The sequence below is a fragment of the Meriones unguiculatus genome, chromosome 2 (genome assembly GCF_030254825.1).
Source record: "Meriones unguiculatus strain TT.TT164.6M chromosome 2, Bangor_MerUng_6.1, whole genome shotgun sequence".
In the NCBI taxonomy this organism is placed as follows: Eukaryota; Metazoa; Chordata; class Mammalia; order Rodentia; family Muridae; genus Meriones; species Meriones unguiculatus.
In genome coordinates this window covers 33750990-34039347 of record NC_083350.1, presented here as the reverse complement: position 1 = coordinate 34039347, position 288358 = coordinate 33750990, and the positions used below count along the sequence as shown (strand labels likewise).

The 288358-nt window shown below is 42.3% G+C and overlaps 1 protein-coding gene, 1 long non-coding RNA gene and 1 pseudogene across 3 annotated transcripts; 1 reads left to right on the top strand and 2 right to left on the bottom strand.

The window, feature by feature from the left end:
* The first annotated feature begins 101964 nt into the window (after window positions 1-101964).
* Window positions 101965-107507, top strand: LOC132652117 (uncharacterized). Its single transcript, XR_009589603.1, has 4 exons — window positions 101965-102015; window positions 104282-104424; window positions 105662-105791; window positions 106938-107507. It is a non-coding gene; the product is annotated as an uncharacterized LOC132652117 (long non-coding RNA).
* Window positions 107508-117109: 9602 nt separating this feature from the next.
* LOC110549616 (small ribosomal subunit protein uS5-like) lies at window positions 117110-117739 on the bottom strand (annotated as a pseudogene).
* A 13517-nt stretch (window positions 117740-131256) lies between these two features.
* On the bottom strand, window positions 131257-240037 carry Znf608 (zinc finger protein 608). 2 transcript variants are annotated; one of them, XM_021638866.2, is made up of 10 exons: window positions 239738-240037; window positions 235154-236262; window positions 192538-192793; window positions 143727-143814; window positions 140535-142989; window positions 138610-139027; window positions 137865-138037; window positions 134959-135112; window positions 132990-133071; window positions 131257-132260 (listed from the first exon to the last, which is right to left on the bottom strand). In XM_021638866.2, the coding sequence occupies exons 2-10, from the start codon at window positions 236063-236065 to the stop codon at window positions 132254-132256; spliced, it is 4545 nt and encodes a 1514-aa protein (XP_021494541.1). In that variant the 5' UTR covers window positions 236066-236262; window positions 239738-240037; the 3' UTR covers window positions 131257-132253. The 2 variants fall into 2 exon arrangements, with proteins under 2 accessions (XP_021494541.1, XP_021494540.1); XM_021638865.2 differs by lacking the exon at window positions 239738-240037 and adding an exon at window positions 237352-237685.
* Between the last annotated feature and the right edge of the window lie 48321 nt (window positions 240038-288358).

Genomic DNA, 288358 nt, shown 5'->3' with positions numbered 1-288358 from the left:
TGTTACAGTGAAAGAGAAGGAGGTCAAGGGTTGGAAAAGACAATGTTTAAGTGTGGGCCAGGGCCTGTAAGGTAAGCATCTTGGCAAAAAAGCAAGATAGACAACAGTTCAGTAAGGAGGACTCAACACTTGGGGTCTAACTGAGAGGTAGCAGTGGTGGAAAGCATAAATGGATTCAAGAGTCCTTAAGAAGGACAGGTAAGAAGCTGCATATGGAGAAATGGGGCCTTTAATAGCCATTGTCACAAAGAATTCCCAGAGGAGCCTGTTGAGCTTGTTGGTCATTTACGGGTAAGAAATCAAAGGCTCAGAAAGGCACAAGGACGACACTGAACTTCCAGCCCAGCTCTGGCTCAGAGCCCATGGTTTCTTCTATGAGAAGAGTTCCATGTCAAGCAGAGGGTGGGTTTCAAGATTGCCACCCACTATTTGTGAACGTTGTCTCGCCGCGCCAGTCTTTGCTTTCCGTTCTCAGCTTTGCCCACAGAATTAACCCTTGTTATTATACATGGTGTTCTAAGAAGCAGCATAAATCCTACGACATGTGGATCCTCACACAACTGCTGGATTAAAGGTCAAGTTTCTGCCATCGACTGTGTAAAGGATGAGCAGTAATGTGTCCCCAGTTGTACCTTATCCAGTTGCCTTGAGTTAGCTACATGATATTTCTGTTCCATGGCATCTGTCCCTGGATTTGCTTTTTATACCCTGGTGAGAACGGATTTCCCCTCGGCTCCCTTGCCTTGTCCTCTTCAGCTTTCTGTGGCCATCTGTTAGATATGGCAACAACTTGTTCCTGTTCTTTGAGATATTTTAAAGCCAGGTTCAAAGTCAAGGCGATAAATGACATTGTGCGACTTCCTCCATCCACCCTCTGCCTTTCCTCCTCTCATGACTTGCACCTACATCCCAAAGATTTACTGATCTCATTCCTTGGTCAGCAACATCACTTGTAATGCTTTCTTGTCTCTCTGAAATTTATGTCCTAGTCAAATTTCTTTAGCAATTGGAGTGGTTTTTTGTCCTTTTTTTTTTTTTTTTTTTTTTGTTGTTGTTGTTGTTTTCTTTTCTTTTGTTTTTGTGAAGTGAAGTGAAGTGATGAAGTACATATTCACTACTGTGTAGAGAGTTCTGGCAACTATTCTTGGGCCACCAAATACAGCCAAACAACCCTTTGGATATTCATCCATCTTTGAGAACCAAGCTGACACATTACACCTGTAAGGGTTAGTAGGGAGGGCATGGTAGTTTAAAGAATAGAATGAGCTATATCCTGGCCCCCAGAATTTGCCCACTGCTCAGACCAAACCACATTTTTTTCAGAACACAAATACATTAAAAGACCATTTTCCTCATTTTCACTTTGCATAATGGCTTTGTGAGCTCTGACATGGAAGAGGAGCCTTCCTTCTATGGAATGATAGAACCCATTTTCCTAGGCCAGCAATCAACTCCAGCCCCTTGAAGGTCACAGTGGCAGCTTCTTTCTTAGAAGTCCTCCAGAGTCTACTCTCTAGATTGTTTCCTCTGGAACTTGAACTTGCTTCTGAATCACCAAGAGTTAAAATGCAGATCCTGATTCAATAAGTTTGGGGGTGAGGGGGTGAGGGTTGATGTTCTCCATTATTAACAATACTGACTTGAGTGACAAAGCATACTGTGTTGTCATATAAAAAGATATGAAAATCCATTTTTCTATACGTATGACAATAATAGGCATCTACTAATGTCCATCACCTTTTAGCTGCATGACTGAGGGCTATGTGATCTCTCTTATAAAAATTTGCTCATCATATTCTCAAAATTACCTACTAGATAGACTTTTCTGAAGACTAAATGAGTCCATTTTGCCTATATACCATGGGTGTGCCATGATACCTGGCATATAAGTAGTTCTAGTAAACCGAATTCTAAATTCATTGAAGTCAGGGGTTGTGTTTCTTAGCTCATTGCATCTCAAAATTTGCCATCAAATACCTCTTTATAGTAACAATAGGGTATAAATATTAATATTGTTGAGTGATTATTAAATCTCCCTTAGCTCTAAATAAGGTTTTTCTGTAGCATTTTTCAATAGTATTTGCCTGTTTATGAGACTCCCTTTCTCCAACCTACTCATTTATGGAAGTATGAAATATTATTGATAAGTATGCATTCTTTTATGCAAATTATAATAATTTATTTCTCTATAGTATTCAAGATTATATTTATGGCATGTAGTAGTAAATACTAACTTCATAGATTAAAAGTAAATTGGGGTCAGAGATAGCACCCAAAGAGAAACTACTTACATTGCTAAGTTTAAATATCTCTAGAACATAGGAATATTAAAAAGGGGTTGTAATAATCCCATATAATAGGAGTGAGAACAGCCTTGATAACAGGAAGTCTGGCAAACAAAGCAATCCAGTCTTTAAAGTGTCTTTTTATCCCTCACAGCCACAACCCCTGGACCAAATTAAAATTAACACCAAGTCACCCTACCTTAATGGACCATTTTGGCAACCTTAGGACCATTTAGTTGCCTATTGACAGGACTTGTTTCAATGATCTGCTGGTATACCACAAACCATCCAATGTCCTGTGGCCTTAAACAACACATTGTTCTCTCTTGCGGTTCTGGAGTTGATGGGGCTCTGTGGAGTGATCTTCCCACATGGGTTCTCTCTCACGCACTTGAAATCAGGTGGCAGACGAAGCTGGAGCCATCTAAATTCTAGACATCGCTGGCCAACCAGGATGGCTTCCCTGCTTTCATGCATCAGCTCTCTGGTACAGCATTCCTCTCCTGATATGTCCTCGACATGTAGCTATCTTGGATTCCTCACAAAGAAGAAGCTCTGGGTAGTTCCTCCTCTTTGGCAAAACTGGGTTTTCCCTAGACACTCTAGTGCCTAGCGAAAGCACCTCAAGAGATCCTAAGAGATCAGACAAGATGGACTGGGGTTCTTAATGTGCTTGACACTGAGGCAGTGTCCTTTTCTACCTTTATTTAGCCAGCCTAGATTCAGGGAGCATAGTCAACACAGGTCATATTTCACTGGAGAATAGGCCATCTTTGGAGAGTAGTTACCACAAGCCCAAGCTTCTAAGGTGAGTCTTGTCCCACATGATTCAGAGGCTATCTGGTAAGGATCTCCCAACCTTCTCCTTCAAGATGAGGTAGGAAATGAGCTAAGAAGCTTCTGCCTCCGCCAGGTTCCAAGAACCTTCAGTAGATTTAGCTTATCAGTATTTAGAAATTCACAACCAAAAGAAGACAGTCTAAGTAAGCCCCAAAGAAGCTATGAAATATAAATAGCATTTAATATATATTAAATATAAATAAAAGCTACAAGTAACAGCTCAAAAAAATTAATCACCTTGCCTTTGTCCTCCCTAGACTTTGATGGAGTTTGAAAACTACAGTGTTCTTTCTTCTGAAATGCTTTTCCTCATGTCCAATTGGTAAATATTATTATTTTTTAAATGTTATCTGTTTCCTGTGTAATGAAGTAAAACCAAAACTTGAGTGCAGTGACTGCCTGGCAGCTGATTCTCTCTTGCCAAAATCTCCATTAAAGACAGGAAAGAATTAAAAGAATGGCTCTGCCTCTGACTTCCGCCCAACACTTCCTGGAGGAAGAGTAAGCCAAGAGCTGCAGGTCTTCATGAGCATGCCAAAGGCTCCAGACGTTAGTGGCTGAACTGTGTCCGAATAAAATCACTTTGCCCAACCAAATGTTTTGTTTTTCAGAGATGTTTTTACATGTCTTATCTTTCTCTCCCATTCATAAATAGGGTAATTAAAATTGATTGCCCATCCACTGGGCATTCGGTAATATATTCAGCGTGCTTTCCAAAATCCCTTATCTTAGTTTTGCCATAAAGTGCAGACTAGGCAGACCCAGTTGTTTTTAATGGGTATTTATCTGTGGACCACAGACAGGTGTTTGAGGCGGTCATGACGGTCACAATCACGGGTAGTGTATGCAGCTCATGGGTTCCTGCATCCTCATAGACATTTAGCCTTTATGTTTTATTTCTATGCCCACCGACAGAATGTTTCTGTGAACTGTTTAAAGCACATAGACTGTGCATACATCACATAGTTCTTTTCTCCTCTTTCTACTCAGTAGCATTTTATCCTCCAAAAACTGCCCTTTTCGAAGTTAACGGAACTGTCCTTATTTCCTTGAGATGTGAATACATTTCACCATTTATGTGGTTTGATGAGGTGAAGGCTGTAGTATAAGCTGGGAGCTCCCAGGAAAATTTTGACCCAGGAGAATAATTCAGTCAAGAAGCAAAGTTGACACAGAGGAAAATCAAGTTGAAATTTTGATGGAAAGAAACATCAAAATTTTCTGGGGCATCTTTCAAATTGCTAACCCTAACAATGTCTAAAAGATACTGTGCCAATGGACATTTTAGTTGCAAGGTCTGATTACCCATCCCTTTTCCTTTTAAGGATTGGTTCTCTGTCATCTATTGCCATTAAGGCCTTCCTAAAGCACACAAGTACTTTATGTCAAACCAAAGCAAAGCAGCTCATCTACATCATAAAAGCAGCAAAGAATTTAAAAGATTCATCATTTTGGCAGCCATGGAAAGAATGTGCCAAAAGTTTATAGTGCTCCAAGCTGTGGAGTATTTCAGCCACTGTGTAAGTGAAGTGGGCAGGCAAGGTATTTGAAGACCAATTTCTTCTGCCTGTCCGCTCACTGTATTTGTCAGAGCCCAGCAAATACACGTTAGTGTGTTTTGATTAAGTGATTACTTGCAGGGGTGTAAGCAAGATTGGGGGGACCCCAAGATGAGGGTTAAAAAGAAGCTTTTACTACCCTGTGCAACCAGTATTCAGAGGTGGAACCTAAGGGGCCCAGGGCTTGGCAAGCGTTGAGATCACAGAGGGCCTCACGCCAGACATGCCGCACTAAGGCAAAGAGAGAGCAAGGAAGAAACGATTTAGCTCCTTTCTTCTGTTCTCTGATCTCCAGCCAGTACCTCCGATTAGCTAACCTGAACTGAAAGCCAGCTGGCAAAGGGGCCCAACGGTGCAGGCATGAAACAGCCCCCTAGGAGAGGGGCCTTTGCAGAGAAAGCACCAGGATTGGAAGACAAAACAGAATAATTGGGAAGCCTGCTCGCGCGGTGTTCTGTTAAGAATTATGTAATGTCCTTCAAGAGTTGCTGGGAGAGGAAGGAGAAGGCACTTTAGTTCTGATCCTTCATTCATTGGGACCAGCATGCTCCTCTTTCCAGAATTTCCTCACTGGCTTCGCCCTTGTGAACTACCAGGTCCTCGGAGCTGATTTTAAAGTTTCTCCCCTCTATCGTCCTTTCCAAAACGTTTTTTGTTCTTTATTTTCTCACTTGTTCCCTAGATACCCTTATATTCTGAAGGCAGAGTAGGAAACAGAAAAGGACAGGGGAAACTGTAGCGAGGCTTAGAAACGACAAAGAAAGCGTTTGATGTTCCTCACACTGAAGAACAAATGCACCCGGGCGCATGTGGTCTTTAACAAGATGAATGTACAGGCTAGTATGTTTGGCTGTGTTTTTTGTACAATCTCAACAGTCAATCTTCAGGCAGACATTTTCCTTTAATACCCTGTGTAGGGAAATAGTGTGAGGTTTTTTTTGTTTTTTTTTTGTGGGGGGAAGGGGGTGTTAGAAGCTATAAAAGCACATTAAGAGCTCCAAAGGAACAATTACACCACGTATTGTAAATGCGCATTAAGACCAATACACCACACTTACCGAAACCTCAATGAATTCAGAGCTGTGGTGTCACAAGTCCAAAGGTGTCACAGATTAGCTCAAGATATAAAGTCTCAGGGGGAGAGGGTTTTCCTCTGTTGTGTCAATTACAGTGACACAGGTACAGAGCAAGGCCTGATCCCATTTTTGTCCCTTTTTAAAAACGCTTCAGCACAGAGGCCGAGGCTGCACACACAAAGGAGGGTTTATGCCAGAACATTTCCATGGTGAATTTCCCAAAGCCCTGTGACTCAGGCTAGCCCTCACATTCAGAGAGCACTATGCCTCACGCAGACAGCACGTCAGTTACTGAGGCCATGTGCCTGGATGTTTATTGCATTGTTATGGCGGGGTATGGAGAACATTAACCACAATGTACAAAATCAGATTCTGCTTCTGTTGCATTCCAAAGCTCATTTGACCCACTGGATTTGCTCTATTCAGGTCCATTCTGGGTTAACAGGAAGGAAAATATGGATTTTTTTTCCCTCTCCATCCATATAAACAATGAAGACTTGTTAGAGACTTGTTTCTGATGTTTATAGATTTCTCTTTAGAACATACAGCCTATGGAAAATAGTTTTTAAGCAATAAACAATAATTGTATTTGGGGGCATAGCGGTATAGTACCGTGTTGCATTCAGCCTGCTGATAAATTTCTCTGACCTATTTATTTTCTTATGTAGTCATAAAAACACAAAGACAAACTATAAATTTCCCCTCCCACCGTTGCAGCCTTTTCCGCTTCCACTCCATTTTCCACCACATTTCTCGTTTGATATTACCTTTTTTTTTTAATGGCTAAATATAAATATTCCACAATGAATGACTGTAATTAGGTTGTCTGCTCCCCTTCAAGGACTTGTTAAGAAGAGAAAGGGCTTTAATCTAAAGCAAACTAACGGAGCTGGAAGTTAATTAGAAATTAGCCATATATCCTGGGTAAATTATTTATGCTAAGCCATGGGTTACTGTAAGAATAATATACATTTACACTGACTACTGTAAACATAAAATAATTAACAATAAAGGGAAGATATTATCCCTTAATAGAATCCTTTTTGCCAAGACCAGTTTAATTTTCTCCCTCGTAATACTGAATGATAACCCAGAGCCCCTGCTTTGTGTGGAAAGCGCTGAGGCCCTTTTACAGCCTTTTTGAATTGGTGTCTGTTTTCCTCTCCTCTTCTCCTCTCCCTCTTCTGTGTGCATATTCACTGTCTGATTTATCTTACCCTGTAGTATGCCTTTCTTCTTCATTTTAGCCTTCTTCTATCTGTCTAGATCCAAAACAGGAAGCAAGCAGAGTGTCTCTCTCCATTCTTTTCTCTCTGCTTCCATTCATTTTATTGTTTTATTTTATTTTTCCTTTCCTCTCTGAGGTATAGAGTCTTCTTACGCCATGCTTATTGTTTGAGCTGCTCAAGAAAAAAGAAAAGCCCCAAGGAATTGCCATAAAATTCAGTATATTTGAATTCTATCTCCCTCTTCTCCCTTATTCTATTAGCAAGGACGTAAAGCTCAAATATAGACCAGCCCTGAAAAGCCTCTCAAACTATTCAAGCGCCTTTAGATTTCACCTAAATCCTGAAATATGCTTGCCTCCTGTGTTGTACCAAATTTCACAGCGTCCCCTTAGGGAATAGGGCGTTTGTATTCATATGCTTCTATATGCATAATCAGTATTAAATACAATCTAATGAAGTGTCTTTGTGTCGAAAACGCAGTTACCTGAGGACTCTCCCTACAAAACATTCATTGAATGTTTTCCCCCATTCATGTCTGGCAGCGACAAATGCAGTTTTTACATGGTTAGTGTAGGTGCTGTTAATGTACTTTCCACATCCATTTAAATGCAAATCTTCATGCAAATAATCGCTTGGAGGAAAAAAGAGAGAGAGACTCTGTTTAGCTGAAGACAAAGCTAGCGGGATAATGGGAAGCATGAATAGGGTGTCAAGGAGGGCTGCACAATAAAATCCTGCTCTGTTCAGAAATGAAAACACATTAACGACAGCACAGAGGACTTCTCAATAGGTTCTTACAGCATTGTTGTATGTAAACATAATCCCAGCAGGTGAAACAAAATGAATGAGTTTGGAAGAGATTTAAATGCCTCTTGGAGAAGTAAGAGAGAAAGGTCAAGTCCGTTGTGCAGAAATGGCACTTGATCAGTGTGTGAAAGACCAACTGACTATAGACAAATATGTACGCCTCTTCGGAAAGTCCTAAGTCCAGAACCAAATAAGTCATTGTCCAACCGGATCAAGTAGTAGAGAGTGCTACAGGGAAGCCTTTCAAAAGAAAAGAAGGAAATGAGTTAGGACAGAAAAAATGTCCTTCTACCAGAGAACAGCAACCTTGAAGCTTAATTTAGTTCTGGGGAGGACTGGATTTCAATGCCTGGGAAATTTCGATTTTTGTTATTTGAAAAAAAAAAAAAAAATGTTACAACAATGGTTAAGTACCAGCCTTAAGAAAAGCAAAGTGTCCCAGAGTTTTCTAGTTTTTTCTTTTTTTTTTCTTTTTCAAATACCTCTGCAAGTTTCCCTTAGATGAGAACAAGGGAGCAGACAAGAAACTAAGAAAGCTGCAAAATAACAAGGCAAAAGGGTTAGTCACAGTGTGTGAAGGAGGAAAATGACGAGTTGGTGCCACAGATCTGAATGGATAAGCCTATCTGTGGGGCACATTACTGTTTCAGAAAGCCCTTCAGCATTCCTGTAGGCTCTGTGATTGGCAGTCTTTCCATTTGGTAGTGCCAATACAGCAACAACACAGGAGGCTTCATCTGGACACATCCTGGAAGAAATTCAGTAGACTCAGGAAGTATCATACACTCACAGCTTGGAGTGATTTCAGGTTTCTTGGAGCATGTAGTTGGCTAGAATGATCATTTTTTACTTCCTTGGCTCAAAATCACACAACAACCCTCCCAGCTCTCACCGCTACCTTGCCAAAAAGAAAAGAGGTAAAAGAGGAAGACGAAGAAGAAAAAGAAGGAAAGAAAGAAAGAAAGAAAGAAAGAAAGAAAGAAAGAAAGAAAGAAAGAAAGAAAAAGAAAGAAAGGGAGGTAGGGAGGAAGGAAGGAAGGGAGGAAGAAAGGAAGAATCTTATAACAATCAACTACATTTTTTCTTTTCTTACAAAGAAAATGCTTTATCTTTAAAATGCATTTCTCTTTTTTGCTGCAGGGAAGAAGGGATTTATTTAGGCTCATGGATTCAGAGGGATTTCTGTCCTTGGTAGGTGGGGAGAACACTTCAGAGTTAACTGTTGAGGAAGGGGGATATTAGACTCGTGAAAACCTCTCTACTCTGGCTAGTTCCCAAATAACTGACACAGAGAGACTATAATTTATTTTATAAGCTTTAAAGTTTGATATCTGGGCAGATATCAAACCCTCTAAGCTATTTTGCTATTTTGCAGCTACACACACCATGTCTGGACTGCCTCTGTTCCATCAGTCTATCCTCACGGGAACATGCTCATAGTCCATACTGTCCCATGGTGGCTTCCTTCTATCCAGCCTCCTCCCCTCTCCAGCCTTTTGGTCCTTCTCAGACCCCAAACCTGAAAATCTAAACTCTGCCTCCTTCTCTTCTGCCCAGCCCAGGCTGTTAGCAATTTTATATCAATCAGGGATAATTAGGGAGAGAAGTTACACAGCATCATTTGGTATACATGAGAATGTGCCCATCTTGGAGGCCAGTAATTAGCATTAGAATACATAGCACCCAACCAACACCCAACAGTTGAGGGTAGAGGAAGCATGTGGTAGAGGCATCAAATAAACCAGAAGGTAGAGCTCTCAGAGCTCAACTCCAAACTGGTACAGCTAGAGGCAGAGTTTAGAGGGTAAACACTATCTACTACTCACCAGCTTTGTCCTGAGACTAACAGATCAACTTTCTTATAATTTGACCATCTGAGGACAGCCACAGCACTGTCACCACAATAGAGGACTGCTACAACCCAAAGCTTCAGCTAGGCAGTGACATGCACAATGTTCTCTTGAAGGCTCTTGGCCATAACTAGTCCCCAGGCATCAAGCTGTGACACTCCTGCCTACTCAGAGGACCTAGAGAGCCAAATTTGGATGATGCTTGTAAGAAAGAGCAGCATCAGATGCATCCTCCAAACCCGTAGCTGTTAATTAGCAGCTTTGCTGCCTCACTTGAAATTCATTTGGGGATGTATCCCAGGCTTGCCTATCTCAGTTCTAAGACCTTTGAGATCAGTGCATACATTTTCTCATTGCGTTATGCCTAACTGACCTTAAACATAGTGAGTGTTCCAATCTATTCCTCCCGAGATACACATACAAAGGATTTCCTTTCATTCTTTTGTCTGGGCATCAGGTTAAACCTCTAGAAAATCCTAGTGCCCGACACACAGAAGTAATGGGTAAGTGAAGAATTCAGTGGCCAGCTGGCCTGCATCAGGAAATGCTGCACAGCACATTTTTAAGTAGGATACTGCCTACCACTTTCTCTGAAGGAAGATGTTAAAACATATCCTTAGGGGATGTGATGTCAGATGATCCTGTTAAGCTATCTTTCAGCAAGAGGCGGGAAAATTGAGCTGGTCCTGACTTTGCCCTTAATGTGTTTTATGACCTATGTGTTGACGTTAGCTCAACTTCAGCTTCTTCATAGAGGGGTAGGGTTGAAATTCTCCTGGTCTTTCCTAGTCACATGCAGTACTCCACAGGCTGTAGGGCTTAAGCCATTTCTATAATTCTCTTCACTGAATGTTTGGTAGTGGGACTTGAGTACAAAGAACTGTGAAACCATAGACCCTTTCACATCCTCTCACCCATTTCACCTGGAGCCACCCTGACTCTGGCAAAGCAGCTCAGCATCCCTTCTCTCTTAGTGTTTGGTTGGAATTTCACTGGCTTGAATTTACACCAGAGCTTTTTGCTCCTATTTTTCCTTAATGGAAGAGTCAGTAAGTGCTAAATAAATAAATTTGAGTAGAACATGTGGACTCCTTATGAGCGTAGCTCTAAGGACCACATTCTTCATCATTTTGTAAAAGTGAACGTCACTATATCCTCCCTTCTCACAAATGATGGTGTCCGGACTATGGGCTGAATTGTGATGCTGAGTTGAACCACAGTACTCTTATTGAAGGCCAAAAAAATGGGCCTGGTTGTATCGGCAGCAGAAGATGTGATTAGAAATAGTCTATTAATTATCAAGAGAGAGTGTCTCTTTGGGGGCAGAGGTACTGGCCTATAGTCCTAGAAGCAACAGTGTCCAGACAAGTCAAGTTCTTCTGAAACCTGGTCACTTCACCTCAGATTGCAGACTCTTGTGATTCCTCGCATTTCCCCAAGCCCAGCTCCTTAAACTCCTATCATTTCGGAAACCTCCAAGAACTTTACAAGAAATGCATCATTTTGTCTAATTCCACAAAAGACCCTTTTTGTCCCAATGGAAACACTCCTAACTGATTTGAAAGATTTGGCTTACAACGAGGCAATGTACCCTGCTAGCCAGAAAGAAATGTTTTTAGCAACAGTTGCTTAGTGTGACCACAAATACTAAAGTATGTAGCCATCTGTATGTTGTCAACCAAAAATATGAACTCAGTCGTTGTTCCTGTTAATCATAGGAAGGGCTCAGGATAGCAAAATTTAAGTGTTCTCAGCTTCGGGATGTTAAATTTAAGTCTCCAAGAGAGCCATTCATTTGACAAGGCCGATCCAATATTGAGTAAGAGGTCAGAATTCACAGCAACCCCATCTAGACCTTTTTTCCTTTTTTTTTTCTTTTTTTTTTTAACCTTTCTGTCCCACCCTCCTCAAAAAGAGTGGCTTTAATTATAGCCTCCCATCACAGAAGGTCATGTCTTTCAGACATGGAAAAGAACACTCCTGAAATTTCTCTTTAGAAAACTAGCCCTGAGCTGGCAAATTTGCATAGCCTTCTGTAATTTTGTCACATTTCGACCACACACTGCCACAGGCTCTAGGAGACAGCAACTTAGTTCTCTGAAGAAAAATGATACAGATATAAACACATAGTGTTGAAGAGACCTAGAATCCCAAAGGATACATTGACTCTAACCCCTTAACAGTGTAACGCTTTCTCTTTTTTATTTAGTGCTATCAGTTTTTCCTCTTTTTTTTCCAGTGTGTGCTTGCATGTGCTTGTGTGTGCTTGCATGTGTCTTCTGACATACATGTAGCGATTAAAGAACAACTTTGGGTGTCTGCCTTTGCCTTCCATTCTGCTCACTGCAGTATATGCAAGGCTAGCCAGACTGTGAGCTTCTGGGCATTCTCTTGTCTGTGCTTTGTGTCTGCCTATAGCAGTGCTAAGATTACAGACACACACCAGTGTGTCTGGTTATGTGGTTTCCGGGGAGCTGAACTCAGGCCGTCACATTCTTATAATATGTGCCTTACACACTGAGCCATCTCCCCAGCCAGTTTCTTCCTTGCTGACATTACTGGATTGTCTCCCTCTTCTCAGCTGTTTTGACTTTTCTTAGATCTAAGCAGAGTGAGAATTCTAGGAGCATAAGCTCCCAAATGAAATCAAAGAGGCTTAAATATGTTTTCTAAATTCATTTCCACCTGTCTAAAGTCTGCTGCGCACAGTCTTTCATTTTAAACACCTGTTTGGGGCTTGCTTTCTTAAAAGAATGAGTACGCCTTGGAAAAGACACCTCTGCAAATACAGGCTCAAACGGCGACCTCAACCGCGCTGCTCTCAGGAAACAATGCCAGTGTCTTCCTGAGGGGCTCACCCCTTCTCAGGACTCAATGTCTGAAGCTAATTGTGGGAGAGATTAAAGTGGTGATGGCTATGGTTATGCAGTGATATTCACAGGAAGGATAGCAAGAATGATCTCAGAGTAATGTGCATTCCCCATGTCCCTTCATACATAAGTAAGTTGCTGAATTTTGAAAGCATTTATTTAGTAACCAAGACAATTCGGTCATTTGAACGAGAGGTCTTGAAGAGTCCCATCCCAGGACACTAAAGAAAACATGGAACGGGGGCCAGAAACAACCCATGAAGAACTCTAGATAACTGCCATCCACAGGGTTTTTGAGCAGCCCTATTTTTTTCTTTTTTAATCATGAATATCAACAAGAAACTTCAAATGGATATGGGTTTAGGGGGTCAGAAATACATACACATTAATATAATTTTCTTTAAGGTAAATACAAGTATTAAATCTCATTAAAATAAAAAGACAATGACAGCTAAAAAGAAGAAAGATATTCAGGCTGCATTCTGGGACCCAGCAGTTAGAAGAAAAGAGAAAATTGAAGAGGAAGACATGGGAGACACTATAGGGAGACTGCCATGGGGCTAGGCAGGTAGCTCATTCAGGAAAACACTTGCCACAAAACTGCAAGGACCTGAGCAATCTCAGGGCCAGAGAGATGGGACCTGGAGGATCCCAGATCTTCTAGACTGAGCAGCCAGTCTAGCAGAATTGTTAGCTTAGAGTTCAGGAAGAGTCTCTGTCTCAAAAAATATGATGAAGAATGTCTGAAAAAAATGCCTAATTCTCACTTTGACCTCAATATATGTATGCATGCATGTGAACACACCTCCACACACCAATAGCACGCACACACACACCACTGCCATCATGATTCAAACTGGTGATTTAAAAAGACACTCTGTAAAGCCTATTTACAGGAAGAGCTTCCAAATCTACTCCAGGGACCAGCCATGCCAAAGGGTTTGTTCCGAGCTGGGCTCTGTGTTGCAATTAGGAAATGCTGAGCCAAGAAATTCCTCCTGGAGCTTGCAACTTCAGACTTACACTGTTCCTTCCGGTTTTCCAGAAGGTCAGAGACTGCCTAAGATGGTAGTCTTCTCTCTTGCTTTCTCCCTTCTTCCAAATCCCATGTGAACGGGTCCATTTGGAGAATGGAGATGAGAGGCTTCTCAGCCTGCCAAAGAACTTGCCAGACTTCCAGACCAGCCTGCCTGAAGGCCAGGATGAATGAAAAAAGTTGTCTCCACCGGATATGCCACAGCCATCCTCTGTTAGATGCTCATTGGCCTCTAAACAAAGGCGGGGCCGCCAGGCTATCTGCTTGTCATAAAGTAATGTGTTAAAGTTTCATCTTAAACATACAATTTAGCCTCCCACTGGTGTTTCTTTCCTGTGTAAGCAATGCCAGCCAGGGAAATTCAATGGGAGAAAACATGGAACTTTCCTTCCCTCCAAAGAACTTTTTAAGTTCTTTAAAAACATGGAATGGCTCAGAATTGCAAATCAGAGGTAAGCCTGCTGTCAGGAGAGCAACAGGGCTCTGAGCAGCAGAAGAGCTCACCTAGCCTAGACCGTGTGGCTCCTCCAGTGACCACAGTGCCCTTCCTGAGCAATGTCATGGCAGCACTGTTGGTCCTGAGTCTACCAATCTCCCTTGCTCCAGCTTTCCTGGACACACAAGACACACAAAAGGAAATGGTTTCTTCTCACCAGAAGCCAGAAAAGTTAGCCCTATCTGCAAAGATATGAATCCTATGATGAATTCTAGTGAAAATTCATCAGTCCTGGATATAGTTATCTCTAAATAGATACCCAGACTCCTGACATTGTCCTGCCTTTTCAAATACAAATGACCTCCTACTAATCACACCTGTTAGTCATTAAGCCAGAGTTACCATCAGGTAATGTGTTTACTCGTTGGAAGTCAGACTCCAACACAGAAGCTACGTTCATCTTGAAAGCTGTAGAACTCCAGGAAGAAAGCTAATCTCCATCGGAGACTGCTGCTTGAAACTCACAATGGCAACGCCTCCCTAAAAACTCTTTTGCCAAGTTTGCATTCATAATGTTTGGAAGAGTGCTTACTTTCATCTGAGAGGATGGAATCTTCTGTTTCCAAGAGGAGTTCAAGAACATGACTGCAATTTGGAAATGAAAAAAGACTATGCGTTGCAGCAACTATTACTATGAGGAGACAGGAAGACAGCTCAGTGGGTAAAAATACTTGCTGTGTACACAAGATGATCTGAGATCAAATCATAAGCATGCACATTAAAAAAGCTAGGCATAGTCTTTTGTGACTCTAACACCTGTGTGGAGAGAGGAGACAGGCAGATCCCAGGAGCTTGTTGGCCAACCTAACCAAAATAAGGAGCTTCAGGCTCATTGAGAGACCCTGCCTCAAAAAAACAGTGGAAAGCAATTGACGCATAAAGATGCTTTCAGTCTATACTGAAAGATAGGAAACAATTTTGTCCTGTGTTTTCTTTCTTTCTGCCTTTGTTGTGAGCCCTTTCCTTTTACCTAGCCATTAATATTTTTCTGCTTTTGTTTGCACAGGAGCATAGAGCTGTTTAAAATATTGGCAAAGCCTCAGTTTCTGCCCTACCCCCTTGGCAGCCTCTTACAGGAGTTGTTTGCTATGATAGATGTGCTGACTCTTTTTTTTCCTTCCTGGCACATTTGACATGAGCTGCCTGGCAGTAAATATCCCGCATGATGCCACAGACCGCTGCCAACCTGACTTCTTAATCCTTAGCTTGTTCTAATACTTGTATGGCTGAGTTAGCACACCAGATCCTATAAAACACAGAGGGGAAAAAAATCCTCCTAGGTTCCCATTTTTGTTCAAAGGATTTTGCTTTTTAGGCTTAAGAGTAATACAGAGTGAAGCCCACATGTAGGTGATGAACTTGGACAGGAGCCGCTACTGACAGGAGGAGGAGCTTTGGTTAGTGTTTGGAGTCAACATAAATTTGGGCTGCCATTTTACAGCTCACTTTCTTATTATCAAAGTGGAACAGAAAGCTTTAGAGAACATCTTTATTGTTCACTGGCCACCTTTAGATTGCATTGGTTTTGAAAGCCAGTTTTCAACAGACTAGAAAATTAAGCTGGGTAGGATCTTCAAATTCCACTATCAAATGGAGGGGGTAGGGACAGAGCAATTCAAGAAATTTAAAATCCCATCTGTCATAAAGGAATAAAGCAATTTTATGTAAGAAGTTTTCCTTTTTATAAAAGGATGTTTATTGGAACCAGAATTACTGACCTGTCTAGTACCAAGTAGTAAATAAGCTCTGGAGAAGATTGCTAACTGCTCACCAAAACCACCTTCTTGTTTCTTGTATAGTAATGGAAGTGAATCGGTGCTTAGGCTGATTACCCTTCCCAGCTGCTGGTGCAATGAGGTGGACCAGATGATTCCAAAGGATGCAGTCATTTCTACTATTATGCCCAGACTGCTGAATATTTTTGTTTTATTTTGGCAGTAACACGAAGAAGAAAACCCACCTGAAGCTGTATCATCTTGAATCATGGCATCCATAAAGCACAATGTTCTTAGAGATGCACCTTCCTGCTCATAAGTTGCCTTCAAATCTTTTTTGAGATGAGTCAACTTTGGAGGTGACCATTGTCCCTGATGCCAGAAAGTGCCAGAAGCCACACAGGACACTCAAGAACATTTGGTCTTAACATGTCCTTCCTAGAGCATGAGCAGTCCACAAGCAAGACTGCGCTACATGATCTGCTGACCACAGAATCTCCGCTTCCTTCCATGATCCTTAGACAGAGACGGTTTCAGAGTCCCAGTAAAGAATGAAGCTTTATTTTATGGTGCTCCAAGGACAGAAGACCTGTGAGGCAAACCTAATGAACTTATCACATTTCTCTCAGTTTCATAGTTAAAAATGGTTGGTGGGCTAGCCAATTAGCTCAGTGGGTAAATCTATATCACGAAACCTGATCACCTGAGTTTAATGCCCAAGACCCACATGGTGGAAAGGACTGACTTCTTCAAATTTTTCTCTGACCTGCACATATATAGCCTCCCCTCCCCCCAAAAAATAAATAATAGAAACAAGTCATATCTGCTATGTTGGAAGCCAAGCAATGGAGTATCAAAGATTCTCTTGTGAGTTCACTGTGCTTTATATTTATATAACACTCTCATGTCTTAAAAATGGTCAAAGCAATTTTTTCATGGGACTAAAGGCAAGAGAATATCACAGAGCCAGACAGGCAAAAAATTGTAGCTAGCCAAAAATAAATAAATAAGCTAATAAAATTAAAAAAAAAATAAAACTCTGTCTGTCTTCTACAGTGTGTAAACCCAGATGAATAATATTCCACCAACGGGGCTAATTCTGGATTATAATGCAGGATGTGGGATAGATGGTCATCTCCACTCACCTTTACCAGTGTTTTCTTCAGTGTTCTGAGTGGTCTCTGTACTCAGCTAGTGGACCTGGAGGGAATTTGGGGGCTGATCTGACCTTGTCACTCAGGGTAGGAGAGGTACGACTCTCATTTTCAAAATTAGGTTCTGAACACAGTCATCACTTCCATTGGAAACTACTTTCAGGAACTTTATCATCCCTACACTCATACCCACCAAAGTCTTAAGTTTTTTCTCCTCATTCCAGGTGGCATATAGATGATAAATGAAGGCACTAGACAACCTTTTCTGGGCCTGCCATATAAATGTGCTCACACTAATGGGATCAACACATCTGACTTAACTCATTTCATTGTTGCTCGGTACTATATTCAGACTCCTATTCTCTTCACATACCCAGGCATCAAGTGGTACCAAAGGCTTAATCCAGAAGGAAACAGCATTGATTGGAAAGACTCTAAGATGCCTTGACAGCTGGAGAACTAAGCTTACACCACTTTAGGGAAAGTCTAATGCGCTATGTACATCCATAGAGCGTACATGAGCTTTGAGAAGAAGAATCGTATCTGCTTGCTGAACAGAAGATTCAGCTCTGCAGGAAAGAGATCTAAAAGGTTGGTTTCCACAATTCTCATTTACCAAATTCAAGGATAAGCAAGAAAGAAACCTTGAAGCCATGGCCTTAGAGGCCTCCAGAAAAGTCAGGCATTTTCCAAATGTTGGTTTCCACAATTCTCATTTAATAAGCAAGAATAATCCATTGGCAACATCTGTGGTGTTTTCTATACTAAGTGGAAGTTAAATGTTCTGCCTCTTCTAGCTACACTGTACTTTGCAGTCAGAATGCCATAAAAGAAATTTGCTCAAATACAATTGCCTTTGGACGTCTTTTCTTCCCCTCCCCTCCCCTCCCCTCCCCTCCCCTCCTCTTCCCTCCCCTCCCCTCCCCTTCCCTCCCCTCCCCTCCCCTCCCCTTCTCTTCTCTTCTCTTCTCTTCTCTTCTCTTCTCTTCTCTTCTCTTCTCTTCTCTTCTCTTCTCTTTCTCTCTCTCCCTCCCCTCCCCTCTCCTCTCTCCCCTTATCTCTCCTCTCCTTCTCTTCCTTTCTCTTTCTTTCTTTCTTTCTTTCTTTCTTTCTTTCTTTCTTTCTTTTGCAGAAATATGAGCCTATTCCACAAACAAGAAGTTGGAGATGGGAGTTTTAAAAGTTCCATTTATGGGAGGCTGAGCTCAAGGCTTTCTCAAAGGGAAAGGAACATTAGCAACCATTTCCACTCTAACACCATCAGGGAGCCTGTGTGGGATCCTGGAAATGGGCAGCTCCTTCCCAGACACACTGGTCTTTGAGATCATGAAAGATGCCTGACTCTTCTGGAGGCCTCTAAGGCCATGGCTTCAAGGTTTCTTTCTTACTTATCCTTGAAATTGGTAAATGGCTTCATCCAACCCTCAGTTTCTCAAGCTACAAAATCTGCCATGTCTGAGAGCCCATTTCTTCCATCACCCATGGCCAGGTCTAGCTCCTGTCTAAGTGTCCCTTGAATTGCTGTGTACTCCTGATTCTTACTCTTAGGCCACTACCCTTTTGAAGGTCATTGTCCAGCATGAAATGGGCCATTGGATCTGCTCTTACTGACTTTCCTCCTCAACATCCTCCACAGCGATCCATGCTTCATACAACATACTTAACATTGTACAATATTTCTCAGTCCCAAATCCAGTTAGGCCTCTGCTTCTGGCTCTCCTTTGGGATAAACTAGAATGTCATTCACTCTGCTTCAAATAAAGTTGTCTGGCCCACACCCACTTGTTTAACTCCCATGTGTTGCTGTGGCCAGCCCAGCTCTGCAGTCGTACCTTATGTCTGACATCTGTGGGCATGCCTCTCTCTCAGAAATTGCTTCTCTTTTGACCCTGTGGCCAGCTTCTATTTAACCTCAAGGACCCATTACAAACATCATCTTCCCCACAAAATCCCTTCACCTCCTGTAATATCCTTACGAACTCTTGTCCTTGGAGATAATTACTGACATGTCCGTTTCCCCTCTACTCTACGATGCCTCCCAAGACTGGAAAGTAATGCCATCAGCATACTCTGCACAGGGCCTGTTGTGAATTGGTGAAGATTAGATTCAGGGTTCCATGTAGACTGGATAGGCACTTCGCCAACCAAGACACATCCCCAGCGCAAGGCTCAGAATCTTCAGGAATAAAACTGCGAGAATTAGTGGGTAGCTGGGAGCTGAGCTTATTTCCAGGTTTGTAATAAAATTCTAAAACTCTGCGCTCTCTAGTTTGTAGCAATGGCCACTTTTCCCTTCAGCGAAGGCACTTGAAGTTGTAAAAACAGGAGCTCAATTTGGCTAGTACCACTCATGAGCTCTATGTTCCTCATAGCCCAGTGTTTATGCAAATATACACCTACTCAGAACAACAAAGCAACAATTGCATAGACACTTTGGAATTAGTCAAGAGAATTTTTATGTTGGTAATAGAAAAGCTTTAGTTTCAGAAGATTAAAAAGACAATGATATCTTCATTTTATAGTCACCATTTTGCTGGTACAAGAACAATATATCATTGGCATTATACTTTCTGTGTTAATCTCTCTCAGTGGGCCACATAGGAAAGGCTACTGAGATCCTAAAGAGCTGGTAATCACGTGTGTACTAGGAAAATAGTGTAGGAGCAGGAGGAGCCTCGCCACCACTCAGCCACTTCTAGAGGTAACAATGTGAAGATGGAAGCTTAGTAGAACGCATAGGCTCCTACTGCAATGAACTTAAACAGCACACATAATTCCAGTTCATTGTTTTTTCTAAAAAAAAGAAAGGAGTGTGACAATCATGAAAATGAAGGGGCACATCACAGCCTTTCCCCCCAAGACAGGCCAATTAGTCACTGTGGCCTTGAAAGGATCATTTGGCAACTTTCTCTTGAGAGCAACATGACCAAACTTAGCATGACAAAAATTGTCAGCTGATGCACCACAGCTGTGACATGGTAACGGGTTTCCTTTTCTCTGTCGAAGATGCTGGCCCTAAGCACTTGGTTCCATGTTCCTTTCTTCAAAGGAAAACCCTGAGCATATTGCCATGCTTCATGGCTGTTGCAGATACCAACCCCAGGGCACCCGCAGCGGTACAAGGTCACATGTACTGGTAGGTACTTTACTGGTAGGTAAAGCAGCAACCCTCCTATTTCTAAAAGCATTATCACCTCATACTGGCTTAAGGCAAAGGAGGCTTCAGGGGTTTGAAAGTGTCGTTGGGGACTGAAGATATATCTCAGTCTGTTAAGTGCTTGCTTTGCAAGCATGAGAGGCTGAGTTCAATCCCCAGAGCCCACATAAACATGCTGGGTGTTATGGCAAGCACTTGAACCCAGTGTTGGGGAGGCAGAGACAGGGAATCCCTAGAGTCTGCTGGCCAGGCTATATAGACTACTTAGTGAGTTACAGTCTAGTAAGTGACTCTATTAGTGTGTGAGAGAGAGACAGAGACAGAGAGAAAACAGGGGAGATGGCTGAGTGAGGAAGCATTTCTCATGCAAGCCTTAGGACCAGAGTCAGGATTCCTGGAAGTCACATAAAATTGAATCTGTAGTGTTCATCGGTGTGCCAGTGGGAGATAGAGACGGGAGGATTCCCGGAAGCTCACAGGCCAACTGGACTGGCATCCACAGTGCTCAACAGTGGCCCTGACACAAAGGAAAAGGAGGAATGCATGGACCAAAAGCTACGTTTGTCCTCTCACCTCCACAAGCCCCAAAAGACATACATATATCCCCATTCACACATGCACCAACAATCATACACACAAGAACACTCTCACACATACACATGCTACATACATGCACACAAATACGCATTTTTTGAAATGTGCCTCAGTGCCTGAGGAATGATGCTCTGTTGCCCTTTGACCTCACATACGCAAACACATATACAAGTGCCCTAGCATACGCATGAACAAGCATACATACCCAAAGACATCATGAACCCTCCTGCTCAACTTTCCCAGGCAGAACTGTCAATATCCTTTGCTATAAGGCCATCACCGAAATACTCACCACAGCCAAAGAGAAGTAAAGGATAAAGCATAGTATTGACAATAAATGCATATCCCCCTGGGCCAACTCTACCCACCTTCCATGTACGCCGCAGATCAGTTCACCATATTTCCACATGGACCTGCTACTTTTCATGGTGTCTCTGTTTTACTATTTAGTCATCCTAAAAAATAACCAATCCCTGGGTTTTGTGGATCTCATCTATAATAATGCCCATCCCCTGATCCAGACAAACCTTCTAGCCAATATTTTTTTTTCCTTAAGGATGGAGCTCAGTCCACCTATCCAATGGTCAGGGCTGTCCTCATTCCCATTTAGAGGCCTGTGCTTACCTCCCTCCTGGGTAAGCTCAGTGATGCTCTTTTGAATCTGACTACACTGCTCCCAACTCAGCAGCCTGCATGGCTTTCCCACACCTACCTCTGCAGTTTTGCAATGAGCTCTCTCATAAGAAACCTCCAGGTGTTTGTTGCTGAGGGCTGCCAACGACAAGCTGCTCTGAACTGGGTGGCCAAGGGCAGCATAAATTTAGTCTCTGAGTTCTGAAGGCCAGAAGTTCAAAATGAAGGTGTAGACAGAGCTGGTCCTATCTTGGAGCTCAGAAAAGTGTCTATCCAGACATCACACTCAGCTTCTGGTTGCCTCAGCAACACTTGATGACCCTGAGCAGCAGTTTTTTTTTACTGTTTCCTGCCTTCTCCATTTCTACTCAGGCTCTGTGTCTCAGATATTCCCTTCCTTTTTCTCATAAAGACATTTGATTTGGATTCACTTACTTCCCCTAATTATTCCAAGACGATCTCATCTTAATATCGTCAGCTGAATCTGCACAGACCCTGTGCCCAAATGAGGCTACAGTCACAGGTACCGGGATTTGGGAATGTGTTCGGAGAATGGACATCAACAGAGTATGTGCAATATCACCTGCAAGATAAATACCCAAGCCCTGAGTCTTTGTACGTCCTGCCTCCATGCTTCTTATGATGTAGGCCCATCCTTATTTGCTCCCTCAATTGTCTTCATTGTACCATTGTGACTGGCCTTCTGGGTTCCTGCCCTGTCACAAGGCCATTCCCTATCTTCCTGGCTTTGATTTTCTTTCTGGGACTGGCTCCTTCACATGGAATGCAATTCAGCCCTGGCTCCCGAGGCAATGTTTTCACTGTTACAAGTGAGGCTTTTCACCACAGTTTTCTTTGGCTTTTGCATATTAAATAAAAATTCAACTGCTGAGTTTTAAATTTGTATTTATTCTTTGAGAAGTTCATATTCATATAAATGTATATTAATCATATACACCCCTATTCTCCACTTCCAACTTTTCCTTCTGGACTCCCTGTCCCCCTTCTCAACATCATTTTTTTTTTTCATTTATAACCTACAGAGTGTATGAGCCAGGCATGGTGATGCACACCTTTAATCCCAGCACTCACGAGGCAGAGGTAGAGGTTCTCTGTGATCCTGGCTCATATCCTCTGTGTAGTTGAGTTCCAAGACAGCCAAGGCTACACAATGAGACTCTGTCTCAAAAAATAGAACAGACTATAATTCACTGAGTCCACTTAGTGCTGTTTTCATGACCATAGCATAGGTTCATCCACTGGGCGTGAGAAACCTACAAGCGGCCACAGCTGTGAAGAACGCTAACTCCCTCCCCTAAAAGCTATCAATTGCAAATAGCTCTTGGCTAGGAATGGAACCTCATAAGATAAGCAGCACACTATGCAGTGTCATGGGCAATGAGGCCTTTGCATCAAGTCCTGGTGAGCAACTGAGAGCAGTGGCACTGGCCTACATTGTTAGAGGGGTCCCTGGAGCACCCCTGGCCAAGAACTTAAAGGGAGGAATCCCACAACTACCACTCTGCTTTTTGTTTGATGACCTATGTCTTCTGGACAATTGCAATTTTTACATCAGGAGATTCATGTAAAACCCTGCACTCCAGGCTTCTCTTTGGCAGTGTTGTCCTGGTTTCTGGTGTTGCAGCACAAGACTGGTCCTGAGGAGAGCTGTACCTGACACCTTCATCTCTCAGTTTGCCTTCATTTGCCTCCAGGCCCATGGCACATAGTTCAACTAACACTAGGTTCTATTGGCTCTTGAGCTTATGCTGTATACTCAGACTGAGTTATACTGAACCATCCTCTCACCAGGAAATCCTTAGACAAACCTGTCCCTTCCACTTGCTTCTGAGGAAGAGAAGTCAAAATACACATACACACACACACACACACACACACACACACACACACACACACCCTCCTCTGTCACTAGTTGACATGCATGGGTTTTTGTTTATTTGTTTGTTTGTTTTGTATTTTGCCTTCCCTTTTTCAAGGTCTATTCTGTCCCCTATAAATGCAGTTTATCTTTAAGCCAAAGAATTGTGGCCGCAGCGAAAGGCTGCCTCCCAGAAGTACCACCTTCTTACCCAGAAACCCCTAAATACTTCTCATTTCTAGTCTGACTTTTCTGTTTCGAGCTCACTCACTTTAACCTGGTGTTATTAACGATAAAAGGCCATAGAGATTAGAAAACACTAGTAGGGGGTGTTCAAACCAACATAGACCCCGGAGATGACTCATCGTAGACAGAGGCCTCTCTAGCCTACATTCTGTGCACCTGAGAGAGCTGCAGCATTCAAGTAGTGAGTTGGAGGACACATACATCCCATCTGAAGGGGTAGCTGATGCTAAACTTGATTCACAGTGAGATCCAGGAGAATTTATTGTCCACTGTTCAAACCAACCAAAAAACTCAGTTTCTGTGAAGTGACTAATATAAATGATGTTGGTTAAGTTAACATATTTCACTACATTGTCCATTTAAAACACAAATACAAACCATCACTGGATGTCTTTTATCTAGAGGGAAAGAATTCTGTCTCTTGCTAATGCCCCTCTCCCTCTGGAGGGGGTGGTGGTTTTACTCATCAGCCTGTCCCAGAATCTTGCCTCCATACTGATTCCCCCATCTAACAATCCTTCACTTTCTCCTTAAATTGCTAAAAGGATTGAAACCAGCAATCAACCATCCAAGAAAATTTTAATTGAAAGGGTAAATTGCTGCAATCACTCCTCTGCCCTCCTTGGAAACCTGTTTTCTAGAAGTGCATGATGCTCCCAAATTCCTCCTATTCTTCTTACCAAAGCTGAAGCCCTGGGCTGAAGGAAACTCATCCAAGTCCTCCCACCCACTGTAGTGATTAAAGACTGAGGTGGAACTATTTGGTTTCCCGGCTTCAAAGCTTGCCCCCAATGTCCTCTGGTAGCCTTATCTTCCGCTACTTCCAAATAATCGACTTGGCCTTATTTCTAAGAACATTGTTTGCCCATTTTCTCAGAAATGAGCTGTGCACATTCATAGTCACTTCAGCTCTCTATCCTGATCCTGATCTTCATAGCCAAGCAATCAAGAGGGAATCGTCAGGTCTCAACTTTTATGTCAGTCAAGTGCCTTGTGGTCAGGAAAATAGTGCAGTTTGGCCAGGAAACCCATCCTATCTTGACAAGGCTGCACTTATTGGTTCCTTCACAGCCCTGAGTCTGCTCCTTAAACAACTGCAGTACATTTTTCCACCTCTGCTGTTCTCTATTGTACCCTAAGTGTGGGAGCTTGGGGTATCTATCTGTATTTTCATTTGACGCACATGGTTCATAGTTTCGTGACAACTGAACCCAATGTGTGTTGTGGTCAGTTCAGAAGAGGCTGTTCTTTGAAGGTTGTATTTTAAGGGGTCATGTGGGTGTGACCTTGGGGTATCTGTATTTTCATTTGACACACATGGTTCGTACTTTTGTAGCAACTGAACCCACTGTGTGTCGTGGGCAATTGAGAAGAGGCTGTTCTTTGAAGGCTGTATTTTAAGGGATCTGAGCTAAGAGAAAAACATTTGTTTTGCTGATTTACTGTGCTGAAAGGACTTTTACATTTGCTCATAAATCAGTCACAATTTGAGAAATGGTAGTTTCGTTACAGCTTCAGAAAGTGGTCCACTGAGTACCAACATATTTTCCATGTTGGCTCAATAATAAAATAATGTTCAGTAAATGAAAGCACTTGGCATTGCTTTGGATTTCTTTTCTGAACTTTTCATACAAAACACTTCTGTTCTATTAGTATAATCCTATTTGGCTTGCTTCTTTTGGTCAAAGAAAAGGGGGCGGGAGGAACTACTATGAGTGAGACAGGAACAAAGGCTTTCCCACCCCTCCTTGTGCTTTTGATCGCTGCCTGGTCATAACAGGCCTCAGACAACAGCCAATAACTTCCGCCTTCAAAGGAGGAGAAACAGGCTTAAAGTTAACGCACCTCCCAGTGATGGCAAGAGGCTTGTGGCTGCTCTCCTGACCCTTATGTACAGCTACTTTCCGCCCTCTGTGGTAGATACAATTACCACTTTACCTACGGAGAAATCCTGCTACCTTTTTCTGACACAGACATGGCATTGAACCTCACCATTTCACACTGTGTGTGTATTAAGATAAAGAATCTGAAGTCCTGAGAACCTTTTATTCTACTCAGAAATACACGAATAGATGTTCAGACGATCCACCATGGCAAGGTTTTGGTACACGAGTCTCTGCAGATGTAGCAACTGTCTTACCCAGAAAAATAAAAATAAAAATAAAAATTTGATGCTGTCCTGGATTTTCATGAGCTAGAGGAAATAGGCATAATTTGGTGGGAAATTTTCTAGTTCACCAACTCTGTGTTCATCCAACTTCAGGAGCTGGGCTGTTAGTGCTATCAGATTAGTTTAAGAACCTGCTGAGACCCTTTGATTTTTTTAGACAAGACTCTTTTGGCTCTTAGGTATCTTCTCTTCTTTCCATAACCTTCCACACCCTCTGCCTCCTCCCTCTTTGGCTTCTTTTCTACCCACTCTGTGTATGACATCTCAGTTGTGAGGCCTGCCTTGATATCTGCAGAAAGAAAATGCGCACTTGAGAAGTCACACAAAGGTATACCATCCCCACTAAACATGAGGAGGTGAGTTGTTTCTGACAGTGCTCTGTCTTTCCCAGCATCCTTTACTCTTTCTTTCCATGAGTCCTTAACGGTTATTCTTTGTCACTCCTTGTCCTCTTACAAAATTGTAGTCGATACCATTCTTGTTGGAAACTGCTTTCCCTGAATCTATTTTAAAAGATCTGTTTTGCGTCTCAGAACGATGCTAGATTTTTACACTTATTTTTGGCATCCAATAAGTAAAAGAGCAGACCATAGGCTACCTGCCCTGCCTTGAACTCCTGTTGTGTCCACTGTCTAGGGCAAGAATGTATCCACATAACCGAATTCCTTTGAGTAGCTACTATATCCTTAACATAACGCTAAGCCCTGAGCTGTAGCAGATTCTTTTTTTAATGAATAAAATTTACTCCAGCAAGAAGAGGAGATGGCACATGACACAAGTATCTGTATGACAATGCAGAGTGTGATGAGTGTCACGAAAGATATATAAACTAATTTTATAATTCAAAAGAAGAGACAGATGACTTCGCTCCCAGGGAATTGCTTCAAGGATTTGCTTATTGTACCAGCCTAGAAGAGATGCCAATCTCCATCACATTAGTGTCTGTGGTCCTGGAGTCATCTGTCTGCTTTTACTACTTGTTGCCTTTGTATTGTTCAGTCACATTTGCAGATGCTTCTATCTTGACACTCTAACCAGATTATAGGCTCAAAATGGACTGGAATCTTGTCATATTTTATTCCGTTGCTTCACTGCCTACTACATAATAGTCAACCAATAAATATTTGATTTTACCCAACAAACACATATTTACCTTGCCTGGCCCTGTGGTGTATGTAAGGCAGTTACAAAAACAGACATAATTGTGACACCTGTTGCCTTCATAAGTGAAGTCCACAGGCTAGAACTTTTCTCAATACACTAGTACACAGCGCCGTGAGGATCAAAACAATGGCAGCCAATTTCAGCAGAAAGAGGAAGCCTTCAGGTACCATCCCTGCATGCAGAGGAAGTCTGAGCAGAGTGTTACAGGGAAGTGGCAATTTTCAGGTGGACAGACAGAAGTGTCCCTGATGCAAGAAGGAAATGCACAGAGGCCTGAAACAGCAAAGAAACAGGAAAGAGAATTTACAGTAGGAAATGTCTTTATTGATCACACTAATATCTTATTGTAATGTCCATTATGTACAAACAATGTGGATTTAATTTCTAAATCATCCTTACAGTAGAGTTTTCTCTAGAAATATACACTTGCACACACACTCTATATGTATGCACATATATGTATACATATATGCTTAACACATATAATATTTATTAAATCAGCTTACTTCAAAATCATAACAACTGTCTCACTTCCAAGAGGCTGAACACCCAGTAGTTGCTTGGTCCTTGAGGCTGGGTACCTCAGCCTCAGGAGTCACCCCACAATGGCCATCTCATACTAAAGAAGTTGAGAACCTTTACTTGCTTAGGCAACAAAGGCCTGCCATGATATCTGCAGAAAGAAAATGCGCACTTGAGAAGTCACACAAAAGTATACCATCCCCACTAATCAACATCCCAGTCTAGCCTTGAAGCCCTGGGGCGTTCCTGGAGAGCAGCTGGTCTTCAATCACTGATAAAGACTAGAAAAGCTGGCTCTTCTGTCAGCAAAGAACTCAGCAGCTTTAGCTACAGCGAGACTCTCTGGTGGCTGTGAGGGGAAACACCCATTAAAACAAAGGCAAATAACCTCCTTCTGCCTTGCCCTTTCTAACTAGGGTGTACCAGAAGCTGCCATCACATTTGGGATGGGTCTTCCCACATCAGTTAAGGTAGTATAGACCAGTCCTTTCAGCTTCTTATTCAGGCGATTCCAAATTGTGGAAGTTGACATAACCAAACATCACAATCCTTAAGTATATCTTCCTCTTTAACATAATATTGTGAATTAAAACCCAGTTGAAAAGAAATCTGCTTTGGGGTCATGAATTTCCCTTTCCTTCTGTCTCATTGGACCTCTTGAATCGGTGTCACCATAAAATAAGCAACTTAGGGGCCACGACTGCTTCAGACTGTCACTTCAGGAGAAGTGGCATCGGCACATAGACTGTTTCCCATCACACACACTGTGGTAGTAGTTAAGGAGGCATTCCAAGCCTAGTGGTTCCTTTCAGGCAACCTCATAAACCAGCACTAGAACTTCAAACTAAGTCAAGAGGCCTTTCCGGCTAGAGCTGTAGCCAATGGTCACTTCCGTGTAGCATCTCTGACATTTTCCAGGATTCCATCAGGAAACAAGCAAACGGAAGAGATTTGAACCTTCTCTATAGTGGGACCTCACTGTCACTCACCACATAGGTGAGTCATAGCCACTTGCCTATGGCTACCTTCCCTGCAAAATCAATAGCAACCCTCACTTCTTTATGCCTTCTAGAGAGTTTTCTCTGGTGTGATGTAAGAAGGCATGCTACCAGGCCAATGGACACTGTGCATCTTCCTCTGCTATTAGGACAATTCTAATGGTAGATACTTGGCCAGAATTTCTGAATTCCTGTTGAGTATGACTTGAATGTAAGCAAGTCCCTAATTGACAAAATAAGAGAAATATAGACTTCCCAGTTCATAAAATTAAGAAACAAATTATGTACAAGTCCAGTCAAGAAGAGGAATGACAGCTTATTTCAATTTATGCCAAAACTCTCTTAGGATCTCAAGGGATATTGATGGTGTTAGCAGGAAGTAAAAAAATAAAATAAAATAAATGCATTATGTGTCAGGACAGGGAAAGGGTCAGATGTTCACAGCAGAAATTTCTATTTGTCTTTTTCCTACTAGCTAGTGCTTTCCGAATTCCTACAGAGCAAAGTGTTTTCTCTGGAGCCATAGTGACCATGTTTTTACAAGTTCTTGAACAACCCAGCTTGAATGTTAGAACTTGATTCTCATCTTCAAGCTGGGAAATATCTGTTCCTAATTACACTCTGTCCTCTTTATCTCTCTTAGGATCTGTGCCAGGCTATGGTCACAAGACCAAGTTGTTGACACAGCTCAGGCAATCTTTTCTAGCTAAATCTTACTTTCTCATGCTATCATGTGTGCAGAGGCAGTCAGCGTGTCACTGAAACCTACAAGAGTTCTGGCTGTTCCTTATTTCTGCTGTTCCCTGAAAAGACCCTCCATTCTCCCTCCTCCATTCTACCTAGATCCCTTCTACACACCACAACAATCGGACACCTTTCTCTAAACTGGGAATATTAATTTCCCACCCATAAAGCTCTTCTTCTTCCTGCTCCTCTGCCTTTCTTTCCCCACCACTCTTCTTGCCCTGGATCTGGACCTTGCTCTTTCTCAGATTTGAAGAGTGAAATTTTAATAGGAAAAAGTACTAGCCAATAATTAAAATTATCTACAGAAGAGCCATACTGAACACTTGAATAGCGCTGTAGTGTTTTTCTCCATCACCTGGGAAAATGTCGATGCTGAGGACAGTAACCATAATGGCTTCCAGAGCTTTGGAAATCCCTTAAAAGTAGGCCATATGTGATTTCACAGTGTTTTGGCTTTTATTGTCTAGGATTACAGCTCTCTCTAACTTTGCTGTAGTTGGACCAAGAAACAGAAAATACACAGACTTCCAAAGAAATGAAAATTCTATGAAGACATTTTAAAATGTGTGTGTGTGTGTGTGTGTGTGTGTGTGTGTGTGTGTGTGTGAGGCTTCAGGGAATGGGTGGGTGCAAACAAAGAGATGCCTATGAGGTCAAAAGAAGGCATCGGATCCTAGATCTACAGTTACAGATGTTTAGATGTTGAGATCCAAACTCCAGTCCTCTGCCAGAGCAGCAAACATGAAGGATGGTGTCTTTATATTGCAAAGTGATTTTTAATTAAATTTTGAGAATTTCCTTTGCAAGGGCTGTATTTACATCATTCCCCACCCTCCCTTTTCTTCCAACGCCTCCCTTTCCTTTCGCCCATTGCACCTCTCCTCAGCATCAGCTCACACTGTCTGTCACGGAGTGGATCTGCTCTGTGCTGGCTGAATAAGGAAAGATTGAAGTGGGAATAAATGTTCCCTTAAGGGCAGTAGACTAAAAGGGACCAAGCCCATCTGCCCTTTGAGACACTGAGGACAATGGAAAATAATGGGCTGAGTCTAGAGTTTAGCTGGATGCCCTTATGTAACCTAGTCTTGAAGCGATTGCTCTTCTAAAGCCAAAGGATGAGAAAAAAAATGAGGAAATGTTGGCTTATTTCTTCATTAATAAGAATGTGGTCCACCTTGCAGCACTACTAGTTAAGCTAGTAGGATGGGTTTTCCCTGGCTATGACTCAAGGAAGCTATATAGCCCATTGTCAGTGGTTTGTTCACACTCAAAGCTGAATGTCTCTGGGTCTGTCTTCAGGGGAGCATCCTGGATGGAAAGAGCTGGGGGGGGCCCACTGGCTGGTCCATCTTGGATTTCTTCGGGAACTGAATGACTGAAGCTAGAATGAAGAATGCTTCCTCAGCTCCCACCGTGTACCATACTAGGTAGAAAATATACTTTAAGAAGGTACACCTTAGGTTCCTTTGGCCTCACCCTCTGAATATGAGAAGTTCCCCTCAGAAGGGACTAAGCATCCTTGAGTTGTAACTGACTGTTTCTCAGTATTGCCTCCTCTTTTTTTTCCACAACTCAGTTAATGTTCTACCAACATCCCTGCCATCTAATTCTGTAAATTCAAGCAATACGTGGGCCCTATTCTCCATAACTGTTATTATCTCCATTTAATCAATCACCGAATTCTATTAAATCACCTTTAAAATATTCCTTGATTTTGTGTCTTCCTTTTCCTATGTCTTACCCATATCTGATACCACAATTATCTCATGTCTGTCCCCTAGAAGATCAAAGCCTGATTTTATAAACATGCAATCCTCTTATTGCTCTCAGATTAAAACTCACCTGTGTCAACTCATGGCTCCCCATTGGCATAGATCTTCTAGACATTCTGTACCTTCATTGTTGTGTCAACTTCTAACTCTGGTCAGTGGTCGGCTTTTCGAGGTCCAGCTCATACCAGCCTTCCCAACCTTCCCTTCTTGTCTGTGCTATTCATACCTCCTCAAACATAGATACTAATTCCACTATATTGAACACTCAGCAGCTCTTTTGATTAGCCACATTCTCACTAGTCCCGAGCACTGGAACATCCTTTCCTTCCTTTATGTCAAGGTTCCCCCTCTGGGAAGTTCTGAGCTCTCACATTTGGAGCTACTATAACTATTTACTACCTATCAAGAGGGAGGTAGTAAATAGTTAGATTTAGGTAGTAAATTAGATTAGGTAGTAAATTCTATTAGACGTGGGACTGGGACAAGATGACAAATGTAAACTCAGGGCTCTTTCAGGGCTCTGTTCTCTTTGCTCCCATCACAGGTCAATCATGTAATGGCGTGAGTCTAGCATTCATGTGAACACGCACTCACACTCCGTCCACACTCTTTCTTTGAGACGTCTGTCTCCAGCTAATCTACAGCCATGGCGGAGGTGACAGCCCTAACACTGTGTGCTCTGAGAAGCTGTGTCTAGATCGCGTCCAAGAGACTTCTGAAAATGCGAAAGTGGGATATTCAGTGATGAACACCTGGAGTAGGTGAGGGAGTGTGTTTTAGACAGGAGCTACCCTGCTGGCCTTGATACTTCTTGTTAATGGCCAGAATGAGGCCAAAAGTAGCACATTGCTATGTCAGGGAACCTGGCCTGACTCAAAAAGAAGTGCCACCCTCTCCGGGATCGTAATCTTCAAATGAAATATACCTGCCAAACTTAATTACCACGTTACACAGCCCATAGCACAACATGTAATAGCTGTTCAATACATGGTGGCTAAAGTCAGTGCATTACAGATTTAGGGAGACAAAGCAGGGGCTCTACAGGGATGGATAAAAATATGTTCAGTTTGAAAGCACTAACTGATCACTCATGAGTAGGGCACTAGTGGAAAACTCAACATAAATGAGTTGTGGCCCTGCACTAAACTGGTTACAACCTAGAAAACATGATGGTTGTTACCATTTAAAACTATAAAAGCTCATGCTAAGAGACGACTATGGGCATTCATTCCTTTTTTGAAAGTTTTTAAACTTTTAAATATTACATGAATATGGGTATATGTGCACATATATGAATGCTGGTGCCCTTGGAGTGAAGAAGAGGATGTCAGATCCTCTACAACTGAAGTTTTAGATGCTCATGGACCATATGTGGGCACTGCAAATTGAACTTGGGTCCTCTGAGAGGAAAGTATGTGCTCTTAACCACTCAGCTGTCTCTCCAGTTCTTGATGTTTATTTGTTAAGAGGGAAATATTTGCACAAAGAAATCAGTATTAGCTCATGGTAGGAGAGGAAGTTTGGTGCATAATCTAATTATGGGTGGCTAATTTAGCCACATGAGACTTTGTAGACTAAGAAGCTTTTGTTTTAGTAGCCTTTCCTGTCTGCCTCTAAGCCTGGTCAGTGTACAACATAAAGACTAGTTTTCTTATCCTGTTCATCGTCATCTCGAAAAGCCTCCTTAAATAATTCTACCTTCCTGGGCAAAGGAGTGTCCAGGAAATTGTAACTGCAAACTGGAACACTAAGAGAGAGGGTAGCAACTGATTGGGCATTGTGTTCCAACACAATGCTTGTTATTGTTCTTTGTACAAAGTGTTTGATTGACACAAACAGCAAAACAGAAAGAATGTGGGCTCACTGGCAACTGTTTACAGAGAAGTGGTACATTAGCTCCTGCAGGATCCCAGTCTCTAGAACTGTGTTATTTCACTGTTTTTTTTCTTTCTTTCTTTCTTCCTTTTTTTTTTTTTTTTTTTTTTTTACATTTTCTTTGGTAAGCATGGCCTTGAGGTCCTCCCTAGCTGGCTCCACTTGATTACAATTGTTTGTCTTCATTAGAGACTTCACCTGTAATTGAGTGTATTCAAGAGAAAGATGGGTAAGTGTTCCAACTCAACAGGCCGTTGCTTTGATGCTTCTAATAAGAGATTCCATCCTGTTGATTGTAGGCATGTGGTAGTGCTCTGATTTGGTGACTCAAGTAAATAGTTAGATTTGGACCCTTTCTTTTGTTTTGTTTATAACTTTTTATTGGTTCTTTGTGAGTTTCGTATCATGCACCGCAATCCCACTCATCTCCCTGTTCCTTGATATTCACCCTCCACCCTTGCAACCTATCCCTGAAAGAAAATAAGTAAAACATTAAAAGAAGCTCATTGTGGAAGCTGTAGTGTGTCACAGTGTCTCATGCTATAGTCTTTCATCCATAAATCTTTACTTGCAAATGTTCATTGCATTGAGTCTGGTTTGAAACCTCCGGCTTCTGCTACTCTATCAACACTGACTCCTCACTGGGACTCCTCTCAGATCTCCTGCTGTTGTCCTGTGTCATGGAGATCCTGCCACTTTGGATCCACAAAAGCGGCTCTTTCATGTGCTCCAGCAGTTTGTAGATGGGGTAGCTGTTGGGGTGGGCCAACCCAAAGCCCTGGATCTGGGCCTGGGTGGCAGCTGAGTGGGTTAGCCTACCAGCTCTCCTGCAGCCCCACCACCAGGGTGAGCTCTGCCTCTGCCCAGGCTAGCTCACCCAGTGCTGCAGCTGGCAAGGAGCAGGGTCAGTTCTCCCATCCTCCCTCCCTTGGGCCAGCTCACCCGCACTTACATCACCAGAGCCGGCTCTTCTGTGCTGCCCACTGGAGATGTGCAGAGCTGCAGCTGGCAAGGACCTGGGCCAGCTCTCCTGCTCTTGTGAGCCCAGAGCCAGCTCTCTCAATTGCAGCAGGTCACAAGGGGCAAGGAAGGGTAAACCCCTCCTCAATGCAAGCCCAGTATTAAAGGTATTATTTGGCTAAAGACTTCTAGTCTCCCTTTATCTTCCCCCATTTCAGTTTTACAGGTTTTAGCTTAGCAAATGTCAAAATGATTGAAATTGTCATATTACCAGCACCAAATGGACAACTCAATGAGTTTTGGAAATCTTTTGCTCTACAGCCATGAACAGGTGGCCAGATAACTTCCAAAAGGTCACAGGATTTGCTGCTCACATTTTTGTTTCTTTTTTTTTTTTTTTACTAGATTTATCCTTTCTTTGTTAGGACATCAACACCCCATTCATCTCTCTCTTCTAGCTTTCTGTTGTTTCTTTCAAGCAGTTAGACCCACTACATTTGCTGCCCCACGAGAAGCAAGAAGCAAAGAAAAGGAAAGTCTCTGACACCACTATATCAAAAACCAGACAGAGTCTGATGACTAATTTTAAAGATGATGGTGTTGGTTCGCATTTCTGGGAGTTTGAGAGCAAGGTCCAGTGACCCTATTGTCTGGAGTCTCTGGTGAGGGTAGACCATCATGGCAGGCATGTGTGCACATCCCCAGCCAAGAGATTTAGCCTGACTGGAGTTCTAATTCTCTTCCCACTGGACCCCACCTCCTAAAGATTTACAATATCTCCACAAACCATGGATACCTAAGCATTGCCTATGCCTTGGTCTGAGGCTGTGGCCCATGGAAACATGCCAGCTCTGGAGACAGTCCAGTTACCATTTGTGAATGAAGTGCCTGCTTGCTCCATGAAGCCAGGACATTTTCTTCTTATGGTCCCACAAGGCAACGTATCCCAAGGAAGACTCTGGATGAGCACATCTCTGAGGCAATGATGTCACTCTGGCCCCAGATTCTGTCAATCCTAATAATCTAAGCATATTTTCAATGAATTCCAATACTCCTAGACCTTCAAAGGACCAGGACATGAATCCTTCATGGGAAGCTGATGCCACAGCTAGCTTCAGTTAACTTGATGCACCAGGGAAGAAGACTTCATCATATTGGCCTCTGGTTATGTCTGTGGACATTTTCTCGATTGCTAATCGATATGGGAGGGCTCAGCTCACAGATGGTGAAACCATCCCTTGGCAGGAAGTCCTGGGCTATATAAGACAGCAAGCTGAATATGAGCCTGGAAGCAAGGCAGCAAGCAGCATTCCCCTACAGTTCTCCTCCAGTTCCTGCCTCCAGGTTCCTGCGTTGAGCTCCTGCCCTGGCTTTTCTCAATGATGAATTATAACCTGTAAGACAAATAAAGTGCTTCCTCGCTGAGCTGGTTTTGCTCAGTGCTTTATCACAGCAACAGAAAAACAGCTGGTAATCTGGAAAGAACAAACTCTTACAACTTCATACGGATGCAAATGGGTTCTGGCTTCCTTAAGCCCTATCACCTCCCTCATTATCCGCTGAGCCTGCTTTAATAAGCCACATTATCAGATAAAATTTCACCCAAAACCAGAAATACAGGTGACCATCCCAATGCAGTCCAACCAAGCTTCACAAAAACCAGAATATAATTCAAGGAGCCATCAAGACCATACAGTAAGCCATCTTGCCTTTTTGGCAGACAATTTCTGGTGTCCTATTTTGGGCCTCAATGGGGGTTACTAATGGTCCCTGTCTTGGTGAGCCTCTGGATAGTCTCATTTGGCCTACAAATAACCCTGACTCAAGTGACAGGACTTACTGTTCAGTTCATGTTGAGGTACTGAACTGAGTTTGGAGACCTCACCCCTCCTACACTACAGATCAACCCATGGAGAACTTACCAGCAACTGGCCAGGTTCAGTACTTCCAAAAGCATTGAGGGCTTTGCGTTTATTCTGAGACTTCATAGAAAGGGAGATAGAACCAGCAGATGTTCCATAGAATAGGTCAGGATAACTGCTGGGGTAATCTTTTGGAAATCCAGCAGTAAGGGAGAAGCAAACACAACAGTGTCACAGCTGTCCTGAATGAGTTGGTGCTGGAATTTGGTTCTCTTCATAGGACAGTAACATTTGAAAGATAAGTAAAGATTAAAAGGCATCGTACAAAGTTCCAGATTCTCCACAGTTCCAGCACCATTTTATGCTGATGTGGCCAAAGGGAAGCATGGCAGTGTTAACCCTGAAGCGGGCACAGTAGCTGAAAGAAGGATTAGTTTATCTCAGACGGGACAGATAGCATGCTGAGGAGCATAATGGCAATGCTCCTAACTGGACAGTTCTCGAGCCACATTCAATCCAGCCGGGAATCTCTCTCCCCAGAATGGGAAGAATATGGAAAGTAGAGCTGGCCCTGGAGCCCAAACTCCTTAATGTCTGTGCCAATGTACTCAGTGGGATGTGATGAGTGCTAGAGGCCTTTGGACGTTACAAAATAGATCCTTATACAGTGCTGTTTTGAGATGCTTTTCCAGTCTATGACTATGCCAAGAATATGAATTTGAACTGATCAAGATGCTGCCCAAGTTTTACTGCCATATCTTCACATTTATTTTCTGCCAAAGTGCATGCCAGTAATAATAGGAGTTTGAAACTGTATCACCCCTTTTCCCCCAAAAAAGTCCTCCTCCTTTTCTAAGTAGCCTTTGTAATGGTGTCTACACAATAATCCGAAAGTAACTAAAAGATCCTGTCCTCCTTACAGTGAAGAGGTCACTGCAAGGGTAGTTCCAGCTTTCCTCTTGGGTTATTTGTGTATGACCAAATGTTTCTCTTTAAATGACATGAAACTTGCTTCTGATTACTTCAAAGCATTCATGTGTCAGGGAGAATCTTGTACAACTCACATGACTTCTGCATTATACTGACTGCTCCCCATTTATGAACTGTAAGAAAGGTACAATTAGATTAAATTCAAAATTCATTCTAACAGGAGGGACTACAGGGTTCAGTTGTTCTGTTTTAGGGAAGAAGAGGCCATGAGAATGCCACTGTTCTACTGGCATAATGGATTTCAACTACTGGTTAGAAATAGAAGCCTGCAGTTTAGAAATAGTAAGAAATAGCAAGGAATGGGGGCGATATTTAAGAGCATATTTAAGAAAACTTAAGGCTTACCCAGGTTTTCTGTGAGCTGAGTTTGACACCACTGAACTGAGTACACTGAAGCCAATGCTCATTTGAGCAAGACAATGGGATGTGATCTCCTTGTTTCCTTTTAGATGTTTGTTAAGACTCTTATGAGAACTAGAATGGAAGCTCTACTAAGTGAGCGATCAGAGATGCAGCTCAAACCAGATGGAAGAGGAAACATATTAAGGGGATGCAGTTTTTCATAAGAAAAGAAAATATGTCAGAAGAAAGTAGGAGACTAAGAATCATCTGGAATCTAATAGGTCCCTAAACACTAATGGTGAGGTAAGAGGAGGATTTTCACACTCGTGCCATGAACTTGATATTGTTTAATGCTGTCTCTTTCCCTCTGAAAAGCATCTCCTGGACCCCCACAGTACACAACACACAACGCTAATTACTGGTCTCCACATAGGGGGTCAGGACTGTTGGCGCGGGTGCTACCTCAGCACCAAGGAGAGCTCCCAGATACCTGTGAACTGGGGATGCTTGCTTGTCCTTTCTGGCAGCAGAAGGAAACCAAGTTCATGTGCTACTTCCCTGGGCTCTTGGAGTGTGTGCTCCAGGTAAAATCCAGCCATGTTGCTCTCCTTCCTGGTCAGCCTGGCCTACCTCACTCCATCAGACCCCTGCTTCAGAGTTTGTTCCAGCTTCAAGCTAAAGCCCAAAGTGAGACAATTAAATTAGAGCAATAGTGAACCTATGAGTGTCTCACCAAAAATGGGATAAATAGTGTCCCATAGATGGCCTGCTTATCATTCTCTGTGTGTAACTGTATTTGTAAGGTGTGTGTGTGTGTGTGTGTGTGTGTGTAGTCAGATCCCCACTCAGGAACATCATTTTATGGAGACAAAATTTATCTCTCCAAAAATTTTTAAATTTAGCTATTACTAAATATTCATCCAGTGGTTTCCCTCAGTTGGAACATGAACATTGAAATTCAAACAAAAGCCAGTTCTCAATTGGCCTTCCATCCTAGCTGTGTCTGTTTCTGTGCATTTGCACTCCCCCTCACTGAGATCTGCCTCTCCTGAAAGAAGGGGGGGGGATAGAAATAACAATAAAAGCATGAGTGAAAAAGATGAGCTGTGTCTCACACAGCCTTTTTTTTTCCTCCCTTCTTTTACTGCAAAAGAATAATCAGGAGCCGGGAATACCTCTGTGAGGTAAACCAGATGATGCTCTAAGAGAACTGCCCATTGTGTGAGTACTATTGATTTTTCTTCCTAAGTCATTTCAGAGATACAATCTTGAGCCGAGTGACCATCGATAGTAAATGATTTCCAGCCAGACACTCAATCGTCAGGTCTGTTTCTCTTAAAGGTTTAGTACTTCTGGTGAAAATACATACAGGGATTTGCAAGCAGTAGTGCTGTCATAGGAGACCTAAACTCCAGGGGATTTTTTTTTTTTTTTTTTACTTATAATAAATGCTATACCTTGTATTGTAGAGGTAAGAAAGCAAAGGGAACTGTATTTACTGCAATGTCTTTCCATATGTTTGTAGTCAATTACATTAAGTAACTCAATCTGTTGCTTCCTCCTGCCTTCACCTTAAAGGGACAGCATCAGACCACCTAGAATCAGATTTCTCATCTCAAAAAGCACATGAGAGGAGACAAATGGTAATGTGTCAAGTAGTAGCAATGCTACCTCCAGAAAGCAGTGACGTCGTATTAGATGGACAATAGGGTCAGTGGAACAGTCTTTCCTGTTCCTTGTGAGATCCCCTGGAGCTTTAACATAGCTCAACATTATAGTCCTCAACATTACAGTCCTCTCGAGTTTCACAAAACACCCAGGATTTGACCACCAAATTCAGTCTGTTATGAGTGTGTTTACTCACACACGTGCACCTTTGTGCCTATGTGTATAGGTGTATAGGTGTGTGTGTATAGTCTTTTTTTTTTTCTGACAAGGTCACTCATTGAGTCAGAAAATTACTGATTCAGCTAGGCTGGCTTTTCAGTGAGCTCCAGGAGCCTCTTGTCACTGTCTTTCGTGTGCTGAGATTACAGATGTGCACAGCTGTCCCTGCTTTTCGATGCGAGAGCTGGGGATCGGACCTAAGGTACTCATGTGTGTACAGCAAGTACTTTTCTGCCCCAAATTCAAGTTTCCACAGAGCTCTTAGGAACACAGTCATAGCAGCTCAAACTCGTTGACGTTCATCTTATAATTTCCCAACCACCCATATTGTCTTTGGGATGCCTTAGGGCTAGGGTATCTCTGGTTGGACTAATCTAAACTCTTGGAAAATTAGAGTGCCAAAGAGCTACTCTAGCTAGCCTGTGAAAGGGAGCAGTTAAACTGAGATGAAAAGAACCTACTAGAACCTGAAGTTATACTCTAATACAGTTTGTGCAAAGAACAGCATTTGAGTGCTTGATCAATGCAGCAAAAGCTTGGCAGGAAAGGGAGAGAGCTGAGCGAGACCCACATCTAGAGTTTGAAAAGCCCATAGTGCTAAGCTTTATCACCTGTGTAGAAAGTGTTTCCACAGGTTCATGGGCTCAGAAATTTGGCCAGCCAGGTGGCTGGGTTTTATCTTTGTTTACTGAAAGGCAAGTCTGCTCACCAAGTAGATATTCATTAGATTTGCCTGTTCCAAACAACTCATCATCTGATATCCAGCTGATCAGTTTAAATTACCACTAACTTCACTATAATTGCATCTCTAATTATAATGAGGCTGAAAGACTTGGGAAATTATCGTGGCTTCTTCAGTTGACGATAGCTTTAACCTCCCAAGTCTTAATGACAGGAATCTGACACCTCCCCACCCCAAAAAAAGATTCATTGAGAATAAGAGAGAGGTAGAAACAATAAGATGAGATAAGTTTCTAACCCCAAAGACTGGTTTGTTTGGAAAGACTATTTCTTATCTCAAATATAGGAGAACCAAGAAGAGACTGGATTTATTGTAAGATGGTTAGCTCACAGACTGAGGAAGTACTCACCTCTGCTGACAGGTACATAGAGGGGTGGTTGGAGATGGATCAATACATTACCTTCTGCTTCTACTGGGGGCAATTGTCATATAATAGCCTGCCGTGGGCCTCCATTCCACACTATTTTCTCATCTTTGAACTATAGCTGCCAAGTTTTAGTTGTAAACAATAAACTATCTTTCCAGTATTTTCACTCCCGTCTTCTGCCTCTTAAAATTGAATCCGCTTCCCCTTGTCCTCGAGCAAACAACTCGGCATCCAGGGGGAGAAAAGTCTGTGTAGAGCTTGGGAGTCATCTTTGAGCTGAACTTCAACCAATAAGAACCACAGTGGGTGAAAGAACCTAGGGAGCAGCATCAACAAACAACCTACAACTTCCCATCCACCCTGACCAGACGTCATCTCTACCTTCATTTCTTCTGTGGCAACACCTGTGGCTGAAGGCGGTCCTGGCCATTCAAACAGTAAGCATGACAGAGTTTGGGCCAGCTATTTCTTTCTAATTGCCTGGGGGACCCCGGAAACAAATGTGAAACCACCAAGGCCCTTCATCTTGTTCTAATATGAACCAGGAGCAGATCTTTCAGTCCACTGGGTAACATTCCTGTTTATTCCTCTGTATATCATTTGGAACCATTAATCACTCTAGCAGCCGTTGCTTCTCATAGGAGATGTGGGGAAATGATAGTGTTTTATGTGAGTAATTAATCCTGTGGCAGATGTGGAGTTTCCAAGACTACGACCATTAGCGAATTGACAGGCTTCTGAACACACACTCCTGTACTGGTTAGTAATGATTTTAATATGCTAATGCTCTGTTGTTCATAAACAACAGGCATTTGGGCCGTAAGTTTCATGCACAGGCTATTATTTGCGTGGGTTTCTTAGAGAAAACTGGTGATAGGTTTTGTATATTCTTTATGCTGCTATCGAATAAACGATGTCCAATTTAACACACCTGCTGGAAGGATACCATAACTCAGTTCTATTTCTTATAACCATCACCATCATTCAAAGTGAATAAAGAGTTCAGATGAAACAAATTGCCATTTGGATAAGGTGGGGTTTTTCCCCCCTAACAATGTGGAGTTTAGTCTTAAAATTGGGGGGGGAAAGACAAATAGAGGTACAGAAAGGAATGAAAAAATATTGACTGAATTTATTTAAGCTATTTACCAAACATGCAAAGCTGGTCTATGAACCCTCATGGCCTTGCCTGACAGGTGTGGGATAGCACTATCTCAGAGTGACATGTCATTCTTATCTTAGCTGTTTATCCAGCGTTGACACTGTCTAGTCAGAAACTTGGTTTTTTTTTTTCTTTTTTTCTTTCTCCCTGGCTTATGTTGGGTAATAATCCCCAGCTAGTCAAAGTACCTTCTGTCTGCCTTTCTTCTTGTCACATTTTCTCTTTAAATATGTTTTAGTATAATAATAAATTGCTATCCACGGTAAGCGTGCTTCATCATAATTTTGCTTCATCCTGAATTTGTAAAACGGCTGTAGCCGTTGACAGGCAGTCTGTAAAACTAACAGCAAGAGCAGCCTTGCAGCAGGAGCTCGCTCAAGGTCAAACTCTCAGCTGCAAAGGATAAAGAGCTGCCTCTTGGAGAGTATTGTTTCTTATTTTGTTACTTATTGTTTAGTGTTTAACTTGGTAGAAAGGAAAGGGCTCAATCTACAAGATAGGCATTGTAACAAAGATTTTTAAATACCTTAATACAACAAATTGGGCAACATTTTCTTCTGAATGCTTGTTGAGGCAAAGCTGGGGGAAAAGAATTAGCTGAGGGACTTCAGCAAGAGCTGCCTTCTCTTTACATACAGATGGACTCTCTTTATACTCCATTTTATCCCTGCTGGAGCGAATATACTTGTTTTGTACTTGTAGCTTTGCTACATTTCATGAACAAAATGATCTTTCAGGAATACCACCCAGGCCCACAGCAAAGACTCCATGAGCAGGCTTAGACACAACAGAGATATGACAGTATGGGAGGTTCCAGGTGCCAAGCCTTTTCCCAGCCTGTTTTCCGCAGGTACCTAGAAGGTCCCTCTTCCCCCACCCATCATTTCCTTTGTCTCCTGGCTCAGGGGAAGGGTATTGGTGTTTGGTTAGTGTCCATGAAGACTTCACAGGTCCCCAGCACTCAGCACCCGCCTTATTTAATGCTCAGAGCAACCTTAGGAGACTAGAGCTGTTTTCTCCATTACAGATGAGCCACAGCGTGAGTGATTAAGTTACTGCAGGCCCAGAGATTCAAATCTAGTTTTGTCTGGCTCCAAACTCAGCTTTCATTATTTCCTCTTCTCATCTTCCCAATACCAATCATATTCCCTGGAAATTATTGCTGAAACTAAAGCAGGGCAAAATTACCTCTGCTTTGGAGAAAGCCAAAATTTAGCTAACAATTTTGAAATGTGTTTCTTTTTATTATCTGAAGATATTTTCCCCCAGACAGACTGTTTGCTGAAAAGAAACAACAGAAACCTAGATTTACATTGTAACTCTTTACTGAAATCAACAACAACAAATTAAATGAATAAACGAATAAATAAATAAATAAATAAATAAAGCCTACAGCTGACTTTGAGCCAGCAAGATGACTCAGCTGGTGAAAATACTTGCTATCATGGCAGGAGACCTAAGTTTGATTCTGTGATGATTGATGGATGAGGAAAACTGACTCCTGCAAGTTATTTTTTGATGTCTACACATACACCATGGCAAAAGCACACCCGTACCTACCATAAATAAATTAATAAATGTAATAAAAAGCTAGAAAACGACAGCTGACATAAACGTGTGGATACTTTTCTCTTGTTTCAATGACCCTTCTTTTGAATAAAGGTGTCAGTTTAATGAGATAGTAGAATGCCCCACCCATACAGTTCTGAATCCTGTAATCAAATTTGCCAATTTTAGTGGCGATTAGCTACAAGTACACCTCAAAACACTAACTCTGGGTATGTCTCCAAGACACAGTATTGCTACATATCCCTCCTTAAGGAAATAAGCTGCCTATTGGTGAGTCAGAATCACCATAAACCAGTGGTTCTCAGCCTTCCTAATACTGTTCCCCATGTTGTGACCCCCTGTAATCTCAGGGGTGGGGAGACAGAGACAGGCAGGTTACTGGGGTTCACCCCTCAGCCAGCCAACCTAGCCTACTTACCAAAGTTCAGGCCAAAGAGACCACTGTCTCAAAAGTAATAAGGTGGATGGCACCTGAGGAGCCATATCTGAGGCTGTTCTCTGACCTCCATAAGCACATCCACATGTGTGCAGTTTTGTGTACATGAACACACACACACTCACGCAATGGCCCACACCTCTAATTCCAAAATTCAGGGCAGAAAGATGGATGATCATTCTATGTTCAGGGTCAGTCTGGACAGAGTGAGTCCCTGTGTCACAGAATAAAACAAAGTAAGCTGACAAGGTGCTTGCTCTCTACAGCTCATATTCTATGTCAGCAAGATATAGAGTCATTTTGTTTCAGGTTCTGTGACTCGTAGAGATTCCAATGCAACTGCATGCCAATGTTAACACTGTAAACCAAAAGCAGCCACAGAACGTAAATGAATGAGCATGCTGCTCTCTAATAAAAGGTTATTTACAAAAACAGGCAGTGGAAACTTGGCTGCCGGCCATAGTTTTCAGATCTTAGCTCTATTAGATGCCATGTTGTTACAGGTCTTGCTTTTTATTGTATATATTGTTCAAGGAAACCTAAGATATTTTTAATTAAACTGTTTCTTTTTACGCAACTGTCGACTCACAGAAAATTATAAGAAATAATACAGGAAAAGCTTGTGCATCTTTCTCCCCAGTGATAGTCTCTTCAGAGACTAGAGCAAGGTATCATAATGAGATGTAAGCTGGCAGCACAGGAGTCCTGTATATTGCCCTTGTGTTGACACGCCCACTTCCCTCACCACCCTTGCAACCCCTCTTGACCCCTGGTAACCTGCCCTCCAGTGCAACGTGCAACCATCCCTTCCCCACCTCCATTGCTCCAATGGGCAAGCAAAACATTCTAATTGCTATTAACACAGCACAGAGAGACGCATCTTACTCTATAGTTGGATTTTAAGCTAAGAGAGGTTAAAAAAATTAATAAAATGGATCAAATCTATCCCTAACAATCCTTGGAAAATAACTACTTTGGAGATGCATATGCTAAGTCACTATAAATGAGCTGAGCTAGCACCTGCCTTCCACAGTAGACCCCAGCATCTGCAGCAGGCACTGACTTGTGTTAATTTATGTTTCTCAAATAACCATTGTAATTGCGTCCAATACTTGAGGAAAATAAGCATATTAAATCTGGCATGGTGCAGCATGACCCTAACCCCAGCATTTGAGGGCTGAGACCAGAGGCTCTGAAGTTCAACAGCTGGAGGCATATAGCAAGTCCAACAGAAAGATCTTGCTTTGCACAGTAAAGCTGACCATGGCAGACTGGGCCCAGGTGATCTTGCCCTTTGTACAGGAAAGCAGGAGAGCTGTCCCTGCCCCTTGCTGGCTGTGGCATTGGGTGAGCTAGCTGGGGCAGTGCTGGAAAGCTTGCCCTGGTGGTGTGGGTATGGGTGAGCTGGTGGGCCAACCAGCTCAAATAGCACCCAAGCCCAGATCCAGGGTTCTGAGCTGGTCCAATCCAACATCTACCCCATCTATGAATTTCTGGACTATGTGAAGACTATCTCCAGTCCTGAAGATCCAAAGCTGCAGGATCTCCATGACACAGGGCAACATCAGGATATCTGAGAGTCCCCGTGAGGATCCAGTATTGATAGTGTAGCAGAAGAAGCCAGAGGCCTCCTACCAGACCAGTGACCATGAACATTTGTAAGTAAAGATATGTGGACAAAAGGGGTACTGTGTGGGATACACCTTGACCCACTGCAGCTTCCATGACAAGATGTTTTGTTTTTTAATTCTTTTATTATTATTGTCATCATCATCATTATTATTTTCTTAACATAGGGAAGGTTGCATGGGCAGAGGGCAGATACAAAGGGATGGCTAGATGAATGGGATTAGGAAGCATGATGTGAAATTCACGAAGAACCAATAAAAAGTTGATGAAAACCCTGTCTTTAAAAACTGAATGTGCTGGGGTGGGGCGTGGGGGGAGGAACAAGGGTCAACGCAACAGCAGCAAGAAAGCTAGCAAGAAAGCAGCAGTTTGCACTGTTCCTGGTGACTGCCACATTTGATTGCCCATTGAGCTGAATGTGCTTTTCTGTCCCCTAGTGTCTCCTTTTCATGGTTTAATGCAAACTGCATATTGCTTACCCGTACATATGGAATTCCTCTGCTCTGCACTGGAGCACTTCATGGCTTGGGCTGAGCTCAGCTAACTCACTAAAAATAACCAAGCTGCCACCTACTTCTGGGCCGGTTCACTCGAGGACATTGACTTCAGCCAGCTGACATCTGACAACTCTATCTATTATTAAAAAATAAGAATGAAAACACTCTTCCTTCCTCTAGTCCTTCCTTTCTTCCTTCCTTCCTTCCTTCCTTCCTTCCTTCCTTCCTTCCTTCCTTCTTTCCCTCCTTCCTTCCTTCCAGCCAGCCATCATAATCTCTCTTTGGTATTGTAAGTTTTGGCATAATGAATGAAGAATCTTATCTATCAGGGGATTTTCTGTGTATGTTAAGAAGACAAATAGGCTGACTGGTTTCTTTTCCTTTTTAATCTCTAACACAGCGTAGAATGCAAACACCTATAAAAAGAATTTATTCTAATACTAACAATTTTGTTGTCTTTTGATTTTTCAAAGACCTTGGTTAATGTCAAACAAATCTGTAAAGAGAAAGGAGGAGAAAGGCATACATTAATTTACCCAGAGCTCTGTGGTACGGCAAGCACTCCTGCCGTAGCAAGAGCTCCGACAAACAGTGACGTCAAAACCTCCCTTTACTGTTGCTTCCTGGAAAAAAAAAATTGAAATACCCGAATGTCATCTAACTTTTTTCAGCCGTGTGCCTTCTGAATAATTCCCTAGTACAAACGAGGGTAGAAAAGCAGCATTGAGCCGTCTAGATTGTTGCCTCAGATTTCCACAATAAGCTGTGCCCTTCGCATCAGGCATTCCTAACATGAAAGGGACTTCATTTCACTTCTGCCCAGCTGCACACTCATGGACTGTTATGAAAGTGAAGCTTACATTTCCATTCAGGAGCCTGATCCCCGGAGCCCAGCTGTGGGGGTGGGTAGCTGTCCCTTCTTCCCTCCTAGCTGTCGCATATAGTACGGTCCCAGCTCCATCTTGGCATATGTCCCTGGTTGCCTCCTAAGATAATTTCTGATGTTCCTGCTTCAGCAGTCACGCAAGACCCCAAGCTCTCATGAGCGTCATTATAGCATGTATCGCAAATCCTGGCTTGTAGTGGGTGTTCAAAAGGTACGTGTGAGAATAAGGGCCTCGAGAAATGTGTTATGGTATAAGTGGAGAGGGTCTGATATGTCAGCTTCTGGCAATGCAAAGGACTAGATATCCATCAACTGGGCAAGCTACAGTTGCAACTTTTTAATACCGGGTGAAAAATATGGAAAGGGGAATTCCGATAAATGAGACAAATATTAGGACAGAAACTGAGCTGAAGCCAAACTGAGAGAACAATGAAAGCAACAAATCTGGGGATAACCTGATGGTAACCTGAGGATGGGGAAGGGGGGGTGACCCAGAGGTACTGTGCCTATCTGGCATGTATCAAGTCCCAGGATTCAATTTGTGGCATCCCTACAACTAACCCCAGGGGTAAACTCCATCACTGGTGCAAAAACTCTGGTGCCTAAATGTTGTGACTACAGCAAGTTGGAGAACTGAGTCTAGGAAATGCGTGCTAGCTAGCTTGGTTTCTCCTAGGAGTCTGAGGAGTCTTGGGTCAGTAACATGTAACTCCAAGCTCAGAAAAAACAAACTCAAAGACCTGTCACCTCAGGCTCACATTGTTCCTGGAGATTCACGTGAAACAAAGAGGCATTCACAATAAAAAGCCACTGAACATGCAGGAAACAGTTCTTTAGAAACATTCAGTGGAAACATTAACCCGTACCTTCAGTGTTATGATATTGAGCTTAAAAATCCTGATTATGGTGAAAGGTGGCATGCTTGCAACCCCAGCTCATGGGAGGCAGAGGCGTGAGGCTCAGCACTGGGGTTTCGGTTTCTCTAGACGCGTGTCAGAGTGTGGTTTGCATGCCAGTTCCGGAACAACAGATTAGATCCCTCCGTGATCTCAAAGAGCAAACCACATGGAGAGATTCCCCATGGCCCTGGCGATGAGGCTACATCCTCTGGCATGCTTCCATGCCCGTCCTCCAACTCACTGTGAAAAAAAAATAAACTGGAAATAACCATAACTATTTATTTGGCAAAAGTTGAAAAGTCTGGTGATGTCAAGTGTTGGGCAGGATGCAGAAAAATAAGAACTGCTCTATACCAGCTTGAAAGAGTTCATTTTGAAACGACCTATTTGGCAAGACCCACTGAAGTTAGGGATGTACCACCCTGCAAACCATTAATCCCACCAAAAGGAATCCACTCCAGACATACCCAGACTTGACAACAGATAATCTACACAAAGATGTTAGTGTAGTACTTTTAGTCATGTAAAAAGTATTTAGTGTAAAGGGGCAAAAAAAAATTGAGAAATAATATACAGCAACTGAAATCAACAGGTTACGGCTATATGTTTCAACACAAACAAATATGGAGAGTATCTTTAATATTAAAAATCAAATTTAAGAGAGTGTGTACATTCTTTGCTATTTAGTAACATTTAAATAGTAAGGTGTAAAATAAATGATGGTCTTTAGACAATGTAAGTGTGGTTTAAAGAAAAGATACCCGGCAGGATGGCACTTGGCCTATTAAATAGATTGATGTAGAATGCCAGCGGTAAGAAATCACAGTTAACAGTGACTTTCATACTTTCGAAGTTTATTTTTGTTTGCTGAATAAACTCCCCTAACTCTGGCGTTAGGTTAGAGATGAGCACAGACGTGCCTGGCTGTTTCTAAGTGGGTGATAGGGATGTGCGCTCAGGTCCTCAGGCCTGTGCAGCAGGCATTTTGCCAACTAAATTACCTACCCCGCCCCAAGATTACTTCTCAAAAGGAGGCACACAGGAGTGGGCCAAATGGTTTTCCTGTGAGGTTGGCTTTCCAGTACACCTTAAAGAGAGATTCAGGGCAAACATGGCAAAACCTAGCATCGGTTTATTCTTTATGGTGATCGAAAAACTCTGTTTTTAAAACTCTGTATGCCCACTATGCATGACCCCTTTCTTTTGTCCTCTGTAGCCTCTGACAAACGCTAATGGACCTCATCTCCCTATAAATTTGCTTGTGCTGGACATTTGCTAAGGTACAATCACACTGTATTTTTTTTTTTTTAGTATGAAAAATACAGAAAAGTAACAAGAAAGAAAAAAACATAAGCCATGGTTCACCTGTAGATCTCACACATACATTTGAATATATCAGTATTGGCATTTGGGTAGCCATAACTTCCTCCTTTCTTTTGTGTAATTTTTAAAGCAATTGTATATTTCATATTTCATTTATTTTCCTTTGTTGTGCCGGCCAAACTGGCCTTGAATTATCTATAATCCTTCTGCCTCAATTTCCCCAAGTGCTAGAATTAAATCTATAGGGCATCACATTCAGCTTACAGTTGAACATTTAGTACTTACATTTTTATTTTATTTTTAATTTACTGCATCATAAATCTATTTTCCATAGACTTTACAATTATTCTGAAAGAATATTTAATATTCTTTTAAAATATAATGCTGGTACAGGAACTATTTCCGACATGAACTCATGAGCTTCCCCTCGCCCCTGAGGGAGGAGCAGTCTTGCTAGGCCACAGATAAGGACATTGCAACCATCCTAAAGATACCTGATAAGCTAGGGCCAGACAGAAGGGGAGGAGGACACCCCCTCTCAGTGGACTCAGAAGGGGGCAGGGAGGAGATGAGGGAGGGAGGGGAGGATTGGGAGGGAAAGAGGGAGTGGGCTACAGCTGGGATACAAGTGAATGTATAAAATTATTTAAAATTAAAAAAATATTAATAATAAATAAAATATAATGCTGGGAGTTAATCTGCTACAACACTTTAAGTGAATTTCATTGTTGTCGGTTCTAATTGTACATGATTTACATTCTATTATTTTGTTTCAAGATAGTCAAAACAGAAAGAATCACTTGGCATCCCACGAATTCTATCATGATTCTTCAAGGATGCCATTTCTGTTGTGCTTAGTGACCCCTCCATGGATCTTACTTCATTTGAGTCTCAGATTATAAGAGGAGCCTTCAGGTAGAGAAATACAGGAGGAGACCTAGCCCTTCAGAGTAGTCACACATTCACACATTCACACACACACACACACACACTCACACACACTCACACACACACACACACACACTCACACACACACACTCACACACACACTCACACACACTCATACACTCAAACACACACTCACACACACACTCACACACACTCACACATACACACACAGACACACACTCACACACACACTCACACACACACACTCACACACACATACTCACACACACACTCACACACACACACTCACACACACATTCACAGACACAGACACACACACACACACACACACACAGTGCTTATATTCCCAACTTTGTGGTTCAGAGCTTCTATATTGGAGTCATCTACCCCATGACAACATTGCCACATGTAAGAGGGACTCAAAAAGAGTATGTAGGCACGACGTTTGGTCAATCTCATTATACTCTCTAGCTCTTGAGGAAACTTCAACTGAGAAAATGCCCCTGTCAGAACGGTTTCTAGGAAAGCCTGGGCCTATTTTCTTCATTAAGAAGTAGGATTGGGGTACATGGTATGAAATTCCCAAAGGATCAATTAAAAAAATTTTTGTTTTTTAAAGAATAGATGAATACTTAGGTATCCATGGTGTAACGGCTGCATTGACGATGAGTCTGTAACTGTCTGTAACTGTGTCTAGAATAAAGAGCTCCTCTTCCATTTGATCTATAAATAGTTGTTCAGGTCCACTGAGAGAAGCCCTCAGACTTAAAGAGTTCTGCAAGATTGGAGGGAAGTGGCACCCCTTTGCAGAGCCCCGCTTCCCGGAGCCCTTGACTCAGCTCTTCACAACCCCTCCTCCATCTTCATCGCCTCTGCTCAGGTGGATGCCAAGCATATGTTTCTTGACTTATTCGTGCACGATTCATCTTTAGGGAGACATATTTTGAGACTTGTGTCTGCCTGAGTCTTCCTAGTCACCACTACACCACAGCACAGTGGCCTCTAGGCAGATTCTACACGGAGAAGCACACAGAACAAATTGGATAAACTCCGATCGCGCTTGAATTATCGTTAGCCAGGTTTTCAAAAATGGACGTGGTAAATGAAACCCACAGTAAAGAACCAATAAATATCTGTTCGGTGAAAGGAAGAATAAATCAATTATGGAGCTTCTAGCTTCCGCTTAGCAGAGTGCTGAGCACAGAGCCTTCGATACATTTATTTCCCTCGTGGCGTGAAATTATGAATGTAGCAATAGACTTTTGTTAAAAGTAGATGCTCCTTTTCTGGTGCTGTGAGTCTATAACTTTTATAAAATATAAATGCAGTTATCCTGGCCGCACCTTTCCAAAATTTGCATTTAGATCTGCCTCTCAATTTTAAGATAATAGATGTAAAGCTTTATTTAACAGACTCTTGACCCCAGTTAAATGGTCTCCAGGGGCTCACATAGGCTAGAACCCAGGTAGCGATGTCCAGCCTCTCTGAAAATTACATAAAGTTTCTTACATATGTCATTGGATGGTCCTTCTCATTAGGGAGAGACATAGCACATTACATGGCCTCCAAAAGATAAGACAATTTTCTAGGATGATGCCATACAAGAATCTACAGTGATATGTTCTCTTCCTGTTCAGACAGCTGGAGAGTGTTCTCTGAAAATACCTCCTGTGCTGAAGTCCCAACCCACTACTTCAAAATGAAACTCTCAGAGAATAAGATCGTAAAGGAGACATTTCCAATAAAATGAGGTTGGTAGGATAGGCTCTGATCTAGTACGACCGATGCTTCAATAAGAAATGAAAATTTGCACACAGACATGCACACACCAAGAGAAACTATATAAAGACACAGGAACAGTCAGATGGAAATCAACGAACCAAGAAGGGAGCCCTCACCAGAAACCATTCCTGCTACTACCTGGATGTCAGACTTCTCAGCTCCACAACAGTGGGAAAACAAATGAGACAGTCTGTGGTCCTTAGTAACGGTAGCTCTACATTCCCATTGGTAACTCCATAGGAGCACCATGTAACTTGCTTTGTTGTCGCTATCATAATAATGAATTATTAAAGGCCTGTCTGTGGGCTTAAAAAGATATACAAGTAGGCTGAACATCCATCTCATCTGCTGACTCACTCCTTCTCCGTGTGGCACAGAAGACCCTGCTCTGTGGTGTAAAAGACACTGTCTCTCACCTACTAGCTCTTCTTCGATGACACTGTGTTACTGTCTACCATAGGACTGTGTTGACAGTCCTACCATAAATTGTGACCTATAATTATGTTGCTCATTGTGTTTCTAAAGGGGGTATGAGCTGCAGGAGGGCACAGATCATCTCTAACATGTCCTTGTCTGTATCACAGATGGCCAGCACTATGCTGTGCCCAGAGTAGTACATATTCAGAAAATCAGCTCCCTTTTTCTCTCCCATCCCCTTAAGATTAAAGAAAAGAAGAAAAAGAGAAAAAAAAACCCTCTATTATTGATAAAATAATGCAAAAATAGCTTTTTTTCTTCTTTGTTTATAATTCAGCTTTGTTTTGTTGTTGATTTTATTTTGCTTTGTATTTATGCATGCATGCATGTATGTATGTATGTATGTATGTGTGTATGTATGTATTTTTAAACACTCCAGTGAGAACCCTGGATTTGGCTTCCTAAAAGAAAGTTGAAAGCAGATATCAGAGGATTCCTGTATAGTAGCCTGCTTGACATTCTAGTGTTTAAGATAATGGATACTGGTTGGGTAGGGGAGGGGATCAGGGCATGGAACTCATCAGAATGATACAACATTCAAAGGAATGTTCCAATGAAGCATATATTACAAATAATAAACTCACCAGCTATGCAGGCTAAGTTGTAACTCTGTGCTGATCAAACCACTGAATTTCTCCTTCTTTTGATTTTGATGCCACAAATAACTAACTCAAGAGTTAAAGCTTAATCCTCATTGTGAACTCAATGAGATTTAGTATAAATGTTTTTATTTTCTCTGATGAGGGGAGTGAGATGAGAGCCTTTCTAGCTCTTGCTGAACTCTTGCTGGCTGTTCTGGCCCATACTCTTCTCCAAGCTGACTGACTCAAACTAGCTTCTTTTATCTTTTGACTGAATTGCTCTGCCTAGCCTCAAATTAAATCTTGCAATATGTTTTAATCTTCTTGATCCTTCTCATTCTCTGGCTCATTCTGTCTTCACCCGTGTCTAGCTTGTTCTCCCAACAACCTGTCTCTGCAAAACTGTCCCAGTAAAAGAAAACTCTCCTCTTTCTCTCCCTGTGCTGCTCTTAAGTAGCCTCTCTTTCCTCTTTTGTTCTTGTGGGAATTGGGCATATCCTATCTCTGACTCATTGATTCATCCCATTGTCTTCCTCTCAATTAGACTTCACTTTCAAACATGGCTTTTTCCTTCTATAAGCAAACATTATCTTCATTCTTTGGGATTAAAGGCATGTACAAAGGGCGTTTTTGTAGTCCAGCCAGATCATACTATAATCCAGAATATGTCTGCATTCCATCTGGATCACAGAGACCTAGAAGGTCTTTGCCAGAGCAGCCATGTTGCTAGATTAAAAGTCCTGTACAATTTAGAGTCACCTTGGAGACAACATTCTGAGTATAGCTGGAAGAAACTCTTCAGAGGCATTTAACAGAAAAGGGAAAAGGAGCCATCCTGAAAGTTAATGGCACTAGTCCATGGGATGGGGTTCCAGTCTGAATAAAAAGGTTCATTTCTCTCTGCTCATTACTGCAGATGGAATGGGCACAGATGACTGTCAGTCCTGGCACCATGACTTCCTGCCATGGCAGAGAATACCCTGGAACTGCCCCCTTTCCTTTCACCCCTTTTTGTAGGGTATTTTGTCACAACAAGAACAGTAACTGATACAGAAAATCGGGTGAGACGTGGGGCTGCTGCTGTGGTAAACCTCACAGCATGTTACAAGCCTTTGGAGCTCGTTGGCCGAACAGATGGGGAACTTCATGATGAACGTGTGCAAGACTAGAATGCCAAGAGAAATGCAGCGGATACCTAGTTTGTGAGGTTCCAGAGGGAAACAAGAGCTCTATTGTGATGGAACTAGAGACTATTCCTGCTAGCTCTGAGAAGCAATCTGGCTACATCCAGCCTGGGTTCTGAGACTCTGGGTGAGACTGAACTCAAAAGGAAGGGATCAGCTTGGCCGGTGTGGGGAATTTGAAGATAGGATAGGATTTGGGCTCTGTTGTGGTTGCTGCTTACTGTTCTTATCCATAGCTACAGTGAGAATGGAACAGAAAACTGTTGGGGGGGGGATTTTTTTTTTTAATATACAGTTTGGATTACTGACAGGGATCAGTAAATAAGGGCACTTGCCACCAAACCTGTGTTCAATATCTAGGATCCGTATACTAAAAGGAGAGAACTGATTTCCTTAAGTTATCCTCTGACCTCGGCATTTGTGTCATGGCACATGCATTCTCCAACACATAGACCAATAAAGAAGTAAATAAACAAATGCAAAAAAAAAAAATACCATGAGTTTGTCATAGAAAGATGCATGAACAAGTCTGAAGCTGGAGGCAAGGCTGGTGTGGAGAAAACTGGTGCAATCATTAAAGAGATGATGAGGGCTAATCTTAGTTGCCAACAAGACGACATCTGTAATCAACTAAAATCCAAGAAGCTGAGCATGTGTCCGAGAAAGATTTTATGTTATTATTTTATTTTAGATCACTTCACACTGAGGTGGGAGGACTCGCCCTAAATCTGGCCAACACATTGTAGTAGCAGCCCACATCTGAGGACCTGGGAGAAGGAAGCGTCTCCTCTTTGCTTGCTTGCCTTCACCCTTACTCGCCAGCTCAGCATCCTGTTGCAGGAGCATTCATCTGCTGGTATGTAGACCTACTTCTTTGGGATCTGAATGTAGTCTGAAGACCAGCAGCTCTGCAGTACTTGATAGGATTGAGACTCACCTTGAAGACAAAATTGTGGGCACATTTGGGAGAACCCCTCCTGAGAAATTTAGCTGAGGATGGAATACCCACCTGGAATAGGTGACGTCATTCTATGGTCCGCAGTGATAAAATAAGGAAGCAAGCTGAGTACCACCACTCATCTCTCTCTCCTCCCTCACTAAATATTGGATTTGACCAGGTGCCTTCCACTCCTGACACCATGATTTACCTCCCTACTGTGATGGACTCTGCCAACACGCCGTGAAACAAAACAAACACTGCCAGCCTCTAAGTTGCTTTGGTCAAACATTTTGTCACAATAACAAGGAAAGGAACTAACACACCCTCTCAATGAAATTTTTACCTTCTTATTACGAGGATTAACCCTTCATTTTTCTAGCATAACAAGCAATGAGAACCCCACCGAATGAACTGGACAACCTTATATTTTGCTTAAACCCAGCAAACTAAAAAATAATAATAATAATAATAATAGTAACATTGACCTTTGTCTTCTCTTTCTGCTTCTTGCCCCTTTCCTTCCCCACCAATCACTTTCTCTATAGAAAATTTTCCACTAAAATCAAGATGGTAGGAGAAAAAACTGGCCAGGAGCTAGACCAGCTAGACACACACACACACACACACACACACACACCTGCACATAGACACTCATGAAGAATGAAAACAAGGTAATTCTAAGATTGACTAGTATTTCATTGCTCTTGAGATTTCCGTCGATGTTTTCATTTTAAACAGCATGGTAGGTGGCCGATTATGTGAGCAGGGGAGCCCTGTTCCTGTTGCTACACTGTGCTAGTAAGTTGCAAAATCTTGGCCCTAGCTATCATGATAGAGCCCCAACTTTTAAAAATATGTATATGACATATTGTTTTACTCATGGGAGATATACATATGTGCCGCAGTGCATCTATAGGATGAGAGGACAACTTGCTGGAGTTGGTTTTCTCCCTTCATGACATTGTTTCCAGAGGTTAAAACCAGTGCCCTAGCTCTCTGAGCCATGTAGTCGGCACATCTCACTTACAAAAATAACAACTATCTTAGCCCATGCAGCACACTGTCTTACCTGACAGCCAGCCATGAGATATGTCCTGGGATCCTGAACAACCACAGAAATCACGTATGATGGAGCCAGGGAAACAAGAGCTATGTTTCCCAAGTCACATCTCCTGATGATCAGAACATTCCTTCTGCAGTTAAACATCGAGGTCAGAGGTAGAGTATTCCAGCTATATAAAAAACCAAGGTAACAAGACATTTCTCCCACATGTCCAGTAGTGAAGGTTTTGTATCCATCTTCCCCTTGTGGGTTTTTCTGGGAGACTATGTAGAGAATATGCAAGAGAGAGAGAGAGAGAGAGAGAGAGAGAGAGAGAGAGAGAGTTATAATGCACTGTGTCTGGGAGAGGGAGAGTAGGAGAGTCACCTTATATCATGAATATACTACCCTCCTCATAAATATTCATGAAACATCTTTAAAATCTGCAACAAAGAACTCACAATGATGCTGCCCCTCTTTAGGACAACCCACTCTACTTTCTTTTAGGAATTATGGCTTTGCTCTGCTAAATAAACTTCTGAAGAATTTTTGTTTTGTTTTGTTTTTGTTTCTTTCAAGAAGACAAGAAATGAGTGTCTTAGTTGGGGTTCCCTAGAGGAACATAACCAACTGAGTGAATGTATATATGAAAAGAAGATTATCAGGTTAGCTTTCACAGTGCATACCTGGGAGTCCAACAATGGCCACTGGCACACTAAGAAGGTTGAGAATCCACAGGCTATTCAGTCCAGAAGCCTGAATTCCTCAGGAGTTCCAATCTGGTATTGAAGGCCTGCAAAATTTCTGGGGGGTCAGTGGAGGATGGAAGCAGCAATGGCAGGCACAGAGTAGATGCACTTATCAGCATGACAGAGCATAGGCAGGTGAACAGGAGCAGGACTTCCCCTGCCCACCTTGATTCTAGATCACTCTGGATGGTTCTGCTCAGTCTGGGGAGTGGTCTTTCTCCTTCATTAATCTTTCTAGAAAATAGCCAGTCAAGGGATGTGAGATTTTCAGCAGGTAAGAGAGCTGCCTGCTCTTCTAGAAGACCGGAGTTCACTTCCCAGCACCCATGCCTGACACCTCACAACTTTCTGAGACTCCAACTCCAGAGAAATCTCATATCTTCTTCTGGTCTCCTCAGACACCTCAACATACATGGCATGCAGTCACACACACACACACACACACACACGCACACGCACACGCACACGCACACACACATGCAACTAAAGTAAATCTTAAATATATATCCTTACAAACTCAAAAGTGTCTCTTAATTGATCCCAGACCAAATCATGTTGACAACTAAGACCACCATCACCATCAGAGACACCTCTTTCCCTGTACCAAGAGCAGAGGAGGAAAAGATAGCCATTATTTAGGACCAGAACTGTAGCTGGGCCACACACATGTTCCTATCACCTGTACAGATGGTGGCTACTGGTTACTCTGCAGTGTTTCCCAGCACAACAGATGCTCTGACAGTTGTGCTATGCAGCCCAAATGGGATAGAACATTCTGAAATTCCACCGTGTTTAGTCAAGACCAGTCAGTGTACATTGTGCCACAACAGTGAAGAAATGGAGCCCATATCTGAGTCTTAGCATTTTTTTTTTTTTTACTTTCAAGTAACTTTCACACACACACACACACACACACACACACAATTAAGATAAAAAAATATATTGGGAAATACACACAAATCAACTGTAGTGACAGCTTATGTCTGAGGGCCAGGGACTTAAAGGTTATGTACTTTCATAAAAAGCCATGGATCTAGGACTGGAACCTCACCTCTAATCCCAGAATGAGGTAGAGACAGGAGGATCATGAGCTAAAGACCTTCCTGGGCTACATACTGCCACTCGGTTTAAAACAAAAACAAACACACATGAAAGAAGAAAAATAAGTGGCTCATTTCTTAAGTACACTTCAACTTTTTGATACTACTTGCTTGTGGGATCTTTAAACAACTAATTCTGTTTCTTTTAAAACAAGAGTTTTTGCAGGGATGAACATTTAATAGTCTCCGTAACCCAGTGAGGTGAGCAAAGTGGTGGTCTAGACCCCAGGGACTACTCAGAGTTGGGTATGAGCCCTCTTTTCAAAACCACTGAGTATGGACTCTGAGCAAGGAATTTAACCTCTACCTCAAGCACCGTAATAGTACTCACTGTATCCTACCTTAGAAAAATCATCTTAGATGCAATAGAGCAAGTCTCAAAAACTGCCTGGAATAGGGAGCACTTAGGAATTAGAAGTCACCATTGTTTTTACCATTAGCCCAATTATTTGATTACTCTCAGTACAAGAGAAGTTAAGAGACTAATTCAGAGCACAGAAATTAAAACACAGCTAATCCCAAATCCAGGGACAGGCCCATTTTACAGGATGACGTTGCAGGATATTTGAACACAATGTGACTTTTGAGACTGTGTATTGGAAAACCTGTTTCTACTTGTGGCTCAACCCTAGCACACACCTTTAATTCAAGGACTTTCAGTAAACAGAATTAAATAAAGTTAACCATAGGTCAAGAGTCAGAGCAAGCAATCAGTTGGCAGGGAGTGAACATAGGAAAAAGCCATAGAGCCATAGAGAGTGAGAGGAAGTCCAAAGGACGGATAGCAAGATGCACAGGAAGTAGAAGGAAGGAACATTCAATCTGAAGGATTTTTAAGGCAGCATGAAGAACAAGAAGCTTTTTCCTTCTGGGATGTCGACTGTTAGGAAATTCAGCTGGGTGCTTTCTCTGCTTCTCTGAGCCAGTAGGCTTTCACCCCAGCATCTGGCTCCTGAGTCTTTATTGGTAACATCTAACATTGGGATTTTGTTTAAAAACAACAGGATGCTCCATTCCCTCCACTGTCCATTTTCAGATGTGAAGAAGGTGACAGGGGCAGCAGAACCCCATGAGACTATGGGAGAGGTGTCCTGGAAGGAATGCTATCAAAACATTATTTGGAGGAAATAATGTTTTAATTTGGTGAGCATGGACCAGGAGAAAGGCTTGAATGAAGGTAAGCCTTCATTCTTTGAATGAAAACTAAAACTAAAAATAAATAAATAAAAGTCCAGTTGTTCATGAAAAGAAATAAAATTTCAAAAGTAGGTTGAATATCCTTCAAGTCAAATTATTCTCAGGCTCTGGGAGATGCCTGTGCTTCTCAAGCATAAGGGCATGAGTTCAGTGAGTTCAGCAGTGAAGAAAAAAGTCAGGTATGGGAGTATGTGTTTGTAAACCCAGTGCTGGGGAAACTCAGAAAGATATGTATTCCACAGGCTTTCTGGCCAACCAGCCTAGCCTAATGGCAAAGCCCCCAGGCCCAGTGACACCCTCAGCTAATGAGAAACACTTGTTGAGGTTGACCTCTGGCCTTATATGTGCACCACCCCCCCCGCCCCCCCCCCACAAACTCCTGCACTTTTACATAAAGAAGAAAAAAGATAATTCCAAAATTGACTTTGCCTCTTGGGTTTCCCTTTAATATTTTCATTTAAACAGCGTGGTAGATGGCCGATCGTTTAAACATCTGCTCTACCAGCCACACTTAAATCTAAGTGATGTTGAGCACACTGCCGTCTGGGTCAGGCACTGTCTGCAATGGCCGGATCACACTGACTCTACCTGAAAACAGACAAGAGACTCAAGACTCCACAGCGAGGCCATTGTGGGGATCCACTGCCCGTGGGAGAGGGGCCATCGTCCACACCCTGGAAGTGAACACTGCCCACTGAGGCCGTTTAAGGCAGCCGCATCGATCCCTGACCCTTTGTATAGTATCAGACAGTTGACATAACTGACATTGTTTACTTTATTCTACAGCATTTTCACCACAATCCAATAAAAAAAAAAAATGATTAGACCCATTTTCCAGCTGAAGAAACTCGTGACTCAGCAAATTCAAGTGATTTCTTGAGGTCAGAACGCTGGACAGAAATGGCACCACGCTCAGATACTCTTCGCGCCAGACCTCAAAGGCGGTTTATGCCGCCGGTTCCGAAAAGAGCTAAGTTGTCTTGTTCTGCTCTTCATACCCTAATGCCACCACCAACACAAGCCCTGCTCTCCCTTTCGAGCCAGCGAAAGCTCAGGTAACAAACAGCAAGCGACAGCAAAGTCACCCGATGCTCACTGGAGCCCTGACAGCATCGACGAAGTCTTTGGCAGGCCCTTCCCCTTTCGTGATCAATGGTACCGCAGCCAGGAACAAGCCTCCCTGGCTCGGGGCTGATTTTGTGCCGTGAAAATGTACACACAGAGTACATGTTCGTTTATATTCTGAGCACAGGAGATGAAATCACTCTGCATCGTGTCCATTTTTTTTTTTTTTTTTTTTTTTTTTTTTTTTTTTTTTTGTGCCGTTAAGGCAGACAGTTGCTATGCAAGCAAAACAGTAGACTTTTTATTTGCCGGTGACATTCCACAAAGTGCTTATAATTCAGTGTTAGCTTATCAGCCATCCCATCTCCCACTCTGGGGAATGTGTCAACCATCAAAAGCAGCAGAGGAGGCGCACTGCATCTTAATGACATTCATTTCATCAGCCTTACTTTCTTAAGGGCATTTAATCAATGAGGACAAGTCGTAGGCAGATTTTTAAATAAATGTGTCACTTTAGGTTACTCCACAGCACAGTTGAACAGTTGAACGTATTTGTTTATGTGGCTACTAAATATGTCTCTCTGTTGCTCAGCAGAATTGTCAAATCTGTAAATCAAAACATATTACAAGTAGTTTTAAACAGCTTTATTTGACCTGCTTGAATAGAGCTGGCCAGGAACTTCAGGTACAAGGGTGTTGAAAGTCAAAGCTACGCTTGAGTGAAATGCCAGCTCCACTTACGACAAAGCTTTCTATTCATCCTTCCTTCCTCGCTTTCTCTAACCAGGTGAACAATGTGTTTTTAAAAATGTGTTTGAGGTGACAATGAGTCGAGTCAAAGATGGAAAGCTCAGAAGCCAGAGGAACTACAGGAATCTTCTCCCCCTACCTCACCCCCCAACCTTTGGTTACAGTGTGCAATATAGAAGAAAGAGAGAATTAAAAGTGAACAGGGGCCATACTCCTGTATCACTTTGCATTGATGATACCAAGATACTGGCTTCTGTTTGCTTTCTTTGCTTTTTACATCCTTAATGTGGCTCAGGCAAACAGCAAGGCTGTAATTGTGTAAACACAGGGCCCATGTCAAATAGTTTTTTTTTTTAACCATCCGTTTTCAACTATCGGAACTGTCAAAATATGATTGTCACATCTGCTGGAAGTGTATTGGTCAGGTTGGGATGTGAGTGTGGTGGTGTTATTTTAGATTGATTTTCTTAATGCTTCCCCTTAAGTGTGCCCTGTGCAGGCTGGTGGAGCCTTTCAGTTCCTTGAACAAAGCTTGAACTGTGTTGACATTTGTCCCCAGGCAGCGGTGTCCATTTGGAGAAGGACTTGTGCCGAGGCTTTTGTTGGAAACACTTAAATAATCTCTTTCTTCCTTTTCTCTTCTGAAACAGAGACTGTTTACCAAATAAGATTGAGGCTGTATGATCCTTTCAAGTCTGCAGCTCACGAAAGTTATTAATATTCTGTGGGCTTCAGAACACGAATCTATTTAATAGTTTCAAAAATCATTCAAATCCAAGGCACAAGCCTTCACTGTAGGTTTTTATAGTCAGGGAAAAAAAATAGCCAGATTCATTCTCCCCCACTGACTATGTATATGTGTTTCAGGGTGGGGCAGAGACAGACAGATAGACTGAGACAGAGAGATAGAGAGACAGAGACAGAGAGAAGGCACAGAGAGAGAGAGTCAAAGAGAGAGAGGGAGAGACAGAGAGCCAGATTTCAGTGGAGACTGAGGGTTGGTGAGAGCTTAACAAACTATGCCTCTTTCCCCCTTCTTTACAGGCAGCAGTAGAGGCTGGCTCCTTTGGCCTTGGCAGGCTCTCACTACTGCTAGCATGCCTAAATCAATTCTATAAGGGATCAGTGCTTTCTGCTTTGATTCATTTGTCTAAAAACAGTGACATTTAAACAATAGTATCATCTTTCTTCAGGTGTAGGAAGGACTCTGAAGATTCTCTGATTGTTGCCTCTGCTTCGTCAGGGTGCCAGGAGCATAGATCTCCTAAGTCACTTTAGGAAGAAAATGATACTCCTACACACACCTCTAAACTACAATAGCCACCTAACAAAAGAGACGAGTCAGAGCGATGCTCACACACCGGCTTCCAGTCCTGTGCAGCTTCCTTCCAATTGTGAGACAAATTAAACGCACTCTGGTGGGCATGTATAATTAGCTTGCAGACGCTATGGCGTATTTGTTTATCATATGGAGCCTTTGAAAGTTCAAGGTCAACCCCGCCAGTCCCCGTCACAGCCATCTCAAGTGTGTCGCTCCCGTGTTACATAAATCAAGCCATTTTGGTAAATCGTGTTGTAACCTTTCCCAACATCTCTCTGTGTTAGCTTTAACGTCATTATATCCCATTGTGATGGAAATGGACTCTCTGTAGCCAGCGATAATGAAAATAGCCACTTTACACAGGTTCTGCATGCAATTATCCAGGCTTTCCTCAGACTCCAGAGAAATCTAAGCTAATTGCTTTGGGACTTTTCCTACATTTCCATAAATTCTTTGTTAATTTTTCATGAGTAACTGTTATTGCAGTTGCCCTTAAAACTCCTGTTGTATTCAATAATGTAAAGAAGTCATTACGGTTTGCTAGTGTCCGGGCCAGAACCCAGTTCCCTTTGATGCCTGTATATTCCCAAGTAAGGTGAATTTCTCTCTCTTTCTCTCTCTCTTTCTTCCTCTCTGACAGAACGCTCTTCTTCATCTGAGTTTACTCAAAGCCAAACTAAAAGCAGTTCCATGTGGCGCCTACCTCGTCGTTACAGGACAGGAATTGAGTTTGCTCTATCTGACAGCTTGCCCTAGAATTGCTTTCATAGCTCCTCAGCAACCCCAAAGACAAAGGACTCTGTTCTAAGTGATAGAGGAGCCGCTGAATGAGCCCAGTTTCTTGGGGAATGCTCTGAAATTACCTTAGATGTTACATTTGATTTATTGATTGCTTCAAGCCAGACTCACAATTTCTGTAGCTCAAATGAGCATAACCGTAGAACCCCTTGGATACACTGAAGGATGGGTTTTCTCAGGGGTTTCTTTCTTTCTTTTTTTTTTTTTCTTTCTGTTTTTGGTCTGATTCTCTCCTGTGAAGCCTCTTGGATAAAAGAACGTGCCACTCTGGGGACAAAGTCTCTCTCTCCCTCTCAGGCAGCACCGCACTGAACATACACCATCCTGGAGATTAGGACGTTCAGAAGTGCACACGGAGAAAGGGAAAGCAGACATTACCTTTCCTTTGTCCAGAGTAAGCAATGGGGCCGCAGCCCTATGACACAGAGCATACCTGCTGTCAGAAGCTAATCAGGGCCAGGCCCTGTGCAAGGCAGGAAGCCCCACAATTAGCAAGCCAAAACCTACAAAGGAAACTTTTTGTAGTTTGAGGATTTAATGCTTGTGTTTTATAGCTTGGAGTTCAGGATACATTTCAAGTCAATGGGAGCCAGGCATAAGTTCATCACCTACCTCTGAAGATCCAGGCAGCCTATTGTGAGGAGGGACACCATCATTAAATAACATACAGATGGAGTAAAGAACAGAACCAGCTACCTGATCTCACCATTTTCTGGGACTTCTAAAACCTGGCTACTGCTTGTGGGAAGAAAACACTGGAGAATTTACTAGGCCAAATATGGCACACTTGACCTCTGACTTGACTGGTTTGCCTTTGGTTGGATTCTGAAAAACAAACCAACAAAATAAAAAGCACTGGCACTCCTGCCATTTATATTCTGTTTGGGGACATTATAAGAAGAAACTTTGCTTTTATTAGGGACAATCACACAGTAGCCAGGCTCCGCCCTGGGACATATAAGGGTTGGTGGCCAGTATGACACAGGCCTTACCACATGAACCAGCAGAAGGACCTGACTTCCCAACAAATGTATTCACAATGAAATGGAAATGACATAAGGGATTGGACAATCAATCCCTTAAGCTCTATTTAGGGTGTCTGAGTATTTACCTTGTGCTCCGTCTTCAGTGGAGAATATTGAGCCACTGCTAGAACTTCTCACACTTGGTGGCTTTGCCTACACTCTTCCTCCAAATCACCGTGTAGACATCTTCTTCCTCCTTTCTTACGGGAACTCCTGTCCTGGACTATGAATGTGTCCACCAGCAATCCTGTGTGCCACAACTGTACCAGTTCCATCATTTAGAAATGTGAAATGAAGGAGCTCTGACGTCCCTGTTCTTTGTAGTTAAAAAGTCAAAGTTGAATGAGTTTGGAAAGCTGACTGTTGAATAGAAAGAGATTTGTTTGTTTGTTTGTTGTTTGTTTTCTTACCAATGAAACTCATGTGGAACAATTCCTCATACATCACATCCCTTACCTAGCCCTACCATCAGTGTGATTTAGGCAGCACCATTCCCGTTATATAAGTGAGAGTTCTGGGAACTAGAATAAACTCCGTATGATAACCTAACAAGGAACAGATCTGGTATCCCAGCATGCATCTCCACACAGTCTTGTTTTTTATGTGTCCCATGCAAGGGCTAGCCTCTTTGGCATTGATTCTAAACCTTTCTGATGCTGAGGCCCTTTGATACAGTTCCTCATATAAGGTGACCCGCAACCAGAAAAGTATTATGGTTGCTACTTCATAACTGTTATTTTGCTACTGCTATGAATTGTAATGTAAATATCTGCTATGTGACCCGTCTGAAAAAGTTGTTCAACCCTCAAAGGGGTCATGACTCACAGGTTGAGAAGGGCTGCTCTCTGCGTTTGTGACCTACTGATAAGAATAGGAGATAGGAACTGGTCAGGTAGGGCAAGGATCCCAAAACAGCACTTCTCAGAATGTCCTTGCTGTAGTCCAGGAACCCCAGAAGACAGTTCTGTGTCCTGGTTCCTTGTTCTTATCTCTTAACCTGCCTGGAAGCTAGATGTGAGGATAAAACTGAACTGAGAAGAAGCATCCGGACTCCTCATGGTTAGACTGACTGGGTGACTAGTTCTTCGACCTCCCCAGGCCTTACCCCAGTTTCTGCCATGGGTCTTTTTTAAAAGGTCCCAGTTTAGCTAGCTATTCCATTACTAGGGACCATTCCTGACACACAGAAGCTCTGCCTCTCTCTCTCTCTCTCTCTCTCTAGCTCCTATAATAAACTTACCCATAAAGCTTACCCTCTGTGGTCTGTGAATTTCACTCCGAATTGGCAAGACAAAAACCCTGACAGCCACTGATTTGGAGGAAGTTCTTATGATCTTTCTAAGACCCTACCTCCAGAGCTAAGACCAACTGAGGCAAGAGAAAAGGTCAACTCAAACACACCCCAAACTTTCTTTGACCACTATAGCCTTGAACTGTCTTAAGAGAATTTCCCTCCTGGGTGCTGAATTCCTGCAGTATTCTGTGTGAAATTCTTCCACAGTATAGTACAAGATCACTACTTTCCTGTGTGTTCCATACACTCAAGTTCTTTCATAAACACTGTCTTAACCTATTGGTCCTAGGCCTAGGCACACATGTGCTAAGAGAATACAGACAACAAATAAAAATATACCAAGAGACTCGGGTGCTCACATGAATGGAAGAAAATTCAAACAATAGAAGCTTAATTTTTCACTAGATTAGCCGGTATTAGAACATTTTCTAAAGTGAATCTATTTTCCAGGATAAAAATGCAGGAAGGACTCAAATACTTTGTTGATTTGTATTAAAGTTAGAACAGTTTTATAAAATGCAAGCACTCAAGAATAATTGCCAAAGCATTATTTGAAATAGAAGCAAAATAAAAGTTTCCTTAAGGTGGGCTGTGGTTTGGATCTGGAATGTCTCCTAAAGACACAGTTGTGGAAGGTCTCAGTCTGAGGCTATTGGAGGTCAGTGGGTGAATCCTTGTGAGAAGGGCTTGGTGTTTGAGGGCAAGCCTTTGGAGAAATTTTGGGTTCTCTCTCTCTCTCTCCCCCTACCTATACCTCTGCCTTTCCTTCTCTCTCTTCTCTCAAACCAGCCTTGAGGCTAATAGCTCCTCTGCATATTTCTCCCAGCATGCACTGCCTTACCCATGTCAAGTGACAATAGTCTGAAACCTGGGATAAGATAAAGATTTCTTTAATAGGCCTTTTACAGTAACAGAGCCAACACAATTCCTTTGCTATTTAAATGGTTTGATACATGTCAATTCTGGAATATCATTTTATAAATAAGACGTAGCCCAGTTATTTAAAAATAATAATAACTGGGTGTTTTGGAGATAGGGGAACTTGGAAGTCAAGGACATCAGCTACATAGAAAGTTTCAGATAAGCATGAGCTACAACAAAAGACCCCGCCTACATTTCTTTGTAAGAAATAACAGAGAGCCATAGAAGGAAATCTTTTTACATATATGTGTAGAAATAAGCAGAAAGCCAAACAAAAAAGCAGTAATTATGACTGCCTTTAAGAGCTGTTCTAAGGAGTAGTGGGGAAAGGGACATTAAATAAGGAAATATTTTCTTTGTACTTTATAGTCATTGGTATATAGATGATTTTATGTCAATCACATTAATTAGATCACATGTGTAATTCTTATAAATGATAATTTTAAGTCTGTATATTATCCAGCTGTAAAATGTCTCCATCTGACCTATAATATTTCAAGAGACAATGTGGGATCCAGAGGAAAGCACGAGATTTGAGGTCAGAGAAATCAAGTGTTTTGTAATTCATATTCACTACTTGTATAAACTTAAAATCATATCTAACCTATCAATTCCTTATTTCACCCTGTGCAAGGAAGGCAAAATATCACTTCCTTCCTAGGCCTAGTAATGGGGGTCAGGACATTAATAAATGTGAAATATGCAATGTACCAAGCAGGTCTCTAGCAATTATGATAGATAATCCCTCCTCTGACTCCTCCAGACACTAGCTTTATTTATTAGCCATCACCACGTGCACAGAACATGGAGACTGAAGACAGAGAGCAAACCTAAATCGTGGGTTTTGGAGGATAGCGACCTTCACAAAAGGTTGGGAGATCAGTGCAGAACTGAGACCCAGGAGACTGCAGCAATTCTCAACCTCCCTGATGCTGTGACGCTTTAATACTGTCCCTCGTGTTGTGGTGACCTCCCAACCCCACCACACACACCATAAAATTATTTTGTTGCTACTTCATTATTTTAGTAATTTTGTACCTGTTACAAATTGTACTGTAAATATCTGATATGTGGCCTAGTGTCTCAGGTTAGCTATGAATTTCATGCTTGCTACAATGGATGGTTTTGCTTGGTAAAGTAATTTGCCGCCGAATTTGGGGAGGCAGGGAAGCTCGGTCTCTGTCAGATCAAGAGCTGGTCACCCTACAACTGATAATTTACATGACATTCACCTCTCCACCCTCCAAACAACACCGACACCAACAACACAACAACAACAAAAAAACAGCTTTGCCTGAACTAACCCTGGCCCTTCTCCCCAGGTGCTTTCCCAAATCAACCAGCAGCCAGAGAAGGCAGCCTTTCCCAGCAAGGCCTGCTGGGGGAAGCTTTTCAGAAAGCGAGCCCAGTGACCAGCACCTAATTTGCACGTCAAAGCCGTCTGAAAGAGCAGTGCCGCCCCGGCTGGTCCCTCCCAGGGACAAATGGAAAGGTTTGTGTGTGCTCCTGAATGCACCCCATTCTCTTTGCTTTGCTGTGCTATCAGTCACCTCGGATGGTGAGGGTTAGACAAACAGTTCCTTGATCTGTTTAAAGGAACACTAGCCCTGCCCAAACAAGGCCAGCTTGGATTTTTCTCAACCCAGAGATAATGATAAAGAGATTGGACTTTGGCCTGTGAGTCCCAATCCAGGGCCTATTGAGGGATTGAAAGAGAATGCACTTTTCCTTAAAAGTGGCCACCAAATGAAAGGGAGAAAAGGCTTTGTTTAGGTCTGGGCTTGTTTTCAGCTCCTCACAAGCCTGGCTTTCATGCACTCCAACTGTGCAGGTCAGTGGCCACAAAGTATCTCCCTCAGTGGCTCTCTCCACATCTGCCCTTCCAGGCTGCTTTGCTGGCTCATGTAGGCCCTGCATTCTCTCTTCTCAAAACGTCAGCCGTGTTCAGAGCAGACAATCAGTTTTTTGAAATCCTCAGAGAAGCCAACACTCCTTGCTCCAGCCTGGGAGAGAGGAGAGACCCAGGCATAAAAAGATAAAATTTAAGTAGTGACAGCGCCCATCCCCCATCCCTCAGCTGTCTTTCCAAAGAAGCAGAGTCCAAAGACTGCTACTCCAGGCTTCAGAAGCAGTCCTAAAATCTGGGTGGCCCTGCACACCAGGCCCCAGCAGGGTGGCAGTGAAGTGTCCTGTGCCTCCCCAAGATCTATAGGCTCCATTCTTTCCCTTGTTCACCAGGAATTTCCAGAGCTGCTGTGCAAGGGCAAGAACGGGTCTTTACTTAAAGACACTGTGTTATGACCGGCAGCTAGGCCATCATTATTTAGCAGCCCAGGCGCCATAATTGGGACGCGAGCCTGTTGTTTTTATTAAAGGGGTTGTCAAGATAGATAATTCACACATCATTAGCTGCTTCATTAGGGGGACAGTAGCCCTGTGGGCCCTAAACTTGTAGACATTTAAAGACAAAGCAAGTAAAGATGCTCCCCCACACCACCTCCATCAGCAGGAGTGCCTCAGAAACGGCTGTTTTCTAGGTGGGGGAAAGCCTTTCCCTGACTCCGGAGCCTAAATGTGTAAAACATATTCACTTAAAACTGATTTGATTTAAGTTAAAAGCATTACTTTGCAATGAGCTGCGCAATCCCACATCATCTATCAAAACCAAGCCATCACAGGCTGCAATGTGGAGTTACTTAAGCATTTTCATATGCCTGAACCTTTTTGTGGAATAAAAAGCAAGACCATGAAATACACAGAAGGGAAAACATCAAAAAATATGTCCATGGCCCATGACACTGGTATTGCTCTAGCGTGGATTTGCCTAAGCATCATTTATACAAACAGTGGAGTCAATTCCTGTTTTCTTTCATAATGCATGTTTTCTCAGCGGTAATTCTGCAGATCTTGAAATGCAATATGGGGGGTCTGATTTCCTAGTGAAATCATATGGTTGATCTGTTTTCTCAAAATACATGTGCCATATGGAGCTGGCCCCAGGGCATGCCTGCCTCAAGCTGAGAAATAGCTGAAGATTCTGTACCTCTTTAGTTCAACCAGCCAATGTACAGGCCAGAGTTTTTCAAATTTAATTCTGATGACTTTTTTTTTTCACATGCTTTCCAACTGGTTATATGTATAATACTGTCACTGCAGGTTACAGTTGAAGAAGGTGATTCCATAACCAAAATTAGTTTTAAATGCTTGTGGCTGTTGTTTTGTTCGTTCGTTGTGTTTCCCTGATCAACATTTTCTTTTCTTTCTTTTTTTTTTTTTTTTTTTTTTTTTTTTTTTTTTTTGTTGTTGTTGGCTTCAAAATGTCCTCCAAAGATTCTTATATTGTCCACTTAATCCCCAAGTTCACATGTTAATGGTTTGGCAGTGATCTGGATTGGATGAAGTCACGAGAGTGGGGCTCCCATGATGACACTAGTGGCCTTTTACCAAGAGGTAGTGTACTAGTTGTAGTAATATATTCAAAAAATGCCACACACTCCACACTCAATACGTCCAGAATGAAGAGATTTAATGTACAGTGGTGAGGGAGAGAGACAGAGACAGCACAGAAACAGAGACAGAGACAGAAAGAGACAGTGGCAGAGCATAGAAGAGAAAGAGGGAGATGGTAGGGGGCTGAGAGAAAAAGTCAGAGAGAGCAGAGAAGGGGTAAGAAACCGAGGCAGAAAGAAGAAGAAGGAGGAGGAGGAGGAGGAGGAGGAAAAGGAGAAGAAGAAGGAGAAGAAGAGAAGTGAGAGACAAAGGGGAGATCTTTTTATCCCGGCCCCTGGCAGGTGACAGCTGATGACGTCACAGGTTGCTAAGCAACCTAGAGGCAGGCTGCCTATACGCTAACACTAGTAAGTACTATCTAGTGCAAGCTAGTGCACTCTATCTTGCCCTGCAATACACTTTGACAAGGTAGTAAGAAGCTCAGCAGATGTCATCGGACTTTCCACCTCTACCACCAGAAGCTGAATAAACTTTTGCTCTTCACAAATCCCCCAGTCTGTGGTATTCAGTTAAAGCAACAGAAAGCAGACACCTGCCCCACCCCCACCCCTGCCTTATGTCTAAGGGGTTTCCTAGGGAACTGGAAAAGCAAGCCTCACTCCAATGAGCTGATGGGGAGGTTGGGGAGGACACAACACTGTTCTCTGGATACCATTAGAACTTAATTTCAGTGTTCAACCTCCTAATGAAAAAGGGTCAAATACAAACTGCAGATCCTGGGGGGGGGGGGCGGAACCAGGGAGGGGGGGGTGAGGAGCCACAAATGGGTTTGGAGGAGGGTTCCCGGCACTTGAAGTCACACTCATTAGCTACTGTCAGAACAATAACTGACTTTCTGTGTGTGGTGCCCAGACCTGGATACACCAGCCACACCTGAGAGTTGGTTAGAAGTTGGCAAGTGGCACCCCAGATCTGCTGCTTCAGAAATTCTGAGACTGGAGTCCAGAGATAGGGTTTTACACAGCTCCCCAAACCTCTCATACTGCATATCAAAATTTGAGAGTCACAGACCTACACTGATGTTTTAGGTCACCTGGAAGCAGAGAGCCCAAGGTCAGGCTCTCTCAAGAAAGAATACTGGGTCCGGAAGACTCAGTGCTTCAGAGCCCTTACTGCATGTGGTCCACATACATGCACTCAGACACATATGCTTACATATAAAACTACATAAGCCAATAGTTTAACTTTTAAAAATGCTTCATTAAGGAGCCCTGCATAGTGGCACAATGGTGCAATCTCAGCACTTCAGGAGTCTAAGGTCAGCCTGCGCTGTAAAGCAAGGCCTTGTCAATAAATAAATAAATAAAATTAAAAAGAGGAAGAGATGGAAAAGGGGGTCACGGAGGAAGGGCAAGAGGGTGAGACAGAAAGACGGGTCTTGGCCTTACTCAAAGGCAGAGGACCCTGTTACACACCGAGCAGAGAGCCATCCAACAAACTAACTAGAAGGTTTCAGGTTTGGCTTAAAAGGAACACTGAGGCAGATTTATTCAAAGAGCTATTAACACCACAGACAGACGGACAGCATGGTGGTAACTCTGAGGAGAGTCCAGGCCCCATGGCGGAGTGAGGTGGGGTGGGGGTAGGGGGCCCGTACTCATAGAGTCCAGGGAAGGTTCCGTGCTAAGGTTGTTGCATACGCCATCGCGTTTGCTGCTAATCGCGCTGTGGCTACCGCTGTCCAGGCGGCAGGGCCGGGTAGGGAGTCTCTCATCTTGTGGCTGGGAAGGGGTTCTTTGGTTCATGTGTCTTCCTCTTAGGAAGTATGTCACCGGTAGTTCCTGCTAGCTCAGAGTCTACTAGCCTGGGGATCATGTGTGGAATCAGCCGCCACAGCTGCAGAGGGGCTAGGCCTGAAGAGCATCTGCTATGGGATCCAGCACTGATCTTTTGAAGATGAATTATGGTCCTTAGTCACCAAAAGTGGGGAGGCAGGCAGCCTCTCTTTCTAGCTGAGGGAAGGTCTCTGGGGAAAAGGAAGCTGCTTGTCACTAATAACCACCTCAGTCACAACGGCCTGGGGCTATGTTACTATGGCTTGACTGTGTACCCCAAACATTCATAGCATAGAAAGTTAATCTTCAGTGCACCAGTGTTAAGGGAGAGTAAGTCTAAGGGAGGAATTTAACTTACAAGAGCACCACCCTCAGAAATGAATTTGGAGGGTGATCTCTTGCTCCTCTCTCCTTTCATCCTTTCTTACACTTTCACCTTCTGCAGTCAAATGATGCAGCCGAATGGTCCTCCATTAACGCTGGCACGTTAATATTGGCCCTTCAAGCTCTGAGAACTACAAAAACTCAGTTTCTTGTCTTGATAAGTCGTCTATTCTGTAGTATGTTCTTGAAGCCAAACTAAATAGGTTAAGCCAACAGGTATTTAAAAAAGATTGGTATTTGAAAGAGTGCTGGTGCTACCAAAATATACAGTAAGCTTGCAACACATCCCCGCCCTGCTGCTGTCATAGTGGATCAACTGGAAGACTCACCTTTTCCTTCTGAGGACCCAAGACCCATGTTAGCTCATGGGTCTGTACTGGTAAACTGCTGGCTCCTCTCAGCTGGCCACAGGTCACTGTCTGAAGATATATCAGGCATGCATCCTCTACCCTGCAACTCTTTCACTGACACTGAAAGTTAATATGCCATGCTCTGTCCAACCCTAATTTAGGGTCTTGCCCAACACCTGATTCCTCCATGGACCTTGACTTGTAGGCTATCCCAGACTAAATCACACTGTGCAAGTTCTCACTACCTCCCAAAAGGACACAAAAGCCAAATGTCCCTGTGTCCTATTCGTGAAGGTTATTGTTTTTACTCTTAATATAAGCTAGCTTTTGTTCCATTCTGTTTTTTGAGACAGGGTTTCTCTATGTAGAGGAGGCTATCAGTAGATGAGGCTGGCCTCTAACTCAATGATCCACCTATTTATGCCTCCCAAGTGCTGAGATTAAAGGTTTATGGTGACACGCTTGACGAGTAATCATTTTAAAAAACTCTTCTCTGATTTTAAAGGGAACTTAATTCTTCCCATCAGGTTGTGTCAGATGCCTATTCCCATCTGGGGACCAAGTGTTTGATGGGACAATTTCACATTAAACCACAGTTGGGGTATTTTGTAATGGCCTTGCGTGCCTTCCAATGTCCTTGATAATTATAAAATGTTAAGGTCTAAATTTCCTGGTATTTCACAAGTATCAGTGGTATTAGGAAGAATGTAATTAAGTAAAGGCAACAGGAATTTTTTTTTCTTTCCCTTTTTAATGTTTTCCTACCCCTACACTTCTCCATGGCTCCCATTGTCACAAGGCTCTATCTTTTAACAAAGCTCATTCTTGAAGGTTAATTCAGGGTCAGCTCTTTTCCTACCATCTTCTTGTCTGTTTAACAAAGTCTATTTGAGTATGTAAATATGAAGCAGCAAAACCATAAAAAATAGCTCAGCTCTGAGCAGCCACTAAAACCCTAACCTGCCTAGGTCATCTTTCAATAACTATAGAGTAAAATTAGTGTGAGAGCATGAGCTCACTGGTATCCAGAGGGAGCTGGAGAAGAGGCCCCATTTGAACTGTCCTTCCATCTCATGTGGATTTTAATTGCCCTGTATCCATTTTCTCCCTTTGCAAACAGGGTACCCTGATTTCCTGTGAGCACCTACCCTTTCCTGTTTCAGGCGAGTCTTGGTCAAACTGAAGATCACCATGCCTGTCTTCAGCTGCATGAGGGGTGGGCCACTTGCCTTGAAATTAAAGACTTCATCAGAGTGGTTCCGTCATGGTCAGAGAATCTTCAAAAAGTGATTGGGTCTTGAATCACAGTTTTAGCAGTCTCTTCTATCAAGGCCTCCAAAGGGCCTCTCGGCCAGGATTTTTTCTTTATGACCTTCCAGCTTCACATGTATCCATTAAATTCTTTTACACATACACACACACAGTTTTGTTTTGTTTTGTTTTTTAATGTTTTGCTACTTTCAACAAAAGGACCCATCCTGACGCAGGCCCCCATATTTCTTGAATTTGGAAAGCCATGTTTTAATGTGTTTTTAAATCTGGTATAAAATCCTGTTTGCATTATTAGTAGCTCAAGTCACTTCAAAACCTGGTGATGTAAAACAGATGTTTTACTGTGTTCTGGCAAAAAGCTTTAGCAAAGGGATTTCTTTCCTCTTCAAAATGCTCAACACCCAAGACTGAGGTGCCTGAGGGAAGGACGCCACTCAACAGCTACGCCTTGGCCATCTTGAGATGTCTGGTTTTGTGCCTGGTGGCTGGACTAGGATAACTCAGGGACTTGACTTAGCTGTTCTACCTATATCCTTTCCGTGTGGCCTGAGTTCCCCATATATTGTAACCTCATAATATTTAAATTTCCATGATGGTTCAGGACTCCCAGTAAAAGTTCTCCAGCCAATGAAACAGAAATTGATGGCCACTTACAACTTGGTCTCTGACATCATAAAGCTTTCTTTTCAATTTACCCTAGTGTACGGGATATCCAGTCCAGGTTCAAGAAAGGGTAAAGATGCTACCTCTGTGGAGCAATGGAGATAGCTCCGTGGGTGAAGTACCTGCTGCACAATCAATGAAGACCGAGCTTAGATCCCCAATAGCCACCTAAGAAGCTAGAAAAGAAAGTGTGCTCCTGAGATCCTTGCATCAGGAGGCCAAGACAGGAGCATTCCAGGGATCTAGCCAATCGGCGAGCTCCAGGTTCAGCAAGAGACACTGTCTCAAACAATAAGGTATAGAACAATAGTAAGATTTCACCTTGGTAAAATCATAGAATTTGTTGACATGTTTTTAAAAAATAACAATAACAAGGTACATTAAGTCAGCACGTATAAATCACCAAGTACGTAGTTGAGAAAAGTTTGTGTGTGAACGAACCCATTCACATACTTTTTTCCTTAGACCCCAAGAGCTTCTCCTTACAACCCTGTTCAATACAGCATGGGCATGAATTACCCCTTTATCTAACTTTCGCATCCACATTGCATGTATGGCCTTCATAATTATCACAAGTCTTTACAGATGTGAGATTACAATGTGCTTCAGGAGACCTTATTTCACCTAATAATGGCCCCAAAGCACAAGGCAAAAATGTGCCAAAGAGAAAAGAACAAGAAGAATTTCCTCCAAATATTACTTCACGCCATCACAAGGGGATGAACATAGTAGAGTAAAAATCTTTAGAGAGAAAACACAGGCACATAACTTTGATTATAATATTTTTTATAACTTTTATATTTCATTGTTAATAATAGCTTTTTAAGAGTTCAAATCCCACTTTTTTTCTTTAAATTTTCTTTATTTTATATGTATGGATGTTTGTCTGCATATAAGCCTCTGTACCACATGCATGTGTGATGCCTGTGGAGGCCAGAAGAGGGCATTAGGTACCTTAGAACTGCAGTTACAGAGGGCTGTGACCCACCATGTGGGTGTTGGGAATTGGACTCTGATTCTCTGGAAGAGCAGCCAGTGCTTTTAATCACTGAGCCATCTCTCCAGCCCCAGTGTTAGGAGATAGATAGATAGATAGATAGATAGATAGATAGATAGATAGATAATAGATAGTAGATAGATATATCCTAATATATATACATATGTACATATATGTGTATATATTTGTAAGTATGTATATATCAGTCTTAGCAAGTATCCACATAGACAAGTGGAGAGATCCTAGCTTCCAGACTCCAGTCTGAGTCCACAAGGCCACTTAACATGTTTCTTTCCATCATTATTGCGCTAAGATCAACTTCTCCTGAATACATAAACACAAGCACAGATTGAGTTTTCTGGACTTTCTACCCATTTTTTAACATGTCTCATTCTTCCTTCTTACTGCCTTTCTGGCCTTTATACTTGGATTTTGGTTATTTTAAGGCAAAAGAAAGCTACAGGAACAACCTTTGATCGTGTCTCCTTAGCTTTGGCTTCATTGTTGTTAAAGCCATCTAAGTCTAGATGGGGAGGAATCAGGGAAGCTGAATAGAATGCTTCATGGGACCACACACTATACTAAACAAAATGGATGGTGTCTTATTGTACCCTTTGATATTAACCTAAGAGTGCCAGGCAGAACTTAATTGATTGATGATATGCCAAAGATCCATTTGAATTGTGCTAAGCTCATTTATTTTAGTTCTGCTGACCACTGGAATGACATGTTTGTTAGCATTACATCGGAGTTGGATAAATCTACTGTCAGCCATGATGTTGTACAGTCTTTTGACATGAGATAGGAAAACTCTTATCAACAATTTTTTAATGGAAATAAATCTCAATTGAGTTTTTTTGAAGCCTACCCTGTTAACCCCTATAGGCATTTGTAAGTAACTGAAGTAGCTATCTCTCTCTATTTAATCATTTTGTAGCTGGTCAAGGTGATCATAATCTTCAGGGGAACTATTACAGAGAGACAGACTGGTGGGGGGTCGCTGATGTGCAAAAAAAACGTTTAGTTGACAATGAAATACAGACCACTACTTCACATTGATGCTTTCGTGTATAGGTCACAGATTATAATAGAGCCCTGGTATAATTCATCACAACATGCACACTAAAAAATCACAACTGGAGAAAAGATATTATTAGCCCTCATTTACAAACAATCATAGTGTTTCCTTTCTCCTGAATCACCTCAAGAATCTGTTTTATTTTCCTGAATTGGCCCTTCATCTTCCACTGATCCATTTATGTTGTGTGAGGGCTGATGAGTGGGTTGCTCAAATCTCCTTATTTTCTTCTGCAGGATGATTGCAGCAATTGCTCATCAGAAGAAGTACCAGGGTGTTCTAATACCATCCACTTGGAGAGCCTCATAGAGAGAGATTACCGCCTTCCTTGACTTTCCACCCTTCCCTCCCCAGTCACCGACATGACACGCACAAACACACACAGACAGACATACACACACAAAGAGAGAGAGAATGTGCGTGTTTGTGTTTTCAGGGAGCATGACAGCGGTGCTTGTTGATCCAACATCAATTCACCCATTTGAACATGATAAACAAAAACCTGGACCACCTCTCACATGATAGGAAGAGGGCATTGCTGACTCTAAGGAGCGGCTAGCAGCTCTCAGCTTAATTGCTGTGCTTTGATGATTGTGTTGGGTAGGCAGGCTGATTTTGAAGGGCCTTGAAGATGCTCTGCAATTGGGTGAAATACTTAGTCATAAAAAAAAATAATAAAAAAAAAATCAAGAATAGTATTCCAAACCATAAATAATAGGAGCATGCCTCCACCTGAGACATTTCAACATAGATGCATATATTCTGATGCTTCAAAGATGTGTTTTTTTTTTCCAGTGGGAGCATATTTTACAATCTTATGGTATATAACTTTATTAGCCTTTGAACAGGACTGTGGGAAACATTACGTAGAAAATAGGACTGCCTGTCTTTCCCCATGCGTTAGTAATGGTCCTCGTTTAGAAGCCCCTGGGCGTGTTGGATTTGAAGGCCTACTCTGTACTTGCATGCCGCTCAGATTATTTGTCCCAGTGTTATGTCAAAACAGCTCTTCCATAAAGTCTCACTTGCGTAGAAGTGTGTCCCGACACTGCTAAGGCTGCACACCTTTGAACCTTGTCCTGATGCTTGGTTGGCCTGCCTTCTCCATGTAGGTAATCTCTAAAGTTTTGAGACTTTGTGGACAAATCAGTTGTAGAACATTTCCAAAGCCCAAATATCAGCAGAATCATTTTAACAATCTGGAGAAATGACCATCAAGTAATGTTTAATGGTGTTATGATACAAAATAATTCCATGAACAAGGCATTCTGTTTGTAAACCATGTGACTCTCCATCCCACTGTTACCACCCAAGTCAAAACCTGGAGAAGGGGAGGAGATGGCTAATAGTGCTTGCCACAGAAGTGTGAGGGCCTGAGTTCAAATCCTCAGGAAGCACATGAGGTTGAGCACAGTGACATATCTGCAATCCCAGTGCTTCTCTGGTGAGACGCGAGGTGGGACCATGAGAATCCTTGTAAGTTAATTGGCCAGCTAACGTGGAATAACAACAGGAGAACTTGTCTCTAATAAGGTGTAACACAATGACGATGACCAGATGTTGTCCTGAACCTCTTTCTAAGTATATACAGTGCAGATATTTCAGTGCGTGTCTTGTATTTTCATTTTCTTCATAGCATATTTTGCAGAAAGGAAATTATATTTATGAAGTCTTAATTTACCATTTTTCCTTATATGTTGTGTTTGTGGTGCCGTATCTAAGAATTCTTTGCCATATGGAAAGCTATGAGATTATCTTTGTTTGCTCTAGAAGTTGTAAAGTTTCATATTTTACCTTTGGATCTAGTATTTATTTTTACTGAGATTATGTAATTTGAATTTAAACAACAACAGCAACAGAACAAAGCTGCTAACTGATGGTAAAATTTGAATGAATGGCCCTGACAGCTCTATGTCTTATGAGCTTCATAATCAGGAACTGGGCCTAAGGGAGAACCTGTGGCCGCAGAGAAGTGGTAAGTGTAGATTTGGGTCCAGAATTTTCCACTCTGCTTCGCCTGAGGCCTGTCTCCTTTTTTCCCTGGGTTTATGCATATCCATGAGATTGCCTTTCAGGATCCTTAATTATCCCTTTCCCTGTGTTAGCTGTGGAGAGTTTCTGAACTTTGGCATAAACAGCTTTATACACACCTCATGAGTAAGAACTCTGGGTGTGTGTGAATGGCATGTCCCTTCCTTCGTGTCCAGTCAGACACGGCATTAAATCTGGTCCTGCAAGTGATACTGATTTTTGAGGCTCCTTCCAGCTGCTATCAGGATTATCTACCCAGGCCTCAGCTGCGGCATGACTGTCAATGAGCTGGTCCCGCATATCACCAAGATCCCAATCACAGACTGCCTGTGCCTGGAGGTGGAGGGTAAGGTGGTCACTGGGACAAGGGTGGCGTCAATGACTCAGTCACTGGTGGAAATGCTTCTGCTGAAGGCCAAGGGTGACAAGAACCCAAGCACAGTAAGCACCCATGTTGATACTGTTGGGAGCCATCCATTAAAGAAGACCGGTTTCTCGAAAGACACCTACAGGAAGTACATCGATGATTACATTAAATCACTCAAAGGAAATGCAAGGAAGTGAGGCCAAAAAGAGTAGAGCCCTCTGTGGTGGGGGCTGCAAGACAGACCAAGGACATTCTTGCCGATTCCAGTAACTACCAGTGAGAGCGTGAAGCCAGATGGCCTGGTCCCTCTTGTAGACTACTGTGATGCTTGTGTGACTCAATGTATGATTTTCTTTAAGGGTGGTTGAGAAGTGGAAACATGTTAACAAACTGAGCAAATTACTCTGCATCTGTCACCTGTCACCATAACTGGCTGCTGCTTGTTATTCATATAACATCCATGTAACAAATAACGTAACTGGGACTGACGTCACCATGAGCTCCTTTGTTTTAACTGTGCTTTATTTGGAGCAGAGACCTCCTTGTTGCCATGCGCTTTTATGTGCGTGTTTACGTAGGAAGAAGAACATGGTACGCGTGCCAGGTGTGTGTCTGTGCTCTCAAAAGCCAAAGGGCATCCTTCTCTAGCACTGCCCACCTTGTTCCCTTGACACAGGATCTGCACTGAAGCTGGAGCTAGACTGGCAGCGAGCTGGTCGCAGAAATCTTCCTGTCTCCATCTCTGAAACAACGGGTCTTATAGTTACCCGAGTGCTGGGATCAAACCTCATATACTCAGCTTGCACAACAAGCCCTTTACCCTCGGAGCCATTCTTCCAGCCCCTGTGCAGTGCTTGGGGGAAAAAAAAATGTTATTTACATTGTCTAAAATTAAAGTGTGTTCAAACTCAGAAGAAGAGGAGGAGAGAGGAGGGAGGAAGGGAGAAGGGGGAGGGAGGATGGTGGAAGAGGGAGGATGTGGAGAGAAGAGGGAGGAGGAGACACAGGAGGAGGAAGTTCAGTGTTTGCTTCCCAATTTCAGCTTGAAATAGTGTATCTCTGCGGTGTGGGGCCTGTGGCAGCGCCACACAACATCAGAGATGTGTGATGGGGCAAGGCACCTCAGTTCACGGCAACCAGGAAGCAAATTAGAGGAACAAGAATAGCCGGCTGCCCCCCACTTCAAAAGCACGCCTCCTCCAGTAATGTGACTTCAGGCCATTTCCCTCATTCTCACCACCCCTCAGTAGTATCAAAGGGAAGGGTTCACACCCCCAACACAGGAGCCTTAAAGGACATTTAAGATCGGAACGCTCACAGTGAGCTTTACCTGTGCCAGTCTCGGGACTGTTGTTGTCTGTAGCAACGGCTTTCAATGACCGGTCAGAAATGGAGTAACACCTCTCTTGAGGTTGCCTAACAGCTAAGGCTTAGAGAGATTTTTTTTTCTTTTTTCGTTGCTGCAGCTGTGCAAAAGAAAGGCTGTATCCTCGCTTAGTAAAGAACATTTGACTAAGAACACCACAATCACGCGGACTCACCCAACACTTAAGAGTCAGTAGCGCTAATGCACTTTCAAAGGGAAACCTTACGAAGAAGAAAAAAGTGCATAAATGAATCACAGCGCTAAGAAAGTCCTTGCAGCAGGGGATAATAGTCCAGAGAAGCTACTTTCAGCTTCTAGTGTTATTTCAGCAAACCTTGTTTGCACGTCAGTGTAAGTGGGATGCCTAGTATCTATAACAAGGAAGGGCCTGACCTGAAAAAGCAGTTACGCCTTGCAATGGGAAACTGCAAAATACAGCGAATGCGTTTGTGGAGACCACTCTCAGAGGCCAGAGGTCAAGGTCCAGTGTCTTTCTCAATTGCCCCTCCACCTTATTTTCCATAGGGCAGAATTTCTCACTTAACTTGAAATTTAGAGCAGCTAAAATGGGTGACTGGTGAGCCCCAGTGCCCTCCAGTCTCTGGCTCCTTAGTATTAGGATGACAAGCACCCAGCTACTGCTGCTGCTGTCTCTTCTCTCTCCCTTCTTCTTCTTCTTCTTCTTCTTCTTCTTCTTCTTCTTCTTCTTCTTCTTCTTCTTCTTCTTCTTCTTCTTCTTCCTCCTCCTCCTCCTCCTCCTCCTCCTCCTCCTCCTCCTCCTCCTCCTCCTCCTCCTCCTCTTCCTCCTTCTCCTCCTTTTCTTTCTTCTTGGATTTCAGGACAGGGTTTCTCTGTGTACTCTTGGCTGTCCTGGACGCGCTTTGTAGACCAGGCTGGCCTTGGACTCACAGAGATCTGACTGCCTCTGCCTCCTCAAGTGCTGCTATTACAGACGTATGCCACCACACTGGGTGCACCCAGCTTTTTATGCAAGCACTGAAGACAGAGGTTGAGAACCCATGTATGTGCAGCAAGTATCTTACCAAGCAAGGCAGCTTTCCAGGCCTCAGATTGCACCTTTCAGAGTTAGAATCTGCACTAGAAAGAAGGACAACACTGTAAAGACAGACTTCAGGACTTTTCTCTGTGTGAACATGTTGGTCAGCATGCTTATTCCTGGTTCACTTCTGAGGGCTAGAGATGGCTAGTTTCACAGCCTTCCAACAGTCCCCAGATAAGCATCAGAATGGACAGACAAACCAGACCTGTGTCCTTACTTTCACCTTACTCACTCAGGTCAAGTAGCCTAAAGTTTCTCCTTCCTGATTCCCCCTTCCCTCTTCTTCCTCCAAACTGCCTGGAATTAGAATAGAGTCATTACCCTTCTGTCTGACTGTTTCATTAATAAATTGCCTATGGTCAAGTCCTTAGAAAAATAAAAAAACACATTAAACAATAACATACTTCTATCCTCACCATGCTGACTCTATAGGACTCTTTTATTCACATCTATCACAGTCTTTCTCTCTCTTTTTTTTTTTAGAATTTGCTTTTATTTATTTATTTATTTATTTATTTATCTAGTGTGTGTGTGTGTGTGTGTGTGTGTGTGTGTGTGTATGTGTATGCACATGTCATGTGTGTGTGGGCAGGTGCAAGCAGAGGTCAAAAGAGAGCACTGGATTTTCTGGAACGATCATTGCAAGTAGTTATTAGACCTGGGTGTTGGGAACTGAACTCCAGGCCTGTGGAAGAGAGCCATGCGGTCTTGCTCTGGACTGCTGAGCCACCTCTCCATCTCCTTGAGATTCTTATTATAACTTCAAGTAACTGTTAATTTCCTTGCCAATCCCCCATCCCAGGCAGGGTTGCAAATTTTCTAAGGGGGCCACATGTGGGTGTTTTAGATGTCTGTCTTGACGCAGTGTGGGACACATGCAAGATGTTTGCTGAGTTCATGAATGAGCTTTGCATCTTGTCTTCCTCTCCCAGCCTGAAAAAGACAATCATTCTAACCTGTGAGAAAGCACTGAATGGATTCTGAGTAAGCAACACTTGCTGAAAGACAGTGCGCTGTTAGGCAGTTGCTTGGAAAAGAGAGATGTTCCCAAGGGATGATACATTGAGGACAGCAGAAAAGGGAGAAGGCAAGTCTGGGGAAAACCACAGTTGGGCATTGTGAACACAGGACAGCTATTTCCTTTCAAAGCCATGTCCAAGACCCAAATACAATACACACATATGCCTGAGCGCTTGCTGTCCTAAGGGGCAGTGTAAACGCAGTTTTAAGTACTATATATATATATATATATATATATATATAACTGTAAATGCAGTTTTAAGTACTATAATTATATATATATATATGATGTAACATATATATATAATATTATATAATGTAGTATTGTAATATGGAAATCAAGATGTATTATGCAAAGAGAGTGGAGGCATACCTGAGTAGAAGGCTTGAGTAGTTGAATGTAAGCGAGCTCCCCATTTTCCTAAGATGAGTGATGGACACCTGCACCTAGAAGCTGTCTGCTGTCCCACACTCCAGGTTGGGCAGAGGAGCACTGTGTCCTCTTGGTGTGCTTCACATGTCTCCTGAGTGACCTGCAGAGCTTTTTCTTCAGGGCAAATGAAATGCATGCCTGTGCAGCTTGCCTTCCGAATATGAAAGAAGAGCACTCTCCTCAAGATGGATGAAAACAAAGGTCACATTCCACGGTCTGGCTCATCTTTCTGAGGGGGTGAGCCAACAAGCCGTGCTTTGTAGTCCACTAATTTGACTTCCATTTTGAGGCTTTTTTTCCATCTGAAAGGCTACTGTCCTGGTTCATCTTAGTCAGCAACTTCATAAAGACCAGCTGAACTGTGGGATGAGCCACAAGATGTGTGCTCCTTGCTCTAATCACACATGGTTTTTATTCAGAACACTTGAAAATTCCAAATGAAAGACTCCTTTTCAGTGGGGAGAAAGCAAAGCACTGGTCATGTCACCAGAGCTGGTCAAAGATGAAGTTTGACTCATGGGATACTGCCTCATTTTTAAGCCAATGTAATATCTAACTTCCAAAAATACCTGTGGGGAATAAACACTTACATGAATGAAATTACCAACCACAGGATGAAATGCCTGTATGAAATATTCTTTTCATTAGACCCCTGGCATTCCTACCCTGATTCATCCTCTCCCTCTTTCTGGATTCTACCTTTTGTTCTCCTATATCCCAAACTATAAACATTTCCAAAGAATTCTGAGTCTTGGTTTTGTGATTTGTAAAATGGCCTCTAGGCTAGATAATTTTATGTCAGCTTGACTCAATCTAGAGTTACCTGAAAAGAGGGAAACTCAATTGAGAAAAATGCCTTCAAAAGATCAAGCTGTAGAGCATTTTTTTTTAAATTAGTGATTGATTGTGGGTGTTGGTCCTGAGTTTTGTATGAGCAAGCCATGAGTAACAAGGCAAAAATCAACACCTTTCCATGGCCTCTGCATCAGCTCCAGGGCTTTGTCCTGCTTGAGTTCCTATCCTGACTTCCTTTGAGGAGGAACTGTGAGGTAGAGGTCTAAGGTGAATGAACCCTTTTCTCCCTCCAATTTTCTTTCGTGATGGTGTTTTATCACAGTACTAGGAACCCTAACTAAGACAGCCTCTATAACCCCTTTTTATGAGAATCAAATATTAAAATGTGTTTAGGTCTCATTGTACAGTACTGAATATAAGCAGTCAGTGCTGATTTTGTCTTGCTGTTTCACACAGTGAGGACCCCACATGTCATGGGAGCAAAAGGTTCCAGTATTTATTCTTACACATGATGAAAGTGTACATTTCTGCTTTAGCTATTCATATAACAACCCAAACTGTTTTAGCTGCATTTTGCTAAATATGACCATAATCTTCAAAATCACTTTTAGATAAGAACTCAACACTCTCCCTTATTCAAAACATTCTATGTCCTGGGCTTTCTTTTCCATGTGTGTGTGTGTGTGTGTGTGTGTTTATATACATGCACATTCTTACACATGGACACATATGCACACTGTATGTCCTCTAATCTTGTTTGATGTTACTTTGTTTAAGTTTAAGATGTTACTTTGTTAAGTTGTATTTTTGATAATACTTCATAAAATTGCACACATGATAGGTACTCAATAAGATCTCTTGATCTTTTAATTCATTGTGTGCTACTACTCTCTGGTCCAGATTATGGTTAGAAAATGTTTCTTCCTTCTACTTTCATATCATACATATGGAGGTCTAGAGAAAAGAGTCAAGACTATTAGGGAAAGCAGGGTAAGGTCAACCAAAAGTAAGGATGTATGAAAAAGCCATGAAGAAACTTGGTAAGCTATTTTTAAAACTTAACTTTAAAAGTAAGTGCCCTTCATGAGTTCATGAAGCTGCTCTCAGAAGTCATGAGTTATTAAATAGAAATCCCAGACAAGGAGAGGGCTACTTTCCCAAGGTTGTTAGCTAGGGAGATCCCTGAAGCTTCAAAAATAATGCAGAAATTGACACTGCTACTGATTGTCCACCAAAACAGGGGAGTAGAACCCTATTGCTCATGTTCCCATTTGCTCCATCACAGGACGTATAGAAATCAAGCTTGGAACTGGGCTAGAAGCTTCTTCCTGCTGACTGTCTTACACCGTGTCATGAATTATGTGACTCCTTTGGGCCAAAGACCAACACTGTGTAGGCTGGCATTAAAGGAGGGGTGGAAAGCAAGGGGAGAGGCTTTGAACAGAGAGGCTGAAACATGGACCAGAGTTTCATAGCACATCCACTTCCCATAGATTACTCAACTCAACTCAAGCCAAGGGAAGCCTTGCATCCAAGCCTTACAGATTGTCCTACAGTGACCCCTCTCAGATAAACCCCCACCTGAATTTCCCCCAGTAACATGCTCAGCTGTGGAAAAGACAGGCTATGTGAATTCATAGTTTGAATTCATGGTTTGGTTTGGTGTTTCCGAGACAGGGTTCCTCTGTGAAGCCTTCGCTGTCCTGGAGCTCAGCTTTGTAGATCAGGCTGGCCTTGAACTCACAGAGATCTCCCTGCCTTTGCCTCCCAAGTGCTAGAATTAAAGCATGTACCACCACTACCCTGTGGAGACTTAGCTTGCTATAGGTTTGGGGTTGTTCAAAGGTTCACTAATCTGGCCATGAATAAATTTTATAAACAATAGGCTCTATTAAATACTGGCCAGGTCCATGAATACTGTCCAGTCCCTACCTGAGACTCATGCTCAGACTTTGACCCCGAATTGCATTGGTCAAGGGCTTATAAAAGCAAACCCCACAAGGTTACATACTTCCTGTCTTCAACCAATCAGGGACAAGCATACATTCGGACATTCTTCTTGCCTATGCACCTCCGGCCTATGCATGATCAAGCCTACATCCTGTGTAGTTGGAACAACCAAGCTTGTTTACGGATTCGAAAACCTGTGGCTTGTGTTGTATGAGCAACAATTTCCAACATTCCCGGAAGTCATCTGACTTTGGACAAGTGGGGCTTACAGGTTAGAGTCATTTTTTTTGTTTGTTTGTTTTGTTTTGTTGATCTCTCTTAAGCATAGTGATTTAAACTTAAAATGTAAGTTTAGCCATCATAGACCTGACTTTCCCACATCTGACACAGCATACCCAGGCTCATTATTGCTATTTATCTTTGAGCTATGTACAAAATAGAGATCACAGCCCCAATTTGGCAGTCTTAAATGTTAGCAGAACTTAATCTAAATTCCTTGTTGTAGGTATTCATAGGGACATCCAACCAGGGAAATTACATGAGATATTGCCAAGAATGTGTGTAAGAAATAATTATGCAGACATTCCTTTGTTATCTATTAATATCAGTTGCCTGGCACTCTATCAGCAAAGGGGAAATAAGTGACCCTGATCTTTCAATTTATACATTCTGAAAGAGATAAGACGAAACAATAGATCCTATTTGGGAAGAAGCAGGCTGTTATTTTTGTGGTAAACAAAATAGGCTTTGAGTAAAGTCCTGTTATCATCAGATAAAGACCAGGAAAGATTGGTGGCTGAGATTAGAATTCCAAAGCATTTATTCTAAGTTGAATTGGTAGGAGAGAAAAACAGCAGATGTGACCTGGGAAGCTGTTGTGAATGTCAGGAGAACAGGAGCCAGGGGCTGGGTTAGCTCCAAGGAAGTAAATGAAAAGGGATGGAACTATGCAGGCTGCTGGTCTTCAAGGCAAGACAAGAATGTAGGAGCCTAGCCTCTGCCAGAAATCCCTCAAATGACTACACACTAAATTACTAGGTGTATTTTATGTAATTAATATGCACAAATCTATCAAAGTTGGTAAACACTTGATTTTTACAGCCAGTTCTTCTTACTTGAAATTGGTGGGAAACTCTAGCTGAGTTCAGTACCCAATGGGCAGTTTAGTCTCCAAGTGGGTTTCCTAATGAGGGGGGTAGGGGCTGTCTCTGACATGGACTCTGTTGCATAATTTTCAATAACTTCCCCCTAGCCCGGTAACCTTGCCAGGCTGCCATGGTAGAAGATGTGCTCAGTACTGATTTGACTTGATGTGCCGGAGTGGGCTGATGTGGAGAACTCCCTTTTCTAAGGGATAGGGGAGATAGGATAGGGAAAAAACGGAGGGAGGGTGGAAGATTGAGAGGAGAAGAGGGAGATGGCTACTACTGGAATGTAAAGTGACTAGAGAGAGAAAGACTGGGGAGGGTGTGTTAATAGTATTTATGGAATACAGTGCTGTGGAGTCTTCCAAAGGTCTGGGTAACCAACCTCACCAACACCAAGAAAGCATCAAGGGAAGGCAGATGTCACTAGCTTCTTTGACATTGTCAATCTTATATTTTCAAAAAAAAATACTGTACATTAGACACATGCAGACTAGACGCTAATAGATTAGTAAGAAAGATTTAGATCGATGTTCAAAATATTACAATGCAATTTTTTTCTTTCTTAGCAATAAACTGCATTAGAATAATTTGTTGTTGGTTTTTCTTGAGATAGTCTCACTCCACATAGCTTTGGCTGGCCTCAAAATCTATATGTAGACCAGGATGACCTGGAACTCAGAGATTCATTTGCCTCTGCCTCCCAGAGTGCTGGAATTAAGGGCATTCGCCAACACCTTCAGCAAAGAATAATTTCTGAATTCTGCTCGATTACTCTCCAGTATCACCCACATTACAAAAGTGCAAGTTAGCACTAGCTAATACAAAAGAGAGGGAAACTATCAGTTTCTGGTGATACCATAAGGACTGTCTGGAGAGATGGCTTGGTGGCTAAGAGCACTATCTACTCTTCCAGAGGTCCTGAGTTCAATTCCCGGCAACCACATGGTGGCTCACAACCATCTATAATGTAATCTTATGCCCTCTTCTGGTTTGCAGGTGTACATGTAGATCGAGCACTCATTTGCATAAAATAAGTCTTTTTACAAAAAGCTAACAATAAAATAATAGCGTATTTGTATTTGTAACAAGTGGGCAGACAGGCAACAGACACAGACTTTTGCATAGACAGAACAATAGACAAGTGTAAATAACTATTGTTCTTTCTTCATTTGTAGACACATACAAGGTAATGTTCATGGGTTCACACTTTATAATTGGAAATTATCAAGAAGACCCTGTTTTCTGAGATGATTTATAAATATGAATACACGGTAAGGAGATAGCTCCATGGTTAACAGCAGGTACTGGGTACTGCTTTTGCCGAGACCTGAGTTCAATTCCCAGCACCCACATCAGATGGTTCACAACTGCCTATAATCCAGCTTTAGCGAATCTGATGTCTAGCCTCTGCAGGAACACACACTCAGGTGGCATAATTTACACACATATAAACACGATAAAGATAAGTTAATTAAAAAATAATGTCAAATAGACATGGAGTCAGACACCTAGTTATCTATGGTAGCCAAAATTGTTCCCTCCTACAGAGCTTTTCTGGGGTCAAGATAGAGTCAACCTGATAAATAGTTCCTGGTAGAAGGTATAGACTCAATAAGGGCTAGGTATTGCGCCACTGCCATGAGCAACAGTTTCAGTGCCCTAGAGTGGTGACATGAGGGTTAGGCCAACGCTAAAGAGCAAGCAGCGATGTCAGGGCTTGAGTGAAGGCTTCCTGAATGCTCACCCAGAGCTATTTCCACTAAGCCACAACCACCACTTCTGTTTCGTGCAGTTTTTAAGATCGCATTTTACAAAATTGATGAGTGTGGCCTATCCCGCTCAGCTTCACCTCAGCTGTACAGTGAAGTCGTGGGACCTGCGTGCACCCGTGAGAGGAAATTACACCCGAATGGGGTCTTTAGGGCACTTGGAGAAATTCCTCTTGTGCTCCATTAGTTTAATTATGACATAGTTCACCAGACTCTGAGAAATGTCCAACCTGGGAACACTTGTCCTCAGAGGCCTGTGGGCCATGGCTGAGGCTCTTAATCCCATTCCTTCTTCAGGTGTCAGCAGAGGCATAAGCACACAGCACATTTTATTTAGAATACCTCCAAAAGCCAGCCAAGTGGCAAATGTGGACATCTGTGCTAGACTGTGGCTGTCCTGTTCCTGTTTTTTCAGTCTAATCTGTCAAGATAACCATTTCCCCATTCTCTTAAACAAACACAGACTTCCTTGTTTAAACACTATAACAGTTCCAACCGAACACACAGCTTTTAATCATTCGGTGCTACGTACACTCTCAAGAGCCAGAGAAAAGAAGGAAAACATCTTCAGTGGACACTGGCTGATTTGTGCTGCTTTCTGAACCCCAGGAAAGAAAGAAACCTGGAATTCCAGATTAAAGAAATGCGGCAACAGCATGGGAGAAACTATCACGGGTTTTTAAATCACAAAGAAATTAGAAACTAGTTGCACCATTGCAAGCTCAGTTCAACTATGGGAGAGAAAGAGGGAGAGTGAGAGAGATATCATGTTTTAGTTCTTAGTCAGTAAAAGTGTTAAGTTTCACAAACTTAAGTCCCGGTGTTCAGGTTGTTTTGCATAAGCTTTTAGATGCCGCGGTGAGTTTGAGAGGCCCACTGTTCTTAGGAAAGCTATTTAAAATCAGGACAAGGTTGTTTCCCTGTCAACTCCCTCCTGAAAGCCCTTTAGCAGAAAGCTCTGTCAGCGTCCTGCACATTCTTTCTCACTCCTGAGGTGTTCTGGGTCATTTCCTAATATTTGAGAAGCGTGTAGGGTTGGGGAAAGTGGACCTTCCCAGTGGACCAAGCAAAGCATTGACAGCGCTGACATTCAGGCCCCACGCCTTCAGACTTGCTGCTCTGGACTTCACTGCTAAAATATCCAAGCACACCTTCAGACAGCAAGGTAAAACCTACATAAAACCTGAAATGTTTTCTATATAGAGAAAACAAATGAACGTTAAATAATTCCAGCTCTTCCTGGGCCATGCTTGACTTTGAGACTTAACCAGCTCCAGGTCACATCTAGGATCTTTGACACACTCAGCAACTTTCCGTAAGCCAGGAAATCCTTCCTAAGATTTATTTTAATATGAGAGAAAAGATAAAAATCTCTAATAAAGTTCTTGGGAAGATGGAAGGACACTGTCTTTACAACTGGTGAGTGCGTTATAAAATTAGCACTTACTAAATAGGCTGTCATTAATGCCTATCGTAACTGGATAACATTCTGACTAATATAAAATTTAGGTTAATAGAGTTTATACATAACATGAATTACCAGCTTTGTGCAATTAGAAACTCATTTAATATTGCAGCCTTAAACCTGTCTCAGAGACATGACACCCTGAGTGTCAGTCACATGTAAATGTCCCTATGGAGGAAACAAAAAAGTAGCCAAAACATTCCGTTTTCTCAGGCATCCCTACACAGCTGGTCAACAGCTGGGCTCAGGCCGGACCCAGACCCTGAGCCCTGAGCGCTGGATCTGTCCACTTTGTGCAAGGCAGTGTGAGAGTGCAGTGTACCTGGGTGGTGAGCAATTGAATTTGCTGTCCCCATCCTATCTCCTCCTTGAAGAAAACGTCAAGGTTGAGAGTCAGCAAAGATGCTCAACACAGTGGCAAAGTTGTTGCTGGGGACATCAGACATCAGAGGCCTGTGCTCTGGGGGACGTGAAAATCTGTCCAAGAAAACTAAATTTGGACAGTCCAGAAGCCAGGCATTGGCCGTAATGAGATTAGTTCTAATCAGACTTCATTGTTTTATGGTCACCTACACCACATACCTTAAGTGAAGGAACCTAGATCAGTATTCATTGCTTTGTGACATTAATTTTCAGTCTTGATTATATCTTCAGTGGTTCTAAAGGCACTTGAATGTCCCGAACTGTAAGTGCATGCCCAAGCATGCACCTCTCATCGCTTTTGCTTGAGATTTTGTTTCTACATTCTGACAGCTGCTACCAAAGAGTAAATGATGAAGCTAATCAGGCCCTCTTGGGTTCAAACTATATACTTTAGTTAAATATTTATAAAAAAAGATATCGTACTTAAGACACATTCTAGGTATGGTGAATAAGTAAAATTAAAAGTTTTCTTTGGCTCTTTTTCTTGGTTAATTGTTTTGAGTTATTCTAGTTTGCTTGTCTTTTTGTTTTTTGTTTTTTTTTTAACTTATCTTATTTGACTTTATTTTATTATTATTCTTTAGATGTCTGTTTGTTTTCTAAGAAGCGACAGAAAGGGCATGGAACCAAATGGGATTCGAGGTGAGGAGGAAGTGGGAAGGGTGGGGAAAGGAACTGGAAGAAGGAACTGGAAGGAGAGGGGAGAGGAACTGGGATGAGTAGGGGGGAGGGGAAACCATAATCAGAATATTTTCAATAAAAGGGAAAAAAATTGACCATATACTTTGACCTAAATGTAAAACTATGAAACAGTGAATGAATTTGAACTTCTTTCCCCTTGACCATCAGAAGAAGGAAAGTCTAGGGAGCATGTACACATTTATTCTTTCCCCATCAACTAGTCAAGGTTTGTCCTTAAGGCAAACATTCCACATACGTCAGAGCTGTGAGGATTCCTTTCAATTGCCAGTTTGACGAATTTTGTCTAGCTGGGGTTGGCTTATGGGCAAGTCTATGGGAGGACTTTCTTGGTGGTCTTAATTGATTTGGGAAGAACCAGTCAAAAAAAAAATGGATGGATGGCTCCATTCCCTTGGACTTCATAATAGAGAAAGTTAGCTAGATGCTAAGCATGTATGCATTTATTGTCTCTCTGCTCTTGACTCTGGATGTGACATGACCGGTGGCTTTGTGTTCACATCACCATGGCTTTCCTGTTATAATAGACTGTGACCTGGAACTGTAATTGAAAATAACCTGTTCTTTTCCAAAACGTACTACTACTACTAATAAGCATTAATTACATTTATTATTATTATCATCATTATTATTATATTGAAAAATCCTGCCCTCCCCCCCAAATGTATCTCCCTGACAGTGAGGTGGGTCAGTAGTTAAAGGCAATGGCCACCAAGCTGACAACTTGAGTGACAGTCCCAGGACCCACGTGCTGGAAGAGGAGAACCAGCTCACCTGCACATATGCACTGTGGCCTGTGCGGACACACACATGTGCGCACACTCACAAACACGCACGTGCAATTTATTTTTTAAGTTACAAGTTGCTGGAGTTGATGGCTTCACAGGTATTATCAGCTAGAGGACAATGAGCGCTTAAGAATAAAAACTGCCTCCCGGGTGTGTTTAAGTGTAAACACCTTGAAATACAAGTGAGATTTTCACAAAGTGAAGCCCTAATGGGGGTGGGGGGGATGGGGGGGAGGAGTGGGTAAGGATACAGGGTGTTATTCAGAGAACAGCGAGTGTCATTGCTTGGCTGAGGTACAGGCAGCTTGCAGAGAAAGATAAAGATGAAAGGAAGTTTGGAGCCAGGGAAGGAAGGACTTGAAATGTCAGAATACAGAATTCAGTTGATTTAGTAGGTAGTGGAGTCTGGTGAGGTTTTTGAGCAGGGGATGCTATAATCAGTTGAGCTGGAGTCTGACACATGCTTCCACACTTGGGTAACTTCTCTATAAAAATACGCCTTTATCGGAATATCTTTGTGAATAAAATAACGCACACTATAAAATATGAATAAGCTACAGAAGCACAATAAAGAGTAAGAGAGTAAACGGGATAATATCTTGGCCTATGTGTCATCATTTTGCCTTGGCAGAGAAAGGTGTCAGTGTTCTCTCCAAATAATCACTCCAAATTCATTACTGCAGCCCATCTTCTCCTCTTCGAAGAGCATGGAACAGACTCTTGCTACGTGTCTGGTTCTTCCTCCGGTGGCCACATGGTGTTGAGTCAGTGAATATGACCTACACCAAGAAGAAACTACAATGTCCCCTCGCAATTCCTGTGCATAGACCAGCATGGCCTATTTTGTGGTAAGCAAATTGGAATGTGCAGTATGAGATATGAAATCTTCACATCTTTTGGCCCAGCGTGTTCATGTCTGGGTATCTAGTCTCAGGCAGGACACTTTACAGAAAAACAGGAGAGGGTTGTAAAGATGGCTCAGTGCCCAGGGTGCTGGTGTTCAGTTCCCAGCACGCACGTGGAGGCTCGCTGCCCTCTGTAACTCCAGTTCCAAAGGATCTGACACCCACTTCCAGCCTGTAAAGGCCTCAATCACAAAAGTGATAGATAAATATACAGGCAAGTAAAACACCTAGGCACATTAAAATAATAAACAAATTAAAAACAAAGTAGAAGGAAGGGATATGAATTAATAAAACTCAAATATTATGTCCTGATATTCACATATTATATAGTAATCACAGAAGCAATCAGACACAGTCATATGACAAAACAGTGTTAGGTAAACTTATGAAAGAAAGTGAGCAAAAGCTTTAAACTTTTTAAACAGAAGGAGGCTTAGATATTGAACTGAACATTTCATGAGCCATTAGATATAATATATATCAGAGTTATAAATATAATATATATTATATATTCATAGGTTTATTTGTATGTATACATACATATTTTTTGCTCATGGACAGTAGATTAAAAAAATACCAGTTGTATTGCAATCACTTTATTAACCGGGGCAGAGCTTTCCTCTGTTGTATTTTCAGAAGCTATGTATTGTACTGTTACTAAGGACTAAAGGAGGGGGAAGGAAAAACAAACAACTAATGATACAACATGGAAGAAAGACTCAAATAGCTCTGAGCGGTTTCTTTCCCAACAGATGACATGGGACCTGTGGAGGTTTGCAGACTATAAACCGCCAAAGGCACCTAGCATGGAGCGAAACATGAATTTCACAGTTTTGTTCTCTTTGGGTCTGAGGAGGTGAGTGAAAGCAAAGCAGAATGTATGTATGGTGCGTGGTTGGGTGATAGAATGAGCATGTAACCCAGACCCCAAGAGCTAATTCCTGGCCTCCTTCTCCCTCTGAGAACAAGAAACTAGAAAGAAGCAATCAAACACTGGCAATAAAATCAGCTGCCAGTTGCTGTCAGCCCTGCTGATTTAGACGCAGCACTGAATCATTCTCTTTTTAAGTAAGCCAGTGAAAAGAAAATGCTTTCCATGCAATGAGGCCATTAGCTGAAACAATGATAAAGACCCTTAAATGTCTTATCATCCGATAGCTGTTGGGCTTCAAATGGCTACATCTTCTTTAGATTTCTGAGAGTAATCTTTTCTAAAGAATTACTAATAATTCCACAGTGTGTACAGCAACTAAAAGAACAAGAAAATAAATCATTGCTATTTATAGTTTAGCAATTAAATTATTAGTTCATGAGGATTTAAATATTACTCAATAGTTAACGTCCTGCCTAAACTAAAACAGTTTTAAAGTGAGGGTCTGATACGAATACACTTGGTACCACTACATGAAACATTCTGCTTTGGGAACTTTCATTATTTACGTGAGATTTCTATCATTAATTTAAACTAGACCTTTCTCATTGCTCCTACTCTTCATAATCTATAAACGACTAAAAGAACAAGAAAATAAATCATTGCTATTTATAGTTTAGCAATTAAATTATTAGTTCATGAGGATTTAAATATTACTCAATAGTTAACGTCCTGCCTAAACTAAAACAGTTTTAAAGTGAGGGTCTGATACGAATACACTTGGTACCACTACATGAAACATTCTGCTTTGGGAACTTTCATTATTTACGTGAGATTTCTATCATTAATTTAAACTAGACCTTTCTCATCGCTCCTACTCTTCATAATCTATAAACGACAGAAACAAATACTCTCCCCTGAACCTGTATTGTGAGTAGCATCTTCCTGACCTTGTTTGAGGGTCAGACCTCATTCTATGGCCTGGAATTATTTTCTGTGTGTAATGTGAACATCTTTAACCCTGACTCTTCTGACCCTTGTAAGGAAGATACAGGGAAATCAGGAATTCTCACTTCACTCCAAGGAAGAGGCAAAGTTTAAGAATGAGGAAAACTAGGCAGACCTGTAGGTGTGGCTGAGAAGAAAGGCCTCCTCTCCTGCAGAGTCTGAGTCTCCACACCAGCCCAGGAAAGGCCAGTGAATGAGCTCACATTGACTTCCTCTGCTTGCACAGTAACGCTGGCCGCTTTCCCTTCGGAAATACAAGTCACCCATGCAGCGGAGTTCAGAGCCTCATTGTAAAATGTTTCTCTACTCCTGGTGACAACATACTGACACAGGTCCAAGGGACAGGCCTTAGAAGGCTTTTCCAGGCCTGCCCTCAGAGTCCTGTGAGAATTCTCAGAGCTAGCACTTCGCATGCCAATGAAATCCAAGCCTCTGATTATGCAATAGACCACGAAGGTCTAAAAACATGTGCTAAAGAAATGAGCCAGCTTTCTGAAGGGGAAGCTTGTCTTCCAGATCTCCGGATGGTGTTGAGTTAGTTTGAGGCTTAATGATGAATTTTTTAAAAACGTTCAAGGGAGGTCATTCTGGGATCTTTGATGCCTATGTTCATTCAGGACAGGACCTAATAAAATTATTTCAAAGATGAAAAATTCTGAAGCCAGGGTTGTTGCAGTTGTTTTTGTTGCTGGTGGTTTGGTTTGGTTTAATATTAAGCCATGGATTAGCACACTCAATTTCCTTTAGAATTCTGGATAAATTATTTTTGTTCTCCCACGGTGATTCTTGTTAGTTATGACATCAGTTCCCAGGGCAGGCTGAAAGACTCAAGACTATATACCTTTTATATGAGAATGCAATTCCTGTAGTTAACCTTGCATTTTACACAATTGTTTACAGCCAAACCGGCCTCCACTTTACTGAACGGTTTAGCAGTAAGTCATATGCTGCTACGGAAATTGTACATTAAAATCAGATGTGTACAAATGTCTTCATTTAATTTTTTTGGCATATATGAATTTTTAAGTCTCTGTTGAAAATAGAAAGTTGAAAAGGCCTTCCACTCTTTCTTTTTCTTTTCGAATGCCAGCTGATCAACAGCCATACTGCCAAGATAAAAGTGGCTGGCAAAATGGCTCTGTCTTGTTTCAACTGTGTCCATTCCCCTTTCGCTTTAATGGAAGGTTCCAGGGAATCAGTTATCTTCACAGACTGAGGCATTCTTTAAGGCTTCCAGGAACAAAGTTATTTCTCCCAGGTCATTTGACAGTACGGCAGATACTGTTAAATAATCCCCAAGTAGCCAAAGCTGGAGACTAGGGACTGTTGGCCCTGCCCTGGTTCTCAATACCGCGCACAGATAGCTCCTCTCATCACTGGACAGAATGTCTGAGTAGTTCTGGTGGCATGGGGGCCCTACTGCATACTTACTAGGAATAAGTTACATTTGCTCCCAAATTGGCTTGTATATAAAGTGTCTTTGCTATGGTAATCATCTACTTAGTATTTAAAACAGATAAAAGTATCGGAAGAAAGCAAGCTGTATTTTCTTTGAAGGAGGTTGTTGATTAATGTCATGGATAATTGTGGGTGAGAAAATTCTAAATGACTGCTAGGATGGCATACGCAAGTTGGTTTCTTCAGATGGATTAGGAAAAGTTTTGAGTGCCTGCTCTGTTTTTAAAAGTATTACATTTAAAATGTTTATTTGGTGGGTATACATGGGAATATACACATATGCCTGTGTATATACATCACTGCATGTGGTCAGAGGACAATTTGAGGAATCAGTTTTCTCTTTCCACCCCTCGGATCTTGGGGACCAAATTCAAATCTCCAGTCTTGATAGCAAGAGCTCCGACCTGCTGAGCCCTCATCTTTACCTGTCGAGCCATCTTGGTGCTCTCCCCACCCTGCTATCGCTGCTACCCTGACTTGTTATATGTACTATGTTATATGTACTACCGTGTAGTTTTAATTTGGATTTCTCTGATAGCAACTGAGATTGAATATCTTTTTTATATGTTCAATGGTCATATAATGTATTAGATTTTTGGAGAATGTCTGTTCATTTCATTAGTCGATTGTACTGTTTGACTTCTCATCAGTTACTGTTTTGAGTTCTTTTTATATTCTAGATATTAATCCTCTAACGGATATATAACTAGAAAGGATTTTCTTACATTTTCTAGGCTATCTCTTCACATAATTATTGCCTACGCCATCGAGATCTCTTTCATTTGTCAATTGTTAACATCATTTCCTGAGCAACTGGAGTTCCACTCTAAAAGTGCCTGCCTGTACCTATATTTTGCAGTATGTTCCCTCAAACAGATTAAGATTGTTGTGTTTTGTGTTTTGTGCTAAGGACTTTGATGTGTTTGGAGTTGACTTTTATACAGGAGAGAGAGAAATCCAGTCTTGCTTTTCTGCATGTCGATGACCGGTTTTCCCAGCACCATTTATTAAACAGGTTATCTTTTCTCCAATGTTGACTTTTGGTATCATTATTAAAAATCAAGTGACAAACATGTTGGCTTTCTATCTGGCTCCTTTCTTCATATTAGAACACTTCTCCTATAAAATATAGAGTACCTTAGAATTACCACACATAACGCAGAAAGCCATGCAATTAAAACAAAGAATATGCAACTTAACTGTGATGGAGACAGGGAAATGGGGCTGGAATGTAATCATTTGAGAAAGTGTTTACCTGCCCTTCATGAGGCTCCATATTTGATCCCCAACACATTAACTATCCCAGAACTGAAGTAAAAAATGGCAAATTCTTGAGTTTAAGAAAAGGAGTTAGGAACAATCCAAGGATTAGAAGTAGGTGTGAGAGATAGCAACTTGAAAAGACACAGAAAATATAGGAGACAAAAGCTGATAGTTCCTATTTGTAATCCAGAGCATGACAGAAGGAAGTAGGAAGATCACCGTGAGTTCAAGGCCAGCCTGGACTACAGTGTATCTCATGACAAAAACGAGACATTTAGATAGAAATGCTTTGAAGTTGTTGTTAAAGAACAACATCAAATCAAATGCTTTGATGCTGTTAAAAAAAAAACAACAAAACACTCCCCCCCGGGCAGAATATAAGTGAAATGTAGAAGAGAATTCAATGATAGAAATACATGTTGGAGGGAGTTGAGAGACAGCTCAGCAATTAAGAGCACTGACTGTTAGTATTTAGGCAGCCTGCTTCCGGGCTGATGTCATCATGTGCCACCTGCCAGGTAGCCACATCTGGCAGGCATGGTTAAGTTGTTTCTTAAAAGGATCAGCCTTGCTCTCTTGCCCTCTTGCCCTCTTGCCCTCCTGCCCTCTTACTCTCACTCTTCTGCTCTCTCCCCTTTCTCTGTCAGGGCACTCCCTCCCTTCCCCCATCATGTCTTGCTCGCTCCTTCTCTCTTTCTCATCTCCATCTACCAAACATAAAATTTGTTGTGTGTATCATCATTTCATTGGTCCTAACACTGACCGCTATTACAGAGGACATGGCTTTGATTTCCAGCACCTACATGGCAGCTCACAACTGTCTGTAACTCTAGCTCTAGGGAATCCAAAACCTTCACAAAGACATATATGGAAACAAAAGACCAATACACATAAAATAAAAATGAAACCAATTATTTGAAAGAAAAAGAAAGAGACAGAAAAAGGGAAGGAAAGAAGGAAGGAAGGAAGGAAGGAAGGAAGAAAGAAAGAAAGAAAGAAAGAAAGAAAGAAAGAAAGAAAGAAGAAAGACCATAGACAACAGCAGATAAAGTCCAGAGGCTTGAAGAAACCTAATGGAAATCAAGACATAAATGGCTTAAGGAAAAAAACCTATGATGGAGGGAGAAAGTTTGGAAAGAGCCACTAAGGAAATAAGAGAGTTCAAAAAGCAAAGAGGAGAATTAAAATTCTGAATTTTAAAACCCTGATCTTAGAAACCAAGGGAGCAGAGAACTGGGGAAGTGACAGATGGGCAGGGACATGGTCTTCAGGTAAGTGTCATTTAATCTGCCAGTCACCAAGCTCTCAGTGGGAAGATGAGAGAATGCAGCAGAGTTCCAAAGGCTAAAGATTTAGTATCAAGTAAGGAACAAAAGGCAAAGACAATACAAAGTTCATTAACTTTGATGATAAACAGAAAGGAGACAACATTACATCTTTGGAGGTAAAAGTTTAAACAACTAAGAATGTCAAGGATAATGGAAAGGGGAAAAATACATAAGATGGAGTTGTCAATAGAGAACCAAAGAGAAGCTGGAGAGGTGGCTCAGTAGTTAGGAGCACTTCCTGCTCTTGCAGAGAGCCTGGTCTCAATTCTAAGCACACAGAGTGGCTCACACCTGATTGTAACTACAGTTCCAGGGGAGGGTGGTGCCTTCTTATGACCACTGTGAGCATCAAACATGCAAGCAGTACACAGACATACATGTAGACAAGACACCTACACTCTTCTTTTTGACCAGATGATCTGTTTATTAGAAAAAGTGGCATATTAAAATCATCTACTGTCAATGGGTTGATGTTAATCTTTGTCTTTCATTCCATGGTACATTTCTTAGGAAATTTAATGCACCAGAGTCGGTTAGGATATGGTTAGGGTAGTAATGCTTTCTTGGTTAACTGTTGATTTGATTAGAATGATTGTCCTTCTTTACCTCTTCTGATTAGCTTTAGTTTAAAGTTTATTTTGTCAGATAGCAATACAGGAACATATGCTTGCTTCTTGGTCACTTTTGTACTTTTGTCCTTCCTTTTACTCTAAGGTGGTGCCTATCTTTAAATACAAGATGTGGGTTTTCTTGGTGTTTTTTTTTTTCTTTTCCTTTTTTTAGACAACAGATAGTTGGACTTTGTTTCTTCATTCAGCCACCCTGTGTCTTTTGATTGGAGATTTAAGGCTGTTAATATTTAAAGTTATTATTGAAAGGTGTGTGTGGATTAGTCATTGCATTGTTGATTTTGGGAGATGGCGTTTGTTTTCTGTGGGACTTTTTGTTTTAGAAATGATGGTTTCATATTTCTTTATACAATCTCTTGGCTATTTTTGTTCTACTCATTGGCCCCAAATACTGATTGGTATATTTTCTTTAGCTGTAGTTTATTGGATATAATTTTTTAGGCAGGTGACATCCTGCAAAGTTTTTTTTTTTTTTTCCACCTGTGATAGGTAGTTCTGCTGTACATATTAGACTAGGTTGGCCATCGTAGTATTTTAGTAATTCGAATGCTCCAGGCTCCTTTGGTGTTCATAGTTTACTTTGAGAAGTCAGCTGTCCTTCTAATGGGTTCCCTTTGTATGTGACTTTTTTTTTCTTCTTGTAACTTCCAATACTCTTTCTTTGTTTTGTATATTTTGTGTTTTAACAATGATTTCCATGATGTGGGAATTTTCTTTTCTAGTATTCTTCATGCTTCTTGTATCTTTTTATTTTTCCTTAGCTTAAAGAAATTTTTTTTCTATGAACTTGTTGAAGATCTGTTGTATGTCAATGATCTGGGATTCATCTTTCTCATCTAGTCTTACAATATGAAGGTTTGCGCTTTCCATGGTATCCCACATTTCCTCTATGTTCTTTCCTGTGTTTAAATTTTTTTTCTGTAATCTTCATTTCATCTAGGTGCTCTCCTCTATTTTTTAGTCATAGTAGTTTATCTTCTGCTTGATTCATTCTACTTGTAAGGCTTTTCTTTAAGTTTTCTAGTTGGGATATTGGGTTTGCTTGCTTTGTTTGTTTGTTTGTTTTTGAGGCAGGGTTTCTCTGTGTAGCCTTGGCTCTCCTGGACTCACTTTATAGATAGACCAGGCTGGCCTCAAACTCATAAAGATCAACCTGCTCTGGCTCCCTGAGTGGGATCAGACCTGTGCAATGGCGCCCAGTTGATATTGGGCTTTTCAATTCAACTTTCATTTCTGCTTGCATCTTCTCCAGTGTTTCTTTCTCTTTACTAAATTCCATTTTCAAATCCAGGTTACCCATATCATGTCCATCTGCCTTATGTTTTTGAGCTCTTTGTCTGATACAGACAGAGTAGGTTGGGGCAGATGAGAGGTCCAGATCTAAGTCTGGATGGACCTAGAGGTTGAATAAGCCTTAGGTGAATGAAATCAGGTAAACAAAGAGACTGGACTGGTATGTTGAATGTGTACCCTGGTTGAAGCTTGAAGTTGGGGGGTTGGCCATTGAAAGGAAGGAAGGATCAAGTGGTCTCATCTGGCTAGACCCTAGAGAAGAATGATAGGATTTGGCTTGGTGGAAAGGTTGGATGTGGCTTGGGAAGGGCTTGTATGTTGGAAGTAGGCAGAGCGGATCCCTGAAGAAACCTAGAGATTGATGGCAGCACAAGCAGAGGTGGTCAGACTAAGCCAGGGTACTGGATAGGGGACCCAGTCTAAGTCTGTAGGGTCGGGAAGAGTGATTGGAGGGGAGGATCCTGCATATCTTCCTCCAGAGTCTAGCTGGGTTAGATTTAGAAAAGAAAGAGGTTAGATTTAGAAAAGAAAGCATACACATAAATTTGAGAGAGAGAGAGAGAGAGAGAGAGAGAAGGGGAGAGAAAGAGAGATCTCATTCTCAAAAAAGATCAAGGACCAGCCTTGGTTTCTGTATAATAAGTTCAAAGCTAGCCCAGAGTACATGAGACTATATCAAAAGAACAGTACCACAAAACCGAATAAACAAAAAGAAAAACCCCAAATAAACTTGTGCTTTCTATTGCTGTCACAAATGACATGAAATCAATGAGCTTCAAAAATGAAGGGCTTATTTTGTTCCACAGTTTCTGGTGGTTCGGTCCATCCTCCCTGACCCTCCGCCTTTGAGCCTGTGGAGAGTAGTGTATTATGGTGCAGGAAACAACTCATCCTACAGCGTCTGGAAAACAAAGACAGAAAGGACCTGAAGTCTGAGAGCTGCGTCAAGAGCACACCACCAGTGACCTAACTTTCTCCTGGCAGGCTGAGCCTCTTGAAGCGTCTGCAGCTTCCGCAATAGCACAATGTACTAAGGAACACATGAGTATTTGTGGGGCATTCCAGATATAAGCTCTAGTCCCTCTTTCTTTAAAACAAAAATAAGAAAAGAAGCAGGGAAGAGAACAAAGGTGATTGAAGTTTCCAATTCCCCTATCTTCCATTTCACAGTAACATCTTCTGATTTAAAAAAGACAAAAAGGTCAAGCTGGTGTTTTATTGAATAAACATCATGAGTGTAGTATGATTAGTTAAGGCAAGGGTTGGGGATTCCACCAGCAAACGGTGTGTAAGAGATGTGGTAACCAAGTGGGCAAGCCATTATTACATCATATAATGATATAAATGCTCCATGCCACTCAAACACAATACAAATGTCTCTTGCTATTTTTCAGTCTGGGTAAACAATAAGTAACTATGTTACTGGTAGGCCCAGGAAAAGATTAAATTCAAATTTCAGGGGGAGGTTCTCTTGAAGTTTGGTTAGGTAGCATAGTCATCAGTCCCACTTTTCATGGGACAAATGCATTGCAGAGTCGCTTGTGTAGCAGCATAATTGTCTGGTGAGGCTTATTTCGCTCAATAATTTGTTCCTCCCGTTTTTACATGAGCCTGAGTTCAAAACACAAGTTTCCTGTAGCTGTAACAGGTGCTTCTCAATGAAATTTTGCCGGTCTTTATGGGTGTTTGTGTTGTGAGAAGTAAAGTCTTGTCTGAATTGTAAGAGTTCCAGCTCCCCCTGCTAGAGCAGGCACCCTGATGTACCTTTTGCCCAGTCACAGCTGGGTAAAAAGTTGCCAGGATTGACCACTAACCAGGTAGACTCGTGTGCTCTAGAACGCCTACAGAAGCAAAGCCTTTGGAGATAAATATGGAAGGACTCAGGACTTGCTAGTTTATTTCTGTCTTACAGTGAAGCAAGCACTTAGTTGTCAGGAACGTGGAAAAAGACAGACACCATTTTCAGTGCTCATGGACAAAGCCCTCACTTATGTGACAGGAAGATGTCAAGGGAAGATGATTCACATTAGAAGCAGGCTGTGGGCAGATTTCTCCCAAGGCCTTGCACTCCCCAAGACATCTCTCCCAGGAGGTTGCTCAAGTCCCATAGAGGCTCATTTCCCTCTTGCTGATGAGGGCACTATAGTGAGTCACCTCCCTTTATGAGTCACCTTTTAAGAAGAGGAAAGCCCCAGAGAAGACATTATCATTAAAACATTATAAATTAGTGGATCAAATTAGCCTGTTGGCTACAGAGACTTAGACTGAGAACAACTAAGGGCAGAAAACAAGAGGAGCAAAAGAGCCTGTACTCTAGATGAACCCCGGAAGAGCTAGCCTGGGTGGCAAGTCCCTAAAGGTGGATTACCCCTGAGTCATCAGCAGGAGCAGAAGGGCTCACATGGGCCTTAACTGCCGCGGGACTCAGGGACTTGTAGACTGGACCCATTCCTAAAGAAACATTTACTAAGATCACGTGACTTGGGGCTTACCAGACTGTTCGCAAACAACTTTAGTGTAATGAACCCTAGGCCACCGCCAGCACACGGACCCCACAGTGAGTAGTGTTTGGTTCTCCTTCCATCAGAGTGTGAGGCGACTCCCATCCAGTCTTCTGCAGACACACAAGTCCACGCTTGTTTTCAGGGTTGTGAAAACAAGCTAAGACTAAGAGTAAAGATTTTGATTTCTTGAATGAATGGAATTATTCCAGCTCAATTTTCTATTTGTTTCATGACTGGCGGCAAGTTCAGAGAAATGGAAAGCTTGCAAATGCACTCCTTTATCACGTGAAGGAACCTATCTCACTTACTACTTAATGTTTTGGGCTTTTGTTTTAATTGAAAGGTGTATTAAAAGAACAGAAAATGAAACACATGGAGTGGCTATTGCATTTTTCAAACTTTATTTCCTTGTTTAATTTTTTCAACACCAGTTGGTTTGGTTATTTGCATTTTTTAGATGAGCTAATGGTGTCTTGGAGGCTAACTAACTTGCCCAATGACACAGAATACAAAATATAACTATAACTATACATATATGGAATATATTCTGTCTTATACTTTAAGTTACAAAATAGATACTTTGTATAAAGCACCCTGCGTTCGATGCTGACAGTTAAATGTAAGTTATAAATGTAATCCAAGAATATTCCTCGCCCAAGTAGGGCCCTTACTAAGTACTTCTTTGGAACAGTTCAGTTCACACAGTAAAGTTCAATAAGTTGAAATGTGGTAAACCATTCCAGAATTTTAAGTGCTAGATAGCAAAATAAAGTTTTGTTTTGTAAGTTAAAATAAAGACTGAAAGGCAAAAATGGGCCAAGGTCCTTTAAGTTGAATGCCATACTCTAATATGTATCCAGTATGGATAACCAGGCACATCCAACTAGGATGTTTGAAATGATAATGACCTGGAATAGGAAACTATTCCTGTTCCTATCATCATTGCAAATATTCTCTAGTGTTTAACTTAAATGTTTACTAAGCTGATAAATAGATTCCACTGAAATATGGTATCACACTTGCTAGCAATTATGTGATCATTATTCTTTCATCTATTCTGTGGAACAGAACAAACAAAGTAGGTCATGAATTTCCTTAAGTTAGAGGTAAAGAAAAAAAAATAAGTAGGTTGCATCCCCTACGATTTGAAAACAGCTTTAAGTGGAATTGGAAAAAAAAATGTACATATTTGAGAACCAAGTTGACTGTATAATTTCTTCATTTTTGTGTTGTTTCTTTTGTTTGTTCATACCCAGTTTATGGGAGACATCTTTTTATTTTTAAAAAAATTGGAAGGAGTATTGCAAATATGGGCTAAGAGCTCAGCTGCATATAGGTGTAATCTGGGCCCAGTAGCTGTTGAATTGCTTGAGCTGCCCACACACCTGAGCCAGAGGACAGCAGACCCTTGTCAGTGTCAAGGGAAGCTAGGCCACAGGTTGTGACACACCAGACCACAAGGACTGAGGACAAGGGACCTCGGGTGGCAGTAAGATGCACAAAGTTTGCAATTTTATTTCAGAATCCCTGGGGAGGGAGTGCATAGGAAACAGCATTGTAATTTTTAAATGCTAGAGAAAAGGAGCTAGGAGAATATTTATCCTTGAGTGGGATTGGAGGGGCCCTTCAGAGATTGTACAAAGTCAAGGGAGCCTAAATGTGTGATTCTTCCTATAAGGAAAAACAAAGGGAGATTAGTTATGAATTATTTGACATTTGACTATTTCTGTAATAGATGTAAGGCTCCAAAAATAATCTACAAATCAGCTCATGGATCAAACCTCACTGCGGGACTTTACAGAACCCTGGAAGAATCTTTGATGACAGCCATGGCTCCTTCTGACTCTCCCTAGCTATCTACAGATAGGCTTACGTGCCCTCATTCTTTAGAATTGTAAAGTGACAGAATCTATCCAACTTCCAATGGGCTTGGTAAATGCCTGACCCAAAAGAGAAAGTCAACTTTGTCTACCAGCTGTTGTCACTTCTTGGGCATTGGCCATCTCTTTTCTGCAAAGATGGTTTCCAGGTGCATCTCAGAGTACAGGGAAGCATGCCAGATACTTCAGAATCCTGAATGCACTTCAAAGTAGCTGCTGTTGTCCTGTAACCATGTTTGAGTTAGTATCTCGGGAAATTCTTTTCCATGGTTACACATCTAATTTTGTAATAGATATCAATAGGGAAATGGGATTTGTTTTTACAGATAGCCAAATTTACTAGTGTGCGTTTCATAAAGTGAGAAATGAATTTATGTATGTTGATATCTCTCATCTCTACATGTGCCGACCTCTCTGGGGCTTTTTTTTTTTCCTGCAGCATCTGACAAGAGAAAATTGACTGAGAGGAGAACATGGTTAATTCAGTAAATATGGGAAAGCACATGTAACTTCCTAACCTTCTTACAGAATCCTGATAGATAGAGCGTATCCCGTCATCCTCTCCTCACTGTGTATGAAAAGGTAAAGCAAACTAATGAGGGACTCTTATTCTTACTATGCTCTTCTCACCCTCATTCTACGAATCTCGGGATCAAGCTTTAGCAAGGTCACTTGATTTTCCTGTTAGGAAGTGTACCAGGAATACTAAGACAGAATTTTCTCATGCCCCCTACCTCCCCCTCCTGTATTGCCTGTATACACGAAAGTGCACTGCTGGGCTTGTTCTGTCTAACAGTATCCTGACCATTCTTCTTTCTCTTTTCTGAATGCAGTCCAGTTTTCCTTGCTGCCTCCTGAATTTCAGTATTCCCTTCCTCACCTACTTGAACGAAGGCCGATTCATGAATTCCAAGTTCTCAGAGCCATGCTTGCTTTTCGCAAATTGTCTCTGAAGTCTGTGATTGGAAATAAAGTTCTTGCCAAGTTTGCATTCAGGTTAGAGCAACCTTTAAGCCAAACCATGGACTTAAAACTACACGCTTGGTGTGTATGAGGATAGGAATGAGGCAATCTAGATACCCAGATGGACTCTCTAAACAGGACTTCCACCGCCACCACTTAAGAGTCAGGGAGGAGACCCAGAGCACAGGAGTCCGTCTGAGCTTCAGATTATTCACTTTCCTAACTAATCAATAATTGTTATAATTAAAATTGATAGCTGCAAATAACATGACAGAAGGCTGCTGCCAGAATACTGATTGTGTCTTTGGCTTGGAAAGATAGGCAGCAGAGTGGAACACTTATTTTCCAATTTGCTTTTAGCTGTGTGCAAATTGCTTTAGCTGTATCCAGCTGATTTAGACCTTGCCTGGAGGTGCACTAGATTAATTGGGAGCCACACATTCATTGCTTACAGAATGGACTCTGTAATTGGTGAAATTTGTTAGTGCCAGTTATAAAATAACTATATAGTTCTGCTTTTAGCTGTCCTTTCATTACTCTTTCCATAAGAGAGGCCACGGGAGGCAATTAGAAGGACTCCGATGATTAAGATGGGCTTTTCCACAAGGACTCAAAGGAACGTGTCTACAGTCGATATTTTCCCCAAGCAAACAGTGGTGTGAATAATACTATTGATTTTTTCAAAAGTTGAAAAAGTGCTCGAGTACACACAGAAATTTTTTCATCTTTGCTGTGACTGGGGGTTACATGAGACAATCCACTTTGTTAGAACGGGGAGCAGGTGTTTCAAAATGATTCTTTGTTCTCTCTCAGCCTCATTGGGTTATATAGAACAAGTAGTCTTCCTTACTTATAGCGAATGAAAGCAATAAGAAGAACCCGGAGGCCGCAGCTGGGCGCCCTGCGGTTTGTAGTTTTTCTTCTACTCTCTTCTTTGGGCCAGAGGATTCCATAGCACTAACTGTACAGCCTGCTGAGGACATCAGGTAAGGCTAAATGGATATTTAAGTTATTTTTGTCAGGAAAGTTTTCCCCCCAAGAGCAAAAACTAGGAGGTCAACAATAAAACATAAGATATATATATATATATACCTTATATTTCATATATATACATATTCATATATTATATGAACCCTAGGCAGAGGTAGGGATTTCAGGGTGAGTGTGTTTGATTCGTTGGGGTCAGGGGGGTCAGGAATCTTAATGGTTCTATCACAAGAAGGAAAAGACAGTATTTAATTATCCTATGGGGCAGGGGATATCCAAGTGCAATTGAATGTCACTCCTAGACTAAGATCTTTAGCAGGGTTGGGTATTTCTAGGAATTCCTAGATGCTTGCTAGAACAGTTTCCTTATCAGAGAAGGGTCTGGCCTGTAATCTGCCTGAGAACTTTGTGAAGCCTCTAACAAGACCTGGGGTCACCCAGATCAGAGGAGACTTTTAGAACCCCATTGAGAAAAGGGAGTCCCAGTATAAATAAATAAATAAATAAATAAATAAATAAATGGCTCTCCATAGACAACCAACTTCAACCTTATCCAGAAGAGCTCACATATACTATTTAATATATAGTGTGTATCTACACACAACCATATACATTATTCACACATAACAGTCACACTGTATAGTATATTCTACATAATATATGATGTATATGTGCATATAACTATATACATCATATATACATAACATGCACACTGTGTTGACATACTATATAATATATAATGTGTATGTATACATACCATACATTATACATCATACATTATATACACATAACACTGTACTGTGTATACCGTAAGATATATGACATGTGTCTGTACATAACTACATACATTTCATACATGTAAAACTCCCTGTGTCTGTGTCCCCACAGTATCTTTTCTTCAGGGATGCCCTCCATGGTGCGGGCGTGGTGCTAGTGGCTGGGATGCAGGTTATCATGGTTACTGATGAGAATCTGAGTCGAGGCCAACAATGAAGGCCATGGCTGTGCTGCACTCCCTCAAGGACTTCCGACCCAAAGCATTCAGTCTGCTGTCCTATGAGGGACACAGGTGTCTTCTGACATCCTGGTGGTGTCTCCTCCCCAGACATCTGGCTGCTTCCCTCCACCTCTCTTTTCTTACACAGGTTTCAAAGAAGTGTCTTATAGCCTGGTGGCTCACATCGCCAATCCCAGCCCCTGGAAGACTGAGCGGAAGGATCACCTCCAGGCCACAGAGTGAGAATTTGTCTCAAGAAACAAAACACAAAACAAAACTACAACAGCAGAAACCAAACTGTTGGGGGTTGGCCTGATACTCTAATATTAATTACTAACCTCCAAGATCTTGTCCCTTCTCAGAGGAGCACATTCCCACGTACACCTGTCCTTGTTGTATAAACCCTGCTCCATCTAATGTAAAGCTGATTGGCTAACAGAAAATGCTGATGCTTGGGATTCAGCAGAAGAAAGGGAGGTGGAGTTCGCAGGCTGGGGTTGAGGGACCGCGAAGAAGAGAAGACAGGATCAGGATCAGAGGAGAAGGAAAAAGACTGGCACCATGGGTGAACGTGGGAAAGGAGCACATGGCTGGATCAGCATGGATGGAGGAGACGGAAAACATTAATAAGTATTTGGTGACCATGGATGGAAGGCAGCTTGGGATTGGGACTGGGGGGTAAAGTTAGGTTAGAGGGTTAATATCTGCAATGCCTAGGTAAAGGGTATTTTATAAAATACAACAGGTGTCTGTTTTTATTTGATTGATAGCAGGTTAGATAATACCACCATAACAATTACAGCCTCATAGTAAACATTTATTAGGTCATACCCTTTAAATTTACCACAACACCAAACAAACAAACAAACAAATTAAAACTCGGGTATCCTATAAGAGACACTTAAGCATGCATGGTAGTAAACGGCATCCCTCAGATACTCTTAGATCTAGTAGGTAGGTTCAACCACTGCTCTGAGAAGCCAGAGCTTCTTTCCCAATGATTCAGCAAATTCCAGACTCACAGTGAGTAACTTGCACCCTCCTGTAGATGCCACTGAGGTCAGGAGCTCAGGGTGTGCTGTTCTGAGCACACGACATCTGAGCTCTATACCCCTCCTGGAACATGGGTAAAACCTCTTCCCTATCTGGCATGTACTAAGCTTGAATGACAGGAGCGAAGCCTTCATAGAAATACTGGGATAGATACTAAATGAAGAAATGGGTGCTAGGAAGAGACAAGAGCAAATGACTGTCACATTAAAGCTATATTAGTAAACTTATATCCGATGGGGACTTTGAGATCCAACTAAATCTAAAGATTGTTTCTTCTAGGAAATTACTTATGTGACCACAGCACGGAAAAGACTGCCCACTATTTCAGAAAGGTCCACACATCTCTAGAGCTCAAACACTAACGCTAACCTGGAGATTAGAAAGTCTTTCTGGAGTGAAAGATAATTCTGTGGGGTGGGGTAAATGACTCAGAAAGCAAAGATGCTAAGTGTAATCAAGAGGACAAGAGTTCAGAACCCAGGCATCCCAGAGCTGAGAGGGTAGATCTCAATAGGTAGATCTCAGAGCCTCCCTGGCCAGCCAGCCTGGCTGAAACAGCAAGCTCCAGGTTCAGTGAGAGATCCTGCCTCAAAATATGAGATGGAGAGATAGAGGAGGACACCTAAAGTTGATCTGTGGGGCGTGCGCACGCACGCATACACCAACACACTCACTCTCACTCTAAGTGCAAATATTTTAGGTTTACTTTTAAAACCCCCTTTTTTCTCTAAGTAATATTTTTAATGGAGCTAAGTTGAGGTTTAGTGAGTATATTTCACTATAAGCTTTAGCGTGAGGCCTAGGAGAAAGAGAGGCAGGCAGAAGAAAGTAAGACACACCGAGAGCATGGATGAGTGTGTGCTTCTCAAAGAAGCAGTGTCTCTCCAAGCAATTCTGAGGATGAGGAATTCTTCTGATGTAGCTCTTTGTCAGCACTCAGCCATACAAGCACAAACTGTGCCAATCACTGTTTTGTTCAAATGATAGATGGTCCAGAACCAACCTTCCCAAAATAGAACTAAACAGAGGCCACAAGAGGGATGCCCATGCTTTATTTGGCACAAGCAAATGAGCATTCTGAGCCACAGCTTTGTGCACAGTGTAATTTAAGCACTCAGACTGAAGATACAGGCAACAGATACCGAATTTGCTTTGATCTTCCAGCTTTATATAGGAATATATGTGATCACTAAGGGAGAAAATTGATGCATAATAAAGCAACTTCTTTTATGGTTAGGATCAGAGGAAATTCTCAGACATTAAAGTGACTGCTCAAGAAAGAGTATTTCAGAACATTTACCTAGGAAATGTTCATTTGAATGTAGTTAAATTAAATTTTTTTTTCATGATTTGAAAAAAGTTAACTGCATAAAAAGATAAAAATACTTTTATAACCCATGGTGAGACATCTGTGGGTAAGGGTGCTCGCCACTGGGCCTGGTTACCCGAGACTGAGCCCCAGAACCCCGTGTGGTGGAATGAGAGAACTGATGCCTGCAATGGGTCCTCTGACTTCCACATGACTCGGGCATTCTGGGATAGCTGCATGAGTGCATACACAGACAGATATACACGCACACGGACCATAGAATAAATAAACAAATGCTAAAAATCACTTTTATAGGAGATAGAGAAAGGAAAAAAGAAAAGGAAGGAGAGAGAGGAAACAAAACTCTGAATATTAATAAAAGACAATGTCAAGGTCATATTTACGTACTATATAGGTAATTTACATATAATTTCTTATACATAGAGAAATATTGTGCTGTGGATCACATATTTTCTTTGTTTGTTTTCTGGACATGAAAAGATTTATTTAGGGGAATTGAAGGAGAAGGGAGTTAGGATCATGAGGGCAGAGAGACAGAGAGAGACAGAGAGACAGAGAAAGAGATAGTGGGGAGGGGCATACCACAGACAGAGGGAGGGGAAGAAATTGAAGCAGAGAGAGTGCAAAAGAGCAGATCATGTATTTTCAATAAAAGAGTCGAGAAGAGTAGTAAGGAGACATTTCTTCTATTCCATTCACTTATACACGACTTGTACAATGAAAATGAGCTGTGTAATTGAAAGAAAGACGAGGAATGAGACTCAGGATTTATGGAACAAACAAAAGGACAGTTTACCTTAAAATATCACTTGTCTTTTTCCTTGAAATTCTACCAACCAGCCAGAACTATGAAAAAAAAATCATGGAACTTATATATTAGAAATTGCTAAACACCAATATCCAGAAAAATGGCTCAGCATAGAGCCAAATTGGTGCTCTTCCTGTGTCTGGGGAAAATACGTCTGTCCCCCAGCACAGAAGGAGCATTTTAGAAAACTAGAAACTGATTTAAATGCTTTAGAAAACTGGAGACTGACAGAGTGGCTTTAGCCACATATGCAGTGGGGGTGGAGTGTGGGGGGTGTGGGGGGTGTGGGGGGTGTGGGTGTGGGTCCCTCTGACCATCAATGACAGATCTGCATAGAGAAGGATGGCAACCTCATGAGTCACATTCCTGGAAGATTTCCAAAGCCTTTGCCACATCTGATTATATACTGTGCACTGATGAAAGCAACCTGAGAGGTCTGAATAGAAAAGTCAGTCAGGTTAAAAGCTGTAAAGCTAAAATGGAGCTACTGGGAAGCCGTGAGCCACAGAAACAACCCACTGAAAATTCCTGTTACAGTGATGACTCCAACTTTGACCTGGTGTAGCAGCAGCACCTGAGATCCTGCGAGGCCTCACTAAGGAAGGCACACCATTCGTTACCGTGAGCCACCGTCCATCTATTTAAAAATGCCTCCAAGGCTGCAGTGGAAGGTCCTTTGGGTGCCTTACTAAGCCTAGAATGAATTTTTCCTTGCCTACTTCCCATTTCTAGCCAAAGGTGATGATGATTCTCGGGCCTTAGCCCCACCTGTCTCTTCAGCTGAATTACTGTTTGTCTTAAAAATGACTGTAGGTGGAAATTAATTGTGTATGCAGGAGAACAGAAATGTTTGAGTCAGACGGCTTGCGGCAGATAAACATTCTGGTTCTAATTGAACCTCTCGCTTTGCCCTAATTACATAATAGTGCAATAAGCAAATATACAACAAAACAGAACATGATAAAGAATGACCTGTGAACCCAGATCAGTCACTGAGCCCGGCAAGCCCTGGACAGTTTGGTCTACCTGGAGCAGACACGGCCAGTACCCAGTGGTGGCCTATGCTTGTTCCCGTTAACCCCTCTGTCCTGGGCTCGCATAGTCGCAGTACCTGTGTCCACATCAGCCGTCTGCTTTATCCTAGAAGAGTTTAGCTCAGACATGCTCACGCTGCATATTTAAAAGGTAGGAGAAGCCGGATGTGGCCGTGCAGGCCGTTAGTCCAGGCACTGGGGAGAATGAGACAGGAAGATCATTGAGTTCCAGATCAGCCTGGACTACTTAGGAACAAACTATCATAAAACCCAAACAAAAATAGTAATGAAAGAGAGAAACCACAGAAGAAAGAAATTAATATTTTTGTTCTTCCTTTTTTTTCCTCTATTTTTCAGCATATTTACATTTGTTATACATCAGCTCTAAACATTTAATGATCTCCAGAAAAGACACGTGTATATAGTCTATCTGTGACCAGTAGGAATGTTTGTTTACATGTTCATGCCATACAATTGTCATAAATTGGCTTTAGGGGAAAAAATTAGTTTAAAAAATTGGAAATGTTTGTTATGTTGCTTTTTGGAGGTCTGTCTGATGCATGTTACTAGCCCACAAGATATGGGTCCACCTGTCCATGCTGTATAAACCTACCTGATTAATTAGCTAATTAAACTGCCTATACCTGGGCAGGGCAGAATGGGGTAGACATGGCTAAGGTTCCTGGGCTTGGAGAGAATCACAAGACTCACGGGAGACAGATGGACAGGAAGAGAGGAAGAAGGAAGATGCTATAATGGGTTAGCCTGGTGAAGAAACTACATGGGGCCAGGAGGAAAAATGCTAATAATGGCATGAAAAGGCCCAGATGAAGAATTAAAGCAAGTATTTATAAGATTATGTAAGTATTAAACAAGTATTAAGATTAAGCAAGTGTTTATAAGATTACAGATGAAGGATGAGTAAGAAAGATGGCATTGGATAGGAGCTGGAAGATAGATGATGAGGTGATTCAGACAGCACAGGTAAGACTATCTGCCCGGCCCAAGGCAAATAAGGTTATCATAAAATCTAACAGGTGTCTGTGGCTTATTATTTGGTGAAAGCAGGTTAGATAATACCACTGTGATAACCATAAGGTAAATAATAATAAACAATATATAGCCTAACACTGATTTTTGATTTACAACAACAATTGGTGTACTTAAATACTGCTCTGTCTGTAATTCTTTCATTACGTGATATACCATTTCATGGTATACCATTTCATGCTATATTCCTTTATCAGCACTTTTAAAAGTTGCAGGCAAATATAGGTTGGTTTAGTGGTGTGCTTTCAGATGGATGACCTCAAATTCATATGGCTATATATCAGAAAAGACTGTAAAAGGAACTAGTGAGTTATGTTTTTAAAATTACATTATGATTATTAAATGCTGAGATCCAGAAAAGCCCACTCTATGGTGAAGATGCTGCTGTCTGGCTCAGAGATGAGGAGGTAAGAATGTGTAGCAGAGACATGTGTAGCAGAGAATGTGAAGCGAAGCCTCTGAGGCAGCCCAGGAAGACTTTTGAGTGACTTACTCAGCCTAGGAGTTTACCTTGCCTGCTTCTCATTGGATGAAAACATACTAGAAATAAGTGGCCCAATGAACTCCAACCCAGCCAACACACGTGACGTAAACGTAAACATACTGCTTTGGTTGTTGTGTGTGAAGCATCAGAACTCTTACCTACACAGGAAACCTCTGCCCTAGTCCCACAGATGAGTGTGGGCCTCTCCCCTCATCGTGGAAATTTGTCTTTGCAAAGACCCTTGCAGAATACTACAACCAACCAACATTCAGAGTTGTGGAGCCCAGGTCCAAGGATACATCCACAACACAACTCCTGTACCTGAGGCTCAGGGAACATTGTGCAAGGAGGAAGATTCCTAGAGCCAGAGGAACAGGGAGTTTGCTATGAAATTGTGTCTCCTAGGCCTGTCTGAGAGTTGGATGTTGCCACACATCCTGCTGGCTCAGCCCTGGGGTCTGGCCCGATGAGATTTTGGGGAGACGTGAGGGAGGGAGATGTATGGGTCCCAGGTTTCCTGGGAGGCAGAGGAGTCAGACTGATGTTATTGGGCCAAGGAACCCTGGGATAACAGGCCGTGGAGAGAAGAGGCCAGGGGCCAGCTAGATCCTTCCCTGAGGCAAACTCCTCTGTCCTTTCCTTTGGCTCTGGAAGCCTCCATAATAAAGGAGGGACCTTCACTATTTTCGGACTTGTTTACTTTAAAAAATTCTTTTTTGGTTTCTCAAGACAGGGTTTCTCTGTGTAGCCCCTAGCTGTCCTGGAACTCACTCTGTAGACCAGGCTGGCCTTGATCTCACAGAGATCCACCTGCCTCTGCTTCCCCCCCAAGTGCTGGGATTAAAGGTGTGTGCCACCAAGCCATGCCCGAAACATTCTTGGATGAGGAACTGGGTAATGAAGGTCCACCTCGGATGCTGTTTCCAAAGGTGGCTGCCTCCTCCCTGTCAACCCAGTGACCTTAGAGAGGCCCTGCGGCTCTTAAGGGTCTCAGGCACTGACTCTGTTCACCCGCTTTATGTCCCTGGCGGCCACTTTCATTATAGCCTTGATATTTTCTACACTCACGAGGATGTAAACTTCATGAGAGCAGACCTATGTCTTTGTCTCTGCCTAGAGTGAAAACTAGCTTGGTATGTGGTAGCTACTTAATAAATATTCATGGAAAGATGGATGGTTTCCTCAGGAAAAAAAAAAAAAAAGAAAGAAAAGAAATTGTGTCTCCTAGGAATATCAGAAGATACACCCATAAAATCTTAACAGCAGATTTTTAAATTCAGAAAATAGTGCTAACAAATAGGACAACATTTGAAATCATAAAATTTTTAGTGAAGAAGAAGAAGGAGAAGAGGAGGAGGAGGATGAGGAGAAGGAGGAGGAGGAGGAAAAGGGAGTAAGAAATAACTACCTCCATAAAGGAAAGGTACAAAATAAAATGTTTGGATCAAACAACCAAGAGAAGAAGAGAATAGCACTAATAGAACTCATGGCAAGCAGGGACAAATAAAGGAGTTCCAGAAATGGAAGGAATCAAGCAGAAATTAGAAGTGTCACAAACCTAAAAGGAAATATTGTTGAAGATGGTTGAAATTAAAGGAACAAAATGAGATAGAGAGCTGAAGGTGTGGGGAGTTGTCTAACATGCATGCTACCTGAGAGACTGATTCACTAGCAATACACACACACACACACACACACACAACAGGAATGAGAGTGTTATAGAAAAAAATCATTTAAAAGACAAAATTAAGTCAATAGATAGAAAAATGAAGAGATACCCATTTCAACAGAATTAAAACCTCCAAAGAAGCTGCAATAGACATTCCTAGTTTGCTTTTTATCGCTGTGTTAAACACAAAGACCAAGAACAAGTTGAAGAGGAAGGGATTTATCTCATCTCACAGCTTAGAGTCTATGATGAAGAAAATTCAGGGCAAGAACTCAAAGTAGGAACCTGGAGGCAGAAACAGAAGCAGAACCACAAAGGAACGCTGTTTCCTGGCTTGCTCCCCACTCTCATACGCTCAGGCCCACCTGCCCAGAGGTGTCACAGTTGTCGGCAGGATGAGCCCTTCCACATACATCATTAATCAAGACAACAACCAAGAGAGATGCCCGCAGGTCAATCTGTTTGTTGGAGACAGTTCCTCAACTGAGGTTCCCTCTTCCCTGGTGACTTCAGTTTCTGTCAAGTAGACAAAAAAATCTAACCAATACAGAATAAGTACCTCAAATGACCAGGAATAAACTTTCCTGAGGTAAATGAGATGTGTCTGCATATTCAAGGGCTGAGGGATTGTGGTTCAGCTATATGAGTCTTGCCTAGTGTGTGGGACAATGGGACATTTTGGGTTACATTCTCCCTTTGCACACACATACACTCAGATGTTATTAGGTTGCCAGGGAAAATTAAGTCAGAACAATCTACCCTAAAACATACTCTAATAAGTTTATGAAGATTAAAAAATAAATAATAATCAGTATTATATGACAAAATGATCGGGTCATTTAAAATAAGATTGCTTTTAAAGTGTGAAAGATAGTTTTTATTGTACTTTAAAATATAATTAAGTGAAAATCAAGGGTTATGATGAATACTGAAGAAAGCCCCCATGCTTGGATGGTATGCAAAGAGCATTTCTTTTTCAATAGAGAATTCCAGCATGCTGGGGTCACCACCTTAACAAATGGCAGTGACCCCAAGGGAAACTCAAAGGCCCCTTTTAAAGCCATAAAGGAGGATTCCTACTGGGGCTATGTGACCTAGGTTGGGATTGGCTGGTGCCCATGGACTCCAATTAGGACTGACTGGGTCTTTGGAATTAAGTCCTCTCAATGAGGAGAGCAGGAGGCTTTGTTTATTTCTTGATTTATTTTGTTTTGTGCGGGTTTGTGAAACAAAGTCTCACTATGTAGCTCTGGCTAGCCTTGAGCTCACTATGTAGAGCAGACAAGCCTCAAACTCGGAAGGACACCTGCCTCTGCCTCCTGAGTGCCTGGGTTGAAAGCATGTGCGCCACTACATCCGGATTTGGATTCTAGCACCCATGTAAAAAGCTGGGCATTGACAGGCATGGCGCTGTATACCTAGGAGGCTCTTTGTTAGTTTGAGCCCATCCTACTCTACATCATAAGTTTCCAGAGAGCCAGGGCTACGTAGAAAGACTGTCTCAATGAAACCCAACAGAAAAGCTAGGTGTGACCACACCTACTTGTGATGCCAGCTCTAGCAGGTCCAAGGGGGACACTGACAGGAGAGTCACTGGAGGTTGCCAACCACTAGCCTACTAGTTGCAGATTCAGTGGAAGACCCTGCCTTACAGCAATAAGGCTCTGACAGATGGAAGAACATACCCAAAGGCCTCTTCCCCTCCTAAGTGGGCCCATGGAAATGGACACATGTAATACATACAAACACACACACACAGTGTGCGTATAAAACTTACATAATATAGTAAAGTTAAACAAAAATTGTAATAAGAAGACAGAAAATAGAAGACTATAAAAGCATGTCCTTTACACCAATAAAGCAAATGGGTCATAAAAGTGTAATTGGCACTATAAATGTGACAAGGAAAAGATGACATTAAACTCGGAGGAAGGAACAGTCAGAGGGGAAGGAAGATTGTATAAAGTACTTTATCACTGATAATAGCATGGGACACAGAAGACCAGCAGGCTTTCTGTGAAGTGACCTTTGTATGACATAGACTTTGTTTGAGTAATCATCTCCGTTTTTCTTTTGTAGTGCTGGGTGTTGAACCAGGGCTCAGTACACTCAAAGCATTCACTCTACTTATGATCCAGTCACTCTTGAAGTAGTGTGCCTTTAACACATGCGAAAGAATCATGTAGAATGTCTACATTGAAATACAAAATATTTGCAACTATCAGAGGAATCATGTTTATGAAAACAAATAAAAATAGACACACAACAAAGTAATAGAACAGAAATAAACTGTCTTTTAGAGCCATAAACAAAAATGGGCTAAATTTTGTTCAAAGAAATCAAATTTTAGATCTGGTTTCTAAGAAGTTTATCTCTCTGGTGTGCATAAAAGCAACATTTGGACGATGATGGACAAATATACTCCAGGCCAACACAAAACATCAAAAACACAACCTAGCTTCTATTATCATAGAAAAATGGATAAGCGTCTGAGACAGGAAAATAGGTGCATTGCTTTTCTGAAAGAGCTTGCTTGAGAGTACTTCTGGGTCCCGTTTTAGTCCAAAGGCTTGAGGAGGCAAAGTAGGAAGAAGAAAGAAGCCTATGTGCCACTGTGGACACTACCAAAACCCCTCCTCCGTGCATTTTTAAACACGTGAGCCCTGTGTGTTTTCTGCCTCTAAGAGCTTCTGAGATTTTCACACCATAGTCCATGAGGTGGGCTATGAGAATATTGGGTCCTTGTCCCAAATGTAAGTGAGGCTCTCTCTCCTCTCCGTCATTGCAAAGTGAAATCAGTCATATATTAAAAGATCTTAACACAGATGTCTTCACAATACATTGTTTGTTTTAACAGACTTAATTCACTTTATTTTTCTTGTATAAAAACCCTTATGTGGTAGCCATAGCTCTAGCTTGTGTCCTTTGAACACAAGAGACTCTGGTGTGGGTTTTCACAAGTCAGTAAGTGAATTCTTGATAAGGAGACTTGGTGAACACAGTCTCTTTCCAGAGGTCGGGGGTCAGATAGCTGTAGATCTTGGATGTGGCCTTGGCAAAGTTGCCCAGGGTAGCAGTGCAGGCCCTGGCTGATGTGCATCAATAATCAATACCAGCCATCATTAGTAGTTTCTTAGGCACAGGAGCAGAGATGATGCCAGGGCCTCTGGGAGCAGGGATGAGATGCACCAAAACAGAAGGAACAATGTGGGGCTTGCCAATCTTGTTCCCCCAGTAGGCTCTCAACACAGGAATGACAGAAAGCCTGGCCAAGGTGATGGTCCCTTGGTTATCTCTTTGGAGCACTTAATACCAAGACCAATGTGACCATTGCAGTCTCCAATAGCGACAAAAACCTTGAACCTGGTCCACTGGCCAGCCCATGTGTGCTTCTGCACTGGCATGATCTTTAGAACCTCATCCTGCACCCAAGAAAAAGTCAATAATTTCAGATTCCTTAATGGAGAAGGAGAACTGGTATGTCTCTTCCAAGGACTTCATCTTCATGTCTTTTGCCAGGTGGCCCAGCTTGGTGACAGGAATCCACTCCTTGTCTTTAGCTTTACCTCCACAACTGCAGCCCTAAGACCACTGAAGAATTCTCTGCAACCCCCACCCCCTTGTCCTCCTGACCCACTGTAACTGCATCATCCTCTATTTGGTGTTTTCCTGAAGAAGAAGAAGAAGTAATAGCTTGTTTTTTTGTTTGTTTTATTGTGGGATATGGAGTACCCCTTTCATTCTTTCTAATACAGCATATTAGAAAGAATGTGTCCATGGCTAGGCCACACTGATGAAAATTTGAATAGCTTTCTACTGTTTTAAAATAAATATTTCTGTACAATGTCTTTGTGCAATGATAACGGTCATCCAAAAGGAAACTACTCCGTATAGTTATATGTTTTCTAGAGATTTGTTTTGTTTTTAATCATGTGTATATATGTTTGTCTGTATGTAGGTATGTGCATGTGAGCACAGGTGCCCCAAGAAGCCAGAAGAGGGCACTGGAGCCCCCGGAGCTGGAGTTACAGGAAGTTGTGAGCCATCTGACGTGGTTGCTGGGAACTGAACTCAATCTTCTGCAAGAGCAGTACATGTCTTGACAGAGAAGCTGTCTTCCTAGGCAGGACACTTATATTTTTTGACACAATACAAAAATGTATTAATCACCGGCAGTGTAAGAAACTTCACCCACATGGTAACCCACATGGTTACCAACACAGCCTTTGTCATATTGCTGTATAAGAAATAGCCTGTTGCTCTTTTTGTCTACTCTCTGACCACCAATGTCTTTTCTATTTTCTTCACTTACTGTAGTTCCTTTTCTGTTTGCTAATTTTCATACCTTTAGACTTCGCGGTTTCTTGTTTAGTAGTGTTTTGTTGTTGTTGTTTAGACAGTATCACTGTGTCTCCTTGGCTGGCCTTGAACTTTTTAGGCAGGCCAAGTTGGTCTGGAACTCACAGGGTTCCATTTACCTCTACCTCCAGAGTGCTGGGATTAAAACCATGATCCATCACTCACAGCTAGTTTAAAAATTTTAACAAATGACTTGAGTATAAAATTTGGTCATAGCCAGGCATGGTGGCATATGCCTTTAATCCCAGAATTCAGGAGGCAGAGGCAGGTGGGTCTGTGAGTTGAGTTCCAGGCCAGCCTGGTCTACAAAGTGAGTTCTGGAACAGCCAATGGCTACACAGAGAAACTCTCTCTTGGGTGGGGGTTGGGGGAAAGGGAGAGAGGGGTTCTTTGCCTAAGAAACACTTCATAAATCTTTTCTTCAGTGTTTTGTTTGCTATTTGACTTTATGACATTATTTCCCAAATGAAACTTAAATGTCTTTTGAAAACATGATTAAATAGTTCATTTTTAATGGCTTCTGAATCTCATGCCTTGCTCAGAATACCACTCCAATGGGAATATAAACAAACACACCCATGTTTGCTTCTATTACTTTAAAATTTCACTGAAAGCATGGGTCCATCTGGAATTCATTTCACTGTAGAGAATAAAATGGGATTCAACACTAGTTTGCCTTGGTATAGCTCTCCAGTGTGTGAAGATATACTCAAAGGAATGACACACCATATTTGTTGGTCAGACATTGTTTTTAATGATGTAAAACATTTTATTTATTATGTGTGTGTCTGTGTTATAGTGTGTTTATAAGAGTGTGTATGCCATGTCATACATGTGGAGTTCAGTGGACAATTTGGGGAGTGCATTCATGTTCTTTCCACCATGTGGTTCTCCGGGATCAAACTCAGCAAGCTCTAAACACACTAAGTCATCTTACCGGCCCCCAAAATCATTTTGAAATAACTTTTTTCATTAGCATGCAAACAAGCTTTTGGAGTCCTCCTGCTTCATAAATGAAACTGCAATACTTTTAGAAAGTAGAAAATACTTCAGCATTCTGCCCTAACTCATGGAAATGGTGGGAATGGTACAGTTAAAATATTTCTTTGTATGTCATTCAAAATCTACTCAAATGGGCCCAAAGCCATTTACAGTGAATAACTAGATTGAGGTACCTCATAGGGACAGGTCAACCTAATTGCAAAGATTGGTAAGTTAATAAAAGCAACATTTTCTCTTGATCTTAAAGCTATTAACTTATCTCCTACTTTTCCAACTCCCCCATTAAAATTTCTTAGCTGGCTGTCTCTGTTTCTGAGTTTGATGGATGTCTTTGTCCACCCAGTACCTGGGAAGGCTGCCTTCTCATACTTTTTTTTTTTTTACCAGCATGTAAAAATTACAATGGCTGATAGGAAGAGAAGTGAAATAATATCCATTAAACACACTGCCATGAACCCTGAGCTAAGTTATATTCTAGTCTTTCACATAACGCCACTCTACAAAGCCCCAGCTTCTGGCCTGGGTCCTACTTCCTGCCTTTCCTAAACTCACAGATGTGAAGAAGACTCATCCATACAGACAGCAGCTGCAACATTTGGAGCAAATATGAAGTCCTTACAAGAAAATACAAGACCCTAATTAATATGTCACTCTCTGACCCACCCCTCCACCCAATTCTTGGACATCACACAATGGATATTTCTTAATAGAGAATATTCAATTCTTTTGTGAAACACAACAAAATAAATGATATTGATGGATGTCCATTTAAATGTGTTAAGCAGAGATAATTAAATTATTCACCTGAGAAATATATCAGAGGAACAAAGTAAGTGGAACATAGGTGTATGAACCTAGATAGAAAGGAATAGGAAAAAGAAAAGCAAGTCAACACTAAATATGCATGATACTCTAAATATACATGAGATGCATGAATAACTGAATATTCATTATATCCTAAATATGCATGAGGGCATAAAATACTCAATATCTATAAGGTTTTATTTTAACTGCTCACTGGTGACCGCTGTGCACACACCTGAAGATGTAAATAAACCCAACCTGCTCATCAGACCAACACTACAGCCTTTGACCAGGCAGTTCAGTAGAGCAAGAGAGTGCTGATGGAAGGCTCCTGAGCTTTCCTCACCCTCCACTCTGGCCCTAGTAACTACTGTCAGTAAGAATGACTGTGTGGCACAGAGGTGCCCTTGTGTACTTCAGAACTTGTCAAGTGTGTTAATCCGCTCCATTTCCCTGCACTGTGTGTTGACCGAAATCACTTCAGTAAACTGTGTAACCCCTGCATTTGATCTATGAGTTCTCTGACTAGGGGATGTCTTGCCTGACTGTATGGTTGAAAGGCACCAGCAAGTCAGCAATGTGTCACAAAGCACCTCATCTGTCTCTGTCTTCTACCTGGAGCCCAGCCACGCTGGTCTCCGTGCCTTCTTTGAAACACTTCAAACTCATTCCTCCCTCAGGATTTCTGTACTTACTTTTCCTCCACTGTATATATTGTCTCCCAACATCTACGTGAATTTTCTCATTTCCTTCTAGCATATTCTCCATAAAATTACATGAAGTCGTGACGAATGTGTAATTCTTATGTGCATACGTGTGTACACCTGTGTGAATTTATGTACCCCACATGCGTGCAGAAGAGATCATTGTGTCCTGGAAACAGAGTCACAAGCAGATGTGGCCTCCCATGTAGAGGGCTGGGAAATAAGCTTGTGTCCCCTGCAAAAGCAGTAAGTACTCTTCATGGATGAACCTTTTGTCTCTCCAGCTCCTAAATTTCATTACTTTTTTATTCTTTTTGTAGTCCATTGCCCAGTAGATTCCATAAAATTCAGTTTTCACACTTCTCTACTGCTAAGCCAGACCCCAAAGGCTAAGTACTTAGTTCTATAAGACTGCTCCACGTTCAAAATCCAACCACAAATGAGATCATCAATTACTTCTGCGTGTACCCTGACACTTGCAAATCTGAGGTTTCCATAACCCTTCACTCTCATGCTTGCCTCTGGTTTAATAATTTGCTAGAATGACTCATAGAGTTCAAGCCAGTGATACTTAGAACTATGATCTTATCGTAAACGATACACCCCAGGAACATAGGAAGAGATGCATAGGCAGCCTAGGTACTGGGGACCAAGCAACAGAGCTTCCCAGTCAATGGTATTAAACCAACCTTGAAGTTCCTTGACCTTTGTCATTGAAATTTTTATTGGAACCTTATTCGTTATGCAGGACTGATTAAATCATTGGCCACTGGCCAGTCTTTCTCCTTAATTTACTACACTGATCATGTGACTGATTTCTCTGTTGACCAGTCTCTAATCTGAGACTTAACTCTTTGCCATGTATCTAAGCATGAAAAATTGAGTCAAGAGTTTGAGAAAGGCATATTCTCAAAACAGGAGTGTGCCATGAGATGATGTTTCTGTCTTCACTCATCTAACTGTGTTTACAGAGCAAGTCCAACATAGAAAGAGCAATGTTTTAGGTCCTAGAGATAAGAACAGTAAAGTGATTAAGTCCATGCCTTTTCTGAGTAGCCTCCACAAGGAGGGGGGGCGAGGGGAGAGCCATAATAAAACAAAAACAAAAACAAAAAAACTCTATACACAAATATAGACTATATCAGCCCATGGGAAATGAGAAATCAGTAAATAGGGCAAAGAGGACTAGGATTGCTGAAGGAGAACAGGGAGATTTCTAGCTTGGATCTGTAATTTAAAAAACTAGTAGTTGTTTTTCCCCTCTTACGCCATTCCCTTTCCTGTCACAGGGCTGCTAAAACCCTTGGAATGTCCTACATCACAGGCTGACTGTCCTCAGCTAGATAGTGCTGCCAGCATTTCTCACATCTGTTCCAGCCGCACTTGGTTATTCCAATGACAGAAACCCATTACACCTGGCATAGGAATTTGGAGTGCGGGAAGCTGGGCCAGTTAGATGATGGTGGAAGTGAGCCAGAGTGAGCTCCAGAGCTCCTCCACGGCTCTTCCAGTTACAGGAGCAAGGACGCTGAAAAGCCTGAAGCAGCAGCAGTGAGGAACAATGTCTCTAGAGAAGCAGAAGTGCGTGATGGCGGGACGTGACAAGACTCAAAGTTTGTGAGACACCATGACTGGCCTGCCATTTCCTAATACCCTTGGAGCCTTTCAGTAATCCTGATTTGAAAGTATACCGGTTTCAATGGGCTTCTGCTTCTGGCTCCCGAAGGACTTAGACTGCAGTGCTTTGGGCTAATCCAAAGAAGCCCAAACTAGGAGGCAACAGCCTGCTGCTGCTTCTCACCCTTCTCTGAAGCCCTGCAGCAGGCAGATTTGTCCTATCCTTCTGGACTCCCAAGCTCATCAGATCCCAGCAGGCTTTGGCCCTGCCCACTTTGAACTTGAGCTCGCGTTCTACTCCCCATCACTTGAGAACCCCCTGCCCTTGGGATAAATCTCTTTTGTTTCGGTTATTGCAGCTCTGCTACTTACACCTACAAAGGCTTGACTAAGGCAGGGAGGCACTGGTGAGACAAAAAGTACACAAAGAGCCTTGCCAAGCACGCGGAAACAACAGAGCCCATGGGATGGTTTTCATTGAGATTGGATACTTTGCCTTCCAGAGGAAGGCCACACTCACATTTGCTACCAATTTATCCATGTCCAACCTTGCATGACACAAAGCATGTTCTTCTAGTCAATCTTGGAATGCAGCTCCACATTTTCCAAAACACCCCAGTCACCCAAGTCAGACCCCATAGGTTGCCCTTCCTGATGACTCCATAGGTTGCCATTGTATTGCTGCAGTGGGAAGTCTGGAGCCGGCTGGGTTTCCAGGGGAGGTGTGTCTGCATGGCATTTATTTGCCTCTGAGCCTTGCCTCATTCAGAAGAGAACAACGAAGTCTGGCAGACTGCACCAAGGTTTAAGAATCGGCAGCCATGTCTTTCCACCCATGGGCACATCTGCCATTCCCCAGAGGCAAGAAACAACTGAGCTATCAGGGAGATCAGGTCAGAGGCATGGTGATAGCCTGTCTCAGTCTGACTAAAACACAAGACAATCTGTCACAAGATGTTGCCAAAATCCATCTTTTATTTATGTTCTTTATCTTTCCCTCCCTTCCCATGGTCTCTGGTCACCAATGCTGGCCTTGATCTCAATATGTATCTGAGGATGACTTTGAACTTCTGATCCTCCTGCATCTTCATGTTCAGGGCTATGGCAAAAGGCAAGCACCACCACACTCATTTGATATGGTGCTAGGGACTAAAACTAGGGCCTTCTGCATGCTAGACAATTAGCAACTAGTCCGTATCTCTTGTTCCTTCTTTGACATGTATTTGTTTTATCACTCTTCTCCACGAGTGGACACAGTGTGAAGTCAGGGAGGACAGACTCCTTTGAAGACTAGACATTCTTAGGACTTCCTTGCCACAGATCTTCAATCAATAGCACACTGCTTTCTGAGATTTCTTTTGGCCTAAAGCCTTCAGTAGCGCCAAGCCCATGATCTGATACAGTGTGATTCTCTCCCTGCTAGTGACCAATCTATTCTTGCTCTTCCCGTTTTTAGTCTATAAGGCCTCACCACATGCCCACCCAACACCCATAACTCCTCCCCTCCTATCTTTGTTTTCCTAAGTTGCGTTTTAGTCTGTAGAGTTAAGGCTGCTTGATTTGGGTAGAAGAGATGTCCCTCTTCTTTTCTACAAACTGAGTTCTGGGGTGTCTCTGTATTGTAGGAGGTGGGGCTGTGTATGGAATGTGTATGAGAGAGAGAGAGAGAGAGAGAGAGAGAGAGAGAGAGAGAGAGGATAGAAAGAGAAAAACCAGGATCTCTGTTCTCATAAAGTCCTAATTAACTTTGTCGTTAAATAAGAAAACCAAATGTGACAGGTTTGTGAATTACCCTTTCACTTTTATTTGGCAGCTCAGTGCCTGTGTCTGAGGGAAAATCAACTAAAACCAAGGCTCTCTGTGAGTCCTGCCAGCAACTGCCTCCAACCTTCCTTCCTCAACACAGAATTACACCTGTGGACCACAGAGACTGCAGGAGGATCAGTTAATCCCTTTGGTCTCCAAGCAAAACCTAGGTAAAGCAAGACAGATTGGCTACCCTCTTCACCCATCCTAATGCAACCTTAGTTATGCACCACAGTCCAAACCTTCTCTAAGTGTCCAGAGGAGAAACACATCCTGCTTAGCCTGAGGAGGGCTTAACAATCATATTCTCATCAGCGATGGTTTAGGGATGAGTGTGTGACCTCACTGGAATCAAGCAGAGATCAGGAAGGGTTTCTTCTCTCTTCCGAAGAGATGGAAAGGAAGACAGAGAGCTCTTCCTGGATGCTGAAGCCTCTGGGTGTGTGCGTCAGAGCTGCCTTAAGCATAGACCAAGTAGAGTGTTTCGGAGGAGTGGAGCCAGCTGCAGGAAGAGCATGTTGGCGCTCCCGAGCATCTGACTTCATGCTTGGGGAGAGAAGAGCTCTTTTTGTAGAAGGCATATTGAGTTATGATTGGTTTCATGCAGCAGAAAGCCTCTGACCCAAGCTCCAGCTCCACGATGACCATGCTGAAAACCCTTCCTGTCACGCTGGTGACTCTAGTCACCCTCTCTGGGGAGAACTGTGGGGGAAGGGACCACGCTCTGTTTCTGACTTACAGTCTGTAGTGATTGAATAAGAAAAGGACGATTCTAGCCCTCAACACAATTTTTAAAAACTTTTTTGTAAATTTGTGCCCCCCCATTTTTTCATTTGAAACAAATACTTTTCACTGATCAACAAAGTAGTTACAGAGACCACCTAGTTTTTAAAGGTCTGATCAAACAAGAAGACCAGAATTTAGATACCCAGGGCCCACAGAAATGCAAGGAATGGGGACCAACCTACAAGTCCAGCCTTTGGAGGCAGAAACAGGGGTGGATTAGAGGCGGAGGGCTGGTGGTAGGGCAGGTTGTTCCAGAGCAAACTTGTCAGACAGCTAATCTGAGCTCTGAGGTTGACTGCAAGAATCCACCTCAGAGAGTAAGTGGGGAAAGGGATGATGGAGGATCCCCTGTCAGGCCTGGAACGAGTGTGCACGTAAATGGTCACACACATGCAGGCCCACACACATGCAGACATGCATATGCCACAAAGAGAGAAAGGGGAGAGGAAGAGGGAAAGGGGCCTGGGGAGAGGGAGGTGGTGTCAAAGAGAAACGTCAGGTTTCTCTTTCGGAGGCTTTTGTCATAATAAAGTATAAAAGCTATTCCAACCCAAGGTTAGGAAATTCCAGTTTAAACATTTACAATGTACAAATCAGTGTTCCACGTTGCTTACTTCTCTTGGCGCATACAGCATGTACCAGAGGAGGATCTAGTTACAGGAAACAAGTTTAAAGTTGTGGTTTAAACATCCCCCTCTTCTAATTTACTCACAAGTCCTCCGGGACCAGAAGAATGATGTTGTTTGGAAATAATTAAATACAAAGTTGAAACTCTTTGTCAATGACCTGTGTTAGACCATATGACAGTCTACAAGAATCTGACCTTTCAGCTTTCTCTCTTGGCCTCAGAGCCCTAAGCCGAACTTTGTTATTCTCGGCTTTTAGTTATCAGATGCACATCACAGAGAACCTGGACATTATGAAAATGAGGACAAACACAAATCTCCCAGAAACCACTGAAGCAATACCCTGAAACTCACCCTTACCTCAAGCTACTGAGGAGTCCTGGGCCTGAGTACGGAGTTTAACAGGTGTTGAGGCTTGGCTGTGACGTAGACCTTGCCTCATACAATCTGGAGAAAAAGTCTGCCTCTCTGTAAGAAAAGCATTACCAAAGGAATGGTTTGGCCCCAATTCCCTAGGGAGTTTATGATATGTTTTCTGAAGCAGCGGAGTGCGTCAGTGTTACGAACTCTGTCCATTACATAGCAAGCACTTTGGCAAATTACCTTTGTGTTGTGTTTGGATGCATCCCAAAGTGTAATTCCCAACAGAGTAGGACTGAGAGGTGGCTCTTAGGTAGGTTGTGTTTTAGAGGTGGGTTAATGGCCATGGGTGTGGGTTTCTTCTGGAATGGATTCATGAAACAAGGATGAGTCTGCTCCTTTTCCTCTCACTCTCTCAGGAGGATATTTTCCACCATGTAACAATGCAGCAAGAACGTCCTCAAAAGATATACCTCAGCTATACAGGACTTCCCAGACACAATACATATGGGCCAAAAAAAATAAAAATAAAAGATCTTGTTTAGAAACCATGCCAGCTGTGGCATTAGATCAGCAAAATGAAACAGACTATGACACTTTGGGGTTTTACTTGACTCTAAAATGAAAACATTTCATAATCTAAAATGCTTATGAGGATGCAAACCTCATTTAAAGAGCAGTTATATCTGAAGTGCTTAGAACAGCATCCAGTGAATAGTGAACACTATATGTATTATCATGTTACCTACTAGTTACTGCATTCTATAAGACAGAGCAGTATGACCACATTCTTAACTAGGCAAAAGGAAAATTCTTCTGGGCTTGTAGAAGACACAATAATAGCCTAACAATGAGCCCTGGAATCCATGGGTGTGATAGGTAACATGGTAAATGGGAATTGAGATTGTAGATAGGAGCCAGCAAGATGGTTTGGCAAGGAAGGGCACCTGTTGCCAAGCCTGACCACCGTGGTTGATCCCAGAGACCCATGGTGAGAAAACCGACTCCCCACCTTTGTCTTCTGAATGTCCACACTTGCACTGTGACAGGGTTCTGATTCCTTCACTTTTCTGACTAAAAGAATAATTACCCAGCAGTGTCAGGGAGCAGGGGGGAGGTGGGTGGAGGGGGGCAGGAGTGTCCTTGAAAGCTATAGGGTAGTGAGGCAATCTATTCTTCCAGAACACGGTCTCTTGAAAAGGTGGCAGGCAGGCTCCACACTGAACATCAAGTTCAGACAGTTAGTTCTCAGTGACAGGGCTGCACTGAGGTCTCCCTCATACTCACCTGGACAGAAGGTGCTGCTGGAACTCACAGTGTCTGCTACAAACTCAAGTATGTAGGTTTAAGGTGTCTGCCCCGCCTTACAACATGTCATTCCGAGTGAAAAGGCCTGGCTACAGGTCATCAGGCCTCAGCCCACCATCAGAGCAGACCCTAACCAGGGCCAAGTACCTGCATAGCCATGCCTCATGCTCATCGTCACCTGAAGACCTTACTCCCCCAAATCCCAGTTGGTGTCCAAGGGAGAAAAACAGCTCACTAAAGCATGTGTCTGAAAAGTCTCTCAAAGCTTATCTTTGTAGATGAAATGAGTTTCTCCATGGGAAGGAGGTTCAAGTTCAATTCCAGTAAATCACTTAAGAATCACCCATTTTCCCAATTTATCAACCTCCATGCTATGAGACAATATACTGGTGGACCAATACAAAATAATATTGCAAATAGATCGGGTTTGTTTAAAGGCTGAATTCGGCATTGGGCATATTTTTAAAATTGCATTGATTTTTAACCTGTAAGAAACAGTATTGATTGTGTAGAAGTTTAGACCAGGGCAGGTCAGTGGTGGCGAAAAAGCTTTAATCCCAGCATGCAGGAGGCGGAGGCAGGCAGATATCTGTGAGGTCCAGGCCTGGCTGGTCTACAGAGCTAGTTACAGAAGAGCCAGGGCAGAGAAACCCTGTCTTGACGAACAAAAAACAAGTTTTGACTAGGGTCTTCAGGAAGGCTCAGAGAGTAAAGATATTTACCACCGAACCAGAGGACATGTGTTCAACTCCAGAAACCCACATGATGAAGGAAGGAACCAGCTCTCATACAACTTGATCTCTGGCTCTGCGAAGAACAAGAGAACTCTGGATCCTTCTGTGCTGAGTTCTAAATTCCCTGCACCGGTTGGTGATAATAGCTTATGGGAGAGGTTGCTTCTGACCTCAATCCAGGCAGTGTTGGGTAGCCCAGAGCACACAGGACAGTTTCCCAAAACATTCACAGTGCTGAGGCTGAGACCATTCCCTGATTTACTTAGGATTTGTTTACAGAACTAAAAGAGAATCCGTGGCTCAGGCCTGGCTCACGGTCAGCTTTCAGGGCTTCACTTTGTTTTCTCTCCCCTAAGTTAACCGAAAGAAAACAGCATTTATGACTCAGAGGGCTGCAGGAAGAGTGAATGAGATGACTGTGGTTAGTGACACAAACAATCATAAATGGCTTTGCCTGTCTTGTTTCTTTTTCAGAGTCAGAGAGGGACTGGACTGACCAGTAATTATCATTAAACGGCTGTTTCTTCGCTGTCTCAATCAGCTCTATTCATTCGGGTCATTCACAGAGCCTCGGGCAGCAACCACGTTAAGTCAGGGTCAGAGCCGGTATGAATGGAAAAGGCCAGCCTTTTCACTCCGCATGTGTTAATAACCTGGGCTGGACATCAATGGCAAGTTTCCATGAAAAAGCCATCTGAGAATCTAAGCCAGAGATAAATGGTTCTATAGAGAGCCTATGGCCTTGTTTTTGAATATTCAGCATTCAATGGGACCGCAGCTGTAAACAGCTCTTCATTCGAATTTCTCCATGAAGTTAATTTGCACTCTGCCAGCACTGAACGCTTTTTGCATATGTTCAGGGCAAGCTGATATGAGCAGGACTGAAATGAATAATGTTTAGTAAAATCAATAAACCCTATTATTAGTCACTAAGGGGACTGATTTTATGTCTATAAAAGTAAAACAATTAGAAGCGTATTAATGGCAGATTCATCATAGTAATATAATGGAGCCAAGTATGCTTGTCTTTGGGGAATCTTTAATTTACCATTCGGTGCTCAATATAGACTCAGCCAGAGAAATGGCACACACGTCTATGAGCTCTGGCCTTTGGCAATTCATGACCTGGGTAAAGACAGCAATGGTAACCTTAAAGGGACAAACAAAATTTCATTTTGTGATCACTGTAAAGCAGTCATGAATAACATTCCAGTTTAAAAAAAAAAAAGAAGAAAAAAAGAAAGCCTAGGGTGGAGGAAGGCTCTTCAAATGGCCTTGTGCTTTAGGTCCGGGTTCTCTCCATATTTATCAGCATTCCCATTCACTGCAAAAGTAGAATTAAGTGTAGTCTCATGCACCTATTTATAATGGATTTAGTCACCTAAGAAGGAGGGATCAGCAGCCTGATGTGTGATAAATGTGCATGCAGGATTTTACAACTGAAAGACTGGCTTAAATGGCTATCATTTGAAAAATGTGCCTAATTGAAAAACAGAAAATCCTTAGGAATCCCAAGTCGCCCAGCCCTCAACAGGCACATGCTGCCTTAGCTGCAGAAGGCAGAAGCTGACCTGCATTCAGCTCTAGGGTTTTGGCAGTTCCAAGGTTGGTCAGGAACTGGGGTTGTAGGAAATGCACCAACAGACAGACTAGAAAGCACTGTTTGGGCAGAGGAAATGCATGAGCTTTTAGCTGTAGAAGATGGCACCCAGCTTTTAAGAGATGAAAAAAAAATTGAGGAGCTTGAAAACATGACAAAGGGGAAAAAATCTGAAAATTAAGTTAAGTGTCTCTTTCTCCTGAGCATGGACTAGACTTGAGAGCGAATACCACATCACATGGCTTTGACAAAGCAGGGAGAGCGTTACTCTGAGGTGTGAAAAAAAAATTCTATTTGTAACGCAATAGGCAAGCTAAACAAATATACCCAAAGAAGTTCTACCCATGCAAGCACTTCTTAGTTCTGGCCTTAGTGTATGGAGGACGGTCCCAGAGACTAGTGACTGGAATGTGACTGGGAAGCCAAGCAAAGCTCAAGGACGACAGCATGGGCCCACTCAGTGACAGATCATTCTCCGGGTGTGCATGGAGTCCGAGGTTTGAGGCCCAGGATCAGAAACAAACAAACAAACAAAAACAAAGCAAATCCCCCATCTCACTATACAGAGCTTCTTCCTCATAAGTTTCCATGAACCACCTTCTCTCCAGTTTAGTGCCGTCTTTTCAGACTCAGCAGCCTCACAAACTCCGACACGTCTCCAACCTGCCCCCTCCCATTCTCTACTTTTTCATAGCATTTATCAACCTGCTATGCACATATATTTTATTGTATGTGTGCGCTGTCTACTAGGAAATGCAGCAATGGGAATTTCTGCCTGTTTTGTTCATTGCAATTTATCCCAGCCAGGATAGTGTAGGTGGCTCAGTAGATGAAAGGCAGAGATGAGCCGGAGAGGTAGAAAATGACACGAAATATCCTTACATGTCACTCTAGGAACAACTAGCTGACTTTTTATATATTCCATCTACTGTCCATGGGTTGCAAGGCTAACATGTTTAGGCAGGGCATGGTGATACATGCCTTTAAAATGTGCATTTGGGAGGAGGAGGAAGAGGCCACAGCAGCTCTGTGAGCTGCAGGACAGCCAGGACTACGTAAAGAGGACCTGTTTCAAAAAACAAACAAAAAAGATTTAGTTTAGCCTACTCTTTCACCTTTATCTACCAATTTGGGGGTGCTGTGTGTCTATGTACAGAGTAATTGTCTGGGAATTATGTACACATTCATAGAACTCAACATAATGTTTGCTTGTTATACCAGGGGTAACATATGTATGAAGTTAGTATCTGTGTACTCATAGTATGGAGAAGATCTCTGGAAGTCAGACTCACTCCCAGCCAACGAGAAGTAACACCAGACACACAAGAAACCATTATGTAAAAAAAAAAAAACAAAACAAAACCTTTTTAATTCTGATTGCCAAATTATTTAAGGCAGGTATAAAAAAATGAAAGCATTCAATATACATTTTACATAAAATAAACTAATTACAGCATAAAACAAGTAACCAGGCAATGGCGTTAAAATCCTTCTCCTCTAAAATTGGATAATTGTAAACATTAAAGAAAAAAAAAAAAGACTGCAGGGCTATTCAAGTAATAGAGCGGTCACAGATGTCTCTGGTATGCAGGCTATTGGGTTATCTGCCATTCAAGATTATCAAAAACTGACACCTCATTATTTACGGATGCTCATTATTTCCCCATCCTAATTTTTACATTATATATACAACACAGTTTTTTGTGGTTCTGGCAACCCCATGCCTTCCAAAAGTATTTATTTCCACAATAAACAAGTACAAACAGTGACTACGGGAACATTTTACACTGATGCGTCTTTAACAGGAGCCACCAATGAGACATCTAAATTGTACCAAGTGTCATCATCACAGTTCGCCTTTCTGAGGGGTTTTTGGGAGAGAGATGAAGGATATGCAAGGTTCAGGCACACTGATACAGAACATTATTTATTTACAATTTAAAAGGAAGAGGATGTAAGCAGCCTGTTGTGGCTAACACTTTCAACATGACAAATACATTTTTTTATTTCCTTTACTGAGTGGTTTGCAACTTGGCAGCAGACCCTGTGTGTGCGAGCCTGGTTACTGTTACAAAAAGTAAAGAATATATATATATATATGTATATATATATATGTATATATACAGATATGTATACGTATATATATATAAAACAGAAGTTTAATTACAGCAACATTTGTTACTCTGTGATAAAATCTGTAATTTACAAAATGAAATGACTGGTTTTTGCCTGCCATTAAGGCATTTCAAATTAACACCATGGAACTGATGTCTATATAAAGCGCTTCCCCATGTGATCCAGTCACATGACACCGGACACTTCCGATTCTGTTATTCTCTGCAAAAGAAGAGCACACCTCAGCATCAGGTTCTGTCAACACTCGACAGGAAAACGTAAAGACAGCAACACCGAAACGTTTCTTTTATAGGTGGTTCTAGCTCATTTGTGCAGTTCTCAGGGAAATGAAACACAAAGTACTGAGCTACATTTTCAGAGAGGGTTAATTTTATGTTGCTAATCTATTTATTTATTTATTTATTTATTTATTTGCCTTCTTAGGAGAGCTTGCAGGGTAACTTAAACTACAAGGGAACAAATGTCACCTTCAGTATTATGATAACCCAGTTTTCCATTTGCAACTTTATTTTTAAGTACAATAAAGTGAAGAGATTTGTGTCCTGGTGTTTTTACTGTGTAGTGCTGAGAACAGAACCCAGGACCTTGGGCAATCTGGTCAAGTGCCAAACTACTGAGCTCCAACCCCAACCCAATAAACACTGTTAACAAAGTTGTATGATTGACCTGTTCTTAATCTAAGGACATTACCCTCATCAAGATGAAAAAAAAAAAAATTATTCCCCTCCTTACAGATGAACATTGCATTTATAGAAGGGAGCTCAAGGAGTCTAAGTCGTATGTGAAATATCCCGCCAGAACATGTTCATTCATTGCAGTAAAATCAAACACAAGGCACCAAGTTTTTCATCTAGAAGGCCTATATTTTCTTCCTTGCCACCATTAGCACATCTCTGCCAAAAACTTATTCTTGGGGTAGAGATTATTTACCTTCTCTGTGCAGGAAACATTCCTGATGCAGACGCCTGGGCAGCCACCTGCTGAGAGGCAACGAGGGCGGCGGAGGTCAAGCCTAATGGGAGGAAAGCACAGGGTCTCCATGACATTGGTAAAGGTAAGAGTGGACATAGGCCCGTCCTTAAAGGGCACAGAACCAGTAGCAGTGTTTCATGTGGCAAGAAAAGACTACAAACCACTCCCTATTCCATTATGGAATCCTTGGCGGCTTTCTCAATAGCTATTTGGAGGATACAGCCTTCCATCTCACTGGCCCTGCATGACACTTATTTCCACACATTCCTGAATAGGTGGCTCAAGAGGAACAACGGATCCTGGCTAACAGGAAGAAGTCACAGTGATTTACAGAAGCAACCTGCTAATCTACTTAGACAACTTTTATAATGGCTTTTATCACTGTAACAATTTCTCCAGTGACTTAAACATGGTGAATCCTGTGTACATGGCATAAACCAATCAGTAAAAAAAAAAAAAGCCCTACACTTTTCTAAGTCTCAATAGACTTAGAAAAATAGTCTCAATTTATAAAACAGACGGAGCAGAGACCTGAACAGCCCCAAGAAAGAAGCTTTTGAATTCTATAGAAAATGGTTCAGGGAAATAGGCATGGGAGTGCCTGCCAGTAATTCCTGAGGTAGAGTTCAAGGCCAGCCTCAGATATTTCTGGACTCTTATACAAGAAAGAAAAAGGGAGAGAAATAAAATGGTCCTGAGGAAAACATAGTAAACAAAGCAGTCAGGGAAGATTCTCTGCATCCATGATTTTTATTTGGGTAATTTTTTTTTTCCAGAGATAATTTGAAACATTACAGCAACATTAAAAAAAAATGACAGTATACTTATTCTGCTTACATATACCCCTCTACATCTGGAATGTTTTAGAAACAGAACTTATTTCCCATGCTTTCCTCAAACTTGGTTATCTAGGAGATCTATTAATTGTCTGTCTATCTATCTATCTATCTATCTATCTATCCATCCATCTTATCATCTATCTCTTCACTTTCTTTTAACATCAATTAACAAATGAATAAAAGTCCAGTTCTTTACATTTCCTACATTTGGAAGCATTTCCTGCATTGTCTTGCCAACTGTTTTGCCCTTGCTGTAGCCAAATTGCTACCCATGCCGTAAAGGTCCCATATTGAGGTCCAAATTCCCAATTTGATTGCATTTGGACTCAAGAGCTTATACAGAGATAATTAAGATAAAATGAGGTCCTGAGGGCCATATACGATCTGACAGGCTTAATATTCTTATAGCAATAGATTCCAAAAGCCTCTCTTTCTTGCCATGCCTTGTGAAGAAATAAATAGTAGGAGCCTCCCCCTCCCCCCTCTCCCCCGCCAAGAAAGTCCTCACCAGAAATGGCCCAGAATAACCCAAACCAGGCTCTCCAGCCACGACTTTCAGAACTGTGACAAAATAAAGACAGCTCCCTACCCCTTATGAGGTAATGCAGCTGGGACAGGTAAGACTGCCTAGTACATTGTGAATGCGCTGTCCTCATCTTTAGCGAAAGTATCACAACAGTGAAAGGACGAGAACTATACCTTAGCTGGGTTATGGGGTGTTAGACCTGATCGTGCTGCTTACTTGCATGGAGAAAAAGGCAATTTAAACGAACTGGAGATATCAGAATAAAGGATTTCACCAAAGCCACCTCTCACTGTTATATTTGGTGCCCCAGACACCGGCTGCCACCCTCCGTCGGTGAGATAACATCTCCCAGTGACAATTACGAAGTGGTAGCCACTGCATGCCTCCTCGGAATACAAACAGACTTAGCTGTGTCTTACAGGAATACTAAGAAATAAGTGTTAGGAATCTTCCCTACAGCTAGTGCTAGTCCAGGTTCAGTATTTTCATTTTAAAATAGTGACAGGCAGTCAGAGCAACTGTTTGCCAAAACAGAATGGCACTAATGTGAGGAGATGCTGACCTTGAAAAGGGTCATATTGACCGGGGATGAGAGGGTAGCCCATGCCAACATGGGTGTGGTGGTGTGTGTGCAGGTGCCGCTGGCCGAAGGGGGAATGGCGATCCCGGTCCCGCTCCGCCTCGCGTTCCCGCTCTGTGGAAGCCTTCTCCACCGGCTGAAAAGAGAAATGCCCTCCTGTAATATGCTGGCATACAAACACACCTGCCCGCTTCAGGTCACGGAGTAGCTACAGAGACTTAAAACCCTATACCAATGGATGATAGCTCTAAAAGGCATGGATTTGTTTTGAAAGAACTAGGCTAAAAGTAGAGATTGTCCCAAAGTAGGCTAAATAGCACCAATGTTTTCTGCAAATATTTGCTAAAACTTTTCTCAAGATTCACTACTCAAGATTGCTGTTTAGAAACCAATTGGTGTCTTTCAGAAACAGTTTTTTACGTGTGAAGTTTTTAAAAGGAGTTATTGAGACTATTTTTAAGGTTAGTTGCTTTTTTCTTTTTTTAAACAATTTATTTATTTTCGTTATTTTTTACTCATTAGTGGTTTTGCCTGCATATATGTCTGTGTGAGGGTGTCAGGTTCCCTGGATCTCTAGCTACCCACAGTTGTGAGCTGCCATGTGGGTGCTGAGAATTGAACCCGGGTCCTCTGGAAAAGCAGCCAGTGCTCTTAACCACTGAGCCATCTCTCTAGCCCCAAGGTTAAGTTTCTTAATTATACTTTTATTTCTACCTCGTGGAGGGAATTTATCTCAGGCTTTTTTAAAAAAGTAATTATTGTAATCAGGCACAGTGGCTCACACCTTTAGTCCTACAACTCCATAGGCAGAGGTAGGTGAATCTCTGAGCTCGAGGCAAGCCTGGTCTACAAAGGAAAACCAGAGCTACACAGAGGAAACCCTGTCTAAATGAGCAAAAACAAGAAGTATTCATTGTGTTCCTGCAAAAATACACAGCCAAATTCACACAATTATATATTTGTTTATGCTGCACACATATTGCAATTGCTTTATACTTTTCCTTTCTGACTGTATTCATGAGCTCCACTTCTGTGATTTAGCTAGCCTGGATCAAAACGGTTAGGAAGAAAACTGGCATCCTACAAGTACTAAGAATTGTTTAATTGCCATTACTCCTTAAACAGTGCAGTACAGAGACTTTAACATAGCGCTTTCCTTGTTGGAGGTACCCCAGGGATGGCTGAAAAGACAAGGAAGAATATATTTCTAGGCAAATACTGTGCCATTGTTTTATAAAAGGGACTGGTGGGTACTTTTAGATTTTGTACTTCCAAGAGGTTCAGGAACCAATTCCCTGCATATTCAGGATAGGTGGACCCCACAGGAAACCACTGTCCTGCCCACAACCCAGAGTCTTTGTTTCTGAGAGGTCATCACAAATTCTAGCTGGTCCACACCAGAGAGGGCTAAGGATTTGTGTGTCTCAAATACTGTTGTCCCTTTTAGAACCTAGCTTCCCTTTTTTGCTCCGGGCCCTCTCACTGGAACAAAGTCTGTGTGTGTGCTAAAAGGAGGAATTACAGAAAAGGGATTGGATCGTGCATGGATGGCTTTTTCTAGTTTCTCTGTAGTGGTTGTGTTCCCACTACAGACAGTCTATTTTAATCACCTTACCTACCCCTTTTTTTTTCTAACCAGAAGTCATTGCTTTTCTTTGGTCTCTTTATAAACAGTATTTTGGACTAGAAGTTGCCATTTGGCTAGGAGAGTGTCTTTTACAAAGACTATATATATATATATATATATATATATATATATATATATATATATGAGAGTGTCTTTTACAAAGACTATATATATATATATATATATTATTATTACTTATGTGGAATGACAGGGAGAGGATAATGTGATGAGGCCAGTGGGCAGCAGATGTAGCCTTTATGCCTTAGCCATGTGACCAAGGCTTCATGTGAGCCCCACATTGCACAAGACTCAAATTTATTTCTGAATAACATTAATAGTTATTGCTTGTCACGGACCCTCAGCATTTATCCACGTGAACTTCTTGACTATGAATATGGGCCATGTGAACACCCAGGTCAACAGAAGGATCTGAAACTCAGTGTGTTCTGTGGTTAGGCTAGCTCAGGGGACAGGGTGACATGTGTCTGGGCACTGGTCACTGTTATTCATGTAACAGGCTTATACACACGAGAAGCTACAGAGACTGTCTAGCTTGGGCTCCTTTTCCCATCAACCACTGTCACGTAATTGTGGAATACATTTGTCACTGCTGTCTTGAAAGGAAGCAAGTATTTCAATTTGTATTAAAAAAAAAAAAAACAACTCTGATTTCTTTTTCAAAATTGTTTCTGAGGGAAACATTTTTTAGGTTTCCCTGTTGTTTTGAATTTGTCTCTCTGTTGTTGTTTTCCAGCTAGAGATGTTATCCTGGCACATGAGAGGCAAGTGCTCTATCCCTGAGCTGCAAAACCCATCCTTAAGAACACATTTTCCAAGAGCTCAATTTGTCAAAGAGGTCAAGGGTCTGTGGCCTCTGAACTGCTTAGTAACAAGGATGGTATAAACTAAACTTTGGGTACTTTCTTTCCTAATGTATTAACAACAAACATTTTACACCAAAAGTCAATATAAATTTAAATTTCTCCCTTACACATCTCCTCCTGGGTAAGCAAAGAACACCATATTTTTGCAACAAAAAGCTACCCACTCACACAAAGGCTTGAATGACATTTTTCCCCCTCCTGTGTGACCAAACACATCTTATATTTCAACATTCCATTCTTTATGTATCGGAATAGAACAGCATCCTGAATTCCCAGCTGGGTTCCTAAACCATTTCTCTTTAAAGGCTGTTCTGTTGCTTGTCCTCTTTCCCCCTCCCCAAACATGGCCTTTTAACTACCAACAAAAGGAGGCTTACAGCAGGGGACTTGCTGCGGTATTGGTTGGCGTGATGTTGGAGCAGGTCCAGGGCTTTGGCTTCACTGGCTGTTTTTGTGTTGATGCTGGGGCTGGTATTGACTTTCTCTGCCTCTTCTCTCCCAGACATCTTCCCATAAACAGGATAATGAAATCCTGGAGAGAGATAGGCCCCTGCAGATAAACAACAAATGTCACATCACGTTACAGGCTACATCTTAAAAACAGAAAAATCGTCTGGATTACGTGAATTTTGGGTACAAGTCAGACATCTTAAAATAAGGGGTTACATTAAGAACGGGCTACATCATTGTTTATCTGTGTCTAGGTTCTCTGATTTTCTTCTTTGGTTAATTCATCCTGATGAACGGAGGATATAAACAGAATTGAGCTTACAGCTACTTCATCCATTTACGTGTCCGCTTAAGTGAAAGAAACAGTAACTATAATGATTATGACAGTAAGTGCTTAGAATATTTCCACAGGCAATAAAGTATCTGTCAGTCTAAACGTCTACAGTAAGCCATCAGGAACTGTGGAAGCTAGAGCCTGAGGACTCTTAGACATTTCATTACAAAATATAAAAATCTCACATTAAATCAGTTTCATCTTTGGGACTTTAAGGAGCATTAGAAACAAGTAAAACATATGTCATTCTCAAAGCTTCTAATTTATCTTCAGTTGTTAATAGCTATCATTGTACACAGCCTCTTCCCTCCAATGTAGTTAGAACCCGCAACACGTACCAGGGTAACTGTGCATTAAGACGGGAGAAACAGCCCGGTATGCAGGGTGGCTGGGGTCATACATCTGTGGGTAAGGATAAGCATGCAAGTACTGAATGTACGACTGATGCTGACTCATGGGTGAGGACACAGCCACTCTTGTCCCCCGAGAGTCCTTCCAGTTCACCGGAGTCTTTCGATCATCACTCTTCAGCTTGCTTTCTTCCACTGATTGCGAATCAGGACGCTTGGCCTCCTTGGGCTCCTCTTTGATGTTTGTTAATGACACAGGAAGGCTGGGCATGCCACTCTCTTTGTTAGGAGTCTTCCTTGGACTGTCCTCTTTTAGTTTCTTTTCTCTGTCAAGTTCTTCTGGCTTTTGTGGATCTAGGTACTTGGGCTGGTATACGTAATGATGCCACGTCCTTGAATCTGGATCCTGGTTTGAAGATAAAGATCTGTCTTAGAACTTGTTTACAAAGCAAATCCATTAATGTACATGACAGCACTGCTGACTGCTATTTCATTCTAAGTTAGCATGTGCTGTTACGCCTACTCTGATAAAGTAATAATGTCTGCAGTAGGCTTTATCAACAATCCTCGTACCACAGGCTAAACCAATGCTTTTAAACTTCAGACAATATCAAGGTCACTGAGTTAAAGAGCCTTGGATAACATCCTCGGAGATATTTAATTCAATCTTTGTTTTACTATCTCACACAGGTAAAGCGGATTTCAAAAACCCTACCTCAAGGTAAGAGTAGAAATTTTAAGTAATTACTACAGTTATTAACATCAATTATGAGGAAAAAAAAAGCCTCTTAGTTTCCTATCACATTTTTTTTTCTTTTCCATTAACTACAGCTGAGGTTCACTAGGCTGGGTTGCTTCTCATTAATATGCTAACATCTTAATCAAAACCAAAAATATCAAATGAATGGCACGTATTATGATTTACTTATTAGAAAACAAACCCATCCACAAACCCTTCTAAATTGTCTTGATCTGCTGCAACCCTGGGAAACAACAGCCTGATTTAGAGCTACAGAGGGCATGGAACAGAGGATCCAAATGCCCTTAAGGTCTTGGCACATTCACGGCGTAAACCCACCCAGGGGCTCATGTCTTGAATGAGAATTTGGACTTGGCCCTTGGCCCCAGCTTTGGCCGTTTGTGTACAGAGCAGTAGGAACTCTTGTTCTGACTCACTAGGGGCAAGCACAGGGAGTCGAGTTGGGGTGCTGGGGCTGGGGAATACCAGAATTAGAGCTCCCAGGGCGGCAGTGAGTCAGGGGGCCATGACCAGCATGTGTCTGGTTTCATGGTGACTGCTCTTCACGTGTTCCCAGCCTGGCTGTAGGAACTTCTGGCTCCTTGTAAGCCCACAGCACAAGAGTTCTACTTTGGGTTCTAAGCAGAACGTAGAACAGAAATCCAGGCATCTCAGACCCTTTGTGAGAGATATCTGATGCTCAGGCTTCCTTAAATGCTGAATGGGAAGGGGGAACTCAGCGACCCGGGTTGAAAACTCTTAGAAGGCACTGAACAGAAATTTGGCATATAAAAAGAACAAGTGTTTTAGAGACATGATATGAAATCTCAGAGTTTGTGGGACTTCAGAGACCCTGAGGTGGAATGCCTTCACCTTTCTCTCATGAAGAAATCAAGAGGCCTCATAAGAGTTAGACTTAGGTACCAGACATCTGTGGGCACATGCCCAGAGTTCCTTCAGCTACACACCGTGACAGGTAAACAGTGAGTAATGTACATTTTTAGAGTTGTACAGGAACTCCCGAGGACCTTTAAGGATATTTTTCAAGAGAAGAGGAAAACCCCCTGATGATGGTTTCCTCCCAGGGTGTAAGATGTCTAGCAAGATCAAGCCCAAGACATGTGCACAACTCGGACTGCTCCCTGTCTGTTGGGGCCACACTCCACAATCTTACTTGTTTAAATCTCGAGGTTGGGTCTACACCTGTCTGCTTCATAGAGTCCATGACAGACTTCATTTCTACAGCCTCCTTAATAAGCTGGTGGTTTTCCATCTGCTTAGCTTTGAAGCTGTCGGCCTGAAGCTGCTGCTGGTGACTGGGGAGAAGCTGTGATTTACCTGTCTCCTCAGTTTTATTAGGCACTGATGGCCCTAGTTTAGAATGATTTTTGTTAGGCTCCGGGGTAGAGGGAGCTTTTGAGATTGTGGCCGATGGCATGTTTTTCTGTTTATTGTCTTCCTTGCCCAGTTCTTTCAAGGGGAGTTCAGCCTTTCTCTCACAGTCTCCTCTCCCACTCTGGGCTATTTTCTGCTCCGCCAGCCTCTGGTCCTCATAGTACTTCTCATACTGCTGTCTGTAGGCAGGGCTCGTGGCCATCAGAGATTTCTGGTCCATATATAGCCCATAGGCATACTGGCCATAATAAAGTGACTGAGCCAGCGCAGGGTGTCTTTGTGTGATGACTGACTGATGCTGGGGCTGTAGTGACGTGGAATTGTGGTCCACTTTTTTAGCCTCTAACTGCTCTGCCTTGTCTTTCTTCTCTGCATCTTCCTCTGACTCCTTCTTGATCTTCATGCCCTGCGTGCTTCCACCGCTCCCAGATGTGGGGGCACCAACCTGTCCAGGGTGCATGTAACTTGGAGAATAATAAGGCTCGTAGCCATGGTAATAGGGAGAATGGGACTCTTTCAGCTGAGATGATTGTGCTGAAGTTGAAGAATGCCCTTTCACAACACCGTCTTTATTAGAAATGATATCTGATGGGGAACTGGCCTTTGACCTCATGCCCTCCGACCTGCTGTCAGAACCACCATCATCAGCAGCATCTGAGATGTCTGAATAGGCTGGGCTGTTGGTCTTGGCCGCTGAACCCTCAGCCCCATTCTGTGTCAACACGTGCAGGGGTGCCATGGGTGCCTGCCCATTCACCAGGGTGCTGCATTCCATCCGCGAGGCACTCCCAATGGAAGGGCTGGGAGCATTGTCCGTGAACGTGTAAACCTTATCGGCCTCGGCTTTGATGCTGGCCATGCGGCTCTCCTGAGACTCTGACAATCCGTTAGCCAGCCCTTCACTCTTACCGAGATGGTCCTTTAAAAAATGCCCAGACAAATCCTTGCCAGCCACCTTGGCATCCTCCAGCTTCCCGAGTTTAGCATCCATCTTGGGACCTCCAGCCTCTTTTCCTTCCTTGTCCTTTAGCTTTCGCTTCTCCTTTTTCTTTTTGTCTTTGAGTGACACCAAAGCTGGGTTCACGGTGATGGGCTCCCCCATGATTGTGGGCTTTGGTTGAATAGGTTTCAAAGGAGGGCTCTTTGGTGTAGCCTGGACCACAGTGGTTGTGAGGGAGGGCAGTCCAGGTATGGTCCCCGTGGTGGTGGATGTGAAGGCTGCAGTTGGTATCGCGATCAGCTGTGGGGGCGTAGGGGCTGGGGCAGGGGCAATCGGTCGGGCGCCCTTCAGCTTAGAGAGGTTTTTGTCCATTTTGCAATTGTTTGCTTTTTTGCCCTTTTCTTTATCCCCCAAACTTTTCTTGTCAATCAGTCCTTCCGCTTCCAGTTTGGGCATTTCGGCAGCTAGACTGCTGTCTGCTGCGGAACAAATGTCTAAGGTGGCTGCCATGTTGGAGATGACTGGAAGGTTGTTCAGTTCGCTGTTCAGGCCCTTCTTTTTGCCGGAATTCTTCCCAGTTTTCGAACCGATCATAGAACCGGGCCCATTGCTCATGAGCTCTCTCTTTCCCTTGGGTGTCCCAGGGGGGTTCCCAGCACCGGGGGATGCAGGAGCCTTCATCTGGTCGTACGCTGACACGCCTGTACTTGGCTCACCACACTCGAGGGCCACGTTACTCAAGGCTTCCTCACAGTCTGATATCTTGTCCTCGCTGTCAGGCTCGAACTCCAGCTTGTTTTCTGGGTCTAAGTGTGCATGGGCTTGGTGGTACCTCAGGCCATTTATGTGCTTGTACTTTTTGTTGCAGTTTGGGTGCGGGCAATCAATTAACACTGGAGAGGAGCAGCCTTGGTCCAAGAAAGTAGTCTCTGGTTTCCCCTGAGGGGTCGTAGGGGTGCTTCTGGAATTTGTGCGGGCTCGTTTCCCGGGTTTACTGTCCTCAGAGCTTGAGTTCAGATCCAGCTCCATTGGAGGCTTGCTCTTTCTTTTGTTGGTAGAGGAAGGGCTGGCTTTTATGTCCTCCGCAGCACAGTTTGGGGGTGTCCTTCGTCCACTGGCATTGAGGCTGCCACGCCTCCCTTTCCCATTGGCCCCGCCTCTGTTCTTGCTTGGCAGCCCTCTGGACTCTGTGAAGCTGACCTCGGAGCCAGGGGCAGCTGCGGCAGACCTCGCTCTCTTCCCTCTGCCACGGCCCCCGCGCATCTCCAGGTCACTTGTCGGTGATTCACAAAACCTAGGGAAGCAAGTAATGGGCGTCATAATGAGCATTCCAAGAGCGGCAGGTCTGATTACAGGGACACAAGGTAGCCAAGAGCAGCCACCACCGCTGTGGCAGCTTGAGGGCGGGGTGCAACCAAAGGAATGGCATTCTATTTTTGCATTGCTACATGAGCCCAAGACCAGGCTACCCAGTGGATTATATTCACCCACAGAGAATCACCCAGAGAGCTCAAAGAGCTGGCTTTCAATCAGTTCAAATTCCCCATTATTATTATTATTACTATTAGAAGAAGAAGAAGAAGAAGAAGAAGAAGAAGAAGAAGAAGAACAAGAACAAGAACAAGAAGAAGAGGAGGAGGAAGAGGAAGAAGAAGAAGAAGAAGAAGAAGAAGAAGAAGAAGAAGAAGAAGAAGAAGAAGAAGAACAAGAAGAAGAAGAAGAAGAAGAAGAAGAAGAAGAAGAACAAGAAGAGGAGGAGGAGGAGGAGGAGGAGGGAGGAGGAGGAGGAGGAGGAGGAGGAAGGAGGAAGGAGAAGAAAACAAAGGAGAGAAGGGAGTGAGAGGACAAGAAATCCGATAGAAAAGAAAGTTAGCATCTGTGTTTTACTGGCTCGGGCCTGAATGGCTCATTTCTCCCTTGCCTGGTTTCAATTACAGGAAGAGTTTTATAGATTAATTTCTTTCTACAGTTTTTCTTGCAGAAACGGGACGGGGAAAACAGAGGAAGGAGCACGAAAGAAAAGGCACCTACCTGGGAGGGGCCCAGTCGTGCTTGGTGCAGTCTAGTAGGGTCCCCACATATGTTTTGTTCCTCCACGTGACATTGACCACTAGGACACCTGTAAGGGAGGGGGGGAGCGTGAGTGAGGGCACATTCAACACCTATGTTGAAATGACTTTATTTCCACTTCATTTATTGTTATTATTTTTACCAGCAAAGTTCTATTCTCACTTGGCTTTCAAAAGCTGTGGTTTGCATCCTTCCTCTTTCTGGTTTCAGTGACCTCAAGTTAAAACCCACAGGAAACGTGTCTGTGTGTGTGTGTGTGTGTGTGTGTGTGTGCGCGCGCGCGCACGTATTTGTTCACTCACGAATGTGATACAAAGGGTGAGAGTGTGTGAGGGTGTGATCAAGATATTGCTGACAGAAGGAAATGGTTTTTGCCATGTCCTGCTGTAAAACAGTAACATTCACCTCTTAATTTTTCTATTATTACACATAATTGCTTTCGTTTGGCAGACAGCCAACATAAACCAAGCCTGAGTTACCAGTGCTTCAGCCAGAGGACGACTGAAAGGAATCTGGTTTCCAATTCAACAATATAAAACAATGGGAACTTTTTTTTTTATTATTAAGAGGAAAAGAAAACATTTGCAGATATGTAAAAATAGGCATAGAGGAAAAAGTGGGGTCTTGGGACAGCTGAGATTTCTTCTTTTGGGCCCTCCCCTCTTAGGCAGCTATCAGCCTCAGAATGGTCTCGGTTTCACTGCTTGGTCTCGTCTCAGCGGCTCTTAAAATAGCTCCCCTAAGAAAATAAATGTGCACAATACATTTGCTCTTGGGGTTATCTTCAGTCCACTTTGGTAAGCGTTTGCTACAGAGGATTAGAAGAGAACTCAGAAACCGACACACGCGTTTCCTTCCAGCCGTCCTGCTTTTCCTCTGCTGTTGCTCTGCAGACAGACGCTTTAATTCAGCACCACATCTGTGAATTACTAAACTTAAGTGTGCTTAATATGCCAAATGTCACTGAGAAACATCTAACACCCGGTTCATTCTCCAAAGGACAAGTCCCACTTAAAAACAAAACAAAAAACAAAATAACAACAACAAAAAAACCCCTCACTTCCTTAAAGCATATTTGTAAAGAAGCGGGATTCTGAGATAGACGCAAGAGTTGGGTAAATAAATGAAACATTCCAGTGAGCCTTTGTTTCTTTTACTGCCTACCCCTCCACCCTCAGAGACCATTCTTCCAAGGCTTTACTGGGTGGCTGGCTCTCTTGTACTATCTGCCATTTTGGGAACCTCACAAAGCCACAAGGCTCTTTTCATCGGGGGAACCTTTAAGCAGAAGATAAAATATCTGAATGGTTGGGACTCCACGATTGGGGCAAGGAAAATTTTCTCTCAAAAATCTCAAAAGGCGATTTTAAAATTGTTCCCCATATGGTCGCTGCTGCTCTTCGTTAGGTGACAGCTGAATTTACTCACTGTAAATTCCACCTCCTCTATTGTAGCAATAGTCTAGCTGGGGGGTGGGAGGGAAAGCTAGGAAGAATCGCAAGAATTGCCTCAAATCATGCTTGATTCCTTCGTGACGCCGCCATGGGGGTGGGGGGTGTTTATAACCACTGAGTATGAAGAATCTCATTGCGACGAGAATCAGTGGTAATTAGGCATTCGGTCAAAAATTGCACAAGACAGAACAATCGGAAAGGCTTCTTTATGAGCACATCCCTTCGGGAAAGAGGGGTGGGGCATGGAGGAGAGGGCAGACAGAGCCGGCTTTCTCATCCTCTGCTCTCTGGGGCACTGTGTGTGGTGTCAGAGACCTCTGCAGCTGCTTAAAATTCTTTAGCATGTCAGCTATATTTACAGTGCAGGAATGTATCTGTATTGCCAGAAGGTTACTGCATTTTAGCTTCAGAGGCAATAGGCTGAAATCACTGCGTTCCAGAGTCCCTGATGTAGCACAAATGTATAATTAAAATTGCTTGAAAGGAAACATGAAAGAAACAACAAACCCTCCATTCTTGCAGTAATAAAATTAAAAACAGGAAAAGTCTGCACAGACACTTAACATTTGTCTGCAGTGAAAGGCTTTTGTTACTGCTTTCCCCCTAAGGGTTTCGCGTTTCCAGCAAATGCGGGCCGCCGATTGGCCAGTGCCTGCAGCAAACGCTCGCGTCTGATTGGCTGGACCGATGCAGCTGGCTTGAACACAGGAAGACAAGGCAAGGAGAAAAGGCTGGGCAGGAGAAAGGATGCTCCCCGAGGCGGGAGAGCTGAGGCATCGCCACAGTCCCCACCAAGGCTCTGGAAGTTGGGAGCAGCCCCACCGCAGACCCCCAGTGAGCCCCACTACACAGCTGCACATAGCCAACAGGCCCTGCGTGCAGCACCTCCATAGCCAAATACGCGGCCTCGAGCCAAGCAGGGTTAAGTGGGCCAGAGAAAAGGAAGGGACCCAACACAGGCCATCAATCAGTGGTTATCTTGGGCCACAGGTTGAAACGGTCACAAAGGCTGAACTGCAATTGCAACTTCCACATGAACACAGTTCACATCTGCTGCTGCCTAGAAGCCACGTGGGCCACGCTGTTGTCTGTAGTGGGAGGAGCAAAACCCTGTAAAGAAAAGCCTACTTTCAACTTTAGGAATTCGAAATAAGGCACCCTCATTTTTCTAGAAGCACCCTGAATTTAAAATGCTCAAAACAAACGCTCCACTCCCAGGGATTTAAAAACAAAAACCCAGGCTTCTCAAGCGGTGCTAATTAGATCCATGGGCCTGTGGTGGTCTATCATTACTTGTGGAAGCCTCCACACAGAGCCACAGTAGTTAATTCCACTTGGAATTCACAGTGAGTATAGACAGCTGCAGGTGGAGGAGAGGTTTGGTGATGTTACTCTGTGAACTAAAATGTACTGTTTTGTGTCTGGTTTTGCTTTTTGTAGGAAGTCCACTTTTAGAAAACATGCCATTGTGAAGGTCCAAATAAGAGGTTTAGCTCTGAAATACGGAAAATTTGGGAAGTGGTCGCACAGATATTTATTTCCAGCAGAGGCAGAGGCAGAGGCAGAGGCAGGTGGATCTCTGTGAGTTGAGGACCAGCCTGGTCTACATAGCAAGTTCCAGGCCAGCTAGGGATACATACATAGTGAGACCCTCTCTCAATCAAGTCTATGAATTTTTTTTTATTATTTTGTTGAAATTACAAATTTCAAACATTTTGTAAATCAAAGCCATAAAAAGCGTATGACTTACGAAAGGTATAGTAAGTGATGGAAACCAAATGAAAGTTAGTCCTCAGAAAATACAGATTTGAATTTTATAACCCCAGGCTTAAAATTATGTTTCTCTCTAAAAAAAAAGTCGGACAAACACATACATTAGTTCCCAAAAGATTTGTCTTTGCAACACACTTACTCTCCTGAATGCCTTGCCTATGAGTTAGGAGCTATGTCCCATATACAGTAATCCATGTGTTATATGCACATGCGTGCAAGCGCAAACATACACACACATACATACACACACAGGGGCCTCATTAGAATTCATGTTCCTACTTCCTATTCAGGTCCTTCAAGCATTGACTTTGTCTATTGGGTTTTTATTAGGTACCTATATGGTGCTACTGAATCGTATTTAGCTGGAAACTCTGTTCAGCTTCTGTACCTAAAGAATCTACAGTCTTACCATCGGTAGAGACATACATCATAACTAAGGAGGAGAAGCATGGTTTTGCACATTTCTTGCACTTACAGAGTGGTCTCTTTGTTAGGTTAGGCTCTATCCTGCTTTGCCCTCACATCCTGCACAGAAAGACTTCTTAGACCAACCAACCCTCAGACCATAACCCTAACCCTGACCTCACATCACCAGGTCAGCAATGAGGACCCGAAGCAGAGGCACCCAGACAAACGAATGCCAGGAATCTGGATTAGTGATACGAAAATTTAGAAGTAAAGCTACAAATCCAAATATAGAGATCTGTGAGAGGACAAGGATGGGCAAGAGCCAAATGTGTATGTGCTACCAGATGAGATGAAGATGGCAAGTGCCAGCACAAAGCTTCAGAAGGCCCTTCACAAGGCATGTGAGTGCGTGCTTTGGTGCTCACACACGTGCCCTGTTTTCCTCTAGATTTGTCATGAGCAGAGGACTCTACCAACACACACACCACTCAGGACTACTCAAGATGCTACCCAGCCATCATGTTTTAAAAAGTATTTTTTGTTTAAAGAATGACCACAAGCCTGTGTGTGAGTGCTCCTGTTCTGGCTCCTGAAACCCTGAAAAAGTATTCCACTCACCCTCCACTCAAGGAGGCCTTGTTTCCTTGGAAGAACTGTACTAGCTTGTCATTATCTCCCTCACGCCCAAAACAAGTTTCTTCAGCTGTTCTTCACATCACACTTTAAAACAAATGTTTATTACATTTGTGTGTGTGTGTGTTTGCACGCCAAGGCACAGTTTAAGAGATCAGGGAAAACTTGAGCCACTTCTCTTTCCAGCACGTGGGTTTGGGAGATCAAACTCAGGTCATCAGGCTTGGTTGCAGGCGCCTTTACCCAGTTTGCCATCTTGCTGGCCCTCACATCACACTTATCACCCCAGAGAATGCTTAAGTGCCCATAGAGAATGCCTCAAAGAGAGCAGAAACTCCTAGCAAATCAGGACAAACTCCTGTGATGGTGCCCGTCCATGGATAGACACCATCTTACCCCCAAACCGATTCCCTCTTAGGTCTCAGACTGGACTCCAAGCAGTAGCCACCATGACGGATGCTTCCCAGCATCCATGTTCTTCCCCCTTTCCTTCCTTTGTAGCTGGGTTCTCTCTGCCTCCTTCTCTGGGGCCGTGATCACATTCTGCTGAAGGACAGCATGAAAGGGCACAGCTTCTAGGATACATCCCCCTAGTCTGCTCTCCTTTCTCTTTGGCTGGAACAGAAAAGACTGATGTGACCTTGTAGATTACAAGGTCAAGGTATCGAAGTCTCCCTGGTGTGGCAACGTGAATCACAGAAAGCTCTCTGCTCATGAGAGACTCTGGGTCCTTAGGTGAGAAACTCCTGTCATGCTGGAACATGGCTGGGAATGTGTGTCATGTCCCGATAGGACGTTCCTCCACTCCCGTGCACGCTGAGCTGGTATCTTCCAACTGTACATCCCTCCTTTGTATTTGGTACGGTGTCTGCACGCAAAGATCGGAGAAACACTGCACCCAAAGCTCAGGTTCACTGAACATACAGAACACCCAGTTTTGCAACCTACAGAACTCTCAACAGAGCCCTGAGTTTTGAGGTCTCGCTGCTACCATAACTTTTCAATAAGTGTAAGCTCTCACTTGCTTATAGATGACAGACTATCTCTGTGGAGAGATTCTACTCCAAAGAGCTTATGCATGTGGTTTATGCATTATTATTTCTCATATTTGGGAAGCTGTTTCCTCAAGATCTGGGCAAATGCTGATTGCCCAGTGGCTGTGCATACATCTGTTTGTATTGGAGTTTAAAGACTGTCTGGGTCTTAAAAGAGCCCCATCCTTGGGACCAAGAGCACTGCCAAGCATCACAAGTGCCAGAGTTGGAATCAGACTGTTTTTCTGAACTCTTTTACAGACTGCCACATCTGGATGGCCTTGGTGTGCACTCGGGCAGAAAACACAAACCTCATTCTAATCACACCAAATTGTAACCCAACTGTTCTGTAATCTTCTCCCTCCACGATTACACTTTCTTTCCTTTATTTATTTATTTTTTTCCTAGAGAAGCCGCAATGATAATAGGAATGCCAGTATTTCAGATACCGTGTTCCCCTGCAGCGTCCCAGTGTAGCCAGTGCATGGGGTGGGGCTTATCACATCTCTGTGCAGAAGTTCTCTCCATAACAGTTCGCTGGATTTGTTCTGTGCAGTGGCATCTGGGTGCCTTTTCAGAGCTGAAGTTGACATAGTGCCTTTATTCATGGATCTGACTTCAGACCCCTTCACCTGCAGCTAGGTTATCTTTCAGAAGGCAAAGTTTACAATGATTTGAGAAAAATTTAAATTTAAAACTAAGTTTCCCCATAAAATACCTGCCTGCCAAAGCGCATAGGACTTTCCTATTGTCTACACTAAGGATACATAGTGCACTGGGGCAAGAAAAGTCACTGCTGTCACATGACCACGAAACTGTTTCTTTTTCTTCTTTCTTTTTTTCTTTCCCTCTTTCTTCTTCTTTTTAAAGAGAGCCCTACTGCTGGGCTGCATGTTTGAGGAGTCACTTTAACCACATCCTGTAATCAAACCATCTGGAACGCAGCTCTGCGATTAGTCACCCTGAACATTGGGCTTTATCTGAACAAATAATGGACGGCAATGGAGCTTGTGAGATAGGGCAGGGCTGACAAAAGGAGTGTGCCGCCACCCCCGTCGTAAACCCCAGAGACTCGCTGTTCTGGCGTTAAGGTACTACCTTGTGAAAGCATGAGGGCTTAAAGATGAAAGGACAGAAGGGCCAGGCTTTGCTGGTCTTGATGTTGGCAGCTGGAATATGTTGGCATCATTCTGTATTCTATACCCTTGTTAATTATAACCTCTACGTGACAGTCCAGTGCTCTATTTTGGTGCTATCTCCAGGGCATTAGGAGCAGAGTTCATTCATGTCAGAATAATTTGGGCTGCTTGCCAGGGGTTAATGTGGCTATCTAGACATTTGTTTTAAGTTCATCTAAACACCACTGTAAGTAAGAAGGAAAAAATAAAAAAATAAAAAACCAGTCAATACCGAAAAGCAAAGATGAGGTCTTGCTCTAATGTACTTTTTAAAAGACAAAGTATAGTTTCCCTACTCCTTTGGTTTTTCTAAAATACTTGAACATTCATATACAAGCTGTATAGTTCTTTTTGTTTTAATCTGAAAGGATCTCCCTCCTACAAATACACCTAATGTCTTTAAGAACTGACAGACACACAGACACGCATATACAAACATACACACACATGTACACACACATGTACACACACACACATGCCAGAAAACCCTTGTTTTCCCATGGGCCTTATGGTTTAATACACAAAAGAACACAGAAGCACTTCCATCACTGTCAGCTCCCCTGCAGCCTTTGTTCCGAGGCCTGATGAGCTGTATTGATTTGGGAAAATCATTGAGCTTCTTGGAAAACTAGACTCTCACTTATTCAGCGCCGTCTATTTCTTTCCTATGAAGACAGGTGGTCAATAGCCAGCTGACTGGTCAGCTAAAGGAAGCTCTTGCTGGTTTTCTTTTCCTTGCTTCCCTAGTAACAATATCCCCTCCTCTCATATCTACAAATCACAGTGGCCTGTTAAGAATTCTACTGGCAAAGAACAGGGAACAGAAATGAGGCTTTTGACAGGCATTACCAAAAATACTAAAAGGCTGCCCCATGCATTTGCTGCCTGTGAAGACAGGGACAAATTTTCCTTTAGCTAAAAATCACCCATGTAAAAGGAAGAATGGACATCACAACAGCCCAAGACACACTTCTAAGAGATGCTGGGCCAAGGGTGGGAATGGGGGCACATGATTACAATCCCTATACTTAAAAGATAGTAGTAGAATGTAGAGTTCAAGACCAGCCTAGAATACATAATGTGTTCAAGGCCAGCCTATGACAGGAGAGAGTGTCTGAAAACAAGATCGTTTCCTGACATGTCATTAGAGATAAATTCCCATTGATTGCAGAGAGAGAGATGCTTTGCTTCTTTTCAGTAGCCAGGACTTTTGTTGGTCAAGCAAGTTTCCTACTTACAAAATATCATAGGTTTTGCAATATGTTTCAAATGTAATGAAAGGCATCATAAAAGGAAATACCACATGGAGATCTTTACAAAGTAGTGTTAAACATGATCAGTAACAAAAAGCATTTGCCTCTGTGTGAGCTGACATAGGCATCTTAAAGCAGCACCAAAGACTTTAGAGTATATTCTTTCTATATACAGCCAACACACACCACCGCATGGAACCTGACTGCTGGCAACTTCCGCTAACAGTGTCTGCTACAAGTGTCCAGAGTCCCTACTTGAGGACAAGCTGGAAAACATGCCTGAGATGACAGTGCCAGAATGGAAAGGAGGGCATCTCTTGAGGTAGCTTCTACAAGGCAGCCAGCCAGAGACATTTCACTGGGTATCATGCCAATCCCTGCAGGTCACAGCCCACCAAGGCTCAGTTAACACACATGGAAAGAAAAGGACAAAGAGGCATAGGGGACCATGGGGGTTGAGGGTGTCTTCTGGGGCAAACATCTGAAGTAATCTAAATGCATAAACAGGACACGCAAATGCCATGCCATGAGATAAAGTGTCCCTGTATATTTGTATAAAGAGGCTTCATTTATGGCTTTTGAGGAAGCTTTCCAGGAAGTTAACTGTTTCCCTGGAGGCTTGACTTCACGGAGCCCAATGCCTCTCTGATTTCCGATATGCCTAGTTCTGCCCTTGGACTTCCCAGGCACTCTTTGGTTTATGTGAAATCTGAGTTTCCATGACGGAACTTCCAATGTCGCCTTCTCACACCCTTTGAAGCAGTTTCCTCATTAGGGAAGGCAAATGATTTCTCACCTTCTCACCCCTCCCCCATGGGAAGGCATGAATCCACCCCTCCAACCACAGGCTTTTATTAGTTCAGTAGGAGAGATTTTTCTTCCTTTAAATAAAGGCATTCAAGAGTATGGGAAAGGCAATTTTAAATGTTTGTTAAATCAGGCTTATTAAGAGCTCTGGTAATAACCATTCCTTTCTTAAGAGTGTTATTTTCAAGACACACAACACATGGCCAGGGTCCCCCAGAGTGAGATGGACAGAGCCTCCCCTCTGTTACTGTCAGAATCCTTAAGACAGAAAACTGGACAGATGCAGCCTATCAAATCATTACTGCTATAGTTCTCTGTGCTTCATGGGACTCCTTTTGCATCATCATTTCCTCCTTATCCAAGCTCTTCATGTTGAACTGGCTTCAACTGGGAAACAGGCAAAGGGAGTAAGAAGTCAATGAAGATGGAATCAGTTACCCAAGGTAAAAAAAAAAAAAAAAAAAAAAAGGCCCCTCCAGATCATTTGCCATCAAAAGACAGGGCACACCCAAGGTAGTAGAGGCCACAGTGAAAACAGAATCCTTCCCTGTAGCAGTTTTCCCATTTTTATGGATTAGGCACCAGGGAGGAGGAGGCTGGGAAGAAAGACAAAGTAATTCCATAGATGAGTGACTTGGATGGATACAGAGGAAGTGAGAGACAAGAATGAAAAACCTCATGGGCTTAGGGGAAGAGTGGGCAAGGAAAAGGAGGCGGCCCCCAAGTCCCCCATCCTCTCTCCTAAGAACCAGGGACAGGTCCTGGTAATCTGCAGTTTCGGGTTTAAATATTATTGAATTGCTTGTCAAAATACGTGCACCGCAGTTCTAGATTATGAGACTGTTTTAAAGAGATTTTTACCAGTCCCGGTCCTGAGTTATAAGGAAACAGTGGGAACCAATTGACAATTATGCTCCACATCAAAAGGCTGCGACTGATCCGTCTATCTCGCTGGGACTGAAGAGCTGGGCTCCCTATAAATTAGGATGCTTTATTTAAAGTCAGAGCGCTTATTTGCTTTTGTGCCAGCTCTGGGCCCTTTTCATCTGTAGCTCGCCAGGCCCAGGAGAGCACAGATTCCTACAGCTCTGCTGCCCACCAGCTGTGCCCTCTGTAAATCATAAAGCCTCTGAAGGAGCCATTCTTGACAAAGGCCAATAACATTTGCTGGAGATGATCACTCAGCTATTATTCCACTTGCTGAAATTTAAAATAGCGATTTACAGCAGCAGCTCAAACTGGGAACTGCATCTCTGAACTGTGGGGTGTGTGTGTGTGTGTGTGTGTGTGTGTGTGTGTGAGAGAGAGAGAGAGAGAGAGAGAGAGAGAGAGAGATATGGGGGAGGGAGGGGGTGTTTTGCAGGCATAAGGCATACAAAGAGGTGAAAAGCCACCATCTTGGCCAAACCAGAAAGGAAGCAAAGGACAGACTATCAGAGAAATTGGATTCAGCATTCTCTTGATTAAGGAACGCAGCTTGACACAGGTTTTTTTTTTTTTTTTTTTTTTTTTTTTGGTCCATTCCTGCTCCCACCTACGGTGGCCATATCCCACAGGCAGCATAAGAGTGGGTCACTGTGGTAATGGAGTCACATAATAATGTGGTGCAGATTCAGAAAATAGCGGTGTTGGTGTCCAGGCGATTCAGCTGGCCCACCTTGCCTTCTGGGTCCTAGCAATTGCTTACGTTATCACCTGCCGCCGCTGCCCGGTGTGCCGGGGTACAACGACCCCTGCCACCCAAACTCTCTTTCCCTCTCTCTGTGTTCCAGGTTCTCCCCCTCTCTGTCCTGGGTGGCCCCCTTCTCTCCCTCCCTGCCCCCATCTCTCTCTGCCCTCATGGCTCACTCAAAGTCCCTATCCCTTCTCCAGGCCCCGCCTCTGCTTCCCACAATAAACTTCCTCCTACCAGATCCATTGTACCTCAAGGAGGCACACCTTCTCATGGGCCCACCTTGGTGTTAACCCCACCGCCGCTGCCCCTACGTCATCTTTACATATCATTAACAAATGGAGGAAGCTGAAAGGTGTGTGTTCCAAGCTAGGGTGATCTGCAGTGAATTCTAAAGACCAGGTAGAAGGATCGCTAGCTTGAGGGTTAGTGCTTTGTCCCCACCCCAGAAAATGCAGCAATGGAGACCTCCTCGTTCTCAGACCTCTCTGGAGCTAACCTATACTCTCTGAGTCCCGGGTCCCATCCTCTGCTAGTCAAGGCCATGTGACCACCACATCTCGTAAATGGCCTTGTAGCTCAGTCCACAGCTGAAGAATGCTGGGAGACGTTTAACTAGGAAGAGTCCCGCAGAGGGAAGTCAAGTCCTCCTGCATTCCTTCCACACAAGATTTGACTTATCTGTGGTTTAGACTCTTAAGGGCTGCAAATTCCGACCTTGAAAACCTTTTATTGCTTCTGTATACACACTGCTAATCTCAACCAGTAGGAAGTTATCTTTGCTAACAAACATTCATTGTTTAAAGCAAACGTTTCCTCACCTGACTCAGCTACAACTTGAAATCCCAGAAGCCACTCCTTTGAACTATTTTTAAGGTAAAGAAGGCTCTTCTTAAGTTCTCTGGAGTACCGCACTTTTTCCAGGTTATGAAAAGGTCAAATTAAAGCTTCCCAGCTCAGTGAGGACATGGTTCTGAGGGTGCAGCCACAGCAATGCAGCAGCACCTTAAATGCCAACTCATCTTTTCAATTCCCATCCGAATAAACCAGTTTTCTTCACAAAGGTCTGAGGTCCCTTTGCACCCTCCCCCATGCCACATTCCAGCGTTCTTATCTTTCAGGGAGGGAAGGTTTTTTTTTTTTTTTTTTTTTTTTTAAGGCCCTATGGAGTTACAAGGATTTCAATACCCTGCTTAGGGACCAGCTCTTTTCTGTAAACAAAGCTAATGAAGTGTGACTAACAGTGCTCTCCTAGTGCAGGGCGAAGGCAAAGGGCCCTTTGTTGGCACTTACTGGAGCAAACTGCCATTTTGCAAGAGGAGAACAGAACTTTGCTGGCTATTGATTGACCAGCCCTGCTCCGTGTCATTGCCTTACTGTCAATTTCTAGGGGCTGTATGAATAGGCCTTTGTAAGGATTTTGTGATGTACCGTATGCATGCATGGTCACGCACGGCCTCCTAGGTTCTGTTCCTCTGCAAACCGGACAGAATTTCCAGGCACCTAGGCAAAATCTAGCTCCCTTTGGACACAAGGCTCTGACCCCATCCCTGGCATTGCCAGACATTTTTTTTCTCTCTGTTGGCACTACCGTGAGCCTGCAGACTGAACCACGGAGGCTTTGCCCCTGGTACTCAGAACAGTTTCAAAGTCACTCCAGTTTTAACTGACATGGTCATTACATTCCAGAGGTGAATCTGGCATATAGTATCTGTAAAACTGATAATGCTCCCCTTCACCCATTCCACGGATAGATCCGGAAACTCCTGAAACCAGGCCTCATTGCCAACTGCTAACTAAATACCCCACAATGACTTTTAAAGGTCTCTTGAATTCATGTCTGTCTAAAGTGTTATCAAACACACCCAATGATGCTGGTGGCTGGAAGACTTGAGGTGCTTTTGCACTTCCTCAGATGGAGTAAGGGATGCGAGTCAAAACCCGCTTTCCTTGCTAACCTAAGCACAAATTTCTGTATAAATTATTGACTGCACTTTGGCCTCATCAGAAACATTAGCCCCACAGGCTGATAAGTTCTGACCCCAGGTGGCACATCAAACCCTCTCAGAAGAGGCAAAAACATTAGTCCTCTGCGAGGAGGACTAGGGCATGTGAGCCAATCAATCACGCTCTCTGACAGTTTTTCCAGCCTTTGAGCATTAGGCTCAAGTCAACCCCCAAGACTCCTATTGTTCGCATTATTCTCTTCTTCCCTGGTCTGATGAAGTTAGGGTTAAGTCCAAGGCTTCAGCAAGAGAGAAAGGCTATTGTTAGTAACTCCGTCTTTATTGACTCTGACCTGCAGGGCAGCCAACGAGAAGTCTTTTCCAGAAAGTAATGCACTGTTAATTGGTGCTCCTCACTGGGATGTGTTTTATACATCTCTTCACACTGAAAGACCTGACTAACCATTTCACCTCTCTTGGCGGGTTGTCTTGTACCTCTGTCAAGATGGAACACACACACAGACACACAAACGGACACACACACACACACACACACACACACACACACACAAAAATCTAATTCCTATCCCAACTTGCTAAACCGACTATCACTGCAGACAGAAGCTGTCTGGCTAGGCAGAGCTAATACTGGAAGATGAGAGAGGAAGCAATAGGTAAGGTGTTTTTTTGTTTTGTTTTGTTTTTGTTTTTTGTTTTCATAACAAATAGCTGTGGGGCTAGGACACAGGACAGGAAAACGCCTGGTGGAGGAGTGAGGTATGGACCTATTATTTCCTTCTGATGTCCTTTGCTTACAATAACTGAGGATGTTGTCAGTAGAGACTGGGAGCTGCGTTTATGAGCAGCTAGCAGCAGAGAGGTGGCCTTGGGGTGAAAAGAACAAGATGCCACTCGGCTTTGTTTGAAGAATCCAGGCACTCTAAAGCTGTTGCAAAATTATTGGTCCAAAGGCTCTCTGGCTTTCTTTGAAAGAAAAAGCAAGCAAGCCATTATCTCTTCTTACCCAAGCAGACTGCTTTGGGAGAGGGTGGGAAAGCAAGTGGCTGATGGAAGATGATCGTCAGAGGGCCCTACCAGGCCTATTTCCCATTGAACCCCTCCCCTGCCAGGCCTACTTCCTCTTGCATCGGGGCCCACCCAGGCCTGTCAGCCATTATATCAGGCCCTCCCAGGCCCGTTACAGTCCCCTTTTGTTGTTGAAAGTGGTAAATGACAAAGCGGAATTTGAGGGGGGGAAAAATTAAAAAAAAAAAAATCATACTTTGACATTTGGGGAATCAATATTTCTGAATAAAGGTGGAGAAAGCACTAACATTAAATAGCTGCTGAATCAAGTTTTTGATGGAGAATTTTTTAATGGTCACAAAAGCTGTTGACATTTAGCCAAAAGATTGTGCTGATTTCGGTACTGTATTCCAGGGTATGGATCAGGACACATGAATTCACATACACTTTCTCTCTCTCTCTTTAAAATTTTATTTACTTTATGTACATTGGTGTTTTGGCTGCATGTATGTCTGTGTAAGGGTGTTGGATCCCCTGGAACAGGAATTCCAGACAGTTGTGAGCTGTCGTGTAGGTGCTGGGAATTGAACCTGAGTCCTCTGGAAGAGCAGTCACTGCTCTTAACCACTGAGCCATCTCTCCAGTCGTCACATACACTTTTTCAAGAAAGGGAATATTTTCCCAGAAAGCCACTGTGCCACTCTCATATTAAAGTCTGTTCCGTGCCTGTGGTAGCAACCTACCGACACGTAAGAGGACTCCTAACTTGAGCTTTCTGGAAAAGGTGATGTCAGAGAACAGTGGGCACTATTATTTTATTTTATTTTATTTTTTTGTCCTGTGAAAGCCTCTGGGCCTGACTGATTACATTCTGTGGGGCCACTGAGGTCCAGGAAACTTGAATACTAGAGAAAATTCGATTAAGGGAAACTCAAATTCGCAACAAATCCTTGCACTTTAGATGACAGTGTTGTACCTATAGCTTCAATGTGTTTTATAAATCCTCACGGATGTTTACCCACTGTCAGATTAAACTCACAAATACAGTGGGTTCAAAAAGCCAAAATGTTTTATATGAAGTGTTTAAAATGAGAATGACTATATAGCCTGTTTTCACATAGAAAGCTTTCCTAGCTCTTTTTGGTTCTTTTGTTTGTTTTATTTTGTGTTGTTTTTGTAGACCAGAAATAAGGTAAGAAAAGAACCAGAGAGGAAACAAGTAGAATATACAAGTAGCTGCCTGAATAAAATAAGAGAAGACAAGTCACCCCTTGGGATCTGGGGGACCGCTGTTAGGATAGACCCCTTTTCTACCACAGACCATAAAAAGCTTTACATACAGGAGCACAGTGCTTACATAAAACCATTGCACAGCCTCTTATATTTTTATAATGCCTGAGCAACACGAAGGTGATGTAAATAACTCTTGTATTATTTAGATGATATGATAGTTAATCTTGGTTATCAACTTAAGACACCTAGGAAAAGAAAACCTCACCCAAAGAATTACCTCCAGATTAGCCTGTGAGCATATCTGTGGGGGCATTTTCTTGGGTGCTATTGACATAGTAGGGACCAGCCAAATAAGTATAAGCCAAATAAGCCCTTTACCCCCTCATGCTTTTTTTTTAATATTTATTTATTTTATATATATGAACACTCTATTTTTCATGCTCACCAGAAGAGGAAATTAGATTCCATTGCAGATGGTTATGAGCCACCATGTGGTTTCTGGGAATTGAACTCAGGACTTCTAGAAGAGCAGTCAGTGCTCTTAACTGCTGAGCCATCTCTCCAGCCCCCCTTCATGCTGTTTTTGGTCATGGTGTTTATCTTGGCAAAAAAGCAAATGTGAACTGGGGTTAGTGACTTTTTTTTTTTTTTTTTTTTTTTTGACATGTACTTGGTTGGATCTAAGGATCTGAAGAAGCCTCATGCCTGTATGGCAAACATTTTTCCAATGGAGCCATCTCCCTAGACCCAGAGCCAGAAGCTTGATTTTTGATGTCTTTAGATCGGGAACTGTGAGAAAATAAATTTCTGTTCAGTATGAATTGCCCGATCTCAGGATTCCGTTGCAGCAGTACAAAACATCCCAAGACAGACAGAAACGTATCACTAAAGGTGTAGAAACCCACAGACAAATTGAACTGGAGATTTTCCTACTGAATCTTGACAGCATTGAACCTAGGGTGGGGGTATCCAATGAAGCATCAAAAAGGCAATTTAAAATGAATAAAATAACATTATCTTACGTATCCAGTGGTTAACATTTGCATTACGGTTGCCAGCAGGGAAAGATGAAAAACAAACGCCAGGAACACTGAGGACTTGCCAGGCGTGAGTCACAAGAACCAGGATTTTTACACAGATCATCTCATTTGTTTTCCCAGGGCTTGTGTGTCAGGTTCCTTAATTATTGTCTTACTAATGAACAAATTAACTCTAAGGATGCTTAGCTTCTGCTCCCCGGTTAGAAAGTCAAGAGACTTGAACACAACCTGACTTCTGCTGTCCTGCTCCCACGTGTCTTATTACATAAGGTCACAGAACATGATTTTATAAATAGCAGAGCTTCATACAGGAACCACAGGAGCATGGATGGAAATCCCTAGGGGTAAACAAGGACGTCTCTATGACGACCGGATGTGTGTTAGAAACGCATGTTATAGGTATAAGAATCTCGCCTCAACTGTAGGTTCCGTGGCGTCACCTTAGAAACTTGAAACTGACCATGACTGTGACATGTGCACAGCCTCGAAGGTAGCAAATGTAACCATTCAGGGTTTTCCCTCTGCGACTCCCACACCCCTGGCGGCATGGTTGATGCTCACTGTGGCACTCCAGGGGTTCCCACATTCATTTCTTGTCTCATAATGCACTTTGTCATAGAAAATGATGTCTGGAAGAAGCATAAAATCTCAAACCTCTTCAAAATCCATGTTTAACTACTTGGGAAATCATTTAAAACCTGAGCTATATGATTCCAGAATTCTCTGTGGGCTACAGTTCTAATATCCTATGATGTGGCTTTACTTTCAAAGGAATGACAATTCACAGCCCCTACAGCTCTCTCTGTGGAAGGGCTTACATCTCATTGGACATTAGGGAATGCCTACCTTGACTTCTTTATAAATCCTGACCACCATTACTTCAACCTCTACCCACATCATGGACCAGTCCCAGGCTTGGAGTCAGTTTCTCTGGGTACCTTCTCCTCCCTCACACTTTGAGGCGCCTTTAATCCTTTCCGAGACCCGGACTTCCAAATTAACGCTTTGCTCCTATCTTGGGCCTGGTGAACTATGGACCACCTTGCCTGGCCTGTTTCCCTCTATCTTCAGGAGCATTGTACTTCAGAGAGACTTTTCCAAAATCCCTTAGCTTCTGACCATTCCTGGGGTATTCCTACCAAAGCAGTTGCCCGTGAGACTCAGGGTCCTGATGCTCGCCACTCAGCTTCTCCTCCTGATTCAGTAACATTTTCTTTTTCATTGTTGGTAAAGACTAAGCACTCAACACACAGGTAAAAGGCAAGACTAGACAGAAACATGAATGTGAAAGCTGGACACCCACGAAATTCCCAGCTGATGTTGTCCTGTGTCTCTTCCTCAGTGAGGAATACCAACCTAGGTAACATTCTTATAGTGCAAACAGAAACCTCTTGGCTTTTTTTCTTTTCTTTTTTCTTCTTGGATAGAAACTTGTGTGGAATGAGCAGTCTTGTAAGATAAATAGGAAAGACGCTTCTTCTAGGATTTCAAAATTCAATCTTTTCTTTCTTTTCTTTTCTTTTTTTTAATATTCCAAAGGCAATGGATGAGGTACATTTGTTGCTCACCTGACACAGAGGCTCTAAACACAGACCATAACCTGCCCAGCCATGGCAGATCTGGACCGCTAGCATCCACGACTGCTTGCAATTTAATGAACAGTCATATTCAACAAATCTCATCCCAATGGCCCACCAGTGGTTATTCTCCCAGACTCCGAGCCCCAAAGAGAGATCTGTCATTGCTTAAATAAATTTTACAGATGTAATAGATAAAGGCAATAAAGAAACCAGAGCTTTTCCTAAAACAAAGTTGACAAAGCAGAAAGCTCCCCCTCCATAACAGGCATGTGCGTTTGTGCCTATCAGGCTGCTTACTGAAGAGAAAGCCACAATGAAGGTTAGGAAGCATGAAATGGCAGCCTCCTTTGCCTTTCAGGGAACGTAAATTTTATTTGCTGGGTGTAAATATTCAAAAGCTGTGGTTCCCACCTCCCTGTGTGATCAGCAGGAATTGATTTCAAGGAGACACAAGATTATTCAGCTTGTGGCTTGGCAATCTGAAGCACAGAGATCACGCATTCACAAGTGTCCACCCCGGACAGACAGTGGGTGCTGTCTAGTGTGACCAGTGTGACCAGTGACCATATGGCTTCATGTGCCCTTGGGTAAGTGTGCTGCTGCCAGACAGAGTGAGCACAGCCATCACTTGTCTCCGACAAGTGCCTGTGACTTCTGGTAGGTGTTTCCTTCTCAGTCTGCTCCTGGGGAACGTGAAGCCTGATGCTCCAAATAATACAAACACACAAGTTTTTTTGTTTTTAAATGCCAGGTGGGCAGCCTCTTAGGAATCATGTACCCGACCCCCAGTACAGGGGACAGACTCGGGTAAGAATTAATGTTAAATTCCTGTCCATATTAAGTTAGGTTTGCTCTGCATGTGTGAGTGTACTTGTTAGTGTGAGCATGTTTGATTGGTTTAACAAAACATGGCCTCTATTACTTCATCAGCTAATTAATTAAACTACTCCAATTGTATGTGGATGCATATTTGAAAATAGAAATACTAAGTAGATTGAAACTCTGCTATCCAGATGTGATACACAGAACAGAAAAGCGCTAAAGCTGACCATTTTTAAAAATAAAATCTGCCACTCAAAAAAAAAAAAAAAGGGCCACAGTAAGAGCCCAGTGCAGATGCAGATGCTGACCTAAGTCTGGTCAGTGCTGTGGAGACCTCTTTCCAGAGGATTACAGAAACGTAAATTCCTTGTACTTAATCCAACGCCAACTCAAACCTGGTGCCTGGCTGTTGGAGAGCTGAGGGGGGTGGGGGGAGTGTCAACCTTCTAAAATCACTTCTCCTTGGACTGTGTTCACAGTTCCAGTCACCACAGGAGAGTGTGGAAGTTGGAATAGGAGTAGGAGTGGGAGGAACGTAAATAATTTTTACAGAGCAATGTCTCCAGTCACGGTTTCTTGCAATTTACATGTCACGTCGACTCAGAGAACAGCTATATGGGACAATCAGAAGAACAAGGGTCCCTGGCACAAACACTGTTCCCTGCATGTCTCCCACTGTGTCACCTTGACACATGGCTTCTCTCTCACCTCACCTCTGTTCAATAAGTACATAACACATGCTTTAACACTAGCATCATTGTTAGTCCCTGTAACAAGACCTGCAAATTCGAGGAAGCTGAGCCTAGGGAACATGCTGGCTGGCTACTGAAAAGCTCCCTTGACTCTTTCCAGAATAAATGTTACGAACAACACTGGTAGGCACTTTCTTTCATTTAATTTGACGGAGGGCACAAAGTGCTGACTCTGTGTTTAAGCCCCTTTTCAAACAATCCTGTGAATATTAATTTACTTAAACCCTACAAACAGTCTGAAATGAGAGTCCTCCCAAAGTAAATCAAAGAAATAAATAACAAAGAGCCAAATCATTTTCAAGCACAAAAGCATCTTGGGGAATCTTCCTTGAGAAGGAAACACCTTAAAGGCCCAGAGAGATGAAGGGGTTGGTCTTGGCCCCCAAGACTAATGAGAACAGGGCTGAAACCAGGACAGAGGCCAGCAGACATCTCCTGTGGTCCTCCCTTCCAGGAGTCCTTTGGCCTTACCTGGCTGTACGGTTGCAAACACCCATCTAGACCTTAGAGTGTTTCCTTCTGAGTATGAGCTTTGCTTAAAGCCCAATACAGCGAGGAGGCCTGGCCCACAGCCCAGAGCCCCAGGAATTCCACCCCAGTGAGGCTAACACAAGGGATGAAAACTGCTCTGGAGAACAGGAGAACCAAGAAAAGGTTTCTTGGACTGGGGATGTAGCTCAGCTGGCAGAATGCTTGTCTAGCATACACGAGGCCCGAGATTCCTTCTCCAATACGACATAAGCCAGACAGAGCGCTGAACACCTGCAGTTTCACTACTCAGGTGGTCGAAGCAGCAAGATCCAGAGTTCAAAGTCATCCTCAGTTGTACAAGTTCAGAGTTGGGCAGGCTACATGAGAAACAATGTCCCGAAAACAAACAAACAAAAAATTGACAACTTATTTCCAGAAAGAAAGGAAGGGGGAAGAACAAAACAACAACAAAAACACGAACAAAGAAATGCCCTGGCTAGTACTCGACTTCTGTGGTAGGAGTCTTCACTAAATACATATTAAATGTCGTGGCCAAATTAACAAGGGGATTAAAACTAAAGAGGGTTGTGTTAAATTCATAGCGTGTAAACTGATTAAAAATGAGCATGAAGATTATTCATTGCCATAAACACACTACAAAAATGAATTTGTTTAAAGTCACATTTAGAATTTCAGGAAACAAATAAAAGAGAAAGCAACTCAGAGAAAGGACTTTGTGAGTGACCATGACCACAGACACCTCAGGATAAACCGGACAAAGAAGACAAGAAGCCGGCGACATTGTTGTTCGATCCCTCCAAATCACAGGAGGAGGCAGGGCTGATTTGACTTATGCCAGGAGACTCTTGCCTACTTCTGCTTTATTTTATCACAACAGCCAGAAAGTAGTTATTGATGGCTGAAAGCTGGGGGTCGCATCCTCAGGGATACACTTTGCATGCATTTCAAAACTAGAAACAGAGGTGTTTTCAGAATGGTGATGAGCCAGTATGCCTGTCTTTGGCTCCTCAGAAAGCCCGGCAGGACCCTGCGAAGCTCCCGATGGCCGAGCTGAATGGGAGTGTCAGTACATGTAAGCACTGCAGGTTTCAAGGCTCCGGCCTGGAAGAACCACAAAGAATGTGAATCTCTTCTCTTGGATGGTGAGTTTGTATTTATTTTAGCTCTAGGCATATTGAATGCTTCCCCCAAACCCTCCAGATGCTAACAGTTCCATTGGGAGCTTATTGAAGATACGAATTGCTAGTTCTATCCACAGGTTCTAAGGTGCCTCTTAGCTTCACCAGGCTAATGGCCTTCAAAGAAAAAGATACATCATATAAAATAAGATATGCATACCAGAGCTGAACATTTCCAGGAAAGAAAGGGGAACCCATGTTTCTTTCCCAAACTGTCAGGGTGAGGGTGTGGTGTCTTTTGCTATTCCCTTTGGTGAGATTTCCTAAGGCACTCTCACAGAGACTGAGGACTTTTAACTGCCTGAGCCCTCTGACAGGAGTATTAGCATAGCAGCTCCACTTGATTTAAGCAGAGAATCATTCCACCATCCACACTAATCTCTTCTGGCTGGAGGCACAATACCAACAATGGCCTCTCACAGAGGATGACAGGCCCCAGCCATTCTTTCCTTCATCCACAGGAACTTGGAACTCTTCAAAATATTAATGTAAGCTCACTTAGGAAAACAAGGTCACAGAAAATCTTACACCACAGAAGCTATCTATTCTACTCCCATGCAATTTTGAGTGGAATGTATCCATAGCATGGCTATTTTCCTCTGACCCTGCCACACATATACACATGTTCCTGTCAGCATGTGTGGTGGATACATACACACCAGCTCACACACACGCCATGGGAGGATGTTTTGTTTCATCACTCTCTCCACCTTATTCCCAAAAGACAGGGTCTCTCACTGAGCGTGGAGCTAAGGTGGCAGCCAAGCCAACGTGATCCTTCTGTTTCTGCCTCACACAGTGCTGGGGTTTCAGGTGAATGTACCCAAATTCTGACAGCTTTAAAATAAAATTATCAATTTGTGTGTTTAGAGAGAGAGAGAAAGAGAGAGAGAGTATGTGTGGGAATTTGTCTCCTTCTACCATGTTGGTTCTAAGGATGGAACTCTGGTCCTCAGGTTTCATGGCAAAGTCCTTTACCCACAGAGTGATCTCATGCTTTCATGCCCAATTCTCTTATGAAGATGCTAAGGTTGGAATCTCAGATCTTTGTACTTGGGCAGTAAATGTCCTTAGACAGGTCAAGGTGCGTGATAAACTAACCCTGAGACAAAATAGTAGCGCTACTTGCTTTCCACACTTGCAACTGGGCACGGCACCTCGACCAGATGCCTGTCTGGAAAGGTGAGTGTGCCCAGCAGGTACACCATGCACACCGATTCAGCCCCCTGAGAATTTGTCAAAGATCGTTCCTTTAAAGAGCACAGAAGAGAAAGAGGGAAAGAGAATCAAACAAGCTTGCCTTCTGTACCCGGTTCTACCACAGAAACCTCTCGTTGAGTGCTTCAGAGAGACATGTGCCAACGGGGCACCTGATGAGCTGGGTCTCCACGTCCTTTCCAGAAAGCTGCTTTCACTGGCCATACATCCAATGCTGCTGTATTGCTCTTAGAAAACTTTCTACCCCTCCCCTACCACTCTGGAAATTTGGTAACCATAGATTCTGTATCCTGCTGAGGCTTGATATGTAGAGCTCTATTCTACCTGCTATTAAGCTGCTGATAGCAGTGTTTCTGTTGCAATTTATGAGCAATGTCAGCTGAAGGCAGAGAGTATTGTACACAGTATATTTTCCCAGCTGGAGATCTCCGTGAATGGAAAGCAAAAACATGAATACACATGCAATGCAGGCCTGAGGGAATAAAAAGGCAGGGGGAAAAGTCTGCAGAGGCTAAAATCAGGTGGGTGGTCTTGATTATAAACCAAGTGGATAATAAAGTATTCAGAACAAGCGCCAGCTAAATAGTCAGGAAATAGATCCATAATACAAGCAAAGTCCCAGAAAAGTCTCTATCTTATTTGTACCTTGCCAACATAATTCCTAGATGTGCCAAGACTCACCACCTTCCTGCTTGGGATTTTAAATAGCTTATCATAGCCAATGGTCACTTGAAACCACAACCACACACACACACACACACACACACACACACACACACACACACAGCCCACGCTACATCAGGTTTCTAAGAGCTTCCTCAGCAGGGAGCAGTGGCAGTTCTGCCAAGCCCACACTCTTCCTCAAAGGGCAAATTGTTTTTAACTAGAAATATTTTACATGGAGGGAGAAATGGAGTTCTTTATGTGGTTAGGAAATGGATGCCTTATATTGTCCAACTGTCCATGGACTTAAAAAAAAAAAGACATGAAATATATAGAGAAACCACCAGTTCTCGGAAAAACAATTCTACAGAGAAAAGCACAAATCAGGCATCAAGAAACTGACAGACAAAATCACTAGAAAGTCATTCTTTCCCTAAAAACCCTACTGAGAAACACAACAGAAAATATTTCCAGGGATCTAGTTAAATAAAAGTCATTTACCTTTTAGCTGAATAAAGTGTAGAATGATTACCTGGGTAGTTGGTTTTCAATTCTGCTGTGTATCATACTTATGAGGATTTGTTTTTCTAACCATCATGCTATAGTCTGATCCTGAAATAGCATGGTTCAGTTGATCTGAATTCCAGGTCAGCTTTTAAAAGGCATGAGTCTAATGTGGGCAGGACTGAAAATCACCTGCCTCAGTTCTTCCCTTGGAATCATGGATCTCTAAAGAACTGCCAAGGGAATCTAACTGAAAAAAAAATGGATAATGAATAATAATAATAAAATGAAAAGGGATTATTCATTTGTTTTTTTTTTTTAAACTGGAACATAAACATTTTAGCAATGTGTAACGCTAAAATAGATCTTCAATCTGTCTTTTTAACCTAAATTTTGGTGGTTTTGATTCAGAAAAAAACTCAACTCATGGTACCAACAAAATAAAATAAAAATACTGAACCTATGAAGTCTATCAAGCTCAGAGATAAACCATGAGGGGAAGCAATTACCATTTAAATATGCAACATGACATTCTTTGAAGGAATATTCTTTTGACGTTAGAGCTCACTCAAACACCAAAAGCCCAAAAATCTCAGATTTTAACATTGTTCAGAAGAAGTCTAGAGAAAACATATATGTATCCTGAAACCTCTTTCTGCAAAGAAGTATGAACCCAGTTGTAGTCAGCGCATGGTTTTAACAGCCAAGATGTTACTAAATAATTGTGGACTCTCTAAGAAAAGCCAAGGAGAAAAGGGGACACAATGGATAGATAACTCTCCTGGCTCTCATCTTGGAGGACATACAGTCAGGCAGACTGAGCCCCTATATTTAAGTTTCTGAAGACTGCCCTCTACTAAAGAAAATCTTCCTGTAATAACCATGACTCCCAGCACACTTCAGCATCAGAAGACTGATAATCGTTTCAGATTCAGCATAAAGCTAGGAATGCTTGCTGTTCAACTTGGTTCCTTAGCATACACCAAGAGAACTGTCTTTGCCACAGATTGGACAGTGCCATGCCTGTAGATGGAGGAAAGATAGATTTCACACTAACTTAACAAGTTGGTGGATTAAAAATGATTTTTACATTGTACAGTCACTTTTATAGGTAGCCCTCAATCACATGACATTGCAATACTTTTAAATCCTTTCCTAGTTGCTTACACATCAGGCCAATAAAGTCATTAAATAAATTCTATTGAATACTCTTGACTTTTCATCTTTGCTTTTTGTTCACTTACTTTGTTCTCTTTGTGTGTGTGTGTGTGTGTGTGTGTGTGTGTGTGTGCATGCTCACAAGTATGCAGGTGCATAAATATGCATTGTATGTGACCATGGAATCCTTAAGTTGACATCTGGCATCTTCCTCAATTCTGAACAGCCATACAGTTTGGCAGGAGGTTTTCCTCTGTTTCCCAAGTGCTGCTGGAATTGCAAGGGCCCTCTATGCCTCCAAGGATATAAACTGCTGTCCTCATAATTACATGGCAAGTGCTCTATCCCCTGACCCATTTCACCTGGGTGTGTGTGTGGGTCTTTGAGTGTCTCTACAAACCAAAGTCACAAAAATGAAATAAAGCAAAACACAAAACAGAAAAACCCCTAATTAAAAAAAAGAAAAAAAAAAGACAACAGGAAGAGAGAGGAGGGAGAACCCTCAAATGTAATGAGTCTTTTCATCAGTTTTGGCTTTAATTACCTGTGATAGCTGTACTCTATAATACAGCTGAGAATTTCCCATATTCTTATGATCAAATGCTTATCTCCAAATAGGCTGTTTATTTCAAGAATTTACGTAGCATGTAGTTTATGATCATATAACTACAGAAAGAAATCATAATTGTTCCTTGAAATCACATAATTGACACCTTTTGTGGCTTTTCTACATTTTCCCTAAATATCAAAGTCTTTAATCTTAATTATTCAAAAGAAAGCATGTATCTGCAGAGCAGGTAAATTATGAACCAATTTGCTCATAACTACAATATAGTAAGGAGGTTCTCACATTTGCATTACAAAGTTACATACACACATGGGGAGAGAGAGAGAGAGAGAGAGAGAGAGAGAGAGAGAGAGAGAGAGAACCTGGAAAACCCAGCATTTCTCTATGGATAAAGATCAGTGTCCAGGAATATGCATGACTGCAAGCATTACAAATAAACTGTACTGACAGGTGACATCAGGAATGGGGACACTATCTATCTCTGTCACTGAAACCTGTGTCTGAGTGTTAGTGACTTAGAAACTGTACATTAGGACTTTGTTAGACTCTTAACCAGGGACTAGGGCAGGATTCTAAGCATCTGCATATTTTAATACCTAGGTGATTCAACAGAAAAAGTACATTCATGAAGTGACACCCTGGCCTTGATGAGTAGTTGTCACCTCTGACTGTTCACCTGAGTAATATGCAGGAATTTACAAGCTAACAGCAATAATTAAAAAAATAAATAAAGAGAAAAGAAGAAGAGATATATCACTTTGTCTTGAACACAAATATTTGGTTTAGAAACCTGAACCAAACTTAAAAAAGCATATATATATTTTTTAAGGTCTTAAAATGGTATGAATGAGAAATTCAGATTGAGAAGAATATAGTGGATTTTAAGGTTAATAAAACACACTTAACAATTTATTACACTTAGCCAAACTTAATTTCTCTGCAAAGCAGAAGACTATGACTTGCCAAATACAATACACTTAAAAAGCAAAACCGCTTCTCCTAAATGGAAACTGAGCTCATCTGGTCAAATACATAATCTACTAAGGCCAAAGAACAGGAGATTTTCCACAAATATTCCATCAACATGGGTGATATTTATAGAACTCAGAATACCTTAAATGTTGAAAAGAAAATACATCTCACATTGGCTAAAGGCATAAATTATCCTAAAGTGTCCAGATACTACATGAAAATGTTTAAAATTCACTTGAAGGGAACGACTGGAAGACATCCTCCAGAACCTTCAAACCTGACCTTCCTTCTATCTTTGAAGAATGTAATTTTTCCCGCAGATGAGGTCTACAACAGGTTCAACCTAAAAGCCTTCCTCAATAGCTCATGCGCCATCTTACAGTTTACACCACAGCTTTCCCATATTGTTTCAAAGCCTTACTTTTAATCTCTTACCATTTACTGTTTAAATCCTTAACCCCACTTTATAGATAAAACAAAGACTGCAGGAGTTTAATGGTTTAGTTACACATCTCTTGTCCCTGCTAAGATTCATTTCTATGAGACCAAAGCCATCCTTTATTTAGAAATATCCTCAGTCTATGTGTTATTTAGGTAAAAGTAATTTCCTAAGCCCATTTTGCTAAGCGTGAGAGTCTTGAAAAAAAAAAATTGACAGGGGTTTGGGAAGGGATAGGAGAAAAGGCCTTTTTGGCGATAGCAGTCAAGGAATGCTTTATTGAGGAAATAATATTTGAGCCAAGAGCTGGAAGTCATGGGGGCAGAAGAAGGTCAGTAAAAGAGAGGCTGCAAAAGCCAAGCAATGCCATCAAAATGTCCCTGGTGAATGCCACTCAAGAGATGTGAGCAGAAGGGGCAGGTGAATAAATGCTCTGTAGACCTTAGCAGAGGTGGAAGTAGCATTGCTTCCCCCCCCACTATCTTTTTCATCTTAAAATTCCACTTGACTTCCCAAGCTGTGGTCTGAGTAAACACTAAGGCAATGCATTTTGCAGCAACAATGGCTTTTTAATCTGGATGGCTGCAAAGAGGAGGGCACCCATACTGTGCTGCCCTTCCACTGCTGTGTAAACACACGCCTCTCTTTGAAGTAGGTAATAAGTGATTGTTTCATAATCTGTAATAGCTGGAATACTTGGTGGTGTACCCCCTTAGGCAAACAAACCTTAAGGAAAAAATAGCAACATACTGTTTGAAAGAGATTGGTTTGTTTAAACACAAGCTTGGAAACTAAAAGGCGGCATTTGAAACAACAAAAAAGTCCAAAAGTCCATGGGCACAAGAAAGAAAAACTAGTGAGGATGCATTCAGTTGGTCTGATAGTGCAGTTATGATGAGCTCCAGCTTAGTGATAAGTAAAATGAGTAAGCCCAGGAAAAACCCTGTATATGATTTTGAGTAAGAAAAGCTGAGCAGTCTCTTACATAGGATTTCAGAGGTCTATGATAAAATATGGAAACAAACCCCACAAACTTCAGAATAGAAAGACAGACTGCACAAGGATCACCCAGAAGTTCCAAAGGTCAGAAACTCAAAAGTTCTTTTCTTAACCCTTTGTAGGAAGGTGAATATTTGTTTTCATATTGTTCTTTGAGTGATGCATAGTTGAAGTAATATTTTACATATACTCAGCATTAATAATCAAAACAAGATTTTAGATTCTTCCTTTAGCAAGAATCCAGATCTTGACACAAATGGCACTTCCGCTTATTCCATGCACCAAAAACCCTTTTTAAACCTTATAGACATCCTTCTTGTATTTACTCTACGTTTTAGTGAACACAGTGTCAAGAATAGGAAAAGCACTTCCATTCTCTGAAATAAAAAGAACATTCAGAATCAGTTATGAATGAAAAGTGTCCAACCAGAAGAAACTCGGGTGTGCATATCTGTGTTTTTGTTGTTGTATTTATTTGTGTGTGTGTGTGTGTGTGTGTGTTTGTTTGTTTTTTTAAGGCAGGGCCTTACTATGTAGCTATAGCTATCCTAGAACTCAGTGCATAGTCCAGGCTGGCCTTGAACTCAGAGCTCCTCCTGCCTCTGCCTCCTAAGTGATTTGATTAAAGAAGGTGCCCCTACACCCATTTGCATATTCATCTTTTACAGAGCAACCGATGGTGTCCTGAGCGAATTGACGTGTAACCTAGTAAGGGTCTTCGAAGAACACTGCCGCTGTATTCATTTACAACCGTGTATTTACAGGAAACTGAAGACTGATTTTCTCAAGGCTCATAGGCAAGTACTTCCAAAAAATAATAAAAGAATAATAAAACCATTATATATCCATGCAAATGAAAATTCACAGAAGAGTGGCAGGCAGCCAAGCTAACTATTTCAGGTCTGCTGTCCCATCTGCTTGGCCTGTTAACTGTCGGAAAATACAAGCAAATCACTTCTTCTGCAACTAATTCACAACAGGGTTCCTAAAAACCAGACTCCAGGATGCAACTTTAATACGACCAAACAGCAAGCCTTGCAGCAATTCAGAGGCAGAAGCTGGCTCAAATGCCTCTTTGGTGGACCTGGAGCACAAGCACCAGCATCCTTGTCTGTACCATGGAAGGCCCACAGCCAGGAAACCCTCAGACATCAGGAAGCAGCTCTCTGCCTTGATTCCTCTTTGCCTATGAACCCAAAGGCATTCTCTTCCCGCTAGAGTTTATTAGCCCTGATATGTGGTAATTAATTTACTGCAGGCTCTTAATTCATAAATGGATCAAATAAAGCTTTCCATGGCTTTTGGCAGACACCCCTTCCTAAATTATGGTGACTAGAAGTTGGTTCAAATGCTGCTTATAAGCCAGGCCTTTCAGCCTGTAAACTTCAATTAGGGAGCTTTTAGCTTATTGTGTGTGTTAAACCTTCAAAGAAGGAATTATCCTTGCATTTTCCATCCCCAAAAGAAGAAAAGAGAAAGAAAGGAAGGAAAGTTGGCAATGAAACAATTCCTAGAATGCTGATCCAGGAGTTACCAAGAAGTTAAAAACCTTTATCCTCAATACCCAAAGGCCTGCACATAGTGGAGGAGAAAGCCTAGTAAAGTATAATACATTAAAATTAATAAGGAAAGCAACTACCAACAAAGGTTTTTGGGCAAGCAAACACAAACAAAAAAAACTCCTGGTTGAGTTTTGTCCTCTGTATTCCCTTGCTCAATGCCACCAACAGGTAAGTATATTCTAGGCTGGACTTGGGACTTAACTGGCAACCAGGGATGGCAGCTGAAACTGGTATCAGCACTACCAAAACTGGCACTAAAACCTTTCTTTTTTAAGACATGGTCTCATGCAGCCTAGGCTTGCCCTGATCTCACAATGAAGCTGAGGATGACTCTGAATGCCGGCTATACCTGTTTCTACCCCCTGATCATTGGCATTACCAACATGTACCGCCATGGCCAGTGTATGAGTGCACTACCATGCCCAGTTTATGGGTTCTGAGGCTTGAACTCAGGGCTCCAGGCATGCTAGGCAAGTAGTTTACCAACCAGCCTCAGTTCTCATGTGTATATCTTGACTAGATGGCCATGCCAAGCTTAGGTCAGCTAACAACCTACTGAAGGAGTGCACCTAACTGTCAGTTCAGCTGATGTGCATGTTTTCTCTTTGCTGTCTTACTTCTCCCAGGCTGGAGACAGCTCTGCTCAGGGGTGGGGGCCAAAGCCTTTCCCTCTGACTTGTCCCTTAACAGCAGGTTGGAGACTGGCCTCCAGTTCTCCTTTCTGTGGCCAGGCTGTGTTTGTCCCAAGTTATAAATAACATGAGTGCATCTTCCCCAAAAAACATTAATTCAGAAATGTCCTGTGTAACGAGCCCTCATGTCTACCAGCAAAAGAAGCATTTGGTCCTACCATTCTGTAAACACCTTAGTCTTCCCTGGAGCTGGGCAACAAACTTGGATGAATGAAGAGGAAAAGAATTCCCCTTTACACCCGACTGCCAGGGAGGCCAAGGCTCTAAATCTCCTTGAAGCTGAAAACAAATTAGCAGCTTTGCCTGTACTGCCTTGACCATGTTAAAAGAGGCTTCTCTTCATTCTAGCATTATAAGCCTTGCTCCTCACAGATAACACTTTTAAGGATATAAAAACATTTCCCTCAGCTTACTGCCTGTCACCTCATTGGCTTGACTGGAAGGATAGCAAGAGGCTTGAGCTTAACACAACACACCCCGTGCCAGCACAGATTTGAACAGGGTGGGAGAGAGGCCTGGGAAGGAAAATCAGATTTAATCACCACCTGGTATGTTGAAGAATAAAGTCTTGGGATAATATTCATCTTCATAGACAATCTTGGGACTGAGGCCTGACCAGTGAGCTCTGCACTGGTGAAAGAGACAGACATCTTTGCCTCAGAGACATCAATGCGATGCTCCTATCATCATTCTTGGTCTGTATGCTCAAAAAATAAAGGCAGGTACCATGTACTGAAGTGGGTAGACTAACCCAAACAGGGCATTTCTAGACAAATAACGATACCTGTAAATACTACGAGTAGTTATGTATGCGAAGTCTCTCAGAGACACTCCTAACACACCCTGCCTAAGTGTGTTTTTACTACTTTATGCAACAGCGGCAGCTTGGATTTCTTCAACACATCTTTTCCTTCGAGAAAGAAAGTATTTATGAAAGCCACCTCAACTACAGCGTCATGGAAGTTCCACAAAGAAGGAAGTAAGAGTTTTACAACACATACTGAAAAGAGTTTTGGGAAAATAAGCCAAATATCAGTGGTGTGGGAAACTCTTCTTGCTAAACAAAAATAAAAAGAGCGGAGCTTTGACCAAAATAATGATTGGCAGAGACCCACAGGGAGGTAGGCAGGGCTAGGGATGCAGAAAATGCATTCCAAAAGCCACTAATCTTGCTTTAGATAACCAATAACCAAACAACAACAACAACAATGAAGTTTGGTGGCATTAGAAGTTTCGTTTCCTGTTTTAAGTTCCCAAACATAGACTCTGTATGAGAACAAGACACTATGGAGGCCACATTTGTGGGGATAACTAAGCCTAACAATTTTTAACAACAGACAGACCATAACCCCAGCACATGGGCGTCTGAAGCACCAGGACCCCAACATCCAGACCATTCTGGGATATGTGGAAAGGCTTCAGCTTCAAAAAATTATAATCTTGAAAAAAACTGATTGCTCTATGTAATTGATTATTATGGTAGCACATTCCATATCCGAAATGATCTCATGGTGGCTACCAGAAATTCTCAGCTAAAGAACTTAGGGCTCTCTAAGAAATATGTATTTTTTTCATTTATAATATGGAGATAACATTATATTCACTTTAAAAAAAAGGTTAGAAAGATTAAGCTAAATTTGCATAATGGAGAGAACACCTTCAGACTTTGGTTTCCTAAAATTAGCAGCAAGAAAGAGGTCAGTCAAGAAAGTAGAGGAAGCTTTTCCTGGGAAGCTGATAAAAGCAGACTAAAGTTATTAGGTAAACCACAGCTCAGGGGAACTCTGGAAATGACCCATCTTAATTCTTTTATTCTATCATTGAGTACCAGCAAGGTCTGCTCCTTAGGAGTTAGGAGCAGACAGCCAAGGACCCACAGACATTTGAGGAGTGTCAGCACTGTGAAATGGAAAGCCCAAATTAGATACAATCAAAGGAGAAATAAATTAAAAATAATGCTGAGAAGAAAATAAAAAAGGAAAAAAAAAGTATTTTCAGAGAAACAAGAAGAGAGTTATTCATGAAACTAGAATAGAAGGCTTAAAGAAACAATTCTATTTTTTTTTAAGCTTTTAGAAATGAAAGATACATGAGAACAGATTTGTCAGTGAAAAAACAATGATAAATTTGGGGAAAAGTCTGCTGAAAGCAGAAAATACATAAATACCTATAAACCAGAGTTTTGAGAAAGAAGGAAAAAAAGAGATTGTAACAGGAGGTTTAAATAAAAGGTCTAAAACGAGACGTGAAATGTAAATCATAGCCACTCCAAGGCAGTCTGTCTACACAGTCTCTAAAAGAACTGGATTCCAGGCAAAGGACCAAGCTTAACACAACAGATTTTAGAGGGATTCTGGATGTCAACGCGATATGTCAGAATACTCTAGACAAAGAAAAGATGAAGGCTTAAGGAACAAGACAAGGATCAGATACAAGAGCTAAAGTTGGGGTGGCATTACACATCCCAATACAACACAGGGCAGTGATGTATGAACTTCAAAGGCCTGAGGTCAGGCAACTTCCAATCAACTCTTCAAAGACCACAGTATGAAGACAGAAAGAATACATTTTTAGGATTTCATAAATTTTATTTTCCACGAACCCTAAAGGAAGGTGGACTCCCCCCAAATTAAGGGAAGACCAGGAGAAAAGGGAATCCAACAAAAAGGGGGACAGTATCTTTAGCACAGTGTAAAATAGCAACCTCAGGTTTTTATAGCCCTGAATCATGCCTATGTAATCAGTGCAGACTGGAGCAGGTCAGAAGACTGGGAAAAGCTAGACCAACATGTAAACTGTATGGGATACTTGATGCCTTTCAATGTAATGAGAGGCAATTTAATTCTGGCAGAATAATGCATGGTGAATTAATGATGGGCTCAGAGAATCCTAAGCAAACAAAAGTCAAATATTAACTCCAGGGAGAAAGGTGGGTGAGAAAGAAAGGTAATCACGGGACACTGCTGTGCTGTGGGTAGTATATTCATAACCATAACAATGTAAACACTGAATGTTTGTCCAACAGAAAACGACTTGTGGTAGGCAGCTTCTGTCACGGTCCCTGTTCCTCTGCTTCTTAGTCACAGTGTGCTCGAAGTGACTACAGCTAAAGAGCGAACATATCTCCCATTAAGTTATACGTAAGGATGGATTCTATTTAGTACCATCTATCAATTTGTCTGTCTAATCTATCATCTATCCATCCATCTGTCTGTCTGTCTAATCTATCATCTATCCATCTATCTCTCTATCGATCTATCTACCTACCTACCTACCCATCGGTCCAGCTATCCAGCTGTCTGTTGATTGTACCTATCTGTCTGTCTATCTCAGTGAAGAAGCAAGCTGAAGTGCTGTGAGTGGTTCTGTAGAAAGGACCATGTTAAAGCCTTTGGCTTAATAGCCCACAACAGATTAAAGCTTGCCAATAACCACATAAGTTAGCTCAAAAGAGAGTCCTTCAGGTTCAGCCAAGTTTTCAGCCAACAGCAACCCTGGCCACAGCCTGACAGAAACCTCTGGAGACAGCTTGGTCTGAAGCAAACAGCTAAGTTACTTTCACATTCCTGACCTAAGGAAACTGTGACATGATAGATGTTTGTTATTCCAAGGCTCTGAGCTTTAGAATAATTTGTCAAACAGCAATAGAGACCTCATAACTCATAATTATATTAGGAGTACGGGTGGAGTAAAATATATTTGTGTTGGAGGGAAAAGAGAGGTTAGTCATTGTGTTTCCAAATAAGAAAGTCTGTGAAAAAAAAAAAAAAAGAAAGTCTGTGAAACATCTAAATCAGAAAAGGAAAATTAAGAAATATTTACTCAAAAAGAAAAAGAAGAAAGAAAAAAAAAGAAAATGTCACTTAAGAATTCACAGTAGTTAGTTTGTCTCTGAAGAACAGAAACTGGATGAAAGGAAAACTGGAATATGAAAATACTATTTTTTTTTGTTATCGACCTAAGAGAAATCTGTCACCTTTACAAGTGTGTGTGTGTGTGTGTGTGTGTGTGTGTGTGTGTGTGCCTGTGCGCGCGCGTAACTTGAATAAAATGAAGCTGCATTCATATGTTATATGTTAATTCTCCTGCATCCTATCACATCTCTGTTTCACAGTGGTGCTTGCACTCATTCATTAGGCCTCAGGACATGCTGGTGAAGCTGTGCTGGCCCAGAACTTAGTTTGTCAGATAAAAACTTCAATGAGCCCTTCCACAAAGGGAGTGAGCTACAGGAGTCACTTTACCTACAGAAGGGCTACTGGAATGCCATATGCTTTGAGTCTTTGAGTAAATGAAGAGTCCTAGAAATGCCAGTTCATGAAGACTCAACTCAAGTCCATCCATTCAACAGAATTTGACACTGGCTCAGAGGGTCTTTGAGAATAACACCATCAGAGTGAGCTGCTAAGAATTCTCTGAAGAACTCCCTTCAAGTCTGGCATTACATTGGCATGAACACCCAAGATCATTACACTCCTTTGCTACTAGAACTTCAGGTATCTCCAGAGAGGGTCATACACTCTAGCCCACTCCATTTCACACCTCAGGAAAGCCAGGCCCGGGCCAAACAGAAAACAGCTAATGATGAGAAGTGAGACTGTAGCCCAGTGCTAGCATTTTCTGTTTCCCTCTGTGTAGCTCTGTCTCTCTCTTGTGTCTACCTCAGGCTAGACTTAAACTCACAATCTTCAGAGACCCAGGCTAGTGTCAAACTCAAGGCAATCCTCTGGCCTCAGCCTCTCCAAATGCTGAGGTTATAGGTGTGAGTCTCCACACCATCCTTTAAAACCAATTTATTATCCTCACCAATGCAGTGATTCTGCTTCCTTAGTTTTAGCTTGTTGTTTTTGTTTGTCACTTTGCTTTAAAATTTTTCCCCTCTAGGTTTAGTTACCCATCTTTTCTCAAAAAGTGTGTGTCTAGGAGTGTCAGGACTCCTTTACTAAGATCTCTTAAGGATTCTACCACAATGTATTGTTTTTCCCAAAAATACGCTAGAGAGATAATAGAATGCTACAGACAATGAAAACAAAGATTTTTTAATCCAAAATGTTATAGATATTTTCTGAGCTATGGAATCATGACCCTTTATGTATTAGAAGATACAGCATTTTATTTAAAGTATAAAATGCTCTCTCGGCATGGTTATCACAGAAGACGAAGGCCCAGAACTTGTAGCTCTTTATTTCTGCCTTCTTAGTCACACTTAAAAAAAAAATGAATAGAAAGACAGAAGAGACTGACAGAGAGAGACACAGAGAAAGAGACAGAGAAGTTGACATGCAATGGGAAAGGTTCTGGCTGTCTTGGAGGGATTTCTGTTTTCATTTTGCACTCTAATCAATGTGATTACGCTTACCAACAGAACCAGGCACTCCTGCTACCCTTTCATCATTTCTCATTAATGACCAGAAGGAAATACAAGAGCGAGTGACATCAAACACTGAACCATAACAAGTTGGGCTGCCAGAATTCAAAGCCGAAGAACACAAAATCAGTCTCCCTGACAATCTCTTCTGCAAACTGGTCCTTCTTTGCAAAATACACCTACGGTTTTCCCCCAGTGTGCAGAGGACAACCTAGCTCTTGCCCCACACCCTCCAGAGATCAAGTAAAATGTAAAGAGTGATTCTACTAATCAGGGTGGTCAGGGGAAGTGGCACCCCAGAGGGGAACTGTAATTCTTTGTGAAACTGGGCTCCCAGGCATCAGGTTCAGCTGCCAGGTTGAATCTTCAGGAGTCCTATATGGTACAGCCCACCCTTTCCCGGAACTCTGAGGTGGGTATAGGTGAGCAAGAAGGACAAGTAGATCCCTTCACTAAACCCCCAGAACTTTGTGCCTCTAAATTCTGTTTGGATCCTGTCTTGACTGTACAACAGGTCATAATTTCCCCATACAGCTTTATTTTCTTCAGTGGGAGAAAATAAAGATGGTGATGTTAAATCCATCCCAAAGCTTAACAATTACATCTAACACATGATATGCTTCATTGAAATTCCATCCTTAGAAAACCTGCTGCTTTCAAGAAAGAGCAGGCTGTGGGGGGGGGGGGGTTGGGGAAGGACTGGCCCAGCTGACGATATTTATTTCAAAAAGATACCTAATCCAGAAGCCAGGCATAAAATGAGCTCTCCTGGAGTATATATGCTTGGGGATGTTCGAGTACCTGACTGGGGGTTTGAGGCAAATCTCTTCTAAGTCACTGAGGATTCATGTCAGTCAATATAACTTAAAGTAGCTCACAACATTCTGCTTCTTAGAAAATGGACCCCTTATTTTCCAAGTCCCACTAGGCTTATTTGTCCCACTATCAATTCAAAACTGGAAACAACAAGAAAAACACCTTCCCTAGAGGATGCCTTTCAGTCTTCCTACCAAGCAGGGACTACAGAGAGTTCAAGGTGGCTGCAGCCCTTTCCTGTGAAGAGGCTCCTCAGTCTGCACTCGAATACTCAGATGTCTAGCAAAAGCAGACACCTCTCACACAACCATCTTAGTGACAGGTTCGGAGTATAGCAAGCCAAGACAGCTGGTTCTCTTCTGGTTCCGCCCAGGTGTGTCTCTACCCCCATACATCTGTCAGGGCGAGAAACCATTCCATACACACACAGGAGAGGTGCCTGCAAGAAGAAAGCCTTTACGAGCTGTCTGAAACAGCTTTCAAATTCAGGGAAGTGACCGTGTCTCTTCGGGAAGCTAAGGAACACGGAGGAAAAGAGCCTTTGTTAGGGCTCGTTAAACAAGTTGCCCTCCACCGCCGCTCCAGTAAAGTGAGACATGCGCAATGTTCTCAGCCAACTCTTTTGACTTGAGTGCCTTCAAAAGTTGTCTGTCAATGTAGATATCAAGAAGACAGCTACATGGCAAAACACAGCCTGCAGATGTACATGGGCGTCTCCGAGGAGCTGGCAGGATCCAAGCCTCCCGCCAGCCGAGGAGAACATGTAAGCGCTCCCTCTCTGAGGACAGGAAAGCTGATGGTTGTTTTTATTTTTCTTGTTATGAAGCACATAGCTGAAAACTACATTTGGGGTATTCTGTAAAAATATTTAGTGAATATTAAATTTAAAAAAACATTTCTCTCTACCAGCCAAACTGAGTTCCCCATGTTTTGGCCAAAATCTACAGACAGGAAAGTGTTTATTTGCTTTTTGGCAGTTTTTAAAAACTAGTTATATTCATCATGTGCTCACAACCGGAGAAGGCTAATTACTTTAGTTAGGAACCAGAGATTCTGAAAAAATAGCGTCAATAGTCAGTCACTTCATGTAGATGTTCTGTGACTCTATTAGAATAGCATTCCCTTCAAGGCTTGGGGACCATCATGGGGTGGGGGGTGGAAAAAATTGTAAGAGCCAGAGGTAAGGGAGAAAAGGAGCAAGTGTCCCCTCTGGGAATGACAGGGCTAATATGCTCATGAGTGCAACTCTCTGTGACTGCCTGCACCAGACCTGAATAAGATCCATAGTCAACGGTCTAGCAAGGTTGAGGTAAGGGCACATGAGCACTCATTCCTACCTGAAAGGCTACTGATGGCTGGGGGTGGGGGTGGGGCACCCATTTTCTTTAAGGGTGTGGCCCCCTAGTGGATGACAATGCTCCACTGGATGCCATACTGGACAAGTGTATGGACGTGGCTCTCAACTTTCCTAATGCTTTAATAGAGTTCCTCATGTTGTGGTGACTCCCAACCATAAGATTACTGTAAATTTGCCATGAATTGTAATGTAAATATCTGATATGCATGATGGTCTTAGGTGACCACTATGAAAGAGTCATTAGACTCCCAAAGGGGTCGTGGCCCATAGGGTGAGAACCGCTGGTTTTAAGCAGTACAAATTGGACTCGGTGGGTTTCAGAAGAAAAGAGAGGTAGGGAAGGGAAGCAGTGAGGACAGGAAACTGGAACGGGTGAGTCTGGGAGGAACATTTGGGGGTAAATATAATTAAAAGACATTATATGCATATATGAAGTTATCAAATAATTAACATATAAAAGATTTTTTATATTTCATATAAAAAGATTAGGCTTTGTTATGGGAGCCTTCCACACTAAGGACATGAGGCTAATTAGAAGCCTAGAGCCTCATGAATGTGTGCAAGTTTTCTCATTGCTTTAACAGAGTGCCCAAAGGAAGTCACTTATACAGGAATAGTTTCTTTTAACTCACTGTTTCAGGGGATTTCAGCCCATCCCGGCAAGGAGGGCTTGACAGCATTCAGAGCAGTGAGAGCATGTGGCCCCTCACGTGGCAGGCAAACCAGGAAGTAGAGCATTAGATCAAAATTGTGGGCAGGCACGGTCTTCAAAATCTCATGCCTAGTGGCTGACGTCTGCCAGCTATGTCCCAAAGGTTTTTATCACTTTCCCAAATGGCACCGCCATCTGGGAACCAAGCACTCAAAGTGTGAGCTTGGCAGGGGATTGGCAGATTCAAACCTTAACAATAATGTGCTCCCCTTTCCCCTACAAAAGTGTTTTAGGGCACAGATTCAACACCAAATGTGTGCTATGTCAGGTAGAATCAAGAGCCACCTTTTTAATATACAGAGACTGAATGAAATGCCACAAATGTGTCTCGGTATTTATTGAGTTGGGGGGGGCTCAATCATGAAAAAAATAAATAAATACAAGCGTGCATATGCCTACTCAATTTACTATTCAGTTATAAGAAAATTACCAAATGAGCAATCAGGGTCTTTCATATCTCACTGCACTTTTTATCTGCCCCTCTCTTGGGTCTCCTGAAGGGGTGAAGTCAGACCCTGCTAGATAGTCTGCAATTGTGCCCATGAGCCTAATTCCTGCAATTTTCTTTGCTGAGAACAGCTATCTGGAACCTGTGATATGCCTTCTCCCATATTACGGCTTATTTTCCCTTTGCCAAGGAAATACCAGCCAAGCTTCTTTTTGAACAGGAAGGCTGGAGAGGGGCTTATGGGAGTGCTTTGGTTGACATTACTGTTAAAAAGTACCCTGATAGTACCTGCCAAGGGAAGAGACACTAGAAGAGGAAGGATAGGAGGCAGGAAGAGGGGCAAGGCAGAGGGTATGGAAGTGCTAGAGAGAAATCTGTACACTGCTTGAATATGCCAAATGAGAAACTGTGTGTTACAGACAGGTTACGACCCTCCAAGGGTTTTCTGTGAATATCCTGTCCTCTCTTCTTCCTGTCTCTGAGGAAACAGAATTGAACAGAGAGAGAAGTTGGGAAGACAAGACTAAGTGGTTGGGATTCAGGGAACTGGATGACTGGATGATGAACTAATATTTTCCCCCTGTGGATCTGAATCTCTGGTGTTTAACAGTGCCTTTTAATGTCCTTCACGTTTTGGGGGGTGGGGGTGGGGGTGGGAAGAGCAGCAGCAGTACTATAAATGCCACTTTCGACACAAGCAGAGGCCAAAGAAAGCCTTTCTATGATAGAGAGCAAAGGTCTCTGCTGAGGCAGTCCCAGGTCAGCAGCAAAAGCTGGACCCCAGGGCTGAATCCTCTTTGTTATTAAAATGAAGGTGGGTGGAAAGCTGGCTACAGTGAGAAAAGTGCTCATCCTTCCAGCCAGGAGGTTCACGCTGTCCAGTCCTTTTGAGGAAGGAGTTAAACCATGAGTAGTAGTATATTACACATGCTTGTTTTTATAGACTTAACAAGTTTCTGAAAAAGGTACACTAGCATTGTAATTCCAAAAGTTCAAAACAAGCAACTCCCTTTACATAAACATGTCATCCTATGAACTCACATTCATTTTAAACTTGAAAGCAATATGACTAAACAATGAAATGTTAATTAATCCAATTATATCTATTCTATAGAATATTCCATGCCAAAGAAAACCTTTCTGAAATGTAGTCTTAAGGGGTAACATGGGCTCAAATCCATAATCCTCCTGCTCCTGCCTCTCAAATGCTGAGATCACAGTCAGGCGTCACCACGCCCAGCTTGTAAAATGCTTTAATAAAAGCAGAATAGCTTACACGCTCAAGAGCAAGAACATGTAAGAGCCGGACTATCAGGAAGTCTGCTGTAAGATTGTGTCTCCTAGAAATAAATGGCAGGGAATCGACACTCCAGATATAACACGGCTGCCAAAACAAGAGCTGAGTAAGTGCCTATATCTAAACAAACAAAGTACAGGGAGGTTTAGTCTTTTTTTTTTTTTATAATGTTAAAATAAATTTGAAATAAAATAAGAATTGAGATAAGATTTTACACACACACACACAGACACACACACACATTTTTGGTTATTAGAGACAGGGTTTTCTTGCCTGTCTATCCCTGGCTGTTTGGATCTCACTCGGTAGACCAGGCTGGCCTTGAACTCAGAGAACTGCCTGCCCCTGAGTCCAGAGTCCTAAGATTAAAGGCATGGACCACCATGACAAGCAAGGCAGGCAAGCAGGCAACACTCAACATAGCTATGCAGAACTAGTAAGTGATGATGCCAAGCCACAGGGCACCAAAGTCAGTCAATCCCCAAAATCTCGCTAGTAAACGAGTGGAATTTAACATTTCAAGCGTATGATTACCAAGATGGTTCAGCAGGTAAAGGTGCTTGCCACCAAGCCTGACAACCCAAATTTTATCCTTGCGTCACACACTGTGGAAGAAGAGAACTGACTCATACATGTTGTCTTCTGAACTCCACATGTACAGCATGGCATGCCTGTGAGCTCACATGTGCACGTCTGCACACACATGCTCACGGAACAAGAATCTTTCACAAAAGGATAAAACACATGTCATTTCCATTAGTATCAGCAAACATAAAATAACTGTAACTAAACATGTACTATATCTACATAAGGAAAACTATAAAATTCAACTAAAACCATCCAAGGATTAAACAAATGAAGATATCACATTTGGAGGACTTGATAAAGTCAAAATGTTAATTCCTCCCACTTCAGTGCAATACACTGGCAAATTTATTCTAATGTTCATGTGTAGATCTCAATGACATCACCTCAAAGATTAAAGTCTATCCTGTCTAGCAGTGGTTCTCAGTCTTCCTGATGTTGTAAGCCTGTAATACAATTCCTCACTTTGTGGTGACCCCCAACCATGACGTATTTATTTTGCTACTTTCTAACTGATTTTGCTACTGTTGTGAATCATGATGTAAATATCTGTTTTTTGATGGTCTCAGGTGAGCCCTGTGAAAGGGTCATTTGAGCCTCCCACCAAGGGTGGAGAACCACTGTTCTACGATGTAGCTACAGTGATCAAGACAGTGTGGTTTTGGCAGGAAAAAAAGGCGTTCCAGCATAACAGCACACAGGCATAGACACATGCTGCTACAGTGAACTCATCACTGACAAAGGGGCAAAGGCAACAGATGTAGAAAGAGGCTATAACGGTTGCATACAAAAACGTCTAGACCCGAGCCTAATACCCCTGACTACAATACTCAATATGGACTGTAGACCTAAGTAAGTGAAAAACCATAAAACTGAAAGACAGCACAGAAGAAAATCTAGGTGAATTTGAAGAGGAGGACAGGGAGGGAGGCGAGAGGGAGAAAATCATTGTCAAGAGGAATAGAAGGTAAGTTATGGACTGGGAGAAAGCATTTGTTATCTAAAACAGGTAAAGACCTCTTCAAATTCATTAGCAAGAAAATACACCCATGTTTCAAATCTCCCAACCGTCTTCGAAGATACACACAAACCATCATAGAAGGCAAAGATGGCAAATAAGCCCAGGAAGCAGGTTCGACCTCAGCACCCTCAGGGAACTTCAGCTAAAGCTTTTCCTAGAACAACATTCAGAATTTAAGAACACTAAGTGTTAGAGGGTGTAAAGTAACGGGGGCCTTTTATTCATTACCTGGGGCAATGTGAACATGGCCCCGACACTTTGCAAAAGCATTTTGATTAGGAATTATTTTTAATGAGCCTGTTATTAAACATTAGTCCACATCTATAAAGTGTGTCTAGTATCTGAGCTCAGCCATTCTGAATGCACAGGAAAATGCTAAGCAAAAAGCAAAACACTTTAGTGAAATTACGTAAAGCTTCCCCATAGCAAAGGAAACTTTGATACGGAAAAAAGACAGGGGCAGGGGTGGAAGAGAGCTACCGTGAAACATGCATTTGACAAGCAAAGGAAAACACAGGAGCCTTTCGGATCAGTACCAAAAACCTGATGCATCGATTTTTCACAAGACCATCCAAAAGACTTGAGTGTACACTTTATCAAAAAGCATGAACAAACGGCTAACAAGTACACATGAGAAGGTGTCCAACATTCCTTAACCATCCGGAAAATGTATACCAAACACAGCGCAGTACCATCGCATACCTGCCAGAATGGCAGCTAATCGAGAGATAACATTCACACTTTTGGATACTAACCCCAAAGCATTAAAATCAGGGTCTCGGGTAGGTTTTGCCTTTCCCTCCCCCTTTCCCTTAAAGTATCAAGATGTGGAAATCGTGTCTCTTAATAGAAGAGTGAATAAAGAAAATGAGGAATGGATGTGCATTTAAAAATCAACAATAAGGTATTTCTGGAGCTATTTTTCATTGTCTAGACCAAACATAATTCAAAAATAGCATACTCCTGGCTGGAAAGCTCCATGATTTCAACTTACACAGGTATTTAGCCTGTTGCACTTTGTTCCATGAATTTATTTAACAGTCCACAGCTATGTACACTTGGGATTGTTGTATGCCAGATGTGGGGGATCCGAAAGGAAAGAGCAGGTGACTCACACCTAAGTAATTGCAGGATAGTGGGGCTGGAAAGAACATTGTGTACACATTAACCCAGCTGAAGTTTGAGGACAACTGCCAAAATCAGACTTGTGAACTACAAAGAAACCCTTAGCACTTCACACTTCCAATACAGCCTTCAGTTACCACACCACACTTGCTCGAAACCCAGTACCTAGGGAGATACAGGAAAAACTCTGATAGAAGAAAAGCAGGAGTTCAGAAGGAAGAGGTGTTGTGGAGAGCAAGGGTCTCAGGATGTAACTGCAGGGAGTTCAAATTCACACTCTCCCACTCCCCAGGTGTGCTATCTGGTACAGGTGAACCGAGTTTCGCGTTTCTATTAGAACAGAGATGGTGAGTGACAGTGAGTTTGTTCTGGCTTAAATGAAATCAGTACCCAGTCAACACCCAGATCCAAAGAAAGCTTTTATCGAATCAAACCTTTGTTTTATACAAAACCCCTCATGTTTACCCATTAAATCAGCAAAGAATCAAGGAGAGAAAGAAAAGAGAAAGAAAGAGAAAGAAAGAAAGAAAGAAAGAAAGAAAGAAAGAAAGAAAGAAAGAAAGAGAAAGAAAAAAAGAGAAAAGAGAAGAAAAGAGAAGAGAAGAGAAGAGAAGAGAAGAAAAGAAAAGAAAAGAAAAGAAAAGGAAAGGAAAGGAAAGAAAAGGAAAGGAAAAAAGAAAAGAAAAGAAAAGGAGAAAAGAAAAGAAGTCACTATAGGAGGACTAAGGTCCTGGCTTTCATTTGGGGTGATGAAAACCTTTTGAAATTAATTATAACTATGGATGCCTAACTCTAAATGCAGTGAAAAACCAATGGATCACACACTTTCAATGAACAGATCACATGTTATGTGAATTATATTTCAATAAAGCTATGAAAATTGTAAGAAAAAAAAATCAATGACATGTTTCAATTAATGTGTCCAGATGGGTCAGTAGTTATTCTTTGCAAATAGTGAGATCGTTTCCATCTTGTAATTATAATGCACTCTTAGTTCAAAGTCAGTGTAACATCAAGAATCTTTCAAAATTTCTTTGTAAATTTCTCCTTTTAGGGAAAAAAAGTACATCAGTTACACACACACACACACACACACACACCTTATAAGACAACTTTCATCTTTCTCACGTCTAAGTCCTAAGAAATATTTAAATGCTTAAAGTTCTGTATTCAAATATGAGTTTAGCTTTGAGATAAAGCAACAAGAAAAGTTTAAAAATGTCTTTATAAAGTTAGTTCAAGGTGTCTACTTCATTACTTGACACCTGATGCCCCCACCAAAGGACTGAGAGAGATAACCAAGGATTAAATGTTGATCTAAACCTGAAAGCCTACGCCTATTTGAAAGCAGTATCTTATTCACCTTCATAACAGGAAAGGTGGACAACCTGGAGCTTTCCAACAAAACACACAGGACCAACCCCTCATTGTACCCTGTGTGCCCGTGTTACTTCACCAGGACAGTGCTGAGCCACTGCACATGTCCCGTTGTTATGACAAATCTTTTCTTAAAGATGTTGGATCAGCACAGTGGTTCACACTTGAAACTCCAGGTACTAAGCTGAAGCAGACTTGGTCCTGGGACAACCTAGTAAGACTATAGAAACAAAACAATAGTAACCTTGTTCTCAGAACAGCCAGAGGTAAATAAACGGTATATGTTCTGTGAACGCACCCTCTGTTTTTGGACTTGGGTTTCCTTTCCACATGAATGGAAGATACAACCTTTGGGATGCTCCGCCACTAGCAATGGTGGCTTTCAAGGGACCAACTGCACACTCACCGGCAGTCTCCCCGTAAGTTGGGCAAGGAAGGCTATGAAAAAGTTTATGGCCAGTGCGCACAGTGGTACTAATTATAATTGGAGTTCTTTCAGCCCCTCAAAACCTCTGTGGGGTTCTGTTAAGGATCAAGGCTATAATCTTCTCCTTGCCGGGATAGTAAACAACTGTTTTATTCATTTTTGACAAATATATGAACTGATAACCTTCTGCTGAACACTGGTCAGCCACCAGCTATCTCGTTTCCTGTGACCGCCTGGGTATCATCGACGGGAGTGCGTAATGAAGCACGCGAGTCAACAGTGTCATTTCATGCCCCTGTGAGCCACAGGCAATTTATAACAACACAGCTATGGACTTCGACAAACAGTTTCTCACTCAGCAAAGCATCGCACAAACTCTATGCGTAGTCACAGAAGACATGGCGTAAGCCTGGATTAGTATGTAATCTCTTCTCAAATTAATCAAAATTTTTAAAGAAATGTTCTGTTTGAAGTGGTGTGATCAGTAAGTAAACACTGCAGAGTAAGAATCATAATACCGTATTTTAGGCTATCCTCAATTATGCAGATCATTTGCCTTTTAATGAGTTATCTTGAAACTCACTGCACTGCACATTTATGACTTTGGAGATCCAAGAGAAGTGAGATTTACGAACATCTCAAGTGGTTTTTAAAAAGAGTCATTTAATTCTCCAGTTAATTACCTTTAAAGCAATCGTTTCCTAAGTCTTCCCCCCCGCCCTTGGAAAGCAAAGGTGCAGACCACCAGGTGAAGAAATTCCTGTATGACATTCTTCCCTTCAATGTGATTCTGTCTTATTACAATCATACTCACTGTGCCACAGGCATTCCACTGTCTCCTAGGAAATCTCCCATTGATGATCTAAGCAAGGTTTGTTTGCTTGCTTGCTTGTTTGTTTGTAGACAAGAGTCTCCCTGGAGCCCAGGCTGGCCTCAGGCTCACCTTCATTCTGTCTGTCTACAGATTACTGGAGCTGCAAGTGAGGTAGATCCACTTTCTCTAGCATTTAGGCTGTAGGAACATTACTATTGTTTTCTGGACTGCATAGTTCAGCAGAAACTACAAAGAAATAAACCTGTTGCCACCATATTAGGAAGAGTGCTAGCAATTGGTTGCTCCTGAAGACTGTCCCTCAAATCCTCTCTGGTTCATCTGGATGTTCAAGGCTCTCGCTTCCATCACTACTAACTGAACAACTATGCTCCCCTGCCATACTTCAGCATCTTGGCAGGTCTTCTCAATCACTGGGGAAAGACAAGTGTCCCTGTCCATTTTATACTTGGGTACTTGAGGCAATAAATGCACATGATCTCCTTAAAAACAAAAAATCAAGAAACCTTGCATAGGACCTAGTGTTCTCCCTTCCCCTTCTTCTCTCCCCTGCCTCCCAATCACTTTTGGGATATTACAACACAGGTCATTAATGAAACCAGACCAGTGCCCAAATCCATGCTAACTCAGATTGACCCAATGCCTAGGGTCGTCTGATTCTAAAAGCCATACCTCTCGAGTGATTTAATAGCGAGGTGCTGAGAACATCATTGGCAAATGCCAGTTTTTCTGTCAGTAGCTTTACTCTGTTAACCATTAGGAAACTAAAGGGGAGAGGAATGACGGTTGTGTGAATGGACGGTGGACACAGCTGAACCAAGTTTTCTCTCCCATATGTAGCCACCTACCAAAAAAGGCCCAATAGGAAACATGATTGAGGAGCTGGAGAGCCTGCTCAGCAGTTCAGTTCACTGCACCCAACCTCTGGTGGCCTGCAACTCACAGCCACCTATAACTCCAGCTCTGAGGAATCCAGGACTACTTTTAGCTTCCCGGGGGGACCTGTGCACATATGTACATATCCAGAGATTCACTCACATATGTATCATTAAAAATGAACAATAATTGCTGAAAATCCCCCACTTCAATAAAATGAAAAAGAAAACACACTCAAGATTCCTAAAGCCAAGACCAACACATGTATTTACACATGGTGCTCAATTCAGCAACTTTTTTCCCCCATTTTCTTAAAAGCAAATTTTCAAACAAACTCTTACAATTTAGGCATGTGTGTCCCAAATGTCATAAATGAAATGCTATGGAAATTCCTGCAACAGCTGCTAGTAATTTTGTACAATCCATCACTGCTCCTAAACATTCACCTTAGAGAAGAAAGATCAGAGTAGAATAAGCAAACACCCACATGTAGTAATAGTTTTTCTCTCCTATTAAGCACAGTCTGAAGCCTGCTAATTTTTTCCAGAAGCAACTTTACTGTTAACATTTTATTTCCATGCACAACTTGGTTCTTGAACAAGCAGAAATTCACGTAAGGGCAGTAACTAGAGAAGCAAAGACTAACTAAAAGAAGCAGACCATAATGAGGGTTTCCAAGAACAGGAGGCAGCTAAATACTTAACCCAATGTCACGTTCCAGTCTCCCTATTCCTCTGTCCTCCAAGAGGTTGCAAAAATATCCAATATCCCCTGAAGACTGTGACTGTGAATTTTTGAAATTCTAGGGTCTGAAAACACGGGCATATAGGACCTCCACACATGTGAATGAACTATCAAATTAAACTTGGGAAAACACTACCCATGATAGAAGCAATGGAGGCATTTGACTCAGCTCAGATGACTTCTTAAATTCCTCGGAGGCCAGAAATTGAGTTTAGCCCTCAAAAATCACTTTATGACTGTCTCTAGCTCCTCAAACCATCACAGCAAACATCTGCACCCACAAGGCAGTCCTGAGACTGGCCCCACCCACAGTTGGCTACTTTGCCTGTGAATCTACAGTCCTAAGTCAGTGCAAAGACACCCACAGATATGGCTGGATGGTGGCACAGAAAACCAGCTATATCAAATCTGGAGACCATCATGCATGGTGGAATGGTAGGTGGCACCTGCTTGGAATCCCAGCACTCAAAATGCAGAGTGGGTGGAACATGAGTTCAGTGCCAGGCTCCAGTACAGAGCGAAGCTTTGTTCCCCATCCCCCCAAAAGAAATTTTAAGTAAAAAAACATTTTTAGAGGCTAGAATGGAACTGATAAGGCTTTATTTGTATACTTTCAAAACAATGTCTTCAAGCTCTTTAAACACAGAGCCAGAGTCTCAGAATTCTGCTTCAATTCATGCACTTGCTTTGGCTTTTAAGCACAACCCCTCAACTCCTGCCCCTGCACCAAATAACCCACTTTTATTAGAGGCCAAGGTTAAAAGTCAAAACTAAACAGACTTCTAGGCAAGCTGAAAAATAACCCAAATTGTCCCAGAAAGCTTGTGGCTAATTTTATAAAATCTGCCACCCAGTGAGGCCCCACTATAGGAAGCCTGTCCTACTCCATGCTTACATCAATAACATCATGACAAGCAGCAACTCCATTAAGAAACAGGAAGACAGCGACTCAGCTTAGTGAGCGAATTTTCCAAGAAATCTCAATTTCAAGTTCATGGACATTAAACCCCTGTTTTCTCCAACTCTGTTTCCTGTTACTGAAAATCTTTATGTAACAAAGTGTGGTGGTGTTCGTCTTGACTCTATGCAAGAAGATCAGACTGAACACCTTCTCAGACACTTCTGCTCTAACAGGGAGAGCCCTACAGAGCCATACTGTGCAACCTGAGCATGGGGGCCAGGCAGAAACTGGCCTTGGCCTGGGAAATGGTTCTGAACAAACGAGGAGGGCGAGAAAAGTTTAACTCTGTGCACTCTCAGATCACCCTTCTCCAGCCCTATATTCTCACAGTACTGTGCCGATTGGCTTTTCAGAGTGGTGACAAACCCAACCTAAAAGTGCAAAGATGGGAAAGGTGAAAAAAATATTTTTTTTTCCTAAACTGAAATTAAATTCTAGGTATCATTTCTATTTTAAACAAACAAGAACTAACTCTATAGCTGCTATTTTTCACTCCCTTTTACTGTATAATTAATTCTTTTGTTCATTACTGGCACCAGCTGCAATCTTTGTTTTTAAATTATTAAGAAACAAATCATACAAGAGTACATATAATGTTATAGTGGGATTCAGAGATTTCTCCAATCTTTGTTCTTTCTTCCTTGAAGCAGTCAGAGCTACTTCTGTCCAGCAATAAACTCCTCACAGGAGCACATGCAAGATTACCTAGCATATATTCTACCTTCTTCCTTTAAGTTTGCATCCTCAACTCCCCACCCCGCCGCCTTGATTCAGACAAACTCAACTAATGACTGAGTCTCAGTCCATTCTTGTCACCCTCAGCCTTGCTCTGACTCTTCTTCTCACGGATGCCCAGGGGTTTGAGCTGTCATCCATCCCCTTCATGCTTTACCAACAAAGCTTACAGGGGAGAAAGGCTCCCCACGTTCATTTTCTGCTGGGCCTCAGGAAGCAACTGCTGTGTTTCTCCCTTCAACTCCCCGCTTTTCTTACTGCTATCGGAGCAGGCTCCTCTCAGTCTCTAGGAGTTGCTTTTCAGTATCTTCTGGCCTGTTAATGATGCATGCCGCTTGAAAACGCTCCACGCCGTGTGCTAGGAGACATGGCAACCTGATCTGGACCCACTATCTGCATGGCTGGTACTCTGACTTATATTCCCAGTGGTGGTGATAGATGGGTCCAGTTTCCCCGGGCGGTTTTTCCCCGTAATGAGTCGCACTTGCCAAAAGGCTTGATGAGTTAAGGGGCAAGAACGGCTGTGCCTGGGGAAGTAGAAGAGATGACAGGCTCAACTGGGCCTTAAACCTTTAACCTTAGCTTCATTAGCTCTGAGCACCAACCAGCCCTGGCTGCACCATGACAATGGCCCTGGCTGTGTAAACAGGGCACAGTTAGATTCAGAAGGTAGATAGATAAATAAAAGATCCCACAACACAGAAACAGACAAATTGACAGTCATACCACAAATAAAATGAACTTGAACTCTGTTGCCTTGATACCTTTTAGGAGAAAGTTGCTCCTGACCCCACTTCTCACAGATCCTCCACGTATGGAGAAGCATTTTTTTAAGGCTCTGATGCATCTTTAAGGTACAGGAAGCCAGGAACACGACGGTTAAGCATCATTATTTAACCCAACAGTCAGAGAAGCCTACAAACCACCTTTCTGTGCTCTCAGACCACAAAGAAAATAAATCCCCCTCACAGATGGAGAGAGAGACACCATGGAGAAGAGGGCAGAGGGAGATAAATAAAAATAAATGATATTTACCTTCTTCTGTTTCATGCCACACGATCCCTTCCAAATTGACACTGGTCCCAGGTTCACAGGGCCCAAGACACTCTGGCTCTGTCACTACTCCAACTTCACACGTATTGACACCCACGGACCGAGTCCGAACCAAAAGCTGTTCGACGGGTGCTGCAATATTGGATGAAGATGGGGAAAAGTAGGAGGGCAGAATCTGAGGTGCGAGACTGCTGGCAATCGGCGGCGGTGGTGCCGGCACTGTAAACAGGGGGTCAACCTGAAAGACAGACAGGCTTACTGCAGGGGTGATGCATTCTGGGAGTTCTCTGTAATGCAATCTGCTTACATCGCTTCTAGAACAGATCATCATTCTACATTCCATTTGCAATTATCACAGGCTCTGAGTGCTTTCATGGTGCCAAAATATAAGCAGAACAGAAATGAGCATTTTGTGCTTTCTAGTCCAAGAAGGTGAGGGGTGCGGGGGAGCGCTAGCTTCCTGAGTGAGAAGCAGGCCTTCTAAAATTCACCGGAAATGTGAATGAAAAATGCTTTGTAAAATTAACACTGCTTTCCCCCTCATACAGAAACCTCATTTTTAAAATTATAACATTATCAAAAGGAGAAACTCTGGTAAATACTAATAAACAACATCTATGTTATTGGACATTTAAATAAGAGATGGACTACAGTTATTCTCAGGGTACTATATAAAGCATAATGAATTAAATCACTACTAAAATATTAACTTACTCTGCTGAATATATAAAATTTATAACTTGATTATACACACTGAAGCACATAAACTGAATATCAGCCTGTGTTAAGAACCAATTCCTAATTAAGTGTTCTAGCGTGAAGTTTAGCAGGAATTCATAAAGAGAATAAATAAATGTGTGTGCCTGGCATCAACACAACCTGAGCTCTCCAACCCACAAAGCCTTCAGTGATTCATCCATCTTATCAAGATGACGGAGGAGCTTGACCAAGGCTTGGCAGCCCCCTCTCAAAATCCAAAAGAATTGAATACTACAGCCAAGTACAAGGCCTTGTGGTCCAAGAATGCCTCACTTTGCATCCCTGAAAGGGCAGCAAAGAGGTGTTCTTCCCAGGTTTGGATGCCCAGCTGTGACGTAAGCAAAGCACACATCTATCACAGACAGATCTCTGGCCATTTATTTGGCTCGATTAACAACTACTGGGACTGCCAGTGAACAGCTTTGATTTGACCTTGGGAACAGGTCATTGGTTGTGAAAAAGACACAGAGGAGCAGACCTGTTTGTTGGGGCTCCAGTGCACAGACAGTGCCTGAATTCAAGGGACAGCATCCTGGGTTCGGTTGAGTTAACAAATAGTAAATGTTAAGGACACACAGATGGCTGACCTAGTAAAACTCCATCTGCTGTGCATACACCCCTCGATTCATAAAGCCTACTTTGCTGTCTTTTGGATACAGATTTAGTATTATCTATTCTTTGTTGCTTTAAAAAAAAAAAAAACTAATAAAACGAGTGTTTCAATAGAGTCAGATGAGGAACTGTGCTCCTTAAATGGTGGAGGCCGTCATCTGTATGGGCTCCTTGATGAAATGACCAGAGGATTATCTATAATTTGCATTCCACCTAAAATGATAAACTGACATTCACTTGTCTGGGTGATTCTAGATGCCAGAGAATAGCCCTTCACCCATCAGCCTGCTAAGGAAACTTAATTTCCGGCTCTCAAAGCTGCCATAAAACTTCTTTTGCACTATACTTTTTACTGTTCCACATTCCTTGTCCTGATCACAGAGTCCCAGAAAGAGAAGCCCTCAGCAGGACCGAACTGTAGATAAGGTGATGGAGGCCTTCTAGAAACTGCTGCTTAATGTGGATCAAAGTTACCCCTCAAAATTCCTGTTTTAAAATGGGAACTGATAAATGAGGAAGGGGTTCTGTGCAAGGAAATTAAGGCAGAGAGAGAAAGAAAGAGAAGCCCAATCCTAACTACACTCTTTGTTGCAGCTAAAAACCTGTGTGAGATTAGAAAGATGTTCCAAAACTAAAAACTATGAGATGACGTTAGGTCGTATAAAGCCAAAGGGACAAAAATGGATGGGTTTCTGAAAATAACTTCATGTGGCCAGATCCACAGCCCACACTAGGATTGAGAACAAAGCCAGCTTGAGTTAATGTGTAAGGAAATGGACCAAAATAGAAGTAGTGAGGAGTCTGAGGGGACTGTGATTCAGATTTGGGAGGTGTGGACTGACTGGACAATGAGTAGGACCTTTCTGGGGGCAGCGTGTGTTCACACTGGGATTTTGGCTCCAGACCTGACACCAATTAGGCTGTGACCTTCCCTAATCCTTTAACCTCTCTGGGGCCCTACTTTCCTCAATTGGAAAATAGACTCTTCAGCCTTCTAATATTGAAAACAAATCTTATTACACCTGTTTCTACCTTGAATCCCCGTTCCAACGCAACCCCACTTGGAGACAGACCTATGATAGACCTCATAATATTTTATACTTATGTAATTCCAAAAATGAAATTTCCATTTTAAATCTTTGTTGTGGGGTTGCTGCTGCTGCTGCTGCTGCTTGCTGGGGGCCAAACCCAGGGTCTGGTGCAGACTTGGTCAAAGCTCTATCACGGAGAGCCACTCCCAGCCCAGAGTCCAAATTCCTGAAGAATTGGGGCATCTTGTGAACAAGGGCTTCCAAATAAACTAACTGTGCTTATTTCCATGAACACAATCCAAGTGGAATGACCAAAGGTAATTAGTGGTAACCATAGAAGTCCGAAGCACCATGTTTTAAAACAAGGAAGTGAAGGTTCACAGACTTTGACTATAAATACAAGATGACTCATAAAATGATAATAGTCTAAAGCCCTTAACACCTGGTAGGTAATGTAATCTCAAATATTCACATCTTTTATTGACACCAGTGAAGTGTTCTCTCCCCGTTTCCTCGGGGAGCAGAAGAACCAGATCTTGCCCTACCCACCTTCTCCCCCACAGCCCTGCGGAGGAGGAGCACAAAGACCACCCATGTAGCCAACAGCAGACCCTTCTCTCCACAGGTCAGCAAATGGAAAGAGGAGTTTTCAGGGTGGGAATGACAGCCACTCCCAGAGTATTTTACTTGGCAGATATGCTATTTTTAAAAGCATTCCTTCTATTTATCAATACTTAGGAGCTTAGAGAAGAATCCGAATTTCCATTAGCTCAAGTAATAACTGGAGCCCAAGGATCACTGAGCCCACATTCCTCACATCAGCCGCATGCAGCACTGGCTGTCTATGCCTCCAGCCTTTGCCTGAGACCATCACAGAATGTTCCAGCAAGAAGGCCACCTAGACCAATCCACTTGATCCTAGAGAAACCAGTGTCCCATTTTTTTGGGGGGCAAGAACAGTACCCTAGCTCAAGTGTCAGCCAGGACAGCAGAAAAGAACATATTGCAGTGGGAAATTCTCAAGAGAATCACCTACCCCAGGAGACTAAAACGGAGTGGAATCTTCAGAGAATAAGGCCAGTAATTTCTCCCAGGTAATGCCCCAGTGAAAATGCTCCTCTGAATAGGTTTCAGTTCTCTCGTGTATGCCATGGTGTTACCACAGAACACACAGACTGTATAGAAAGCAGGACCTTGAAGGATATTCCGTGGTTAATTTAGTATTTTTTGAGATACGGTTTCCTTAAACAGAGTCGTCTGATTCCCCTGCTTCCCTAGTTCTGGGATTGCAAGACTGCGCTACCACACTGGACCTTAATAGTTAGACAAAAGATCAACTCCGATATATGCCCTGATTTCTCAGGTCACAGATCTACACTAAGGCCATAATTTCTTCATCTAAGACACTTGTTAAGGCAGAAGACTGCAAAGGGTTCCACAGGCCTGCCTGCTGGGAGACAGCTTCTCATTGGGGCAGCTGGGGTGGGGGGGCTGTCCTCGGGCTTTGTTATCAGGAGACCAGGGTTCAAGTCCTGGCTCTACCAGTTCATGGTGTGTGTAGGGCCCTTAGTCATTGTTGAAACACCTGACAGGATCAGAGTTGCAAGGAAGATGGTGACAGCTCATGCAGATAGAATGCTCAACATGAGGTACCTCTCCACGAACACTGTCTTAAAGGGCCCTGGAGCCCCCAGTCTGACACTCTAGTTCTCTAAATCCGACATACAACCTTGCAAAGCTGCTTTCTATATGCTACTATATTTAACATGAATCTGTAATCCCCTCTAAATGCATGGCTAAGTGTGGTTAAAGTGTGTTAAAAGTTTAAGAAAAGGGGGCTTAACCCAGAGAAGCTCAGCCTGGGGAAACGCAGCCTCTTTCAAACACTGACACCTGGAAGCAGTCTGCTGGTGCAACCCACCTCCATTTTATAGTTTCACAGCAGTGATGAGAGCATCCCAGAGGTCCTGATGAGCCCTGAATTACTCCAAAAACTCTTCTTCTAATCTCCAGTTGCACATCTTTTTCTCACATGGACTCCCCAAAAGTCTAGCCCTGCTCCCCTCAACCCACACCCACAAAAGAGCTACTGCTATCTGCTAAATTGTGCAACCTGCTACAAAAGAAAAAGGAAGGAAGGAAGAAAGAAAGAAAAGAAAAGAGAAGAAGAGAAAAGAAAAGAAAAGAAAAGAAAAGAAAAGAAAAGAAAAGAAAAGAAAAGAAAAGAAAAGAAATAAAGCAGGCCCCAAGCCCCTGTCACCCAAGGCTGCAAGCTTCATCAAGAAAATCGGTCAAACATTAATTAAATAGTCATAAATGGATTGTAGTGACAACTTCATTTGTAGAGCTGCATTCAAGGAAAGAGTGTAAAGACGGGACATTTATGATCAACAGTTTGGTGCAGACAATGGTCTTTAGAGTTGGAATGCTAGCTTGGTCATTAAATATGGACTTTCAGACAAGCCACTTGATCTCTATGTGATTCTGTCTTCATCTGAAAAAGCAGAAATAGCACCTAACTAATGTGACAGGGAGTCATACAAGCAACCTAATTCAGGGTGTAGGATAGAGCAACGCCAAAGTAGGAGCTACTCCTACCCTCAATATTATTCCATCGTTGCAAATGCCTATGAGACCTGAATGACAGGAAACTGATGAGTGGTTTGGTCCTAGGAGGCCAAAGGTTAGGCTTTACTACAAAAAGCAATTCAAGAGTGGGAATTCTGCATACCTTCTTAGGGGGAGAAATATACTTCTAATAAGACAGTCCTCATTTAAAACTCACTAGGACTTATATAGTACTAATAACGAGAATTAAAGATCAGAAGAAAAGTACGGGCCAGTTTTGGCAAGGGTTGCTTTGTCAAAGCTCTTGTCCCTCATCTTGATGGGACACTGACGTAACCTATTAGAGCCCCGAAGAGGAAAACAGCCATCTTCAGTGGGGGGAAGGGGGGAAAAAAGAGAGAGGAGAGACTCGTAAGTCTAACAGCTGGTGGTGGCAGCCTGTCAAACTGAGGAAAGTTAATGTCAAGAACAGACGGGCCGCAGTCTCTCACTGTTATTTTTGCATGATTATTCCCAGGTGTTGGTGCACGCTGTGCAGTAGCCTGGCTATTTATCACGCCAGAGAGCCTAAGAGCAGGGGGAGGGGGAGGGGAGCAGAGAGGGTGGAGGGAGGCGGGGAAGAGAAGGTTATTTACACAGATAGCGGGCACTTAGTGTGTGTAATCAGAGGGCTGAGGGGGAAAACTCTGCAGAGGTCCTGGCAATATTTTCTCTGTTCACCTTCTTTCAAGGGCTTCCTGAGTGCTGATGAGCCAAGAAGGCTCCAGCGCTGGAGTGCCGTGGGGTGACTGCTTTTCATCACCCAGCGTTTGACTGTGTCAGCCAGGGAGGCTCTACAGTACCAGGAAACCCAAAGCAAACACAGAGGGGTCTCCCGGGCAGGGCTGAGGGGCACTGAAGCAGGCACTCCAGACCAACAAAGACACGTCCACGTGGCTCTGCTGCGGGAGACAGCCGGCGAGTGCTGCCAAGGCGGCTGAGAAAGGAGCGCCCAGGCCTTCCGACTAGGGAGCCTCTTCGCTGCAGAGACCACCCCAACCCCCACCCCAACTGGCCTGCATCGGGGCTGGTCCCCGTCGGGGCACCGTGCCCTGGGTTACTTCCATCTGTTCTCACAAATCTCCACACGGGTCCTGCCGTTAACCCCTCAATCCTGGGATTCTCAGACTGCCAACCGCCACAGGCGGGAGGAGTGGTGTTTCATTTTGCACAGAGTCAATGTTTTGGTTCTCTCAGCTTGCTGGGGCATGGGTACTTAAGGCTTACATTTTCCTCATATCCTGGTATTTGGCTGTTTTATTAGATTGCCCACAGTCACCTCTTAATTTAAAAAGCATTAGGCAGAAGACTGCTCGGCCGTAAATGGAAATCCCGGCTTTTTAGAGGTGACCACTGCTGCCGATGGCAGCAAATCTGTGCTACACATCTGCCTGACGTCACTGTTTCATTAGCAAAGCTGGGTCGGCTTAAAAACATGTTCCTTAGACACTGATCCCCTCTCCAAAATTAATCACATTTGAATTTCCATCTCCTGTGGACAAAACAGAAGAGCTCCAGCTTTGGACATTATTCTTAGTTTGACCTCTCCTAAACGTGAGAGACCCTTCTGAGAAACCGGGTGAAAGCAATTTATGCTTTGGAACTTGTTGTGCAAAAAAATTAAGGGGGAGGGAAGAGCAAACTCATGTTCATGATTTAAGGGATCAGTTCTCCTCTAACCTGGAGTCTCCACCATTGTCCCATTACAGACGCAGAAACAAGATTCCCCAAAGCAGGGGCAATTTATCCAAAGGGCTAAAAATTCAAGACCAAAGCCCCGCCTCCACGGTGCTTTCGACCTTGTTTGTACAAAGAGTTCACATTCTGAGCTACTGTTTAACACACACGGAGTAAAGGGATTAGAATAGTTTTCAAAAAGACATCATAGGCAGGATTATACCGTGGCCTCGCTTCCTCCCCCCCCCATTTGATCTTTAAAAAACTGAGGAGATAAGAGGGTGACTTTGAAGGGTCTGTTAGGGAGAGTGGCTAACCCAGAATCTGAACCTACCTAGGTCAACTCAAAGCAACCTGCTCTAAATGCAAAACGGCGTGAGATGGGGAGAACACCTCCTTCAAAGGGAATTTCTTATCCGTTTGTGTACACAGGAAGTCACACACCCAAATTTAAATGCATACATTTTAAAGCTTGACAACACACTGGGGTCCCTCCAGGACCCCAACTCCTACTCCCAGAGCAGAGGAGAGAATTCAGCAGGTAAAAGCACTTTGTACATGGGTACATGAGTTTGAATCCCCCAAATACATGAAAAAATGTTGGGCATGATTGAGCACACACACCAGGAACGCCAGTGGTGGAGATTTGGGTGGTTACAGAGACAGAAGGATAGGTAGCTGGGACTTTCTGGATGTTATCCTAGCTCGGGTTTAGTAAGAGACCTTGTGTCAAGGGAATACTGAAGAAAGTGATAGAGCAGAACATCTTCTGAGCCCCTTAGAGGGTAATGCAGAAGCCCTTAATACATACAGGTTCTCTCTCTCTCTCTCTCACACACACACACACACTCACACACACACACACACACACACACACACATCCCTGAACAGTGGAGGATTAGCTCCACGGTAGAGTTCTTGGTGTAGCATGTGTGAAGCTCTGGACTCGAGAGGGAGAAACAACCACCTGACACTGTAGCTGAGATGCTGCCAAAGCCCAGCCATGACCATGACTCTTGTCGCCTGGGGCCAGAAAGACTGCTTCAATTTCCAGCCAAGGCAAACAGAGTGCTGGACACGCGGAATGCCAACAGTCTAGGCTTTCCATAATGCTGATTAGGGGGAAGGGTGTCACTGCCCATGAGGAATCACTCCAGAGGTGTTCCTATGTGCAAGCACATGTAGAAAACGTGCTTAAACAACAGCGTGACTTTAAACTATCTCGTCTAGCCTTGGCTGTTTTCCAGGCACCAACAAAGGTAGGAGTGTGTGCTGACAGGGTAATTACACCACTCAGCCCAACGCTTTAATTTTTCTTTTTGTTTTGTTTTGTAACTAAACTAAGTCTCCCCTCAAAGATGCTCAGTGTGGAATTTTATACAGATCTGGGCCTGAGGAACTGTTTCGCCACACCAACTCAGTTGTCACATACTTTGCCTCATTTATTTGTGTTCTTTGAGAGATGACTACCCCAGTGCTCAGCCGCAGACACTGTTCTGAAAGGGACACTGACGCTTTGCACTGCTCAGAGTGTGTGTGTTGTAAACAGTAGCAGTCGATGGTCAGCTCTGTCATATCTGGCTCAAAGGGCTTCTCTGATTCCCTCTTGTCCTATTGTCAAAGACCCCTAAAACACAAATACAAATCACGGGGGGAAGTGGTGGCAATCACAGAAGGTACTAGAAAAGCCCACTACATTTTGGGAAGAATCCTTTTCTCCTTGGTATAAAGTCCAGTTCCAAGAAAAGTTCCACCCAAATGCCATTTTTACCTATTAAGTCTCATTCCCACCCCTTTACAAAGAGGCGAACCTTTCAGCAGAAGCCAAGAGGTCAGTTTCAGCTCAGCTGAAGAAGGTATGTGTTTTAGTAGCTGGGAGTCACTGCTGTGCACCCTTGCCTGTAGTCAAGTTCCTAAACTCTTATGAAGTCAGGTTGAAATGGGGTAAGTGGCCACAGCTCATCTCACTCTACGAGATGCAGTCACACCTTCTTGAAGGATGGAAAGATGGGGAAGAGGGGACAAGGAAGTCTCTTTGAAGAAAATCCTCTTATTTCTGTTCTTCTCAACTAAAAATCTTTCTCTATCTAGGATAGGTAACCTCTTCCAACCATCCAAATAGAGTCCTGTAAAAAGGTCGGCTTTTGAATTATACAACATATGCTGCTAATGAGCACATCAGGCCCTTAGGCGGTGTCTTGCGAAGGGTCAGAACTTGTTTTACCAAAGCACCATGGGCCAACCACGGAAAGTAACAACTTGACATTGCCTATCTTGGTATCAATGCCTGCCTGTTTTTAAGGACACATTGCAACACATTCACTCCTTCCACGCCTCTACTGAAAGCAGATGTGACTCTTCACAGTTGATTTTGAGAAATGAGGAAACTGAAGTTCAAAAGAGAAGCTGCCTGTCCAGGTCAGAAGCAAAAGCAGAGGAGTGGGGGTGGAGAACGACATACATGCCAGAAGCCACGAATTTCCCAGTAATGTCCATAATGCCCTTTACATGGTCCCCTGTCACATCAACTCTGTGTATGTTTGGTTTCCAGGCTCAGACTTACCCAGGGCTTCATGCTTATTGGGTAAGTCCTCCCCTAGCCTCATAAGAAAACCTTTCAAAAAACTTTTTATCCCAAGTTCAGAATGATTTTCCCTTCTGAGAACGGAAGCAATTTTAAAACTCAGTAGATCTTTCTCTAGTGAGAACCTTTTTTTCCTAACATATTTCAAATATCCTCTGAGAAATGTTATCCACATAACACATGGGTCAGGAGCAGACACCTCAGCTATAGTCTTAATGTTAATGGAATATTAGCAGGAACCAAGTGTGTTAATTATAAAAAGCTCTCTCTCATTTGCTGTTGATAACGTCTCACACCACGGCCTTAAGGCTGGCCTGGAATTCACTATGTAGCCCAGTATAGCTTCCAACTCTCACCTTCCAAAGGACTAGGATTGCAGGTGTGAGCTAACATACTCAGTTTAAAAGAAGAAAATGTGGGTGTGTCCCCCCCCCCATAAAAATGATACTAAGCCATTTCACTTTGAATGAAAGCAAATACCTGGATGTAGGGCACATGTCTGTCATCTCAGGACTTGGGAGGTGGAGGGAGGAGTATCAGGAGTTCAAGGTCATCCTTAGTTCCATAGAGCCTGAACTATATGTGAATCTGTCTCAGAAAAACAGAGGAGGAAGAAGAGAAGAGCTAATAAAACCCAATGCTGAGGAAGAAGGCTCACAATGAAAGATTATTATTTAGCTTCCCATAGAAGAGGTATTGAGCAACTGGGTGAGTCAAAGTCTAAGGACCTGGTTTTTGTGACAGAAGGACCCTGTATTAATCCCATGCCCTCCCCTTTTTAAGAGTTGCTAATGAAAGCCGCCTCACTGTCAGGGAAGTCATCCTCTTATCCAGTGTCTCTCTGTCAGGTGCCTCTATGTGGCAAGCATTGTTCCAGAAGAGATGAATAGTCGCTGCAGAGGTGAGAATATGGTAAGGGTTCAGATGGTCAGTTAAGCCCAAGGCATTATGGGAGCATCGAGGGGGTGGGGCAGGGAGTGTGCTGAGGAAGATTTATAAGCTTGGCCTGGGGAAGAAATGAGAAGCTAGGGTAAGCCATCCTGAATGTCACATTAGTTTAAGGACTAATATTAAGAGAGCCAGGAAGGGCTGGAGGGAATTCAGGAGTCTAGGCAAGGATAAGAACGTAGGGGTTTCTCTGAGGCTAAAAAAATAGCGTAGAGGCTTCTGAAGTAGGGTTATAGAAGCACCACCTGGCTCATCTGGTAAACCCACATTGGACTCAATATGAAAACAGATGGGGGGTGGGGATGAGATGAGATGGAGGAAGGGAAGGAAAGAGAAAGAGAGAATATGAAATTAATGTGTCAAGATGCCACGGCAGAACTCCAAAGAAAAGACACAGCCAAGACTTGAGAAAGTGGGAGGTGAGGATAAATTCAATGGTCTCAGTGTCCATTTCAGTTAGGAGGGAGAGACCGAGAAAGAGAGAGAGTGCCTGGGAAGAGGAACCTGGGCAGAGGGATATCTGAAGGAAAGTGTTTACAGGGTAGGCACAAGACCCAGGGGAATGAGGTAGACTTGAGTAATTACCAGCACACAGAAAGAATGAAGCCAATGGAGGGAAGAAATGAACTCAGGGAGAACAGAAGAAGTGTAAGGACAGAAGAAATCTAGTAGGCAGGCCCCAAGAGAGCTGAGGAAGAAAGGGAGAAATGTCAGCATGGCGGTGAGGTCCCAGTCATCAGGAAGTGGCCTGAATCGAGGGAGACCGGTTTAAGAGAAAGTTGGTCTCAGAGGCCTGCTGTCAGAAGATCTACCTCTGCTTCCCACCCACCAGAAGAGCAGGGATGTTAGCAGTTTCAGGCACTTTCCATAGCTTTCCCTAACAGCTACGGGCCAGCCCTGGTGTGTGGTCCTTTCACCAACTAGGAGCCTGTCTCAAAACAGACTAAAGAGTATGATTCAATATCAGCACCCTTTATCCCATCAATGACTCACAGTCTGAGAAACCCTGAAATTGCCTCAAGGTTTTGTGTGTCACTGGCAGCCAAGAGGGAAGATAATGTGACCTTCACCTCACAGAGTCACAGAACCCATGGGGATCAGGCTGTCTCACCCACCCTACTAGCTTCTGCCCCACCCAGTGATCCCCAAGGCGCCAAGCACAGCACAGTTTACAGTCTGTTAAACTTGTCACAATGCTCAGGTGGCTAAAGTAGCATGCCACAAACTTGCTACTCTGGCGTCTGAATACAGGAGGATGCTTTTCGACAACGATGAAAAGTAAAGGGCTTTAAAGTACCTGGAAATGGATTTATAATTAAATATTTGCAGTTACTTAGAATCTGGTGTATGTGAGATTTGGACAGGGGGATTTTTTTTTTTTCCCTCCTCTAGAACCTATATTCTGGACAAAACCTAACTTAGCTGAAGATTGGGGTCAGGGTCTTCTGATGTCAACATCTATAAAATGGCACTCAGAAGGCCTGTGACAACTATGCCACAGTAGCACCTCCAGAATTTAAAAAAAAAAAAAAGGATCATTATGAATCACAAATGCAAATAAAAAACCAAAGTTACAATCTATCCTTTCACACTTCCTAACACCCTTTGTTTATACAGACCCAGATGGGGGAGGGGTTACCAGAATCACATTCTCTGGACATTCATATTTCCACAACACTTTTAGGTATGTTTTATTTTAGAAAATAATTTAGATCATCACAAGAAGTTATGAAGTCTCAGTGCTAGACAGATAGCTCAGTGGTTGAGAGTGCTTACTGCTCTTGCAGAGAGCCTTGGATCAGTTCCCAGCACCCCACAGGACAGCTTACAACTGCCCAGTAACTCCAGGTACCCTTCTCTGGCCTCCGTGTATACTGCTTGCACAGGGTGCACATAAACTCCTACAGAGCTGTGCATGGTGGCGTATGCTTTAACTCAGTGACTGAGAAGCAGAGGCAGGCAGATTTCTGTGAGTTTGAAGCCAGCTCCGTTTACCTAGAGAATTTCAGGCCAGCCAGAGCTACATAGTGAGAGACCGTGTCCCGAAGCCAACAACAAAAACCCCTACAGGTCCGTGCGTAAAAGTAAGTCTTAAAATGATAAAACACAACAAACCAAATCCCAAATTTTAGACTACCCAGGGCGCTGAGAAGACGGCTCCGTAAGTTCAAGCATAAGGATCTGAGTTCTTGTCTCTCGAACCTAGGTAAAAAGCTGAGTGCGTGCCTGTAACCCCACTGCTTGGAAGTAGATACCACAGGATACCTGAGGCTTGTTAGGCAGCCAGTTAACATCTGAAATTAATCTCAGCCTACACACACACATACACAGAGAGAGGGAGAGACAGAGACAGAGAGAGCGGGCAATGGCAGTGGGGAAAGGGTTTACTAATTCAGGGACCATTCACCTGAGCTCATTCCCACCTAATAAATAATCCGCGTTCCTACAACTTAGCTCCACGGAAGCAGAAAAGATGACTTCCAAATGAACATGTGACTACACCTTTCAGAAAGCTGTTCCAAATGTCCAAGATTTCTCAGCCTGTGAATTAGATGTTTCAAAGAGTGTGCCCTTCCAAAGATGACAGGGACCTCTTCCATACACTATCAAACTCCTAGCTCCCTGTGGCCACCAGAGCTGCTGTTATCTACAGTAAAATATATCCACTGTTCCAGTTAGTCAATAAACACCTGCAGTTGCAGCAGCAGACTTAGCTAAATTTAAATCAAGATGACTCAAATCATTATTTAAATTAGTCAAGAAAAACTGTTTTTTTTTTTTAATTAAAAAATTCGTACTTATTTTTACCATAATGGCTATAAGCTTCATAAAACTCACGGGGGGGGTATTATTTAAAGATGAGATGAAAAAATTTCTTCAGATATTCTCATTATTTTATTTTAATTCAGCCCTTCTACATGCACAATATTTCTATAAGGAAAACTGTACTCCATACCTCTTGGTTCATTTTTTCATATTTTATAGCTATTAGAATCCTACATAGCTGATTCTATAACAAAATTAAATGAAGAATCTATCTAAATAGCCAAAGAACTATCTTCTCAAAGTTAATCATGGGTATTTTTCCAGTATATTAAAATCTAATAGCCCTAACCCAAACAACTTACATCTAAATTGTTTTTGTTTAATAAAAAAATGGCATTACTCTGAACCATCAATCACGGTAAGATAAGCAGCTGAGATGAGTAAGTACCTTTGTTAATCAGCACTAAGGTTTATCAATAAACATTTATTCCGTGATGGTGGTGCTAATTTTAATTACAGCATTAAAGTTTACTGGGAACGAGGAATGCTCACCTCAAGCCACTGCTACAAGATAAGGAATGCACTTGGCACCTGGGATTAAGACATAAAACTGGGCTCGAGAGCTGGCTCAACAATTAAGAGCTTGTGCTTTCAGGGAATTCCCAGAATCTATGGTTGATAACTACCTGCAGTGCCCAATTCAGGGACTTCACCACCTTCCTTGAGCACCCACACATGCATAGACACTCACGCACAATTCTTATTAAATCTTAAAAAAATAATAAACTACTGAAATTGTAGCACTCCTTGATCTGCATGGCTCTGGTTTCCTTTGATCTAAAGTTGTGTTTGCTTCTATTGGGGTGGGGTGAACTGAGTGGGGAAGAAAGGGCTGGTGGAATTTATTTCAGGAGCTTTGATATTAAGTACATTCTCATGGTTTGAAAGAGGTTTAACACCACTTTAAACTATCACAATGAACAAATTTCTATCCCCATTATTTGCCACATGATTTTACTCTGAATAAACCTATACATTAAAAAAAAAATCTTATTTGTGTGGATGGGGGACACATGGTGGAGCATCCAAATGTGTACATGTGGTGGTTGGAGGACAGCTTGGGAGAGTTGCCCTCTCCTATCATGGGGGTCCTGGGACTTAAACTCAGCAACTCAGGCTCGGTGGCAACTACTTTTACATAAATGAGCTACATCACTGGCACAAAAGCTGTTCATCTTGGGAAAGGAATTCACTTTTAATACACCTTGAAACTATTTAAGTTTCTCTGTAAAATAGTACGTTTTTAATTTGTTTCAGCCAGGTATGATAACCAACACGATCCTCTTAATTCCAACACTGGGAAGGCAGACACAGTTGGATTAGTGAAAATTCAAGGCCAACTCAGTTTTCAGGGTAAATTTCAAGCCAACCGTAGGAAGACTCTCTCTCAAAAAACAAGCAAACGGAACTCTGTTTCTTTGCCGAGCATAGTGTCTCGTGTTTGTAATCCCAGCAATCTAAGACAAGAGAAGCACCAAGAGTTCTAGGCCAGACTGGGCTACAGAATGAAACCCTATCTCAAGAACACAACAACAAAATCTATTCCTAAATGTCGCAATTTTATTTTAACCATTTCCCTGAAGTCTAAAAATTTGTGGTCGTAAAAATTTATGGGCACAGGCCAGGCATGGTGGTGAAGTTGACAGGCAGAGGGCAGGAAGACCTTGGTGAGTTTGAGGCCAGCCTTGTCTGCAAAGGGAGCCCCAGGAAAGAGAGGACTACATAGAGAGAACCTGCATCATATGTTATGCTATTTATATATGTACATATATATGTAATGTGTGATATATCATATCATATGTGTGTATATATATATACTTTGTATATACACATATAAACATACACATATACACAGAAAACCATGCTTTAGTAAAAAGCCTCTCAGAAGCTTTGTAAGAACGCATTCAGAGGATATGCACTATATACAGAAAAGCAACAAAATGAGCTTAAAAAAATTAGTTCTTTTGTTTTTCACTTTTATGTACGGCGGAAGTTAGCTCAGAGCCACAAGAGATTGTGGTCAAATAAACACCCATATGACTTAGCAGACGTTCCCAGTCATAGCCCACTGTAAGCAGGCTTCCCGCAACCTGGTTTCGGATCTCCAGGGCAGATGGGGAACTCTGGGTGAGTCTATGGCCCCAAGTACCCCTGGTGGGTAGTGAAGGATGGCAGAGTGAAGTTCTGTGGCTGTTACCTTATCTCGTAAGAACTTCTGGCTTCTTCCTCTTTTCCTTCCATGGAAGGAAGTCATACCTGACACACGGGCTCAACCCACACTGTGACTGAATGGTTTCTGTAATCTCAAAGTTCTGGTTGCCCTGCCCTAGCCATGTCACAATCTGTGCCCAAGCCTGCATTCTTAGAACTTCCTCTGCTCTTTGTCTGTCTCTATGGCATGGCCTGGATTCCACTTGAAGGATGTCAACAATGGCAAAAATTCCATCTGCCACCGCAATCTGTACATCCTCTGGTAGAAAACAGGTCTCTCTCTCTGGTTATCACCCATCCTCCAGCTGCCTGTTAGAGAAACAAAACAAATTCGCTTTCACTTGCATCTAATATTTTGTCAAACAGAAATGAAAAATAAACCTAATCTAAGCTGTCAGAGAATCATGAAATGCCCCTGGCATTCTGTATGGACTCTTTGAAGAAATGCAACTTCAGTTTATCAAGTGTGATTTATAAGCAACACAGATTTAGCTGGTAGATAACCCTGCTGTCTAATCATTAGTAGTCAGACAGCAGCCATGTGAACACATCAATTATGGGCCACTGCCAAAAGCCCTTGAGATCTTGGAGATTAACAGCCAATCCTCTGTTTTACAAGCTCACATCAAAAAGAATATTAATAAGAGGAGGGGCAATGTGAAAGCTTGTCAGGGTAATTCAGCCACTAACACAAGACCTTTTTTTTTTTTTTCTTTTGCCTCCTCTCTCTTCTCTGTTGAATTGGCCCCAGGAAGAAGCTGGCTGGCATCAGCTACAAAGTGCAATCCTGCCAATTTCTTGGAAAATGTTTTTCACTAACATATGGGAACTTGTAAGGGTCTGCAAACTGCTATTTAGTGCTTATAAAGACAAGCAAGACTTCCTCATGTCCCCTTGTAAATGCCAGGATGACACAAATTGAATCGTTATTGAATTATTTTTAAATTAGCGTACACAGTAGAAATAACCACGACTTGCCTCAATCAGAAATTCTGTAAAATCTCCTATGTATTCTGTGCCTAATACTCCTTCCATCCACTGAAATTTAATTAAGAGGCACTACTAGTACTAACCTACACATTAATGAGTTTCTCAAATTAACACAGTACTTTCCATTGTCGAAGAAATCACAATATGTGCTCTCTTAGACTTCAATCTCTTCTCTCCAGCTCTCCCAGGAATATAAACTCACTGACTTTCTAGAATTCGAATTAAACCAGTTTTCACCACCCATATAGATAGCGTTTACCAAAGTGTGTATCACTTGGCATGGCATTCCTTTTAGTTCTGTCAGTATTTACTACCAAGAAGGACTGCTGTATTTTTGTAAATGATCAGATTAAAGCAAACAGCTGGCAACTAATTGTTTAGTGGGGGGTTCCAGCAGGCTCCCTAATATACGAACAGAAGTTACCACAAAATGTGTGGCCTGGGTTTCCCCGCCACTTACAGATTTGTTTGTGCTTGGATTTGTAAAACACTCTATATTTACAAAGTGCTTTCCTATTATTTCATTTGTTGCTCTTCATTTGAAAATCAGCATGGGGGAATGGGGGAAAACATTAGGAGGAGGAAACAAAGCAGGGGGTTCCTGTTACTTCTCCATAGTCAGGCTGTTTGGTCCCCAGTATGTCACTTAATTCAAGGGCTTGTTGACAAGGAATTTTAAATCAAAATGTCTGCACTTGGGTTCAAACACTCTGTAGTCCAAGAAGCCCTGTAATCACAGAAGCTCCAGTCTGTTCTTTTGTAGATTTTTCTTTTCTCCTAAACCCTGGAGACAGGAACCACAGGTGACAGTCCTAATTTGTTAACCTATAGGCCACTGCGCAGTCAGGAAGTAAGTTGGGCAAGGCTTGTGCCCCCCTTTTTTTTATTACAGTGCATGTTCCAAGAATTGCTTTCAGCTAGGCAGGGTGCCTCGAACCTGTAATCCTAGCACTCAGCAGGCAGAGGCAGGTGGGTCTCTGTAAATTCAAGGCCAGATTGATCTACATAGTGAATTCCAGGTCAGCCAAGAAAGAAAGAAAGGCAAAACAAAATCACAGAATGGATCTCTTTCTAGACCCAGGGCGCTGACATTCATTCAAAGCCTGAATTTCTTTGCCTGCAAACCAGAGATGATAATAACTTACGATCTCTGAAGGTTGTCCTAAAACCAACAGTCTATTACTTCGAAAGTACTTAAACATGATTGTCGGGGCTGCTCAAGTCAAGAAACTCTCCTTTCCTTAGGCAAAAAGATTAAAAATTATTGTATCAAGATCAAAAAGTACTGGGTACTTTTACTTCTTAGAAAAGAAATAGCCTTCTAAGTAAATAATGTGCCCGGGAAACATAATACAGAAAAAGGCTCAAGATGGCAGCTCTCCAGGCTCTGCTGATACTGTGATGCAGAGATTTCCCATCAAAGGGTATGCTCTTTCTCAATCTCTACCAGTTTTGCTCAAACAATCATTTTTTGTTGTGCCTATAATCTTTGTTTTGTTTTTCAAAACAGTGTCTGACTATTGTGGCCCAGGCTGGCCTCTGAGATACAGGGATGCTCCTACCTCAGCCTTTCCAGAATTTGGATTACAGTTATGGGCCACTTTGCACAGCTAAACCTGTTAAAACTTATGAAAGACACAACTCGTTAGAGGCTTTCTAAGAGCCATTGTCATTCCCATGCAATACAGAGGCAGCAGAATTCATTCAGTTAAATAGACTTTAATCATAAATATGCCTAAAATTTCATCGACTGAATTTATCCTGGCAGTTATAATTTTTTGAAAATGCTTTAAAATGGGCATAGTGGTGCATGCCTTTAATCCCAGAGGCTGAGGCAGGTGGACCACTGAGTTCAAAGCAAGCCTGTTCTACATGGTGAGTTCCAGGACAGCCAGAGATACATAGTGAGACCCTGTCTCAGAACAACAAAACAACAGCAAAAAGAGCAAAGCAAAATAATAATAAAATAAAATATGCTTAAATAGCATATTGAGTTTAATAAGTAACTTAAAGGTAAAAAGAAAACCGCTATTCAACTCTTTTTTTTTTTCAGACAGGTTCTCACTATGTAAGTCCTCGAATGACTTGTAAATTGTTGTAAAGACCAAGTTAGCCTCAAACTCTCAAAGATCTACCTGCCTCTGCCTCCTGAATGCTGCTCACTGCCACGACCTGCCACAACCATTATAAATAATGATTATATATGAGTACAATGATACATATAGAAATCCTTAAATAGAATCACATTGCAAGTTCTTTCACGAATTATAGCACAGAGCAAAAGGCCAAATTCATGCTTGAGGTCCTAAGATCTCATTACACTCCAAGCACATGGGCTTAAGTTTTGTTTTTTTTTTTTAATGCATATATGAATACACACACATTTAGGTGTACAGAAGTGTATCCGGGTGTGTACATGTGTGTAGAGGCCTGAAACTGAGAGTGCCTTCCCCACTCTCCCACCTTCTTTTTTAAGATAACATTTTTCACTAAACCCAGAGCCCTCTATTTCTGCTATATTGGCTGGTCAGTAATCACGAGGAAAGTGTCTGTACTGCCCAAGGCCAGAAGCATCCGTGAGTGCTGTCACACCTGGCATTTTAATTGGGGGCTCAGGATCTGTCTTCAGATTCTCAACACATTCCCATTAAATTGTTCATCCCCTGAGCCATATCCCCTAGCCCCATTTTTTTTTTCTTCTTCTCTTGCAAATCACATTTGCCTGGTATAAACTCCTGGCATCTCTCTTTTTCATTTGACTATGGAGGGGTTGGTTGGTTTGTTCAGTTTTTGTAAGTGTAGCTGTGCATTTTCACCCTGGTAGTTTTGTGGCTGACAAAGAAACTATCAGACAAAAATCTCCCACCACGCAAGACATCACTGCAATCCGTTATTCTGAAATAGTATCTGCTTCTGAGTGAATCATCTTTATCTTTGTTTTTTTAAGATCTAACAAACAGGCCCTACTAGACTTGGGAGGCAGATGCAATCCCCCCAAATCACACAAATAATGGCACTTTGAAAGAATTCAAAATGCACATAAATGCAAGAAGACAAAAACCTAGATTGTTCCCCAACAGTGCCTTTGTCTGTGATCTCAGAAGAAAAAAAAAAGATGTGGACCCAGGGGAGGGGCAGCAAAGACCCTCCTCCACCACCATGTCACTCTAGTAAAGAGGAACTGACAAAGTAAAAATAAGTTAAGCGTCCTTAGGGGTCCCCCAGCCCACAGGAGAAATGTGCATGCACAGGTTGCAGAACACAATGGAAAAGAGGCAGAAAGGAGAGGAGGTGGGTAGTTTACAGCTCTTCGAGAAGCAGAAGAACATTCAGAGAATGCGGTCCCAGAAATAAAGAAAAACAAAATTGTCCCCAACAGTGGCTTTTGCCCGTTATCATAAAAGAGGTCAAAGCCCAGATGACCAGAAGAGATGGCCTGCACAGGTAAGACTGTGGAAGAAAGCGATGTAACTCGATGTTTAGACAAACATCACCTGGCCAGTGTCTGTAACGCTAAGCCAAAGGGGCCAGCAAAGCACGGCCTGCCCCACCTTATTGCTTAAGCAGCTCATTTGTGCTTTGAAGTTTCTGACCCTGGATTTCTCGGAAGGGGGACTAAGTGTGTCCTGGCTGTAAATCTACCTGGGTCTAGATCTCCACGGTCAGTGCTTTTGGCTCCAACTCCCATTTGGCCACATCCACTAATTAGCCCCCTGTAAAACACCTTAATGAACTGGTATTTAAAGCAGTACTGTGGTGATTTTTTTTTTTTAATAAGGGACTATCTTTTTTTTTTTTTTTTTTAAGTAGATTCAAATAACAGAAAGAGCCGGAGAGAGAGAATATGAATCTTCAGATTAGCTGCCTGAATCTGTGTTCAAATGCACACAAAGGAAGAGCAGGGCAGGGAACCTGGAAAGTGAGGGGTGGGGATGGTAATTGATCATTCCTTAGGTAACTGAAAAATACAGCTCTTATCAAACTATAATGTTTAAGGCAGGCATGATGGAGCATGTCCTTATTTCCAGCACTCATGAGGCAGGGACAGGTGGATCTCTGTGAGTTGTAGGCCAGCAAAGGTTACATAGTGAGACCATATCTCAATCAAACAGACAAACAGAGTTAAAAGAGGGTTACAGCACTAAGAAAGTAATAGGAAACAATTTGATAATCTTGAAATAAGACAAGTTTCCCCAGCCAGGTGTGGTGGCACATGCCTTTAATACCAGCACTTAGGAAGTAGAGGCAGGTGGATCTCTTTGAGTTCAAGGGCAGCCTGATCTACAAATCAAGTCCAGGACAGCCAAAGCTTATCACACAAAGAAACCCAGGGGGTGGGGTTTACACACACACACAGACACACGCACAAAAAGTCAATGCAAAGCCTGGCAGCCCTGAAAGAAATTAATTATAATTAATTATAAACTTTTTTGCACCGTTTAAGATTTTTAGACAGGAGTGATAATTGGGAGTAGGTAGGGGACTTTTATAAACACAAACCAGAGTTAAGAGATGGGAAACAATATTTGCAAACCATCCACCATGGAGGCTAGTTAGGCCTCAAGGGAGTGTGAAAGTACTCATGCAAATAAGAAATTTGCAAAATATAAAAAATTAGTGTGATTAGTTAACATGCATCTGAAATATTTAGTCAAGAAGAAGCCGGCTCATTATAAAAACCAGGCAAAGATTACAAGTTATAAATGCATGTTCATGAAAAATAGCAACTGAAATGGCAAGTTGCTATCAGATTAGAGCCAAAGAGTCATAACCCACGGTGGTAAACCGTAGTGAAACTCACATTGCGTGTCCTAGTTTTGGGTGATCCACAACATACAATGGGGCTCATTAAAATGCTTCTTATAACTGAAAAACACTACCAACAGCCTTCATGCTGCCAGACCAGTTAAGCCGAGCAGTCCAAGGTAAAAGAGCAGTGAGTTCCAGAACACGGCTACATGAAAAGGGCAGCGTGCAGATCCGTTTCTTTAATGTGCTCTCATTTGTACAGGAAACTAGAGGTACAGATCCATATGACTGACAGATAAGGGCTACTTCAAGAAAGATATGGAGCTTAACGCAGACTGGCTCTGGAGAGCAGGCAGGGAGGGGTGAAGGATTAGGGAAAGGAATACCCAGTTATCATTATGGGCAAGATAATTAAGGCTTCAACTTCTAAAGACTCCTGTGCTGATTTTTGATGTTTTGTTTTGTTTTTTAAAGTCACTTAAGAATTACTTTAAGTCTGAGGCAGGAGACTCTCCAGTTTGATACCAGCCTGGACTACGTGGAAGATTCTGATTCAAACACAACAAAACAAAGCAGTAAATTGACTGAACATAACTAATTTACTCAGGCGGGTCTCAAAGCAGGAGACGTGTTTGCTTGTTTGCGACAAGGTCTCACTGTGTAGCCCAGGCTGTCCTCTGACTTGTGATCCTCCTGCCTCTGCCTTCTGAGTGCTGTGAAACCACACCCAACGTGCAGATAATTAAACTCCAAGGGAGTGTGAAAGTAGAGGTGTAAAACTGAAGAGACCGTCTTTGTATCAGTACCCCATCACTTTTTAATTCTGTTCTTTATGGACGTAGTAACAATCAACTTTATTTATAGTGTGTGCATGTGAAGAGTGTATGGACCTGTGGTTGTGTAGGAGAGTGTATGTGTTTATGAGCTAGGTGTGTGCGTGTGTGGTTATGTGTGTCCATGTATGTGTTTATCAGGTATGTGGATGTGGGAGTGTATGTGTTTATAAAGTATGTGTGTGCACGTATGGTTGTGTGTATGCACGTATGTATAGAGTGTGTGCCTGTGTGAATAGCTAGAACCAGAAAAACACCCCCTTGGGAAAGAAATCCTTTCATCCGTGTCTCCTGAGGAAGGTTCTAGTTTGACCCCTCTCTGCATCCCTCAGGATTTTTAGTGTTCCGTGTGGAATTGGTGGGCAAAAGTCCCACAAGATAATGCCTCCATCTCCCCTAACCATGTAGAAATGAAAAAAGTTCCAGAAGCTGAGCAAAGATTGCTGAGATCACAGCCTGCACCTCCTGGTACTCCACCCTGCACCTCCTGGTACTCCACCCTGCATCAAGCAGCTCCAGACACATGGGAGATTATTATCCCCTCAGGCTCACAAACACTCCCCACCTCAGGAACAGCACTCCGGGTCCCGCAAGACTTCATCCACAAGTCAAAAGGGCCCTCCCTATCTTCAAGTCCTACTCCAGCACAAGCACATACAAACTCTCCCTTCTACCAGCTCTCTTCCATCCTCCCCTGCTAAATTCCCCCTTACAACACTCAGCACAATGAAACAAAAAAGGGTTTCTTCATAACAAATCAGAATGTTTGCTCCACAGGACAGACACTTGGTTTGCTCACTACTGAGCCAGGGAGACGCAGACATCAAAAAATACTCATTCAACGAATAAATGGATAACGGCAGGAATGAAAAAATAAATTGAGACACCTTCCCTTTTCTTCTGTTTCTACTCCTAAAAAAAGTAGTCAAGGATCCCTAAGCCTTAGGGAGGGATGAAAAGAAATGGATACACAACTGTTGTCAACAACATCTCTATTAAAGAAATTCCAAGTCCCCTAACACCATAACAATGCTGCTGCACAGATGGTAAAATAAAATCTTCCTGGCTAGGGGCGTGGTTCCCCAGCATGTGCAAGGCCAGCGCAACCATCAGCAAACTTTTACTACATGTTGCGGTCTCAATTCAGAGCGGTTGGTTTGTTTTCTAGCCACAGGTTCTATCAACTCTGTGTTACTGCACCCCAACAGTCCATGCTGCGATGGAAGACTTGTTTAACGCTAAAGGTCCAAGGCAGCCCCCAGGTACCCAATCTCCCCTACCCAGATGCTCGTGCCTATAAAAGAGCATTTACTGCCTTCGCTCTAGTATAATTATCCAACTCCATTCCACAGCATCACGTAAACAGTCTATTAAAAGATCCTTACATTTAAAAATGATAGATACTTATTTTCCTGCCCCTTTTGGAGTCAGGGTCTTATGCATCCTAGTCTGTCCTGATCTTGCTTTAAGACTAAGGAAGATACTGTGGATCCATCCCAGGGCTTTGTGTGTGCTAGACAAGTATTCCAACAGCTGAGCTGCATCCACAGCTACAATCCCTCCTTGGTAAATAATAAATATTTGGATTAATATTTATGTCCTCCTGATACCCTTTAATACAAACAAACAAAAAGAATTGCTATATTCTGACGTTTCCAACATCTACAAAATAACCTAAGACTCTCAGTGATATCTTGTTTTTCCCTGACCCTGTATTTCAGTAAGGACCACAATTGCTGAGCTTAGCAGCCATCGATTGTGAGTCTCATCTTAACCTGAGTTCTTGGCAGCATTTGGCACAGATGATCAGAGCCACCTGGATGGAATTTCTAAACTTGCTTTCCAGAAATACCAGATTGCCTGGGGTTTCCTCTTCCACAGCACATGTGCCCCTGGCTGCTCTTCATCCTCAATGGCTCAGCTCTGCTCTTGTCTTTCCTAAGGATGCTCACCCCCTGGTGTCCTCTCTCAGTCCACCAACTTCCAAGTCAACTTGCACAAGCTCATCCTAGTCTGTGCCTGGACCGTAACTATCCTACTGAATGAATGACTATCAGAAACCTCAATTTGCCTCAGGCTAGTCAACAGTCTATTGTAGCTGGTTGTGCGGTGCCTGTCTGCGATGCCAGCACTCAGAAGGTGAAAACAGTGTGATCAGAAGGTCAAGGTAATCCTCAGCTAGTTGGGAATAGAGGGGACCCTGTTTCAAAAACAGAAACAAACAAATAAAAGTGGCTCATAACTGCTGATTCCACAGACCCCTCAGCCATCCCACTCTGCTGTGATTGTTAACTCTCACTATTTCACAACTACAGATCAATTCCTAATCTATCTTTACCTCTGGACAATATGAGTACTTTCAACCAAACTCTGTGACTAAAAAAGACACTTACTGTGTCTCATGGGGGTTTTCTGAAAAAGCCCTGTAACTGATTTCACTGCACCTCTGGTAATCAGCTCCCCGCTCCCAACAGCAGTCCTGGGGAAGCATTTTAAAAAGCAAACTAAATCATGCTATTTCCTCACTTAAAATCTGGAATTGCATTTTATTCCAACTTGAATTCAAACTCCTTAACCATGCCCTGCCTACAAAGCCCTGCATGACCGGGCCTAGACCCAGGTCCCAATCCAACCTGGACACGGTCTGTGCAAAACACATGCCTCTTGTGTTATCTGAAGGGATTTAACAGCATGTGCAGTCAGCCAAGAAAAATGCTAGGAAGCACATCCAGAAAAATAGTGCTTGTGTCCAATCCAATCAATCCAGATTCCAAGCTCAAGTCCCCTCTAGCTCAGCATCACTTGCGGGATCTGCTGGCGCAGCTCTTTCTGCTCCAACTGCTCTTCTTCCATCTCAACCATACATTTGACAAGGCTCTTTACCCTATAATACAGCCTCAAACCACAGCTCTCTCGGCCTCTGAGATTCAACCTCTGCCTTTATAGAGGCTTCCTGTCATTGAGCATCTTAAAGAAACATCGACAAAAGTAGTCCACAGGCCAAATCTACAGTTTTCCATGACCTTCTTTTCCACTGTGCCTTAAGATAGTCCAGAATTTCCAACAGAAAAACGCAACTGTGAGCTCTGTCATCCCTAACTACCTTTCCCCAAATCAAGGTTGGGAAGACATAAAATGTCCTACACAACTTGCACAAATCCTGTCCTCTTAAAACCTACTGTGCTCTTGGGACCTCATAGCCTGAAGGCTACCCTCATCTCCTCAATGATGTGCACTAGTCTTCTTCGTTTGTTTTCTTTATTTAATCACTTCACAGCCTGACCCCAGTCCCCTCCCTCCTCTCCTTCCAGTCCCACCCTCATGCCCTCTTCCCCCATTCCCCCTTCTTTTTCTCAGAGAAAGGAAGGCACCCAAAGGATACCCACGCACTCTGGCATCTCAAGTCCCAGCAGGGCTAAACATATCCTCTCCCATTGAGACCTGACAAGTCAGCCCAGCTAGAGGAAAGGGATCTCAAGACAGGCAACAGAGTTGGAGCAGACCCTGCTTCAATTATTAGGAGACCTACATGTTGACCAGGCTGCATATCTGCTACATATGTGTAGAAGTTTCAGGTCCAGTACGTGTAGGCTCTTTGATTGGTGGTTCAGTCTTTTGTGAGCCCCCATGGGCCCAGGTCACTTTATGCTGTAGGTGTTCTTGTGGAGTCCTTGACAACCTCCAGCTGCCTCTACCCTTCCTCACACTCTTCCACAAGTCTCCCGAGCTCCACCTATTGTTTGGCTGTGTGTCTATTTGCATCTGCTTCCATCAGCTGATGGGTGAAATCTCTCAGAAGACAGTTATGCTAGGCTACTGTCTACATGCAAAGCAGAGTGTCCATTAACAGTGACAGGGGTTGGGTCTCTGCCATGGGGTGGATCCCCACTTGGGCTACCCATTGGTTTGCCATTCCCTCAACCTCTACATCTTTATCTCTACACTTCCTGTAGGCAAGACAAATTTTAGGTAGAAGCTTATATGGGTGGGTTGGTATCCCCCTCCCTCCAGTGGAAGTAAGGCCTTAACTTCCCACCCACCTTCCTGGCTGCTAAAATTCTCAGCTAGGGTCATGCCCATAGACTCCAAGGAGCCTCCCCTGCCCCAGAGATTCCCTCACACCAATTTCCATTCTCTCTCCCCTTCCTCTCCTCCAGCCCCCGACCCCCAGTCTCCTCACACTGGATCCCCACCCCTGTTACTCTCCCTCCCCCTCTCCCAATCAGTTCCCTCCTTCCACTTTGTTCAGATCTCTAATTTTATTTCCTCCTCTGAGGGAGATTCAAGCGTCCTCCTGGGGCCCTCCTTAGCTTCTTTGGGTCCATAGATTATAGCCTGGTTATCCTGTATTTTATGGCTTATATCACTTATAAGTGACTGCATACCATGTGTGTCTTTCTGGGTCTGGGTTACCTCACTCCTTGTGATCTTTTCTAGTTCCATCCACATTGCATGATGTATTTGATTTTAATAGCGATTCCATTGTGTGATGTACACTATCCTAATTCTATCACCGGTGGAATTAGATAGAGCATTTCCTAGCATGAATGAGGAACTGGGTTGGGAAGGCTGACGGGAGGGAAAGAGGAAGACAGAGAGGAGAAAAAGAATAGAGCATAGGGCGAGGTGATTGTAAAACCAGCCAGACATGCAGAAAAGATGACTCATCAAGGAATGTCCCTGAAGACACTGACCACACTCTCCTCTCCTTCCTACCAGACAGTCCCTACATTTGAGCCTCATTATCTCTGGCCTTTATCAGTCTATTCACTGTGGACTCCTGAGTACTATCTCAAGATCACCATTAAGAGCCATCCAATGGATTGCTAAATGAAGTCAAAGTTCTTGATAAACAGAGGGAGAAAAACCAGACTATGAACAGATAGGAATCTATCAGAAGATGAAGGAAGATATTTTTGCAGGAATTTAGCCAAGGGGAGCAAGGCAAAGATCACTTCCTTGTTAGGGTAGAGAACCTTCAGTTAACCTTGCTCTCCAGTGCCATTGGTGTAACAGCCTCACAGACTTAACCTCACTCACACTCTCTCCTGACTCCCCTTTTCTTCTTTTTAAACTTTTACTCTTCTCTCACAAATAACATCTCTAATGACTGCAGTTTCCCCTCCCTCCACTCCTCCTAGTCCCTCCCCCAACCTCTTTTCTCCCCTGATCAACTCCTCCTGTTTCCCTTAAAAAGAAAGAAAGAGAAAAAAGAAAAGCCTCCCAGGATACGGAAGGAAGGAAGGAAGGAAGGAAGGAAAGAGAGAAAAAAAGAAAGCCTCCCAGGATATCCACTGAACATAGCATAACAAGATACAGTAAACTAGGCACAAACCCTCATATCACAGTGGGACGTGGTAACCTAGTAGGAGGAAGAGGGTCCCAAGCACAGGCAAGAGAGTCAGAGACAGCCCTCACTCCCACTGTTGGGAGTCCCACAAGAACACCAAACTACAACCACAAGGTATATACAGAGGACCTAGCTCAGACCCATACAGGCCATTTGTCACTTTCGTTTCTGTGAGGCCCTATGAGCCTTGCTTAGATGATTCTGTGGGCTGTGTTCTGCTGGCCTGACTTATCTTGTACTCTTTTCAGAACCGAAAAAATCACCATCCCAATGACAGCCACTCCCCACCCCCTTTTTTTTTTTTAAAAAAAAAAAAAAAACTCTCTTTCATGCAAAACAGCCTCGGTCTCATTCCTTGGGCCGCTTTAAGGTGTTAATGATTCCATCATCAACTGTGAGAGCAATTGGTCCATGATAAGTATAACACGTTGACTTAGCTCACTTCTTTATACTTTCTGGTGTCTGGATACATTTCTATTCCTGGACGAGCAATGAACCCGTGTTGCTTCCTTATAGACCATTTTCCAGAGGGGGTCCACTTAGCAAAATAGATGCTGTCAATAGCTGCAAGGCCTCCCTTTCTGTCTGGGTATTTCCTGAAGCCACTGGCACACCACTTCTTTTTCTCCCTATAAATCTAGGTAACACAAAAAAAAAAGTTCAGTGTACAGTCTATTAGCTTCCCAACTTCAAAGAAAATTTACTGGGGAAAACGGATAATTTATGAGGCCAAGATTTAGATCATTAGTACCCTGACTGCAGAGCACATGAGAGGCAATGTCTGCATTCTCAGCACTGGCCAGCATGAGAAGAGGTCTTGAGTAGTTTTAAAGCATTCACACAGGTTATTTTATGCATTCCGGCGTGGTCATCATACGCAAGAAGTGCGAAGAAGAAATGGATGCTGAAACCAAACTTCCTACCTCTCCAGGCTACCCAGCTGCAGTGTGAGTGGAACATACTGGCTCACGCTCCTAGGCCATGTCTCAGCAGACAGCACAATCAACTCTAACATCTGATGAGTTAATAATCAATGACCTTACCCAAGAACAGCCAGTGCTGAGGAGATGGGACCTTGCCACTGTTCCGAGGAAGCTTGTCCTGAGCTCAGAAAAAGCTAAACACACACGTATTAGGAGCAGAACACAGTACAGTCACTCCTCTTCTAGATTTGACACCTTCATGGTGCTGTAATTTGTCCTTTACACTTTTCCCTTCCCGTGTATACATATATGTGTGTGTTTCAATCTACATGAGGGTGTGTTTATAAATATCAAATATACATAGATGCTATATTTAGTGATTTATGGTGCCTTCTAATTCTTTTTTGTTGTTTACTCGTTTCCCACACTCCCCCAAAGGGTACTTTGAAATCTTTCCAGTTTGTACAATTAAACCTAACCATCTGGACAAAAATCTTCACATTCACTAAATTAGTCACAGATTTTGTGGGTAAGCTGAGAAACTGAATGCTATGCTCGACGCTCAGATTTAAACCACATCTACCCCAGCAAAACTCTCTCTCTCCAATAATCTCTCCAATTACGCACGCACATTCAGGCTCAAATAACATGGAGTCGACTATACCCCACTGCACAGAATTATTTATCCAGTTAGTTTCATTCTTTGGAGCCTAAAACAAACGACAACAAACCCAAAACGAGGGAGACTCCAGAAACCTTTTAGAATGTACAGCAGACACGAGATAAATCATTACTTATTTCTTTACCAACAATTAACTCCTTCCTTCTACCGGTGTATAGTGTCAAGCAACTTGAGGGGCTGGAGGAACAGCTCAGCAGTGAAAAGCCCACACTGATCACCCGGAGGATGAAGGTTCAGCTCCTGGCACGCGTGCCAAACTGCTCACAACTGCCTGTAACTCCAGCTCCAGGGGAGGAGATTCAACACCTCTAGCCTCCATGGGCAAATGTGCTCGCACGCGCGCGCGCACACACACACTCAGGCACACACACATGCCAGCTCCACATACACATAAATAAATCCTTTAAACATCAATTTGAAGAAATCGGCATGTTCAGTGTTGAACTCTAGTAAAGATGTGGGCTAAATAAACAGTTCCAAGTATAAACGTCTTCTGGCTTCTTCAGTGTTTACAATTGTCAGAAACTTGAGGTGTTTAAGACTTAATATATAGACAGCTGAACTCTAACAAGGCAAATGATCTCATGTTATCTGATCCCTGGTACATAACTGCAGCTCGTTAAGAGCTTCTGTCAACTCTAAAACTGGGCAGGATTAGCCTCTGGACTGCAGTTGCACTTGCTTGGGTACCTGGAAAATACTGTTTGGTACCAGGAAATAATACATGATCTTGCAGGAGGTTTGTGGATTCATGAGGTAGTCTTTCAAAGTGTACCTTAAGCCTTTAATATAAGCTAAGATAGAAAGTATTAGACTTGGTGTAAGCAGATTTATAAAAATCATTTTCAAAGCATCTTCTTAAGTTAGCTCCCTCCCACACATTTTATACCAGTAACAAAGAGGATCCATCCAAACAGCATCTAAAATAGGCTAAACAGGGCCAACAAAACGCAAGAGGAACTCATATTAAGTTATAGGGACAGAAAACGGGCACCCGCCCATCTCCGTTCTGTATCCTACCGTCGAATACAAACTGAACACCTGGGTAGAAGGCATGTTTAGATGGTGACTTTTTAAGAGCCTTACAAGTATGTACATCATAAAGGCAGTGACAGCTGGTAAAAAAAAAAAAAAAAAAAAAAAAGCTTTCTTTCCAAGGAAGGTTAAAGCTGTAGAATCACTGATGCTTGCACTACCTCTGAGCCTTCACACTGGTGAAGGAAGCCATTTTTATTATTATTTGTACACCTATATTGTGATTTGTTAAGTAAACCTAGACTGAGAGCATATTAACATTTAAACAAAGAATGCTCACTGAAGAATCAAATCTAGGTGAGCTTTTTTTTTTTTTTTTTTTTTTGGACAGGTTCTCACATGTATCCCTGACTGGCCTAGAACTTGTAGAGTTCTGCCTCTGTCTCTCAAGGGTTGAAAACAAAACTGTAAGGTACCAGTTCCAGTAATTCTTCACAATTAAAAACACATTTTCATTTAGCCTGCTTAGTGACCATGGTAAAAGTGAAGATTTAAGTCTACAGTTTTGAAAGTTATGTTGAATTCTTACAGACATAAAACCCAGTCTCTTCCCCCATTTGCATAGACTATATTACTACAGAAGTATCTGGTATAAATAGCACATTTCAAAAGTCCTCAACTGTTTAACAATGAAGCCATTAAGACCTAATCTTTTATATCCTATTTGTTCCTCAACCCCTTCACCCCTGTTATGTACAAGTCTCTAGAAGAGAACTGTCAAATAAAGCTACCAGCTTCCACTTAGATGGTAGGTCAAGCCATGTCAAAGGGATAAAATAAACATGGTCATTTGAAGCAGACTGGGTAGCTCAGTGGTTAAGAGCACTTGGCTGTTCTCTCAGAGGACTGGGGTGCAGTTCCCAGCACTAAGGCCTCTCACAACCATCTCTAAGTCCAGTTCCAGGGCATCTAATGTCTTCCTCTTTGTGGACATTAAGCCTCCACTGGTGCACACACGCAAACCCATACACATGAAATATTAAATAAAGCATCACGTAGTGAACAAATGGTTTTAATGGTCCAGTGGGATGGCTTTAACTGTGGTCAAACAGATCCGAGGCAGTGAAAAATACTTGGAGTTATCAGAAAGTGTGGCAGTCTATAGACAAAAGAACAGTTTTCACTCACAAGATTGATGTAAAAATAAAAGTAGAGAATGAGGAAGTGTTTAGACTGACATGTCTAGAAAAGAGCAGTTTACTGGAGACATCCCTAAGTCTTTTTATCCAAAAGATTAGAAGGCTGAACTACAATTACTATGGGAACAAAAGCCGTCATTTCTGGTATTTTCCTGTACTAAGAAAAGTTCATGTATCCTGTTCTAAAGAGAATCACACTAGCTTCAGGCTGAAGGGCCCTTCAGCCCTGACTGTCTGCCACATCCCTGCCTTCCCGGGGAGTCCCTTTCTCTCCAGACCCATGCCACTACCCAATTTAATGGGGGATATTTCTGACAACTCTCCAAACAGTTCTGGAGAACATGTTGGGTAGGACCTTGGGGAAGCAAGAGCTCCCCACTCCCCAGGACCCATCCACTTGCCCAAACCTTTCTTCAACTCTCCTCCTTGTCTACCTCCCTACTTGACCGTCCCCATCACCACCCCAACAGAACAGAAGACAAAACACTGCAAGAGTCCTCAAGCCCTTCTCTCAGCTGTCTGGGGGTTTTAATGTCTTGACCAGGTGAGGAAGAAATAACAACCTGCTTCACCACCTCCTACCTCATTTCTTAAAAGTTTAAGACATGTTCTTGGCCAATCAGCCTCACCATTTAATAATGAACTATCCCTCCCCCCCCCTTTGCCTCCTTCGCATGCAAAGTAAGAATATGGGGTAACAGTTGAGTGTGGTCTCAAAACACAACCCTGGGCATTCGATTCCTGTACTTTATAGCCTCATTTTGTCACCTACCAGTCCCTAGGATTTAGTGAGAAGTAAGTATTAGCCTATAAACAGATGGTATGCTCTACAATTAACTCATTCATTCATCTCTGCTGCTGCTGCTGCTGCTGTTGTTGTTGTTGTTGTTGTTGTTAACAGCTTGGCTGCTGCTCAACCCAGAGACTTCCAGGTTCATCCATGATTTTGCTCTCCCAATAGTTAAAAGGTAATACGCCCATTCAGTTTATAAAACTATACACCATCAACAAAAGCCTGTAATGCTTCCAAGATGCAAGGTGGCTTCCACACACAATGAGGAGCTGTGTGCAGCAGCCCCACCCCCGCCCCAAACACAAATGCCAGGCCCCAACTAAGCACCCTAGGGGCCTTCAAAGCAGTTATGCTAAGTTGCAAATACAGCAAGATCCACTTGAAATCCAACTACCCTGTGTGTTTTTCCTCCCAAGATAGGGAGAAAGGCCGGGGCAGACTGGCCTCATTAAGGGGTAATTAGTGACCCCCAGGACTGGAGGGGCTACCACAGCCCTTCCTATTGTGAGGTTTTCCCTGATTTTTAAGCTAGGCTTTTTCCACAATCTAAGAGGCCTGTTTTTAAATTTTTAGGCATTTCAATCTGCCAATATTTCTTTATTCGGCCAGACATTAAGGGAGAAGAAAGGAAGCCATACAAAAGACTTCCTTACTGCTTTTACAGAGTTTGTACACAGTCTAAATCAAGGGCTTTTGTAAAAACCACTTGTGTCATTTATATTTCATAGATAATAAACATTATGAATTTTTGTAAAATCATCTAAGTAATTTATATTCCATATATAATAAATAATGTAAAATAAGACTTGTTTAAATGCGGCAAAATAAACACTCTTGATTACAGAGATTGAAAATAGCACATAAAAGGATGGTTTAAAAAGATCAATCAACATGGGCTTTTTATTATTATATGACAATGACCTTGAAAAGACAATGGATGCATCCATTTACACGTGAAAGTGTTATTTAGAAACTAACAGAGTGACGTGATCAACATAACCACTTTACCATCAATAAAATCCTTCACACCTCTTTAAAGCCCATTACTGCTGTTGGTATCAATCTGCCAAGATGCTTGAGGACTGAACTCTACTATAAAATGTGCCAATAAATTCTGCTGTTTACATCCTTTAACGTCAAAGGTACCACCTCTGCACCAAAGCTAAGCCACAGGCCTACTACAAGTGTACTAAAATTATCCAGTATAGTATTTGAGAAAGCAGTTTCCATGGAAGGCAATGAAATAGCGTTCCTAACTTCTCTTTCTAGGCCAAGATGTAAACACTTCCAATATTCACATAGATCAGGTGGATCCACAACTTGGTGAAAATTCACTGAAAAGGAGGCGGCAGAGTAATGAGAACTGATGTGTAAAGATGTCCCACACAGTAGAACCAACCGCTTCAGTATGGGCGCTGGGGGGTTTAAGTTGTGGTACTCCATGGATGGGAATAGAAAGGCACCCAGAGCCCCAGGACTTTGTGCTCCAGAGACTTGGACACAATTTAGAGTACTTCTTAGTGCCTACAGTAACAGCATTAATGCAACCCTGTTTATCAAGCCAAGTGATGACCCAATTCCTCTTTCTTAGGCTACAGCTTTTGGCCATATAATGAAAGAATTTTTAAATCTATTACATAACTCTGTGTCTGAGCCAAAAATAGCGGTGCTATATTTAGAAGTAAATTTGTATTTGTGTCCTATTAAAACACTCTACAGGAGCCCCGACTTAGCCAAATATCCTGTTTTGTTTATTTTAGAAATTCTGCTTTATTTATTTATTTATTTATTTATTTTCAAATTTTAAGCATATGCAGTACATTCTGGGAAATCTTCAAAGATGGCTGGAAGGGGAACCCTGACCGAAGGAGTCCCCTGGTTTTACTGTAGCCCACATATGAGAGTGGAGAAGGAGATGCGACCCCGGGAAGTCATTCCTAAGAGTCAGGAACTAATTCATCTTCGAGTAAATCCAAGGGCTCAGGAAATAAATAAATAAATATTGAAGGGCATTAATTTGTTTCTAGATGTGTGCATGTAAGTAAAACAGCAGTCATAATGTGGAAATTTCAGTCACATTTTACAACTAATTGGAAGCAGATTAGAATTCCGCCTCAGGGGAACGTTGTCAGACTAGAAGCTGGAGCAAATGAAGAAAGAGGTGAAGGCGTCCCGAAGAGCTGACAGATTTACTGCGCTCAGGGCCATAAACGAGTCCCTGGCTGCAAGGAGGGTGCTTCCCCTCAGGCCAGGAGCCCGCAGAGCAGCCAGGGGAGCCCGGGCCACGCCTCCAGGGAACCCCCTCACACACGCACAACTAAAGGGACCCGCAAACACTGACACAGCGGTGGATCCCCAAGTCCAGGGGAGATGCCTTTTTTGGACGGGTGGGGGATGGAAGGAAAAAGGGAAGCAGCTTGTGAGGGCCATGAAGTAATGGAAACAGCTGCTGGCTTTCGACTTCAGTGTCTGGCATCTGCTACTCCATCACGGAAAAGACTGGGGAAGGATTTGGGCGAGGAATGTAAATGGAGACAATTGCCCAAAGGGAGCTGGATGCTTGGAGCCGGGAGTGGAGGGAGACCAACTGCTCCCTTCTGAAAGGGAGGAGTTGCGCCCTTTAGGCAGCAGCAAAACACGTGAGACTTAACTCAGATTGTGACTTCCAGCAGTTGGCCGACCTGGGAATGCTCAGAGCTTCTCCATCGGTTACCAAGAGGTCAAGACAATGCAGTCTGCCTGGTTGACCGGATGTCCACCATTCATCAGTGTTCTGCTCAACTTCCACACAGCTTCACACCGAGTTAAAATGGACTACTCTCCGTTTCACTCACTTGGGTTTCTGTAAAATCATCACGGGCTTGCTTTTGAACTAGGTCAAGGGTCAGGTTCTATTTGCTGTTGCCTAGTTTCTCCTTTGCCTCCTAGACTTGGTCCTAATTTCATTTCCATCACAAAAGAACTGGAACCAGGGAACACAGAACTAAGCGCCTTTGTGCTAATCATGAGCTCATAAGAAAGCCCAGATTTGATAGCATTTATCCCTGTACTGTGGTGAGCCACATGCAAGTTCCCCGGCGAAGAATGAAAACCCTTGGTTTCAGACCTTCCAAGTCAAACATTATTGTTTTTAATATGAGCTATCCATATAATCGGTGAAGGAGAATGATAGGAAATTCAAAAGTAAGCTGGCCTGGCTGAGCACAGTTTGAAAAAGGAAAGGAGGAGGTGGAGAGGAGGAGGAGGAGGAGGAATGTTCTCCAAATCCCCCTCCTATTTTAAGTGAAGAATGAGCTAAACTGTAAAATCTGCACAGGAACATAAACAGTGATTTTATGCTAGCAGAATTCAAAGGTGTGGTGAGGCTAGGGCCTAGCCAGAGGGCAGCCCTCCAACACAGGTTGCTAACCTAACAAGGAACCATTTGGACATGACCTTTGAACCCTCAGTGACTAATGTGAAGGACAAAGAGGTGCAAGGAAAGCAGCCAGATGTGCTTTCATACCAAATGAGGAGTTTTCTTTAATCAAAAGGGTGAGTGACTTCAGGAGTTTGCAAAAGTGTGACCAACTGGAACTTTGTCGTCTGTTGCTAATTGAAGCATATAAAAGAGTCCATTTCGTAAAACATATTACAAACACTTTATGCATGTATAAATTTACTGCCACATGACAAAAACCAGAATCAAGCTCACTGGTAGAAGATCAGTACAACCAAAGACCATGCTATTATTTCAAACTGTCAGGGGAAGGCAGTAAAATTGCTACCAGGTCTCCTTAAGTTACCCTTCAATAAAAAGAATCCATCAGGGAAATAAGAGGAAAAGAAAACACATCAAAACCTTAAAAGTCCCTTTAAGTAAAATTATATGTCTATGGCACCATGCCATCTGCTCTCTGGTTAACATAATAAGCCCATTCTCAACCCTAAATACGTGCTTTCTACAGTCATTATGAACAACACAAAAACATAATCAATATGTTTTTTATTCACTCCTGAACTGCGAAACCTACATTCATATGGCATTATTGGGATATGCCTAAATGTATGTTTTTAAGGTTCTAGCTTAAGAAAGCTAGGTGTCTGTGAGTCATAGTATTAGTGACTAATAATCAGACTGAGTTGGGGTGATGAGATGGGGCTGAAGAGAGAGTGGCTTTGAAAAAGTCTGGAGTGGTGTGTGTCCACCATTCCAGACCCGCTTCTCCTAGTCAGAACAGGCTACCCTTTGAGTTCTCCATTAGAGCGTAGACTTCAGGCTTTCATTTAGCTTCCCTTGGGGGTAAACACCTCCTTCTTAAATATCAGGCGAGATGCCTGTAGTTTAAGGCCCACTGGCCTACCAAGACACAAGCATTTGCTTTGCGATCGCTTTAGTTCTTGAAACAGAGCCTGTAATCTCTTCTACTACATTCCCAAAGGTGTTTCTCAGCAAAACTTAGCAGGCATATAGCATTCAGCTTTCAGAACAAAGTGTCAGGCTCACCATCTTGAACTTCCCCGCAGCTCTCAAAATACCATTACAAACAGCCCAACTGCTGGTCAACCAGCTGAGAGCAGTTTAACAATCTCTCATTCAGTTGCAGTGGCTTTGTTCCAGTGGCCAAAACGTTTAGCTTGAACTGAGAAGAAGATGCTGGAACAGAAAGCAAACAGTCCAGTGAAATTTCAGTGGAGACACAGAACTGGGCACAGAGGAAAGCACCTCTTCTCTGCAGCAGAATGAAATGCAAAATTAGTGCTAGTTTTGTTTGTTTGTTTGTTTGTTTGTTTTTAAATTACATTTATTTTTTTATGAGTGTGTCTGCCCTCAGGCATGGGTGTGTGCCCCTGTCACAGGGTACAAAAAGAGGGTCAGAGAACAGATGATAAGAGTCAGATCTCTCCTTCCTCACTGTGGGTCCCAAGGAACACACTGTCACTGTCTTAGTGGTGATTCTCCTTTGTGCAGTCTTAAAAACCAGTTTTTTGCTTATTGGCTTGTTTGTTTTGTGTTATAAGAACAAAGCTCATACCACCCAAGACTACCAACTCAGCATCTGCATATGCACTCACATCATTTAGAAGCACAGACCTCTATGAAAGACCTCTTACAAGGCTGCAATCTGATCCTTACTTTATTTATTCTCCTAAACCATTACTGAAGCAGAGATTTCACCTGTTCCCTGTCCCTTCCAGATTTAGTGACCCAAGGCTCAAGTATGTACTATTCTCTGGTAACAGGCCTAGTAAAGGAGTGATCTGGTCCCTTAGTTCTGGCCGCTCCTTGATGGCAGGAGGCTGTACAGGTAACTTAGAACTAAACTGTTTAGTATTCCAGCAAACCCCTTGATGTTCAGATCACTGGCAAGACGAAAAGCGCTGGCAATCAAAACTCTGTTGTGTTAGAGTAATTACGACGACAAACTTCCCAATGCTTAATATTAAAGAATGGAAGAGCGTGATCCCTCCACCTCTCCTGCTCTTCCAGAGTGTGCTCAACGTAGCAATTATCTTCGTTCAAGCAGCAGAGTTTAAATTGCACTGAAACTCAATTATACCCATGACTTTTTTAAACATACACTTCAAACGGCAGGTTTCATCACACTCGAATCACTGAGCAAAATCTCTTTCCCAGCTTTTAAAAAAGAGATTTTTATCCCCCCTCCCACAAGACATCTTCAAATACAAAACTGACATCCCTGAAGCTTTGGATCTACTTTTTCTTTTTTTTTTTTTTTCTTCCTTTTTTTTCTGGCCCTGTGAATGAAGAAGGAAGGCTGAGCAATGATGAAAGACAAAAGGGGGTGCCCACATGATTTTAAAACAAACAAATGCTTCAACCTGCAGTACTCCCAAATGCCATTACCAACAAGCCCGAACTGCCACCACCTTCAAAGGGCAGAACAGGCACTCCTTAACAACAACAACAAAAACCACTCTATTTTGCTACTCTTAAAAAAGGCAAAGGAACTAGAAAAAGTAAATTTATGATTTGAGTGCTTGTGTCTAAAATAGCTTTGCAATTATCAAGGGCCTCTTAGACTGAGCAAGAATGCATTATGTGCTAATGACCACAACCAGGGGTCCCTTCTCCACTCCTTTGTCAGAACCCAAGCAGATACTCCCCTGCAGCTTCACCATTAACATGTCTGTTTCCTGTCAGCCCACTCAGAGATAATGTCATTTATCTCAGGAAGGCACAAGCACACTCATTAGCTCCAATAAAGGACCTCAAACAAAGGCCAGATAATGTTTTACCCAGGGTTCCCACTATATCCAGAACCAAGAATCCTCGCCTGTAAGAGTCAAAGACTCAAAAGTTATCCTTAAAGGAGCATGTGGTTGTTTATCAAGGATTCTGCAAGGTGGCCCTGAATGGCCTATGTATAGTAAACAGGAGTGGGCGGCACTATCACACAAAATTAGATTAATGAAAAGTGATGACCAGGGTTAGTCCTGGGGAGCCTTTTCCCCTCTAGCCTCCAGGAGGAACATTGACAAGATCATTTAGATCTTTGAAGAACTGACCTCCCTCCACCTCATTGTGAGGGTCTGTAGTGGTCAGTGGCTGAGTTTCTAGAAATCCTCAAAAAAAAAAAAAAAGTGGAACTGCTAAAAGAAATGTGGGAACATGTGTTTTCACAGTGGTGCTCGTATTACCTCAATTTCAACTTTCTATGAAGTACCAGGTGAACTTTTTTTTTTAAATAAAAAAAAAAAGCACAGACATAGTCAAAATTGGGGCAAATCTCAGTCATTCATTCAATCCCCGTGTTTCATGCTGGAAACGAAGAACAGATGGTACTTTCCATGTTGTTTGAATCTGGTTATTGAACACCTCTGTGGCTAGGGAGATTTCTGCTTAGCACTTTCGGCATTCATTTAATTTACTAACTATAAGACTGCTGCTTAGGAAAAAATAAGTCTTTATAACACTCTAATTAAAACCACCTTGCTCCCGAGCAATCACACTTGAAAGAGCATATTCTTCACCTTAGGACATTTGGACAGCCAGCCCCTCCCTGGCCCTTCTCCCCCTTTGCATTATGGGTTATTTGCCAAGTTATTAAAGTAGCGGAACATTATCACCTTTAGCTCAATCTGGGGCAATTGTGCATACCTTCACTTTTTTTTTTTCCTCCAGTAAACCTAACATTTCAAACGTTAAGCTCAAAATTCAACGATAGACCTGATCACACAAGTACCCCAAGATCCAGCCAGATACCTCTGAACAACTCCTCTGTCACTCTCCTAGGACATTTATGGGAAAGGAAGGAGGACCAGTGCTGACAGGAAGCCACCTTTAGCTAAATCCATATGTAACTTTCAGAACAGTACACTGTCCAGCTACAATGGACTCAGTTGTTTCATTAAAGCTAGTGACCTTCTGCCCTTTCATTCCATCATAGATCAAATGCACTCCCTAATTCACAGGACACACTATATTATGGGGGTGGGGACATAGCCACAAAAGTCATTAATCAAAACATGTTCTTAAAATGCTCACACTCACTTAGAGAATGTGTCAGGATTCCCTAGTGAAGTGTAAAAAGGCTTCTACAGGAGAATAAAACAAAATGAATGATGTCCTTTTATAGACAGGTCCATTTATAGACACCATCTTTTAGAAGACAAGGCCCATGGAAATGAAGAGTTTATAATATTACAGAAATAACCTTTCTCAGAGCACATACTGCATAGAACCCTAAGACACAACTGTCCTGCCTATGTCTTCCATTTATTTCAGTTTAAGTATCAACTGCTTTCAGGACTGTTTTTTTTTTTTTTCCTGTGTGTTTCCCAACAGTCTAGTGATTGAATAACCCCACTGAATATAACAGCACTCAATATAACTATTTCATCCAGCCCAATGGCTCCTTCTCTGATTAATCTAAACTGTAAGAAGATGAAGAGAGCTACATAAACAGCTTCAGTGCCTAGAAAGGAAGGAGGAGGAAGGCGGAGAGGCAGGTTTTAACAACCAAAAGCCAACCCATCAAATCTACTTACTCAGACATGCCACCGGTGGCTTAACCACAAAATGGGCTATAGAAATATAGCTCAAACATCTTGGAATTATGGTGTGTTTTGATTTTTTTTCACGTATTAAGGGAGTGGCGACTTTTACAACATACTTGTGGTTTCCACATAAAGGAGCCAGAACACTCATTGATTTAATTAGGCGTCATAAGGTCCAATTTATCATGTTTTACATGACTCTGTGTAGTGAAGAAACAGAATAAACAGACCAAAAATAGACATTTAAGCATGCTGTGAAAATTAACCAGTGACAGCAAGTCTTATGAAGCTCCTTTAACCTTTCTGTCAGGAAAAGAAATGATAACAACACACCTTAGCTTTTCAAATGTGCTTTCTCTTCACACAGGAACCACATACGATTGCTGCATTTTTACTCTTACTTTTTAATAACCTGGTTCTTCAAGCAATGTTGAACTTAAAACATATAGAATGTTAAAAAACAAAACAAACCAACTTCTCTAAAGATGTCTGGGATGTGAAACATTTTTTTTAAGTGAAGTGTGTCCTATTAAGTTTTTGCTTTTTAAACAGGCATCCTTCTGCATTGGGAAGTATTTTCTAAAACAAAGCCTAATTTGACTTACCCAATAGTTAGTGAAATTAGGCTTGCTTCCCTGCATGGCATTCATGCCAAAAATTTGGTATCTCTGGAGCCAAGGATGGACATATTAATAAGTGAATTGGGTGTATGGGGAGGACAGTGCTTAAGAAGGAATGTTTAAGATCCCAAGCCAACACTTCAGCGTGATAAGAGTGGCCAACACTTTAAGTCCCAGGCCCCTGAAACCATCCTAAAAGGATTTCTGGGACACTGTAGTTGCTGAGGTTGGTGCCTCGTTTCCACACGGCAGGGCAATGTTCTCTCTCTTCCCTCCCCCACCTTGGCTCCGGCCGTGACTTGTTTGCTCTTCAGTTATGAAATTCATATGATCCCATTTATACAGCTCTGCCTGAAGATGCCTTGCATGTGTGTGAATAATTTAGCCCTTCCATTCCTCACCCATTTCCCTCGGTGACTGGGAAGCAAAAAGAACACACACACACACACACACACACACACACACACAAACTAGAGAACCGACACCATGCACTAATCTCAGTTGCCATGACAGCAGCCTTTGAGATCCTGAAATGTTCTGATCGCCAGCTCAACAAAATTGTTGAATGTGAACATTTGGCTGGAAGATTAAAAGGCTAAGGGGAATGCAAAAGGGCAGAACCTCCCACATTCCCAGCAGCCAGTGGATCCAATCAAACAGCTCTGACTCCTTAACCACAGCATGGTGAGCACTGGATTAGGGCAATTCATCCAGATAGTTAAAGCAGATTAGAGCTGCAATTTGAAGACTATTGGCAACAAAAGTAAATGCCCCACTGTACTAAGTAATAAGAAGATTTCAAAGCGTCTTTTAGTAGAAATTATGTGAAACCACACATTTAAAGTAAGAAGGAAACCTTAGGGTTTTTTTTTTTTTTAGTTCATTTAAATTCATCAATGTAAATGGCTATCTAAGAGGATTTGGATTCAAAGAGTAATCAGTAGCCCTTTTGCAAGTTTGACATTGTTGGCTACACCTTTCTCTACCTCCATCAACGTTTCCAATCAGAACTTTATTCCTATGCGCCAATTTAAATGTTGAGTATGTGAAGTTGAAAGAGAAATGTGAAGCATTCCTTGCAGAAATAATTAGCATCACTCAAGCCAGAAAGAGAGTTAAAAAAAAAAATCACACCATAAAAGCATATTTAGAAGAAGTCACATTGCTAGACCACTTGATAGAAATACTACAACTGCATGCTACAACTTGTGGAACGAATCTAAAGATTAATTTTCACAGAAGCACCACTCTCTCCTCCCAACCAGCGTGCCTCGTGGACACATAACCAACAGTTCCCAGTCATTACCCAAAAGCAATTAGACCTAAGGCAAGCAAACCTCCTGCCTCCATGTCAAAGCAAGGTAACGCTGGGGCAGACTTTCCAGTACAGTGCCTAACCACAGACTTTAAGACGATGACCAAGGGCAGTGCAAGGATCCAAACGGCCTGAGTGAAGCATTGTTAAGGGCAACACGCACCTCTAGTGTTCGCTGCTGCCACCATGCCCCCTTTGGTTACAGCTTCACACTTGAGGAGCACGAGCCAAGCGTGTTGTCCAGTTCTTACAGACCTTCCAAGTTGCCCAGGCAAGCTAAATACCCAAGTGATAACATTCTCACGGCTCGAGCTAGAAAGAGGTGAGAGAGCAAAGGCAGAGTCCTCATAGCCACCAAAACCTTCACAGTTTGGCTGCAGAGTTAGAAAGTCAGTGACCAACACTCCTAGTCTGGAGTACATCCTCTGACAGAACTATTTTGAGGAGAGTAACAGAACAATGAGTCTAAATAACCCTCCACACTTCTTCCCGCAGAAGGAACTAGAGTCCTGTTCCTAAGGACACACTGTTGAGAACACAGACAATTCTCTTCAGGGAAGGAAACCAGGACGAAACTCAAGCTAGTGCAGTAGCAGGTTTTCTATTCAAAGCACACACGGACAACTTCTGGCTGGCCAGGAGCCCTTTCGAGGCAAATGGCACTTGGAACATCCAGAGCCTCCCACCCCCTGACCTTTCAAACGCTGGCACCACAAGCAGCAGCAGCAGCAGCAGCAGCAGACGCCAAGAGCCAAACATTCCACTCAGGAAAGCATCCGTAAAGGATGACAGTCATAGAAATCTCACAGAGAACCCGAAAGCACTAGGAAGTGTAAGACACCCGGAGGCACATCCCACATCCCCAAAGAAAGGCACACAGAGTGGGACACACAAGAAAGCGACCGTATCCTACCTTCTCGGTTTTCAGTTTCTTGATCCGTCTGTGGCTCTCTTCCTCCTCCTCTTCCTTCTTGACCAACATAGAGTTTCCCATGAGCGCGGAATCTGGGGCACTTTTGCTAACTTCCCCTGGAGCCCCGACACTGCCACTCCCGGCACCCCCACAGTGGAAGGGGCTCGCGCCACTTCCATTACTCTTGGCCCCAAAGCCATAGAGGTGACCACCGGAGGGGGCCTGGCCTCCGCTGCCATTCTGGTGGCCCTGCAGCAGGTCGTGCTTGTCTTTCCGGGATCTCGCAGCATCCTTATCCCGCTTGGCGCCTCGGCTGCTGTGGCTTTTCCCTGGCTTCTCTTCCTTGTTTTTCCCACAGGAGCCTGCCCCCGCGGTGGCAGCCGAGGTCCCGGTGCTGGTACCGTTGCTGTTTGGGTTGCCGCCGCCGCCGCCGCCGCCGCTCACACTTTGACCCAGCGCTGAATTCATGCCAGTAGCCTCTCCAGGGCGCCCTTGGACTTCCTGCCTCTTGCCAGTGCTGCTGATCTCGGGAATTCCATACAAGGCAGCAGAAGGCAGAGATTTATTAGCATCCTTAGAAGTTTTAGCCCTTTTCACTTTTGATTTGCTGGTCTCTTTGTGTGAATTCCCCTGGGGAGCCGAGGGCTGAACAGAAGCAAATTTTAGGCCATCAGCTAAGGCTGAGGTAGCACCGGTCCCGTTGGAGGCCGGACCTCCACAATCCTTAGTGTTGTTGTTGGTAGTGGTGTTGGTGGAATTATTCATCTCAAATTTCTGTCTGTCCTTTTCCAAATCGGCGTCCAGATCAATGATTAAATTTCCAACCCCGATTTCCCAATCATCGCCACTGTCATAAGTATCAACGGTATTTGGATCCACACCTTTTCCTGCAGTCGAAACGTTCACGGACATCCTGAAGATGAGCTCTCTAGATTAAAAATCCGATGAACTTTCCTTGGGAGATGAGGGGACATTCGTTTAGCTCCGCTGGGCTTTCTTTTAAAGGAAAAAAGAAAAAGAAAAAAAAGTCTTCCAATTTTCCTCTTCTCTTTCCTGCCCCAAGAATGTGTCCAGGGATTTCACACCCTTCACTCCAGGTCCAGCTTCTCCTGTGGAGGGGGGAAAAGTCGAATATTTCTTGTCTGGATGTTACCAGAATAGAAGGCGATTAATACTGGGGAGTCACTAAGGGGGCACAGGGAAGGATAGAGGGGAGGGGAGCTCCTTATTGTCCCCACAGTCCTCAGGTTTAGAGGAAAACAGCCAGACTTGAAAAGCAGGCCCCTGACAATAAGCATCTTACAGTAGCTAAAACGAAAATCCCTCTCAACAGCAGGGGGATAGGCAGTTCTTTAAAAGCATTAAAACATCTCCAAGGGTCAGATTCAAACCCTGAAAGGTTTTTGTGGATTTTTTTTTTTCAAGTTGAACATTTTTGCCAGGCACATGGGCTGTTTCAACCCCATGAAAAGATTCTGGACTCTCAGACAAGAAAAACACAGTGTTAAACATCCCTAAACATGCCCTGGCTCTTGCAGTGTAAAAAGAAAGAAAGAAAGACCAAAAAAAAAAAAAAAAAAAAAGAAAAAAAAAAAAAACAGGCCCTGAAAGTTCTCTGGGACTAGTGTTCAAAATGATGTCATTAAAATTTCCCTATTTCTAATTTTGTTATTTCTTCTTACAAATTGCCTGGACAATCTAGGTTTTGTTCTTCATAAGAAACAGGAAAAAAAAAAACCCACAACACTAGTCCCTCTTAGACACACACGTACCTACCACCCTCTTTCCCCAACAGCCACACAATTCTTTCTGAAATATGTACAGACCTCTTTAAGAGTATTTCTCTCAGTAAAAAGACAGCGTGAGAGGAAAGGTTAAATATCTGCCTTTTGAGGAAAAAAGAAAAATCCATCTAAACAGTTTTGCCATACCCCTGGGCCACAGAACTGCTCAGTCTGTTAAATATGGTGCTACTGACGGTAGGGAAACTGATTAAGACATACACTTAAGTGATCTGCGCCAAGGCGGCCTCAGTGACCACAAATGAGTGTGTGTTTGACAAAGAGCAGTTAAAACAGTTTTTAAAGGGATCAGCCCCCTTTTAACAGTTGATTGTCAAGCAAATAAATACACACACACACATGCACACACACACGTACACACACAGAAAGACACACACTCAGAAAGAGAATGCTTACCTTTTAATCCTTTACCATTTTTTTTTAAATTGGGACCGCAAATCAAAAAGCATTTCTCACTCCACTCGGCACAAGCCTTTGCCTCATTTTACTTAAACGCCAAATGATCAAAAAGGAAGAAACCAAGTAACACATCTCAGCCAAAATAATCACTCAGTAACATTATTCCAGCTCCCCATCCCCCTTTTGGCAAAAAACTCTGAAGTCCTTTTCTCCTTAAAAAAATGTGTCACTGTGCAGCTGGGAGATGCTTCACACACACAACCCAAGCACCGAAGGGTGTTTTTCCTCTTAACAAGCATTCAGAATAATAGGGTGTTGAGAGAGAGGGAGAGGAGAGGGGGAGGGGAGGGAAGAAAGGGAGGGAGGGAGAGAAAGAGAAGAGAAAGAAGAGAAAAGGAGAGAGAGAATTAGAGAAAAAACTTTTCCGAACTTCTCCTTCCGCCTTCAGTTGCAGACTTCAGAGTCACCGTGATCAGTAAGTAATGACCTCGTGTAGCAAACCTACAGGCGTCCTCCAGTAACGAGACAGAATGTGCTAACATCGGGATAAATTAGTGAAAGGGAAGAAAGAATAAGAAGAAAGGACTGAAAATCTGGGCTGGATTCCGCCTGTTAGTCGGGAAGTGGCATTTTTCCGCTCGTCCTGACATTTGATTTCTCCAACTAACTTAAGGAGGGGGTGAAGGGATAGGGAGGAGGAGGAGAACGAGGAAGAAAGGGTAGGTTGAGAAGCTGGGCTGGAGGAGAAAAAGAAAGGTGTGGAGGAGGAGGGAGCAGACGATGCAGGGAGCTGATAAAACCAGTTAGAGCAGCTTTCGCCCGGGGCGGGGGGCGGTGGAGCGGGGGAAAATAACGGCGTCTAAAAGGGGGCTGTCTTGGAACCCTGAAGGATGTGATGTTTTCCTGTTTTATGTTGTTTTTGAGGAAAAAAAAAAAAAGAGCCGAGTTCTTAGAATAGTCCCCGAGGAGGGGTTAAAATCCTCCGCCGCGCAAGCCGATCTGTCATGTGGTAATTCGATAATTAGAGTCAAAAGATTTTTTTTTTTTTAAGGCGACCTTTTTCCAGGACAATTTCTCCCTGTCTACACGCAGCAAACAGTGCGTCTCTATTTTTTTTTCTCCTCCCTCCACCTCTCGCCCACCCCCTCCTGTGTTTAGTCAGATGGCCTCGGAGCTTGGCTTAGTATTTTTAATTAGCTGGCGTTTGGAAGCTAAAAGCAGTAATGAATTGTTGATGGATTGGAAGTGGAGAGTCGCTTTGCTGGAAATGTCGGGGCTGGGAGAGGGGGATGGGCGCGTTAGCAGCACCAACCATCTAAAAGGAGCGATTTTGTTACAGTGCAAGCCTTTCACATCACGTGAGGATCAAGGGCTCAATTGGTTGTCGTGAGAACAAAAATGGTGACAAGCGTATCAAGAAAATACTGATCTGGTCTTTAAAAAAAAAAAAGCTGAAGGTTTCCCCCTCCCCCCCACGCTCCCCCCCCCCCCGCGCGCCCTGCAGTGGGCGAAGCTACAAGTTATGAATGTGAAACATTTCTCAGCCATCTAGGATCTCGGAAGTTAGGAAGGAGGGAAATGTAATGGCCACAAGAGCAAAGCAGATGTTTTAAAGAAACAGCTTATAAACCTTTCCTCAACTGATCTCCAATTTGTCGACTTTCCCGAGGGGGCCAGGGCTGCGGACGCCAGGGGAGGAGGGGGAGGGTGCCTCAGAGCTGCTGGGATTTTAGGGACACCCCCCCCCTTCGTGTCTTAAACAAAGAAAAACATTTTGCTAGCTCCCAAACAGGGTCTTGTAATAAACACACCATTGTTACTATTTGTGGGTTTGTTTGGGTTGGGCGGGGCTCCCCCCCCTTATTTTTTTTTTCTTCCTGCTTTTCCAAGAAGGTGGAAAATGGTAGTTATAGTCATTACATGTAATGGATGAATATTCCCTAGTTTACTATTAAATTACTGAGCAGGAGGATGTGACAGGAGAGAAATCGGCTTGCTCAGCCCGGGTTCCCATTTGCTCGGCTCGGTCTGGGCGGGGGTCTGCTCAGCTCCGGTAGAAAAAGGAAGGAGGGGGGAAGGCAGGCTAGAGAGCAGACACGGAGGACCAGGGCGTGTAACTGAATCACTCTTAGTCTCCTTTGGGTTAGAGCCCAAAAGGTAATTTACTCTAAGTTAGCCCAAGTGCCCAGTCAAGCTTAATTTGTCTACAGAAGTTACAAAGTCACCCTCCACTGAATAAAATTCACCCTTCTTGGGTTGTTCTAAATGCAAAGCCAAACCCTGTAACTAGTTCCTCATTTCAATGCATAAAACTCGCACATTCCCCTGCATGAACACCCCGCTTAAAGCGCTAGCTAGCAACACACCACGCAACCGTACTTACGGTCTGTATGGGAGCGAGTTGACCTTTTCCTTCTAACTGCATTGAGTGTATTTGGCTGCAGCCGCTTTATTTTGGAAATTATAATTTCTTCAATTTTTTTGTTTGTTTATTAAAGATGGACCAGCAAATGTCACAGACCGTCCCGTGTATTTCTTTTATAAAAATAAAATAAAATAAAAACAACAACAACAACAAAATAAAGGAAAAAAAAAACAGAACACAGAAATCCCCCTGGTGCACACACACACACACCAAGCTTGTTCTGGAACAGTGGAATCAGAACTGAAACACAACACACGCACGGGGGAGTGGAGCCAAAGGAGCTCTCAGCCTGTATACCTGAAAGGGACTTTTCTTTGTTCCCAATGCCCTTTCGCAGCGGGCCAATCGGAGAGCAGCTTTTATGAAACCGGGCTCTCTCATTGGCTAGCTGCTTTCTCTTGGCTACTGTAGGGGGTTGAGATATACACACGTATAAAACACACACTGAGCGCGGGTGGGGGTGCGGTGGGGGGTGGCAGTGCAGACAAAGCGTTTTATTTTCCAAGCAGATTGGGGTTGCGGAACCTCCCGCAGGACGAAGGGAGGAGGGGAGGGGGGGAATGGGGCGCCCATTTCAATTACTACATCATTCACATAAAACACTTATTTATTAAAACACATCTCAAGCAGGCTGCGAAGAGAGGATGTCGGTAAATGCAAGTTTGATTGTGTTATCTTGGGGGAAATAATGTATGTGATCGCTCGGTGGCAGAGGGAAGCCAGCTGAGCCACCGGCGCCGAGCGGGGACGCCGCTCCGTGGAAAGCCACGCTAGCGGTTTGCTGTTTGTCCCTTCCGTGTCCCAAGGACTCGGCAGCCCAGATCTGCAGCTTCTGCCTCTCAGCCCTCCCCACCACCTTGCCCTTCCTGCAATCCTGCAAAATCTCTCTCTCTTTCTCTCTCCCTCTCTCCCAACCCCCCTCTTCTGACCCCCCCTCCCTTCCTCCCTTCCCCCCTCTCTCTCTCTCATTAAATAAGAAATATCAGTGGGGGGCGTCCGGTGGTGGGGGAACAAGTAACCCTTTTGTTTCCAGGCTTCGGGTCTGAAAGCACTGAAATGTAGACCATGGAGAGCAAACCTACTGAATGGCTGTCCTCAGATTAGCAACAAATATCTCCACCTCAACTTCTGTAAACAAACACACAAACAAATAAATAAATAGAGCAACGTTAACACCTCGGACCAGTTTTATTAAAAAATAAATCGGTTTGCGGAAAATAAAATACCCCAGGCATATTAACCCCTTAAACAGCCCCCTTTCCTCATTTTATCATCTGGATTACCTGTCAAAATTATTTTCTCCAATCTTTTACTCTTACGAGGGCTGTCGGGGGAGGAGGACAGAAATTCTAAATTCTCCTGATGCTGTGCCCACAAATCACAAACATACAAAAATGTTCTCACTTTTATGGTAAGACAAATGCAGCCTAGTTAATGGGACTCATTTTCCAGGGCAGGAGGCTAATGTAAAAACAACTCGTTAATATGTTTAAGCTAATATAATCTTACATATTAAGCCTTTAGAACATGGTTTATTTTTAACTTTGCCTTGTTATTTTCAATTATTTTAGGAGCTACAATGTGGAGATTTTAAAGTCACGTAGTCTATGAATTTTGAGAAACCTATTAGAACCCCAAGTTTGAAGGAGCAGGTAAAATTGGGATCTTCGCCTGACGGTGGGGGTTTTAGACATGCCGTAGCTTAGGCAAATGGGCGCGCAGGGTAAATGACATCTGGCAGAAGGCAGCTATGATGTAAATAGTTCTTGGTGACTCTGTGGATCAATAAAAACATTTATGCCACATGTTATAAGTAATGGCTATTGACTAATGTTTGTGTTTTTAATATATTTAGTCCATTTTAAAATGCCAATTAGTTGTTTCACTGCCCTAGATGAAGTAGACAAGATGTTGCAAATAGTAACAAACAGCAATTTCTGACCTTTATTGAAGCAAGACAGAGAAAGAGATCGGTAGGAATACTTAGATCACCCAAGCTCCTCTCTTACTCAGAATGAAGTTCTACATTAACAGATAATCGGAGCAGATTAGATATGCACCGTCCTCTCATCTTCTGCTTGAGCTTTGATGTCTGGGTGGTATTTTTGACAGTCCAGGTTTTACATTTGTGTATGGCTCCTTGGTAACAGCACAGTACCATATGGAGAGCCATAACTTTTCTTCTTTTAGAAGTGTGGTTCCTCAAAAGACCAGCTCAAGCTTGTGTGCTTCCTGTGTCCCTGGGGTGTTGTCTCCATTTCAGGCTATGGTTACCCCTTATGTTATACTAGTTTGGAAAAAAAATCAATGCCTATCTCTTAAAACAAAAACTCTTCACGAGGTATTTAAACATTACCATCCAGTGATACTGGGGAAGGGTAAAGTTCTTGCAAAATGCCCCTGACTAAAGAAATCACAGGGTTGAACCACAGATTTGTCTAACCAGATCCAAAATGCAACCATCCAGGAGTGTAACCGAACCTAGCACTGTCTTCAACACCCACCTCTAAACCTTAACCCTTATTAAATAAACACCACTGGCCAAAGATGAAGTTTTATGTTCAACTTCATTGCATACCTAACTCAAATTATTCTGGCAAATCAGAGTGGGTTTCCTTTACATCTTATCACTCCCACAGGCCTTTTTATTACCACCCCCATCTCTCCCACCTCCCAAATTCTTCCAGGCAACTTTTGAACAGACTTCTTTTGTTACTCTGGCTTCCCATGTGTTTGCTTTCCGTTTTGTTTTGCTTGACAAGGGGGTGGGAGACAATCAAGAGGCCCCCAGGACTCACAGTTCATTGAAGACTGAAAAAAAAAAAGGTTATTAGCTGCCAGCTTTAAGAAGAGCAGGTACTCTCTTACCTCACGAAATTGAAACGCTTGTTTTTGTTTTTGTTTTGTTTTGTTTGTGTGGAGCTGAAAATTTTCATCTTGATTTATTTTTATGGGATTTAATCTGAGAATTTCATTCATGAGAACATAATTTCCACCCCTCTGTCTCTTTCCTTCCAACTCTTCCTGTGTCCCCTATCCCCTTTCAAATTCGTGACCTCTTCTTTATTATTACATGTTTATTATAAAAAAATAATAATCTGCCAGGCAGTGTAGTTGTTTTCCTCTTGATATCTACTGCATTTGCTGGATTACACAGTACACTGTTTCAACATGTGCACTTTGTAATTTTACGTTACGTTGGGTGTCTCCCCAGAGACATGAGAGACAGAGATGTCTGGAAAAAAGGGCGGTGTTCAGAATTGAGGGGTGGAGGAAGCGTGAGGTTGGTGTAAAGGAGGTAATTAAGGAGTGTCATCCTGGCAGCAATAGCCACCACCGTCGTTCAGTGGGCCCCAGATCCACTCAACACCACACATAACACATCGTTTGCAAGGAGGTGGAACCATCCTGCCATCCAGGCAGGAGACCTGGCTTTTCTTCTCTCCCCCTCCCCCAAAGGAGCTCAAGAGGATGCCAAGGGCTTCAAGCAGCACCACAGAAAATTAAGGTGGTGAGTCTGGATTTGTGACTCTTCCTTTTGATTGGGGGTGTGTCATTAAGGGCTGGAAATCAGAATCAGTTTTACATCTCCCCTCCCCCCTTTTACAAGTACTTAACTGGGTAGCCCAGGCTAGCTGGGAACTTGATATCCTCTGTCTTCCATCTGGTAGGATTATAGGAATGTGCCATCATCACGCCCAGCAGACATCATTTCTTGAGTTTTTATTTCCTTGGAAACAAGTTGAAGCATCTCCAAATCTACATTCACCACATACCTGGGGGTTCTTAGGAGCTCTCAAGAAGAAGAAGGAGGAGGAGGAGGAGGAGGAGGAGGAGGAGGAGGAGGAGGAGGAGAAGAAGAACTGGGGAAAAAATCCTAAAATATTAATTATATGAGCTTAATTAAGAGGAAAGGGACTTAATTTAGGTGTAATGAGAAACCAATTGGCTACTGTACAAAACTATAGGGAAAGAATCTTATCTGCCTGGAGTCCTTAAGCCTGAAGGTCGTGGGCAGGAGACCACTTCTAGAGAATACAGACCTGATGAATGAAATACCCACAGAAACATTAGACTGTCTTTACTCTTTTCACCTCCAGATAACTGCTCCTACTTGCTAAACAGCTCCTAGAGGAGAAAAAAAAGCAAAAAACAAAACAAAAAAACGCTACTCTTTTACACCCTGCACATGAAATCTAAGTCAAATTTCCATTGAGTACTTTTAGCAATTTCTATCTCTGGATAATTGCGGCCAAAAAGAGCCAAGCAGTGTTCTTTTGGTCAAACATTTGATATTTTACATTATTCTGAAGTAACCTTAGATGAAAATAAAGCGTCAAGGGGAAAAAGATCTTATATACAGACCATTTTAAGTCCTTGGTAGAAAACATGAGGGAACAAAGATCACATGATATTCCCTGCTGGGAAAAAAAAAAAAAGCCAAAAAACATTTCTGATAGACAATCCCACAAACACGGATAGTCTACATGTTCTAACATTGCTACATTAGCTTTTCAGGTGGGTTTTATGTCCTGCCATTTTAGCTTAAAGTCTCACAAATGAACTCACAAAGATAGAATCATGCAGTCTTGACAGTTCTTTGTGATCTAGCTCAGTATAAACAACTGGAGATGATATAAAGCAAAAGTACCAATTGATTTAACATCACACTGAATTTTAATAGTAAAGAAATAAAAAGCTAGGGGTATGGTTCCATGGTAGAGGGCTTGCCCCGCCTTCTCGAGGGCGTGAGTTCTGTACTAAGACAGAAAGAGAAAGATGAGGGCGCTGTCTTCCTGTATGCTCGAATAACTACTGTTTTCTTGTACAGTTGCAATTCCTTAATGGAGAAGAAAAGGCAGTGGCCTGTCCCTGCTACGCTTCACTTTGAGAGTACGAAGCAAAACAGCACTTTTCTTTTTTTTTTTTTAATTGAAGAAAAACACTCTTAATGGTGCTTGTATTGAGAGAACGGCAATGTAGGTCAGTGTTAAGTGTCTGAAATCATACCTCAGCTTGGCCCTAGGCACTGTCAGAGTGGTGTTGGCTACTATGTCTGCACTGGTGCCCGAGCAGGGTCTAGGCTCAGCTAGCAAAGTTAGGCAATTTACATCACAAGCAATGAAACCATTTCTAGGAAGGGAGTTCTCTTTTATGCCTGTGAAGACCGGGTACATAAAGAAGATCAAAACACAAGCTGCGTTTTTTAGAACTACTTATTGGAGATTGCTGTTGCTGGTTTTATTACAATATGTATTTTACAGATTTAGGTAATAGCCCTGATTTTTCAAATCGACCTCTGTTTAGACACGTTTCACTTTGGGCTGTTTCTTGTCTGCAAAATTACAGTCATTTGCACGTTATTACAGTGAGTAGGAGACAGATTGTATTTAGCGCTGGGTGGGGGAAGGGTTATTATGGGAAGTGATCTGCTATGGTCAGCACATAATTTCAGCCTGAAGAAAATTGCTTCTGAATGGCTGGTCTGTTAGCCAGCCAAGGAATGGTCACTGGGAAAGTCTACAAAATACTTCTGCTTAATCTGCATTACAGTGTTAGTCTCCTCGCCAGAAAGAGAGCCAATGTGGGTAGGGAGGGAGAGGTTGTAAAACAAAATTTTAAAACTTGTAGGTGAAATGTTGCCACTAGCCTGTGTGATTTTTAAAACAGCAGAGTCGAACAGCACCAAGTTGGGAAAGGACAAAAGGCTGTTGGACACAGCCATTATATTTCTTGTCCCCTTTCCTTTGTGTCTTTGTGTCATTATATTTTTTGTCCCCTTTTCCTCCGGTCTGAAGTCTCTGCACGGTTTACTGGGAGCAGATTGTTATAGGTATAAAAACTTGTGAGGGCGTTATGAAACACACTGATGACTACATCTCATAAATTTTCATATATATGTATGTATATACAGACATATATGACTGCAGGAGGAAAAATAACAGCCAAGACAGCTTTGTTATTGAGGGTGGCAGAACTATGAAAATACTCAGTGTATGTAATAGGATTTTCATACTTGATGAACTATACTTGTTCAGATTTCATAAAGCTGACATTACGTTTAGTAAAGCAATGGTGGCGCTCATCAAAGCCAGCAAACCCTAATTAGTGGCTTATGATCCCCATGCCTCTCCTAAGACAGTTTTCACATATTTGGTTAGAAGAAATCAGAAGCCTAAAGTTGATTTTAAAGACTTCCATTTTGCTCAGCTTCTTGGCCGCTGAATGCCACGGTTGTTGAGAACAACTGTGCCTCTTTTGTTTTCTAAACAAGCCTTCGTAAAGAATGAATCACCACAATCATTTGGAGAATATGCAGTAAACAACAGAAAGTTGTTCTGCTATTTTCTCAGGAGAGAGTTTCTTCCCCATCCTCTCGTTGCTCAGCCAGCCTCCAGACTACTAGCCAATCATCGTTAAGGAAATGTGTCTCTCAGCCTCCTGATTGGCTGGTGCCTGCTGTTCGGCTTTCTACAGCTCAACACTTGCTGGCAGGCTAGCCTTTTGGATGGGTCCTCTTCTTCCAGTATTATTTTAATCATTTCTCCTACTCTTCCTCATCCCTGATTCCCTACCCATATTTGCACATGTGAGCTCCCAGGCAAACACACACACACACACACACACACACACACACACACACGCCTGTAAAACACAAAGCACAACAATCTTATTGGAAATGTTAAGGTTTATTCTTATTTGTGTGTATGTTTCTGTATGAATGTAGGCCACATGTGTGCAGGTACCAGAAAGGACTTAAGAGCTCCTGGAACTGAAGTCACAGGCAGCTATGAGCTGTGGGTACTGGGAATCAAACTTGGGTCCTCTAGAAGAGCAGTAAGTACCCTTGACCACCGAGGCACTTCTGTAGCCCTTAAGAATAAATTCTAATGTACCTCTCATCTAATGTTTTGTTTGTTTAGATTCTCACTGTGTGACTCTGCTTCTTAGCAGACTCCCACAAAACTTAATAGAACAAATGAATATTTTTTCTGATTATTATAATCTGTTTTGAAATGTTTTAGCTTAAATCTATTTAAGTTGGCTAGGCGGTGCTGGAGCTTGCCTTTAATCTCAGCATTTGGGAGGCAGAGGCAGGCAGATCTCTGAGTATGAGGCCTGCCTAACCTACAGTGCCAATTGCAGGACAGCGAGGGCATACAGAGAAACCCTGTCTTGAAAACAACAACAAACAAACAAACAAAAACAAATTGTAGCTCAAGAAAACAGTAACTGGGAACATGTCTGACTTACACATTCCAAAAAGCCTCTCCTTAATTCTTCATGCACATTAATGTACATTTAACCTTTACAGCAGACCAGAAAGCTAAGTACTAGTATCGTCCAACGAAGGAATTGAGATTTAACCCAGGGACCCTGTGTGCTTCGCTGCTATACTGGCCTGCCATGAAAGTCTATACCAGCGTCATAACCCTTTTAAGTTACACACAGGAGCATTAGATGGAATGAATTATTTTCCTGGGTGAAAGAATTCAAATATTTTCATATCGAAGAATAATAAAGTGGCAAAGCTTCCATTAAAGGTCTATGTCACAGAGAAAAGATGGCACTGATGAGGTGAGCAACCATGTGGCAAAATGTATCCTCTCCGGTCCAATGACTCAGAAACATGTACCTATGCATGTGTGTGTTGTATATGTGAACATGGTTTTATGACACAAGGAATAATGTGGGGTGGGTCAGAGATGGGGCTGAAGACCCAAGTTTGATCTTCAGATTCCACGTAAAAAGCTAGATAGGAAGGCACACATCTTTAATCACAGAACTCGCACCTTGGGATGGAAGGCAGAAAGCAGAGCACTACTTGAATTCACTACTTGAATGTTCAGGCCTGGACTACGAAACACAGCAGCAGCAGTAACAACCACCACAACAAAAAAAGCAGGACAAAGTGGAAGGTGAGAACTGACTCCCAAAAGCCATCTTCTAGCCTTCACGTGCGCGCTGTGGCTTGGCAGGTACCCCCATGTGTTAACACCTTCAACCTCCACAGCACACACATGCACAAATAAATAACTATTTTTTCAAAGAGTAAATTATAACTACCATTCCTCATACAATATAGGTATGAAATTCACTATACTAAAATTTGAAGGAAAAAAAAAGTTTTGAGGATTTGGGAGAGAAGCACGATTCAAAAGCACAATTTAAGCCTTGACATTGGAAACTTGTTCACATTACCCTAATATGGTGGAATAACCTCAAATGACAATATAGCACACACAACACATGCAAGCAAGCAGCAGAGTGCAGCTGAGCCCTATCCTGTATTGACACAGGTTTGTTTGTTTGTTTGTTTGTTTGTTTAATTAACCAAATGAACATGCAAGCCCATGCATAGTGAAAATCTGTAATGTTCTATCTGACTTCCTGGAAGCATGCAGCTCTAAGACTCGGTGAAACACTTTACAGCTTCCCTCCACAAAGCACATTTCAATCAAGAAGTAAAAATACCAGTCCCATAGGGGGATAGAGTCAGTTAAAATTAAGAAATAAAGATCCAGTATTTCATTACAGGTATATTATACTTTGGAAGAAAGGGGGAAAAAATTGGTAATTTAAATTTCCTCAGTGCATGCCTTCTCATTCCCTCAAAACATAGAATTGTAGAAATGAGGCCTGCACAGTTCAGATGAAGAATTAAATTCTTCAAATAAAATAGCAACATACAGCGAAAGACACTTATACACGCAACATTGAACAGAATTTTACTAAAGGAAGAGAAGAAAATGTTTAATCTTTTCACAAAGAGGGCTAAAACACTGACACTGAAAAGAGCATTGGAGATAAAAATCACGGTAACAGTTACTGTTCTTAACAAATACGATATAATTTTGTGAAATAATGAGATTATAATACAAGGAGTTGCTGATAAAACTGTTACAGCAGAAAATGGATAAATCATTAAATATAATGAGATTTAACTATCACTGGGAGAGAAATGATATGTAATTAGAAAAAGGAACAGAATATAAAAAGAAAGCCGTGTTTCCATCCATGGTTCTACATTCGTAGGAGTCTGGTAATAAAGAGAAAATTATCTGAGTCTGTTAATAAATTATAGACACCATTTCCAGTAATTACAATAACAATAGTCTTCCTAAACCCAAGCCTATGTCCTATCAACCCTTTATTTTATTTAACAAACACCTGTATAACACCCTCTGCACAGAATTACACTAAACACTTGATAAATATTAATTCATTTTCCATGATTAAGCTTGAGCCATTCATCGGGTAATTATGAGGTTTGCAGAAGACATGAGAAGGCAAAAGACATTGTCACCTCTGCCCTTGCGAAGATTCACATTTCCTAGGTAAGATAAGATACTTGCCAAACTGAAAAGGAATTGATTTATGGTAGTGCGTACAAAAGGTATGACTTTGGCAAAGAAGAAAGGCTGGCTTTATCTAAGGAATCATTCTAGGCTCTGGGGAGGACGCAGGTTAAATTGACTGCCATGCTCAAACAAAGGTGGAGGAAAGGTCTGTGAACAGGGGAGGGGAACGCTGACTCAGAGGGAGCAAAGACAGCCGGCTTCAGCGTCAGCCCAGGTTGACTGAATCTTAGAAGTCTTGAAGGAGAAAGACGGGGTACAGAATGAACGGAGGCTGCCTTCCCGCTACCTTGCGTTGATCACTGAGTGCTTGGCTCTGTGCTGTGTCCACCAAAGGCATTGACTGCCTCGTGTCACAGGTCCTACGAGGAAGAGTCTGAGTTAATCACGGGATGGTGGCCTACACTAAATAGTAACTGTAGGAAACCCTTCAATCTCTTCTAATTTACAGGCTTTTATTGACATATATAAAAAGTATTGTGAAAAGCTCCAAGAGTTGATATATGAATTATATAGTACGCGTCTGGACAAGTTTTGAGAAATGAGGCTGTTAGAAACGTTTGGTAGTAACTTTATAGAACTTCCATGTGTGTGAAGACTTGAGAGAGCAGATTCCTCAGAAGTGCAGGGAAAGGAACTGAATAGTGAGAATTCGCTCAGACGTTCCTTCAGCTAAACAGCACGTTCAAGGGAGATGATCAGGCTGGGGCTGCCCCTCAGTCAGTAGGGTACTTGCCTAGTGTTCTGGGCTCGATCCCCAGCACTGAATAAACTCAGTGTGATGGCACATATCTATAATCTCAGGCCTCAGAAGCTGGACACAGGATGGGAAGAAGTTTAAGTTCATCGTCAGCTACCATGCCCTGCCTCAAGACAACCAAAAAAAAAAAATAGATAACTAATTTTTTAGACTAAAGAAATCCTGAATTTAGAAACTCTCAAACCACAAGGAACAAATTCTTTAAGAATATTCTACACCCTAATTACAGTCACCAGAGCCAGAAAAGGGCTGTGTGAATGAATTCCTAAAAAGTGAGGACTCCCTGTAAATAACTAAAAAAAAGAAAAATGTGTTTATTGAAGAAAAAGTTAAAGTCAATGAACAGAACATAAGATCAAAAATAGTCTGTCAGAGAATACCAACATGTAAGTATGTGGCAGGAGATAGAAAGGCTTGAGCAGCACAACATTGTGGCACATACCAGTACCCCAATACTTAGCAGGCAGAGGCTGGAGGACCACTAAAAGTTCAAGGCCAGCCTGGTCTGTGGAGTATCTGCACAGAGTTCCAGTACAGCCAGGGTTGCCTCAATGATGATGATGATGATGATGATGATGATGATGATAGAAAAGGAGAAAAGGAAATACGAGTACTTGACCAAAAAAAAAAAAAAAAAGGAAAGAATTGGGAGTATGTCTAAGGAGCAAACAGTCAATGACTGCACATGAGTCAGGAAAATCAAGTGATCTGCAGGCTGAAAAGCCTCCATTGGTTTTATTTCAGGGAAGTGTACAATTAAATGAATTTTAACATTCAGCCTTGCAACCATCACCACAATGTAATTTTAGAACAGTATGATTACCCAAAAAAGAAACTGCATTTCTATTTATAGTGGGGTATGGGTTTCAAAGAGTAACATTAGAAACCACATTTACAGGGTATTACATGGTAGTCACATAACAGTTATGACTAGAAAATAAGGAGGCTGGCAAGATGGCAGAGTAGGTAAGAGTGATTGCTGAGCAAGCCTGATGCCTGAGTTCAATCCCCAGTCACCACGTAAAGGAAAGAATTGACACCACAGTGTTGTCTTCTGACATCTACATGAATGCTATGGCATGCATATACCCCCCCCCCCCACACACAATTAGTAATTAAGAAGAAAAGAATAAATTTCATCACAATATAGGGCCATCACTGGTAAACTATTCACCTTTGGAAAACATTTGAGTAATCCTTCAGAGAAGTTGAAATAAGAAGTTCAGCCTCTCTATTGTAGGGTGGAATCCTGGCACACAACAGACAGTAATTCCAGTTATCTTTCCTTGCCCTCTCTGCACTCAGCTGACCTGTGCTATGTACTAGGTGATATGAATCTGAGCCCTTTAAATGCTTTCCCTTGCTGGCAAGCACAACGTTAAGTGTTATTAGCCGAGGGTGCTGAAGAAGAATTGCAGAAGGAAATGGCTGTACGTTTTTGGTTTCTGCGAGTTCAGCTGATAGGGGCCTCGGAGCATACGAGGCGCCTCTAGCACCAGCATTCAGCAGTAAAAGCTGCACAGTCCTGCAGTGGAGAGCCAGCAACATGCAGTGGCCTATCCTCACACACCAGTGTCACCTCAAGGCCTGGGGCTGTGTGCAGTGAAGGTTACCTACGGCTTAATACAAAACTATAAACTTAAAGTATCAAGAGGTTCTCTCTGTGTGTGTGTGTGTGTGTGTGTGTGTGTGTGTGTGTAGTTTGTGTTAACTTTGTGAATGACACTGCTACATTGTAATGTCAAAAGGTTGACTATGGCTGAGCCATTCAACTCCCTTTGGTATCCTCCTGGCCAGTATGGTAGCTACATAAAGATATTATTCTGACTGAGAGAAACAGAGCTCAGTTTGGATCCCCAGAACCTGTACAAAAACCTAGTGATACACACCTATAACCCCAGTCCTGGGATAGGGCTGAGGAGAAGAGTGCATACCTGCAGCTCATTGGCCAGTCAGCTTGGCCCAACAGATGATCTTCCTGTTTAACAAGAGACCCTGTCTCAAGGAAGTTAAAGGTGGAAAGTGGCCAAGGAAAACAGGACATTGACCTCTGACCTCCACACCAATGTGCTCACATGTAGGCATACACCCATATTCCAATACATCTGTCGTATATCATGACACACAGATTTTGCTTTGTTTTGTTTTGAGACAAGAGTTTCACCATGTAACCCTGGCTGTCCTGTAACTTACTCTGCAGACCAGGCTGGCTTCAGGCTCTGTCTTCTGACTCTGTCTTCTGAGTGCTGGGGTTAAAGGTGAGCGTTGCCATTCCTGGCTACCCTCAAAGATGTTAATCACAATTTATTTTGTGTGTGGTGTGTGTGGGGGAATAGAATATTACTCCTGGGCTTCATCTCAGCACTACATTATATTTTATAACTTCTGATGTTACATACTATACTTGCTATTGCTTTGGTCTTTGTTTCTTACCTGATAAATAAAATCCTATAAATTGTGCACATTAACTGATTATCATGATTCACACATCTGTACATACTGTGATGTTTTAATTGTGTTAACTGTATTTGCTCACTCTAAAGATTTATTTCTTTATGATAAAAAAACCTTCAAAATCTTTTTTTCTAGCTTTTGAAATATACAGTAGAGTTCCCATGTTCTCTAACTTTTGTCTGTCTATGTATCTATAATCTACCTATCTACTTTATTTTATCTTCCTATCTATTTATTTTTTTGGTGCTAGTGCTGAGAACCAACTTCATGTAGGCATGGCAAGTGCTCCCTGACTGAGTTGTATCACTCTTTATTTTTTCTCTTTATTAAAATGCAGTTTACTGTATGTAGACCAAAAAAATAATAGTAATAACAATAATGTCAAGAAGCTGTATCTCAACTCAGGAAGGGAATACCTAACAATTTTGACAGGATACATCTCAAGCCTGGGTTCTGGTACAGTGACATCTTGGGAAATTTGGTGGTTTTAACCATGGTTCCTATTATCTGTAGCCTGGTATCAAGCAATGCCCAGCCCAGAAGCTTCAACGACAGCTGACTCTGATGTGTTTCAAAATTTGGACTGTAGTACTAAGAGCATACCTCCCTGGTAGACCTTTCTGTTCAATGTGGTGACAATGGAGCTGACTTAGCGGCCCTGAGCTAGAGCATGGTCTGGATTGGGAAATCCAAGGCAACTTCTGTCACAGTCTGGCACCTTGTAGAAATGGCGCCTATGACCATTCCAATACAGCAGCCTCGGGACCTTAGGTCTTTGAGAGTGAATTGCATGGCCTGTATGAGCCAATCTTGGAAATTACATACAGCAATCATTTCTGATGACTCCTCTTCCTAATTTGTTGGTTCAGAGTAGACTCCTGGAGGACTTCCAGTACTAAGGATTCTATTTGTAACCCCAGACAGTTCATTACAAGAGCCAAATGTGTCACTGGAAAAGTTCCCTTCAAAGGGAGAAAACACAGATCCATCTCTGTAGGGTTCTATGGAAACACGTCAGACAATTTTGAATGACAAAATTTTTAAGCCTCCTGATAAGTCTCAGATGCCTCATTTCAGTGAAGAGGTTTGGAGTGAATACATTCTAAATGTTGATCCAACTCCAGCCATGACCTTATCAATCGGGAGCAAAATCAGAGGCCTCAAAAACTATCCCATAAGACAGTATGCAAGAAATTCATTGTGCACATAGGTAGAACATAGATAATGGTATCAATGGAGATTTTTTCTTATTTCCTAATTATTCTAGTTTGATTTATATGGCTGTGATAATGACCATAAGCAAAAGGCATTTGGGGAAGAAAGGCTTTATTTGACTCACACATCCTGCTCACAGTCCATCACTGAGGAAAGCCAAGGCAGGGACTCAATCAGGGCAGGAAACTGGAGGCAGGAACTGAAACAGAGGCCAGGGTGTTCCACTGGTTTGCTTCTTATTCCGTGATTATATTCTTTCTTCCATTATGTTTATTTCTACCTCCCTGGAAATAGTATTGAATAAATGTTATTTATTTTTTTAATTGAGGTGTGTTGTCCATTTCTTAACCACCTTCTCAGGCTTGCCATGTTTTGTTGTTGTTGTTTATTGTTTTTCCCTGTGTTGTTTTGCTAGGGCTGAACTATAAAAATGTTACAGACTGGGTAGGCTCTACAGCAGAAGCTGTCTCTTAGAAGCTGCGAATGCCAGTCAGCCTGGGGTTCGATCCCTCTCTCCTTGTTCTCCTTATATGGGCTTTCACTATGAACACCCGTATTTGGTCTGTCTTTTCATGTGTTCAGATTTGGTCCTGCTTCAAAAACATCAGTACGATTGAGCAAGGCTCACTCACAGGACCTCATTTAACCACCGTTACCTCTTCTATGACCCTGTTTCGAGACATTCACACTTTGAGGTAAGAGGACAGGGGGCTTACACATTTGCACTCAGGGTGTGCACAGTCAGAGCAGTACAGGGTCCTTTTATCCTGCGCTCTAGCAGACTACTGCACTCAGTTTTCTCACTCATTAATTTGATCATAAGCCTATCCATTATCCTGGCTTTCCTATACACGGAGAGCTTCTATTTCAATGGCCTTAATTTTAATTTCTAAAAATCTTGCTTATTTTCACACCAGACCATCCTATCACCTGTGTAATGTTTCTTCAGATCTTTTACAGCATTAGTTCTTATTAGCTTAACTATATCCTTTCTCCCTCAGGAGAATTCTGATTTCTGAACTCTGGCCCTGTCTTCCAAGGTGTTTACATCTTCAAATCACTAGTGACACCTTTCCATCTAGGCTTGACACTCAGGAGGGACTTATCCCTGATTTAATCCTCTGGCCATGGTGTCTCCTCTTGGTGTTTATAATTGATTGGGTAAGCTCTGTTGTGACTACCTTATAAAGTCTCTTACTTCACAGACTTTATAATGATGTTCAATGGTTTATCCTGGGATGTCTCCAAAATCTTTGATGATTTGATTCAACACCTCAAGGAACAAGACACTTTATTACTCAAAACCATCAAATAATATTCTATCTTGTGATAAAAATATTATTAGACCACTACTAACTATGGAAAAAGGAGACTATTCTAGGAAAACCTATTCAATTTTTTCCCTTATGCTTAGGATTAACATTATTCAGTAGAGAAAAAAGCAAAACAAAACCAAATCCTACGTAGCTGTCGGCATGAGCTCAAATGCCACATCAAATATTTGCTTGCCACCTTCTCAGCCCACATGGCTCATTTATAGTGAGGTCCTTTCCCTCTGCCTACATGTGGAGAAGGAAAAGAGAGGAACAAGAGAGAAGGTATCTTGTGTCTCTTCATGTAAGATGCTGTTCTTACAGGATCAAGTCTTATGAACTTATTTAACCTAAGCTTTCTTCCTTTCCCTCCCCAGACATAGCTATATGAGGGACTTCAATATGTGAATTTTGGGAGCTGTAAACATTTAACACCCAAGTAGACTTTTGTGTATACTTGTTTGTTTACTTGATTTTGTTTATTTGGTTTTGACACCGATCCTGAATGTACAATCCTCCTGTCTCAACATCAAGCACACTAGGATTACAGGCGTGCTCCACTGTACGCTGACAACAAGTACTTTCTTGGCTGTATCTGTCTTTCAAGACTTCAAATGTACAAATGTTACTTTCTACATCATTTATGTTTCTTTCAGAAGTATTAAACTGTGGCTAGACCTGTCAAAGTTTGCTTGAGTCTATCTAAATAAAATTTGATTTCACCATCTATTTAGTATTCATCTAGTTTATTTATTGCCTACTGAACTAGGACTCAGACTTACCTACTGCACTATGGGTAACCACCCTACCATTGACTCAGGCCTGAATTTTACACATTTACAACTCAAAAGACACAGAAATAATACTGTTATATAACACACGAGACTGAAAGAGAGCAATGATGCAAGATTGAAAGGGGGAGGAAACATTTTTAAACCTTTAGGTTTTACTAGCAATCCCCATGTTGTTACAGCAAAAAAAAAAAAAAAAAAAAAAAAAAAAAAAAACCAAAAAAAAAAAAAAAACAACAACAAAAAAACAAAAACTAGGCAGGTATCTTTAAGTCAGCAAGAGTAACCATCTACCTCAAGGTTCATTCAAGGTCACAACTAGAACTCCACAGTTCAAACAGTGACCATTTTTCACCGTTTCCTACAAACAGCAATGGTGTCCGCTTATTCACTAAAATCCTGGTGCTTTGAATTGGTTAAAGCTGATGGTTGCATCCTATACCACACTGGGAAGTAAGAGTATACAAAAGCAGAGCACAGCCAGGGTCTTAATCTCTAGTATCATGTCACATCTACAACTGAAAACCACAGCTGTGCACCTCCGCTAGCTCTTCCTCTGTATGGAAGCGTATGTATGTATGTGTGCATTTTTACATAACTGATTCTAAGACTAAGTGGCGGGGGTAGGAAAGCGCTCTTCCTGCTGTGCAGGTTTGGGGATGGGCACTTTGTGGGGTGAGTCAGCTGGTAAGAACGGGGGCAGGCAACATGGAAATAACCCACGATTGGGAGTTAGAATCGTGGGCTCCTGTCCTACTTGTTATTAATCAACTGTAGTGCCTAGGGCATGCCACTTCGGTTTCTGCTGTGTCCTAGTTTTTCTCGTATAAATTGGGACAATAAACTTGCCCTACTTACCTCATTAGTTTGTTGTGAGGGTCATAGGAGTCAGTGTGACTAAATGTACTTTGAGTTGTGAAGGTGTTGTAGTGAGAAGGAACAATGCCTCCCATGTCCCTCATGGGAGTTAAGCTGTCACCTCCATAACCAAATGCAAGCTAACATGAAAAGCACACCAGATTTATTCACTCAGAGTCCCACGCGACATCGAAGCCTTTAGAAGGAAGACTCAGGGGGAAAGGTGTATGTCATGCTTAGGTTCAGTGAAGCAGGGTGAGTCCTGCAGAAATGTGAGTGGAGGAAAAGGATCGGGCAGCTGGTAACTAGAAAGGCCTGTCTGTCCAGGTTTTTCTTGGACTTTCTCCCCCCCCTCCCCACCCCCCGTAGAATTTCTTCCTCCTGGGTGTTGAGCAAACTCTTTTTCTGGAATGGGGTCTTATCAGTTACTGTCACACAACAGCAGCTAAAGAATTTCTTTATGGCCAGCATTTACAGAAAGTTGGAGGTTAGAGTCATGTTTTCAGGTTTTATGGCTGGTTTGAAGAGAAAGGTTCTAGTTTCTGTGGGTGCTTTAGAGAAAGGGTAGAGGTTACAGACCTGAAGATGGAAGGGGCTTTCAGAAGCTTTGCTGCTGAGTCTTAACAAACACACCCAGAGAGGAGATACATTGTCTTGAGAAAGAGTTTTTGTGTACCCTGGCTATCCTGGAACCTGTAGACCAGGCTGGCCTCAAACTCAAAGACCCTCCCACCTCTGCCTCCGAAGTGCTGGGATTAAAGGCTGTATTGTTTTTTTCTTTCTATGTTGTCTAGTGAAGCTATTCAATCTTGCATCTGATGGCACTCCAGCTAGGCTGCTGCGGACTGTAGAAATATGTCTCGTTGATTTGCTAATACTGGAACCCAAGATCGTACTTCCGGGATGAATTGATAGAGGAGTCAGTTTGTAATGGATATGTGTGTGTACATATGCCAAATTGTCAGAAATCCACAGCTGTAGGAGATGCTGAGATGCATCAGCACATAAGAAATCTGGGTCAGGTAGTCCAACTTTGGAGAAAATGGTGAGGTGGCGTCCCTTGCTGTAGTAGGGATTCTTTGAAAATCTAACCTGCAAAGGTATGGAAGTAAAACATTTAAGAGTCAAACATTTTTTAGCTGGAAATAATTTTAAAGAACATTCTTTGATTTTTTTTTCTCTATTCCTCCCCCTCCTCTTTCTCTTCCTCCTCCTCTTCTGTGCTTACAATAAGGGCATGCTAGGAAAATACTTGAACACTGAGATGTGCTTACAACCCTTAAAGGAGATTCTCTTCATTTTTTTTAAATAGATTTATTATTTATACAGTATTCTGCCTGCACGCCAGAAAAGGGCACCAGGTCTCATTATAGATGGTTGTGAGCTACCATGTGGTTGCTGGGAATTGAACTCAGGAACTTTGGAAGGGCAGCCAGTGCTCTTCACCTCTGAGCCATCTCTCCAGCCCCCAATTCATTTTAAAGATGAAAACTTAGCATGTGGCTTTTCCACGGTGACACATCAAAGACAGTGACAAGACTACTCTAATGTTTAAGCAACTCATAATTTTCTTTGGAACCAGGTTTCAAGTCCAAATTAAGAGAGTGAGGGAAGGTTGTACTTAGACTTAGAATCTGATTCTGGGACTACACAAGCTGCACGTGGCTGGTATGGACAAGGTATGAACCTCAGGCCCAGCCATGGCTGTGTGGGGCTTTCCAATGAGAGAGCACACATCAACCAAGCAAATGTTATAAAAGAAAGCCAGCCAAGTTAGCTGATGGGAGACCTTGAACCAGAAAAATGTAGATAGAAGAAATACATTTTAGAAGTCTAGTCTGGATAGCTAAAATAGGTCTGGAAATAACAAATAATGATGCTTCCAGTAATAGTAATTTTTTATTGAATGCTATCTACTAGTTATGATATTAAGTATCTCACATAATCCTCATCTGAAAATTTCAAAAGGAGAAGACCAGGTAGTAGTATTAGCAGTAGTGATCATCCCATTTTTTGGTGAATGAGCACATCAAGGCACTGTGGGAGAGCCAGAGCTTGATCTGCAGAAGTTCAAATCCCATCACTGAGGTAGGAAGAGAGAATAAGATGGTTAGTGCTAATATCACCAATGGAAGAGCGAAGTGTCTGTAAGTGTGAACAGCATGTTACCCGGAAATGGGTTACCCGGAAATGGGCTACCCGGAACCTACGTCTAAAATTGTCTCTAAGTTGTAACTTAGCTTATGGTTAACATCTCCTGTTGTTTGAGGTTACTCATATGCATTTTGCATTTCCATTTCAATGTAGATGCAAAAAAAAAAATGTTAGTAGTGACTGAATCTTGTCAAACAGTTTTAGTTTAGTTTGCTTACACAAAACAATAATCAAGTAATTTGAATAGTAGTTAAATATATAGAGAGTTTTAGAATTAAACATTAATCAACTGTTTACAATGCATGTTTACAATTCTGTGATTAATTAATTGATTCTTTCAATGACTATTTATTGAGCACCATGGTATACCAGGCTCCATTTTAGATAGAAGAAATGTCAAAGTCTCTCTTTTCATGGGACTTATATTTGTCATAATATAATATAACTAAGTAGCTAACAAAATGTGATGATTTCAGATAGCAACAAATGCTATGAAGAAAATAGGAAAGGCTGACAGAGGGAGGCGGAAACATAGGAATTTAGCTCTTTATCTGCTTCCCGCTTTTTTTCTTATAACATAGAATACTCCTCAGAATTAGGTTCACCATTTTTCTTTTTATTTTAAAAACTTTATTATAAAAACACCCTGCAAATAAATAAATATATCAAACACCAACATCAACTAGACCCAAAGTCTATACAATTCAATGAACATCTACACCAGTGGTTCTCAACCTTCCTAATGCTGTGAGGCTTTCGTACAGTCCCTCATGTGGTGGTGACCCCCAACCATAAAACTATTTCATTGCTATTTCTGTCCTGCAGGATATCTGATAATGTGACCCACAAAGGGGTCGTGACCCACAGGTTGAGAACATCTGAATTCCATACTTACTGGGCATTTGATGCTGGAACTGTGGATTTTCACATTCAGCTCTCCACTTTTCACACAGTCACACACCCATCCACTACCAAAAGCAAAAATTCTAATGAGAATTAAAATTAAAAAAAAAAACACTTAGCTTCAAATTCTTTTTCTGTACCTATTACCTGCATTCAGGCCTTCCTCATCCCCTGATGGTCAGCTTTTCTTGTTCTCTTTTCTCCCAGTCGTACTGTGCCAAGCATACATTCATTTACATATGTACATATGTTATTACCCAGGTTCTCCATGTGAGAAAAAGCACGCATTTCTTTTTCTTTTGAGACTGGGAGACCTTGCTTGACATTATCCATTCTAAGCCCATCCTTTTTCCTGCAAATATTTTAACTTCATTTTTCTCTAGAGCCGAGCATGCGTGTATGCCAATAAGAACTGAGTTTAAATCAAACTTCAAAACTCTGCTCTAAACGAAAGGGAATAGTAACCAAGAATCACCTGCTTCATTAGGGCCAACCCTAGAGAAGCCTGAGCTTTGTATGCCTGAAGGATTGGTGGGAGTAGGGTTCCTTGCACACTTTCCAAACCACCATTATCCTTTTGCAGCATCTCCCTTCCGGGTAACTCAAAGCCTGGATCCAAATCAGCTGTTAAAGATTGATGAAGTAGCTGACTGCTGTGGTCCGCTGAGCTCACACGGTGAAAGCACAGAACACATCCAGCCATAAAATTAGGCCAAGCTGAAAGTCCAGGCTGGTCCCCTGAAGTTATTATCAGGAAACTCCCAACCTTGGCTGTGCTAGTTTTATGTTTTCATCAGCAAGGAGGCCATGTCTGGGAAACGTGAGCCGCCAGGCATTAGCACGGACATACAAAACCTCTGCTGAAGTTCACGCACTCTGCTATGGAAGAAGGCAGGCCTCATTTTGGTAAGCTCCTGTTGTGAGCCTGTAATCCCAGGAAGCTGAGACAGGCAGACACTGAGTCTGAGGCCCCCCGTGAGATAAATAATAAACAACAAAGAAAAGTTTAAAAAATACCGTTTTGTGCAAAAAAAAAAAAGTTAAAATTGAACAGTTTGGGGGTAAACAATAGGGAATAGGAAAGATTGTGGTACGAGAATGGGGAGGAAGGGACTATCAGAAGGTGAGGTGAAATGATTATCCCATTGGGGATTGGAGGTGGGGTGGGTCTTGAACACAGATGCATCTTGCTTACAACGAGGAAGCCCTGTTCTCAGATTCGAATAGAGATCCGGATGGCTGTCAAACCCTCTATGGAAGCCAGGGAAGATGGCATACGTTGAAAATCGCATTTGGCCTGGACCAAAATCCATAGGCTTTCATTAGAGAGCTGTCCCCAGTGTTCTTCCTTGGAACCAGGGCAAGCAATGCATTTTCTTTCAGTTGATCCAGAATCCCTGTGGGATACTGACTCCATCAAATGCAGATTGACATCTATTTGCAGTGCAAGTAGAAACGGCCGTCTCACCCTGAATTATTTAACACGGCAACATTTTGCACATATAAATCATGTCCAGCTTTATTAGATTAGGCCAATTGAGGAAATATATACACCTGCCTGTCATGTAAAGCCCTTCATCTTGGGGAGCAGACTCCCCAGGGGGACATCCCAGGAAGTAAATTGAATACTGAGTGGTTTGCCCAGTGATAGGCCCGAGTTGAAAATTGAAATTCTTGCATGGACATTGAAATTCACATCAAAAATGAAAACCCAGGTATCTCTCCCCGTCACCAGGGTACTAATCACCAGAGAAGTTTAGATTGGTGTGACTGTGGTGATGGGCGCTTTGCCTTTATGTTGGAGCTGAGTCCCTCCTATGTGAGAGTGTGTTTAGTTTAAGGTCCTTTCAGGCCTACAGAAGAGCGACATCCTACAAATGGCAGACTATGGCTGGCATAAATCAACCACATAGCTTGATAGGATTCCTCTGCGTTTGGGGGCTTGTCAGAAACGGGTGGGAGATGACAAGTGTTTTACAGCGAACTAAAGCACCGAGATTAGCAGGCAACGACTCTTTAACCAGACAAGGCAGTGTGGAGCTGCTCAGCCGGTAGGCTTGATTTCTATTACAAGAGGCTCGGGTGGGATGGGGGCGGGGTGGCATCCAGGCCTGTTCTCACTGTGCTCCTGAAATCTCAGAGGAGAATCTCTCATAAAAACAGACTGCATCTCAAGTCGCAGCCCCACGTTGAAACTCTTTTTCCCAATTTAAGATCAGGAGGGGGAAAATCACTTAGTGCCACATATGGGGACAGAGTTGAAAAATAGCATTGTCTCCACACAGCTACCGGTCCCCCACCCACCCAACCCCCCACACCATCCCCGCCCTAGTTAAAGGGAGAAACTATTCATCTGAAGGGAAAAAGCACTATGAGGGGACACAGCGCCATTACTCTGAGGGCTGAGAGGCGAAAAATGAAAAGGCCGCTGGTCTCAGTTTACTACCACAAAGGCCTTTTATGAGAGGGGATTAGACACGCCAGGAGCTGGTGCAGCATTCAGCGGTGCCCCTGACGACAATCTGGAAAAAAGATGATAAAATCAGTTTGTCGTGAGGTTAAATCACCAAAGACTTCCTAGATTGGCTTTTTGGAAGTGTCTCCCCCCACCCCCACCCCGCCCATTTTGGAAAGAAGATGAAAAAAAAAAAAACAAAAAACGAAATATGGGCTGAAAGCTAATTTTTTTCCTTTCCCTTCCTCCCCCCAGCTCCCGATGTGCAAGATGTAGCATTCAGAAAACATGTTGAGCGAGTTGAAGCATTAAAAAGATCAGTCTTCGGCTGCTGAATGAGACTCTGCTGTGCGTGTGACTCACATACTAAACGGAACCTGCCTTCAAAGCCCATTTTACTGCCTAATTATATATACACAAAATGTAGCTGTCTGTTTCAATCAAATCAGAGGAAAAGGAATAAAACTCCTCCAAAGATGCAATTTTCATGGTTTGTCATAACCTTAGAAACACTGCTAACGCCAAAGGAGGAAGTACAGCTGCATGGGCCTGATAACGCTCCAGCAATTGTTTTGTTGTAGGTTTTTTTTTTTTAATTATTACTTTATAAAGACATTATACCTCCTCCTCCTCCTCCTCGAAAGAAGAAAAGTCAGTGTCCTCTCTTGCTCCCTCCCTTCCCATTTTCACAGGGAGCTTGCTGATATGCATTTCAGCTGGGGCTGGAAGCCAGCGTAGCTATGGAAATAATATTTAAGTAACCACATAACTACAGGCTTTCCAACAGTTCCAGGGAGGAAACCATTTTGAAATTTATGTTCTAAACTGAGTGGCGCTTTTCGCTTTTCAGAGCACCGATAGAGCAGGGGCATGCAGATAAAGTGCTCAGACTAAACAAGGTCTGCACTCAGACTTCACAGGAGTCCTTTTTGCTCATGATAACTAATATACTTATATTTTTTAAATTATTAACTGCAAGAACATTTCCATTCTTGTTGGTCTCTCTGAAGAATGATGTACAAAAACACACAAAAGCATCCCCCCCACCCAGCATTTTCAGTGTGGAGATTTTGTTTTACAATAACCCAAAACTGTAAAGTTTAATAAGCCATTACTAATTTACATATTTTTGTAGATTCAAATCATTAAAATGCAATGATTTTTTTAATGGTTTAATATATATCTAATTGCGGATTAAAAGTTTCCAACCCTGGAGATGGCATTGAACATACCACCAAGGGAGCCCAAGTGTTTAATTCTAAGCGCATTGTCTCTTCCTAACATTTCCTAGAGAATTGGGCTTCATTGCTGGATGTGTAAACTGATGATCTTATAATGGGCATATTCTTAAAAGTCCCCCTTTCCCCCTCTTCCTTTCTTTCCTTCTCCATCCTTTCCCTTCCTCCTCCTTAGTTTCTCCCCACCAAAGCCCAGTTCTAGCTCTAGCCCTTTTATGTTCAGAATCTGCTGCCCAAACCCACAGAATAAATAACTTGATTTGAAACTGTAATGATGAGGCAGATGTGATGTGAAGTGGCTCTCAGCCACGCGGAGCCCCTCTGGAGCCTAAGAGGCACACTAGAAAATCAGAAAGAGGAAAACATTCAAGGAAACTTTCATTCTGGGAAGCTTGAACCCCAGACTCCGAAGCGGAGCTTGTGACCTATTAGAAAGAAGTATGCGTGGCGCTCCAGGAGCATTATTCTCCATAGCTGAAAGTGGAACCAGTCCAAATGTCCGTCAAATGAACAGTTAAATAAATTACAGCATGCACACACAGTGAAATATTATTCATCTGTAATAAGGAGCCAAGTACTCATAGATGATATAATGTAGGCGAACCTTGACACTATTACACTAAATGAAAGAAGTCAGACATAAAGGGTCATATGCTAAATTATTTCATTTATATGAAGTATGCAGAAGAGTTAAATCCAGAGACACTGAAAGGGGAATGAAAGTTGTTAGTGACTGAAGGAAGGAGGGAACTGTAAGTACTTAACAACAGATACAGGGTTTTACATGTGAATGATAAGAAGGTATTAAAATGTGGCATAGTATTTGCAGAATACTGGAACGCACTCAATGCAAAAGAACTGTTTTCTCTTAGAACTGTTTTGATGTAGATTTCACTCTGTGAAGGAAAGAAACATGATCCCGTATTCACGCACACATTTACTCACTCAGTCACTCCCTCCTTCACTCATGCCTTCTTGACTTCAAAGAGCATCTATTTCCCACCAACCATGGGCCAGGCACGTTGGTAGACATTGAGGATTTAATGTGGGATCAGCTGAACAAACCTCACATTTTAGCTGAGGATAAAATACAACAAAACAAGCGTGGTACTCACACTTACCATTTCTGTTTGTTTTTAAGATACTCTATACTCCGAGGCCAGTTATCTTCAAATATATAACTCGGGCTGGCTTGCAACTTTTGAGCCTCAGGAGTGTTTTACAGGCATGATTGGGCAATGTTGAACACAAGCCACTTTAATGACTCAGTTGGTGGCAGTGGCATGCCTTACTTGGAGAAGGCCAGTAAAGGCCTTTTTGATAAGCTGCTATTTAAATTCAGACATGAAAAATAAGAAGCCACCATAAGGAAGAGAATGACCAAGAGAGTAACAAATGACCAGGAGAGCTACGAACAAGATAAGTAGATGTTTGTCATGTTACAGGAAAAGGATAGTCCAGAGCAGTAAACAAAAGACAGTGAGGCAGAGACAACAGGAGAAACTCCAGAAAGGAGGCGCAGAGCTCTGTGTGGCTTGAGAAACACTGGCTATGACTGTAGTCCGGGTCATTTCAAAATTCTTCCTATGTCAATGGTTTCTTCGCTCTAGCTTTTATGACATGTCATGGCATTGTACAAACTGATAAAAAGAAAAACATTTTGGGAAAGAAAGCTTAATAGGATAAAAAGAACTGGTTAAGAGCAATCCAGAGAAGGAAGTAAACTTGAAAGTTGGCGACCAGAAGCCCATGGAGGAATTTACTAAGAGATGATTGAGTGGTGTCATGAGGGACCCAAGAAAACAGAAAAGGGCCCTGCAGAAACTACTCTGAGGAAATTCCCAGAGACTAGTTTTGGAGGTCTCTGAATTAAAAAAAAAAAAAAAAAAAAATCAAAGGAGAATTTTTATTACGTTTTTTTAGAAATGTGGTGGGTGCTGCCTTTGATCCGAGCATTTGGGAGGCAGAGACAGGCAGATCTCTCTGAGTTAGAGTTCAGCCTGTGGTCTATATAGCAAGTTCTAGAACAGCCAGAGATATAGAAAGAGGCTAAGAGACTCTCATATCTATATCATATCATATCATATCTATCTATCTATCTATCTATCTATCTATCTATCTATCTATCTATCTTTCTATCATCTATCTAGGTTGGTTGGGTCTCCAAATGTTGTCCCCAGACCAGCAACATTCACATCATCTGGGAACTTAGTGGGAATAAAAACCTTGATTTCAACCCCATTCTTTACTTTTGTTTAATATTTTTCTCTTTCTTAAAAAAATTATTTTATTTTTATTTTATGTGCATTGATGTTAGTTGCCATGTGGGTGCTGGGAATTAAACCCACGTCCTCTGGAAGCAGTGTTCTTAACTCCTGAGCCATCTTTCCAGCCCCTTCACGAAATTCTTGTTGAAAACGCTGGGAATTAAATGCAGAAATCTGGATTTGAAAGACGCCTTTGAGTAATTCTGAAGGTACATCTAATCTGAGAGCCAGTGATGCAGGAGAGTGACCATGACCTAATGTAGAAAAGAGACTGATGTTACAGAATGGATGAGGTGCCCATGTCCTCAGGAAGACTCACAAAATGAATAGAGGAAAGAAAAAGATAAAAACAAATTACAAAAAAAAAAAAAAAACTCTAAACTGTTCCTCCTTGTAGGATCAAATCCTGGGACAGTGAGTACTAGGCAATCACTTCCCAGTGAGCTATAACCCTTGCCTCTGCTTCCATTTTAGAAAACCAGGACTAGTTAAGTAAAAAGAAAAATGAATGCTGTAAAAATCGGGAGGCCGTTAAATAAATTTCAGATGACATGCTAAGAAGGAATGAGTGATAAGAGCTGAGTGATAAAGAACGAGTGATTAAAACCCCTCAGTTAAGGGATTTGAGGTGTGACAGGTTAACGCTCAAAGATATTTCTGGAGGTCTCCGAGCAGCAAGGATCCACACTGGTCTTTCTCTGACCAATTTTTTGTCATCTACATTGCAGAAGACATGGGGGAAGGAATGTGACTATTAAATTTGAGGCACCACTAGGAAGGCAAGCACATATCCTTGTTGACATAATGTGGATTCTGACAAACTAGGATGAAATCGATAGTAATGAGAAAACTGAACAAGGACAAAAGATTTTGTATGTGAGGGTGTGTAGTGACAATTTGGGGTAGGAACAAAAAATCAGTTTTTGTATCTGGGCCAGTTTATGGGAGAAAATCAGAAAAGATTTTACTTTCTGTAAGTTTCATATCAATTCGATCTTAGGCTACACCAAGGAAAAGGAAGCAACTGAGAAATACTTCTGTTCTCAGAAGTATTGGAAGAGGATTACGCTAAGTCCTGAAGGACACTGAGGATAAGAAGACATTATGGACTAACTATAGATGCCTGGAGTTAAAAAAAAAAAAAAAAAGAAAAGAAAAGAAAAGAAAAAAGAAAAATCCAGAAACCTTGCTGCAGGGGAATTATGAACGACTTGAACTGTATTTGTTCAGGACCTTGTTGAGCTAGGACAAAGTGGAAAACCAAAGATGATACTCTGTGTTGTGCTACTTAAAATTGAGTGGATGAGAATAGATCATGAGTATAAGAAAACCAATGAAACAGGTAATTTTACAGAATGATAATTGCTGAGAGGAAAATGAAACACTTAGAACGAGAGGGCTGGTTCAGACAGCATTTGATAGAGGCCTTTCTCGGGACGGAGTGTGGAAATGCCATTAAAGAGCAGGAACATTTGAAATGTGGGGCAAAGCTCTATGTGTAGGAGCAGTCCGTACAAAGGCCACGAGGCAGGGATGGGCTTGGTGTCTTGAGGCAGAGAAGGAGGACAGAAGCAAGAGACATGCAGAAGGGGGCAGGGAGCTAGGCTGCCAGAGCTGCGGCTAGGAATGAGGTCAGTCAGGCTCTTCCAGGCGGTGTGTAGGAGGCTCGATTTCATTCTAAGTGAAAAGGGAAACCGCTGGAAAGTACTAAGAGGGAAGCGATAGGATCTGACTTTGTGTTCTTAAAATACTGGCTGGGCTCTACTAGAGAGTGTGTTGTGGACCTGATAGAAGGCAAGATGGCATGAGGAAATGAGATGGGAGAAAAGGGAGGATCCGGAGCCACAATCCGAGGGTAGGTGGCTGGCAACATGGGTGCTGGTAGTACTGGCAAGGACCTCAAACAACAGTGTTGTTTCAGGCTGTGTGTTGGGCAGCTTCCAGGCACTTAGGAACACCGCCTAAAAGCCCACACACTGCAACTGTAGCAAAAGCCATCAGATAAAAGGGGGTGGGGAGAAGGAGACCAGATCCAGGTCAAAAACCACAAAGGTGGGCAGATGTGATGAACAGCTGTCACTATAACAAAGACCCTTAAATTTACACACACACAAAAAGAGAAAAGGTCCACTCAAACACTTTAAAAAAATAAATACTGATAACATGTGTCAGCTATCCCTAAAGTCAAGAGGATCTTGAGTTCAAGGCTAACCCGGGCTACATAGCAAGAACTTGTCTAAACCACTCTTGTCTCCAACAAACAAACAAACAAACAAAAACAGAATTTGCTATCATTAAAAAAAAATCTCTATGATAAAATATTATTTTCCTGGTAACATGATACGTGTGGGAAACTTGACATTTGCTCCAGCTGTTTAAACGTTTTTTAAGTATTGACGCACCTTGGTTACCGTCTTAATTACTGTTCCATTGCTGTGAAAAGACACCAAGGCAACTCTTACAAAAGAAAGCATTTAAACCAGGTGTTGGGGTTGCTCACCTTTAATCCCACCTCTTAGGAGGGAAAGGCAGGTAGATCTCTGAGTTTGAGACCAGGCTGGTCTACAGAGTGAATTCTCCAGGACAGCCAGGGCTGTACAGAGAAACCCTGTTTTGAAAAACAAAACAAACAACAAACAAAAAGCATTTAATTGAGGGCTTGCTTGCGGTGTTACAGTTTTAGAGGTTGGTTTATTATCATTAGGCAGAGAGAGACAGAAAGACCAGGTCTGGTATGGAATTTGAAAATTAAAGTCCCCCATCCACCCCTATCGACACACTTCCTCCAACGAGCACACACCTTCTAATCTTTCTAATCTTATCAAAGAGTTCCACTCCCTGGTGACTAAGCATTCAAATCTCTGAGCCTGTGGGGGCCATTCTTATTCAAACAACCTCAGTCTTTTTTTTTTTCACAAAGGAACTACTCTGAGATTTTAGAGTCTTCTAGACTTGCACACAGGAGGCCCCCTTTCTTTCACTGAAGTACGGTTTCTTTACATCTAGGCTTTGCAACAGACTTGGCAACCACTGTTGCTTTGGTCAATGGGACATTAATAAATAATGAAAGCAAAAAAAAAGTGGTTCATATGTGGCTGTAATCTTGAGATCACAGTTGAATGACTCTAAGCTGGTCACTCATGGGGACAAAAATGGAGGAGCCCAGAGAGACATATGAGATTATTTAGAACAGTGGTTCTCAATTTTCCTCTTGCTGCAACCTTTTAGTATAGTTCTTCATGTTGTGGTGACCCCCAACAATAAAATTATTTTTGTTGCTACTTCATAACTATAATTTGGTACTGTTATGAAGCATAATGTAAATGTTTTTTGGATATCGAGGTTCTTTGAAGGGGTCATGACTCACAGGTTGAGAACCACTAAAATTTAGATGGTGCAACCTTAGCAAAGTGACTATAACCCTGGCTCTGGCTTAATGTCTGATCCCAAGATAAATAAGCAGCACCTTGTGGATTCTCATAAAAAATGTTGGCCCACATAATTTCAGCCATAAAATGGAGATTGTTTTTTAAGCTTGTTCAATTTGGGGCTACTTTGTAACACAGCAACAAATAAACAATGACTTGGGGTGGTGGAGAGGAGACTTTGGGAGTTGCTCACACTTCAAGAACCAAAGGGCTTGGATTGAGATCTAAACTCCTGACCACATTGTCCATTTTCTGCTTTGAGTCAGTTTCATTGCTGTGACAAAATAACAGAGAAAACAACTTACAGGAGGAAGGAGTTCTTTTAGCTCACAGTTTTGGAGGTTTTGGTCCATCATAATAGAAAGGCAGCTGAAGCATCACTCCTCATGATAGTGGCCCGGAAGTAGAGAGAGCTAAGTGTCTCTCTCCACTTTACTATTTAATCCATGTGGGCTCCCAGCCTATGGAATGGTGCTACTAAATTCAGAGAAAATTAACCCTTAGCTAATCGTGTCTTGAAACTCCCTCAAACACAAACAAACTGTGCTTGACTAACCTAGTCACTTCACAACCCAGTCAAGAATTAAATAGCACACGGGGGCCCACCCCACCGTGTTTCCCAAGAGCCAGCCATTAGCTTAAATTCTGTGTGAGTGAAGAAAGGATGTTCATGCGGATATTCTAAATCATGAGATAAATTTAGAGACCTGGCTGTATGGTGAGACTGGTTTCTTGTTGAAAGGAACAATGCCTTTTAAAGTCCTTGACCAAAGGTAGGTAATTTATCCTATATTTGGAAAAAGCCCTTGAACCCACTTTATGTGTGTCCAGAAACCAAACACACCCCCGCTGTCAACCACCCTTTTTCTAAAGCCAGGTGTGGTGGCACATGTCTTTAACTTTCGAAGCAGAGGCAGGAGGATCTCTGTGAGTTCAAAGTCAGCTTAGTCCACAGAGTGAATTCCAAGACCACCGGGGTGGTTATACAGAGAAACTCTGTCTTGGAAAAAAAACAAAAAACAAACAAACAAAACCAAACCAATTCCTTTTCTAGTCTTAAAAACAAACAAACAAACAAACAAAACAAATGTTTTAAAAACTTTTGAGAGCTCTAAGCAACTACATCAACTCTGAGCTGAGAGGTGTCCATCCCTTTACTACTGGGGCTAAGGGACAGCTTTTCTTGTGGAGATAGCATGGGCCTATTCCAGACTGATGGGAAAGCCAATTGGCTGAGGTTAGGGTTATATAATGTGTGAATGGCCTTCCCAGGAGTAGTACAGAGCCTAGCTTGCACAAGTCACAAAATAAACCTGATAGTGCAGCCAGGAGATGAGGAAAGGATGCCTGATGCTAAGCTAGAATACACTGTTCAGGGCCCGTGTAATAGGAGAGAACTGATTTGCAGGGGCTGTCTTTCCATCAATACATAATATTTTGTGGCTTATGCAGGCATGCACGCCCATGCATGCAGTCCCGTCTGCACACACACACACAAAACAAAACTTCATACTGAGTCTGTGACATGACATGTCAGTGAATGCCTGTTAAATAAATGAATGACTATAGGAATGAATGAATTACTATATAAGACCATAAAGTCCTCATGGGAATGCATATACTCCCCATCTGGCTTTTAATATTCAGAACTAACTTTTCAATCGTTTCTTTCCACTGGACAACAACCACTTCTTAAACTTTCGATACTAATGAAGATGAGGTCATGCAGAGGAGAAGGTCAATTCAGCCTCCTACTTGGTTATCTAGATCGAAAGGAAATCCAGCTATTGCAAACTCCAGGAGCAAAACCAACCACTTTGTCTGCACACTCATCAAGAGACACCATCTCCGGACTCTGAAGAGTCTTGGGTGGGTTGTAGTTAAACTGTAAACACTAACTTTGTGTATATTTTTATGATTCAATTTCCCCTTTTTATGAGAGTATAAAACGTATTTTAAAAAAATAAATAAATCTTTAATGGAAGTGTATGATGGTTGACATGGGGAGTTTGTGAACCTGTCACATACAATGCGAGCACATATTTAAATATGCATATTATGGACATTTAAAACAGCCATGGCTCAAGATAATGTAAGCCACTTATTTGAAACATTACTCTCTAAATAGGAACCCACTAGCCTCTTAAATACAGATTGCATTACATGTATAGGCAAACACTGTAAAATATTTTAATCTAATGTTTGTTCTCGAATTTTCTGTCTTTCAGAAAATATTGTACCATGGGCCAACTTCACTAAGATAGAAACATAAAAATTCTTCATCTGTACTTTTTGTCTTAATGAATAAAAACTATCACATAAATATAAAATAGCTTCTCTCCTGTAATTCCTTTCCTGGGAATTATTATTCTATTCTTATTCTATTTTTCTCCTTATTCTATTTTTATGGCTTTAACATTCTTATCTTCTTATATGGGCTACTCAAATGCAAGCCAATATTTTAGACCCACTGTCATTCATCAGTGCCCTAACACCACACCAGGCCCAAGATCCTAATGGAAATAACCACTTCAAAATTCTCCTGACTACATGCCTTGGCCAATAGCATTGGATATGTACATTTGACCCAGTGAACTAGCTCGCCATCCCCTTGTCTTGTTTTCCCTTCATGCCTCACATTCTGGCTATATTCCTTCCCACCTTTCCTGCCTCTTCTCCCCTCCCCACCCTCTCTCCATTCTGTGGTCAAAGTGAAGCTGTTGCGACAACTTCTGAGCACGATGGTCTCCTCCTCTTTAGAGATAGTTATTGTAGTTCCTGACCGCCTGATCTGCCACCAGTCTGCTCACTTCTCAAAGTACAACAAACATGTATTACAACCAGGCTGTCCTAATTTTTCTACATGAAATTCTTCAAAGACTTATCACTGCTCTTCACATACGGTACTTGTTTGTAAATCTTTGTGCTTTGCCTCTGACCTCTTCTCTAATCCTATCTCGGGCCACTTTCCTCCACATTTAAAGAGTAGCTTGGTGCCTGTCCTGTCCTGTGACATCAAGAAAGCACACAGCATCATGCCTCCTGACAGCACTCCCTGGGCTTTTTTAGTTCCCTTTGTCTGAATGCTTTCTCCTTCTTCCACTTCCAAAGTCAGTTCCAATAAGTTTTTTGACTTCCAGTCACTTTATGTCATTTTCTATTTTTCTCCCTGAGCCCTACTCCCATCGCACATGGCTGGGTGTCAGCCTACCTGGTAGATCACACACTTCCTGGCTGTCCTATGACATTGGGAAAGCAAACAGATTCAGGCAGGAGGAGGGCTCTGCTTCCATCTTTTCACAGACAATGGAAAGATGGTGCCTATTGTGGTGTATGCACTAAAAAAAAAATTTGGTGAGTGAATGTTCATTTCAAATCATTGGAAAGACCTGACATTGACCAAGAAACTTCCAGAAATAGGAAAAAAAGGAGGGGGGCTACAGGCTCAGGTCGTTATTTGACCATGTGTGGTGAAAACAGGCAAGCTAGGTAGAAGACAAACCACAGCAAGCTAAACCCCTTTTGCTTGTCTCTCCTCTGTGTCTTAACAAACGTCTAATTTTAGATCCTTTTCACCTGCTCCCCTTGCAAGGTGGAAGGTTCCTGATTAATCTGGGTTTCCCTTAATACTGCTGGGAATGTGTCAATGACCTCAGCTGAACTGGCAAAGTGATTAATGCTGTATGAACTGAATGAGGAATTTAGAGGAAAAGAAAAATCTCTAGATCCTAAACAAACACATTCATGCAAGATTCTGTTGCAGACCTTTGCTCAATGGAAAATGCCCATACCACGATTCCAAAGAGCAGTGGTCGGGGTGTAGTAAACAGCATTAAAGGAAACCCAGTCCTTGTTAAAGAAAATGCTGTTTCAGGCTAAAGTCCCAGAGATCATAAAAGATACATGATGTGATAAACAAAACGAACCAGACAGCCCTGTTCAGCGACTAACCGCTGATTGAATTTTCCAACTCGCCCGGACTGTCTGAGAGATAAAGCATTCAGAAAAGGCCCGTGTTAAATATTAGGCTGTCATTCTTTTTTCTTCCTTTTATGTTTCTACTGGGGTCCAAGAACAGCTGAACATTTTTTCCTTCCTCTTTCAATTTTCTTCTATTTCTTCCTCTTATTGGTTGTTTGTGTTTTTGAATTTTTTATGATGTGTGAAGACCGGCAAACAGTTGCTATGATTGTCAAATGCCTTAAATCAAAAAGAGAAAAATGCAATAAAACAGTTTCCATGGTAACCCCCTGCAACTTAGTACCTCTGGATTATGAGCCAGCTCACATCCATGATCATTACTTGTTGACAGGCATAAATTGAGCCTAAAAGCATTAATTTTAGAGATAAAACTGGGATGTGGGACTAAGTTATAATGATGTTTTGATATTTCCAAGGCAGTGACAACAAATGGACACCAACTGTGTCACCGTTCAGATGACATTAATAAACTAAGCAGAGTGTTTTGGAGAAATTGGCAAGCTTTTCTCTCTAGGTGCTGTAACAAATGCTCACTCCACTCTTGAGGTGCAAGTAGTAGCAGACGTGTGCTTGATGGAGTTAAAAGAAACCCAATGCCAGCAATTATATGGAAGGATAGCCGGGCGTGTTCATGAAGGAGTAGCTCCAATATGGAAAGGGTTCTTCAAAATGTACATAGTACAACATAAATAAGCAATATTTTAGTAGGCATAATTCCTTCTTCTGTTTATTTTTTTCTTTTAGAGATTTTTAAAGTGTGTGTGTGTGTGTGTGTGTGTTTGTGTGTGTGTTTGTGTGTGCGCACACATGTTTGTGGGTATCCAAAGAAGCCAGAAGATGGTACTGGATCCCCTGGGGCTGGAATTAAAAGTGATTGTAAGCTACCTGACAAGAGGGCTAGCAACCAGAGCCCCCTCCTCTGTAAGAGCTGCAGATGTTCTTAACTGCTGAGCCATCTCTTTAACCCCCTCTTGTTTCTTTTATTCTTTCTTTTTCAAAGAATAGATTTGAGCTGGAGAGATGGCTCAGTGGTTAAGAGTGTTGGCTGCTCTTCCAGAAGACCTGGGTTCAATTCACAGCACTCAAATGGCAGCTCACAACTGTCTATAACTCCTGTTTCAGGGAATTCAACACCCTACACAGATATACATGCAGCCAAAACACCAATGTACATAAAAATAAAAATAAATTACATAAAAAATAGATTCAATTAAAATGTGAAGAACCATATGTTTTTCTATACATTCACACTCATATTCTGATTAACAACGCTCACACGATCATCAGATATTTTAACGTTAAAGAAAAAAAAACAACAAAACACCAGATACACTGAATATAGCTGCTTCCAGCTGGCTTCCACAGTTCCCATTAACCAATGTTATCAACAACTGAAAGACAACATTTTTCAAAGCTGTGATATTTCTAAATATATCTTTTTGACAATCCATAAAATCTGAAAGGATCTAATAAACTGTTATATAGTAAAATTAGTCTGTTTTCTCTATATTTAATGTTTACTTAAGAGATGATTTCATTTCTCCAAAGACTTCTGAGCTCCTTTTCCCTCCAAAATTGCAAATGTAAGAGATGGATTTCTGGGCCAGCAAGAGGGTTCAGCAGGCAGAGGTGCTTGCCACAAAGCCTGATGATATCAGATGTCTGAGACCTACATGGTGGAAGGAGAGGACTGACTCTCACAAGCTGTCCTCTGGTGTCCACACTCATCACAGACACACAGACATACACACACACACACACATACACACACACACACAACAGTGTAATAAATAGAAAAAAGAGACAGGTTGTTGCTGCTGGACATGGTGGCTCATGAAATTGAGAGCTGGAGGCAGGTTGATCAAGAGTACAAGACAAGCTTGGACTGTTCATCAACTTTGCAGCCTGGAGTCCATGAGACCCTGTCTTAAACCAGAGTGTGTCAGACAGAGGAAGGGGAGAAAGAGAAGGCCGAGTGGGAGGGATTGCCTCCCTTTAAAGCTTGTTTTCATTATCTCATGTCCCGCCTTCAGGGGGTCTAACCATCATGCCATTTTGAGTAACGGCTATTTTTTGCACCACTATTATCACCACCAATAATACCTCTATGACCACCACCATCAACACTACTACCATCACCATCACCATCTTCACAGACACCACCAACACAACAGCATCACCACCACCATTGTCATACCTTACATCCATGGTGTTTCAGGCCTACAAGTGCCTAAAAATGTGTGCTGAATTGAAGGTCTATTTGTTAAGTGGATGTCAAGTAGGTTTTTAGTAACCGTCGTTGTTAGAATGCGTGAGAGTTGCAGGAAATCTGGTTTTGTGGTCTTTCTTCACTTGTTCTGTACCCTCAGAGATTCACAAAGCACTTGTTAAGGGAGCTCAAGTGTTTTGAGCAGGAATGCTATCTCCTGGTTTTGCCAATTTGTAAAATTAATCCCCTAGGATTACTGCAGGGCCTCTGAACTACCGCAGCACTGACTGTGTTTAACCTTCTGACCTGAACGGGCACATATTTAAGAATTCTCTCTATGTTCAAGCAGCGATTTGGAAACTTGCTAGCTACTTCAGTGTTTTCAATTATTTTTCTTTGCCTAGCTCTCAGAGAATATAAGAATTTTCCAATACAAGTAATTTTCTTCCATTCTAAGACTCTGGATTATGTCAACACAGCATTTAGTTTGTCTTGAAAAAAACGTAGACATTGACCCGTTCTTGGTTTGTTTTCAGTACTTCTTACTATTAGGAATTCTTTCCATGTATTTCTGGTCATTTCTGTTTGTGTTCCTTAATATATATTCTCATATAAAATCAATCTCTCTGTCTCTCTGTCTTTCTGTCTACTGCAGCTGGTCTTTGGTACTTTGTGGGTTCTCCTTTTTTCTGCCCTTTATCCCTGCTCCTCCACTTTCATCCCTTGATTATTAGATAGGAAACAAAGAAAGATGGAGGGGAGAGAGAGATCCTTTAAACTAACTTCTTCCTTCCTTCCTTCCTTCCTTCCTTCCTTCCTTCCTTCCTTCCTCTTTTTTCTTTCTTTCTTTCTCTCCCTCTCTCTTTCTTTTGAACTCATAGGCATCGCTTGCCTCTGTCCTCGCAAATGCTGAGATTAAAGAGGTGTGCACCACCATCGCCTGGCTTAATTAATTTAGTTTAATTATTTTTTTTCTTCTTGTTTCTTTTTTGAGCACAACTACTAACAAGCCTCAACTGACCTCCCTGAAGGACCAGCAACCACCAACCTTGCATTTTGGGGCCCCAGCATTTATATACCCTCTGAAAAGTTCCCAGAGTTCCAAACATCACATAGTTACAAAAGCTATCTGGCAAAACCACGTTTCTGCTAGAGCATGAGGCAAATCATATCTGCTGTAAACAGCCCTAAGCGGCCCCATATTCCTATACCTGCAATTAAAAAGGAAACCTATTCTTATAATATTTCTGTTTTTTTCTCATGAAAAACATAGGGCATAGGATCCCACAGAGTGGGAGCCAAAGACAGTGGTGAGCTCTCTTATATTTTTTAATATATTTTTTATTTATTACAATTTATTCACTTTGTATTCTAGCTGTAGTCCCTTCCTTCATCCCCTCCCAATTCCACCCTTCCTCTCTACACCCTTCCTTCCCTCAGAGTGTAGGGAATCTTATGAAAGAAGGGGGAGATAGAAAGACCTGGAAGGGTCTTGAGCTACACAAGCAGAACAACAGAACCAAAAAATATGGACCCAGGGGTCTTTTCTGAGACTGATATTCCAACCAAGGACCATTCGTGGAGATAACCTAGAGTTATCACTATAGTCTAGCTCTCTGACTCTGCCTCTCTTTCCTTCCCTCTCCCAATCTCTCTTTGCTACTCTCCTTCTGTGCCCTTCCCCCTCTCCCTCCATGTTCTCTCAGCAAGAGTCCCTGTTCTTTGATTACAGAGAAAATAAAGGCTGTCAGGTACCACATTGTGTCCTGGTCTCCTAATACATGGGAACTTGGGGGTACACAGCTTCTGGCTGCAACTGTAGTTACTATGTAGTTACTACATAGGTAAATTTTGTTCCTTCTCTAAAGGAAGGGGTTTCCCAGTTTAGAACAAACAGTTTTCAAATTGTTGTTCATTTTCTCTGTGTTGCTTTGTTGGCTTTTCAAGACAGGGTCTCACTGTGCAGCTCAGGCTGCCTTCAGGCTGGTGACCCTCTTCCCAAGGGCTGTCACCAGAGTTGGGGCCTGCCACATGCAGTGTCAACGGTAATTGCCACATGGCTTTTGTTTGTGGTCCTCATTTAGAATATGTTATGATGGTTTGCTTAAAAAAATGAATTTAGAAAGTGTTTTATGTGTCGAGTGCCCTTTCATAATTGACTTCTCATGTTTAGGATTATTATTAATGTACTTTCACCTAGGAGCAAATAGCTCCAGGTGGTTTCTCATTGTAGGCACCACTTTCTCTTGGGATGATTTCTTCCTAGTCGCCAGTGTTCACATATGTGTGTGTGGTGCATATAATTTATAATAATATAAATACATAACATATTTATATAAAAATATATTTAAGACTCACCGTTTTGGGGGCAGGCAACTTCACACCATTATTTATTTATTTTTAATTAGCATACAAAGTTGTAGGCAACTCTCTTTCCCCTTCATCTCCTGCCCCGATGCCTGTCTCCTTTCTGCTTTCATACCGCATGTCCTTCTATCCTCTGCTTTTCTTCAAGCTCTTTTTCTTTTTATCTCTTTGATCTCCTTTTTTAAAGGCTTTACCCGCATCCATTGCCCTTTATATGCACACACACACACACACACAAAACAACCTAGGATCCACATATGAGATGACATGCTTTTTCTTTTTTCTTTGTCTTTTGGAGTTTGGCTCACCTCCCTTAATATAATACTTTTGGATATTTTTCCACTTTTTTTTTTTTTTTGCATATCCCCTGTGTAAATGTACCCCATTTTTTTTCCATTCATCTACAGATGGCATCTTGGCTTTACCATATTGTGATGAAACTTCATTTTATAGTTACTTGTGTAGGAGGAAGCCCAGGGTTTTTCTTTCAGTCTGAGCATTTTCACTGCCAAACAGAGCCTGACTGTGCTGGCCATGGACAGCAGGAGGATGTGAATAGTCAGCCTGGAGTGATGGTTCTCCTGGATGATACAGAGAAGAGTGACCTCAGCTTTGGGGTGCTACTGTTCTCTGTAGAGCCCATCCCAGGGAAGGGTGCGGCCTCAAGGGCAGCAAGCAGTTGAGAGGATACTAAGGCTTCCCTAGTCTGGTCAGCCAAAGATGAATTTCCTTTTCCCAAGACCTTTAAAAGGTTCCCTGGAGACAGTCAGTGTCTTTCTTGCTATGCATTTCCATTTTTTTTTTTTTTACCAAATGAGAATGATTGTATTTAATGGCTATGTTCCCCTTGTCATGGAATGCTGATCAAACTAGCCTTCCCTGCACTTTTGCTTTGCTCACACAGTTTCCCTGTCATGAAGACTTTGAAATTTTGTAATAAAAGGAAAAAAAAAAAAAGTCAGTGGCCCAGTTTGCCTGTCAGAGCCTCTGTTGAGGCTCAGAAAATGATCTCTGAAAATTGACCCCTCTTAACTTCAAAAGGAGAGGAGCAGATGCAGGCAAGGAGTTTCTCTGAAGTTTCCTCCTGGGCCTCAGAGGACAGATCTTCCTGGAGATAGTCAATTGCTGTGACTCCCTTCCCAAGGTAGCTCATTAGCAGAAGAGACTGATGTGTATCTTAAGGACAAGTGGAGTTGATGCCACACCCAGAGCCCAGAGAAATTTATACCAAGTTATACCATTTTTCTTTAGGTCCATCTAGCTAAACTCACTTATTCTTTCTCTAATATCACTTACATCTTCTTTCACGCTTCCTTAGGCAGAAGGTAAGGAAGCTTCTGAATAATTTTCAATGGTTACTTTTCACACAGTAATAAATTTGCACCCCTTCTCTCCTGTTTGTCTCCTGCTATGTTATTCAGAAGATCCAAATTTTATTGACACATCGGTAGAGAAAAAGATGTTCTTTTTGTTTTCATATCTATGAGTTGCATGATCATATTTGCCTGCTCTGTGTTCTGGTTTTAGTGCCTAGAACTGGCGCCTAGTCTTTGGTTTCTACTTGGAAATACGAAATCATTGCTGTATGAGCATTCTGGGTGTATCCCTTCTTTTCCCTAAAGGCAGTGCAAGAGAGGAAATCACCTCTACTCTGTCATTTCAGTCTACAATTCTCTGTACATTCTGTCCAAGCTGCTGCCAATTTCACTTCATTATTCTGATCATTGAACACATCTTTGAATCACAGCTTTATCTCTATCTGTAACTCTTCGGTTGATTTTTAAAATTTTATATATGTGAGTGTTTTGCCTGCAGGTGTGTAAGTGCACCTCATGTGTACCTGGTGGCTAGAGAGGCCAGAAGAGGCCAGTGGCTCTCCTAGAACTAGAGTGATAGTTATGAAGCAAAATGTGGGTGCTGGGAACCAAACATGGTCTTGTGGAAGAGCACCCAAGTGCATTTAAATTCTGAGCCATCTTTCCAGCCCCTGTTTGGTTGGTTTTTGAGGCAGAGTATCCCTCAATTGTGCAGACTGACCTTGAATTCTTAATTTCTCTTTAGCCTCCAGAGATGGTACCAGAGGACATAGATTAACTTTCTGCTTTTCTATTAAGAATGTGTTTTAAAATGACAAGATATCGGGTTGTTTAATATTTCCATACTACAGAGAAAATATCTAACACTTTTTTTAGTGATAGTCAAATTAAATTTCCCTGATTATTTTATGTAGGGTTAAGGTACTCCTTATATCTGGTTGCAATTCTTGTTCTGAGAATCTCCTGTCTAGATGTTGCATGAACACTACTCCTCAATTGTTCCCTTGTATGCCAATAAAGCAACTTACAGCCAGTCACTGAGCAGGGGAGAAATAGGGCTAGGCAGGGGAGAAAGAATTAGAGGAGGAAGAGGTGATTCAGCCACTGGAGAGGTTCAAGAGACATCAGGAGAGGAACTGGATCATGGAATGCTACAAAGTAGCATCTTTGGGCTGTACAATGGGAGGAAACGAAATTAGCTTAGAGGATTAAGAATAGAGGAATAACTGCTCAGTTCTTATGCTGTGAATCTTGTTAAAATAATATAATAGAGTCTCAATTATTTGTATGATAGCCAGGTTAAGAGAGCAACTAAAAGAAACAAACACAGTTTTACAAAATAACTGTAACAATTTTATATGACAAGTACATTCAAATAATAGGTGGCATAGACTGGCCAGGTATGATGATATCGAATTCCTTATGTAAATAGTACTTCAGGAAAAAAAAAAAGGGTTGAATTCAATATGCAAAATTGAAAACAAGTTCTATCATCATTATGAGAAGAAACAGAGAGAGGTCTGAAATACTGGTCTATGGACATGAGTGGGAAAAGGAAGAACTGCTTTGCCTCCTTACGTTATAGGTGAATAATCACCAATTCTACCTTTATCTGATCCTACACATGACCTCAAAAACAGAGGATCACATCATGGAAAACTCCTCACATGCAAAGGAAATAAAAGGGGACATCCCTACCCCATGTCATGGATGCAGAAACCATGGACGGACATTCAGAACATGTCTACCTCCCTACTTATCCCAGCATTGTCAAGATAAGCCCTTTATTGCACTGTTTCAAGGTTTTGCAGAGAAGGTAATTTACAACAGTAATTATGTTGCTAACTTGCATTTACTTAAGCATTCAATAGGCTGTTGAAAACTCAGAAAGCATGTATATGTTACTATTTAAAACATGACATTTTGATGAAACACAATGTTGGTATATCTTCTACTCCTCAGAGGTTCTGGGGAAAGACCAGAAGAATACTAACTCCAAAGTTCCTTTGTAAATAACGTGGTTTTGAGAAAGAAAAAGGCCTGTGCTGGCTAGTCTAATGTCAACTTGACACAAGCTACAGTTATACGAAAGGCGGAAATCTCAATTGAGAAAATGCCCCCATAAGATCCAGCTATTAGGCATTTTCTTAATTAGTGATTAACAGGGGAGGGCCCAGCTCACTGTAGTGCCAACCCTGAGCTGGTAGCCCTGGATTCTAAGAAAGCAGATTAATCAAGCCATAGTAAGCAACACCTCTCCATGGTCTCTGCAATTGCTCTTGCCTCGAAGTTTCTGCCCTGTTGAGTTCCTGTCCTGACTTCCTTCTGTGATGAACAGAAATGTGGAAATCTAAGCCAAATAAACCCTCTTTTCCCCAATCTGCTTTTGGTTATTTTAGCATTTGAAACTCAAACAAGGACAATGCCTTTTCCTCAGTTATTTATTTAATTTTGTAGAGAGTATCATGATGTAGCCCTGGTTGGCCTGTAACTCACTGTGTAGACCAGGCTGTCCTCGAACTCACAGAGATCCATTTGATCTCTACTAAGATCAAAGGCACATACCATTGCATCCAGTAATAATAGAAATATTTCTGAAATTGAAAGGTAGAACATAGACCCTTATTTATTATGCATTTAACACAACATGGGAACTTGTGAGAAAATGACCCAGAGAAACAGGTCTAAGCACTTTAGCCTTGGGTTGATGAAGAAGTGGGTAGTTATAAAATATGGATAGACCAAAGACTTAATGGTAGTAAAATGGGGAAACTGGGTCATCAAACATGTTTGTTGAAATTCTTTTCTAAACTGCTGTGCCTTATGAGATCATGAGGTTCCTTTCTTTGGGGCTCAAGGACTGTCTCCCAACTGACGCTCTGTAACCTGCTTCACAAGGTCAGAAAATCTTCCCCAGGGTTGTGGCCAGCTTCAGAGGAGAAAAGGAGAAAGTTGGAGAGACTGTCCTGCTTCTAGAATTTACTCAACTTCCTTCACTTTACAATACTCAGCAGGCCACCGTGCCATATTGTTCCGGAGTCCTATCTGTGTTCCTTCCTTCCTTCTTTCCTTCCTTCCTTCCTTCCTTCCTTCCTTCCTTCCTTCCTTCCTTTCTTTCTTTCTTTCTTTCTTTCTTTCTTTCCTTTCTTCCTTCCTTCGTTCCTTCTTCCCTCCCTCCAACCCCCTCCCTCCTTTCTTTCCTCCTTCCTTCCTTCCTTCCTTCCTTCCTTCCTTCCTTCCTTCCTTCCTTTCTTTCTTTCTTTCTTTCTTTCTTTCTTTCTTTCTTCCTATTTGTTTACTATTTTATGTATTTATTTTTTGTTGTTGTTTTATTTTTCAAGGCGAGGTTTCTCTGTGTAGCCTTAGCTGTCCTGGATTCATTTTGTAGACCAGTCTGGTCTGGAACTCACAGAGATCCATCTGCCTTTGCCTCCCAAGTACTGGGATTACAGGTGTTCATTCCCATGTTTCATTAGAAAGAAGCTTGTATGGTTTATTGGTTTTTCTCCTCAAGTATACTTATTACTATTTTCTGGGATATGTCACCAAGCTATCACAGGTTTCTGTTTGTTTTGGGGGTTCTTTTTTGTTTACTTGTTTTTTAAAATATGACATTCCCAGAGAAGTAGTTTATAGTTATAACTGAACAACCAAAGAGCTTGAGACAGGAGGATCAGAAGTTTGAGGCCAGCTGGGACTATACAAAGAAAGCCTGTCTCAAAATAAATACATAAAAAAGAAAAAAGAAAAGAAAAGAAAAAACCAAAACAATCAAACAAACAAAAAACACTCTGACATCGACACTTTTTTTTTTTTTCTTAATCCCTGAGGTTCAAACAATGAAAAGGAAAGCAATTATTTTGCTGGACATTTATCTGAAACTTTGACTTAATGCAGGCCTTACTAACATTTATTTCATGCTGCTAGTTTGTTTAACCTTTGGACTTGGCAAACACAGTGAGAGAGGCCCACCGGAAGTTGACCGGCCATCTGTGTTGTGTCTTATAGACGACACATGGGGCTTTTCTGCCTCTTCTGGTGTCCCTAGTCTCAAGGTTTGAGCAAAGATAACATTGTCCTTCTTTTGTGTTGATGTATTTTAGTATGAAAGTCACTTCTAGAAGGGATAACACACTCACACCAACACATACCTACTTCCTTTCATTGTTTGTCATGTGTGCCACACTCAAAGCTTTTATAACAAAAGGGGGTCGAAAGAAAAGCACAAGCCAACTGATTGGCTCCATATTTTATGGAACACAAGCGCCTTCATAAGGAAAGGAGGAAGCAGGTTAGCTCGTATAGTCTTGTGCTTAGACTTAAAGAAGGGCCTCTTGCGGTGGTGGAGAAATAAGATGGCCTGTTGTTTTGGTTTGAATGTGGAATACCCCCCAAAGCTAGTGTGCTCAAACGTTCGGTCACCAGCTGGTGGCTCTGTTTGGGGAAGCTGTGGAAACTTCAGGAGTTGAAGCTTCATTGGAGGGAGTGAGCCTTGGGACTTTACAGACTGGCCCTACTTTCCTGTTCACTCTCTGTTTCCTGAGTGTGATGTCATGTGACCAGCCAGTCTCTTGCCCCTGGCACCATGCTTTTCCTTTGTGCTGCTGCTGTGTCTTTCCATGTATAAAAGACTGTATTCTTGTGCATCTGAAGTCAAAATAAAACCCTCTGTCCCTTAAGTTGCTTTTGTTAGGATATTTTATTACAGCACGGAAAAGTAATGGAGGCACTTGTTAATTTAGATTTTTATAGGATGTTTGTGTCTTTAAAGACAAGGATGCTTTTTTTGACAAGGTACCAGGATGATTCCTCTCATGTGGATCCTATGATCATTAAAGGAACCCTTCCTAGGTTTTATGACTTGGTTCAGGAGAGAGACCTTCTTCTACTTTCTCAAACTGCTTGAGCTTAGAATGGTTAGTATGTCAAGCTAGTGTGTCATTGATCCCATAAAGCTTTTTCCATTCCAAAAGAAGGGGAACTGAGCCTCAGTGGGAAACTACTAATCTGTGCATTCCTTGCCAACTCTTTCTCCCATTTCCTTGCATCTATTTTACATATCTGTAGGTAATTTATAGACATGCAAATCTTCCCTGTCTGGTAAAAATGTAATTGAGTTACCTCCTCTATCCCTTGCGGGGGTGGAGAGGAAGAAAAGAAGCCCACTGTTTTGTTCTCTTCCATCCTCATTTCAACCTCCTGTCTTTCCATGTATCACTTTCAGTTTTGTTGAAGACATGACAGTATCTGCTGGGCTGCTCTGTGATTAATGACTAGAATCAAATCTTGAACATGTGCTCATTTTTATATCTGTAGGAAGGTCATGATTTTACCCTTCTTTTGAAAATGATCTTTTAATATCTTTATCCTTAGCCTTTAACCATTTTTACCTCCCCCCCTCCCATGGTAATTCTTTATGTTTATAAGTTGGGCAATTATGTTTCCTGAATTTGATAGTTGACAAGAATAACCAGTGTGTGTGTGTGTGTGTGTGTGTGCATACATGACTGGCTATAATACTAGGATCAGAATGTTCCAGAGAATCTGGAATGTGTGGCTGTAAAACAGTATTTTCCCTAGAACTATAAAGACAGAAAATGCCCAAAGTTCCTTTGATCTCCTTCCACTGCAGAGCCAAGGCCAGCCAAAGAGGAGACAAATGGAGGCTATTTTAAAGTTTGCACTGATTCTGAAATAGATGTGGTGACATACACATGCTTCTTATCCTAACTCAATGGAGGAAGGTGAGAGGTAGTACAGGAGGCTCAGAAGTTCAAGGCCAGTCTACACAAAGTTCAAGGCCAGTCTGGATATGACATCCCCATTGTACACATGAACTCACTGCAGCTTTGGTCACCTCATCCCGAGTTTATCATGCAGGGGAGAGAAGTTCATGAAGCTTAGCCACTCGCTGAGGGAGTTCAGGCAGGTAATGGGTGCCGGGTGGGGAGGGTTCATTGTCCTCAACGTTACAACCACTGATAAATTGTTCCTATTTCAGTAAGTCAGCTCCACACATGCTCATGTGAGCAGCCATTGCTACGTTCAGTGGAAACAAACAAATAAACAGAAAAGTTTGAGGGACCTTATGGAGAGAAGAGTTTCATTGGGAAAGAGGATTAGGAGAGGGAAAAGAGGGAAGTTGAAGGTGAAAATGGCCAAAATCTAGCATATACATGTATGAGATTACCAAATAATTTAGAAAGAAAGAAAGAAAGAAAGAAAGAAAGAAAGAAAGAAAGAAAGAAAGAAAGAAAGAAAGAAAGGAAGGAAGGAAGGAAGGAAAGAAGGAAGGAAGGAAGAAAGAAAGAAAGAAAGAAAGAAAGAAAGAAAGAAAGAAAGAAAGAAAGAAAGAAAGAAAGAAAGAAAGAAAGAAAAGTAGCCCAGGAACTGGAGAGAGATAAGTCAGTGGTGGTTGAGGTCACTTGCTGCTTTGCAGAGGACCCAAGTTCAGTTTCCAGCACCCAAGCTGGGCAGCTCACAACTGCCTATAACTCTAAATAGAGGATCTACCCCCCATCTCCTGGCCTCTGTGGCTACACACATATATGTGCACAATCACTCACACCCACACACACATACACAAACATAAATACATAGTAAATACTTTGTAAAAATCAAGTGAAATTCAAACCAACCAACCAAACCATCAACACTCCCCCTCCAAAAAAAATGAAAGGCAGGAAGATTGCTCAGATTTGAAGAGAGTTATGGTGTGACAGTGTTTCTTTGAACAAACCCATGTGAAAGCTTAGTTGCCAAGGTGCCAATATTAAGAGGTGAGGGGACCTTTAAGAAGTATTAGTCATGGGATAGAGTCCACATGAGTGGCTTGATGCTTTTCTCATGTGACTGGATTCCCTCCCCAAGAGGTTTAATCAGCCCACACTGGACCATGTGCCTGCTTGGCTTTGGCAGTGAGACTCTCAGTCAGAGCTGAGAAAGGCAGACACCCCATTAGGGACCTTCAGCCTCTAGAACTTGTGAGAAAAATACACATTTTCCTCTGGATGACCCAGTCTTGACTATTCTGTATAGCAAAAGAAAACAGACTAAGACAAATAACAACGCAAGCCAGAATAATTCAGATGTCAAAGTCTGAAGTGCCACAATACATTTACTCGTTTGAGAGGCTGGAGAGATGGCTCAGTGGTTAAGGGCACTGGCTGCTCTTCCAAAGGACACGGGTTCATTTCCCAGCAACCACATGGCAGCTCACAACTGTTTGTAACTCTACTTCCAGGGAATCTGACACCTTCACACACATACATATACAAACAGAACACCACTGTACATCAAATGATAAAAATAAATTAATAAAAAAGAAAGTCGGGATTAAAAGACAAAGTTACAAACCTGTCAGACTTACCTAAACACTATGAGGGTCTCTGATGCTCTCTTGGGTACAAAATACGACGAGAAAGAGAATGGCACAATTTATACATCTGATTGGTCTCCTAAATCCATAGGCACACTTTCTATGTCACTTATATTTCCCACAGTGCCTGAGCCCGTGAAAAATACTTAATAACATTTTATTGAATAGACTTGATTGGAGCTAAATTAGTTATGCAAACGAACCTTAGCTGATTTTAAACAAAGCTTCCTTTGACTGTAGCACTTGAAGGAGAGAGCAGGCTGCTTTGTGACTAGCGGTAGCCTAACCTTTATTCCAACCACATGTTCTAAAAATAGTCCAAGCAGGTGAGTGGTGAAGAATTTAGAATCTAGAGCAATTGTTGAAAGTGAATACCTGGGCTTACTTTCTGCCAGAAAAAAAAAAATCATTCTGATTTGCATAGGAGTATCACCATAAGGGTTTTTGAATAAGCAACTGTCCAAATAAGCAAATCAGTGGCTGTACTTTACACTGAATGACTGCTTCTTTCCCCCAACAAATACTCCCAGGTCAGAATTCAGCTCAGGGGCCTGAGGCTGGGCAGTCTTAGAACACTGAGAGCCCTTTAGGCGTGTGCTAACAATATTTTGATATACTCTGCCTCCCCCCCAACCCCCCACCCCAAGCTGTTTCCTTTACTGCCTGAGCTGTTTGGTCATGTCTCAACTGCTGCTGCTGCTGCTGCTGAAGCCTTTTCTGGCAGGCTGCCCAGGGAGCAGCTCGCTCTAGATTCTGCCTCTCTCCAGGAGCTGCCTGCTCTCTGTGTAATGGGCAACACTGAAAGCAGCAAGGCGTTCGGTCGACAAGGTCAAAGTGCCTTTCGTTCCTGCAATCATCAACCAGTGTAGCTCTTCCCCAGACCAGGAGAGAGAGAAGATAGGAGTCAAAAGAGCAATTACATTTCACACTGACTCCAGAAAAAGGCTTGGATCACAAGATGAAAAAAAAGTGGATCCTAGCCTCATTTTTAGTCCGTCCCCTTCTGGTCATCTTTGTGATTGACACAGCTCTGAGGCCATAGCAAGTTTCAGCTTGATGGCATGAGATAACACATTTTCTGCCTGCAGATGAGACCCTTCTTAGACATTTCGGCTCTGTCAGCATATTGCAAAAGAATGCAAATGAGCTGCAGGATCTATAACCGGAGACAGTAAGCAAAGGCCATTAATTATGTTTTTAAAAAAATGTTAACCCTAGCAGACTGTATAACAAGCAATTGTGCTAATTTCAATCTGTAATCAGTCCCTACATTAGCATAACTTTATTTATTTATCATTAAGGCAACAATTTAGTGAATATAATTTGGTTGGAAATGTCAGTAATTTTGTAGTGGCAGATTGCTGTTACACAGCTACCTCTGTTTGACCCTACAGCTGCCAGGACTAATTACTTTAATTGCATTAATTGCACTGACCATTCTGGTGGTTAATGTAGTTGCTGTTACACTTCCACCGTTGAGCAAATCAGCCCGGCTGCATTCTTAGCAAAATGGGCCAATACACTCCTGGGAAGGTCTCTGTGGATTCTTTTTGTGTTTGAGAACCCAGATGAGTCACTTGTTATTTTGTCAGTGCTTCTCATTGACAGCATGAATTTTGAAGAAAGCCTTTGGAAGCTGGAAAAAAAAAAAAAAAAAAGCCCCAAGCCCTTCCAAACCAAATAATAGCAACAATCACACACACACACACACACACACACACACACACACACACACACACACACACACTACACAGAGAAACTGCTCTAGTTCTAGCAGACTGTCATTGCTTATTGGAAGTTGACTAAAGGACAGTGCTGTTGTTTGGGCTGTCTAAACTGAACACGTAGCTTTCCCAGGGGATTAGATTCAACAGAGATTTGAGTATGTAGCTCTGATGTGACTGATGGCCCATGGTCCTGTGAATCTATGAATCATATACTCTCTCCTGCCAAGAGGTGTTCTTCAGGACATTTGATAAATAATTTGCTAGAAAGTGCCTGTAAAAGTTCTTGTGAAGTTACTGAGTCTGCAAGTCAGGAAACTGGACCACTCTTAGCTTATCCAAAGCAGCAAACAACAGCCTGTTTCTTCCCGGTGACCATCTATCTAACCTTTGCCTAAACACCAGGAAA

Coding starts and splice junctions, on each gene's coding strand:
- Znf608 (XM_021638866.2), bottom strand. CDS start 236,065: ATGTCCGTGAACGTTTCGACTGCAGGAAAAGGTGTGGATCCAAATACC. Junction 192,794..235,153: donor AGAAACTGAAAACCGAGAAG/GTAGGATACGGT, acceptor TCTGTCTTTCAG/GTTGACCCCCTGTTTACAGT. Junction 135,113..137,864: donor ACCGCAGCAAGTCCCCTGCT/GTAAGCCTCCTT, acceptor TTCTCTTTTCAG/CCGGTGGAGAAGGCTTCCAC.